Genomic DNA, 288,358 nt, shown 5'->3' on the forward strand with positions numbered 1-288,358 from the left:
CAAATCAACGCCAGCAAGATGAAGGAGATGGTCATAGACTTCAGGAGGAAGCCACCCCCTACAGCACCAGTGAACATCAAGGTAAAAGACATCGAGACAGTGGTCTCCTACAAGTACCTGGGTGTTCATCTCAATAACAAGCTGGACTGGAGTACAAACACAGATGTCCTGTATAAGAAGGGCCAGAGTCGACTACACCTGCTGAGGAGACTGAGGTCCTTTGGTGTCTGCAGGACTCTGTTAAAGACCTTTTATGACTCAGTGGTAGCATCTGCCCTTTTCTACGCAGTGGCCTGCTGGGGGGGTGGATGCACCCAAAGGGACAGGAGCAGGATCGACAAACTGGTGCGGAGGTCTAGCTCTGTGTTGGGATGTCCTCTAGAGTCTGTGATGGTGGTGGGTGAGAGGAGGATGTTAGCAAAGCTGACATCCATCATAGACAACCCCCATCACCCTCTTCATGAGAGCGTGGGTGAGCTGAGCAGCTCCTTCAGTCAGACTGAAACATCCTCGCTGCAGGAAGGAGCGCTTTCGCAGGTCATTCATCCCAACAGCAGTTAGACTGTATAACGCATCATAATGTCTTGAGTCACTTGGACACTTTACCTCCTCTGCCATCACTTTATCCATACAGTCAGATACATTTTATTTATTACACTCACCCATATAATGCATACCGTGTATGCTGTGTACCTTACACTGCACGAAAAGAGGCATATCCATCCCCGTATACTGACGCGGGCGCACCTAGTTATCGTCAGCTTTCGTCAGCATACGGGGCAGCGCATATTCGTTCGCCTAAGACGGATATGGTCGTTTACGTACCACCAGAAGCAGCGGGGGGTAAAGGTACGGGGGGAGCCGGCAGGCGGGAGGTGTTAACGACTCCACTTTACATATGAATAGCAGCGCCTCAAGCCGAAGCAGCGGCAACAGACCCACGTGACTTCTCAGTCATTGGATGATAAAAATGACATCACAATTCAGTATTCACATGTGATTGGTTGGTAGATCTGTCCCCCCATTGGCCTTTATAAAGACAGGCCTGGGTAAGCCCCTCCCTAATAAATAATAACCCAGTAATAAAAATTATTTTTAATTATTATTTCTGTGATATACCTTGTATGTTATGTTGTATTCATGCCATGCTAATAACCTCAACTAAAAGGAATTCAATTAAGAGAAACAAATTGTGAGGCACAAGTTTGAATATTTTTTTTGTTTTATTTATAAAGCAATATGCACACACACACACACACACACACACACACACACACACACACACACACACACACACACACACACACATCATATAATCTATATATATAAAGAAAACAAAAACATTATGACATATAATGCTTTGCTACTTCTGGGCCATGTGGTGGTGGCTTTCTCTCAGAGCATGGTCCAGCATACAAACACTTATGGTGCACAGTGTTGTATTTAGGGTGAGCTTCTAGTCTGTCTTGCAGTTTGGCTCAGAGGTCACTGAGCTCCTGGCTGGGGAAGCTTGGGGTCTTAATCCAGCCCGACACGCCCTCTGAGACGTCATCCTCCTCATCCAACATGAGGTCAGTGGTGACACCATCCCAGAAGGCAACCTCCTTCACTGCCAGGTCACTCGTCCTCGCCTCCAGCAGCTGTCAGGAAACTACACTGAAAGTTTGAGTCTCTTGACTTTGAATGTACACATAGCAGATAAGACCCTGAATGCAAAAAAAAAAAAAAATTAATCAGCCCAGCTTTGTCATCAGAAACAATGGTTATGTGACAAAGTACCAACTCCTGCATCCTGTGAATAAAAGACAAATGAACAAGTACTTTGAAAAAATTTAACACTGATAAAAGTACTTCAGTGATTTTGGTCATTAACCCTTGAGGCACCTTTAAACTGATTATACACTTTTTATCTTTTAGGTCCCAAAATGTTACAGCTGCTGAAACTAAACATTCAATGTTAATTATTTTCACCTGCACTGCATCACCTTTTTATTAAAAAGGTGATGCAGTGCAGTGGTGGGCCGTCAGGGCCTGCAAGGCCTTCTCTGCTGGCCTAAAAAATATCTGAATCACAGACTGATGTTAATTATATCCTGTCCATCAATACTTGTTAAATTATTCCAAATGGTTTGTACGGTTCCTTTCACAGCTTTTCCTGTGGTCGCGCTGTTTCCAGACGTGTATTTTCATATTAAGGCATTTAACCAATCACATTTCAGCCATCATTTGTTCCCAGGGTCAAAGAAATCTGCCTGGAGGCCTTCATAATCAGTTCTGCGGGCCCCGTAGCACAAAAATAAGTGTCGATCAAACCGTTTGATCAACCAATCAGAATATGAGTTGGCAACACCGAGGCCCTCTAGCAGGTGTACGGTAACGTCAGCATATTCATACACTTTGATTGGATAGTCAGTGTACTAGCCAGAGCTAGCAAACTGCATCTGTAGCCAGCTGCACAAGCAAAAATATGGTTGTGTTGATTTTATAGCTGTTTTGTCGACCCACAATGGCTGAAGGAGGAGAAGAAATGGATTTGGTTGCAGATTTATTGTCAAAGCCATTTTCAAGACGGACTTTTCAAGAAGAGCTGGACATCATTAAGAAAGGTCGGGCAACTCCGAAGCTAGCAAGCCTGTCACAACCGGGAAAAGGATGTGTCCACCACTTTCAGTCCACTAATTACGAGCGGTACCACTGGCTCACAGGCCAAGAGGAACACTGCAAATTGTATTGCTGGGAGTGCTTGTTGTTTGCCACTGATCGACATGGTGTTTGGAGCCACACTGGGTTTGTAAATTTGACTTGCCTAACCGAGGCAGCAACGAGACACCAAAGCACTGCCGGACACTTACAAGCAAAACATTCGGGGACACCAGAGCGGATCAGCTGAGCGAGCAAGTGCACAGGGAAGCGGAGCTCCACGACGTAAAGGTGAAGAATAATAGGGAAATCTTACAGAGACTGTTAGATTGGCTTTTTTTTTTTGGGGGGGGGGGGGGGGGGGGGCAAGCAGGAACTTTCATTTCGGGGTCACGATGACTAAAATGTTTCTCTCTTAATAATAATTTTAGGAGGTTGTTATCAATGCATTTTTATGTGTCGCAGCTGTAGTGGCAGTAAAAGCAGACTTGTGCACCTTGGGTTTGTTTCTTCGGTAAATGCTTTTATTCTGGCTACATGAGCTCTCAATCTGCGATGCAACAGCTCTTTCTACTGCATTTCTGCACAAAAAGATGTTTTTATTGCCATAAAATAGTTATTGAGGGTGGAGTGATTCAGGCGGATCACTACTGAAGGCCTAGGTGTGAAATGCACGGCCCGCCACTGCTTTTTATATACATTTTGGGTTGTTCAGAAGAAGCCAGATTTTATATAAAGTTAAAAAAAACAATAAGTAATATTTTCCAAAAATAAAACTGCATTTCCAAGCTAACTACACAAATACAGCAGACCAACAAAACAATCCAATACGTCTTACCGGCTTCCTTCTTACACGACACTGGGCAGAGTTTTTAATGGCTGCCGCCTTTTCCGGACCGTGAGGCTGACTGTAGCGGAAGCTGTGGCGAACCGTCTGTAGGTTTAACAAGAAGCTGGAAAACACTTTTGTACATTGTAAATAAACACAGTGTAAACACAGTGCATACACAAACAATATTGAGGCAAAAAAACACACACACAAACATACAACACCAATAGATACTTACACACAATTATATCACTGTCCACGCATTAGAAACCCACTTGCGTTGTGAGGCGAACAGTCTGTGGAAAAAAAACGTGAAAATAAATAAGCGTAAAAACATTTTAAGTTCTTCTCTCCTCCACACATTGAATACTGCTGCTTTGTTTCTGATTCTTACCTCTGCAGAGGATCATACCGGCTTTTATTGGATTCAGAGTTGTGCAGGCCGCGAACTGCTTCCTGTAAGATGAAACCAAATAAAAATAAGAAACCAAATAACAATACGTCTGTCAGCTTACTGTGACCATTCCTCCACTCTTAGTATTTATGTTTTAGAAACGACCAAGTCTTACCGCAGTTTTCGGATCGTGCTGCCGTCTTTTCCTCAAGTCCTTCTGTAGGTGAGGCTTTGTTAGAGCATCGAGTCTCTACACAATAGACGCCATGTTGTCTTTCAGTCATGCTCGTACAAACTTGAGTAACTGAGTCGATAACCCATCACTGCAGCCAGCAGCGTCTTCTCGTCTGCAGCGGGGCTGGTTGAGGCTGGCCGGTAGAGAGGCCCGCTTTCACCGGGAGCTTCTGGGGTGTTGAAATATAGACGACGTCCTCCATTGTCGTACCGGGAAAGCAGCGTAGACAAAAACCGCCATTCAGTTTGAACAGAAGAGAAGGAAGGCACTGATTGGTCCTACAGACCTTCAGCGTGATCCCGCACGTGATCTGTATTGTCCAATCACAGGCGAGGAAGCTGCCACACGGAAATTAAATTCATTTCATTTCAAGTGAATTCAATTTTATTTATATAGCAGCAAATCACAACAAACAGTCGCCTCAAGGCGCTTTGTATTGTGGGTAAAGACCCTACAATAATACAGAGAAAACCCAACAGTCAAAATGACCCCCTATGAGCTGGAAGATGTGTTGTTCACACATCCACTGTCTGTTTAAGCAGGACAACTGAGAAGGTGACTGTTGCATTAAAATTTTCCTTTTTTTTTTTTTATTTACCTTTTTACATTTACATTTTTCTCATAAAGGCTTTGCTGATATCTCTTATGTACATCCATGTATAGCAAAATAAAAGTTTATATGTTTATATGTTTTCTTATTCCATCTGCCTTGGTAGTCTTTAATGTCATTAATGCATGTGAACATTCACTGAACGTTTATAGCAGCGTTCATGGGATGTTGTCTGAATGTTCAATGCTAGCTGGGAAGCCACTGCACAGAAGAGGATGATGGTGTGACAGACTTTTTGTTACAGTGAATTAGACTGAAAACTGAGTTTGCTTTTCAATGAAAATAATGCTTGTAGTGTCACCAAAATCAAGATATAGCCTTTGTTTATCTCCCTCAGTCCACTAAAGTTCAGGGTTCACAAAAAACTCCATGACAAAGGCTCACAGACAGAAGCTCACAGAGAGAAGCTCACAGACAGAAGCTCACAGAGAGAAGCTCACAGCCTTATTGGAAAAAGGGACAAAAGCTGAAAACTTCCAAAAATATATTTCCAACTAGATAATTCAAATTTATAAATTAGAATGATTTCTTGTGAGTTTAGTCTTGTTTGAATGTTTCGCTGTAGAAATAAAAATATGTTGGTTACAACTTGGGAGGGGTAGACCACTTGTGAGTACTGGTGACCACTCGTGAGTACTTGATTTGCATTTGTATGACTCACAGAAACCTCCTTTACATATGAAAGTCTGCCCTAGACCTGAGGAGAGGGGGGAGCTGAGGGAGCACTGACACAGAGAGTCCACGGCAGTTTCCCTACAGTTTACTGTTCTGACCAAAGCCTCCTGCTGAGAGCCCTAAAGCTCAAGGCGCGCGGCAATATTACATACAAGAAACTGTCGAAAACCCCACTTTTCATGCAGTGTTACCGGCTACAAATGTATATAATGTTTTGATATCTGTATATAGTGTTTTGATGTGTGTGTATATGTGTGTATATGTAAATGTGTGTATTGACATTGATATATATATTTATGTATATAGTGCTTATGTATATGTGTATAGTTTTTTGCTATTTTATTTTATTCTATTCTATTCTATTTTAGTTTTAGTTTAGTTATTATTTATTATTAGTTGTTACTACAGGTCTTCTTAGATTCAAATGATATTGTTGAAAAATTTTAATCAGGTTTTAGATCTAGGCACAGTACTGAGACTGCCTTGTTGAAGATTCACAATGATATTGCTATGTCTGTTGATGATAGACACCCGGTTATTTTCGTTCTGCTGGATCTTACAGCAGCTTTTGATACAGTGGATCATGCCATTCTTCTGTCTCGACTGGAGCACTTCGTCGGTATTCGTGGTTCCGCCCTGAAGTGGTTCACTTCTTATTTGAAAGACAGAACATTTTCTGTTATGATTAATAATGTATCCTCTTCTTATGCACCTCTTTTATGTGGAGTTCCTCAGGGTTCTATCCTTGGTCCTCTTTTATTTTCCATATATATGCTGCCTTTGGGGGAAGTCATATCAGCGCATAATGTATCTTTTCACTGTTACGCGGATGATTTACAACTTTATATGGCTCTTAAACCACATATGGCTAATCCGATCTCATCTTTTATTGATTGTATAACTGCTGTTAAAAAATGGCTAAGTGATAACTTTTTGGTTTTAAATCATCAAAAAACTGAGTGTATTTTATTTGGTGATGCCGCTGCCATAGACACCAGAGTTCAGCTTAACTCTGTAGTCCAAACTAGTTTTTATTACTTGCGTCTACTGACTAAAGTCAAATCTTTTGTAGATCGCACTGATTTAGAGAGGGCAATTCACGCTCTTATTAGTTCCAGACTTGACTATTGCAACAGCCTTTATATTGGTGTTCGTCAGTCTTCCCTGAGACAACTTCAACTCGTCCAAAATGCTGCTGCTCGTCTCTTAACTAACACCCCCAGACGTGATCATATTACGCCTACTTTGTTCAATCTCCACTGGCTTCCTGTTCATTATACAATTCATTTTAAAATCTTATTGTTTGTTTTTAAAGTGTTGAATGGATTGGCCCCACCGTACTTATCAGATCTTTTAAGTTTTGCTGTATACGAGAGATCTCTGAGGTCTTCTAATCATCTTTTATTAGATGTCCCAAGAACCAGGTTAAAGTATTGGGGTGATCGGGCCTTTTCAGTGGCCACACCCCGACTGTGGAACAGCCTTCCTTTAGATTTCCGACTTATTTCGGATCTGAAAATTTTTAAATCTAAACTTAAGACTTATTTGTTTAAACAGGCTTTTAATACCATGTAATGGAACGATCTTATTTTTGTCTTCTGTGATGTAATATTATTCATATTTAATGTAATTGATTTATTTTATTGTATATTTGTAAAGTGCTTTGGTCACCTTGTCAGTTGTGTTAAGCGCTATATAAATGAATAAATGAATGAATTTGTTCTTACTCATCCTTTTAATTTTTTCTCTGTACTGAGCTGCTGTAATGTGCAAATTTCCCCATCGTGGGATCATTAAAGTTTTATCTTATCTTATCTTATAACCTAGCGACGTTCTCGGAGCTCACCTGTTTGGAGCCTGGGATAATACATTGAAGCGGTCTTGCAGAAAGGCGGGTTTCTGATCAGATGAAGGTGTGTAGTTTATGTGGTTTATTTTGCAATAATGTAGGGGAATCCCCCTGGACAGCCTCTTATTTTATTTTTATTTTTTCTCCTTCTGTCAAGTCTTTCGTATTGAGCAATTGCTTTTGAAAAACTTGCCGAAGTTTTTCTATTTACATTTGTCATGCCCAGGACACTCTTGAAAAAGAGATTTTAATCTCAATGTGTTTTTCCTGATTAAATAAAAGTTAAATAAAATAAAAAACAACTTAATGTCTCAAAAACACTGATTTAAGTCCTATATTTTACCAGCTTGCACTTCTTGTATGAACACATTTTTAAATGCGAAATATTGTTTATTACTGTTATCGAGAAAATTGCAGAAAATAGAGATATTTTTTGTCAATATCGCACACCCCTACTTGACAGTAAGCAAGTTTTGATGTTCACTGGAAAAATGTCATTTTATGATGAGCAAATTTAAAAAGTCCCCTGATATCTGACAGCATTAAGGAGCTGATGAAAGGTAATTTCTTCATGTACCAAGCTCAGGAGCTGAAAAAGAACAGGCACCAATAGGTGTGACTGTAATTCAAATGTGGCTTTTTATTTATTTATTACTGTCGAGAAGCATACATTACAGTGCAAACCATTCTTTGGCAAATGTACAATACAACTGTCATGATAGGCACTAGGTTATCCACAATGACCACTGCTTAGGGGACAGTGTAGGTAAAGCATGTTCAGTTTTGCAGAGCAGTGCATTCCATTGACACTTGGAATTTTATCCAGAGGAAATGAAAAGAGGGGGACCTACACATACAACACATATATCAAGAGACAGACAAGTAACACAAACAGCACACAGTGCTTTGGCAGCCAAACCTTGGCACGCTTGCCAAAATGCTATTTGTCTCTTTCTCTCAGTAACAGGCTAAGATTTGGAAAAGATATCAAGACACAGTAACACACACACACACACACACACACACACACACACACACACACACACACACACCAAGGAGTTGTAGGAGACAAATACACAACTGCAAACTCGCAGTTTGATGCACAAACCTGTCCAGTATGACATGATACTAGTTTACCAGTGTGACAGTGAGCGTCCAGGGTGTAATCGGCCTGTTTGTGTTTAGACAGATGCTTGCTCAGGATGTTACCATGTAAAGAAAACAACAACAAAGGAAAACTGCAGCTGCTCCAACACAATCAGGAGGAACTGCAGGAAGACAAGAACGTGACGTGTGTTACGCACAGCAAGTCAGTGCACGGAGTACGAGGAGTGGTCTCTGTATGTACAGTACGTATGAAAGACGGTAAACCTGTCTGACAGACAGAGTGACAGCGAAGACTAGTCTCAAATGACACAATACCCCAATCGTGAGCACCCCTCCCCCCCACCATTACCCACGCTTCCTCTCTCATATGGCTTCAATTATGAAGGAATGAGGGCTGCGCTCCACATATGCTCAGCTAAATGACGTCACTCCAGACTCAAAATCCTCAATATGTCAAAGAAACATGAGCAGGGTCAGCATTCCTAACCTATATAAACACTGAAGAATGTATGTCTCCCCCGTGAAGACTGAGGACATGAACAGAAACTGGAGGGGGGGCTGGTGGGCAAAGGAATGCATGCAAGCGTGTCCTTGGACCAGGAGAGCTGCAGAGAAGAACAGTTAGCAGTCCTTCAGCTGTGTGCCGTGTATGGCAGTGATTCCCAACCTTTTTCATCTGAGCCGCAGCCTTGTGAGACGGACTACATATACTCTTTCAGCACCTTTCATTTTCAAATTCACTTTAAATCACTTAAAACTGGATCTGGATAACTTTTAGCCAACCGTTAGTCAGCAAAGTCACGTGGATGACACATTTTTATAGGCCAATCTAGAAGTTAGCATTCCCTTAGTTGACAAAAATCAGGTGCAATATTTCCAAAAGATATTTGCACTGCAGCTCTAATGATTTTTTTGAAATTTAAATTCAGATCTGCAACATGGCTGAAGTACTTTCTTTTTTTCCATGACTGTTCTGCTTACTTATTGTGCAGGTAGCCATAATTCTGTTAATCTGCTGCTGCTGATAATCATTGTTATCCAGGTTGGCTGTGAACATTTCTGCTAAAACTTGTTCAGGTCCAGTCAAACATTTATTTAACTGCAATGAGCTAATCTGTCTACCTACACCCTGGCTACAGTCTAGACATGAATAAAAAACCACTGTGAGTTGGTCAAAGTGAGAATACTGCCACGGTATGTTAGCAGTACCAAAGGCTAAATCCTGACTAGTACAAAATTCATACATAGACGTGCTACACAATTTCAAAACTGACTAAAATCATACTTTTGGCTTTATAATACTGAGGAAAACACTGGAATAAAGTTCACAACATGTGAACACAGTGGTAAAAATAGTTTGTCTTTCACTGCAAAATAAAACTGGGAAAGGAGCACAGAGAGCAAGAGCCGGCCCGAGTGTTCGGCACAGGAAGTTATCAGTGGAGCAGAAATCAGTAGACATTTCTTTTGCATTAGAAACATTTTCGTAGGGCTTCACATTTTCTTCATACGTAAGCATTTTTTTACAATAAAGGGAAGAGAAGAACAGAATAACATGATATAAAGCACCGTGGGTTAAAAAAATGAAGTAACGCTAATCGTAAGAAGTCTTTTAGTTTGAATATAACCATCCTTTCAACTGTGATGTATCATTAAAAGACATACTGAGTGTATATAGATTGCTTGGCATATAAAAGACAATACTTTAAAGGTTTAGTGATTAAATTGTAATAAAAAAAAAAAAGGTGAAATAGCACCAATTTTTGGCATCTCTAACCTGAGAATCTTGTGAATATTTCCTGCTTGTCGAATGCAACTGGACCTGCGTCTTATCGTGTAAGACGCAGGACAGCAAACAGTGGCTGGTTGTGACACTTCAGAAGCCTCAGTGAGCGAGGAGGAAGGAGAGGTTTGTCCTTCTCATGCCCACTCATCCATCGGTTCAGACATAAATCCATTTAGTGAAAGTGACTTGTCGCCGGAGGATTTCAAACTGAGCCTCACACTGCTGGATGCAACAAGCAGGAAAAAAGTTCCTCCCCAAAGAAAACAAAAAAACTGAGGCAAGGCTGTTGGGTCCATCGAGGTTATCGGTGGCTGTTGAGCCACACACTTTCACGAGTCTTATGTCCTCTCGATACAACCGAGTGCGAGTGTACGACGTTCAGACACCAGAGTGTGTGCTTGTCGGGGGGTCCTGAGGGTTATTACGGGTGGTGGGTGTCTGCTCTTTGCTGCTCGAGGCACACCGGGCAGCAGCTGCCTTTTAGCTTGACGGGCCGCTTGCACTCGGCCGCTGTACAGGACTCCACAAAGCAGGTCAGCTGGGCGTTCTGTTGATGCAAAAAAAACAAAACAGGGGCAGAAAGTCACTTACATTATTATACACTCACTTGCCATTTTATTAAGTACACCTGTTCAACTGCTTGTTAAAGCAAATATCTAATCAGCCAATCACATGGCAGCAACTCAATATGGTTAGGCATGTAGAAGTGATCACGACGATCCGCTGAAGTTCAAACCAAGCACCAGAGTGGGCAGGAAAGAAGATTTAAGAATGTGGCATGGTTGTTGGTGGCAGACGGGCTGGTCTACAGGGATTTTCACACACAGCCGTCTCTAAGGTTTACAGGAAATGGTCAGAAAGGGAGAAAATATCCAGTGAGCAGCAGTTCTCTGGGAGAAAACGCCTTGTTGATATCAGAGGTCAGAGGAGACTAGCTAGACTGCTTAGAGCTGACAGGAAGGGAACAATAACTCATATAACCACTCGTTACAACCGAGGTACCTTGATGGCAGATGCATCAGATTGTAGATGGGCTACAGCAGCAGCAGAGCTCATCGGGTGCTACCCCTGTTAGCTGAGAACAGAAAACTGAGGCTACAATTTACATAGACTCACTAAAACTGCACAACAGAGAACTAGAAGAATATTTCCTGGTCTGAGTCTTGATTTCTGCTGCAGCATTCAGATGGTAGGGTCGGAATCTGGTGTTAACAACATGGAACAGCTCCATCCTGCCCTCTATCAGTGGTTCAGGCTGCTGCTGGTAAACTGAGTACTGTTTAAACACCACAGCCTACCTGAGTGTTGTTGCTGACCATGTCCATCCCTTTATGAGCACAATGTTATCAGCTTCTGATGGCTTCTTCCAGCAGGATAACGCACCATGTCACAAAGCTCAGATCATCTCAGACTGGTTCCTTGAACCTGACATAACAGTCAGCAGATCTCAGCCCAACAGAGCAGCTTTGGGATGTGGTGGAATGGTAACCAACCTTTTTACCTAGCTATTTATATTTCAACCATCTTGGTTGGTTTCATTGATATCTTTTAGAAAGAACTGCTTTGGTCAGTGTCTACAGCTGGCGTTACCTGTGGTGTACCACAAGGTTTGATTTTAGGTTCTGATTTATGTTCTGTTTATGAGGTTGTGGTAATTCGGTGTGACTCCAAGCTACGCAGCAGAAGCGCTGACACCTTCAGATCCTCAGCTGGGTTGCTTGGCCTTTTGCCATCAGGACTGCCCAACTTTGGAATGACCTGCCTGAGTGACAGCTCGCATCAGTAACCTCTTTGATTCACTTCTTAAAACACAATTTAAACACTTGCTTTTATCTGAGACCTCTGCATGTGATGTAGTTTATTGTCTGGTTATAATTATAATTATCCAGTTTATATTTTCTGGTGTGTGGGTGTGCGTGTGTGTGTGTGTGTGTGTGTGTGTGTGTGTGTGTGTGTGTGTGTGTGTGTGTGTGTGTCTATGTGTGTCTGTGTGTATGTCTGGTTTTCTGTTTACATCTACTCTGAGCGTTCGCCTTTCACCTGTCTATCAAAGCACTTTGTAAATAGTTTTTAACTGTGCTATATAAATACATTATTGATTAATAAATCTTTAAAAATGTTTATGAGCTTTTGGTCTGAAATGAACAGTTCTGTTCTTTCACAGACGGTCCTCCTTACTCTGCTCCTGCCTGCCACATTCAATTATTACAAAGATCCCTGTGAATACAGAGAGGAGAGAAACACAGCAGAGAAACTGACAGGTGTGATGCAGTGAGCAAAAGATGGTAACACACCGGAGAGTAGCAGGCAGGCCTGAATAAGATCAGAGGCGGGAAAGTTTGGTATCAGAGTGCCATCACCTCTGCCAGCAGCCGGCATCGACAAAGAGTCAGAGAGCAGGATTCAAAAGGCAGAGAAGTGGTGCCAGGAGGACGGTCCTGCCAAGAGCTGCTGAGAGATGAAATGCTTCCCAGAGTGCCAGACACAGGGAAACTGGGGCATTTAAACTGGGCAGACTCCCCAGCTGGGACTGGGTCTGATGGACAGCTGGTGCTCAGTGAGAAACATGGAGATACTGGAACGTGTGCACGGTTTCACTTCGACAAATAAAGGTTTAAATAATCTGTTTAGGTGTTAAGTTGGAGTGCAAACCCTCTGCACTGCCTGTTAAACTCACTCGGCATTCACACGTGGTGCACGAGTCCTTTTTCCAGCGTTCGCCGTCCGTTCGCTCACGGCCCTCGCTGTCAGTGCAGTCAGTGTTGCTCAAACGGGCTTCAAGTCTTTTAATCTGCAAAAACACAAGAATTTAAAACTCAGAGGATACACACTTCACTTCACATCAGTGTCAACATGCTTCACACTGGCAGCCTCTGAAAACACACTGCACACTGAGCTTTTTAATAACCATCGCTCTCTGTTTTTAAATTTGTGGCTGTCCAAAGGGAGAGTGAGACATAGAAACGTTATAAGTTATCATTTTCAGACAAAGAAACATCCATCCTCACAGCAGTTTGATCACACACACCCCCCCATTTTTGGGTATAGAATCAGCAGAACCAGTATCTGAAGGGAGGACTGCCACACTGACTGCAGTAAAAGTGAAACAGAGGCAAACATCTGTCTGTCAGTGAGGCTGCAGAAACACACCTGCTTTCGTAAGCTGGTGATCGTCTTCTGCATGTCTGAGACAAAATCCTGGAAGTCATTGATTGAGGGTTCAGTGCTCTTCCTGGAGGTCTGAACTGTGATATTTATAAGACTTCCCGGGGCTTCCTCCACTGAGCTGCAAACACACATACAAAAATACTGAAGATGCTATTTTTATGAGCTACATTAGAATCACTCTAGAATTATTGTTTAAAACATTCTAGACCTCAAATAGCTGAATTAAAGTTCAACCGAATATGGCTTAAGTTACTCTACAGTTTCAATTCAATTTCAATCTTATTGAAACTGGACCTCTCGCATATTTTTGTCCTGCTGGTGCCTTTTGGCACATTTTTAGTTTATAGTTGTTACCTGTTCTCCTGGGAGCTGCTGGCAGGTTTATCCTCTTTGTAGCTGTGCTCTGCTGACCGGCGCCCCCTGAAGTGGTACGACAGGGCATTGAACTGACCCTTGGTTCTGCAGTCTGGTGGTCAAACAACACACTGCAGGTCACTAGCAGAAGGAAACAGTCACTCTGGCTGACAGAAGGAGAGACTATTACTTAATATCTATTACTAATCTATTACTTATTGCCCTTATTTAATACCAGGGCTCATGGTACCCTCATCTCTTGGCTTGAGCACTACCCCTAAATGCTTTAAATCTTCTCTGATAAGCTCCCCTCGCATGTCGCACTGTATTTGCTGCCTTCAGATTCCATCTTTGAAAAACTTGGTTTTGTTGCTATGCAGACAACTCACCAATTTATCTGCCAGTGAGACATAAAACTATGACTTCTCTAAAGGTCTCATTGGATTACCTGGAGGATGAAAGAACCTGGATAGCACTAAAGTGTCTTTTCTCAAGCTGCTGACATCTAGATGGTTCTCAAAAGGCACCAGGACGATAGTGGTTAAACACCAGTACCAGCACTGTCATCATGGCACCCTTCAGTGTCTATGCAAAAACAGCAGGATATAGTCTTTCTTCCAGGTTGTTCAATCTTTTGTCTTTACACACACAGCAGTCGTGGATAAGAAATCATGAGCACTGATTCCACATCTGCCTCACAGTACTGCCCTGTGAATCAGAGGTTAACTGATCACTGTACCCAGCTCATAACAGACGGATGGGCTGAGGAATTAAGATCTGCACCTTTGATTTACAGGACTGTTTTCTGCAAAAGATGAAGACACTGCCTCCTTTTTAATGCTGATAGACAAAAATAAACACACATACCTCACTGCTCTGTTTGTGTGCACGCGAATGCATACATGCACACACAGAGCTATAAATCTGGCTGAGAGAATATTCTGTTTATTATCTCTGCTGTTTCCTTGTACAGCATATATTTTGTCAGAGCCTGCTGCAGTCACAGATAAGAGTCTCTGTATGTTTCCTTTTTACATGGTAAAAGAAGAAACTGTTGACTGAACTCTGACTACACCTGCACCTTTACATCAAAGAATGAATTCATTCCAAATGCAATAAAAGGGTCTTGTTCATAATGGAGGCTTATTTTCATGTATGAACACAGTGGGGTGGGGTGGCTGTAGCTCAGTAGGTAGAGCAGGTCACCTACTGATCGGAAGGTCAGCGGTTCGAATCCTGGCTACTCCGGGCTACATGCCAATGTATCCTTGGGCAAGATACTTAACCCCAAGTTGCTCTCCGACCGTTCTGTCGGAGTATGAATGTGTGTGAATGTTAGGTAATTAAAAGCACTTAGCTTCATAAAAATGGAAGTGCTTGTATGAATGGGAGTGCATGGGTGAATGCAAACAGGTTGTATAAGCGCTTTGAGTGCTCATACTGAGTAGAAAAGCGCTATATAAGAACTAGTCCATTTACCATTTACCAAATAATAAAACTGAGATCAGACTTGTGCAACAAATTTACAGTATGAAATATAAATAATCTGAAAATGGTTGAAGTAGAGTTTATAACCCCAGGCTTTCCAACCATACAGCCAACTTAATCCTAAATAAGCTCAGCCAAACAACCCAAACCAAACAAAGATCTAAAGATGACTCACTTATCTTCCTCTAACTTCTCTGATTCTCCTTTTTAATTTGTTACTCCATCCTTGCTAAGTGCTCATCACTGCAGCTGCTCAACAATTCTTAAACATACAAAACATGAACTTTTTCCTGTGTATTAAAAAAATTGCAGGACTGATAAGAAATATTTTAACCAGTACATGCTTGTATTTTGAAAAGAGGAAAATGCATAAACTTCTGCTAAGTATCCTTAGTTGTATGTTAATGATGTGTTGACCAATACTGTTTAGATATGTAGCCCCACCCCCCCACCCCGACCATCAGACTGGGCTCAGCTTCGAATGTTTTCTAGTCTTCTTTTAGTTTAGCTCTAATGTTGTGATCAGCCAGCAGGAACATCCCTAATAAATAAATAAAAACTTTAGCGGCTTCTTCCAGAGCAGACTGTACTTTTTTGCATGAACTCACTGGAGATGTTAAAAACAGAGTGTGCAGCATAAAAGTACACTTTGAGTATAAAAAAAAAAAACATTAATTGCAAATAATGGTTTTGTTTAAACTGCAGGAACATCCACAAACAATCATCAGCTTTGCAAGAAAAAGTCTATTTCACAGCTCATCACACATCCAAATAAGCAATCAGTGTACACCCTCAGGCTGGTTCATTAAAACAGCAGGGGTGCTTCCACCAGAGCTGCGCCCAGAGGTCTAACATTCAAACACTGACATGCTCTTTCCCAGACTGCTCACAATCCAGCAGAGCCGCAAAATATGACATTTCACAGCATTTTTCTTAAGTGAGGCTAAGTGCAGGCTCTTCTATCCTTCTGCTGTCTGAGTTTCACACAGTCAAGCAGGATTCACACAGTAATATCTGAGCCGCATCAATCCTGCCCAACAAACTGCAGCCAAAGGAAAACCTGAAAGATCTGTTCTGCAGCGTACAGCAGTGATTACTGAGGCAGAGCTGCCCTGGCAGGGTTTTATCCAAGGAAAACAAAAAATTTCAAAGGGATATTATTTAAATAATTTTTTTCAGATGCATCCAGAGAGCTTCCTGTTGTTCTCTCAACATTAAAATAAAGATCCATGAGAAACTGTTCTGTACAGTTTGTGGGTCATTCCATATTAAATCAAGAACTTTCCCCCTGAGGCCCTCACAATCAGCTGATTTATTAGTTATTATTATAAGTTCATTTTAATGAAGCCATGCAAACTTTACCTTCATGCTATGAATATTTTCAGAGTTTCAAGCTCTCCAAGTACACAGATCTGAGCTCTCATAACTTCATAACACATGCAGCAGTATTCATGTGAAATATTCAGGGTTGGAAAATACATTAAAGTTCTGTTAAAAACTGCAACCAAACCAATCTTACACCCACTCCAAGTATCACAATTTAAAGCTGAGCTGAGGTTTCACTTTGCGGTGCTTTATTTTGAAAGTGCTGGTGCCGGCTTTTTTTACCTTCGCAGCAGTCCTGCCACATGCGCAGGTCGATCTGAGGAATATCATCACAGCTGGCGTAGCCGTGAGGCAGCTCGGCCACCCTGAACACGTCCCGCTGGATGCGGGTGATGTTGTCGCCATTATCACACAGCACCCGGGTCAGGGAGGCCTGCTTCAACTGGGTCAGCTGGGCAGGAGTGAACACACCAGAGTTCTCATACCAGAACCTGAACAAGGGAGGAGCACACACACATCACAAAGAAACACTCAATAACAGCCTGTAGTTAGTGTGATAGTGTGTCAAACTCATTTCACATGACGGGCATGTACAGCCCACTTTGCTCTTAAGTTGGCCGGACCAGTGAAATTCGCCTCTATGACGATGTAAAGAAGTTTAACTACATATTTAATCCCTCAGATAGCAATTTAAACAGCACGTCTATATATGATATGATATGATCTATAAGAAATGCTGCTGTAGTAAATGAAAGAAATCTGTCAGCATGAACTAAACTGTAAGAAATGAATGTGTAAAATTACAAAGTCCCAGTAGCTCATTGTCCAGACTAGGGATGGCACCATACCACTTTTTTAGGTCCGATACCGATACAGATATTTTATCTGCCGATACCGATACAAATCCGATCTTTTTTAAAAAAAAAAAAACAATTGATTTCAAATGCCTGGATACATTTTACATACGTCAACAGTCTCACACACAACAAAATCAAAATCTTTTAGTTGTCCCACGTACAAGACTAAGAACCAGGGAGGGGCAGAGCTTTTCAGGCAGTGGCACCAAAGCTCTGGAACTGTTTACCACTCCAGCTCCATTTAGCTGACTCTGTGGAGTCTTAAAAAAAAAACAGCTGAAAACCTTTCTGTTTAACCAGGCTTTCTGTTCACTTTATTTTTATTCTTGTTCTTTTTATATGGTAATGTTTTTAACATGGTGTTTTATGTGGGGGTTTTTTGATACTGTTTTAATTATTGTACAGTGCTTTGTGACTTTTTGTCTGTGAAAAGCACAAAATAAATAAACTTTACTTACTTACAACAACTGCTCTATCACCTGAATCCTGTTGCTCCTATGTGAGAAGGTGATGCATTGGCTTATGGTATGTTTTCAAATTTCAGTAGGGCTGCAAATATCGCTTAATTTAGTAATCGAGTATTCAATCAATTATACCATCAATTACCCGAGTAACTGGATAAGAAATACTTTTTTCACATTAACAGTTCATCTGCTTATTTTAACTTCCGTACTACAGTTTTTCCCTGTGTGAAACAAACAGGGTGGATGAAGCAACTACAAAGTTCTCTTTTCTTCACTTACTGATAGACAGTGAATAAACAGAAACTTTTCTGTCATTTAATTGTTTATCTATTATTTAATTATTTTGGCGTAATATGAATGTGCCTGGGGAGGTAGCTATAAGCTGTTAAACTTATGAAAATACAGTTAGAAGTCCAGAATTTATGCCTTTCACATTTTCCAAAGCCGTCCAGTGGGCCGGATTAGAGTCTTTGCCAAGCCGATTCTGGCCCCCGGGCCTTATTTTTGACACCCCTGCTCTAGAGGTTTGCACTCAAAATCAATACAGCATCCAAAAAAGTCGTGACACTCTGTGAGATGTAAACAGAATGCAAAGATTTGTCAATCATTTGTGTTAAGCCCTTCTTTTAACAGCACTCTGCATCTTCGGGACTGTTTTCAATCAAATAAAACTTTGAAATGATTTGTAGATTGCCGCTTTCTGTTTGAATTCATATTTTTGAGTCCCTTTTTTTTTTAGAAACAGGTCTGTACTAACAGTATAAATCAGATTTCATACTCTTGAAACAGCTTCATGTGAAAATCTTGCTAAAAAGCCCTAGCTTCCAGGTCTGGAAAGTGATTCCAATGCAGACATGGGAAAACTTTATGTTACTTGCGTAACCCCGGTTCTCAGAGTAGCATGAGTGAGATGTCTCACTATGGTAAATGGACTAGTTCTTATATAGCGCTTTTCTACTCAGATATGAGCACTCAAAGCGCTTACACAACACGTTCACATTTACCCCATGCACACGCATTCATACAAGCACTTCCATGATTAATTAATTAAGCTAAGTGCTTTAATCGTCTAACATTCACTCACATTCATACTCCGACGGAACGGTCGGAGAGCAACTTGGGGTTAAGTATCTTGCCCAAGGATACATTGGCACGCAGCCTGCAGTAGCCAGGAATTGAACCACTGACCTTCCAATCAGTAGGTGACCTGCTCTACCTACTGAGCTACAGCCACCCCTCAAATGGGATGCGCCTCCCTGCATATTCCTCAGAAACATTTATCTCATTACGCCAATCCTGATTGGCTGGTGATCGCAATGACCATGTCAGGCGGAGCACCCACCTTTAAGTAGCTTGCACTACGACATAGTCATTATTCAAGATAAGCACCTCTTCTCGCTTTGCCCCAGGAAGAAGGGCTGTCTGGTGAGACATCTCACTCATGCTACTCTGAGAACCGGGGTTACGCAAGTAACCTAAAGTTCTCATTCCTAGCATTCATTTCGATGTCTCACTATGGGAAATGGAGACTCCCGTATTGCCAGACAAGCTTATCTCAAGCAACAGCCAGGGAAATAGCAAGTAGTCCACCTATCCAAGTGAGGAGCCAGAGCTCAGTACTGCTTGGGCTAGCTACACTTGGAGCAGAAACATCCAGTCTGTAGAACCGGACGAAAGTGAGAGGTGAAGACCAGCTACCGGCTGCACAGATGTCCTGGATTGACACCCCTTTAAACAGGGCCCAGGATGCTGCCAGACCACAAGTGGAGTGAGCCCGCAGGCCCTCTGGAGCCTGCAGCTCCTGACTCGAATACCCCAGCGCAATCGCCTCCACAATCCAGTGTGAGAGCCGTTGCTTAGTGATAGGTTTTTCCCTGTGAGGACCTGCCCATGAAATGAAAAGCTGGTCACTTCTTCGGAAACTCTTAGTCCTGTCCAAGTAAGCGTGCAGAACATGAACAGGACACAGCATGTGCAACCTTTGTTCTTCATCAGAAGAAAAAGGAGGCGGGGAGAATGCTGTCAAGGTAATTGGCACATATGACCCAACCACCTTAGGCACATATGCCGGGTTGGGCTTCAGCAGCACCCTAGCCTGCCCCTGGGCGAACTGAGTGCATGAAGGGTGTGCTGAAAGGGCATGAACGTCACTAACATGCTTAGCCGAGGCTAAAGCAAGCAGCAACACAGTCTTCAGGGACAGATGCTTTAAATCAGTCTCCTGTAGAGGCTCAAATGGAGGGCCACAGAGCCCATCCAAAACCACTGCTAAATCCCAAGGGGGTGCCAGTGGCCTGGAGACAGGGAGTAACCTGCTGGCCCCCTTCATAAAACAGCAAACCAAAGGGAGTTGGCTAACTGTTTTATCACCAAACCCCATGTGGAAGGCAGCAATGGCAGCCAAGTACACTTTAACTGTGGAAAAGGCTTTTTGCTTGTCAATCAAGTCTTGTAGGAATGACAGAATCAGGCCAACTGGACACTGAAAGAGAATGTGACCCTTATCGTGGCACAGTCCTCAAACACCCTCCACTTACTGTTGTACAGAGACCTGGTGGAGGATGCCCTAGCGTTCTGAATAGTGTTAATCACTCCCTGGGGAAGGTCCACCATGCTTAGATTAACCCACTCACGGGCTAGGCCCAAAGTGTCAGGCGCTCTGGATGTGGGTGGAAAATTGACCCCCGTGCCTGGGACAGCATATCCCTGCGCAGTGGGTGTTGCCACGGCTGCCCGCACAGAAGCTGATATATCTCCGCTAGCCAGTGCATTGCTGGCCAGAGCGGAGCTATCAGAATCAGTGTGTGGCGATGTTCCCTCACTCTTGACAGAGTGGGAGGTATTAACGCCAGAGGAGGAAAAGCATACAGGAGCATGGGTGGCCAAACGTGCGAGCGTGTTCACACCGAGAGGCGCGCTTTGATCGCGCAAGGAGAAGAAACGGGGACACTGCTCATTTTCTTCTGAAGCAAAAAGATCCACTGAAGCCTGGCCGTAGCGCAGCCACAGCTGTTCTACAATGGCCAGATGCAGGGCCCAGTCACCGTATAGCGGAGCACCTCTGGATAGCAGATCCGCTCCCAGATTTAGAGAGCCTGTGATGTGTGTCGCCCTCAGAGACAGGAAACGTTTGCTGCTCCACAGGATCAGTCTGCATGCCAGTATGTGCAACTGGCGTGAATACAGTCCCCCGTGACGGTTGATATAAGCCACCGTCGTTGTATTGTCGGTCCTTACAAAGATGTGATGTCCCTGTAGGAATGGGAGAAAGCGCCTGAGGGTGAGAAACACTGCCAGAAGCTCCAGATAATTTATGTGGGATCGTTGGAGAGTGCCGCTCCAGAGATCTCTCACAGATCGCCCTTCGTTCACAGGCTCGCATCCGTGGTGACCACCTTCTGACACTGAACAATGCCCATGGGTACCCCCTGAGTCAGAAAATCCGGATGTCACCAACGGCGTAAAACCATTGCGCATTCCACTGTTACTGTAACCCTCCGCGTGCCATGACGCACGGGGTTCAGTCTGAGTGAAGCTACCCAGCGCTGAAAATCTCTCATATGCAGCCAGCCGAGTCGCACTACAAGGATGGCTGAAGCCATCAGTCCCAGTAGGCGAAGGCACCGCGGTCAAGTGAGCCCTCATTTTCGAAGACGCAGTCAAGCTAGCCGCACGTAGAATTAAGTTGCCCATTTATACCGCATATTACGGTACGGCTGCCAGTCGCCCTAAATAACACATCGGAAGTCTTGTTATCCTTCAATGTACACCATTGCAATGCATTTTTCATTAAAAAAATACTGTCAAGCCTCTAAAAACTCAGCTTTGTAAAGGTGAAATTTATTTATCATCTCAATCTTTTAATATAAAAATGAATTCATGTATACTCCACTGTTTTACTCAAACTGACATTTTTGAGGTGTATTTATAGGACTGTTCAAGGTGACGCAGATCTTTCGCCTGATTCTTGCTCAGCTTGACCCCCACTGTATATGGACTGACTTTCATCTCAAATAACTGTACGGTTTTCGAGAAAATTGCATGCGTAATCCCAAGTACAGGAATGTATTATATTGTTAGAAGGAGCCAGTCGTCTAGATATGTAGCCAGACGAATGCCCTGCTGCCTCAGTGGCGCTATCGCTGCTTCGGTGCAGCGTACAAACACCTGGGAGCTCAGGGACAGGCCGAAGGGCAGCACTCTGTACTCGTAACAGATGCTCCGAAAAGCAAACCTCAGATACCTCCTGTGTGGAGGGTAAATGGGAATGTGAAAATATTAGGAATGGGACTCGATTAAAAAAAATTAATCGAATTAATTAGAAGCTTTGTAATTAATTAATCGAAATTAATCGCATTTTAATCACATTTTAATATTTAACATGAGAAATATTAATTTAAGTTTGGTTGATGAATAAATCAATATACATAAGCTTAAACTTCAAAATTTTATTTTCCCACCAGTCTACTACTACTACGACCAACGAAGGGCGGAAGTGCTCCTGTGATAAGCAAACTCCTGAAATTAAAGTTAGGCATCATAACTGGATAGTTATAGTCAACATTAATGTCTCACTTAATATAGTTGGAAATTAATAATTCGCTCAGCTGTATTCCTTAATGTTGTTATGCTTGTTTTAACAGCTTATTTTGAATAAAGACATAAAATGAAACCACAAAAAGGAGCAAAAGTTCGCTCTCCGTTTAACCAGCTGCTTTTACACAGCTGTGCTTCGCACTCACGGTTGGTAGGCGACATGAGCTAAGCAGAGGTGAAGGCAGGCGACGCTGATATGAAGGCTAGCCGCTCACTTCCAATCTTTGCGGTCTTCCTGGGCTGCGAGGTCTACGTGGGCCGGGTCCTTCGAAGGATGCGGCACCTGAATTTGGACATTGTGCGTCGATATAATCTGTATGCCGGGAACTCGTGCACTGAGAAACGTTCCACGGTGCAAAGTGCGATTAAAATGCATTAAAATTTTTAATTCGTTAATTTCCCCGTAATTAATTAATCGAAATTAAAGCGTTAAAGTCCCACCCCTACAAAATGTGCGTCCTTTAGGTCGACGGAAGTGAACCAGTCGCCTCGGCACACCAAACGTATCAGAGATGCATGAGTCAGCATCCTGAACTTGTATTTTCTGAGAAATTCGTTCAGAGCCCACAACACACTCTGGAACATAGCAGGTGGGGCTGGTGAATGGGGAACATCCAGCTTCTTCACCCATGGGAAGTGAGCAGCCTGTCAGGCTGCCTTCTTCTTCTTCCTGGCCTGCTGATTGAGGGGCTGTGCTGGTTGTCCAGGCGGAGCCGCTGTCTGAGTCGGGCCATTCCGTGGCCAGCCTGCCCCTGTCTGCTGCCTCGGTGGGGGCACGGAGGGTGGCTGGGGCTTCGTACGTTTTGGGATTCTGAACTGAGGGGGTGGCCGAGGGACAGCCTGTGCAAAGGTCTGTCGCGGGGCCGGAGGAGGCATCAGCTCGGTTTTCCGAGGGAGGCAAAGTTTAAGAGCTTCGTCCTCCCTCTTCTTCGCCTCACATCTCTGCTGCATGGAAGCCAGAGCAGTCCCGAAAATGCCGTCAGGAACGATCGGCATGTCAAGGATGTCCTCCTTTTCCCTCTCTGATAGGTCTCTGTCAGGTTGAGCCATCTGGTGCGTTCCTGCAACACCATCATTCCCATAGATTTCCCTGTGGCTTGGACTGCACATCGCTGCACGCAGAGGCAAATGTCCGTAATCACAGTGATCTCTTCCCACACACTTGGGTCGGGCCTAGTCGTCATATCCTCGCACAGCTCTGCTTGGTAAGCAGCGAGCATGGAGGAGACATTCAGTGCCCTAGCAGCCAAGGCCGCCGCTTTGTAGGCCCTTTCAGTCATGACAGACTGAAAACGGTCCACCTTTGACGGGAGTGTGGGGTTCCTGGAGGATGCCGCTGCTCGCTGCGGATGGAGGTGGGCTGCAACTAACGGCTCCATAGGGGGCATGCGGAGTAAGCCGTGCTTCTCCATGCCCTCAAAATCCAAGGAAGAAGCCCCTTGTATTGGGCTTCTGCTGCTGAACGGGCAGTCTTTCCACGAGACCGCTATCTCTTCCAACAGCTCCGGGAAGACTGAGAGTAACTGCTTCGCCGCCCTGATGGCCTGGGGCAATTTCTTCCCCTCGTAATGTGATCTGGTGGTCTCCATTACGACGTCGGGCCATGGAATATTCAGCCTAGATGCAGCACATTTGCACACATTCTGCAAATCCATGCTGGGAGCAGGGGATGCTGATGCGCTGTCCTCCTCGCCCCAGGAGGTGGCTGCAGTGTTAGGCTTGACAGCCTGAGGAGAGGGAACGAAAATTTCATCTTCGTCCGCCTCATCATCGGATACGAGGAGCTCTGAGGTGTCCTCATCATCATCCTCATAATCCAACTCTAGTATGTCTTCCAACGGCGGAGCCGTCGCGGCTAGGTCTAGCTGTGAGCCCCAGCTGGTGCCAGCGCGCGGTTCAGCTTCCGCAATTCCTTCCTTGTTGCCACACTCTGCCGCAGTCCCAGCTGTGGGCAAGTAAGAATCTGCTCCCGACAGGCTAGCTTGGCGCACTAGCCGTCGACGGAGACTCTTCATGGTGAACCGGGCACAGTGCACGCATGAACCGGGGGCTTCGAGCGCAAGCTGGGCATGTTCCAGCCCGAGGCAGCAAGAGCAAACCCGGTGTGTGTCTTTGCTCGAGATTTTGTTGCCGCAAACGCAGAGTCGAGCCCCGGAGTCTCCACTTCCTCTGGTGTGAGGGAATGGCGTGTTCATCTTCGTTAGATGGAATTCTAACTATGATGACAGCAAAAGAGAGAACTTGTTAGCTGGAGTGCCAAACCGTAATTAACCGTCTTACCGGAGGGTAGGTGGTAAAAAGCCCTGGTCTATGGTGAAGACTCACGGGGAGAGGTGAGCAAAAGAAGGCAGCTAGCGCCCGGCGACGGAGAAGTTAGCTGACACTCCTGTCTGTGGACAGTTCAACTAGCTAGCCTATTTGCTCCTGAGATACGCTCCGAAGTCAGAAGAGGTTTTTGAATAATGACTATGTCGTAGCGCAAGCTATTTAAAGGTGGGTGGCTCCGCCTGGCATGGTCATTGCGATCACCAGCCAATCAGGATTGGCGTAATGAGATAAATGCTTCTGAGGAATACGCAGGGAGGCGCATCCCATAGTGAGACATCGAAACGAATGCTAGGAATGAGAACAGCCCTTTACTTATCAGTCATAAGCTGTGTATGACTGAGTGTGTGCCACCCTTGGTTTCTCAGTCAGATCCACCCCCCACTCATCACATCCAAGACGGTGACGGCAAAAACGCTCACCTCCAGGCTTCATTGCAGCACCTCACTAACTGACGTTACAGTGGACACGCCCATCTTTTATATTTTCTGCGGTCTTGTTCTGATGTTACTCTACCTGTCACCATCACGCAGACGTCTGAACTGAGTTGTGAGGAGACACATGAGGGTGGGACCCAGTCTGCTGCCAGGGACAAGATCTTCAGCCATGAGGGCAGGAAACAGGTCAATGTTAAGAGGAGTGCCATACAGCCTGCAATACAGGTAAATATAAGTAGGTTGAGGTGAAAAAAATAACTCAAACTAAGCTTGTCTGGTTGGACACTCACCTCTGCAGTTTCTCTCTGACAGAAGGATTCTTAATCTCGTTCCTCAGGTCATCAAACGTCTGAGCTGAGGTCAGGTTACAAAAGGTCCTGTAGTCATTATACGGTGGGATGCCGTGATCCCTCCCTCTCTGTATATTCATAGCGGCCAGGTCCAGAGCCACAGCATGAGCCATGGAGAACAACCTCTCTGTCAACTCGGTGTTCAGAAGCTGCGTGGTTACACGCATTTTACCAGCGACGCCAAAGAGTCCGCGAAGCAGCGGGTCAATGCCACCCTCATTCACGATGCGGAACGGGGAGAAGAAGGCCCGGTGCAGAGAGATGTGGCCCTGTGGGATAGGCAGGAAATCCTCGTCTAACCTGTAGAGGATCGGGTTGATGAGGGTGTGGCCAAAGCGGAAAGCAGCAGTGGCAAACGCGTTGAAGATGCCGGCGTTAATGTTGGGGTTGTAGCTGGTGTATGACCCCATCATTTTCATGCCTACTTCGCCTAGGATCTGAGAGAAAAGCAGGATTAAGTCTTTCTACTTTCAGCTATGAAATCATCAGAGCAGCATGATAAAGTGCCAATGCCAGAATGGATTGCAACATAACATAAAAATCTGAGACATTTCCTGGCTCTAACTGCTTTCAACAGCTCGACTGTTTTCTGTGGGAAGACTTGCATCAAATTTTCCATGTAAATCCAAGTCCCTGGGGATTGCTCATCCCAGAGAGGCTTGAGAAACACCAGATAACATAAGTTTAGAAATCATCTAACATTTTGCTAGCTTTGCTGTCATCCTGCTGATGCTCAGGAATGCAGTAAAAGCTCAGCGCTTTTACCTTCGGCAGCCAGTGACTGTAGGTGATGTGCTGCATCTGGGCGCCAACGATCTTCCTGGCCTCGTGGTAGATGGTGTCCCCATCCCAGTGGGGGTTCAGCCTCAGCAGCTCTGTAGCTATGCGGTTGTGCTCCCTGAACCACACCGTGTGCATGGCGGTCAAACCGAGCTGCTCGTTGGCCCGGTGGTCTCCAGCTAAGAAACATGGAATTGGACTCTCATTCTCATCCCTCATGCACTCGGTAGGCGGCCCAGTGGCAAATGGCAGCAGTGGTTTTCCCGTCCGCTGTATGATCCCCTGGCGCAGGAGACCCCTCTGGCTGGCCAAGTCACGGACTTCCTCCGATTCGTGCCGTGAGCTGCCGTAGACGTTTGAGGCATCGATGTAGGAGGTTAGCTGGTTGATTTGCTCTCTCGGATAAACGCTGTTCATGAGCAGAGATGTCATCCCGCTGCCGCACACCGGGCTGGATCGGACGAAGAACATGCAGCGGGCGCCACTTCGCAGCTGCCGCTCATCATTGGGTGGGAATTGGATTGGGAAGCACGGCGGATCATTGGTGCACACCTGAGAGCACAGCTGGCCATCGGAAAACCGAGACTGGCTTAGAGCCGCCACTGTGGAGTCCAAGTCATGGTCCAGGAACTGACCCCACTGCATGAGCATGTGCGTGTAGTGGTCATCGGGGGTGATGCTCTCCGTTCCAATCATCGTGGTGGACACCAACCTTGGCAGTGGTAGCCTGTAACCATTATGGGTCTGGTCAGTGGCTCCTCGTGGTAGGTTAAAACCATTATCGTAGACAGACTTCAGGAGTCGCTCAAAGGCGGTGAGTGAGGCGCCCCACATAGGGTGCTGCAGGTTGTTGCAGGTGCCATCATGGCTGCGGTACTTCTGGTGGAAACAGATGTCAGAGCAGTTGTTGAAGCGGCGGTGAGCCGTGCAGCCGGATAGGTTGGCAATCATATCCAAGAAGCGGGGGGAAACCAGGTCATTGTAGCGAAATGCTGTGAAAAGTAAACAAAATCTTAAGACTGTGGATAAAAAAAAAATCTAAATAAATACATATTATGATGTAATTACAGCAGGCTAGCTGTTACACTCGACCCTCTCTTTGCCCTTACCCTCAATATATGAGCGTTCATGTGAACACCAAGCAACTCCTAAGCCAAAGACCAATATGGCCGCAGCTAAAACACTAATGGTAAAGCTTCAAAATGCAGCCCAGACACAGATGCAGCCACCATTATGTCATGGTAGCCACGGCCATGTTTATATACAGTCTATCACTTCTGTAACTCTTTCCACTCCTCCCTTCCTTAGCCACAGAGAACACAGGAGTGACTGTAGAGAGGGCAAAAATCACTCACACCCACCTTTAGTCTTACTAATCCACAGCACACCCAAACCTTCCCTCAAACCCTCTGGGACCCCCAGGTTAGAGATTAAGATTACACAGAGATCTATTCACACTGATTATGTGCAGCCGGTCCCTGCTGCTGGCTCTGACAGTGGAAAGAACCTCCCGTCCTGAGGCCACAGGTCGCACTTTGTCACAAACGAGTACCGACATGCTTTGAAATGTGAGAGCAGCAGTATGAAAGCACCACTGTGCAGCACATTAACATGTTGGGTGTGTGTGTGTTTAATGTTTTAGCGGTGCAGTGTTGCAGTTATGCATGAGAACAAGTGTTAAACGTGTGCGGCCAACCTCACCGAGGGTGAGGTGAGACTTCCTGTGTGAATGATCCTGCAACTATTCTCACTTCACACACATTACTGCTCTGTGTGTGTGTGTGTGTGTGTGTTTATGTGGGAGTTTAAAGGAGAATGTGAAACTGGTCTTTCTTTTCCAGATGAACTGAATATAAAAAAACAGAACATTTATTGTGCTGATGGGCAGAAATCTGCCAGCTTGGTCTGAAGCCAGTGAAACACGTGGTTGTAGCCATAAGTAACCAAAGCTCTGCTTCTGTCATTGTTTCACATCGATCACTCTGTTTCTTATTTAGACAAAATGAGGTGCCACACAAAACTTGGGCTGTTGTGACCACTTCCAGGGGACCATTTGCACCATCAAGCAGAAGCAGCACAGCACTCCAGAGACAGTCCTCAATGAAGAGGACAGCATATTACGTTCATTGAAAGGAGAACATTAAGGGGCTGGACGAAGGGTGTAAAATCCAGAGAAAAATCTCTTTTCAAGATGAAAAACTGTAAATTTGTGTGTGTGTGTGTGTGTGTGTGGGGGGGGGGGGGGGGGGGGTATATTTACAAGAGTAAAATGTCAAATTTATATTAAAAAAAAGACAAATTTACATGAAAAATGTCAGATTTATAAGAAAAAAATACTTTAAATTTATGATAAAAAAACTTGTAAAAGTACAAGAAAAAATGTGAACTTTTGGAGAAATAAATGGCAAATTTACAAGAAAAAATAGCAAACTTATGAGATCAAAAAGTAACCAGTTTAAGCAATGAAACTGAGAAAAATACACCTGTTTAATCACTGCATTGCAACACTTCACTTTGAAAGGGATGTGGTGGCCAAATCTGAACCAGGTGCGTCTTTTTAAGCACAGACCAGGAACATTTTGAATTGCATCCCATATTCATACTCCATAGATCCAAAAACTCTCCAAAGAGGAAATGTCATACTTGTCATACAGCTCTACTTCCTGGCTGTAGCTCAGGTGGTAGAGCAGGTCACCTACTGATCATAAGGTTAGCAGTTCGATTCCTGGCTGCTCCGGGGTGCATGCTACAGTATCCCTGGGCAAGATACTGAACCCCAAGTTGCTCTCCGACTCAAACGTTGAATATGAATGTGTGTGAATGTTAGACAATAAGCACTTAGCTTAGTTACTCGTGGAAGTGCTTGTATGAATGGGTAAATGTAAATGTGTTGTATAAGCGCTTTGAGTGCTCAGAGTAGAAAAGCACTATACAAGAACTAGTCCATTTACCAACAGTCTGTTTACACCCAGTTTTTTGACATCTGTGCTGTTAACCCCCCATACCGTGACTGCTTTCATGAATCATAAACTAAAAACATACAAGCCCCCCCCCCCCCCCCCCCCCCCCCCTGCAAATAAACATCCAAATCAGTGTGTGATCCTCCCACATGCATGCATAATTGAGACAATGTGCACACAAACCATGTTACAATTGTCCTGTAGGTGAAGTGTTGTGCGGTGTGACAGAAGACCAATAAAGTTGTTTATAGGCTCCTCGTCAACCGCTCCATCATTACGTCTCCGTCCCTCAGGCCACGCTTACGAGAAAATGGCACACAGATGGAGAGCTCATGCACAGCCAAGTGTTGCTCACAGGAACAAGGGATTCATAGAGAGAACTGAATTACTGGCAGCACAAGACTTCACTTTGGAAACTGGATGGAGCCTGTTTACTGAACAGCAGATTTTATTCTGCAACACTTCTCTCCAGAACTATGAAACTAAAAATCTGCACTATGTTAGGGTGAAAAATATCTACCTCCGTGGAAATGGTCACTACTTTATGAGCTCTCTGGGTCGTGTTTATTCAATTAATGAGGTTAAAGTCAACAGAAGTGAAAATGAATAAGAATGATAAAACACAGAGGGTGGTGCCACAGTGCAGTGGATAAATGATTTGTTCGTTCTGCAACATTTAATTTGGTTAATCTCCATATGAATGACAACACAAAATCATCTTTTCCACTCAGTGGTTGGGTGAAACCATTTATTGTCAAACGTGTGCGTTTTTCTCTTTTTAAATTATAATGACAACAGAAACTACTGAAATGACCCTGATCAAAAGTTTACATATCCCAGTTCTTAATACCATGCATTGCCCCCTCTAACATCAATGACAGCCTGAAGTCTTTTATGGTAGTTGTGGATGAGGGTCTTTATTTTCTCAGATGGTAAAGCTGTCCATTCTTCTTGGCAAAACGCCTCCAGTTCCGGTAAATTCCTGGGCTGTCTTGCATGAACTGCACGCTTGAGATCTCCCCAGAGTGGCTCAATGATATTGAGGTTAGGAGACTGAGATGGCCACTCCAGAACCTTCACTTTGTTCTGCTGTAGCCAATGACAGGTCGACTTGGCCTTCTGTTTTGGATCATTGTCATGTTGGAGTGTCCAAGTACGTCCCATGCACAACGTCCGGGCTGATAAGTGCAAATTTGCCTCCAGTATTTGCTGATAACGTGCTGCATTCCTCTTTCCTTACACTTTGACCAAGTTTCCTTGGTCTTTGTGCCTTTGTAGCTCATATATCCCCAAAACATCAGCGATCCACCTCCGTGCTTTACAGTAGGAATGGTGTTCCTTTCATCATAGGCCTTGTTGACACCTCTCCAAATGTAGCGTTTATGGTGTGACCAAAAAGTTCAATTTTGGTCTCATCATTCCAAATGACCTTGTTCCAGAAGTTTTGAGGCTTGTCTCTGTGGTGTTTGGCATATTGTAGGTGAGATACTTTGTGGCTTTCTTCTGGCGACTCGACCATGCAGCCCATTTTTCTTCAAGTGCCTCCTTATTGTGCATCTTGAAACAGCCACACCGCTAGTTTTCAGAGAGTCAGCTGATGTTATTTGTGGGTTTTTCTTTGCATCCCGAATTTTCCTGGCAGTTGTGGCTGAAATTTTTGTTGGTCTACCTGACTGTGGTTTGGTTTTAACAAAGCCCCTGATTTTCCATTTGTTAAATACAGTTTGAACACTGCTGACTGGCATTATCAATTCCTTGGATATCTTTTTGTATCCCTTTACTGTTTTATACAGTTCAACTACCTTTTCCCATATATCCGTTGACAATTCTTTTGCTTTCCCCATGACTCAGAATCCAGAAACATCAGTGGCTGGATGAAAGATGCAAGAGTCTGTCTGGATCCCAGAAACTCACTCAGCTTTTATGCACACACACACTGATTACATGCAAATAGATCACACATGAGGATGTTACCTTTAGGCCAAAATCACCAGGGTATGTGAACTTTTGATCAGGGTCATTTGAGTAGTTTCTGTTGTCATTATGATTTAAAAAGAGGAAACACAGTTGACAGACAATAAATGGTTTCACCCAACCACTAAGCATGAGTTGAAAAGATGTTTTTGTGTTATCATTCAAAAAAGATTCTGCCGGGTTATGTACACTTTTAAGCATAACTGTATGACTCTGATGGATAAGGCACATTCAATTAAAGTGAAAGTCCTCATGATTTCAGGTGTTTGCTTTATGTTAGACTGTTTTTGCATCCGTCCGTCTGAAAAATCTCTGTGGTACAGCCACAGACTGTTTCACACAGTTGTACAGTGACACATGAGGAGGCTCAAAGAAGCAAATGCTGACCTGGTTTTGCATTTTTGGCAGTGTATGTAAGTCTGGGCCTCACCGGTGCCGTTGGTGTCGACCATGAGACCCTGGTTGACATGGTTCTGGATGAGCAGCAGAGTCTGCTCAAAGATCTCTCCGGCACGCGCCTGCTCCACAGTGTAGGGGTCACGTGGATACCGGAAAAGTGCAAGCAATTCCCCTGGGGTGCGAGGCTGACTGGAGGGACGAGGGATGGGGGAGAAGGAAGGAGCATGGAAGGAGAGGGAATAATAAATATGATATTATGGAAAGAGAAAATGTGTGGGAGTAAAAGACAAAGACAAATTAAACAAAAGCAGGAGGAAAGATCAGTTTCATTCTTCTGGGTCTTGTTTTTTCTTTTGTGCTCAAGGGCTGGAAAACTCAAACAGAGCTTTCTCTGATGCTTTCCCGGGAATTTCTCCACTGCAGCGAGAGCAGGTCAGAGAGTTTAAACAAGGAGAAAGAGAAACATGCACAAACATCTGAGTCATTTCACTCACAAGCTGAGTCTCTGCCATTATCGGTGTCTCACGGGGTTGTGTGCAAAAGTCTTTGTCATTCCTGCTTCCTCTTACATGACTGCTTCCCTCTCACCTCTAAGGACTATATTAAACACACACTGAGCCTCAGGCTGTTAAAGCTCAGCTAGACTTGGACTCAACAGCGTGCCAACCATCAGGCCACGTACCGGAGCCAGAGGCACTGCAGCCGGCCCGGGATGAGAAAACACACGGCCTGGATGAGCAGCTGCGCTGCTGGCAAGTAGGACTTCCTGACGTGGGCATGTGACCCCGTGACCTTTCCAGCTTCACAGCAGTGACTCACTGGTTAGACATGGTTTCACACATAGCTTCTCACGACTTCAGGCAATGAAGTCATGGTTTCAGCATGTTCTCTGTATCTTGAAGCTCATCCTATGCTGTCTCTCCATTACACCCACGGTGTTTTTTCCATTGGTCCGTCGATGCAGCGACTGCAGCAAGAATGACCAAAGATAATGGTCCCTCAGGTTTAAGCAGCCTAATTTCAGCACATTTGTCCTCTTTCAGCAGCTGAATCCTGGAGACATGTTAAAGGTGCATTTACACCGAGGCAACATTCTGCCTTAATCACACTTACATCATAATTTGAAAAAGTTTCCTAAACAGATGCTTGTTGTTCAATAATAATAATTAAACACCAATCATGGTGTAACGGAGCAGCAACAGAGATGAGTCCCAAACAGCTCTTCTTCTGCTGCTTTAGTCTGATCAGAGACGCTGCTGCCATCATCTGTTATGGTCATCACAGAGAGCTGGAAAACCCCTGTGCTCAAACCGAGGGTCCCGCTGTGAGATTTTCTCTCCTTCATATGTCTCTAAGTAAGCGCCAAGAAAAGCACAACTGCTAACCACATCATTCAGCAGGCTGGAAACCTCTAAGAGCAGACACTCAAACCACTGACATTACACACAGCAATGAAAACCTGACTGTATAAATAACAGACATCATTACCTCTGCCATCACCTGTTGACAGGCACAGATAAAATGAACACATCCCCACTGTTAGGATGGGAATAAAGCATAAGAGCAGTAGAGTTTAAAAACCAAAGATGATAAGATATTAAAACTATCATGGTTTTTGCATTCTCTCTGCTTCGTGTTATTAGCCTTAGATTTTCTCTCTGTTTTTGAATCTTTAACTTTTCTGTGTTCCACATGTTAAAATGTCTAAAGAATAAAGCAGGTTGTTGACCTGCTGTACACCAACACATAAAGAGAATCAGAATCTCTTGAGGTAAATTGAGGCATGGCTGCAGCATATAGTATATGATGCTACCACTGTTACCTGTATGTATAGTGCTGTGGTGAAACCTCGTTGTGCCCAAGCTGTACTGGTCAGTGTCCTAGTTTACATTAAGACTGTATCTGTCTACATTGCTCTGCCATCACAAGCAAACTGAGCTGAATGTTGGATGTGGAGTTCATTACTCCCAAACAACAGGATGTTTACTAGACTTCACACATAGTTTCAAATCTAAGAAAACGAGAACAGCAGCATTTTATCTGCTGAGGTAGAATGACTGCTATTGCATTTAATTGACAGTTTAAAGAAGACTGAAGCAACCACCATGTCACCCACTGGTCTGTGCTCCAAAGCTGGGGCTCAGCCTTCTCAGATGGTCTGTTAGTCCAATGAAGCCGCAGAAGTCATATTATTGGTCAGATAACTGCATTAAAAATGCTCCAAAAGGCTCCAACAACACAAACACAGTCCAGAGGTCCAGTTCAGGGACTCCAGTTAGCTGAGGTGAAGCCTAGCACACAGCTTGCAGCTACAGCCGAATGTGTCACCATCCACCTGTTAGTCAAAGAGGCCACACCTCCAATAACGCAAGCTTTAAACAGATGAGTTATAGAAACATCCTCCCCCTGTACAGCTGTTATGAAGGGGGAAATTATCTACAGAGACCGAAGCAGTTTGTGTTTATTTCTGCTGGAAAGTTTTAACAGGTTTTGTCTTGATTTATACTTAATCCCAGAAAGTTGATTCTATTCACCTGGATGCAGAGTTTACTCGTCACTGATTAATTTGCGTAGTGAAACTGAGCTCATACCTCATTGTTAGGCAGTTTTAGTTATGGTGGCAGTTTTGATCATTATGCAGCTGAGACTGAAGAAGTCACATGGATGGGTGATGAAATGTTTCTCTCATTGAAAATGCTGCATCCAGATGAACAGAATCAACTTCCTTGGCAACTTTTTGCATTTCCTCATTTTCAGCCCTGGAGGCTGACGCTAACATAACGAAGATTACCCTCCTGTTTATCCAGCACACTCCTACCAAACAGACAAACATCACAGTGCCGCAGAGGTACACATCAGGGTACAGAAGTTTAAAACAGCACTACTTCACTAATTCAGTCACTGTGTGTGTGTTTCTCATATCCTACCCATCAAAGAGACGTCTCCTCGTCGACTCAATGGCGCTGTCCACATTACGGATGGCCTGCTCTATGGACGTGCTCACGAAGGTGTCACCCTCTCTGCTGACCGCAGGTACTGACAGAGACAAACAGATGAAACATCAGCAAGAACCAAACATCACAAGATTCTCATAACTGATGATCTCTTCATCAACCCTGAGAGCCAAGAGCTCAGGATGCAGACTGTTCTAAACACTCAGTTTATCACTGTTTTTTATACTCTTGGAACTGAATGTCATAGATTGGGATATCCTTATATGGTCATCCCTGGAAGAAATGCCCCACCCGCCTTTAGTTCTCAAAACACAGCCAAAGTTGGAAAGATGGCTTAAAGAATGAGGAACTAAAACAGCTTCTCAGAGAGAAGACGAACTGAGGGCTGCTTGTATAAAACAAAGGAGGACTATTGTGAACTATGAAGCATGCAAAGCTACACTAGTAAATGGACTAGTTCTTATATAGTGCTTTTCTACTCTAATTGAGCACTCAAAGCACTTTTACAACATGTTTACATTTACCCATTCACACCCATCCATAGAAGCACTTCCATATGTAACTAAGCTAAGTGCTTATTGTCTAACATTCACACTCCAACGCTTGCGTCGGAGAGCAACTTTTTTTTAACCTAACTACCCCATGATGTGTGTTTGGTTTCTTTTTCTGGGGATTGATTGTAGCGGCGGCGCCAGTGAAAAACGGCAGCAGCTGTGGACACCCATCTCCACTATGTTAGTCTTGTCTGTTCTTCTCTGGATGGTTATTCCGAATGTAATTTCATTATATTATGATGGAATGTCATTATATAATTTGTTGTATAATGATTTTTTCGTTGTATGTATAATGATAATAAAGTTCTATTCTTCTTTATTCTTCTTCTATTCTTCATGAACTCTGAATGTAGTCTCATGCAGCCCTGTCCTAAATCCTCCCGCTTTAGTTGTCCTTTGTGTCTCTAAAGCATAATTTCTAAAAATGAACATCATATTTTATCCATTGAGACTTGAAACCCACAACTGAGACCATAAACTTATCAGAAAAGTATTGCTGAGCTCAGATCAGCTGAGCAGGCAGCTCATTTTCTCATGCCACTCTGCAGGCCATGAGACAGACTGCAAACTCCACTTTGGCAGACGGGGAGGCTATTCCATCTTTTTTATATTGAAACTGCATTGAGTAATGGTTGTAAACAGCTCTGGTTAACTGGTGTTCTTTATTTCAGTTAAATCCTGTGAGTGAGCTCAGAGCACCTCCCTCCTGAAGCTGCTGTGATTTCTGGCGCTCTCTTCCGCCTTTGTGTGCCACTGAAAACAGCGAGACTGCAAGAGGCCAACAGCAGCCCATGGAGTTTATGGTCAGGGTGCAGGGCTCTGCGGTCTGACTTCAGAAATCTCAGCAGGAAACACCAACAGACAGAGACGAGCTGACAGGAATCAGAGCTTCTCAGCAGAGTGAGACTTGACTACTGAGCGGCTCAGCTGGAGAACATCAGCAGGAGGTTCTCACGCTGCAGTAACACACTCTGAGGTTTTTCACTATATTGAATCGACATATTGGATCAATTATACATCCAAGTAAGCTTTCGTATCACTGATACTCAGGCATGCAGTTCATACGCTGTTCTCTCTGCTGCTGGAAAACATGCATGACATACAGAATATACAGAGAAGCGGGACAGAGCAGGACAGCTTTTTTAGAGGCTAGCTCGCACAGAAAAGGTGAGCATCTGCAGTTTACCTTTCAGCCGCCAGAGTTATCAACAGTTTACTGAGGTCACGAGGTGCAGAATTTCAGCTTTAAATTGAGGGAATGAATAAAAATAGCTCATGGTCCTGGCTGTGTTTAACAGCCAAATCACCTGCTTCTTCTTACCTGTCACAGTGAGCACCATGCTAGCCACCTGGTAGCCGATGGGGTTGCGGGCGACACACTCGTAGCGTCCGGCATCAGCCGTGCCCACGTCCTTCACCTCCAGGTAACCCTCGGGGCTGATGTGGAACTTTCCACTTTCTGTCACCTGAACACCATCCTGAGAGACAGACAGGGGTCAGAAGTCACGGTGCTGAGAGGCAGCTGAACACAGGTACCAGCCCAGCTGCTTCTGTTTGTTTTGGAACTGTATTTATGATACAGGACATTTGGTTCAGTTTCCCTGATGCTGGCAGTAACTATGCTAGTTCTACAATCAATTAGAACTGTGCAACTGCTTTCTGAGATGTTCTGCTGTAAACACTGAGTGTAAGATATAAAAATCCCTCCAACATTTAAACCAGTTTACTGCACTCTGCAAGTCTGACTGAACCGAGAGCTTCAGACCAGTCATTTGATCTCTTCTCCATCAGTGTCTTCTAGCTTTATTAAACACATACATTTGAACAACGCCTTGCAGGTGACGGTCACCTCTTGTAGCCTCTCACCTTGTTCCAGGTGAGGACCGGCTGTGGCTGGCCCTGAGCACTGCAGGGAATCTGCACGTCCTGGCCAGACTCCACCGTCAGGTCCCTTGGAGCATTTGTGAAAACAGGCGTTACTGAATGAGTTAAAACATACACACACACGCGCACAAGTTAATGACTGAAGGACTCCACATGTAAAGTGCATTTTGTAATCAGTCACAGAAGAATTCAAACTCTGCTGAACACTTTGGTCTCACAGTGAGTGTCACACCAACGCTGCTTTTTTCATTCCTCCAACACAAAAACATCCATCAGCTTAATGTGAAGCTCAAAGGAGGCCAGAACACACACACACACACACACACACACACACACACACACACACACACACACACACACACACACGCGCACATGCACACATATGCTGTCATGTTGGATTTGATTAATAAAAACAGCACATTTCTGAGTAGATCCCACAGGTCAATCACTGATAGTCATGAACACTCCTCCCTCTGTGGTTCCCGTGTATGAGTGAGCAGCTGAAAGCAGGCGTTTTCATAACGTCTCTTAAATCAAAGCCAAATCTTTCCAAACACAAATCTAAGATCCATCAATATCTAAATACTTGAATTTCTTTGGAGAAACCTGTGTGTATTTGTCCATCTGTTCTTTGCCTGTCTCAATAAACATTTATGCAATCCAAACTTGGCCAGTGTGTTGCTTAAGGCTGAATCTGAGGGTGGTCAGACGAGTGGTCTGAGGAACATCTGCATTGGTGTTCCATCTTTTATCTACAGCAGTGATTCCCTCCAGTGAGCAGTGAAGGCACTGCGGGTCGACCACCAGAGGTCCTTTAAAATAAATAGATAAAAAATATTTTTCAGTTAATGGAAATTCTTAATTCTTATAAAATTAAACAGATAAACAGAATTTTAAAGTTTAAAACTGTATATGACTTCTAGGACAGGCTGAATCAAATGACTATCCCTTTTCAAACTTTTTTTATACATACCAAATATATTTATTATATATCATTGACTCAGGTTTGTAACCTCGTCAGTGTAAAAAAAAAGGAAAACACTGCTCACACTCCTGGTCACCCTCTTGATTTTAAGTGCCACATTCAGGCTGAAAAACTGCAGATTGTTCCATTAAAAACTCCGGTTTGGTCTCCAAGTTGCAGCCAGAAACACAGCTGTCTTTGCAAGTGATGACAAGTCATGAGTCTTTTTGACCAAGAAGTTCATGTTTGCTCTTTATGCATGTTTGAGGTTCATAAAGTGCAAACAGGTCAGGACTTCCAGCGAGCAACCTGAGAGCAGCAGTCACACAGAAATCCACCAAATTTATATCACGGTAATGTTTCAGATTTTTACAGGCTGATTCCTGCAACTCAACCCTGTCCTGTCAGTGCTTAAGTCACCTTCTCCTCACTGCGGGTTCCTCTCAGTATAAAACAGCCAGTCATCCACTGTGGGCTCACACAGTGCTTCGACAGTGTGCAGCCATTACGCAACATGTACTTTGCGCCATGTTAACAGCCATTACTACACGGAAAAACATGGAGTCATCTCAGGATTACAGACTGCAATGCTTTCCTGTGCCACCCCAAGCCTGTAATTTCAGCTGCACACACACCAAACATGCTGTGACAAACTTAACACACATTTGGCGTCTTTTAGATGAAGCACAGACCAGCACACTCACACGGATCTTTAATGCCAGTACGCCATAACGCTTTATGCAAACAGCCAAATAGCTGTGAATGAAACATTCTACATGACTCCCACCCTCCTGACCGGTACCACCTCTCCTCTCTCTCACCTCTCTCTGCCATGCCCGCCTTTCCTTTGCCACTCTCACTCTCCCAGACAGCCACGCTCACCTTTCTTTGCCACGCCCACCCCCCCAGTAGCCATGCCCACCTTCCCCTCACCACTCCCACTCCCCCCGGCAGCCACGCCCACCTCCACCTCCACCTCCACCTCTCCTCGCCACTCCCACCCTCACCAACACGCCCGTAGACCGGTGATTCTCAAATCCAGGTCTCGTGGCCCAGTGTCCTGCAGATTTTAGATGTGTCCCAACACACCTGAATCAAATGGCTGAATTACTTCCTCAATATGCAGTCAAGTTCTCCAGAGCCCTGCTAATGACTTCTATATTTGACTCAGGTGTGTTTGATCAGGGACACATCTAAAGCCTGCAGGACACTGGGCCACGAGGCCTAGATTGGAGAATCACCGTCCTACACAAACATATGGCCTGTGAATGGCAGCCACATTTCAGCTGTGCACAGCCTGCAGTGAAGTCAAACTGAAGATCCAGCCCCCCTCACCTCTCTGCTGGATGCTAAGTTGCACAGCGGTGCGCACAGTCCCCATGGGACTGACCGCCTGGCACTCGTACTGGCCCTCATCGTGGGCCGCCACCCGAGTGATGCGCAGTGTCCCGGAAGGCAGGATGACGTGACGGCGGTCCAAAGGTAATGGGCTGCCCCCTCGAGTCCAGGCGATCACCGGCTGTGGGTAACCCGTCGCCTCACAGGGGAAATCCACAGTGTGACCTTCCAGGCCTAACTGGTCCTGTGGTGTGACGGTGAACTGAGGGATCGCTGCAGGCAGAGCAGGAAATAAAAGCTTTTTATTTTGTGACTAAAAATTTTAATTTCACTTGCATCTCTTAAGGACACACTTTTTAAACTACCGCTTTCACAATCCGATTTTGAGCCTGGTTCTGCAGGAGGTTTCTTCTTTTCCCACTGTCGCCAAGTGCTTGCTCATAGGGGATGGAGTAATTGTTGGATTTCCTCTCAATATTGTAGGGTCTTTACCTTACAATTTGGCGCTATATAAATAAAATGAATTGAACTGAAAAGCTTGCCTAAAGCTAAAAGGAGCAGTTTTGGCTAGTCACTTATTTTCCAAAGGGATCACCACAGCGGTCACAACAAAATAGCCATTATTCCCTTAACTGAACTGAGAAGTTGCAAACGTTCAAAAAAAAAAGAGATTCGAGGTGGTGAATTCAGGGTCTGATAAGTTATGTCTGTTTGTCAGTTAATTATAGGCTTTAAATGATTGTACACAGCATCCCAGCCTTTTAGGAAACAGGGCTGTATTAAATTGGTCTTAATAAACCCAATGACTGAAGGAAACTGACCAAACTGACTGATTTACCTTGTACGATGATGTAAGCTGTAGCATGGATGGTATCAACATTATTGGAGGCAAAACACGTGTACTGTCCTCCATCAGCCTGGTCCACGTTCTGGATGTAAAGCCCTCCAGAGGGGGTGATGTTGATGCGGGCATCGTTGGGAAGGGGGGTCCGGTCGCCCTTCGTCCAGGACACCCGAGGCTGCGGCTGGCCTGTGGCGCTGCACTCCAGGGTCACACTCTCCCCCACCAGGACCTCTGTGTTCTGGGGCTGGATCACAAAGCTGGGCCTTGCTGGAGGAGCAGATGTGGGAACAGTGATGGGGTTTTTCTTCAGTCTTTCAGTAACTTTATTTTATCAGGAAACAAGCAACAACTTCACTTGGTGGCATTTCAGAAAGAAAACTCTTGAAGAAACACGGCTGGATCTGAAACAACAGCTCGTGCTGGTTTCAGTGATGCCACTTTGAAACCATTTCCCTCTGTCACGACACGCACCTGCCTCCTGTCCTTATTTGGCCGGTGATTACAGTGGAGTCAGAGGAATATGTATACAGCAGTGGACCTGAGGTTTACAGTTACACAGAGACAGGAAACGCAAAACATCTGCTCATAGAAACTGTCGGTGACCTTCGGGTCCACCCAGAGACAGCCAATCTAGCCTCTCAGTGTGACAGCTATTAGCACCATGATGTGGTTTCCAACCTTTTCCATCTGAAGTGGGCTATCCCCAAAGAACTGTGAGATGGACCAACTTTAATTATAAGTTTAGCTAGCTGCTTTAACTGTTATGTCACCATGACAACTGAAACTAGATATAATCCAGATAATGGTTGTTGTTGTTTGTTTCCAAACAACATTCACACTCTGATACACACATCGGCAGCAACTCGGGGTTCAGAGTCTTGCCCAGGGATACTTTGGCATGCAGACTGGAGCAGCCAGGGATTGAACCACCAACCTAGCAGATGACCAGTTCTACGTCCTGAGCCACAGCCACCCCAAAACAAAGTCTTATTCTTCTAACAAAGCTGACCAGCTATAAGAGGAATCATGACCATAAAAAGATTTTATGTGAATCAAGAAATAAACAAAAATGTACACACATGACTGTGTCCATAATTACTGTATACACAGCATATACAGTATATATGTATAATGGTGAAGAAACTACTCATCCCATAATGCATTGCAAATCCCAGATTCCACAGCAAACAACTTCCAACCTCGTCAAATTGGATCCTTTTCATTATTGTGGTGCTGAATGAGTGCATTGTGTGTTCAGTACAGCCTGCTCACTGATGTGGTCTGCTGACTGCAGTTTCTAAAGTTTCATACTCAGTAAGAGACCCAAATGTTTCCACGGCAACAGGGACCTCCTCCAATCTTTACGGTGACTGAAACATGTTTTTGTTAAACGAAGGTTGATACCACACAGGCGCACACACCATCGTTTCACAGAGTCGTAGCTCATAGTGAGTCTGGATGGTTACAACATTATGGCTCATAATCAGTCAGTACATTTTATTTATTACACTCACCCATATAATGCATACCGTGTATGCTGTGTACCTTACCGGCTACAAATGTATATGATATTTTGATATCTGTATATAGTGTTTTTGATGTGTGTGTATATGTGTGTATATGTAAATGTGTGTATTGACATTGATATATATATTTATGTATATAGTGCTTATGTATATGTGTATATTTTATTTTATTTTATTCTATTCTATTTTAGTTTTAGTTTAGTTATTTGTTCTTACTCATCCTTTTCATTTTTTCTCTGTACTGAGCTGCTGTAATGCGCAAATTTCCCCGTCGTGGGATCATTAAAGTTTTATCTTATCTTATCTTATCAAAAGTCTCTCCGGAGAACAAGAATGAGATGTTTTACTTCCAGAAGCTCACAGATGATCTGTGAATGTAGCTTTAAAAAAAAAAAAAAACTGCATTAGCAGTTTAATAACAGATTAGTTTTAATCTGTAGCAGTGACAGGAAGTATACACATTTTCACCCGTGTAGAGCAACTTCCACATGGATCAGGCATATAATCTGTCTATAATCTAGTTAGTTATCTGAACTATTAACTATTTCCTCCCACATTCCAAAGACATGCACTTACTGCAGTTAGGTTAATTGGCTAATCTAAATTGCCCATAGGTGTGACTGAGTGCGTGAATGTGAGTGTGAAAGGTTGTTTGTCTCTCTGTGTTGGCCCTGCAACAGGCTGGCGACATGTTCAGGGTGTACCCCGCCTCTCGCCCTATGACAGCTGGGATAGGCTCCAGCCCCCCCACGACCCTGAACAGGAGGAGCGGAAGCGAATGGATGGATGGATGGAAATTTTTTTTTTCTTTTGCATTTTTGGCCACAGCAGCTTTTGTTAGCAGTGGAGAGAGACAGGAAATGGGGGAAAGATACAGGGGAAGACACGCGGGCAAATTGGCGACAGGCCGGGACGCGAACCCGCGCCGCCCGCACCGCAACGCGGCATATGTATGTGGTCGCCGGCTTCACCGCTAAGCCACCCAGGCGCCCTATTAATGACACTTTTAGCCAGTTTGTCAGTTATTGTTGGCCAGTGCTTAGTAGTTCAAATCATTTATGCATTTTAGTAATAAATTAGTAATAAGTAATTCCTTTGTGTTTCTGCTCAGGTTAATTCTTGAATGAAACTGTATTGAAGTCGTATTCCTGGTTGAGATTTACGGTGTAAGCATGAGAGCGAGCAACCTTTGCTCACGTCTGGCCTGCTCAACTCTGAAATCTCATTAAAATATCTTAAAATACCACAATTTTAAATTAGGAGAACTCACAAAGCCTTCAAATCATTTTTCTGCTTAAATTTCTAATTGGAAATTGTATATTTGGTGGCTGTAACAGCTGGCAGGCTCCCTGTGATGAACAGTCACTGGGATTTAAAGCAGCCACTTACACGGTGCTCCAAAGTATCGCAGTGTGACCTGTGAAGTCTTCACCTCTCCCGCCACATTTTTGGCCATGCACTGGTAGACTCCCTGATCCGTCTCCCTGGTGTCCTGGATCATCAGCGTCCCGTCTTCCAGCAGGTTCAGACGGCTGTCGTCGCGCATGTTTAGCGCATTGCTGCAGGGAAGACACACCAACACAAACCAGAGCTCATGAAGCATAAACGTGTTTGGATCTGAACCTATCTATACATCCCTGTTCTTGGTATTTAGGGTCTTACTTGTTCCTGAGCCAGATAATCTGTGGTTTAGGGTTGCCTTCAGCTCTACAGGTGAAGTAGACGGTGTTTCCTGATGTAACATCCACATCCTGGGGCTCTGATGTGATCCTGGGAACCTCTGCAGGAGAATATTGGACAGGAAAAGGATGTAATGTATAAGCAAACATACAGGCATGCATGTCTATGATATGTATTTCCTGGACTACTGAATCTACCCTCTACTAAATCTGTGGAGTCTTTTCAGGCCAATCAGGATAAGCCAGTAATATCAATGCAAAAATCTAGACAGAGGCATTACAGGTGATCAGCCAAACCTTGATTTATATTTCACGAACCTTTGTGTTCAAAGATTCTGACCCTGAGAGTGGAAATTAAAGGTTTTGTTTGCATGTTGTAGACCCACAGAAGCAAAAGAGCCAGGGAGCAGTTCAGGAAAGAAGCCCCCACAGCTCAACATTAGCTCCACCTTTGGGTTCTATTTTTTGGTTGGTAGAAGAATTTGTGAGGTGAAGCTGATGGAGAAAGACAAACGTCCCACACTCACCTGACAAACAGAGGAGATCAAATATGGACACAACTTCCACATTTAAAAAAAATGAAGTACATTAGTTCCTTTACCTGCTTTCTATTTAAAGACCAGCAGGGCAGCAACCTTGATGCTTACAAAAAGAAGAACAGCAGTACAGAAGCTTATGAGTAAACAGTCCTCAGCTCCTCAGTAACCTCAGCAAACACTTTCCTGATAACTTTATGGGCTCAGTTTCTATTTTGGGGGTCTCACTGAATAAAAATTGAGTTTTTTTTTGTAAATTGTGGTCATTATTAAAGTCAGAATGGAGGATTATTTCGCCTCCAAACACGTCTCCCTGTTATTATAGAAAATAATCCATGTAATGGTGAGACATTTGTCACAGAAGCAGGAGACCTCCTGACTCTGAGCTCATCTCTGCTCTGTGACTGCGGTGAGCTGAATATCCTGTTTATCTCCAGGCGAGCGCGGCTCATCAGAAACCACCTGTGCAGGGAGACGACACTTCACCTCCAGCAGGGCGACTGTTTTGACAGCTGCTCAACCTGCTGTGCATTGTTTCGCTCCGCTAACGGGGGAGAGAGGTGTGGAAAGACTTCCACCACATTTTCAGGAAGACATTCCTTCTCTGGCTCTGCAGACAGACACAGCAGAGAGGGCCAGGCAGGTCTGGGCATGTTCGGGGCCATCGAATTAGTTACCGAGATCTAAATGTGGTGGAGTTACAAGCAGCTGCTGACTGGCCTGGCTCAGTCTACAGCGCGCGGTGGTAGCTGCACGACATGCAAAACCGAGACAGCAGGACTCGCAGCCTGTTCTAAAATCCGAGTGAAAATCAGGACCCAGATGTGCAGTGAAAGGTGGACTGTTCCTACTTGAAGTGATAAAAAAAAAAACATCAACACGGTTAAAACTGCTTCAGCAGCATGCCTCCCTTTGGCCTGCAAAGCAAAGGACAACATTTTCTCCAAGTGTTGGAAGCTAAATGTGTCAGGTTATCTCACAGATTTTTTTTTGTTTGTTTTTATGGTACTGAGCTGTGCATTCACTTAACTGATGACATCTTTAAATAAAACATTTTTATGTATCCATCTTTATAATAAAAGAAGAAAAACGTCCATCAAAGGTTCCCATAAACACTAATCCAAATGAAGTGTTTATTTAGCAATGACAAAGGCCTCCTGTACACCACAGGCACAATCATACACCCGTCAGTCAAATCGTCTCACAGGCTGCTGGTGGTCTGATGCAGAGAAACCACAAACCAAATTCAGCGACGCTGCACCCCCACATGGAGCCTATGGTGTCTGAGAAATGCAGGAGCCGGGGGGCCTGCAGACCTCAGACACAAAGAGAGGATGCACCTGTATGTGTATCGGCTTACCTACTGTATGCAGCAAAGACAGCTGGGGGTTTTGTCTTTGCTAATCTTTGCAGTTTGCTGTAAATAACTGGATGTGTGTAATGCATGACTTCACGACTACCCCGATGTGTTTCCTCTTAGTTTCTAAAGGCTTTTTTAAGGTTCCTTTTGATAACAAAGTCCGAGTGCTTCCTTGTAAAGGCCGAGATAAGAATCAGCATTAGGGTGATGAAACCTAAAAGGAAAAATGAAAACCGTTCCAGCCTGTGAGATACAACTGCTTTGGTCCCTAGAGCTAATCCCCTTCATAACAGCTGTGCAGCTGTAACTCACCTGTTTAAACTGGATTAAGGCCCAAAGTTTGCATTATTGGGGGCATGGCCTCTTTGACTGACAGGCAGATGGTGACACAGTTGGCAGTACCTGCTAGCTGTGTGCTAGGCCAAAGCCAACACGACAGCAGGCAGAACTCATGCTGAGATTTCAAAATGCAAGTTCATAAACCATCATGATGAAAAGGTTTGTTTTTGGTTTTTACTTTTTTTTTAACTTGTAAAACTGAACAATTTGCAAAAGCTGATACTCCATGGCCCCTACTCTAGAATGAATACATGACTGCCTCTTTCATGAATTCCAGAACAGCGACGCGCAGTCATTTTTCTCTCAGTACCACAGTTGAGCTCCTCGGCGGTGAGCGTCGCCACTGATCGGCCTTGCAGGCGGCTGGGGTAGTCGCAGGTGGCAGCAGCCTGAGCGTTGCCAGACTCAGCGTACTGCTTCAGCAGATCGGCTAGCCACAGTAGTTCACAGTCACAGTTTAATGCATTGGAATCCAGTCGCCTGCACACACAGAAAGGAAGAGAGAAATGGGAATACAGTGGATGGATGAAGCCGGCAGTATAACTGACATGCAGCAGTAAACCCTCTCTTGCACTTGATGAGCTGAAGTTCGGTCCAAACAACAGGACCACCTTGGAACGTGCTCCCTTCCTGCCGTGGGAAACTCTCTCTGCTTGGCCTCATCTTCCAGTAACTGGTCCAGATTTCAGTTCTGCCACAATGTGCCCATTATCCATGACAGGAGATTTAATTGGCATGTTTTACACTGTTGAGGCTCTCGAGGATTCCTCTGACCATTTGTTTTAGAACTAGTTTGGGCTTAGAATTTCACAAATAACTTTAGCTCAATATATCATTTATGTTGTATAAGCGCTTTGAGTGCTCAGACAGAGTAGAAAAGTGCTATATAAGAACTAGTCCATTTACCATTTATAACCAAAGGGATGAAGCCAAACTCGTTATAGTTCTAGACTGCTTGTTGGCTAGAAGAGGATGGGATTCAAACCTTTATTAAAGTGGTCCTTTTGCGCTCATATCTGCGCCTTAGTGCAGCTGCTCAGCTCATCATGTGTGAAACCCATTAAAAATTACAGAAGTCCTGAAAGCTGCAGTTCCTCTGCCATCCAGCAGAGGCACCAGCAATGAGTCAGTCCCCATCATTCAATTCAATCCAATTTTATTTATATAGTGCCAAATCACAACAAACAGTCACCTCAAGGCACTTTGTATTGTAAGGTAAAGACCCTACATTAATTACACAGAAAACCCAACAATCCAAAACGACCCCCTATGAGCAAGCAGTTGGCGACAGTAGGAAGGAAAAACTCCCTTTTAACAGGAAGAAACCTCCAGCAGAACCAGGCTCAGGCAGGGGCAGTCATCTGCCACGACTGGTTGGGGCTGAAGGGAGAGAGATAGAGATTAATAACAACAAATGACTAAATGCGGAGTGGAGTATAAACAGGGTGAAAAGAGGTGAATAAGAAGAAACACTCAGTGCATCAATTGAACCCCCCCCAGTAGCCAAGGCCTATTGCAGGGGATGGTTCAGGGTTACCTGATCCAGCCCTAACTATAAGCTTGATCATAAAGGAAAGTTTTAAGCCTAACCTTAAAAATAGAGAGGGTGTCTGTCTCCCAAGCTGCATTGAGCTGAAGGCTCTGCCTCCCATTCTACTCTTAAGTATCCTAGGAACCACAAGTAAGCCAGCAGTCTGAGAGAGAAGTGCTCTATTGGGGTGATATGGTACTATGAGGTCTTTAAGATAAGATGGGGCCTAATTATTCAAAACCTTGTATGTGAGGAGAAGAATTTTAAATTCTATTCTAGATTTAACAGGGAGCCAATGAAGAGAAGCCAATATGGGAGAAATCTGCTCTCTCTTTCTAGTCCCTGTCAGTACTCTAGCTGCAGCATTTTGGATCAGCTGAAGGCTTTTCAGGGAGCTTTTAGGACAGCCTGATAATAAGTTAAATAGTCTAGTATAGAAGTAATAAATGCATGAATTAGCTTTTCAGCATCACTCTGAGAAAGGATGCTTCTAATTTTAGAAATATTGTACAAATACAAAAAAGCAGTCCTACATATTTGTTTAATATGTACATTGAAGGACATATCCTGGTCAAAAATAACTCCAGAATTTCTCACAGCGTTACCTTGGCCTTCCTGCAGTTTAACTAATTGATGTGTGTCATCTGGCTTCATTGATAGATAAAGCTGAGTATCATCTGTATAACAATGAAAATGTATGCTATGCTTTCTAATAATATTGGTCCTAGCACAGGGTTCTGAGCTAGGACCAATTTTATTTACATTATACATGCGTCCCTTAAGCAATATTATTAGTATGCTATGCTTTCTAATAATATTGCTTAAGGGAAGCATGTATAATGTAAATAAAATTGGTCCTAGCACAGAACCCTGTGGAACCCCATAATTAACCTTAGTGTGTGAAGAAGACTCCACATTTACATGAACAAATTGGAGTCTATTAGATAAATATGATTCAAACCACTGCAGTGCAGTACCTGTAATACCTATAGCAAGCTCTAATCTCTGTAATAAAATGTTATGGTCAACAGTATCAAAAGCTGCACTGAGGTCCAACAGGACAAGAACAGAGATGAGTCCACTGTCAGAGGCTCTAAGAAGATCATTTGTAACCTTCACTAATGCTGTTTCTGTACTGTGATGAATTCTGAAACCTGACTGAAACTCTTCAAATAAACCGTTCCTCTGCAGATGATCAGTTAGCTGTTTTACAACTACTCTTTCAAGAATCTTTGAGAGAAAAGGAAGGTTGGAGATTGGCCTATAATTAGCTAAGACAGCTGGGTCAGTGATGGCTTTTTAAGCAGAGGTTTAATTACAGCCACCTTGAAGGCCTGTGGTACACAGTCATCTAATAAAGACAACTAATAAAGACAAAGATGCACTGGATACTGAGCACAGAGATTCAAATAAACATGCGGGTTCAGTATTTCTACAAAGTCTTTATGCAAACTGTTTCTTCCAAACATCTTCCCTTCTGTCTCCACAAAACCAACATGACAGCAGCTAAAAAGTGAGGTTTTAAAATGTGTCTTGATTGTGAATGGCAGCTTCTCACATTCATCAGCACATGTAGCCTGAATCTGACCTGGAATATAACATCTGCAGTCCTGTTTGGAAATCGGAGCCCTCTGTGAACACACACACTTGTCGTTGGCAGACAAATTTAATTTTTCTCCAAACCCAATGACGACTTCCTTATCACCCATTAAAATATGCAGAGCAGTAGGTGGGTCTGTTTCACCATATAAGGACGTCTCCTCTATATGACGTCATGTAGATCCAAGAGTAGAAGAAAAGCAGTGCTCAGAGGAGCCTGAGCTTCTGGCTCACGGTGATTCGTTATCCTCATCATTAGAAACTTGCTTATTATGAACAGTGATTATTGGAACAGGAGATACATGACAGGAAATAAGGAAAAGCAGAAATAGCCCACTTCCAAGATAGTTGCAAGAGCTCATATTTTATATAAAATGAAGCAAGTTTCATCCAAGACAGACATGAGAAATGTCTAAAAAAGACGCTTCCGATCTCAGCTGCAGCTGACTCAGGAGAAAAAGCTGTGGGAAGGACTGAGCTGTGCAGGCGAAGCGTGAGAACTGTATGGTGCGGTTTCATGGCATTTAACTGATAAACAGGCGCAGTTTGATAGTGAGCGGACAGACGCTCACACAGATGTTTCTGCGGTCGTCTTTTCCACTTACAGTCGCTTCATGGCCTGGAGATGAGAGAAGGTTCCTGGCACAAGCTGGGTGATCCTGTTATTGTGCAAGAACCTGAGAGAGAGACAGAAAAAAATCATCAGCAGTGAGCAAACAATCTTAGGGATAACATATTTTTTTAAAATGAATTTACTTAACTAATAATAGAGGACATATTTTCCCTTTTAACAACATCTTTTTCATTTCCAAATGGGAGAAAAAAAATATGATCATCTTCCCAGATGATGATTCGTGTTTGCTAAAAGCAGGCAGGAAAACATTTTCCTGTTTATACAAGTCTCCGGCCAAACACATTTCCCCTGAATTTTGCCTTTTTAATAATGCCAAATGACGTTAATATTCCATCCCACCCTCAGGAGAGCGATCCACAGATACGCCGTCTCTCACTCACTGCTTTGACCACAGACATAATTCCCAACAACAAGTGTGCACCTGGGAATTCCATCCCCTCCACTTTTCTCACCATATTTTTTTTTCCTGTGTAGCAGGTGCCCATCTGTCTCCTTAACTGCTCAAGAGACTGGAAAGTATGGAAATACTGGGCAACCACTGGCTTAAAAAGAGTAATACATGAATTTAACAAGATCTGGACTCTCAGACATTTGCTGGAGATCCATGAGGCTTAAACTGATCTGACTGCAGTTTTTAACTTCAGCTCTGAAAATGTCATTGTGGATATCTCCTGTTCTAATTGAGCTGCCCCAAAAATGATGAAAATATAATGAAAGGGCCAAAGTGGAGGGCCTGGAACTGTATGAGGACACACTTTTACGTGGCTACATTAAAAAAATACTAAAGTTACCCACACAACAACCTACAGTGTACATACAAGGAGTGGTGATGCTACCACTCGCCATTATTCATAAACTGTCCCGCAGTCTCACATCAGTTTGCTGAAATTTTTGACTGCTCTTCCGAGCCAAATTCCTTCAGCTGAAAGATGCTGGAGCAGTTTCTGGCGTGTACTGGCTGTTTCAAATTCAGATCTGGGCTGCTAGCCTCTCCATTCTTTCTTTCTGAGCCATTCCTTCCATTCCCCGCCAACTACATCATGCTAGTTATTGCTTTCTGGTTTCTATCAAGTGTCACGCTAAATCCAGTTGCACTGGTGGCTCTATTATTCCACTGATTTTAAAATTACTGTTTGGAAAAGCTTTTCATGAAAGCTCAGACAGGATGAACTTACAGTCGCTCCAGCTTCGGTAGATGAGTGAAGGATTCTGGTTCCAAAGACTCAATGTTGTTGAAGTGCAGGTACCTGGAGACAAGAACAATATGTAGACAAATCACAATAAAACTGGATAATGTAATCATATTGTCCTAACGAGCCCTCAGAGAGGACTGTTTCACTGAGCTCAAACCAGCTGACTGCAGGCTGCTATCAGGGCCAGATTTGCTTTACATCAGGCTGCATCTCAGAAAGGCTCCAAGGAAGAGCAAAGTTGATCTACTGATAACAACGGACAGATTTATGAACACAGATGCAGTGAGTTCATTTCTATATGACACAATCTACAAAGAGCAGCACAAACTAATGGGTTATAAACGAGCAGGCCTGATGAGCTAACCACAGTAACACTGTGTAAAAGCTGGGTTTTCTCTCTGGAAACTGCGTGTCTGTTAAAATCAGTGAGGCAGCTAAGAGAGAACCCATGTTTTTATAAATAGGAATCAGTGGAGACTGTTTGGGGTGTTTGAGGTTGTGGCAGCAGTGTGCTGGATAAATGTGACAGTTCAGGCAGAGCACCTGAAAGCTGAGTGCAGCAGCCGTCCTGTAGGATGTGCAGAGAACACTACAGTAAACATGATTTACCATCAGATCCTGATCCACAATGTTAATAACGTTCTTGTTACTGTGAGGAAATGCATGCAATGTTCACAGTATTTTCTGCATGCTGTGTGAGAGTGCAGTAATTTATTAAAGTCAAAGGAAGGAATGTGACTCAGAGCCACCTGTGAGCAACACACACAGTTTGAACATCCCAGAGGACAGTCAGCACACTGCAAGACTCAGGTGTGATTCAAACGTTTCAGCTTCTGCGGTGATAAAGCTCTGGGATTTATTTAAATACTCTTTTCTCCTAAATCTGCATTACATATGCAATAATAAAAATAACTAATAACATTAACAGAAATAAATGTATTCAGACCATAAATTCAGTTTTACACTATCATATACAAGATGAGGTAATGAAATCCCACAAGTGGCTGCATGGGTCACTGTGAGGGTCTCATTCAGAAAGCAAAGCAGCAAGAGAAGCAAACACAACACAACAACAAAAGGCTGTGACTATAGCATCATCCACACAACACATCTCATTTTAGTTTGTGAAGTCAGAACAGAAACATATTGAGACAGCAGTCAGCTGATTTTAGGCCCCATCATCACACAATCATTCCAGTATGACTGCCATAGGAACAAATAATGCTAACTTGCAAATATGAGCTGAAAATATTTAAACTTCAGTGAAATGTTTTCTGGAACGTGTTGGCTGTGATTCTCCAGACGCCTCCCACAATCAAAATGGAGGAGTTAAGGGTCTGAGGGGCAGAATCAGCTGATCGCTTTAATCCAAGGAAAAAAAAAACCCAAAGCAGAGCAAGAAAATCTAACTTGCACGACTTTGGTGAGATATGTTATTGTTGCTGATTCAGGCTTTCAGCTACACTTTGTGGCTGATTGCAGATGAATATTTGCGGTGTGCAAAGTGGTCCAAACACAGTCAACCGGCTGGATTTGCACGAGTAACATGGAGCGTGACCTGATCTGAGCACAGCTACAGCTCCTGACTGCAGTGAAATAAAATGAATTACGCTGATGACTGTGACATGCCCAGTGCTGAATCCACTCCACAGCCTAACCCTAACCTTACCCTTAAGTGGTCTATTACGAACCTGGAGGATGTTCTTGGTTATATTTGATTGTCACGAACAGGCAGATTTTCTATAAAACTGGCCTGATGTGAGTTCTGAGCTTATTCTTGCAGTCACAGTCAGACTTTTCCCTGCTTTTATAAACACTGAACTAAAACGATTGGATTGGTGGAGTTTTGGGCTTTATTTTTAATTCTGTTTCAGTTACTGGTATCACGTTCCACTGATACTTGTAAATCCTATTTTATTAGCCGATAGGCCGATGGCAGTCAACAAGATTGGTATCGATGATCAGTTGATATATCCATGCAGCAGCTGAGTTAACTCATCACAGAACAGGATTTTACTCCAACTGTAGTAAAATGACTCTTTGGAATCTGAAATAAACTTGATGCGTTTAACCCTCAAATGTCGTCACAGGTCTTATTTCCTGACAAACCACAGGCACGCTCGTAAATGGCGAACAGCCTGTGCTGTTGGGTCACTCTGATATGCGAGGGTATCTTTGGGCTTTGGCATCTGTTCCCCAATGATGTAGGGCTATTAAAGCGCATATAAAATGGGACTCAAAGCCCACATATACACTGCAGTGAAATTCAAAACAGATGTTGAAATTTACTTGGTGAATTGGCCATTTGTTCTCAGTTACAGGGGTTACAGTTAAGTGAAGTAAGTCACAGTCTTCTCAGAGATTACAGAGCCTCGTTTTCCCAGGAAACAAAGCAGAAAGTGCAGCAGAAAGCCTAACTGTTGCCATTACAACACATTTAAAACATCATTTAACAATCACAAATACATTTGGTGTGACAGGCATGCAGGTTTATGGAGATCCAGCAGAGAGAAGCTCAGAACCGACGTGTTTCTGAATGTCAGGACTTACAGGAAGCAAATGATTTTTATCACACAGATTAAAACACACATAATGCAGATTTCACACAAATAAACAGAAGATTTACACTGAATCAGAGCAGAAGACGTTTCTGCAGCAGAACAGATGCAAGTCAAGCTTTGTTCTACAGAAACTCTGATCCAGAAGAGCACTGCTGGAAGTCCCCGCAGCACAGAGTAAATTCATGCTTTAAGCATCGCCGTCATCTTGACCGCGTTTCATGAAGCCAGTGTTTCCCCGACTGCTTTTCATGGGTTTTATTCGATTTTGGTGCCAGTGCTCTGATCAGCTGTACAACGGAGCAGCTTCCACTTAATCAGGATCTATCTTCATGATCCAGCTTCAATAAGCGTAACAATGTTCAGACCAAACGTTCCTCAGAGTTATCTTAATCTAAGAACCTACCAAGATTTTGTATGATTTTGCCCCTCCAGCTGCCCACAAATGATAAGCCTGTCCTCCATTTAGGCATTAATGCCAAAATTTAAGCATTAACTGAATGCTTAGACACAGTGACACTGTTTCATATCAACCAAAAAACGACAAACAGAAAGGGGAAACAAAAAATAAAAGTCATTGTGCAGGCCGCAGAGCTTCAAGCATCCTCACCACCAAAACCAGATGTTTCAGACTGTCTGATTAACGGGTTTAAGACCAGTTAAATCTTTCTGGAATAAAAAATGAACAAACTGAATAGAGAGAGACCATAAATGGCAGCTAACATATGCAAATACACAAAGTGGTGTTACATAGAAAGTCTGTAGAATTTTGCAAACTCACGCCAGGTAAAGCAAACACAGGAAAATTTCAACTTGGATGAAAAATATCCTTCACGCTGTGTCCTGAAAACCCATCAGCTGGGATTCTCCTGGCACCACCGGCAATCCGAAATGGAGGAGGAGCTTACTGATGGTGTCTGAGGGCAGCTGGAGCTGACTGGTTCAACTTCACTTTCATATAAAGACAGGATCAAACACAGAGGGTTATCAGAAACTGTAGGACTTCAACATAAGTTCTAAAAATGTGCCTCTACAACTCGATTCCAGCTGTCAGTTGGACTCCTCATCTGATCAGCTGTTGGAGGCAAATATTTGTCAGAGTCCAAAGCAAGTAACACTCTAATTCCACTGAGCTAAAACATAACGTGAATCAGGTAAAGTCGATGTTTTGTTCCTTGTTTCTTTTAGCAGTGGGGGCCTGTAGGAGGCTGGGTGGGGGCAGCTGTAGGGGAAACACTGATGACTCATGCAAAGAGGATCAAAGGAGATGAATGCAGCATATGAGGTGCACTCATGGGATGCATGGTGGCAGATACCTGTGTAAAGCCTGCAGTCATGTCACGGGTACATGCTCAGCATTATTACATCACATGACTTGCAGACTTTGCCAGGCTTCATGAAGTGTTTGTCTTTCAGGAAGGGAAGGGGAGGGGTGAAGACATTTTACAGCTGGAGGAAAGTGTGATGCTGCGAGCAGAAGGAAAGGTGGATGAGGAAGTAGGTCACTTACAGTTGCTCAAGAGAGACAAGCCCCTTAAATGCCTGTCTGTCAATTGATTGGATTTCATTCTTGTACAAATAGCTGAAAGGAGAGATAATCAGTATCATTAGTAACACACACACACACACACACACACACACACACACACACACACAGGATAAATATGCTCAATGTGCTCGTGTTTACGGTCTGTAGAAATATTCAGACTTGTATCTGGTTCAGTACACAGCCTATCCTGCTGCCCGTGGACAGCACGGGTCAGAGGTGGAGGTTGTTTTGTAGAAGCAGGTGAGTATTTGGAACTGAAATCATCACAGTGAACAATTCAAATTTCATGTGAGATGATCGTGGAGCTGAGAAAGCACTTTTCCACAGGGTGTGTCTGCAGCCCCAAACCTCTACAGCAGGGATGCACCGCTGGGCCAGTAATGATGTTACTACAACATCAGATCAAGTAGTTTGGACCTATTTGATGCAGATGTTTATTTATTAGTTTTTATTGTTCTTCATTTCCTTTTTTTTTCTTTTGCAGAGAAACAGTGTAAAATAAAATACCTGAACTGTCTTAAATTCTCTGAGCTTTTAAAATGATGCTATTACACCAAACTGGATGTAACACAGCAGATGAATTTCAGCTACTAGCATCTGTAAGCACCTCCTTAGTTTTTGATATCTGTGCATCTCCACTAAACATTCACCTTCTGTTTAGTCTGTAGCTGCAGAGAGGAGGTAGACTGTGCTCCCACAGGCTTAAGTGGCCAGTGAAAGGAAAAAAATGAGAGATGATCGTATTTGGAGTGTTGATGGGAGTTTTTAATGAGGTAAATATGAAGGACTAAATTCAGTATGGGCAGCAAGGACACAGGAAAGCACCAAGACTTTTACCAGAAAACTAAAATACAGTACAACACTGCAGTTAAAGTGGACCTACTCTGGTCTTCACCATTTCCTGCCATATCTGCGGTTCCAGTGGACGTTCAGTGCAGTCTGCTCCAAACACTCAGTTTATTACAGTTTTTTCTACTCTATGATCTCTATGATGCCATAGAGAGTGGAAGCCCCACCCACCTGCTGTTCAAACTGTTTTTACAAGGGACAGCCAATCAATCAGAAGAAAGGAAGAGGAGCTAAAAGGGCTTCTTTCAGACAGAGGATGGACTGAGCAACTGCATTAAGGCCCAGAAAAGATAAAGGAGGATTATTTTGAACTTTGACTCACACAAAGCTGCTCTCTCTCAGGAGCTGGCAATGAGCAGAATAGGTCCACTTTAAAGAAGTCCTAGGATCATTTCACACGGGTTTATATTCAAATTATATGTTCCGATGATTGCACACCTCTCGAAAAGGGAAGGAAGCACAGCTGTTATGATCATGTGTTGCTTATATTCAAAAAAATTGTCAAATTCAATAGAAAAGAATCAGAAACACCATGTCAGTAATCTCCAGTGTGTCTGATCTTGTCTCTACACAAACTGAGGTGATGCGCAGCGTGTGGAGAGCATTTAACTCACTGAAAGATGACCTTTGACTTGTGCATGTGTTTCCTCCATCATACATATTTAAGAAACATGATACTAGAATTCTTATGACTTCCCTTTCATCTCCCATCTCTCCCGTCATTTCACTCTATGCCTGTTACAACGAACTGTGATGAGGGACTCTGATTGGCCCACCGAGGATGTGACAAAAAAAGTGCGTGGAAAAAGAAACCTCACAACTGCAGGTCCTTCTGTGTCTGTCTGTGCGTTCGGGCCTCATACCACAGACAACAGCAGGCGATAAAAATTTTTTTGTAAAAAACTCTGTGATATCGCAGGCTACAAAGAATACTAAAACTGAGACAGAGACAGAGAAACGATGCTGCTTCCATGCACGTTCCAAAATACTTTCTACTGGAAAACTCTTGTGAACCAACACCAGCAATCACAGGGACAGATGGTTGATATTTTACTGGCTAACAGGCTGCATAATTCACTGTACAGCTGCTAATGGAGTCTCAGTATTTGACGCCGCATAAATATTCAACTATTCTTTCTATTCTCACAGTACTGCTCATCACGCTTCATGTCACCGTAAAGGTGCTAAATCAGCAACAATACAAAACAATATTTTTTAATCCTTAAATCAAGTGGATGATTTAAGCATCTGTCTGTGGACATTACTGACTGCTTTGCAGTGACGTCCTGCTCTCCCAGAGGAGGAAGACATTTCCCTGTGCTGTGTTCATCGGGAAAGCGAAACCTTCTGTTGCTTTAACTTTCTCCCTGAGTGATCATTTTACATGGAAATGTACCAAAATCACAGCACACCCTTTAACTCAAGTGCATTGGCTGATTTTGTCAGTTACACAAAATCAGGAAGGCCTTGTTCTCCCCCAGGAAAACCTCCAGTCTGGAATGTGTAGGCGATAATCATGAGGACTGATGTTGTGCTTCCTGTAGCCTGAATATTACTCAGTTATAACTTAAGAGGATCTGCTTTCTGTTTCAATCACTGCTTCCACAATAAAGCTGTTCACACACACACACACACGCACTGAGTGGAGGACACAGAAAAAAGAATAAATGAGTTGAGAACAACAACAACAACCTATCAAAAACCTGCTGAACAGCTGTGACCTCCTCTCCTCCTGTCAGCCTGCTCTATCCTACAAACTTATTCCATGGTCCTCGTTATGCTAAAAGCCAATAACTATGGTCAAACTATAAACAAAAAGGAGGTGTTAAACCACTCTGCAACCACTACTGACTATGCAGTGGCAGTGTAAGAGTTTCTGGCTGCTGTGTGGGTTTAACTGCATCCCCACAATCACACTATGGTCTCCTCTCTTAAAGAACACGGCTGCACAGCTCAGGTTTGCAAAGCTGCATCTGAACAAACCACAGGACCTCTGAACAGACAAGACCAAAGTGCAGATGTTTGTCCATGATGCACAGCAGCACATTTGGAGGAAATCAAACTCAGCACATCAGCACAAACACCTCAGACCAACTGTCAGCACGGTGGAGGAGGGCTGAGGATTTGGGCTCCTTGCAGTCACTGAGTGGACCATGAACTCCTCTGTATACCAAAGTATTCAGAGTCACATGTGAGGCCGTCTGTCCCACAGCTGAAGCTTGGCCCGAACTGGGTCATCAACAGGACAATGATCCCAAGCACAGCAGCAAAAGAAAAGAATAAAGGTGCTGCAACGGCCCAGTCAGAGCCCAGACTGAATGCTGTGGTGGGACCTTCAGAGAGCTGTGCATGAATGAATGCTGCAAACCTCACTGAGCTGAAGCAACGCTGTGAAGGAGAGTGGACCAAAACTCCTCCACAGTGATGTGACAAACTGATAAAGTCACACAGGAAACCATCACTGGGAGTGGACTCAGTGTTTACTGCATCTACCAATTTTTGCCAAAGGTTCTATATTTACACATAATAAAGAGAGCAACTAATGCACTAAAGAAAACTTACATTTAGGTACTTTGCTGAGAGTCTGGTACTAAATACAGAATCTGGTCCTAAAGTAAACACAGTGAGTATTTGGGAAAGGACAAAACAAACAGTGAAGGGTTCCCATAAAGAGGAGGGCTGACCTCTGGCTTGTTTATGGAGGAGGTTGTGGAGGGTGGGATCTGTTGTCCTATATTGAGGTTGTGGGGAAGTAAAGAGGTGAGACGGAGGATAGGATCGTCTTCAAAGGGCTCAGTCAGTGGTACAGGCTTTAGCTTCACTGTGCTTTAAAGTGAGGGAGGCTCTGTAATCAGAGCAGCTAAGGATTTAATTAGAACATGAGGGGGGAGTGATAGTCAGGAATGTGCATGTTTGTGTTGTCCCTGCAGCCTCTCTCTGGCTGAGAGGAACCGATATACTGTGGTGTGCAAAGCTAACAACAATGACTGGAAATGGTTTACTGGGGGTCTGTGCAAGCCCGTGGGAAGCAGGGGTGCAAGGGAATATCAGGGATATTTGGATTTCTACAAGGTTCAATCATGTCCACGATTGCAGTGAAATCACCACAGGTATTTGAATCTTATTTAAGATTTAAAGCTTTTGTTACATTTTGTTCCAATATTTGATGCTGGACATTTAGATCACATCTCACTGAGTGCAGCTGAGGCTGGTGGGATGATCCTGTAAGTGACTAACAAAGTGAAGCCTGAGGCTTCACACGCCTTCTGTTCTCAGCTGTGCCTCCAGGTCACAACGTCCAGACACATAAGTACAGAGGATCAGACAAAAGGAGGCCTTTCATTCACACAATTTCCGTACCACAACCTCAGCCATCCTTTGCTTCTGAAGCACCAAGGCTTGTTTCAGCACGTGTGCCTCTTCTGCTGACTGAGCAGAAACGTTCTCAAACACAGGAATTGACATATAATCTCAAAATGCAGCTGCAACTTACAGATATTTAAGGTTTTCCAGGTCTTCGAATGCCCCCCTGGGGATCCTTCGTATATGATTGTTGTTGAGAAGACTGAGAAGAAAAGAAAACAGGGATTGTTTTGTGCTTGAGTGTCACTGCTTATACTGTGTTAGCTTAGCAAAGTGAGTTCAGCTGAGACATTAAATTCCTTGAAGCTGACCCAGGTGTGAAAGCACAGCAGAATCAGGCAGGAGTCGACCTCACTGCACAAATCTGCTTTGCTCAGTTTGAGAACACTTACAGGGTGTTGAGGTTCTTTAATCGTCTGAAGGAACCCGGCTGCAAGTCCTTGATTTTGTTGAACCTCAGGTCGCTGAAAACAGAAGGAAACATGTTCATATTCAAGAAGGCTGGTCATATATTTGAGAGAAAATCATGAACGATATTTATCCAATAAGACTGTGTTGGTTTTGGAGATTTCTGCCTTGTGTACAGAAAACCACAATCAACATTAAAAAAGAATAAATAATGAATGGCTCTGTTCATGGGTCTGCCCATTAAATGCCCCAAAACACAAATGATTAAAAAAAGCAAGCAAAACTATTACACACAAAAATATTTCTGTTTTTTCTTTGCTTCCATTATTTTATAAATTTACCATTTAATTTACAAAGCATTTGTAATCATTTGTTTTAATTGTCTATTTTATTTCATTTCCTCATTTATTTCGGCATTTTCCTTCAACAATATATTTTATTTTAAATAAAATAAAATGTGACCTTTACCTTTGTATTAATGAACTCCTTTTTAAATTATTTTTGTCCAAGAAAATGAAAGAAATTCAATAAATAAATTGATATGGTTTTGCATTAATGAAATATTTTCATATGTGGATTTAAATCATTCATAAAATATCATTTGATTTTGATCATATAAGCAAATGCATCAAGAAATATAATAGGAAAATCCCTAAATAAATCCAGTATCGATTCAATGTTATTTATATAGCGCCAATGCAGGCCCCGTTTACACGAGGACGTGGAAAACGGTAACGTTTTGATGCGTTTCGGCCTCCCGTTCACATGAGATGATGATACTTTATTGATCCCACAATGGGGAAATTACAGTTAACTGAACACCCATCCAAGAAGACAAACAGAACAAACATGGGGAGATAGGTGAACTGTGGCCATGCTGCCCCCCTTCTGGAGGCGCTGCCATTAAAAAGACAGAAACAATAGTGAAAACATATAGGGATGAGTGAGAAAATCATCTCATACTTTGTATACATATGCACATACACAGTATAAGGTTACAAAAACGCAAAAACAATGTTTTTTGAAAAAGGGCTCCAGAGTTCACACAGAGTTTCTGTCTCTGTGTGAACAGGTGAAAACGCTACCTTTTGAAAACGGGGGTGCTGGCACATGCACACTCGGGTTTTGATTCCTATATCCTGGCAATGTGAACGACAACGTTTTAAGTGAAATGCGTTTCTGTATAAACTGAGATTGTTTCTGAAACTTTATTTTTACATAAAAAGATTTTTTTTCAAAAACTGGGTAGAACTGAATGTAAAATCTTTAAAGTTTAGAAAGCCAAATATTAGCGTCCACAGCAGAGCCATCATGTTATAATCCTGAAAGATAATTGGACACATTACTCATCTGACAGGAATGCTTTTATCGAGCTTTAATCACGAGGGCTGATTTCAAGAACATTACCCCAAAGATAACAAGCAGGAGGCGGTGTAATGAGAACAGACACTAATCAGTCCTAATAAGACTGAGCATGCCATCAGTGTGACGAGCTAAAGACGCCTATTGACTGAAATCACTGTGAACCACAAGCTACATGAAACCTGAGCACTGATGTTATGTTTCTGGAACTTTGGCTCTGAGTCATCTGTGCTAAATGTATTTTTACAAGATAAATTCTGTAAGTAAAACCAGCCGCTCATATGTGAACTGTTTTTTTTTTAGAAAGAGCACCTCTCTACAGCCTGCTAAATTCATTCACAGAGACATGAGGGGTGGATCAGGATGGACCCATGAAGCAGATCATCACTGAGCTGAGAATCAACAACGCTTCTCCTCTTTGTCTCCTGTAGAAGAGCTCAAACCCCCCGAGTCAGAGCTCGGCTGCCTTCCAGCATTCTTGATCCGTTGACCTGCCAGGATAAATAATCCGGGTCATTCAGACTCAAACTGTCACGACATCCGGGTGACGAGAGCCCCAATATCAGCCGTCCTTAAACTTCAAATACTCTAAAATGATATGAAATCCATCCCCAGGCAAACATGTTTCACTGAAATGCTGTCTTCATCTTTCCTTTCATGAACAGGAAGTATCACAAGCAAATCTTTTTTTTTAAACCTACAGCCTGCTTTGTTGGGAATTAATTTTGAATCACAGGCAAGCCTTCGTATTACTCAACAGAACTTTCAGCGGGGTCTCTATCCATGATTCAGGGTCACTCAAGTGTTTAGCTAAGACAGTCGCCTGTTATAGTTTGAAGTGCAATACCACTTTGTGCTGTGTAGGATAGGTTACATACAATATATTGCCAAAAGTCTTCACTCAGCCATCCAAATCATTGAATTCAGGTATTCCAATCACTTCCATGGACACAGGTGAATAAACCAAGCACCTAGGCATGCAGACTGCTTCTATAAACATTAGTGAAAGAATGGGTCGCTCTCTGGAGATCAGTGAATTCCAGCGTGGTACTGTGATAGGATGATACCTGTGCAACAAGTGGTTAGTGGTTTTAAAACAAAGTGAAAGTAACTGGGAATGACAACAACTCAGCCATGAAGTGGTAGGCCACGTAAAATCACAGAGTGGGGTCAGTGGATGCTGCTCAGGAACTCAACAACAATTCAAGGCACACCTGTGTTCATGTCACCAGTTCTTCTTTTGATTGGACTGAGAGAAGGAAGCACTTTTAAACTCTGTTCACTGTTTCTGGACTTTGCATGTCTTGCCATCAGGTGAGGAGCTCAGTTTCAGCTGGCCTGGGCCTTGGTGTACTCCCAGGAGAGATGGAGGAGATGGAGGAGATGGGAGATGGCCGGGGATGTTCTTAATGCATACGTTCACACCAGGGTTATTATAGTTAACGAAAACGAACGAAATAACGAAAACTGAAATTGAAAAAACATTGTCGTTAACTGAAATAAATAAAAACTAAAATTAAAAGGAAGAAACGACAACTAACTAAAACTGAATTGTGAGTTTACAAAACTAACTAAAACTAACTGAAATTATAGATATTGTTATTTTTTCAAAAGTCTTGTGGATTGATATGAAATCATTTTTTTCCTCTCTCCGAGTTTAAGCTCGGAACGCCGTCGGGCAAATGGGTGCGCATGTGCGTGCGTGCGCACACCGCGCTGCTCCTCAGAGAGTCCCATGTGGTGTTTTTTTTTTTTTTTTTTAATGATAGCACAGATAGCAGCGAGTGTCTTGTTGTGGATGATGTTGTGGATGATGTACGGAACACTTCTTAGTCAGGAAAAAAAACACCAACATCAAAGTAGACCTGAGAAGCGCACACAAGGCAGCTACGGAAACCGCTCTCATCCTACAAGGCAACCCGGCCTGCACCTCCAGAGAAACGTGACTGCTCGTCGGGTCAACGCAGCCACAACGTTGTGTTTAGTCCTTGTGCGTTTCCGGCTACTTTATCAGTCAGATAATAACAATCAGGACTAATAATCAAAGCATCAATATAAGGACTCACAAATGTCAGCAAATTCCTGGAGGGAGCTGCTGAAACTATGGGAATGGACGTGAAGGAACGAAGAAAGTGAAAAAACAGGGACAAATATGTTTGCACCCTAAAAACTGAGCACAAAGAGCGAGGACCAAAAAACCCCCAGCACACAACCACAAGGTAATTAACACACGCAATCCAGCTATACATGCATAAATGCGGACATGAGGTCGGACACTTCCGGAGGCTACATAGGCCGCAAAGACCCTGCAAGTCTAATCAGCGAGCATCTAACCAAGCTAGCTCCAAAACAGAAGCAGCATCAGGTGGTGAGAACATCAGGATGCAGCTGGATTTGAGCTTTGACTCCTTCAAGGAGTTGGTTTTTGTCAAACACCACATGTAGCTGTTGTTAATCTGCTGCACTGAGGCTGAACTTTATTTATTGTAGAATTTATCGAGTTTTGGAGTTCATATTGTTCTTTGTTTCTCCCTGTTGATGTTCATGTGTGTCCTTAATATTACACACATTTAGCATGTAGTTCTGCTGTCTGTGAACAGCTGGTTGCTGAATATATTTCTTTAAAGGGTATCTTTAAAGCGTACCTGATTAAGTATGAAAATACTAAAACTAATACTGAAACTAACTAAATCTAAGCATACATCCATCCATCCATCCATTCGCTTCCGCTTATCCTGGTCAGGGTCGCGGGGGGGGCCGGAGCCTATCCCAGCTGTCATAGGGCGAGAGGCAGGGTACACCCTGAACAGGTCGCCAGCCTGTCACAGGGCCAACACAGAGAGACGAACAACCTTTCACACTCACATTCACACCTACGGGCAATTTAGATTAGCCAATTAACCTAACCCCAGTAAGTGCATGTCTTTGGAATGTGGGAGGAAACCGGAGTACCCGGAGGAAACCCACGCAAGCACAGGGAGAACATGCAAACTCCACACAGAGAGAGGGAGAGGCCTGGGCCAAGGTGGAATCGAACCCAGGCCTTCCAGATGGTATTCTATCTGTGAGGCAACAGCGCTAACCACTGCGCCACCGTGCTGCCTAAATCTAAGCATAAACCAAAAATAAAAACTAATAAAAACGAGCAAAACCACTCTGAAAACTAATTAAAACTAACTGAATTAGAGAAAAAAAAGTAAAAACTAACTAAAACTAAACTATAATGTAAAATCCAAAACTATTATAACCCTGGTTCACACCGACTGCGTCATTTCACAGGACAAATTTTCGGGATTTATTTTTTCGGAAAAAGTTTGATTTTTCCACTTTTTTGAAGCAAATAAACAGATCTGACCAATCAGAGCGCTGCATTTGGCAAAATGTGAACCCATAACTCAAAACACGTACAGATATATTGAATATACAGCAGTGTTGTAGTTAAGACCACCTAACCCGAGACAAGAGCTAGACTTTTAGTGTCCAAGACTGAGGCGAGACCAAGACCTGATGCTATATGACACAATAAAATGTGAAACATGATCAAAATCACTTCTCAAATTGATCTGAAAGAGCCACATTCCCATAAAATCACCCTGATATTAAACACTCAGAGCTGAAATAAATTTAACCATCTTTATTTAATACTCCAATTATTCATAGTTCATCACAATAGTCTTAACTGTTCTCTGCCTTTCATAAATAATACATAATGTTTTGTTGTTTTTAAAACCAACAACAATCTGAAACAATACATTAACAAAGCAATTTTCCCCATACATGTATATTGATGTCTGAATTTTTTTTTCGTAAATGAAGTGTACAAAATCATCACTCAAGAACAAATGTCAACTTTTTTCTTAAATAAACAAGCTGTACAAATTTAAATTTAAATTTGCTTTAAATGTTTTATAGCAAATTCCTTTTTTTCCTAAATAAAATATGTTATGTGTCATGTGACAGTATAACAAAACAAAGTGTGCTTGCTTAAACAGTCAGCGTGCATCTTTGATGAAACCGCAGCACTGCATACAGGAGAGAAACTGAATCTGAAGTATCGATCTCATTATACTGATATTGATCAATACCAATACCAAAGTTGGTATTGATATTATCAATATTAGGATCTATCTGCCCATCACTAGTACTAATGGCGGAGAAACAGCTTACTTATCTGCTGTCATTGGTAGCCATGGTAACTACAAGGTTCTAGCAAGAAATATTTTTCAGCCCAGTGCTAACGCTAATACTAATTAGTAAGCTAATGCTAACTGCTAAATGCCACTCCCGCTTGTTAACTGAGTGATGGAGCCTACGATGTTACTGGAAACCACCTCTGAAGCCTAGGCAGTGATCACACTCTTTGTGGACGTGTAGTTACATTTCTCGAGGTGCATGTCAGGTTAGGTTCAGGGAAGATTTTTAGTTATGTATGTAGGACCAATAAAGAACTCTAAATTAGGCCTTATTAGATCGATAGAATGATAATTTTTGCATATAATCCAGAAAAATTACATTTATATAGCATGCATTTAATGTGTCCCAGACTTCCATTTCCTTCCACTGTGTTTGCAGAAATCACATAAAAAGCATACACAACAAAAATATAATCCAGATTTTTTAACGATCAGCTGCTAAAAGCATTTCCTACATTTGAATATCAGCCACCATGTTGTGAGCAAAAACTATCACGTTTTTAATGCAACAACAGGAAGTGACATCTTGCTGAACTGTAGTTTTTATTCTTGAAGGCCTCTCATAGCTCCACTGGTGATGAAAACTAATGTTTGATTATGGCTTTCGAATACAAGTAGGGCTGCAACAATCGATTATTTTAGAAATAAAATATTCTATTATTACTCCACCAATTAATCAAGTAATTGGATAAGAAATAATTTTTCATTTTAACAATCCATCAGCATATTTTAACTTCCGTACTGCAGTTTTTCTCTGTGTGAAACAAACAGCGGTGGATGGAGCAGCTACAAAGTTCTCTTTTCCTCATGTCTGTGTAGATTCTCAGTTATCCAGGTCATAGTAGTCTCTGGAGCTTGAAAAAGGCGACTGGACTTCTTTTTGTTTCTTGAAGACGTTTCACCTCTCATCCGAAAGGCTTCTTCAGTTCTCAACCAAATGGTGGAGAGATCCAGGTATTTAAACCCCTGTGGGCGTAGTCCCCTGGAGGTGGTTATGACCCTCTATTGATCATGTGCGTGAACACATGTGCCCAGGTGTGAAGGGGGCGTGGGTCATATTTAATCAGTGGTTTCAGTTGAAACCAATTTAGGACTCCGCTCCATTGTTTCCTGTGGCCTATTGAGGTCACTGGAACAAAGGTGTGAATGGGGGTTGAGACGTCTGGGAAGGGAGCTCAGGACAGCACTGTAAGCGGGGGAAAGTTGGTGACGTAATCCACCTCCTCTTTCAAACCATCTGTTTTCCCTGTCCAAAATGTGAACATTGGCATCCTCAAAAGAGTGCCCTTTTTCCTTCAGATGCAGATGTACTGCTGAATCTTGTCCTGTCGAGGTGGCTCTTCTATGTTGTGCCATTCGTTTGTGAAGAGGCTGTTTGGTTTCACCAATGTAGAGGTCCGAGCACTCTTCACTGCACTGAACAGCATACACTACATCGCTGATCTTGTGTTTGGCGGGTTTGTCCTTGGGATGAACCAGTTTTTGTCTTAGGGTGTGACTTGGTTTGAAGTATACTGAGATGTCATGCTTGGAGAAAATTCTTCTGAGTTTCTCTGACAAGCCTGACACATATGGGATGACAATGTTGTTCCTCTTGTCCTTACTATTCTCTGTAGTTTGTGTTTGGCCTTCATTCCTGTGCATCTTAGCTGATTTGATGAAGGCCCAGTTGGGGTAACCGCATGTTTTGAGGGCTTTCTTAATGTGTGTGTGTTCCTTATGCTTCCCTTCTGCCTTAGAGGGAACACTTTCCGCATGGTGTTGTAGGGTCCTGATCACCCCAAGTTTGTGTTCCAGAGGGTGGTGGGAGTCAAAGAGGAGATACTGGTCTGTGTGTGTGGGCTTCCGGTAAACTTCAATGTTGAGGCTTCCATCTTCCTCGATAAGCACCGCCCAGTCCAGGAATGGTAACTTGTTATCTCTGGTGTCCTCCCTGGTAAAACGTATGTATTTATCCACTGAGTTAATGTGACGAGTGAAGGCTTCTACTTCTTGGGTTTTGATTTTGACCCAGGTGTCATCTACATACCTGTACCAGTGGCTAGGTGCCATCCCTTTGAAAGAACCAAGAGCTTTACTTTCCACTTCCTCCATGTAAAGGTTGGCTACAATGGGAGACACTGGGGAGCCCATGGCACATCCATGCTTCTGTCTGTAGAATCCATCATTGTATTTGAAACATGTTGTGGTAAGGCAGAGATCTAAAAGTGCACAAATCTGATCTGGGGTGAAGCTGGTTCTGTTCAGTAAGGAATCGTCTTCCTGTAGTCGTCTTCTGACGGTCTCCACTGCCTCAGTTGTGGGTATGCAAGTGAAAAGTGAAACCACATCAAAGGACACCATGGTTTCATCTGGATCCAGTACAAGATTCTGGACCTTGTTAGTAAAATCTGTAGAGTTTTCAATGTGGTGGGGTGTGATGCCAACAAGCGGTGATAAGATGGTGGCGAGGTGTTTGGAAATGTTGTAGGTGACCGAGTTTATACTGCTGATAATGGGTCGAAGTGGGACTCCTTCTTTGTGGATCTTTGGGAGTCCATAAATGCATGGAGTGGCTTCTCCAGGGTACAGGCGGTAGTAAGTGGGGCGGTCAATGGCTTTTTCCTTTTCAAGTTGTTGCAGGCAGCAAACAACTTTTTTCTTGTAGTTGCTTGTGGGATCACGTCTCAAGACCTCATAAGTATTGTTGTCACTGAGGAGTGTAGTAATTTTGTTGTGGTAATCCGATGAATTCAGCACAACCGTGCACCTCCCCTTGTCGGCTGGCAGTATGGTGATGTTTTGATCCTTGCTTAGGGCTGTGATGGCCTTCTTCTCCTGAATGGTGAGGTTGGATGGAGGAAGTCTTGCACTGGAGAGAGTGGCTGAAACTTTCATCCTGATCTGTTCTGCTTCAGGATGAGGTAGTCCCCACCTCCAGGGGACTACGCCCTGTGGGACTACGCCCACAGGGGTTTAAATACCTAGGTCTCTCCACCATTTGGTTGAGAACTGAAGAAGCCTTTCGGATGAGAGGTGAAACGTCTTCAAGAAACAAAAAGAAGTCCAGTCGCCTTTTTCAAGCTCCAGAGACCTCTTTTCCTCATGTTGCTGATCAGATGGTTGATGAAGGACCTCCAGCTGTTTCACAGTAAATGTTTTAAGGTGGTTACAGGAACAAGAGCTCCTTTCACTCCACCTGAGCTCACCGTTGCTACTTTTCCACCACCGAGGTGCCGTGCTCGTGCCAGTACTGGTGCTGGTTTCAATGAACCGGTGTTTGGCACAACATCAGCGAAACGCTTAAGAACGTGCTTTGTGAACTGCTCCTTTATGCGCGGGTCCTTGTCTGGACACTGATGCCGAAGAGCATAAAGGTGAGAGAACACGCTCCCCTTTCTTGTGCTGTGAACACACTTTAGGTGCAAACCAAACTACTGCAGCATCTGTGTGCAGCACAGAGGTAAACACAGACAGATTACGAGCGAGATGACAAGTACGCACCTTGCGTCAACAAAAGAATTGAATTACTCCAAAAATCGTTGCAGCCCCAAAACTTGCATTAAATTTTTAGTTTGTGTATCAAAATACATGAAGGTTGGTTATTTACCTTTCATGCTGGGATTTTTTTGTTGAAGAAGAAGCCTGAAATTTGCCTTTGATCTTCATTTTCCCTCTTACTTCTTGCGTTCATACCGTTTGTCATTTTAATTTCTGTAGCCCACAAAATCAGGCGCACACCTGACCATAGTGAGATCAAACGTGCACATTGTGAATGAAACTGTCCGTGCTCTGTGGTAGATTGCAAACTGCGGTGAAATACAGGCGCAAGCGGCGATAATAGCAGCGACCTAGCCGGGGCGGAGTCTACGAGGTGCGCTCCTTTGAGAGGCAGAGAAGCGCAAACTTTGTTGGATTTGAATCAGTACGTTTTGCATCCAATAAATGCAAAGATATTAACAAATAAATTGGACAATATTCTGGCAATTTAGCTCATCTGAATTGGTGGTTAGCTGTGTTTTCCTGAATGAATCAACAATCAGTTTTTGAGCTGTGATAAACTTTGCTGAAACAATAAAAACTGATTTTTAGAAAATGTTCAGCAAGCACGCTCTGCATCAGCGATGCTTTGAAGCTGAGAAAAGTTAGGAAAAGTGGTTCAAAAGCAGAGAGCAGTGAGGGTCCTTCGTGGAAAGAACAGCTAGGGTACCCAGAGAGTGCTGTGTCCAGACATGCCAAGACTGTCCTGCCTACACTGCCTCCAGCTCCTCCAGGATGAGGAGGAGGAGGCAACAAGGCTACGTGCTGGTTCAGGCAGCTCTCTTTATAATGAACTACTGTCAGGAGGTCTGAAAAGCTCATATCATACATATGAACCCCCGAGAGCTGCTGATGACTGTGTGACTGCGAGGTCATTAACTGGGCTGGACATAATGTGTCATGCTCAGTGGCCATGTTATTTTGGCTCAGTGTGAGTGTGTGTCGCTTTCATGGCCGGCATGACTGTGGTTCTTTGTGGAGAAGGCTAAATAAGGTCATCAGAGCTTTGTCTGTGGCAGCGGGGTGTGTTCAAAGCATCAGCTGTCGAGGCTCAGCTGACCAGAATGTCCTGGAAGAACAGGAGGGGATGAAATCAGGCCTGATGGGCCCAATAAGTGCTCCGAGGCAGCAGGGAGAGAGACTGAAAACTGGCTTTTCTACAGCTGGACTGAACTGTGTGTTTGAGTGCTTCTTATGTCCACAGATCTGTTAATAAAAACCTCGTGTGTGGGTTCAAAAGCTGAAGCTGCCCATCCATCATAACCACAAACACATCTAATCCCCTACTCAGAGAAAGAAGGCTGCTTTGTGACGCTACTGTCGATGCTGCTTCAGCAAGCATGAATGCAAAAATCCTCAATTGTCTCAACACAATCGAGCAGGATGTAATAAGTTGCCAGAGGAGCACAGCGGTCTCTGAAGCTGCTCAATAGTTTAGAAAGAAGAAAAACCAGAGAAAAGCAGGGGAGGAGAATGAGTCAGTCCACAAAGGGGAAAATTACAGGGAGAGGTTTGGAGGACATTCAGTAAACAGTGTTTGTAAACCAGAAGTGCACGTCCACGGAGCGCTGCAGAGCTGGCCCAAAAATCTTTAATGGAATTTGTTGCAGGGCTTATTAAATGAGTCTGTTAACGCCCATTACAGTGCTTGATGGCACTCTGCCTCAAGGAGCTGTCAAAAAGAACAGCTGACGACCCCGGGAGGGGCTGATGCATTCCAACAAAACAACACGCCTGAGAATGAACAGCTTCCAGGATCAGAAATGAAGGGAAGTGAACAACAATGGGCACAAAGACACGGCAGGAAAAAGATCAGCATCTCCGGAGACTTCACTTAGACAGGACGCTCAGGCACATTAACGGGCACACAAGTGCGTTTGGGTGGAGGAGAGGTGGACCCATGTGTGTTACTCTGGAAACTCCAATTGAAGAGCCCAGTGCAGCTCTCACACTGCAGCAGTACATTACACTGCTCTAACTGTGTGTGGCACCCAGGCCATATTTGATAGTTAGAAAGTACCCCCCCCCCCCCCCCCCCATAATTTTTTCATTTTATTGAGGCTGAAGTCCTGTTCACAGTTCTGTATAAATACTCATATGGGTTGTGAAACTTACCAAATATACTACTGACTAGCAGATGAATACTAAAAATAGTGCATCCCAGTTTAGCACACTTGCCACGCCACCAGATGGCAACTATGGTGCTGAGCGGTCAAGTAAGCTTAGTTGTGCAGTTAGTCTGCAGGTGAAGAGCGCTAACTCTGTACTGTGCTCTATTGTGTTAAACAGCATAGAGCAGCTTTGATCACACCACTCAGCGCCCCCTCCTGATGTATGTAACATATCTTTTTTAATTTCACCATCATCTGACACACACAATCTATACCTTTACATTACTTTGAAGAAATCTTTCACTCAAACACAACAAGGTGAGGAATCTAGACACGCAAGTTAAATTCTGCAGGAATCAGACAACTGAACGAGCAAAACAACACAAATCAGGCAGAAAAACCATCCACAGACTCGGCCAATCACAATAACCAATGTATTCATCCAGCCACCCATGATTGGATACACTTTCCTTTAAAAGCAACAGATCTAAAGAAAATGTCTGCATGCTGGCACTCACTAAACTCACGCCTCACACGTCTGAAGATAATTACTTTGACCCATTTAGACTGGACAGTGCTGACACACACGCACACACACAGGAGACCTCCAGTACCTATTAAAGTGTGAGTGTAAACATTCGACAGCAGCTCTGCCTCTTGGATTCACACTCAGGCCTGACTTAGACCCTACACTGCTGTAACCTACAACCTAACGTGATGTGCACCTCTCGAGAAATTCAACTACACGTCAGGTCGATGCAGCCTGCAAGGACTGTAATGACTGCGTAGGGTTCAGAGGGGATTTCCCACAAAGACCCGACACAGAAGTCCAAATCAGGCCTGAGTGTGAAAATGCTGAATAATCATTGGAGCTCAGAGCAGATTCTGAGGTGACATCCAGCAGATAGTTGGTGACCCTGGATGGCTGTTATGGAACTCAGACTGGTCAAAAACCAAACTGACTCACACTGAAGTGTTTTGTGGACCAGTCTGTTTGCTGTCAGGTGTTTGATTAAAATCTTTCTGCTCTGTTTATGTAAATGTGAAAAATCATTGAGCACTCTTTCACAGTGACGCTGAGCCGTTTCAAATGATGCAAACAAAGAAAGGGAAGGACGGTGTTCTTGTGAAGAAGGAAAATTAGTTCAAACTTTTTCACAAAGACAGGCAGCTGACGTTAGTCATCACAGGAATGTTTCCTCAGAAGTTGCACAATATCCACAAAATACAGCGAAGAGCTCTGAAGATCTGCTGCAAGCTGGAGGGTCACCGTAACCAGAACCTACAGCAGGTGGAGGTCAGGTTCATGCGTTGCTGCACCGAGCTCACCAACAACAAGGACTACCACTGCCAGGTGAGGCAGCTGACCCACACAGGTGCGTAATGTTGCTCACATCAAACCTGCTGTTCTTGTTCTCTAAAAGTATAGCAACAAAACAGCTGCGATACCACTGGTGGAAAGCCAGGAGAACCAGATACAGTAGCTCCGCTGTAGCTCTGTGAGCCAATGAAGTGGAAGAGCACAGCACTGTGAGTGAGACTAACGTGGCCAACATCGACATCAAAAACAGAAGGCAAAGCCAATTATCATGCAAGATTAGATGGGCGCACAAATAGAGACAAAACCAACATGTCCGTGTGAAAGTGCACTGTCTGCACTGCAGCTGCCAAATGTTGGTGTATCCACCTGCAATCTGGAGCCATCAGATCAGCACATTCACGTTTAAGGTTTCTACTGCCAAGAACTGAATGATGTGCAAGCTGCACTTGCAGCAAAGCCCGTCTGGCAGCGACTTAAAGACGTGAGCATTTCATTTACTGCACATCACGTTCAAACTGTACACGAATCTGAACCACTGACGAGCAGCTGGAAATTCTGGTCTGAGCCAGGACGCCGAGCAGGGCTGGCTGCCGCCCAGCATCTGAGTGCCATGTGTGCACCTCCGCTCCCCCCTCTCTCCTCAGCGGACTTGTTTAGCTCTGTGACGCACGCGGAGCTGCCAGAGACTCCCAGGCCTGCGTGAGTCACCGAGTTAAACAAGAACATCACTGGCTCCTCACAAAGAAGGATGTCCAAACATGGCTGTGACATTTCTCTGCACAACACATCCTGTGTAAAACGAAAGACATTTGTTTACCATCAGGAGAATGCCGAGCCACAGCAAGAGAAATATATCCAATATTTAAGGCCGGGTGGCGATATATGATTTATGTCTTTGTATTTTTATGGTTTTCTGACAGCTTTCTTTTTGCTGTTTAAAATAAAACTGTTTCACTGGGTAAATTGTTCTTAGGGGTTTGGTGCAGTTCCCTTCCATGTGTTACCTGTAGCAGGTGGCAAGAGGCCACGCCCCCAAGCTGACAGACAAGTGCTGTGTAGTGCTGTGGACACAGATTTTACACACTTGAAAGAATTACTGTGGGCGTCAGTAGACACGGCTTTTAGAACATTTTCACCTCTTTACCTGCCGTTAGATAGGAGGTGAAGGTGTTCGCTCCTCCAGTACTGAAGAGGAGCGAGCACAAAGGGAGTAACGTGTGGCAGGTAATTTTAAATGCAACGTTTCTAAATGCTCAACAAATATCACCAAACACACAAAAAGTGTGTGCAGTTTGTCACACAGTGTGTCTGCTAACTAAAAGAAGAGCTGCTGTATTTCCAGGGAGAGAAAAGAAAGAGAGACAAGTTCACTCAGAGGTGTAGGGGATGGAGATCAGCTCAGAGAGCTGTGAAATACTGGGTTACATCTTTGTGAATTCAGCTCATCCACACAGAGCAGTAAACCTCAGAGCAGCAACAGCAGGTCAGCTGATCACAGCCTGCACACCAACATCATTTACTGGAGCTCACAATAGAAAGTTATGATTCTTCTCCCCATGCAGAGCCTCCACCTTCTGAATCCCACTGTAACCCCTGAGTATCCTCATGTTTGTGTTTAGGTGGAGGCACAGTCACCCTCTACTATGGAGGACACAGAGAACAGAGCTGTGTTTAAATTCTCTTTCACAGTTTGTGTCCTACATAACAGATTCAAGCTGAGTGCATTCATTAGAATTAAAATTTAGATTGGAGAAATGTTTGTATTCTCATGTATTATTTTATATTATTACAATAATATATAATGAGGTTCGGTTAGCTTTACACAGAAATAACAGGAAAAACGTCGTCCAAGGAGCTGCTTTTACTTTCTTACTCTGAGTAGACTTCGGAGCCTGTACTTTTTACTTTAACTTAAGTAAAGAAGTTGAACCAGTACTTTGTAATATTTATTGAACCAGTATTTGTACTTCTACTTAAGTACAGAATGTCAGTACTTTTGCCACCTCTGACCTCAGGCTGCAGTCCCACCAGTGCAGTGCTCCTAATGAGGACACACTCGAGCTTCAGTCTAAAATCCACCTCAGACAGCAGTTCAGTGACTCTCCTGTAGAAACTGTAAAATGGAGGCTGCAGCGCTTCAAGCCTGACTGCTCCTCAGTGCTGGGGTCAGTACACACACTGCTTTGTGTTAGCATGCTGGGCTCAGTTTGCCATCACCTTCTTGTCCTTTTGGGCAAAAAAAATGAATGTTCACACCTCCGCTCCTCAAGCTGCAGACTTGCTAACTCTTCCTGCACACCAGCTGAAATCAGCTGATTTTAGCACAAGTGCAGGAAAAAAGCAACAAAGGAATTATTTGAGTAGTAACTGTTATGTGATTACTGTATGTAGTTACATTATTGCATTGCAGGAAAATGTAATCTGAGTACAGTTAAACCCGTCAATGGTTAGTCTGGTGGAGTGGCGTCCCCGACACCAACCCCTTCTGTGGGAACTGAAACTAAACTAAAAGCTGAAACTAGTAGTGAAAATATTAGAGTTCAATAAAAACACAGAACGTTCTTCAGTTTGAGCTCAGTTCAGTCAAAGTTATCAGCCTGACGAGGTGTTGGTGAACATGTTGGATTAATATTTTAAACAGCATCTGTGTTGAGTAAAAAGCATCCAAAAGAACCAACCACACACGCAGCACACAGATCCACAGAGGGCAGCCTGTGCTGTGTAAATTTAATAGTTTGTCTAAAATTAAAAGAAAATCCAATTCAAAAATAAAACCAAAACTCCACTAACTTCAACATGAGCCAACAGGAAGTACAAATGCTTTCTAAGTTTAAGGACTCGTTCCTGCAGCGCTGTGCAAAAGTCAAGGTTAAAATGAGCAATTCCAGCACCAACTTTATTTAGAAGGAATGTGAAGACATTTTTCCGCAACATGAGGGCACAGGAAGGGTCCCATGGAGTTCCTTTCCATCTTGGGCCGTCAGCATGTGTGAGTGAGCAAAGCTTTGGGGATTTCTGGCTTTGCATTCCAGCGTGCTGCAGACACCGAGAGCCTCACAAACCCTGACTGCAGCAAATTCCAGCAGGACTCCACCAACTGCACCGACTCACTGTCACACAGGCTGATACGGCCTCTGTTTGGGCGAGAACACAGATACACAGTGTCAAGTGTTCAGCCCTGTGACACAGTGACACCAATCCACACTGAAGTGATTCACCACTGAGGCCTTTCAGCGCAGACACTGAACCGAGCGTTTCCTAATGGCTGTTTACCGTTTCAGAACGTGCACATCACTTTCTGAGCCACTAATACCAAAAACAACCAGTTTCTATCCAACACTGCCAAAACAGGGCATTTCCAACTGCAGCAAATCCCTGAGAAGATGTGCAGAGCGAACATGACTCACTATCTGGCTTCAACCGGTCCACAGAGAACACAGCTGAAAAATAAATGCAGGCCAGAGGGAACCAACACCAAACCTCCATGTTTCTGAAACGCTCCGGGCACAGAGCCAGCTATGACTTTTTATTTTCTGACGTGACCCAGATGGAGCAGAAAGAGATGCACTCAGTTTCAGCACAAATTTTCCTAAAGATAGATGCTGTGGCTCTGTGGATTACAGGGCCATGAATTCCTGGCTGGAGTTTTAGGGGTTAGACAAAGATTATTTCCCCTTATTAATTAATAACATCATCATTTTAGAAAAAAACTGTATTATTCAGATTTTCTTTGTTTAATGTTAAAATGAATTTGATGATGTCAAACATGTAAGTGTGACAAATGAAAAAAACAAAAGGAAGAAATGAGGAAGGAGGTGAATACTTTCTCAGTGCTGTAACCTCTGATATTTTATGTCTGTGCAGCCAGAACAGAGCTGTGAAAATATACCCACAAATATGAAGATAATAAAAGCTGAGGAGGACAAACGCTGGTGTTAAACTGCTACCACTGCACAGACGGCTTACATGAAGGATCATTACCACTATGATGATATTATTATTTTAAATTCCTCCAGCGGCATGCAACCAGCCGCAAGGAGGCCACAGATCGAGGTCAGAAAGAACCTGCAGCAGCTGTGAGCTCATCTGGAAACAACCTGAGAGCTCAAACTAAAACCTTATCATGTGACAGGAGCAAAAAAGATGTGTTTGAAATGAACTGCTCTGAGGCTCAGTGCGACCCCAGCGCTCACACACAGCAATGAATCAAGCCGGAGTCCTCCTGGTGCAGATGACCAATCGTGTGCTGAACATTTTAAGCCTGGAGGGAAGTCTGGAGAGGAGCTGCATTCATGCTCCGACATGACAGCGGTGAGCGGCCGCAGCTTCAAAGCTCGGCAGCATGAAAGCTTTTAGGAAACCACAGTGTGCTCGCCTGCTCTGAGCAACACATTCAGACACAAAGTGCATAACGAACACCTGAACAGGCCTTTCATTGATGGGCAAAGGAGGCGACTTTCATCTTTCCTCTGGGAGTATCTGGGCAGCTCTGAAGCTGAGGACTGATGGGAGGGCAGGAGGCTAATTCTGGTACGCCTGGCTGAGTTGCCCCCTTTGTCCTGGATGAAACTATTTATAGGTCTGTGTATAGCGGGCCGATGATTTCAGTGGCCAATTAAAGACAAAGGGGGCCACATGTTTGGGAGGGATGGACAGATGTGGAGCTTTCTGTTCTCCCGCTGTGGCCAAGCAGCTACAACACGTTCACGGCGCTCGCTGGAGAATTTCCGTCCTTTCATCTCAGAGGGAAAGAAAAACACGAGCAACAAAAACCCTCCAAAGACAATCAGACTGCAGAGAAGGAAGCAGCTTAAAGGGACAGTTCACTGCAAGAGCACTGTTTCAGTGTAGAGCTGTTTATCTGACCCAGTTGCTGCTCCATCTGGGCCCAGTTTGGGTGTGAGGCGCTCAGTTTTGGAGGTATCAGCTACAGACGGGGTGGACTCAATAACCCAGACTGGGAATCTGACTCCATCCCAGGCTCCTCTGTTTGCACAAGACTGCCAGGTCTGTGCTGCAGGTCTGTGCTGATTAGGGCCACAACAAGGTCAGAATTCAAGAAATGACTAAAACGTGGGGAAAAGGAGCAACAGGGCCATCAGTCAAAGTTCTCTTCATCTTTCTCTGATTTCTCCTCCCTGCACTGGCAGATCACTGAAACTCCACATGTGAGAAAACCAGACCTGTCCCAAAGTGCCAACACAACAACTGCACAAATATTCATGATATATTTTGTGCTATAAAGAGGGCAGCAGTGGTTATCCTCAGAGAGGTTATTAGCGACACACACACACAGCAGAAACAGCATTAAAGACACCAATGATGCATCTATACGTGCTTTCACCTGAGCTGGAACTTATTTTTCACCAATCAGCTTTGGGTCTTTTTCTTCTCACTCCCTCCACCCTCCACAGTTTCTTCTGACAATGCGCTTCATCAGGCAGCGTATTGGAGAAGCGAGTGGATGCTGCACGCCTCGTGGAGACGGTGATGTGGAGTTTCTAAGAGGTCCATCAACTCCTTCCTGTTTGTTATATTGCTGCTCAGCTCAAGCTGACCGCTCTCAACAGGCCACAGTGACTGTGAGAGCGTGTGAAACCGCCTCCTGACCGGCAGTCTGCCTCTGGCTAAACACTTCCAACCCCGCTGCACTCAAAGCACCAAAAACTACAACTCAGCTCACTGTTCACATCAATAAAGCTGAGAAAATCTCTTTAACAGCTGCACCAACACATTTTGAAAGTTTTTAATTTTTACTTTTTCCATCTATTCAAAAGAATGTTGCCATCTTAGTTCCCAATCCTGCTGGGTAATCTCAATATCGTTCAGCAGCTGCTCACTGACCTGCTGGACCTTCACCTCCACGATGAGCGAGCTTTCTGTGCTGCTACACGGTCGAAGGAGCGAAACAAAATAAAGCAGCACTATGCAACAGGCAAGCTGTACTAATATCACTCTTTTATTATTTTGGAGCATTTGATGGTATATGAATCACTGAGCTATCACTTTATTATTTAGTCTGATCTGGGTGGACCAAAACTGGACCACACACACCAAAACTGTCCAGACCAGGAGCACTGACCTCAGCCACACAGCTACGAGCTGATTATGACAGAACTTCCTCTCACAATTATTTTACTTAACATGACTGCTCAGAGACTTTGGAATTAAACATTGTGTCATTTTAACCTGAACCCACCCAGCAGGGAGCAAGCCTGAGCTTTAAGGGGGCAAGAAAAGTGGAGGCCAGTTGAAGTACTCAACAAGAGCAGCACTCAGCTTCTTTTCATGTTTTGAAGGCCACAAATTTGGGCCTTGCTGGAAAGTTGGGACCACATCAGGGTCAGATATAAAGGTCAGGGGTCAGCAAGCACAGGGCTACTTCCATTACAGGGCGGTAACAAAATTCATCATCATGTAAAAGCAAAATAATCAAATCTATAATTCATATCTTTAATTTGATCTTTGATCTGCAGTTTTAAAGCTGAGTCTTTGCAGGTGAAAATGGGCGCACAGCAGCTAACAGGCCACACCCACCCGGACATCGCCTAATGAAAATAAAGCTCTATTCTATTCTGTGCTATTCCTAATAACCTGGATTCAAGCCTGCAAAGGGCAGATTTGTCTTCATCACAAACCGCCTGCCTCAGATATCAATCTTCCGTGGAGGTCGGTGACTGATGTCCCCCTGTCCCACATACTGACTGGCTCCGTTTCCAAATTGAAGCACACATGAAGCCGAAAGCCAGACTGATGTCCCTAAACTAACAGCTGTAACAGTCAGTGTGACACAGACAGGGAACAAATAACTCCAAATATCAAACAGTAGCTTCCACATTTGCTTATTGGATCTACTTTGAAAGATCTGGAAATCAAAAGCAGCACATCAGTCCTTCACAGGATCAATGGCAGATCTGTAACCTCCACAGTCTGTGATTTTAGCGTGGAGCAGTGGGAGCAGGTACCCACACTGAGCTCTCTGGGATCCATCTTTCCTCAGACCCGCAGTGCAGTAAGCAGGTCTGGACTGTCGCCTCTCATTCATCTGCAGGATGAAGCTCAGTCTCCTGAAAACTTCCTTCTTTCCTTATCTCTGCCTTCAGCAGCTGACTGACCCTAAGAAGCGCTTTTCCTGAATCCCTGCAGCCCTCCGCTCAGCCCAGTAACTCCCGCTGTGTTGCAGGACCACAGCACGGTTCCACGAGCCTCTGGTACCCTGCAAACTCCACTAAAACTATCCCAAACTATCCCAAAGTTTTCCTGGCGTGCAGAGACCCGCAGGCCTCCTCCTCTGCAGGCTTCCTGATCGAGCCGCTTCCCGTCAGGCTGCGGGTAGGAAAAGTACTCACAGAATGGTGGTCTGAGGAGAGACTGCCGGGACCGTCTCCAGGTTCAGATGCATACATCTCACGGTGGTTCGGAAACACAAGCAGCGGCTCGGACAGCAGAGCCCGAACCGCGGCCCGACGCAGAGCAGCAGCAGCGCGGAGAGGAGGGCAGCCCGCAGCGCCATTTCTAACCGAGCAGAGCCGAGCAGGAGCACCGAGCGACCAGCTGCCCCCTCACACACACACTGAGAGGAGGAGGCGAGGAAACACACACACACACACACACACACACACACACACACACACACACACACACAGTCAGACACACAGTCAGACACACACACACAGTCAGACACACACACACACACACACAAAGGGAGCGCAGCGTTACAGAATCTGGCTGCGCTGTGAAATCTGACAGGTCGGCTTCACAAAATCTGAGTTCCTGGAAAAAAAAAGAGGCAACTAAAAAGAGAGGAGTTACTCTGCAGCTGTAGTTCCTATGTCGGCCAGCAGAGGCGCCACAGTGAGTCAGTCCCCATAGACTCCCATGTTAAATCTTTCCAGCAGAAATAAACATGTTTACAGCCTGATACGGAAACTGCTTTTGTCTCTGGAGATAATTTCCCCCTCCATAACAGCTGTACGAGGACGATGTTTCTATAACTCACCTGTTTAAAGTGGATTAAACCTTAACCTTAGGCTTAAACCTTACAGTTTGTCCTCTCCATTCACACAGAGCCTTTCTTTTAAATGAAATAAACACTTTTAAGCACTGCATGTAAATTCTGTCTCATTGTTGCGTTCTGGACTCACAGCCCTCACCTCGCTGCCTCACAGTGTCCTCATTATAAACCTGCTTTCATTTTGTAGCAGTTTTTCAACCAAGACTGCAGAGATGCAGCGATGTTAGATATTCACTGTTGGAAAACTGCCAGTGGCATATGGAGAAACAGTAACTTTATTTGTATAGCATGCTTACAAAGTGCCATAGACACTATAAAACAACACAATAAAAGAGCACCATCAAAAAGAAAAACGGACACTGTTGAAAAAACAATAATTAAAAACATGATGTGAAACCATATGTAGCTGATTCATGTTCCAATCATCTGCATATTGTGTTGAAGAGACACCAACCGAACCAGGGCCGTATTGCATTTTTATGTAATACCACTTTGTACCACTAGAGGGAGGAGTGACTTAGTATTTATGGACAAATTCTTACATTTGCTTACCACAAGCATCTTGTGGTAATGGGGGTGGGGCTAAAAAGAAGAGAAGAGCAGCATGTGTGAAAACATTTCAACACACTGTTAATGAGATCAGCCGCACCCAAACTACAGGAACGTTCTGACAGATGACTTAAAAATGTGTGTAGTGTGTGAATCGTGTGTGTAGACGGCACTTCTCTAAGGGAGCTGGTGTGCATCATGGAAAAACTTCTCCACTTCAGTCTCGTTTGTTCCAGAAGTCCTGTAGTTTGTTCAGATGCAGCGTTGTAAACCTAAGCTCTGCTGCTATGTTCTTTTAGAGAGAAGAGGCTTTCTCTTGGAAACACTCCCAAACAGCCATACTGCTTCAGTCTGTTTCTATCTGTGCTTTCATGACCTTTAACCTTAACCATGCTAACTGAGGCCTGTAGAGTCTGAGATGGAGCTCTTGGGTTCTTTGCAGTTTCTCTGAGCGTTGCATGGTCTAAGCTTGGGTAATTCTGGTGCGTCCACTCCTGGGAAGAATGTGGCAGAATGCTCCAGACCTGCAAACTGCAGAAGCTTCTGTTTTTACAGAGCTTTTCTCGCTGCTGACAATCAGTTAATTGAAGTGGTTGAAAATAATGCTGCACTGTGATCTCAGTGTCTGCTGGAGGCTCTCACAGTGTTACTGCACGCAAACATTTCAGCTGCATCGTCTCACCTCTAAGGGCCGTTTCTTGCTTTGGTTTTACTGTTACTGTATTTGTGCCTAACTGGTGGCTGCTGCTAAATGAGGGAATCTTTGTTAGTGGACACATTTCCTGCTCATGTGTCCAGCTCATATAGATATTATGAGGTGTATCAGAGTTTCAGGTATTGGTGAGGTTAGGACAAAAACAGGACAGAAATCTCAGCCTCTCTCTCGTGTTTGCTGTGCAGGGGGATGTCATAGACATCTGCAAACTTGGCCTGAGACTCTGGTTTGGAGAAGGCCTCACCTGATATCAGGGCTGGCACCAACTGAGACAGAGGGAGAGAAGAAAGGGCAGAATGAATATCTAGAAGAGGGAGTGTGTGAGGTGTGGTCCTGCTCCTGAGCTTCAGGTAAATTATCTGCACTCACTCTGATCAGAAAACATCAAAGTCTAATTTTTATGATATGACCACCGTGCATCCGAGTTGTCCAGGCTCCATTTGGGACTTTTTGGATATAAAATGCTATCACTTCGTCATTTTATCCAGGAAAAATATGGGCGAAAATCAGTCATAAATCATTCTGAGAGGCTAATTAATGATCACAGGAAAGATTAAATGCAGCACCAATCATAGAGTAACATGGGAGTAAAGCTCACCTGCAGCATCATTAGTGACGCATCCACTTGAAATGTTTGGCTTTGTTGACATCTGCTGGAAAATGCACAGATTACACCTGAACACGCTAACCTCAGCAAGCTGATATTTAACATGCTGTTACAGGATGATGTCAGTATTTTCAATGCTGATCATTTATGGTTTTAAGGGTGTGTTTGCACATGCTTGTACTTTAAATAACTTTATACTGAGCTAATACAAGTGACACTACAGAGACCTACAGTGACTCTTCACATATCTCTGGTCCACTGCTGGATGTTCATGATAAACACTTGTTTTCATTGTTTCAGTTTGATTTCAGAACAGGAACTGTGATACAAACACACTCAAAGTCATGAAGACGTTCCAAATCTCGATGAACATCTGGACAAAAGCCTCATGGGGAAATCTGATCACACTGACAAAGACTAAAACTCAAGATATTCCCTTTTTTTTTTTTTTTTTTAAGCACATTAATGGGATGCTTCTCTTAGCATTATTTCAGCAGAGTGTCGCATTTGAGTGATTTAGTTTAAGCAGTCCTCACTCCCGTGGAAACACTTTGGAAAACTCTTCTGGCAACACCGTTATTCAGCTTTCTACGGTCAGACTTTCTCCTCATCCTTAAATGTGTTTCCTTATATAGAGAAATGGGGGCAGGGCATATGCAGATACTATGCAAATTATATGGAGACAGCACTTGGCTGTTAGTTCCCAATGACTCTGATTTACTGACATGCGCATGGTAGTGAGAACAAGAACAGAAGAATAGGCCCGTATGCACATTTATTTTAGCATGCAAGCTATTTTTTGTTTTGTTTTTTTCTGCAGGGTAAGAACATTTTCACGCAAATATTAGTAAATGAGGCCTAATATTTCCTCCAGCATGCCCACTCCAACCTGGCCAAGGAGCTGGAGAAGAACTCTGAGACCAGCTTTGATTATAGCCCCAAAGGACATGAAGGTATGACTTCACAGAAACAACAAATCTTTATTTCTAGAAGGTGCCACAGCTTGTTTGCTCATTTCTTTTACTTGTTTTTTTCAAGTCTACTTTTTCATTTAATTTCATGGAACTCAAACCGCTCAGCGTGGTTCTCAGTCTACCTCACTGCAGGGGTTTGGTTTCCTTGAGCTCCATGAAATTCCCGTGAAACATTAAAACAAACGTGTCCGTGTTAGTGGAGTCCAGAAACGTTGGTCTGGTTTCCACCTCAAAGATGATTGAACACACACACAGACTGATATATTTCAAATGTTTGTTTCTTTTAATTTTGATGATTATAACTGACAACTAATGAAAGCCCCTAATTCAGTATCTCAGAAAATTAGAATATTACTTAAGACGAATACAAAAAAATGATTTTTAGAAATGTTGGCCAACTGAAAAGTATGAGCATGAAAAGTATGAGCATGTACTGCACTCAGTACTTAGTTGGGGCTCCTTTAGCCTGGATTACTGCAGTAATGCAGCGTGGCATGGAGTCGATCAGTCTGTGGCACTGCTCAGGTGTTATGAGAGCCCAGGTTGCTCTGATAGTGGCCTTCAACTCTTCTGAATTGTTGGGTCTGGCGTATCCTTCCTCTTCACAATAGCCCATAGACTTTCTATGGGGTTAAAGGTCAGGCGAGTTTGCTGGCCAATTAAGAACAGGGATACCATGGTCCTTAAAGCAGGTACTGGTAGCTTTGGCACTGTGTGCAGGAGCCAAGTCCTGTTGGAAAATGAAATCTGCATCTCCATAAAGTTGGTCAGCAGCAGGAAGCATGAAGTGCTCTAAAACTTCCTGGTAGACGGCTGCGTTGACCTTGGACCTCAGAAAACACAGTGGACCAACACCAGCAGATGACACGGCACCCCAAACCATCAATGACTGTGGAAACTTTACACTGGACCTCAGCCAGCGTGGATTCTGTGCCTCTCCTCTCTTCCTCCAGACTCTGGGACCTTGATTTCCAAAGGAAATGCAAAATTGACTTTGATCAGAGAACATAACTTTGGAGCACTCAGCAGCAGTCCAGTCCTTTTTGTCTTCAGTCCAGGCGAGACGCTTCTGACGCCGTCTCTGTTCAAGAGTGGCTCGACACGAGGACTGCGACAGCTGAAACCCATGTCTGCATACGTCTGTGCGTGGTGGTTCTTGAAGCACTGACTCCAGCTGCAGTTCCACTCTTTGTGAATCTCCCCCACATTTTTGAATGGGTTTTGTTCCACAATCCTCTCCAGGGTGCAGTTATCCCTGTTGTTGGACACTTTTTTCTGCCACATCTTTTCCTTCCCTTCACCTCTCTATTAATGTGCTTGGACACAGAGCTCTGTGAACAGCAGCCTCTTTAGCAATGACCTTTTGTGTCTTGCCCTCCTTGTGCGAGGTGTCAAATGTCGTCTTTTGGACAACTGTCAAGTCAGCAGTCTTCCCCATGATTGTGTAGCCTACAGAATTAGACTGAGAGACCATTTAAAGGCCTTTGCAGGTGTTTTAAGTTAATTAGCTGATTAGAGTGTGGTACCAGGTGTCTTCAATATTGAACCTTTTCACAATATTCATTATTCTGAGATACTGAATTTGGTGTTTTCATTAGTTGTCAGTTAAAATAATCAAAATTAAAAGAAACAAAATTTGACTGAAAGGAGAAATAAACCTGCTGTAACTCCCACTGTCCTCCATGTGGAGCTCCTCTGTAAAACCAGTATCTCTGACCTGAGGGAGGCCCAGCAGCTGATTTTGGATGGATTTCCAGCAGCTCCCTGCACACACATGTTGATTAACCTGTTATATGGAACTGAAAATCTGCTTGGTGTCAGGCCATGATCCCCTCATAGAGCCTGTTCATGGTGGCTGTATTGTGCAGGTCAGAGTGTTTTGCTGCAGCTGGAACACTACACTGTGCCATTGTTTGCATTTCCACCTGTAACAATGCTGTCTCATTGCTATTGTGAGCATTTCCATAACCTGACAGCCTGGAGGCGCAGATAAACCATGGAGGCTTTGTTTCAGCACATTCTGGTTTCCACAATAAACCAACAGATTGAAATGGACTTCTATGGAGCTATAAGCCTGAATATTCAGCTCCATCGGGAAACACTGGTTCATTGTCTCCACACAGACTCCATCAGTCTTCTCAATTTAAACTACTGTAATTGCACTGAAGGCTCCCGGGTTGTTCTTCTATCACCTGACATCACCTTGTGACCTGTCACTGATGAAGAGTTTAAAGAACACACAAATTTGTAAAGTTTCTTGCTGTATGTTCCTATTTTCTGGTACTTAGACGAAGGTAGACTCACCTCATACATCCAGCCTCTTTTCAAGTTAATGATCAGCAGTTATGATGGAGTATAAATCATATCTTAAAAAAAAACTCAACTTGCCGTGTAAGTTCAAATCAGGCTTTTTTCTCATCTGTAGCCTGACAGAAGCACGGGACCCAGACTCCCAACCAGGGGTACATGTACCCCAGTGACATGCGATGAGGTTTGTGACGGGTGAGGCCCTGACTCGTCTGGAGTCGGATGGTCACATATATGAACTTAAAATAGAAGCTTAATTTTAATTATGCTAATGATTAATTATGCTTTAATCAACTCCATACTGTTCAAGAACAATGGCAAGTATTATCTAATTTTTTTAAGTGAAGTCCATGCGCCTATCCACACGGACAGCACTGCTGCAGCACTGCCCCCTATCGGTGCCTCACCCTGTTTATTTTCACCGTGCATTTATGACCGATTACAAAGAATAAACATGTCACACACATTCATTCAGTATATCAGACAGACTGTGGAACATCAGCATGTGTAGCACATGTGTAATCAAACATGTATATTGGGGATATAAAGAGAGACAACAATAGGCATGCACCAACTGCCGGCTTCATTTATTGTATGTGACACAGCGCCACCAGAGGTGTGCCACAGCACTGCACTGGCTCACCCCGCATTTCTTCCATGTCTTTGAACAGGCGATGCGAAATTCCGCGATTTTGACCATTAAAGTGTTGAAATAATTTGGGAAAAAGCTTCATTAAGCAGTTTTATTGAACAGTCCAGTGGTCAGATGTATTTTCTCTGTGGTCAGATGCATTTTCATTTGGTTGAGAACTGAAGAAGCCTTTCGGCAGGGGTGCAGCTATATAATTTCTGAGGTGTATGCGGACACATTTTTAGGCGCCCCCCCACCCCCCAACCCTAGCCAGAAATTTCATCTGCACATTTTAACTTCCATACTGCAGTTTTTCTCTATGTCACATGTGTCAGACTCAAGGCCTGCGGGCTACTTTCGGCCCACGATCTAATTTTATATGGCCAGCAAGATGATTTCATATAGCTATTATTAATAGCCAGTGGGTAAATGTGCTCCCACAACTTATACTACAAATCCCACTCATTGCAACAGCTGCCGGCAGGCCAAGAACTCTGCACCAGTTTTCCATATTGCCGATTGATCAGCGGATAAAACATCAGTCAGCACTTTTTACAGTGACACAGGTGCGATGAGTTGCCCCAGGAAATCTGTCACTTCATAGAAAGTGAAGGAAACGGCACCAAACAATCGCACAAACCAAACCAAACCACAATAGTGTGATTACCACCAGATTGTGGTTATAGTGATCGTTCTGGTGGCTACAGCTGAAGTAAGGAAAAAATAACAGCTGCCATTCTCTGCACAGTGAGTAAAACCACACAGACAATGGAGGCGTGGAAAAAACTTGTCAGCGATGATCCACTCGTGTTAAATCATGCCTGAAATTTTCATTTGATCTTCGTTTTTCTTCTTACTTCTCCTCATTCATGCTGGTTGTCATTTCCATTTCTGTAGCCGCGAAATAAAGTGTGCGCATGACTGTAGGGACATCAAACGTGCACATTGTGAACTTTCCCTGCTGTGGTAGATTGTAAATTGCAGTGAAAGAATAAAGGCGCAAGCAGCGATAAAAGCAGCGATCTAGCCGGTGCGGAGTCCGCGGGGCTCCTGTTTGCTAAATGCAGAGACAGCAGAGCTCCGAAAGTGAAGCGGTGAAATCCTCAGCCCGACTAAAGGGCGTCTCAGACCAGCGCTAGTTGAACACTGCGCGCGCGCGCGCGCGCACACACACACACACACACACACACACACACACACACACACACACACACACACACACACACACACACACACACACACACACACACATCATCCGCATCCTCTCATCATTTACTGTGTTCATGTGTGCAAATCACTTATTCATGGACTTATAAGACTTCTATGACATAACTTATGACTGTCTTGGGGACAGGAGGAGGGGAGGTGAAGGAGCGCAGGGCCGCCTAATCAGCGCCGGGCCTCTGTTATTGATCATGTCATATGCACAGCTGTTAAATACAGAAAATGCAACTACAGAAATATTTTCCCACATTGTTTTGGCGCCCCCCTCTTGTGCGGCGCCCCAATGCATTGCATATAGTGCATACCCCCTTTTTGTGCCTTTCGGATGAGAGGTAAAACGTCTTCAAGAAACAAAAGGAAGTCCAGTCGCCTTTTTTCAAGCTCCAGAGACTTCTCTTGTCATTGTTAGTATTTTTGTCGAGTCAAACCTGACTTTTTTAACTTTTGTTTCAGAGAAAAGGGTAATAGGTGACTAAAAGAAAAAATATATAATAAAGGAGAATAAAAATAAAAATAATAAGGTAAACTGTAAATAAATAATAGTGGGCAGGGAAAACTGAATCGATGTTACGTGACTCGCAGCTGAGCCGGGTGTTGCGTAATATTACAGCTGACTCTGTTTTTGTGCACAAGTCACATGACCCGCCCCACCCCGTTCAAACAAATTAACCGGGAAGTCAAAGCAGAATGAGAGTGGAGTACGTCGGAGGATTTGTGCAAAACAATACATCTAAACACCGGAGAGGCAGCCGGTAAGAGCGTACAAAGCTTCTGTTAGAAGTGGGCCTCATAGGTGCAGCGCTGTTGTGTGAATATGGCTTGACGTTGTTGTTGTTTACATGCGGCGATTAGCGGCTGAGATCGCGCTGTGTTTTTCACCTAACTCACTGCGCTACGAAGGTGACTGCATGTTACCCCTTGTAAATTCCAAATAAAAGAAAGGAAAACAAAAAGGAGGATGTTCAGTGTGAAGTAATTCCGAGTGAAACCCAGTTATCCTAAACTCCAGAAGATGTATTCCTTTTTTCAAGTTGGGGAAAGTTGCACAAAAATTTGAGACAACTTGACAATTTTACTTGTCATTATGACAGGGGAGGCACTGATTCACCTGCCTCCCCTGACTGCACGTCACTGATGTACCCCATGGTAGACACTTGAGTGGACCTGAAGAAGAATGTTCCTAAAAGCAGATACCAGTAGACAAAAAAGAAAAAAAATCAATGCTTGAATGATTCACGTGGATATGTGATGGTCAAAAGTTGAAACAGTTCTCTAAAAGTATGGCTAACAATTCTAATCAGGTGATTTTGCTACCAAAATTATCGATTAAAAGTCTGAAATCAACCAATGGTATGGCTTCCATCCACCTATCCATCTCTTCTTCTGGTCCAGTTCACGGTCATGGGGCCTATCCTGGCTGTCATAGGGTGAGAGGTGGGTACACTCTGGACGGATGGGTATGGTAAAAAGTTTTTATTATTATTATTTTAGCTAAATAAATACAATATTTAGCTAAACCGTTTTTTGGAGTTGAATAAGAAAGATAAACCAGAAAGATATTATTGTTTGCTTCCTGAACTGAAGGTGAGGCAGTGGGTGGAGAGAGAAACAGGTAGACTCAGTTCATGCTCCTTAAAGATAACCTGGCTTCATCAGCAGGTGCAGTAGGTATGAGGTATTGTTTGCTGACACCTGCTGGTTCATTTTAAAATCACACCGTAGTTAACAAGCTGGGGATGGTTAGACGCACACAGACCACATATGTAAGATATTACTAAAGGAACAAATGTTTGCCTTTCAAGGAAAACTGGCAATTGGAGATAAACATAATAATTACAGATAACAGCAAAAATTTATTTATTTTTTTAAAAAAAAGCACACTTGGAAAAGAAGGAATTTGAAAGGAAAGATCTTCTGTCACATCAACACAGGTAAGAGCTGGAGGGCTGCAGGGAAAACTGTGACAGAGTGCTGTGGGAAATGCACCTTTAGAGCCATATTTCATTAAGGAATGTTATTAGAAGAGTGTAACGTGAATGCAGCATTTAGAGTCAAATGCAGCATAAAGCAGGGGATGATTTGGGGTGGGCCCTCCTAGTGATTGACAAGTTGCTGCTGTGTGATGTCCCAGATGTTATCACATCTGGTTTTAAAACGGCAAAGGCCAAAATGTCAAAGGAGTGTCACAGAGTCAATGCTGAGGCTGAGTAAGGACTGAGTAATGCAGTCTGTGATAATCTCACAGCAGATCATTTTCTGTTGGTTCTCACAGTGTTAGAAGAGTGAGATGTTGAACCTTCACAGAAATAAAGACACAAGGAATTCCTTTCCAGGCCTCTGGCAACACATTTTTTCTTTATTCTGAGTTTAAGATGTGTCAACATCCAGCATGACAAAAATTGTACAAAGTTCACAATTTATAAATGAAATATCACAGCAACTTGTGATCTCACACATTTATAGCAAAATTAAAATGTCAACAAATCCATGCTGTGTAGTACAAAAATAAATCAAACTTCAGTTCCACAGAGAGCACAATAGTTTATACAAAATCCTGTCTTTGTTAATGGTCACTGAAATCAACCTCCAACCAAATCAGCTGGCTCCAACTAAATAATAAACTCTGATGAATTCACAATAATTTCTATGAAAAGTTCTAAATATGTGACGACCTCTTTGTGTTCCCTACAGATAGTCACAGATACTCTTTTTCAGGTTTGTTATTTATGTCCCAACATCAGATGAGCAGCCGGTTTGTGCTTTAAAATCCCTCCTCCGTGTTCACTGGTAATGAGAATTAATTCAAAAACTGGTACTAGCTATTACTCTACTGAAGCGTTACTATATTGGCAAAAAGCTGCAGACACGATGCTGTGGAAAAAGGCGTATGCAGTCATGGATGATGGGAAGCAGAGTCCTGACAGAGGACGGTAAAGTACAATAGATGAGATTCAGTCAGGTGAACGACGAGCACCTTTTGCATTCGCTCTCGAAAAGGCAAAATCTGAACATGATCGCTAACAACTAGGACAACAGAATGGAGGGGTGCGCACAGCGACTGCAGCATCACCCCGCGAAGGTCTTGCTCCTGCATGCCTCCGCTGCTTCGGCTTATTTTTTTCAAACCTTGAATTGATTGACTATTTAACCCTTTGTACAGTGATTAGATATAAAGTGCTGCTGGGGGATAACTTCATCTTCCTAAAACAGAGCAAAAATGACTGAATGTTTTTACACTTGATAAGTAGCCTACAGTATAACTGCTATGGTTCTAACCATCCTCTCATCTGATTCAAAGTCCCTGTTCTTCCTCTCTCAGTGGTACGAAATCCGATCGTGTGCCAAAGAGGTCACCTGGGAAATTGCACGCCGCCGTACGTAAGGATAATATCTTCAAGGACAAGTGCAAATAGTCTACTGGCACATAAGTGGGGACAGTGACCCTGTAAGTCCCGCTGTCATACTCTATAAATACTCTTTACAAAACCCTCGGAAACCCTCGCTTCAGGCTCTCGGGTACTGCTTTTAGCTTCTGTAAGAACATCAAAACATGGAAACGAAGGTGTCCCTGTGCAAAATCGTACAGAAAAAAAGTGGAACTCATATACTTCCGCTTCTAAAACTCAACGTCCAGGTTCCCTCCTCCTTTTTTAAAAAGACTTTTTGTATTAAAAGATTTGTATAAAAATCAATATTTTACATTACAGGCTATATTAAAAAGATTCCTGTTACCCCGCTATGCTTATAAACAAGAGATTGCATATACCCAACCGTTTTTCCTTTGCAGATTGCATCACGTTCCTGCTAGAAACAATAGTTCTGATATTGCAGAGACGTTTCCAACACGAGTCTCCAAATTGAGCAGATTTGATAGCAGAGAGGTCTCTATAGGTCTTTACACATCTTTTCTACTAATTAACGATGAGCATGTGAACATGACGTGTTCCTCTAGGATTCAATTGGCTCTCCTAGGTAATGGGATTTCCACCATCAGGTTTCCGTGTAATGATGTTTCCGATAGAACTGTTCATACATACATTCATACAAACATCAGGTCAGTTTCCTCTCCGGGTTCATTTACAGCACCGATTTAAAAATGCCCCCACCTGCAGCTGCACGTCTTTTCATTAAAACAAAGCACAAACTTTTCTCAAGCATTGCCAGAAAATAAAGCGATCTGCAAAACCAGTTCTTGCTCTGGAACAATCTACACGCAAGAAGAAGAAGAAGAAGAAGACAAAGAAAAAAAAACATCTAAAAGTCCAGAATCGTCCACTGCGTGAGGAGAAAAATCCGTAGCTTCCTCCTCCGTCGCTGCTTTTCTTGGTCAAAAAGAGCTCACGTTCCATTAGCATTAGCTTACTGTTCAGAAATATACACTAAAAATGTGCATACATGAGCAGCTAGAAACATTACATGACACTATGTCAGCTCATATGAAAACGTACAAAATGTGAATGTCCTCAAAAACTAATTCTGCGGTTTTGATGCTCTCCCTCACAGCGAAACCCAGAAAGAAAAGACAGAAAGAAAAGATCTCGAGGTCTTCCTACGCTTAGCGCCTCAGCATTTTTTCAAAGAACAGAATTTAGAATATATAACACTTTAGAAGTTACTGCACCGGACCGAGGAGATCAAACCATCACTGCTTGTTTGTACGTGGATTCTGATTCGCTGCCCACACCTGCGGTGGGAACAAAAAGTCTTCCTTTGCTGATTGGTTGGTTACACCTGGATCCCTTGGACAGCCTGCTTGATGTTTTCCAGCAGGGCTTTGTTCTCTGGGCTCTGGTACTGCTCTTGGTTTGTGTACATGTCCGTCAGAGTGGTGACGTAGGCATCAAAGTTCTGTTCACTAATTGGCTCCTGCAGAAAAACACAAACATCACATGTAGACTATCAGAAGCAAAAAAAAAAAATCATCATACATCTTCTAACTTTAATTGAAACTTCAAATCCATCACAAACTCCACCTCAGAGTAAAACACAGTAATGTTAGAACATCGTCTCATCCACCCATTACTGATTTTAGAACATGGACAGATGAAGTATGGAAGCAAAGAAAGGCCAAAATAAATTGGATTCTCCACTGTTTTTCACACGTTTGGAGACACTCACTGTTGGACATCTCTCCTTACCTCCTGCTGGTGATGATTTGAACCAGAAATGTCAAATGTGGATTCATCGCTTGGGTCGCAGGGGCAGCAGCCTAAGGAGAGAAGCCCAGGCCTATCTCTCCCCAGGCACTTCCACCAGCTCCTCCGGGGGGACCCCAAGGTGTTCCCAGGCCAGCCGAGAGATATAATCTCTCCAGCGTGTCCCAGGTCTGCCCCAGGGCCTCCTTCCGGTAGGACATGCTCGGAACACCTCACCCAAGAGGCGCCCAGGACGCATCCTAGTCAGATGCCCGAACCACCTCAACTTTTGATGTGGAGGAGCAGCAGCTCTACTTTGAGCCCATCCTGAATGGCTGCGCTCCTCACCCTATCTCTAACAGAGAGAGGCCAGTTACCCTTCGGAGGAAACTCATTTCTGCTGCTTGTATTTGTGATCTTATTCGTTTGGTCACTACCCAAAGTTCATGACCACAGGGGAGGGTAGGGACGTAGATCGACCGCTCAGCTCCCTCTTCACCATGACAGGCCAGTGCAGCATCTGCATCAGTGCAGATGCAGCCCCGATCCATCTGTTGATCACTAGTAAATAAGAGCCTTGAATAAGATACTTGAACTCCTCCACCTGGGGCAGGAACTCATCCCTGAGCCAGTGTGGGCACTCCACCCTTTTCTGGCTGAGAACCATGGCCTCAGACTTAGAGTTGCTTCACACTCGGCTGTGAACTATTCCACTGCGAGCTGGAGGCCACCACCTGATGAAGCCAACAGGACTGCATCATCTGCAAAGAGCAGAGCTGAGATTCTGAGGCCACCAAGCTGGAAGCTTTCTGCCACCTGGTCATGCCTAGAAATTATGTCCATAAAAATTATGAACAGAATTGGTGACAAAGGGCAGCCCTGGCGAAGGTTACTCAAGATCACTTTAATAAAAAAAAAAAAAAAAGCAACTGTCTGGATCTTTGGAAGCAAAACAGAAAGAAAGGAGGGGTGACTCAAGACTTTTGCACAGTACTGTCAGTGTAGCATCCTGTCTGGCCTGTCTAAAACATGACAGGATGAAGAAATCAAACTTTTTCTTATTATGTTGGAGGACAGAACAATGGTTGAAGCTGGTTGGCAGGTTTAGTCTAGACCAGTGGTTCCAAAAGTCAAGAATGCTGCAGCCCCCTTAAACCGGAAAATCCCAATTTTAATTCACTTTTTATATAAATTAAAACATTTGTATAAATATGTAACTGTGCATATTTGTGAGTAATTTCAAACTGAATTTATGTTATTACTGCAGGCCCACACTTTGAGAACCAGCAGGGGGTCATCAACTACACTTTCCTCTGCAGATGCTGTGAGGGCCAGATGCTCCTGCCTAATTTTGTTTAAATAATTATTGCACACTTTCTGTAAATCCTATAAACTTCATTTCATTTCTCAGACATCACTCTGTTTGTCTGCTATATGATATATTTAACTGAAATTGCTGATCCCAACAACCAATGATTTATAAAGGAAAATCATGAAAATTATCAGGGGTGCCCAAACGTTTTCATACCACTGAACATGTTCTTCTGTTATTTTGACAGTTGTTATGGAGACACCACAATTGTTCTCATTATAGATATGATGAGCACAGAAACAATAAAATGTTACATGAGCAACGAGTTTATCTACTTTTCAGAAAGCAGGGCTGAACTACTGAAAGAAGAACCGACTAGAAATTAATTAAAGATTAACTACATGCTCATTTTCCTAAGCTAAACCCCCAGATGAAGCGATGTTGTTGTTTTTTTTAATGAATATAGAAACATGAAGAGTTCAGATGCAAAACCATCTAAATCTGCCTGGACACTTTTCTGTTAAAAGAGATTTTTTTATTATCAGGATCTTAGGGTAAAGTTCAGTAATTTCATTTTACAGGCAATGGTGAGGTTCCTTTTTACAAAAATGTAAATATAGTAATTTACCTACTTTTTAAACATTTTTGTTTATTTATTTATTTTTCTGGCAAAACGTGAATGAAGGCAAAAGGCACAAATATCAGACTATGATAAAAAGATTTCTACGTAGATTCACTCAGTACAACTGCAATGGCACAAAATGGCAGAACATTTATTTTAACAATAATAGAATAGCAGATACTAGGCCGCAGGGTTCATGACAACCAAGGGACATATACGGACCTGCATGCGGGTACACACCCAGCTGGCGAGCTGCCTACCTGTCTGGTCCTCCCACGAGCAGACCGTATGAGACCCTCACATCAACGAAGACGGAGCCCCGTGCAGGCCGGGGAGTATGCTCGGGAGCCAGTAATGATCCTCCATAGGTTCACCGACAAAAATCTCATTAAGACTTTTACTTCCTTAAGTTAGACAAGTTTGACTGCAACATTTTTTTCAACATACAACAAGGTTAGACTCATCTTCAGCTGTGTTTACAATCTGATCACCACCAACAAAGTGTAGTGGTGAAAATATTTGAAGGCACGTGGTCCAATCTAGCATTCGGATTGGTTCTTGGGACACTGAGGCTTTTATGGGCAATGGGAAGTGGCGTTTTGCGACCTCTGATAATTCAGACTAGGCAGAGATGGGTGTTTAACGAGTTACGACGTGATTTAATTGATTTACGTATAGTACATGTAGAAAGGATTCCTTAAATATCATTATCTCATTTTTGACTGACCAGTTTTTGCATCTGAGTTCTTCATATTTTTTTCCTCCTCACTTGGATAGTCCTGATTTCAGTACTATTCGGAGGGCAGGATGGAAATCTCTGGTGGGCCGGAAATGGCCTGCGGGCCGCCAGTTGATGTTCACTGGGTCATTGTTGTAGCTCATATGGCACCTGAGATAGGCTGGCACCATTTCCAGCTCTCTTGTACTTCTTTTTTCCAGGTCTGCTTCAGTGGACTTTGGGAAGCGGTGAACATTTTAACAGGTTCAAGACATTGGGGTAAAATCTGTGCTAAAGAAAATCACAGCAAACACAATTGGTGAACTGCACCATCATTGATTTTCTCTCCTCCAACAGTTTGGTGGCACCAGCTCTCAATCAGGCCCTGGCCCTGCATGGGTGGAACATCTGAACTTCTAATGGTCTGATTGATTGGATTACACCTGATTAATAAACACCGAACCAGCAGGTCAAAGTTAGAATTCATATATCTTGAATTTTGGCGTCTGACACATCAACAGTCCAAACCAAATGTTTCCACCTGATTTCAGTTTCCCAAGACAACATTAAGGAATTAGTGCTGATTAAGAGTCACATCAAGGTGTTGAATTGTCTTTCTTTGCTTCCATAATTACAGAACCACCTTAGACAGGAACTAAAATCCAACATACTGCAGCAGAGTGCATAAACAGAACATTGTAAATGATGCAGGTTGTGACTTACTTGCTGGTGCATCTGTAAGCAGCTGTTAGTCCTCAGAGGAGGCTCTTTGTGTGTCAGTGGTTTCTGAGAAGGAAAGAAGTTACAATTCTCAATTAAATCTCTTTGAGAAAGTAGGGTGCATTCTCAAAATGAAACACTAGATGGCTGTATCTAACTGAGAAAAGCTGTGTATGTAGAGACAGTCTTTCTACTGCAGTGTCATAGACATTTTTGATCAGAAGAAATTTTCAAGTATAAACGTAGGATATGATTGTTTAAAGTGCCTTCAATTTACACCTTAATTGAGGTTTAATTCCTTTGTAAATTAAAGGATATGAGAGCAGTGTGGAGGATAAACAGCAAATTTCAGTGTAATTACTATAAAACTTTTTTAATCATTAAGAGCAAACATTCATGTGGACACATGAATGTATATATTTTCATTCCTCAAAAACAGTCAAAATTAAACTAAGAATAAAAGACAGAAACCTCAATACACACTCTACACACTCTGGGTTAATTTCAGTTCACGGAGATGCTATCGCTGTGAGAAACTACCACTCCCCCTCGCTGTTTGGAAAGACAAGCAACGTCTCACACTTCAGGATAAGCAGCATGCACATTGGGCTGAGCTTAAACACACAGATAATGCTACGGTCAGCTTTATTCTGCAACTTGCTGGCTTGCCGTTCCTGGTGGCCCTTACCATATGAGGGAGCTGGACATTAGCTAAACTGTTAATCAGTGACTGGCTGAGGTTGGCCAGCTCATGCAGGAGAGATTCATTTTGCTGTTCAATCACCTTGTTTTCCTCCTCTATGGACTTCAAGTTGGACTCCATTGTTGTGATCTGGGGAGAGGGACGGTGCAGGGTTAGTGCACAGCTTCACGGGCAGCTACACACCACTGCAGGATCAGCGCATACGAGGTGCAACCATAAAGTTCTGCAAATCCGCCTCAACAACCTCCAGGGCTGCAAAATGAAGCTGCAGTTCCTCTAACGTCCACTTGAGGCTTAAGACCATGTTACCAGGTGTGCACAGGTCTGATCAGCAGTGGTGAAAGTTGGGTCAGCTCCACAAAGAAACTGATGTTTGTTTTCTGCAAGTCTGAAGTCCACGGTCCAGGGAGGGATTTAAAAATAGAAGGCCCAGAGGCACACAAGAAGATGACCTTGAAGGGGAGACTGGCAAAATTTTAATCATGAAAAAAATTGGGGCCTTTTTGCTTCTGTTTAATGAGGTTTGTTTGGCTTACAGTGCAGTTCAACTGTTTGCTGACAGTCCATACTGGCATACTGTGTCTCTCTCTATGTGGAGATGTAGGAGGAAGTATGTGAGACTGTGTGAGACCAGAACTTCATGAATGACCATGTCTGCTTTCCCCTGTTCTCTCCTTCAGGTCAGGCTGATATTCCATGATAAACGGATTTACTTTTTCTACTAGTCATCTGTGTCTTCTGAAAGTTTATGAGGTGGGTCCATAAAAATGATAAAACACCTATGATACATGCCATCCTTTGACAGTATTTAGCCAACACAAGCTTCACTCACTTTGATTTCACCTGCTAAATGAAAATGAAGTTGAAAGAATCGCCATTTTGATGCACTGCAGCAGAAGCACAAGTTCAGAGGTAATAACAGGACTTCTGAAAGTGTCTCTGAAACGGTGCAAACATGCACAAAAAGATGATATTAAACTGGAGACCAGCCACACTGTGTCATGCACCCCAGAACTCCTCATATTTCTTTAAAAGGACAAACCTGACCCGATTTCTCCAACAAGGTTTAGGTTTCTGAGTTCTAAGAGGCGGAGTTGCAGAACTTTACGATCACACCTGGTACAGAAAAAGGTGTATGGATGCAGCTGACAGGAAGTGACTCACCTGTGTTCTAAGTTTGATCATGTCTGCTTCCACTTGTGAATTAGATTCACTTAAATCTTTGATTTCTTCATCCAGCTGTTTGATCTCCTCCTCGTGCTCCAGCCCTGCACAGAAGGAGGCACTCTGAATCACAGCAGCACCCTTTGTGTAGAAGTAATTAAAATCGAAGTCTGCTGGACACACTGTGTGCGACTGTCTGCACCTCCACAGCACAACCGGACCGGGCCATTAAGACTCAACAACCTCACAGACACATTACAGCAAACCCAGCCCTGTTCTTCGACTCCTCTCATTATTCACACCCAGCTCTCTCTCTCTCTCTCTCTCTCTCTCTCTCTCTCTCACACACACACACACAGTCCTGATTGGTCCATTATGTAAAATTGGAAGTGTCTTCAGTAAATCATTCCATGGCCACGTTCCTGATTGGCTGTATTGTGTGGGTGAGTGGTAGTTGCAGTTACCGTTGCTGGCACGCTGCTGCTTTATTGTTAGCATTTCCACTCCGGAGAGCCTGGCTTTCCTCATGGCGGAGGTGGCACGTGGACAACCTGACAGACTGGAAGCAGTGACAAGAAGAGGAAGCATTGTTTCAGTGTATGATGGGCTTCCACAGGCACACACAGCAAGCCAACATGGTTCACAGACAGCTTTGAAAATGAAAGAAAAATAGATCCCACTTAATGTGTTCTTCCTAAAGAAGATACAGGATGCTCATGTTAATGTGGCAACTTTCAACCGAGCAGCCAAAGTGCCAAACGCTGCAGTTCCTCTGACGTCCAGCAGAGGCACCAGCAGTGAGTCCATTCCCGTACACTCGCATGTTAAAACATATTTAACATGCTATGATTTTTTTAAGTTTATTTGGTTAACTTGCTAGCACACTAGCCTACACAATAACATTAGCATTCATGTAGCTTCATATTTTATTCACCCAATGAGCTGAAGTCCAGTATTCAGGTAAGCGTCCACGCACACAATACTGATAAAATAAGCAGCACCACATAAACTGACTGACAATTTAGAAAATCTACGTCTGGCTTCAGGAAACAGATCAGACTTTTAACAACAGTAAAATAAAAAGGTCTCGATGGCTGTGATGGAGCTCAGGGCTCCTGAACATGTTAGGAACCTCCTGCAGATGGGTCTGTGCACCTCCTGCAACGCCAACCAAAAGGTTGTTTCTCCAGACCATTTTCTCTGAGGCATCCCCTCATTCAGTGTGAGCTTTGTTTGGGCAGCATGGGAATGTAGAAAAACGAGAGCTGCCAACCCTGATAATTCATCTGCATTTTTGACTCATTCAGCAGTCAAAACACTCGTGGTGTTTTTTTATACGATGGAGATGAAACAGTGTTTGCTGGGCTGTCCCCCTTCTGTCCAGTTCATCCTGAATCAGCTCGATGGGGTTTTAGTCTGCAGACTGTGCAGCTCTTCCATCATCTGAAGCCTCCATCTGGTTTTTTTCTTCTAAAGTTTTGGCTGTAGGATGAAGCCCTGACTGACCTGTCTGTCTGCCTTTGTTACTGCGTTTTCCCCTCCATTCAGACAGGAATACTCAGTGCTGCTTCCTGCAGGAGCGCGCTGCCCTAATAACGCATCAGAGGCTGCAGAAAAGGTTTGTTCCATCACTGCCTCTGTGCAGGCTGATGTTTGAAAGTTGGGCACCTGTAGAAAGTTTGGATTGATTTCCACCACTACAGAAAAGCTGAGTTTGACATTTTGAAATCTGTAAAAAAAAAAAGTTTTTAAAGATTTTGATGACCATGTAAGGCCTTCTGAGCGATGGCAGATGTCATTCTCCTTAATCTCCATATTTAATACTGCGGCCACGTTCCCCTGACTCACCTCCGATGTGTCAGAAAGCTTCCGCTGACGTGACCCGAGCCGTCGCAGCCCGGCGTCGGGCAGGACATGCCCTCCGTCTTCCCAGACTTCCATGTGAACTGAATGCCGTTTAGGTAGCCGTCCTTTTGTCTCTTGGCTGCTATGGGGCATCCTGATGCACTTCTATGGGATGCGTACTTCCCTGTCACATGACCCTGACCATCACATCCTGGGACTGGACACCTAAGGGGGAATAAAACACCCTCCATCATCTTTTTATCATACAGGAGATAACTTGCTTATTTGTGACCTGAGAGTCTGAGCTTCTGCCTCCTCAGTGCTGAAACACTGTACAGGCTGATGTTATTTTTCAGTTTTCCTCCATCCCTTTCACTCTGATTTAAACAAAGATATGATCATCTTATTTTAAAGCTGTCCCAGTGGCAGCCTTATCGCAGTTTTGGAATGGTGACAGTGCATCAACACCAGTGCTAATCAGATGCATTGAGGCAGTAAATTATTCCAAATGTCACAGCGCGCAGAACGGATTATGGCTAAAGCCGTGGAAGTATCAGTTCTGTCTGCTTTTAGTTCAACCTCATGGCTTTTTGACTAGAAAACAGATGCGGGGGGTTCAGGTGCACCGACTCTCCTGCTGGCTTCAGTCAAAGGAATTTATTTAATTCCTCTTGTCTGTTCTTCCCAAAGCTTAACCCACAATTGGTCTAAAAAAGTATAAAACATTCCCCTCATACAACGCAGGACAGTCTGAACTTCTGTTCTGCACTTCCAGCACAAACTGTAATCCATTATTAGTTTCCTTCTGTGAGAAATACCCGATTATATCTCAAACAGCTTCAAGCCAGTTCCAGCCACTGGGAGACCCCCTCTTCCTTCTGGGGCAGATCTCATTTCCACGCCCCTTCGTTCAGTTGCAGAGGCAGTGCCCTCCTCACAAAAACGTCCTATCACACAGTCTCAGTGGGCCTCATTTTCTGATAAGTGTGTACAAAATGCGCACAAAAACGTGCACCAGCTGATTCTGTTCTTACTACCATGCCCATGTTAGCTCCCTGTGCTAACCACAGAGCAGCCTAACACGGTTAGCTGTGGCCGGCCATCCTCAGAATCAGGCACAATGAGGAGCTTTAGAGCAAGCAAAGAGAGTATTGTTTGTGCTCTGCACCACCAGAGAAATCAATGCAGCTGCAGAGTCGAGGCCAGAGAAGCACATTGCGCGATTCAGGTAAAGTCAGTCAATCTCTCTCTGCCTCTATCTCCCGCTCTCTTTCCCTACCTGTGTGTCTGCAGGAGTCTGCCAGAGACTGCAGAACCTCTCCCAGCCTCCTCTAAACTGATACAGCCCTGCATCCCTGAAGTTTCTCCTGCACCTCTACACTCCCGCAGAAACTTCACACTCCAAGGACATTTGTCTTGTCAGAGCTGATACTGAGTCCTACTTACAGGAGTCAAGCAGCAACACATCAGCACACGGTTTCTTTGCATCATTTTAAAGTCATGTATCATGTCCTGTGACACACGGGAAATATATAGTGAGCAGAGCTGGTCGCAGGAGGAGGAGGAGGAGTTATCATCAGGGTTTTAAAGGGAGACAGAAGACGGATGATGAGTATCTGTACTGTACCTGATAGGCTCCTGGTCCTCCTTGTTCTCTTTACTGTGGATGATCTTTATCCCACTTTTCCTGGCCCGCGGACACCCTGAAAGACTGCAGATAAATGACAGCATTACAAAGAGAGAGGAGAGAGACGCAGTGTGAGGTGAGCTCTGCACCAGGCAGAAATGAGAAGAAACACAGGAGCTGATTAATATGTGCATGGGGAGTCAGTGCTTTACCTTCTGTGTGAGGCGTAGTTGCCAGTGATATGTCCCGAACCATCGCACCCTGGTGTCGGGCACCTGGGGCAGAAAACACAAAAAGGGCTCAGGGCCTACAGCAGAAGTGCAGCATCTCAATTCGATGAAGCCAAAGGCCTTTAAAAGGGCAAAGGTCCGTTTCACATGAGAACTGCAGTTCCTCTAATGTCCACTGGAGGCTCCAGAAGTTAGTCAGTGCCATGTTACAAGAACACGACTATACTGTCCTATACTGGCATAAAATCTCTTTAGAAGACCAAAGTGACCAATGCGCTCATCCTGTTATGTCCTCTCAGAGTCTGTTGGTGGCCAACTGGTAACCATTGTCTTCCTTTCTTTGTTCATTACAGTTGTATTTAAATCATGTGCATTATTTGGCTGTCAGTTCCCACTCTTCTTCCATTTTAGTTAACTTTACTACTCAGACCTCTTCAGGTCCACTCAGCTCTTTAATTAAACTGTTTAAAAGTTCACCCCCTGCCTGTGGACGGCCCCCCTGAGGTCTTTGTACCCCTGATTGCAAATCTCTGCTTTACGTCATCAGTTTGTACATTCATGTAAGCTGACTGTAACACCGCTGATGAAGGCAGAGCGAGCTCGACATACAAATCAAACGTGTGAATGAATCATGTCACACTTACTTGAGCTCTTGTGCGTTGTTGGCCAGCATGCTTCGAATACTTTTGTCAGCTAAAGGACAACCTGAGAGACTGAAAAATACACCAGTGGAACATTAGTCACACAAAAATTAAGGAAAGAAAACACACTCCAACTACTGTGACGCAACACAATCAGCCTGCACTCACACTCCCGCTCCAAACACATGCAGAAATAAAAATATCAACCAGGAAATGTAATAAAGCCATGATGCACGTGCAGGGAAAGTTAACCCTCTGAGTATTTGCACCCGTGTAAAGAAAAGGATGTTTTCATGCAGCTACGCTGCTCAAACGGGACTTAAAAAAATGTTTTCAGAAACTTTGTTGGAATCGTGTGCTCGTTGAGGGGAAATCCAAAAGTCTGTGCAGCCACGTCTGACTTCACTCGGTCCATGCAGACCCATCTTATACTCAGCAATTCTGCTTCAACCTGCTGTCTCTGAATGCTAAATGCTTAGTCTGCATTGCACTGTGGGAAAGGCCTGGAGGACTGAATAACATCAGCTTAGACAGCTTTACACACGGCCCATTGAGGAATCGCTTCATCCGGGGGTTTAGCTTAGGAAAATGAGCATGTAGCCAATCTTTAATTAATTTCTAGTCGGTTCTTCTTTCAGTATTTCAGCCCTGCTTCGGCATGTCTGGTCAAATAGTCAAAGGGCTAACAGATAAGAGAGAGAGAGAGAGAGAGAGAGAGAGAGAGACATTCTGCCTACAGGTGTTTGACAGCATAGTCGAGGTAAGCTGAAAACAATAAAGAGAAATAGACTTAGAATCCACCAGGAGAAAAGGAAGTCACACCTTCGATGTGAGGCGAAATTGCTCGTCAAGTGACCACTTCCATCACACCCCGGTGTGGGACATCTGCCACCGGAAAAATAGACAGATTTATAAGCCCAAAGGGAAGGAGAAGGAAAAGTGAAAATTACAGAAAAAGGGGGGTTGTTTCTGGTTTGTTTGGTTTTCATTGTTTCCAGTTTAGCTTCACTGTCTCTGCTTCATCTTCCTGACATCACCATACTGACAGCTGCTGCTGCATCTCATAAACATAAAGCATCAAAACTACAGTGAGGGTATCAGTCAGATTTACCAGGTCTGGGATCAGTGTGGACATATGGATAAAGCTGGGAAATAAAATTCATATAGCAAAGCCACTGCCAGCAGCATGGGACGGGAGGGAGGAGGAAGGGGGGTGGGTCACTGAGGTGAAAAGGAGGATGAAGGAAGAAACAAAATGGAGGGGAAGCAGAGCATGAGTGGGGAGAGGCAGGTGGGGTCAGGTGGGAAGAGGAGGAAGAGGAGGGGGTGCTTACGTTATCAGGTCCTTCTTTGTCTCCTTGCATTGGAGGTATTTAGGCTTGGGGCTCGGCATGTTGACGTCTGTGGTATAGGAGCCGTCGTCCAAGAGGTCGTGGAAGGGGTCGAGATCGTCCGGCTGGGGTCAGGTGGGCACGGAGGAGGATGATGGGGAGGAAGACAGAGAGGGAAAGAGGAAGAGAGAAAAAAGGTGTGTTTTTTTTATGTTTTTGACTTCATTGCTTTATGTTTTCAAGAAGTCATGCTTTTACATGCCATTCCATTAAAGGTATAGTTCACCTAAAATCAATCCTATATATTTTCTTGTGTTCACCTGCATTGTTTCTGTGTGAACTGCCCAGTTTTCTTCTCCTAAGTATAGTGGAACTAAAGGGCACTTGGGTATGGAGGATCAAAGCTGTCAAAATCAAAATAAATATGGGAATAAATAAAAAAATGTATGTGGCATTAAATGCACCAAAAATCATAATAAAGGTATAATTATAAAGCTCCATAAAAATAAATAAATAAAAAACTGGTTAAAAAATTACAAAACAAATATCTTAAGACTGTAAAATAAAATAAATAAAGCAAAAACAAAATAAAAAAATGTAGTATTATGTAAAAAGATGAATCGATTTTCAAAGTATTTTTAAATACACATTTTACACCAATTTGTTTTGTTTCCATAAGTATCCATGCCCATATTTTTTACCTGTTTTATGTTGTCCTATTTAAAAAAAAAAATTGTCAATAAATCTATTTACAGATTTATTTCCCTAAAATATTTATTCTGTACTTATTTTCTTATTACATGTCTTTAAATAGGGAACATTAAAACAAAAGGAAATCAAATTAGAATAAAATGAATTTCACATTTTATAAATTAACTTTAAAAAAAAAATAGTTGTACTCACCCAGCATCATTAATATATTTATTGGATGTCTGTAATTTTGGCAGTTTCTGTCCCCCATAGCCTTGAGGCACAAACCCCCCAAATTCTTTGTACGTTCTTTCTTCATGTGCTCAGGAACTGATAGCACTGATGCGCTGCCTTTCAGTTTTTCAGACATGCTTCATTCAGAATGTCGTAAACTAGCTTGCGGACTTCCTGCTGACTTCTAACTGGCTAAATCCTCTATTTCATAGACACCTTTTTCAAATTCTTTGATTGTCTCTCAGTTATAATATGTCTGGTTATGACAAGTGTTGTGTGGGCTAGAAGATGATCCTGGTATCAAATGTATGTTGAACGAGACCTTTCATATGTTCTAACTTCTGAGCAGCCACGTGTCTCACGTGATGATACGAGTTTACCCAGAGGTTTCCCCAGCGAATGATCAGACATTAAACAGATATTAAACTGCTGCAATTTGTTCAAACTATGATAGATCCCATCACAGTGATGCTTACAGAGAAAAAAACTGTGCTGGACAAAGATCAGATTGAGTTTTTATTTTTTTATTTATTTTTTTTTTACTGTGGCTCCCTGAGTGGGTATAAAACAGATTCTTTAAAAAAAAATTTTTATGTGTTTCTCAGCCCAGATGATGTCAAATGGTTGTCTCCTGCATTTGTGAACTTATGAGGGCTCAAACATGCTGGGAAAAATAATTAAGCACCAAATGTGGACCCACCCCTATTTACTCAGAGTGCCAATAGCTCTGACAATAATCATAGTATGAAAGCAATATTTAGTTGTTTATTTATACAGCAACAAATCACCACAACAGTTACCTCAAGGCGGTTTACACTGGAAGGTAAAGACCCTACAGTATTTGGGAGAAACCCCAAAAAATTAAACAACCCAACACTTGGCGACAGTGGGAAGAAAAAACTCCCCTTTAACAGGAAGAAACCTCCGACTTAAACAGACTCAGGAAGGGACAGTCATCTGTTGCAACCAGCTGGGGGTGAGGAGAGGGAGACAGGACAAAAGAGAGCATAGCAAGACAGGGCAAAGCACTGATTAAAGGAAAGAATAAATTAAAGTGATTGCAGAAACAAGAATCAACTTCATGGAATGATTAAAATTGCAGATGTGGGCCGAACACTCAGTGGCATCTGAGTCAGTGTGAATTGTACAGGTTGAGCCATCCAGCCTGTCAGACTAACAGGAAATAAACCCTGAGAGAAAGGACTGCCTCACAGGTGCGTCTGCACACATTCATTGTGAGAACATTCAGGGAGTTGGCCTCTTGTGTAATGCAGCTTTCAGCCACTAGATGGCACTGTGGTGTAGTGTCAGCACGCTGCTGACTGTGTTCCATGGGCCTTTGTCTGCAGTGCTTGCAGCCAGGGCTCGACGGCTGTGGATGCAAATCCTCTTTTCCTTCCCTCAGTGCTTGCAGTGTATGTACAGTAATGCCCATAAAGAGACAGGTCCAGATACAGCCCAAATTATCCAGCACTCAAGCTGTCTCGGGGTGTGTGATGCTGGGTCAGGCCAGCCAGTTTCTCCAATTAAACTGAGCGCAGGCTGCGATGCAGGCAGTCAGGAGAACGACACAGGCATACACTCAAAGATGCAGAAAGTAGGCTAGCTTGCATCTACACACTCCCAAAGAGAGACACACACACTCACACACACACTTATGAATATTCACACACAGCAAAAGAGGCACATGTACTGTACATGCATGCGCTCGTCGCAGCAGTGGTGCATTGATTTCCTGCAGTTCTTTGATGAGATGAACTATTCCGATTCCCTCCCAAGGTGCTACTTTGCATAATTCATTTTTGGAGAGGAGTGAAATGTAAAAACCGAAAGCCAGCATGCAGCGAGCACGATGCAAACAGAGATGGCAACTCTGCACACAGCGGCACTGACATCAATTAACATGCAGATTCATTAGGTTTCCCTCAAAAATCCCCCTCATATGACTTACTAATGATTCCAAATATAACAGCGAGTCAGACGGCGAGGTAAGAAACCTCGAAGACAATCAGACGGCAGTGCAAATGTTTGACTTGGAGACAGAGTGTTGAATCAATGGCTTGGAGGGAGATAATTTGGGCTGAGATTCGCTGAGCAGACAGTGTAAGTGACGCATGCCAACTGTATGGTCTATCAGCTTCCAGAGCCACAACTACTGCTTTGTAATTATCACCAACATCACGACTGTCTGTCATCTGGAGCTCCTCTCTTTTATCCTCCTCTGCGTCACTCATCTGTCATGAACATTTAAAGATGGAGACAGAACTAATCTCAGTAAACTTTAGGCCGTGATCCCCCTTTACCTCTTTCTCGTCCTCGTCTATGTGTTTGATCTTGGTGTAGTCTACAGGGAGGTCCCAGCAGTCTGCAGCATCCCCCATGCCATAGCAGCGGGAGCCCAGCAGGGCGGCCTGCCTCTGGGGGGACATGGGCTCAAGAGGCGTTAGCACCGAGTCACCTGCACCGCCACCGCCGCCGCTGCAAAGACGCTTGCTCACGCTCAGGTCCAACGTACCGTTCTCATCAACATCTAGACCGGGACTCTGCAGGGTGCGTGTGGTTTTTGTGTGTGCGTGTTTTGTGTTGATGATTATGAGGGAGGATAAAGAGGCAGGGATGGAGAAAAAGGGATAAAAAAGAGAGAGAGAGAGCGTCTGATTAACAGCAGTCAAACATTTTCAGGCTCTATGATCAGAGCTGGGCAAAACAGTGGAAAAGAAGAAGAAGAAGGAGAAAACTTTGTGGATGGAGAACAGCTGCAGTTCAAATATCTGAAATAATAATCCAAATGATTTTTCTTTTTGATTTTGTTTTTGCCCAAGTCTGCGTAGGAAGAAACATTAGCAGAGTACAGTAACAGATTCAGAAGAGGGTCAAAAGAAGAAGAGGTCATCAGCGCTGAAGGACGAGTGCATCCCTCTGTGAAGTCCTCCTCTCCTCTTCCTTTCTGTCTCCATCTCTCTTTCCTTCCATCCCACCACACTGCAGTCAGGAGTGTGTGTTTGTGTGTATTTGTGTGAGTCTAATGTGAGTGGACATCATGGGGGGAGCAGAGGCTGAGGGTTAGGGAGCAGTGATGAGCAGCAGCAGCGGCTGGAAAGAGACCCAAAAATAGAGGCAGAACTGGACTGGAACAAAGTGGACCACATCCAAAATCCAGCACAACTAAGACAGAGCGTGTTTCTATCCATACATCAATCCATGCCTTCATATCAAAAATCCCTCATAAATATCATATCCCTACCCCGACTCCTCGGTCTCGTTGCTACCTTTTACAAGCAGGAAAGCCCGCTTTAATGCTGATTACGGCCGACAGTGTCCCTTAGGGGCGGATTCTCCTGGTGTCTGAAGCCAAAACCTCTGTGACGCACACTGACTCAAACACATGGGGTGATAGATTTGGAACTGGCCATGAATACTGCAACAACTGAGGCAAGGACTCAGGAATAGCAGGATAAAAATGAGCCAAAAACCCCTTACAGCTGCAGGGTCATTAATCCAAGAAGAAAAATATCACACTATAAATAATAAAAAGCAAATCCTACACGAATCCTGCTTCCTAAAATTCCCCATACAGCCAAACTACAAACGTGCTTTCTCCCCGAATGATATTTGTTTGTGATATTTTGCGAATATTTTTATAATCATCATATCTCTGCGGCTGATGATGCATGTACAGTGTCATGGAAAAGTATCTCTTCCCTTCCTAATTCCTTAGTTTTTTTGCATATTTTTCTCACTTATGTGTTTCAGATGATCAAACCAATTCTAATAATTAGTTCTAAAATTCTTCTTTGCAGAGTTTGAATTCAGCCACACTGGAAGGTTTTCCAGCCTGTTTAAGGTCTTGCAGAGGAATCTTAGTCTGATTTAAGTCCTGACTTTGACGATGGCGCTCCAGTACATTCATTTTGTTTTTTTGAGCCATTCAGAAGTGGACTTACTGGTGTGTTTGGGATCACTGTCCCACTGCATAACCTGAGTGCTCTTGAACTTCAGGGCACAAACTGATGGCCAGATGTTCTCCTTCAGGATTTTCTGGTAGAGAGCAGAGTTCATGGTTCCATCAATTTCAGCAGGTCGCCCTGAAGCAGCAAAGCTGCCCCAGACCATCACACTACCACCATGTTTGACTGTTGGTGTGATGTTCTCTTTATGAAATGCTGTGTTAGTTTATGCAGATATAACAGGACTCAAACCTTCCAGAAAGTTTGGTTTCTGTCTCTTTTCCCACTCTCTTTCTTATTGTTGAATCATGAACTCTGACCTTAACTGAGGCAAGTGAAGCCTGCAGTTCTTTAGAGGTTGTTCTAGGCTCTTCTGTGTCCTCCTGAATGGGTCGTCAATGATTTTTGGAGTAATTTTGGTAGGCTGGCCACTCCTGGGAAGGTTCAGTTTTCTCCATGTGTGGATAATGACTCTCACCATTGATCGCTGGAGTCTCAAAGCCTGAGAAATGTCTCTGTAACCCAGACTGATAGATGTCAGTGACTTTGTTTCTCAACTGGTTGTTTAGATCGTGACATGATGTGCTGCTCTTTGAGCTCTTTTAGCCTGCTTCACTTTGGCTACGTTCACACTGCAGCCTGAAGTGACCCAAATCCGATTTTCTTCGCCTTCATGCGACCTGTATCCGATCTTTTCATGCCAGTCTGAACAACACAGGTCCGATCTTTTCAAATGCGACCCAGGCCACTTGGATATGTGGTCCTAAATCCGATACGTATCCGATCTTTTCAAATGCGAGTGTGTACGGCCAGGTCGCATTTATCCGACCTGCACATCATTGATACTCGACAAACGTCACTATTCTTAATCCCGTTACGCAGACACGGGAAGGAAAACGTGTGACTTCCGCAAACATTGAGCGTGCTCGCTACATGTGACGTTATCATGTCCTCTACTGTGCATGCAGGACGCTTTCAGGTTCGTCTGCTGTTCACACACAGATCACATCCAAGTCGCATATATTTGGAAATGTGAACGACCACACAAAAAAAAAAATCGGATTTCACAAAAAATCGGAATTGGGTCACTTCAGGTTGCAGTGTGAACGTAGCCTTAGTCATACAGGTTCTGCTTAAGGGATTTCTTGATTCAGCAGGTCTGGCAGTACCCAGGCTTCCAAAATGTGGTTAATCACAGTTAATTCATGCTTTAACAGAGGAGCATCTACTTTCCCACACAGTGCAGATAGGTTTGGAGAGCTTTTTAACTTAATAAATTAAATCATCATTTAAAAAAAGTATTTTGTCTTTCCTCAGGTTATCTTTGTCTAATATTAAGATTAGTTTGATCTGAAACATGTGAGTTTGACAAATATGCAAAAAACAAAGAAATCAGAGCAGGGGCTTGAAAGAGAGCGAGGAGGACGAGTGGAAAGTGAGTAAATCTCTGAGATGGGAAAAGAAAGGGTCTGAGGACCAGATCCAGCAGCACGTGGCTCGCCATGTGTGGCACTGACTTGTCGCCCTTGTGAGTTTGCTCAGCAGATCGCCCTCTCCTTGTCAGCTATTGTATTGTGTGTCACTGCCCAATTAGCGTGACCCACCCCTTCATATCGAATTAACGAGGATGAGATGTAGAGAGGTTTGCCTTCCTGATCTGGCCTCCCACAATGACCCCTGACCTCTGTTGCCATGGCAATGTTGGGTGTGAAGGGGCCAGTGCACTCACTTGTTCAGGCCACATTATTTCTGCCCACTAATTCCAGTTCTTAAAATAAAATAAAATCAGCATCTTCCTTTTTCGCGTCTCTCTCTTTCCTCTGGTTTCTCTGACTCTTTGAGAACATTTAGATATTTCAGATTTCTGTTACTAAGGAAAAAATCATTCCCATCTTGGTTTCAGTCTTCTTTCTGTGAGTGCCAAAGAACTGTTATTAAATTCAATAATAATGTGAAATGATGAGATTACAGTATCCAAAGCTATTCTGCTCATTTCCCACTCCATATTTTCATTCTTGGACTCACAGTTCAAAATAATCCTTCTTTATCTCACGTTGAGCCTCAGTGCAGCCCCTCATCCTCTGTCAGAAACAAACTGTTTGAGCTCTGCCCTCATGAACAGGAGATTTAAACAGCAGGTGGGTGGGTCTTCCCCTCGCTATGACATCATACAGATCCAAGGGTAGAAAAAACTGTGTTTAGAGCAGTCTGCAGCCTGAGCTTTTGGCTCACAGGGATTCCTGCACGTACACTGAACTTTGGTCACGTTTAATATGAACATCCACCACAGGAACAGGAGATATGACATAATATAAGGAGAAGAAGAATAGGTCACCTTTAATATTATAAATTAGCATTCTATAGTCACATTTGTAAACAGAGATGTCCAGAAGGAGGTCTGGACATCTCTGTTTACACTGCTCCCCCTATGACCCAGACCCAGATAAACAGAATAAAATGGATGAATGGTTAGAAATGACCTTTTGTAAAACTTCTGCTTGTAACTCTGTGTAACAATCAACACTTAAATGGTTAAAATGAACTGGCCTTGCACCATGTTGGTGGAAGGGTGAACTCGCACAGTGTGCAGGCATCTTAAAGGTCACCAGCTACAAAGGATAGAGACTGGACTCACTGGACAGGCAGTGCCTGACACTTATAATAAACACTTAAAGTTCCCTCTTTCACTGCTGCAAGACCTCAAATACAGACCCTAAACCAATCCCTTCAACCAGCAGACTGAGGAGAAACAGGAGACTGAGGAGAAACAGGTGGATGGACCAACTGAGAAACAAGAAGGTGTGTTTGTGTGAACCTTCATGCAGACATAAAGAAACTGTGTGCCACAAGGTGAGGTGTTGAGATGAAAGTGGAAGAAGCAGAAAAACCCTCTGAAGTCTGAAGGCTTCCCATCCTGCCCTGAGAGCATCATGCTCACCACGACCAGAGGAAGCCCTGAGTTTGTCACCTCAAGTTTGTTCTGCTCCACTTTTATTTAGATTTAGGAGTAAAGCTCCTCTCCTCTCCGAGAAAAACCTGCCACCTTTCTTCTATCGACCCCGTTCTCCAGCGTGCGCTCTGCTGTCAACATTAGCATTAAGCCAGCATTAGCCCTCTGCTGTGCACTCTGTTTCTGGCCTCCATTTTCCAGCTCAGGATCCGGGTGCTGATAATACAGGAACACCATCACCTTATCTCCTCAGAAATGACACACTGGACTCACGCCGTGTCAAACGGGGCCTCGTCCTGCTCCTATCTGATCCCCAGATGGAAAATAAAAAACTGCCCTGCTGAGCTCTGAGTGTGAGACACAGACTGGGATCTTTAATGCAAAATGTGTGTGTGCCTGAAATCTCTCAGTCTTTGTCAGTTTCACTGCCAGCTGTTGTACAATGAAGTACAGAGATAATCTTCCAATGGATCAATGCTGCAGCTTTGTAATGCCACGAATGCATGTTGGATGTTGGTCTCCAACCTCTGCAGAGCTTCAAATCACCAGGAACATTTCAGAAGTAGAGTTTAGCCTGCATGGGGTTTTTTATTTTGAAAATTGACCTGATTCTCTGTGCTGTTCCTGTATCTGACCTCCTGCCGCCCTCATCTTCTCTGTATGATGTGATGCAGAATCTGTCAAAATCAGGTTGACAGCTTTGGGATGCTTCTAAAATGTGTTGCGGTGCATTTGGTGGTGCAATTAGTAGTTGGAACACATTGCAGCTGCATTCAGTGTGGTCCTGGGGTAAGACCTAACTTTATAATAGGTGCATTTAAATGACATCATTCCAGCATCCTACCTGTGAGCACAGGTCCTGCGGTTTCCCCCCCATGTCGTGGGGCATCTCCCGGCAGCGGGTGGACAGGTTGAGGATGGCCGTGGCCGCCATGTGGGCGGCTTCCATGTCATGACTGTAGTCAAAGCTGCTTTTACTGCAGGTGCTGCTGGCGCTGCTGCCCCCTCCACCACCTCCTGCGCCCCCTCCACCGCCACCTCCACCACAACTCAGGCTGCTGCCGCTACTGCTGGGGGCGTAGGTGCTGGTGGTGCTGCTGGCTGAGCTGGAGTTCTTGCAGTAACGTTTGGCTGCAGGATGCATACAAGAAATTAAAAACGAGAAGGGAGACTTCTCCAAAAATATGACCTAAAATATCAGATTCACACATTAGTCCTAAAACAGCATTCCCGTGAGACATAGAAATGCTTCTGGAAACTCGCCAATTTGAAGAAGAGGAGGAGTTCAACAGGAATTAAACTAGCTTTATCTTCTTTCAGGTGAAAATCTGATGATGTTTTAGATTTTTCTTATGCAGAAATCCCCAAAACTTTTTCCCTGCAAACGTACTTTATTTTGGTATTTATTCAGGACATCACTGACAAATACTGTTTTATGCATGCTTAAAGCTAGATACTGTAGATGTGTCACAAACCAACATTTCACAATTTCTGACTTTTCTTAATTTATCATAAAGCACAGAAGTTACTGAGAAGTTCAGTTAGATTCATTCATCCCCCCGATGTGACAGTCGCTCCAAATGTTTCACAAACACAAATTTCAGGTTCTGAAATGGCGAGGTGGGGCATGGGCAATCAGGAGAAGAAGCTGAATGTTTAAAATGACATTCAACTGGGCTTTTTTTTATTGTTAAAAATCACAAAAATTTTTCTAATGTGTTGCATGGGTCTGAAACATGAAGCAAATGCAGAAGTGCCTTAAACCTGCATTCTTCTAATGTTCAGCAGGGGGCGACTCCTCTGGCTGTAAAAAGAAGTCTATGAGAAAATGAGGCTCCTGCTAACCTGATCTCTGAGCTCAGTGAACACTTTCCTGATGAGTTTATGGTTTCAGTCGCAGGTTTCAGGTCTGACTGAATAAAACATGTCTGCCTCTGTCAGAGTCAGAAATGAGTGACTGAAGTACTTTAAGTACTGGATAAATAAGGGCATAGTTGTTATTAACGATCTCTATATTAGTAATCATTTGGCCTCCTTCATGCAGCTCCAATCAAAGTTCGATCTCCCTTCTAGCCACTTTTTCAGATATTTGCAAGTTCGTAACTTTGTCGGACAGCACTTCCCCCACTTTGAAACTCTACCTGAGCCGCATAGTTTCTATGAGCTTATGAAAAAGCCCCTTACCTCCAAACATTTAATTTCTCATTTTGTCAATCTTTTTAGCTCGACCCCATGCTCAAAACATATTAAAGTGGCTTGGACTTCTGATATACTAGGTGAAATTTCAGATGAGCTGTGGGATAAGAGTCTGTCGAGAATCAAAACCTGCTCCATCAATTCCAGACTGCAGCTTATTCAATTCAAAGTTGTCCATCGGCTGCACTTTTCTAAAACCAAACTTAATAAACTATTTCCCTCTGTTTCTCCTACTTGTGATAGATGTAAATCAGATGATGGGACTCTGGGTCATCTGTTCTGTTCCTGCCCTAGCCTTGTGGACTTCTGGTGCAAGATATTCCAATTTTATAGTAATGCTTATGGCAGACATCTGACCCCTGATAACCATCTGATAATTCTGGGTTGTTCTGAATTCTCTCTTACTCTTCCTATGTCTACCCAGCAGGCTCTCATGTTTGGTTTGGTGGTCGCAAAGCGGGTTATACTAAGGGGATGGAAATCTCCTACCCCTTCTTGCTTCAAAAAATGGCTTAATGAGATGGTCTCCTGTATTTATCTCGAAGAGATTCGATACTCTCTGTCAGACAGTCATCATAAATTTCTTGATGTCTGGGGTCCTTTCAATAGACATATACAAAGTAGTGTGCAAAATTGATTATCCTAATCATTTGTTTGTGATTTTTTTGTATTTTTTTTTGTTTGTTTCTTCTCATCTTTATCATTAGCTTGATTTCACCCTGTATTAACGCTGTGTTGTTTTATGGTGCACTGTTTGAATTACATTGGTTTCTGTGCTCCCTGTTGTCCCTTATGACTCTGTCCCATGCTTAATTACACACTGTGGTCCGACATGCATATTTTTATCCTCTGTAGTCAATACATTAGCTGGTTGACACTGTTTTCTTTTTCTTTTCTTTTTTTTTCTGAAATGTTTTTATTTTTTTTTTTATTTTATCTGTTTTTTTGTCTGCTTTAGTTGTTAAATTCTGAAATTATAAATAAAGTATTAAAAATGAAGAAAGAAAAAAAAAGAAATGAGTGATTGACATAGTTTCTACAATATGACAATGCAGTGTTTCTATTATTTAAATATCCATCCATCATCCATCCATCCATCCATCCATTCTCTTCTGCTTATTTTGTTGAGGGTCACGGTGTGGCTGGAGCCTAGGTGTCACAGGGCAAGAAGCAGGGCACACCCTGTACAGGTCACCAGCCTGTCGCAGTGCTATTATTTAAATATGTTCAGTTTTTATTGGTTTCAAAGTTTTTTTTATTGATTTATAGTTTAAGTGTGGATAAGTGTGTGTCAGGAAAAAAATATAACGAAACTAAAGAAAATTTGAGTCTATTTTAATCTTTCAAGTGCATAAATTATTTTCAGTTACTTTTAATGTATTTTTTATATAGTAATATTTAGATTTTTATCTTGTTAACTACACTTTTTATGACAGCTGGTTTTGACCTTTAGTTCAACTATCACACTGCAGCTTCTCCAGGTGCTTCTCTTCGAAAAGCATTTTGTTGGTCAGGTAATTCAGTTCAATTTTATTTATATAGCACCAAATCATAACATCAGTCACCTCAAGGCGCTTTATATGGTAAGGTAAAGACCCTACAATAATTACAGGGAAAACCCAACAGTCAGGCAGCTCACTATGAACAAGCACTTGGCGACAGTGGTAATGAAAAACTCCCTTTTAACAGTTCCTCCTAGGAACCACAAGTAAGCCAGCAGTCTGAGAACAAAGTGCTCTATTTGGGTGATACAGTACTATGAGGTCTTTAAGATAAGATGGAACCTGATTATTTAAGACTTTGTATGTGAGAAGAATTTTAAATTCTATTCTGGATTTAACAGGGAGCCAATGAAGAGAAGCCAATATGGGAGAAATATGCTCTCTCTTTCTAGTCCCTGTCAGTACTCTAGCTGCAGCATTTTGTAGAGAGGGACCTTTAGGAAGCTTTTAGGACAGCCTGATAATAAAGAATTACAACAGTCCAGTCTAGAAATAATAAATGCATGAATTAGCTTTTCAGCGTCACACTGAGACAGGATGTTCCCAATTTTAGAAATATTGCACAAATGCAAAAACTGCAGTCCTGCATATTTGTTTAATATGTGCATTGAAGGACATATCCTGGTCAAAAATGACTCCAAGATTCTCACAGTGTTACTGGAGGCCAAAGTAATGCCATCCAGAGTAAGTATCTGGTTTGACACCATGTTTCTAAGATTTGTAGGGCCGAGTACAAGAACTTCAGTTTCATCTGAATTTAGAAGCAGGAAATTAGAGGTCATCCAGGCCTTTATGTCTTTAAGACATTCCTGCAGTTTAACTCATTAATGTGTGTCATCCAGTGTTAATTTCTTTGACGAAATATTTTCGTCGTGGTTTTCGTCAATGACCTTTTTTTTCATGACGATAACAAGACGATAACTAAATAAAAACTACCTAAAAGGATAAAAACGATAACGAAATTAATTGACACTTTCGTCAATGAATGAAAACGAGACGAAAATGCTTGGCAGGGACAAAATCTAATTAGAACTTATTTAATTTTGTGAAAGGGCGGGAGAAGTTAGGAAAACATCCAATCAAATGCACAGTTGCGCAAATTTGCTCTAAACCCGGGAAGGCCAAACAAGCCTGTGATACTTCCGATAGAACTAAGTGATGTAAACAATGTCAGCAGAGAGAAAGAGAAGAGCCGATGTATGGACACATTTGTCCTTTGACGTGACAAACAAAACGATGTGTAAAACAAGTCGGGCGACTATCTTGGGTAAAAACACAGCAAACCTTAAACAACATCTGCAAACCAGTCACCCATGCAAAGGTGAGCATTTTGATGTCATGCAGGGTAAAGTGTTTTTCCCAGTTTAGCGTTTGTGTTTAGAGAAAATCTCCACACCGCGGTGGATTAGCCTTTCCTAATCTTAGTCCTGAACACTGCCCTGTAGCTTTCAGAGCGTCCTGCTGTAAAACGCTCCTATTATCTCAGTAAGGTGGTGGTAATGGTCAGGTGTGTGGGAAGCAGGTGAAACGCTATTGCTAATATTATTCATAATATTCCATAACTTTTAATAAATCTTTAATTTTGTGTAAGTGTGAATAATAACTAATTCAAGGGAACTGAAGAAAAAGCATTTACATTTTACACCCTTTATATTTTAGTCACTAAATCGACTGTAGATGTAGTCGACTATATTCTTAAGATAATTTCGTCGACTAAAACTAGACTAAAACTAAAACTATTCAGATGACTAAATTATGACTAAAACTAAATCAAAATTTGCTGTCAAAATTAACACTGGTGTCATCTGGCTTTATAGACAGATAAAGCTGAGTATCATTGGCATAAAAATGAAAATGTATGCTATGCTTTCTAATAATACTGCCTAAGGGAAGCATACTATAGCATACTGGTCCTAGCACAGAACCCTGTGGAACTCCATAATTAACCTTAGCGTGTGAAGAAAACTCCTCATTTACATGAACAAATTGGAGTCTATTAGATAAATATGATTCAAACCACTGCAGTGCAGTACCTTTAATACCTATAGCAAGCTCTAATCTCTGTAATAAAATGTTATGGTCAACAGTATCAAAAGCTGCACTGAGGTCCAACAGGACAAGAACAGAGATGAGTCCACTGTCAGAGGCTGTAAGAAGATCATTTGTAACCTTCACTAATGCTGTTTCTGTACTGTGATGAATTCTGAAACCTGACTGAAACTCTTCAAATAAACCGTTCCTCTGCAGATGATCAGTTAGCTGTTTTACAACTACTCTTTCAAGAATCTTTGAGAGAAAAGGAAGGTTGGAGATTGGCCTATAATTAGCTAAGACAGCTGGGTCAAGTGATGGCTTTTTAAGTAATGTTTAATTACTGCCACCTTAAAAGCCTGTGGTACATAACCCATTAATAAAGATAAATTGATCATATTTAAGATTGAAGCATTAATTAATGGTAGGACTTCTTTGAGCAGTCCTGTAGGAATCTAGCTGTAAGAATGGGATCTAAGACATGTTGATGGCTTGGAGGAAGTAACTATTGAAGTTAATTCAGAAAGATCATTTTACTAGCCAAAGATAATTACTAATTAAGGTTAAAGGAATACTCGGGTCAACAGAGCTCTGACTCTTTGTCAGCCTGGCTACAGTGTTGAAAAGAAACCTGGGGTTGTTCTTATTTTCTTCAATTAGTGATGAATAGTAAGATGTCAGCATTACAGAAAGCTTATTTTTTATAGAGCAACAAACTCTTTTTCCAGGCTAAATGAGCATCTTCTAAATTAGTGAGTTGCCATTTCCTCTCCAGCTAATGGATTATCTGCTTTAAGCTGCACATTTTTGAGTTATACCAAGGAATCAGGCACTTGTGATTTGAGGCTTTCTTCAGAGGAGCCACAGTATCAGTGTGAGTTAAGTGGTGGGTGGGCTCATTTACATCTTGAGAGAAGCCAGTTGAGTTTAATAGATTCAGATAGTTAGCTAGATTTGGTATAATAAATAAAGCTGTAATTCAAATTAAAAAAATGCTAGTCTAAATTTTTACATTCCTTGTTCATTTTATATTGCTTATGTTACTCTCTCTCTCTCTCATTATATATATATATTAGGGGTGGGACTTTAACGCGTTAATTTTGATTAATTAATTACGGGGAAAATAACGAATTAAAATTTTTTAACGCATTTTAATCGCACTTTGCACCGTGGAACGTTTCTCAGTGCACGAATTCCAGGCATACAGATAATATCGATACACAATGTCCAAATTCAGGGGCCTCATCATTCGAACTAGCAACGTGAGTGCGAAGCACAGCTGTGTAAAAGCAGCTAGTTAAACGGAGAATGAACTTTTTCTCCTTTTTGTGGTTTAATTTTAATTCTTTTATTCAAAATAAGCTGTTAAAACAATCATAACACATTCCAACATCAAGGAATACAGCTGAGAGAATGATTAATTTCCAACTATATTAGATAGTGGGGTCAAAAATGACCCCGGGGGTTGTTATTCTTCAAAATCTCTGAAATTAAAAGTTTTTAAACTTCAATATTCCAGGTATTCCTCGTAAAACATGTTTCTGACTTGAGGCCATTTGAATTTTTTTAAATGTTTTTATACATTTTAAGAAATTGCAGTTTTTGTGTCACTACCCCAGTTTTTTACAAGCGGGGTCAAAAATGACCCCAAGCATTTTCTACAGAATCTCAAAGGTTTGCTTTGGGAACCTTTGATTCTTACCAACTGTGACTGTCAGGATACATTTTCTGTACCACTTACACATTTGATGCCTGCAGTTTCACCACCAGGAGGTCAGTTTGACACAGCAGCATACAAGTATTATCTTCATTTACCAACTCCATGACTTTGACACAACCCAATGTACAAGGCCACAATGTCAGTTGGACGTTTCGAAGATGTTCACCGTTTGCTTTGATGACAAGAGGACCAGAGCCTCCCGACTGGAAACAGACCACATGACAGCCTTTCTGCTACATATGGGACCTGTTCCTGGTCAACTGCAGGCACAAATTCATGCCCAGTGATTGTATCACAGTGGACGAAGAACTTGTACCATTTTGAGGGAGGACCAAGTTTTTGCAGTAAATGCCAAGCAAGCCTGCCAAGCACAGCATAAAGATCTTCTGGGTTTGTGATGCACGCACCCCTTATGCAATTGATGGAATTGTGTACACAGGGAGACAACCAGGGGAAGAAGTCCAGAAGAATCTTGGGGAAAACACTGTCCGTCAGTTGTGCAGCGGAATCAGACACACAGGTCGCAACATCACCACAGACAACTTCTTCACCAGTGTGCCTCTTGCAGAGCATCTCCTGGAGAAGGATCTGACTATTGTGGGAACGTTGCGACAGAACAAGCCAGACGTCCCTCCAGTGATGAAGGCTTCCACGTTGAGGGAGGTTCACAGCACTGAATTTGGGTTCAGTGGCAGCATGACCATGATCAGCTATGTCAGAAAAAAGGGAAAGGCTGTTCTGCTTCTCAGCACAATGCACCACAGCAAGATGGTGGATGAAAACAGCCAAAAGAAAAAAACAGAAGTAATCCTCTTCTATCAGACCGAAGGGGGTGTAGATACCGTTGACAGATGGTTGGCAACTACACCTGCAAGCTCCAGACACAGAGGTGGCCCATGGTGCACCTGTACAACAAAATTGATATAGCCACTCTAAACGCCTACTCATTTTTCAGGGCTCAGCACCCTGAATTTTCCACAGGTATCACCAACACATGGCGACATTCCCTCACAGAGCTCTCAAAGGAGCTGTGACTCCTCACATGAAAGGTCAACTAGAAGGTACCTCGAACCTACCAACCTACATCACTGAAGCAATGGGAAGGTGTGGAGTGGCAAAAGCTGCAAACCGGCAACAGGAGAGAGGCACAAAGGGCCAAAAGAAGAGAAATACATGCCAGATGTGTCCAAGAAACAAAGATTGCAAAGCCACCAATTGGTGTTGGAAATGCATTGACCCACTTTGCAATGGTCACAGCCAAAAGCAAATAGTTTGTGACAACTGCACACAGTGAATAGAGAAAAGATGTTTGTGTGGGCACATGTGGGTGGACAGTGTTATGTATGTATGTATGTATGTATGTATGTATGTATGTATGTTATGTGGTCTTTTGTATGTTCATTCTCTTTTTTTTGTCCTCCAGACAGATAGATAACCAATAATTTTTGAAGATTTTCGATGTTATTTCTTGTGAAAAAATGTTATAAAAAGTTAAAAATAAGCATGTTAAACGTAAAACCAGTCTTTTCTTGACCCAGATATAATAAATATAATCACCTTTAACCAAAAATAAAGAATTTTTTTTTAATTCATTGCAAAAACACATTGATTCTAATTGGGGTCATTTTTGACCCCACTCATGGAAGAGTGAAGGTATTGGTCATCCATGCATCCAAGGGTTAAGTGAGACATTAATGTTGACTAAAACTATCCAGTTATGATGCTTAACTTTAATTTCAGGAGTTTGCTTATCACAGGAGCACTTCCACCCTTCATTGGTCTGTGTAGTAGACTGGGGGGAAAATAAAAAAAATTTTGAAGTTTAAGCTTATGTATATTGATTCATTCATCAACAAACTTAAATTAATATTTCTCATGTTAAATATTTAAATGTGATTAAAATGGATTAATTTCGATTAATTAATTACAAAGCTTCTAATTAATTCGATGAATCGAGTCCCACGCCTAATATATATATATATATATATATATATATATATATATATATATATATATATATATATATATATATATATATTATATATGAGATTTACGCCTACTCACTACAGAAGTTGACTTAACTCCATGAGTGCCTGGCAGCACAAATGAACCAGCTGCTAGAGGCTCATACACACCTGGAATGGCTGACTGAAAGTCAGACAGTCCTGATCCCCAAAGATCCCCAGAAGGAACCAGTCCCATCCAACTACCGGCCAATAACCTGCCTCAGCACAATATGGAAACTCCTGTCAGGCACCATAGTGGCTACGATGAGCAGGAACATGGCTCAATACATGAGCAGGGCCCGCAAAAGATTTAGCAGAGATACCAGAGCAGCAAAACACCAGCTACTGGTAGATAGAAGAGTCATTTAAGACTGTAAGACCAGAATGACCAACCTGTGCACCGCCTGGATTGACTACAAGAGAACCTAGGACTCGATGCCTCACACATGGATCCTGGAATACACAAGTCACCACCAAGTCTGGGATTTACCAAGGAGATTGTCAGGGTCCCTGGGTCATGGACCCGGGATGGTTGTGTTTTCAGGATATTTGGGGGGGTTCTCCCCTTTGTATGATATAAGTTATAATTTTCCTCCTTGTTTCCTCAGTTTTGTCAATGTTCACACATGTAGGTTTGTTAAGTTATTTCATGTTTTACTTTGGTTACCCTACATGGTGAACTTTGTATTCAGTTGTGTTTCCTCTTACCTCATTAGTGGATTCTGATCACCTGTCCTCCCCAGCTGGTTTCACCTTCCTCATCACTTCATGTGTATTTATTTCCTGCATTTTCTCCTGCTCTTTGTAGCGTCTTCCCTCTTGTTGTGTGGAGTTCTTGCAGAAGGCTTTATTATTTTTTTCTGTTGTCTGGCCAGTCCTTTTATGTTGTGTTTAATTTCTTATTATGGAATTCTCCAGCAATAAAGCTGTTTTTTGAGTTACCTTCAATTTAATGAGTCTTGCATCGGAGTCCAATCTTCTGCCTGCCACACAGCGGTGTCGTGACAGAGATACTCAGTCCCCACTGCTGTTCGGCATAGGCAGAACCCCCACAGCCAGATCATTAACAAGACTGGCTACAGATACCGACTACGGAATAGAGCAGGGCTCTTCAACTCCAGGCCTCGACATCAAGCTCTATGCCAGGAGTGAACAAGACTTCGATTCACTGATCCACACCACTAGGATCTCCAGCAATGACATCAGAATCTCATTTGTCATTAGTCGGATGGTGACAAAGAGAGGGACGGTGGTCAGAACTGAGGGGATAGCACTACCAAAAGTCAACATTGCAGACACTGAGGACAGCTACAAGTACCTTGGAATCCCACAGGCAAATGGGAACCATGAAGAAGCCGCTAGGAAAGCCGCAACAGCCAAGTACCTGCGTGAAGTAAGGCAAGTCCTGAGGAGAAGCTGAAAGGGAAGAACAAGATCCAATACCTACACTCTACCAGTTGTCAGATACCCTGCTTGGATAATAAGCTGGGTATCTCCTCTTTATTTAGATAATAAGGAGGAGATAGAAGCCACTGGCATCAAGACAAGAAAGCTCCTTACCATGCATGGAGGGTTTTACCCTAAATTCAGCACCCTGTGACTGTATGTTAAGCAGAAGGAGGCCAAGAACTAGTAAGTGTCAGAACCACTATCCAAGATGAAACAACAAAGATCCATCAGAAAGATGGCCACAAACAATCATGTACTTAGTGAATACCTCAGGCAGCATAGTATACAGGAACATCTGTGCTGAGTATGACCTGGAAGTCCCAAGGTCATAATGGGATTTGCTCCCATGGGTGGTTGAGAATGACTGAGCTAAGATCCTAGTGGACTTCCAGATACAGACAGACAAACTTGTGTTGCTAACTAACTGTAGTAGTGGTGGACAAGAAGAGGTAGAAGGTCATAGTGATAAACGTAGCAATACCAAGTGATGCAAACAAGAAGAAGGAACACGAGATGCTCGAGAAATACCAAGGGCTGAGGGAAGAGCTAGAGAGGATATGGAAGGTGAAGGTAACAGTGGTCCCCATGGTAACTGGAATCATCGGCAGGTAATTGGCAGTGACCCCCAAACTGTGAGAGTGGCTTCACCAGATCCCAGGAACAACTTCCAAGATTTTTCTGTCCAGAAGAGTCCAGTTCTAGGAACAGCCAAGACAGTATGCAGAACCCTCAAGCTCCTAGGCCTCTGGTAGAGGACCTGGACTTGGAGGACAAAGGATTTTATATATAAGAAGAATTCAATGCAAAAGCAGCTAAATGCCACCTCCCTCAAAAAGGAGATAACGATATTTCCAGAGTCCTTTTCAGTTGTACTATACACCAATCAAATCATTCCCCATCATAACCCACTAAATACCATCTCCACCTAGCCTGAATTATCCATCTGTTGTCCAAAGCCTCTAAACAGCACTTCCCATTGCCCAGAAAAGCCTCTACATCCCTAGAACCAAAGAGAATGCAAGATCAGATCATGTGACTTTAAGTATTTTGATCACTGCAGCGCAGCTGTAGGTGAATATAGCATTGTTTTGTGTGTAGAAAAAAATGTTCAGTGATCAAACTTGACTATTTCAACAACGTAAAAGTCGTAATGAGATTTCTGCTGTGAACCTGCAGAAGGATCGTTACTTGTTGCCAGGCGTACTTGCCAACCAGCGTGTTGCCAGTGGTGCTTCCATCTCCTTTGCTGCTGAGGGTCTCTCACTCGGTTCGAGGTCTACCAGGGCGGCAGACTAACCTAGGCGGGTAAGTGACTCAACCTGCACCTGCATGCAGGTGACGCCACTCACAGCCCCTAGTTCATGTCCCTCTGTCATCATGACCACTGCAGCAGAGTATCCACTGTTCTGTTATTGTTAAAACAAATGTGCTATGTACAAATCTATTTAATCATAGTCTAATATTATAAAACTGTGCAGAGGGCGAATCGAATGGAATGATCTCATATCTTATCTGAAAATGTATGGCACATAGTTATGGATATGGATGAACCCACCCACCTGTTATTCCCGAGAAATGGTGAATTTCTCATTTATTCTGTGTTCTTCCATCATTTTCAATGTTTCCAGTTCCATCTAAAGTGATTTTGCCAGTCTTAACTGTCTATTTCCAACTTGCCACGGTATTGTTTTGTTTCCATTACAATTGAGGACCACCTCAATGTGGGTGCAGCTGATATAGCAACGCGGGCAGAAGTCTCTTGATGTAATCTGTATGTGACTCAATCTTTTTAGCTTTTGTCTACCCTGCTGTGTTGTGCGATGGTACCTGTGAGCAACCATTAGCTCAGAGACCTCATGATAAACATTCACATTTCTCATCTCATCTGCCACCAAGCACAGAAATGTCAGTTTGTGTGCCTCCATTTTCTTGTTGTTGGGTTTTAAAAAGGCGCAACTGATTCTGGTTGCTCTCATGACTCGATTAGTGATGACACTCCTTGGCCAATCAGTGGCATGCTGTTCTTCTACATCACATTTTCAGAACGCCTTGGATCGCTTGGAACCCTGGCTGAGTGGGTACTAAAAAAGTGCCTGGTACCTGGTACCAGGACCTAACGGAAAAGCCTAAAAATCGTGCCGAGTCGAGTCGAGTTGAGCCATGGTGAGTAGGTACTAGTGGAAACGTGGCATATGTGGAAGAAGTGGATTTAGAAGTTTTTGCCACAAAACAAACCTCACCATTGCCTGCAAAATGAAATTACTGAACTTTAACATAGGAGTCAGATAAAAAAATATTCTCTTAAAAGAAAAGTGTCCAGGCAGATTTAGAGGGTTTTGTATCTGAACTCTTCGTATTTTTTCCTTTATTGACACTATTTTGTTACAAGTGTTTGGTTATGAGTTGTTACAAGTACACTTTTGGCTGCTGTAATAGAGGAATTTCCCAATTTTTGAGATGAATAATATATGTCTTAGCTTATTAAATTTCAGAGAGTCAGTTATGTTTGATGTCTCTTAATAAGGAAAAATTTCAAAGTTTTGTGTATGCAGTTAAAAATTGTGAGAAATTCAGAAACATCTCATAGAAGTGATTTTAAATAAAGATATGCTGTTGCTGTGAAGTCATACCATCATATCCTTTGGGGGACGTGTCTCTTTGCCCGTGAACTTTGGGAGCGATGGCTCGTTTCCCATACACTTGGTGGTTGTTGCTGCCATCGAAAGCGCTGTAGTCAAAGCTGGTCTTGGAGTACTTCTCCAGCTCCTTGGCCAGGTTGGAGCGGGGTGTGCTGGTGGAAACATTGTTCTTGTAACCATACTGTGGATAGTCCAGTTGTTTGACAAAGCACATTGGCCTGGAAAATAAATGACGAGGGGGTGGAAGTTGGACCGAGGCACTCAACATTGCCCAGGGGGGGAAGGAGAGGAAACTTGGGGTTTGATTAAAAAATGGGCATACTGAAGGAAAGATGGGAGTACCCAAGGGTTAGGGGTTGGAGGATGGTGCTGGAAAATGGAGAGGCATCCCCTTTATGTGCCACAGCATGGATGTTTTCTGCTCTTCCTTTAAAAAAATAATCCCGCTACAAGTATTTTCAAGCATAAACAATAAAAACAGCTAAATTAAATTTATGCTTTTATTATTACTCTTGCATACTTCTGATATGTTTTCATCATCTGATATGCATTTATAGCCTCAATTGGAGACCAAGATGAAATGAAATGCAAGATCTTAAACTACTGATGTTCAGTTAGATATAAATATAAAATGTACAATTACTTATGACTTTTTCATCACAGCATTTTCATCTATCACAGAAACTCTCATTCAAAAAGCTCTGCTTTTCGCTCTGATAAATGAGGCCAATTTTGTTAAATGTTGTAAAGCGTCCATGACGAGCAGAGAAATGAACATGCAGTCTCTTGGATGTGTTCTCAGGGGACGAGAGAACATGAGCATGAAACAAAAAGGGGAAGACGTCAAAATCTCAATTACAGGATGCATGTGAAGAAAGAACGAAATGTTCCAACATGACATGAGCATTTTATTATGTTTAAAACGGAACAAAGCCACATCTGATTGCCATTTCAGTGAATTTATAACACATGTATTGTTGACTGTGTGTTGGAAGTGTAGAGTGAATACTACCTTAAGACTCGGTCGGACGCCTGGTTGGACTTGGGGCCATCACAGCTCTGGTGCTTCTCCTTGGCTTTAGCCAGCTTCTCAGCTGCAGCGATGGGGCACCCTGACAGACTGCAATGAGAAAGCGACTTGTGGAGGACACATTTTGATAGGTGAAAATGTTACACTGAATGCACATGCCGCAAAGCGTTCGGCTTGTTAGAGCGCCTGTCAGAGAGTCTGCCAGGCTGAAAACAGCTCAAGCACAGCTGCCTGTCAGACAGCCAATTCCAGGCTCTATGATAGTTCACAAAGTGTTAAAAGTGAGGAAAATTAATGAATTTGCATTTTAAGTAACAACGCTATCAGTAACAGCTTGCATGTTTCTGGTTGAACAGCTTAAAATAATTCTCAGAATAGATATTCCCATATGGACAAATGTGCATTTCTAAGTGCTTGTTTCCTTCAAACACCTGCTGACAGGAAACACTCGGGAGCTAAAAGTGCGCTCCAACAGAATTTACTGCAACTTCCTCCTGACAAATAACTGACCAAATGTGACAAAAGTTCATGTTGTTATCCTTAACCCCGATTATTCTCCATCCAGGCTGTCAGCTGCAGCACTGAAAAAATTATCTCTGACAATGGCCTGGAGCCAGTGTGGAGCACCTGCCATCAGGGTGTATCAGATGGGGAAGTGTGAAGGAGCACATGATGGAGGTTTATATCAGCTCTTTCTAGTGAAAGTCTGCAGTGCGTGCCTGTTTTGCACCACCACCGTGTCACCGAGCGCAGTGGGGAGGCATTCTGGTCCTCCCAGGTCTGCACCTCTCCTGTCACCCCAGCTGAGTGGCAGAGAGGTGCTAATGGCTGCTGCTACGCCCGACTCCCTGAGCATCTGCTGTGGGTGACACTCCTCTTTCACTGTCACCTCACCTCGTCTGACAGGCAAGCGCGCCCTGCTATTTCCGTTTCTCCCTCCAAACCTGCACCTGATGGATGCCATTTTTTCGCCAAAAGCTGATAAATGATTTATGTTGCATTCAAAGCAGCCTCAGCTAAAATATGGCAGCTGAACTACTTTAATTATGTCCTGCAAGCCAGCGTTACAGGGAAGACTATCTGTGGAAGACCAAAACTGATATAATTAAAAATAAGTTAAAAAAACTTACAGAAATTGGTTGTTTTTTGAAAGGTTTTCTCTGTAACTTGCATATTTTTGAAATTTGAGGTTTTTAAGTCAACTATTGTTCTGTACTGTATGCCATCTATATTTTGTGGATACCTGACCCCTCAGAATCAGCTCATTTTTATACTGTACCATTAGTATAATCAGTGAAGGAATGTAAAATTTTACATACACGAAACAAAATCTGGTCATTGTTCAGCATGATATTTTTTCCTTGGAGCAGCTGTGAGCACCAGTGTGATGATCATCACAGTCTGAATGAACTGCAGCAGTTTGATGTCTGTGACGTAGAGGAGCAGGAACAATGGCTGTTTGATCTGTTTCTGATCATTCACTGGAGAAAACCTAACAAAGTGCATTCTAGGTAAACTTTGAAGGTTCTTATCAGCATGTGGGATAGGTGGCTGCTCAGAGCATGTTAGAGCAGATGAAACGTCTCTTTTAACCTATATTTGATACCAGGATCATCTTCTAGCTGTGACTCCTTCTGAGCAGGGTTGTAATAGTTTTGGGTTTTACATTATAGTTTAGTTTTATTTTGTTTTAACTTTGTTTTCTCCAATTCAGTTAGTTTTAATTAGTTTTTCCAGTTTTTACTTTTTGTTTAATGCTTAGTTTGAGTTTAGTTTTCGTTAGTTTTAGTTTTTTTATACTTTGTCAGGTGCAGGATTCAAGGTGCAAGAGTGACTATTGCATAATAAGAACTCAACAAAAGATAGCATTTAAAAATTTGTATTCAACAATCAACTGTTCACGAGACAGCAGCATTATGTGCTAAATGTGTGTAATATTAAAAACACACATGAACATCATGAGACATCAATGAGGAGAAACTCCCAATAAAGTTCAGCATCAGTGCAGCAGATTAAGAACACCTACATGAGGTGCTTTCTCAGCAGAGACTGCTGCCATTACTTTGCGGACCAGCGAGGTGAGTGAAATGCACACAAACACACACACACACACACACACACACACACACAGTGAGGTGCCAGCTCAAAGTGCTAGAGTGGAAAAAATTATTTCATATCAATCCACAAGGTGTTTAAATAAACTTACAAACAGGATAATGAAGTCATTTTATCTACAGTTTCAGTTTGTTTTAGTTAGTTTTGTAAACACACAATACAGTTTCAGTTAGTTATTGTTTTTTCCTCTTGATTATAGTTTTTATTTATTTCAGTTAACAATTTTTTTTTTTCAGTTTTCGTTATTTTGCTTGTTTTCGTTAACGATAACTTGCTTCTGGGTCAAAATTATTTTCTAAAATAGTCATGATTTTTTTTTGTGGAATGACCCATACGTTTACATCATGGTTTACTTTATTAGTAATTTGTTAAGCTAACCAACTAGCATTCCAACAGGAGGAGGTTTACTAGTAATACCTTTAAAAAGCATGAAAGCTAATGCTACAGTCCCACTGGGGGAAACAGTGAACTTGTGATCTCATTCTCCTCAAAGTGGTTGCTTTGACGATGTGGAGCAGGTCTGCAACCACTCTTAGTTAGCTGCCATCTTTGACGCAACTTTAGTGAATCATTACAGTAATCAGTCAGTCTGACATAAGTCTGTGATAGAATGGGGTCAAGTTGGCAGTTACATGCAATCTGTTAAAATGTGGCAATTAAGTGTGATAAATGGGTGAAAATAACTCCTTACATTCAGAGTCCAGCAGAACCTCATACATTTGAAACAGAAATTCCTCCACAAACAGCGATGTAGTTGCTGCAGGACAGCGAAGGAACTGCAAAATGGCACAGGCGATCAGCAACCTCGCTTTAATATAGGAATGAAACCAAAATGCAATCAGCTGAATCGAGTCCAAGAGACGCATCGTGCTCATTGATGCAGACCGACTCAGATTGATTGCAGCATGTTGGCAATATTTGGTTTTATAAATTAGACAGCAAGTATTTGGAAACCTTTGCTGATCTGTCTGAGAGAGATTGCAGTCTGAGTCGGACCACAGTGGTTTGGAGGCAGGTTGCCTCCCAGCAGGCAACCCGTGCAGTCGGTTTGTGATGGTAAATGGTTATCCAGAGATTTTGGCACTTAACCTTTGGGCAACTAGTTGATCACTGCAAGTACTTGCAATGGGTTGCCAAAAAAAATTCAATGCAAACAGCAGACAACCACCAAATTTTCTTAATTGCAAAGAGGTTGCCGTCCTATTTTTAATTTCGTATTACTGAACCATAAGCTAGCCAGCAAACTATTTTACCAGCCAGATTATCTTTTTGTTTATTTAAGGGCATGTTTTTTTCTTTTTTTATTGAGTTATTTATTTATGCCTTTATTTTTGATTATGGCAGTGTTGGTCCTCCACAGGTTATGCACATACAAATACTGTAAAAGAAAAGCAAAAATAATGGGTTTAACCATAATTAAATTAAACAAAACGGATGTAAACAGAATCCATCAAATACATACAAACTGAAATAAGTCCCACAGTAAAATAAATACGGAGGGGTAGAGATGTTTGATCCGTGCTGAGTCTTACCTTCGGTGGGAGTTTCTGTTGCTATTGACATGGCCGCGTCCCGTGCAGCCGGGCGTAGGACACTTAAGAACATTCTCATACATTGCCACAACTTTGCACAGACAGGAGATAGGAGTGAAAGACAGGGAAGGTTAGGAGCCCCTTACAATCAGCCATGAGCTCTATTAGAGTGTGAGGAGCTTGGCATTATAAACATCATTAAGAAATGAGCCTGAGTGAACCCAAATGACCTCTTCTTCATTTTAATGAACACTAGTTTGAAAGGGCAGGCAAGGTTTCCCACCATATTGCTTCCACTTACCCAGCTCTTTCAAATTAGTATTCATGGAATGGGGGCAGTCATGAATAAAAAGATGTCATTTAAGTTTAGCAGGACAAAGCCAGCAAGAATTGAAGGGAATTTTTGGACATGCAAAGAGCAGAGAGACCAACAGCCAGCAATCCAGCAATCATGCACAACAACACATGCCGCCTTAAAATCAATGGAAGAAGCAGACGGAAGGGATGCAGCGCCTTGATAGAGTGTGCTTTGTTATCATCTGCACGTTGTTAGGGTAGAGAGTGCAGTCTTCAATACCGTTTACCATTAAAACAGTCCATAACTGTCTCACATCCCCTCGGCAACCAGCCAATTAGATTAATGATCTATGGATGTCCGAGAGGAGCCGTCAGAGCACCGCGGGCGGGGGCGCAAGGAAGGGGTCGGCGCGACACCGCTGACGTGCAGGGCCAAACCCCATCGGCACCAGCTTCATCATTATCACCCCCTTAAACTTTAACCCCTCATCATCCTCCTTCCCCTACATACTAATTGGTGTTTGGTGCAGGTAATTGGACAAAGCCTGCCGCCTCAACTCACCACAAGCCAATACATTATGCATTTCCCGGGTTTTTCCCTGCCCTCTGTGAGGACGCGCGTGCAATGCCGAGAAATTAAAGCCAAAATCAGTGCGCGCACATATTAACAGCAGCAGGACGTGGCTGCAATAGCATCGTGTGCGCCAAAGGTAAATCACTTTAAAGACCAAAACAAGGACTCCCTGATGAAATATTTTAATATTCCGCAAGAACAGAGCTACAATGGGCAAGCAGGAACGGGAATTAATGAATTTGAGCTCTAATTTAATCGTCATTTTTCACAAGGAAAGGAAGAGTGTGGCTGCACTGTGTGATTTCCCAATTAAATGAAGCCACTGCATTAATAATACATTGTCCATTCAGTACAGCAAATGTGTTAACAGGGGGGAGAGGCTCACCAATAGCTGAGTCTGCCCTGCAGGCAGTCACATGTGTGGCATGTATTTATCTTTAAAGGAGTCTCTCTGCATGACTGCTTATACATTACCTATAACGTGGCTGATAACACCTTTCTACACAGCCCGCTCTCATAGCAGCTGCTGAAATACTGATGAAATGTGACCTATTTGTTCATGTGCATGGATGCACAGGTGGCACACCCTTAAAATTACTGTACATTAAAAGTTTATGTCTTGTTTATGTCTGTACCTTGTATAAAAATCAGGGTTTTTCCAACATTTTGGACAATAGGTACTTTACAGGTGAGAACATTTTCCAAGGATCCCTCAGAGAGTTAGGTTTGAGCTTGGCATCCATGGTGTAGTGGTTCACATATCTGCCTTACATGCGGAAGATCCCTGATTCAGGCCTGGAGAAGACCGAGCTTCAGAGAGTCACAGGCTAGAGTACTCCTCCTGCTGAAAGCACCTTCTTCAAGCTCAGCAGTCATCAGTGCAGTATTTGTCCATGCCCGGCAGCTGGATGAAGATACTGAGCTCAAAGCAGCTGAGTCTTGAAGAAATTTGTTGCAGTCAGAGAGGAATGTGTAATTTCATGATGGATGTGATTTGTCAAAGAGCTTGACACACAAAGAGCTTCTCTTTGCCAGAATATATTGTGGAGCAGTGTGCACAGTGTGCTTGTTTGTAGCCATAAATGCACTACAACATTTTAAAAGTTTGCTTTGCTTAAAAAAAAATAAGCCATTGCCTCAAAAATTAACTTCAGTTTAAAACATGTAAGTTAGAGCAACTTGTTTATTTTGAGTGTGCTGTACTTAAAGAGGATAGCTCATTTCAACTTAACATAGTTTACCGTGACCAGTCTGCTTAAAGCAAATTTATTTGATAGTAAATGCAAATAAATATTAAAATGAATGGCCTACAATTTACTTTTGTATTTAAAATAGGTGGAGATCTGAGTTTTTGTTGCGTCATCCACTAGAAATCAAGTACAAATTATTCAGTGAGACAAGAAAGTACTACCATACTCCTCAGGTTGGGGTAAACAGTACAGGTACGTTAACACGAGTGAGCGAACGTCAAAATGTCAGAAAAATAGAAATGTTTGTATTCACAGTGCTGCAGATATTTGATTTGTTCCTGTCTTTTTAACTTCGTGTGAACATGAACACTGAGTGGGAGTCATTATCACAGACCTCCATCATACAGACCTAGAGACTGGCCAGTGACCCCTGGTAACCACTGGTTGCTGGATGTTGCTGGCTGAAATTGCACCTTTTGAAACACGTGGACTGCAGCGCTGAGGTACAAATTTACCTTGAAGGCAAAAATTCTTCATTTCCAGTTTGCATTCTGCACCAGTGCTCGGTGGCTAGTTATTGAATGTTTGTAGACGTTTCTATACAAACTACGAGTGACTGTGGAAACCTGCTGACAACCGCCGTCACAAAGACGGTGTAACTGAATTCACCTGGCTACTGCCAGCAACCACGTTCCAACCAGTCCAGGGATAAAGCTACTGGTTGCCATCAGGTTTCTAACCAGGTCTGTGTAACTAAAGCCTAACTAAGAAGTGAAAAGATTATTACTGAAATAAGGATTTCAAAACTAAATTATTCATTTGCAGTTCTTGCCTTTGCAGAATTATTCCTTACTTAGAAAAATATAGTCACTTTTACACATTATACATACAGATGGCTCAATATAAGGAAGTAAACGTCAGAAAATGGTATCAATTAGGACAGAGGTGCTATTTAAAAGTAAGTAAGGATATTGTTTACTTTTTCAGCGTGGTCCCTTTTTTTAATAATACTGCACAAGTTGGATGCAGTAATTTAGCCTAAAGCATAAACTTTTTCCAAAGTTATCCAAAGAAGGGTAAAAATCTAAACATAACTGTAGAAATAAGATATTGTGCTGTCAACAGGAAGCAGCCAATAAACACAAAATCAATAAATTATATTTTCTTTCTTCTTTTTTTAGCCTGTCATGTCTGGCGGTTTTTGCAATCAGAATCATGATCCGAATGCTAAATTATTTTTTCTGAAAATTTTAGAAATGGACATCAGATTGTGTTGCAGCTGGGTTTTTTTTGTTTGTTTGTTTGTTTGTTTGTTTGTTTGTTTGTTTGTTTGTTTTTGTTTTGTGTTCATGTACATGAAACAAATGGAAAACCGGTGTCCAGGAATCAAATCAGCTCATTAAAATGTCATCACAACTTCACAGAATGATGATACACCGAGTGTTCTTTACAGTTGGGGAAAGAAGGACTGCAGCAAAGAAATACTCAAAGATACTCAAAAACTACGAGGGGGTGCCCTCGAGCTCTGCAGAACTGTGAGGAACTGAACTAAAGTTCATGGGGTAAACATTTTTCTTCTCTAAATGTTCTTTGTGTGTGACAGATGGGCTTGAGACAAATTTCTGACCCTAAATTTCTGATCTACACACGTGAAAGTTTCTGAGGCTTTGACTGCACTCCTAACATCTGCTGGTTGGAAACAGGCGTTATTCAGGGAGGACATCCTGTCCTCGATCCTTAACCAACGCCCAACATCAAAATCACTGCGAAAAACTGAAGGACAAAAGAATCCTTTCATTTCAGCTCGGACACAGTATCCATGCTGGATTTATGGAAACTAAAACAAAATGTGGGCTTTTTGTCTGGAAGCAAGTGACATTAATTATTTTGGCCCTCATGAGCGCCCCCTGTTGCGTTCCTGTCTGAACTGCAGCCAGTTTCTGGATAATGGCATTAACAGAAAGGGAATGGCTCCCTGATTGCAGCATTCATGGTATCATTTTCCCCAACAGTTAGACTGACACAGTGAGGAAGAAGGAACACAGATATCATTCTCAAAATCTCCAGTGACAATCAATTCAAGACCTTTCCGAATTCCATTTTGGGGCTCTTGATCCTGTTCAAGGTCAGCTGCCCCTAGTGACTTCACATTTCTGAGAGACGACTGCATCTCCGGTTGGAGACCTTGTGCAGGCAGCACTCTCCGGATCATCTGTGACACTGCTGGTCTTTACAAGCCTGCCTTTAATGGTAACTAATTTCTCCTCTTTTATTTTGATTGCCGTCCAGGTCACGGTGGATCATGACTTGATTTTCACGCTGCGTTTAATGAAACGTGTAAAGGGGGCTTTTATTGAGAAGTTTGCACAAGGTGAGTGAGGCTAAATAGCAGGGTGAGTTCTCTAAAGGGAAACATCACTATTCATTCAAGGCTAATGTTTATTGCCACTTCACTTGATCTGTGGCTTGGAGATATGACACTGCCTTTCTATTCAGCGGAACTTAATTGAGCAAGGAATACAAATAAATGAACAGGGTTTATGGTGTGGACGACTGCAGCATGCTCCAAGGTCTGTGTTACCAAGGTCTGTGAGCATTTCAGACTTTCAGGGAACTGAAGGACTCAATTAAGAATTAAAAAGGTACACAAATAAATCAAGGACCTTTTCTTTCAGTCACATATACACTGATGAACCATGCTGTGTAGAAACATGCAGCCCACATCCAGCAACAGAGGATGTTCTCGATCGCTGTCAGTCAGTGCAGCTGACTAGAACATCTCCAATCGCTGCATTGCAGCTATTAGCACATTATCAAAGCCTCATTTCCCACCTCATCACTACGGCACATTAGGCAGGCAATCAGCAAGCAAAACCACGGCCCCGTGCTAAAGAAGGTCACAAAAGAAGTGCAACTGCGACCCATGTGACCCCTGAGGTATCAGACACAGTCACACCACAACACACACGCAGCAGTGATCACGGGTAGCATGCTGACTCCTGAACTTCAAACACCATCACAGGCAGTGTGAACACACTGAACCGGTGTTTGGCTGGTGAGTGCTTACTTTCAGGTGGCACCCGGTCTTTGTGCGGGCAGCCCGACAGGCTCCGATGATGCGGGTACAGGCCCGTCACGTGACCCGTGCCGTCGCAGCCCGGCGTCGGACACCGGCTCTCCTTCTTGTCCACGCGTGAAGCATCTGTGAGGGGAAAGTATGGAGGTAATTAGCTCCCTGATGGCAAGTAACCTATTTTAACCTATACAACTCCTTTGTGGACATTAAAGCAGCTTTGCATGAGTCACAGTTCAGACAGTTCTCCCTCTGAAACAAGCTGTTTTAGGTCCTCCCCCTCTAATACATCTTTCTTCTGATTGGCTGTTCCTATAATCAGCAGCTGGGTGGGACTTCTATCCCATCTCTGTGACTTCATATAGATCCAGGAGTAGAAAAAAAAACCTGTTTGTTTAGAGCAGTCTGCAGCACAGGGTTTACTGTACAACCACTGAGCTCATTATTAGAAACTTTGGTCACGTATAATATGAACACCGGAGAGACTGGACACCACTTGTTTTAAGAAAAGCTACATTAATTATAATTCTTTGTTTAATGATCTGTATTTTCTCAAAAACTTGCAAGAATCGGAAGTCATAATAAATGTATGTTCAGGCAGTGCATTTTAGAAACAATAGTATTCATTCCATCCATGAAAATTGATGAAAATGTTTCATTGACGACAAAGAAAACAAAGCTGGCACTAATGAAAAAGTCCTTTAAGATAAGAACTGCATGTTTGCCCGTGAATAACAATCTTCAGTGAGCAGCGGTTTCCTCCTCGTGTTTAGTTTAGTAACGTTAACGGTACTTTGAGTCACAAAGAAGCGGTCAGATCCAGGATCAGTGACCGCACTTTGCCTGAATCGTCCTGTGGATGTTTGTTGAAGAAACACTGATTATTTTTTACTGAGCCTCATTTCATTAAGTGGTGTTTGAACTTGTGAACTTTCTGCTAAACGGTTTCTGCTTTCACGTCATGTATTCTTTACTAACTTTGGGATAAATGGTACCTTAACTATCACCTTTACCTGCCAGCCAGCTGACTGGGTTAAAGCTTAAACTTAAAATGCACACCTGAAGTAAACAGGACTGTTTCTATTCAGACCCACAACATCATGCTCATTGTTTTCCAGCCATGCTTTGTAAACCAACCACAGGTAGCTAAGGATTTTAGTGAACGAGTACCATTACTTGAATCATGACAGCTAGATGTTAGTTCATGAAAATTTTAACTTTCCAACTGACCATCTCAGATGTTCTTAATAGGAATTATATAAATTTTCAGGTCCTTTTAGCCATTTTTCTAGCATCATTTTTTTAGGGGCGTTTTAAAATTTCTTTTATATAGAAAAGTTGTCTTTCAAATGTTTCAGGGAAAATATGTGCTGCTATAGCTCTGTGAATATGGGCTATCTGGAGTGGAGCTCAGGGTCACACAGAATGATGGCTGCTCGAAGTCCCTAAAATATTTGGAAATATTTGCAGGTTGGTAATAGCAATATTGTTTGCAGCTCATAATATTTATAACAGTCCAAATCAGCTGAATGCTTTCAAATATATTAAAGTTTAATATGAAATAAAACCCACACACATATTCATCCCACTGAATAGATATGCAAATTTGAAGCTCCATTTCATATTTATTCATATTAATTTGTAAACTACGCTTCATAATAATGTTTCTTTTATTTTGAAAAGTAAATCTGGAACTGTGTATCTTCTGCTGACTTTTGCTTCATGATCTTCATGACTGTCGCACCTGCTTTTGTGGTTCAGACAATGACTTTCCATTTGTCATTTTCCCCTATAATGCCAGTTCCTAGTGGTATTCATTTAGGTTTTAACCTTTTTCAAGCTGTTTTCTCTTTAAAAATTGCTTATAAAAATTATAAAAATGTTCAATTAAAAGAAAAAATAGCAATAAACCCTAACCCTTCACACAAATCAAGAAAAACTTTTCATTTTTAATTTTAAGAAGTTCCAAAAATAAATCTTTCTGTCTCTCAAATTTATGTTTGCTTTTTTGTCTCCAAAAATAGTTAAAAATTTTAATTTTTTTTTTTTTTTGCTATTCTGGGGCAAAAAAATAATTTTAAAATCCACAAAAGCAAAGTTTGTTTTACAGTTAAACAAACGTTGTGTTACATTGTGTTATTGAAAGAATCCTTTTGAAGTGGACTGAGTTTTATTTATAGGCTTTTATTTATATGAAGAAACAACAACAATCTTGCCGGCAGATATTTTGATCAAGTTTGCTTACTGCTATAAAATCTGAAGTAATACTAAAACATTTGCATGTTTGACCTTCAACAAAAAGTATTTAGATTCTTTTAAAACTGTATCAAACTTTACTTCAATATAACCAACAGATAACTGCACACAACAGGGTACACACACACACACACACACACACACACACACACACACACACACACACACACACACACACACACACACACACACACACACACACCGGAGGAGATTGTTTTTCCCTTTCCAAAACCTGGATCTCCTATTTCTTCCAAACTCAGAGCAGATATGGTTACCACCAAAAAGGAGTGATGTCAAGTTGTGCCAACTGGCACTGTTTCTGGAAATGCAACCATCCAGCTTTAATATACTCTGACCCCCACATACAAAGTCAAGCTTTCTTACAGTAAATATGCGATATTTGAAAGTGAAAACAAATTCAAAACAAGTTTCAGAGCTGCATCAGATTGTAGGATGAATTTGGAGCCGTTGGATTGACAGAAACCTTTATCAGGAGCATGTTTTAGGCGAGTAGGCTGAGGAGGGGTAATTATCTCACAGCACAAAAAGACAGACCACTGATTAAAGTTTCAAAAGCCTGTGTAACTCAGAAGCTCCAACCAAAGCACAGTGATGAACCAGAATAAACCGCTAAGATGCAGAGTAAGAGAAGGTTGGGATGTTGTTTATGACCGGGGGAAGAGTAGACAGATTTCTACCTGTTTGTTGTGTTAAAGAGAGACCTGAGCATGAAGGTGAGCTTTCGATTTATTGGTCCAGCTACATTCATATCCTCACCTATAACTAGGAGATGCTGGTAATGCCTGGAAGAATAAAATTGAGGGCACGATTGAAATGAGCTTCCTCTGAAAGGTGTCTGAGCACAGCCTTAGAGATAGGGTTTAGGACTATAAGTTAGGGCTGTAAAAGAATATTTTAAACACAGTTATATAATTTTGGGGGCAGCTGTGGCACAAGAAGCAGAAAAGGTCTTCCAGTAATCAGAAGGTCGGCTGATTCATCTCAATCCTGACACCGAAGAGTCCAGATACAGAACCCCAAATTGCCTCCAATGCATCCATGCGGCTTGCTGTACAAAAGCACTTTGAGTGCTCAGTAAGAGCATAAAACCTCTACATGCATACCAGGCCATTTACATTCACCATAGAAAATAGAGGTTTGACTGTGAAAATTGTGGGGAAACAGCAGTACTACTAGCGGCTGTCTGTCTCCTGAGAGTCATCAAATGCATGTTGGGTTTACACCAGAAAAGTTGTTGGACCTAGAGCGAGTGGTGGGTTAACAGAACATTATCCACTTGGAACAGCGCAAACTGTATGGTAAAGTCAGAGCAACTGTCTGGTGTAGCTGCAGGATTCAGAAACAATGCTGCTGGTGCAGAGAGAGCGGTGAATGGGTTCCTACAAGTGAACATATATCAGCTGAACAACTGAAGATAAACGGTCCTAAGTCCGAACATTTAACTGGTTGTTTTTTTGCCTCTTTTTAAACTTCATCAGTTGGACTAAGTCTTTCAGGGCTGTAAGAGTTTTTTTTTCCAATTTATGCCTGGCGAGGGTTAATTTTAGACTTGTAATAATTATTATTATTAAAAGATTATTATATGTTTATTCTGTAGGTTTGTAGCTCACTGATGGCCAATCTACATTTAGGGTTACATGCAGAGTTTGAGCCCACTCCTTTTTGAAAACCTTTTACCAGTTTGGGGCACCCAAATGAAAAATCCTTCAAAAGATGAACTATAATGCCAACATGCAAGAGCCTTTGAGATTGAGATTGACTGATTGATTGAAACTGCGATTTTGTTAGAACTTCTGTTTTCAGAAAAAAATGCCAAAACTCAACCCAAACCCTGAGTTACTGGATATTCAGTTTAAAAAATATAACTACACCAAAACAAATGGACTTGCTTCACATCATCTGATATTTAGATGGTTTGAACCTATTTCGTTGTTTTTGCACAAAAATTTGAACAGGACCTTTGGCCAACTTTCCCTCCTGGAAGATGCCTCTCCAACCAGGAGGCTCCCCCAAGGGTCTCTAGGCTGGCTAAGGAATGTCCTGATATTCCACCTGGAAGAACTGGATTGCTACTGTGTCTAAAACAATTCCAAGCCCTCACCTAAACAAGTCACATATTCAGATATGGTAAATGGACTAGTTCTTATAGAGCGCTTTTCTACTCTATCTGAGCAGTCAAAGTGCTTATACAACATTTTTGCATTCATCCAAGCACTTCCCTGTGAAACTAAGCGAAGTGCATTCTGTCTAACATTCACACACTAATGCTTGTGTCAGAGAGCAAGTTGGGGTTCAGTATCTTGCCCAAGGATACTTTGGCATGCAGCCCGGTGCAGCCAGGAATTGAACCACCAACCTTCCAATTAGTAGGTGACCTGCTCTACCTCCTGAATCACAGCCACCCCTGGATGTTTATGTTTAAAAAAAAAGGACCTAAACAAGTAGTTACCTCTCTTGTATTGTTTTGATGCAATATTTTTTTTTAACAAAAAACAGCCAGTTTTGACTTGAGGACATCTCCTAGTTGAGGTGTTTTGGGCATTCCAACCAGTAGGAGATCTGGAGGCAGACCCAACACAGATTATGCAGAGATTTTGTCTCTAGGCTGGCTCAGGAATGTTTCAATACCTCCCCTGGAAGAAACTGAGCTCTGGCTAACTGGTAGAAAATGGATGGATGATGGAGCAAAGACAAAATGGAAAGGGGGTATAAAGGCACACCTACTCATTCATTTACTAATGAGTCACCAAACCAAATCTCATATCTCATTCATCAGAACAAAAACCCCTCGTTATCTTTTGGTGGCTGTCGTCCATCTATGTCAGATTAAAGGGGGCCTATGAATATGGCACATATTGCTCTGTCATGTCTGGCTCTTCTGTCTGGCACCAGGGAAATTTCATGTTGATAAGGAACAGGGCCTGCATGTACACCACGGCTTCTTTTTAATGGCTTTTTATTACATTGACTGTTAATGCTTGAACAGTATGTTGGAAATTATTCTCCATTTCCATACTCATGAATGCACGTGTACACAGACATGATCCCCGTGCCCACCACACTCCTCTTGCAGGGAGTGGAGGCAGCCAAGTGGAAGGCATATTAGAAAGCAGTGGATATTGATTGTGGCTGGGGACGGTCTGCGCTTTGCATAGCAAATGGCCCCCATTACCATACCATCTCTGGATAATTAATGTGCAGTCAGTAGGCCCGTCGTTCGTTATCGGTCATTCTGATACTGTTCAATTTTCATCTCAACCTCATGCTTCTCTCCTCTCCATCCCGCCCTCTTCCTCGCCATGCTCTGTTTTATAAATCACACACAAGAACCCTGGTCAACGAGTGTCTGCTACTATCTTGCCTGAGGAAAGATGCTATCATGATGCAGCCGTCTTGCGTCCTCTCATTATTCCAACATTAGCCAGATACAGAGGCCACAGAAGGCCCTTGAAATTAGCATTTGTGTGGCATTTAAGTCGCAATATAAACCTGCTGTGAGATGTGTGGCATTTAAGGTGTGATACCATCCTGCTGTGAATTAGCATGCTCTTATTTGTTGCTCTCATCTGATATCTTCCTTATGGGAGGGAGCAATTTAACCTTGTTAGGCCTGTATATTGTTGTTGTAAAGGATATGATAAGAAGAATAATTAAGAGTTAAACAAAGGAGTTTGCAATCAGACCGCTGTGTGAATGCCAATGCAATTTCTTATGTGACTTTACTTTGTGGGTAGTACACAGCATAACAATTACAACCAAGGGTGTTCTGCAATGCTTGTACTGTAGGATTAACTTGATCTTTGTCTTTCTGGGCTATCAGTATCAATCTGAACGGTAAGCTCATAGGTGTCCTCGACAAATTTAGAGTTCCCTACAGAATGAATCCTTTCGGCAGACAGAAGGCCTCTATTTTGTAGTTTCTCCTCCCAAGTGTTTGTGCAGGTTTAAAAATAGGCAGCTTTACCCCAAGCTGCATCACAGGGATGAGATTTTCAGTCCTAACAGGCCGTGCAGATTGCCATTACTTATGCCTGACAAGCCTACCCTCTGATGTTTCCATGCTGGCCTATTTTAACAACATAAGCTGCTGCTGCCGCTCCCGCTGCTACCAAGATGCGAATTTCCAAATTGGCTGAAAAAGCTTGTCCTGGGGTTACAGTGAGGTTCCCAGAATGCATGTGGGCTGCCTGGTCTCCAGCACAGGATAGATAAAATACAGAGTTGGCAAGCAAACATTTTACCTGAGCTTGTTAAACATTCACCAAGGACCAGTCCAGGGTTAGCGTTCAGGCTGGGTTTTGATTTAACAAAATGTTAAATTTCAAATAAAGTCTCAAGATTTTCCAGGTATAAAAAAAGGCAAAAAAACTGCATAAAACCAAACCATCCTGACCTTGATTAGGTTGCCAATGACCAAGCGGAACCTGCTGCAATCCACTCATTTCTATTACCTTTTTTTGTTTGTATGATAGACCCAAATGGATTAGTTGAAAACAGAAAAAATTGTAGGGCCAAAATACAAATATAATACTTCATCTGAAAGGTAATTTCTTCTAGTTTAAGTCTTTAGATTTAACTTAAATCGGCTCAAACTCAACTGAGCTAAGTCAGCTAAAATATCACTCAAAGAACACATTTTGGGCCTTTTCAATTATCAGTCACATCTGAATTACAATAATTAGAATGAGGTTTATTTCAGAAATCTGAAACCCTATATCATTTCTTCAGCCTGTCATCTTAAGTTAAGTGAAATTTCAGACCTGTACGGCAAAGCATGTATGAGGTAGCAACTTTGTCTTCATTGTGGAGAGTGTTATCTCCATCCCTGTTAGCCAAATTGTTGCTTTGACTCACTTTTGTGACCATAAAACCTTTTGTCATCATTCAGAACATTCATGCTGTGCTTCTGTTGCTGCTAAATAAACAAGGAAATTCTCCACAAAACTCAGCTGAAATCAACCAATCTACCCTTGCCCATGCCACTTTGAAATGAATGACTAAAACCACAACTGACCGGGAATGATAGAAAGCCAATAAGGACTTCATGAAGACAAAAGACACAACAAGCTAATTGTCCTTTCAAAAGCATTTGCTCTATATCATGAGCTGCCTTTGGCTGAAATTAAATGGAAAATGGTGGGAGCACAGAAAGGGGTTACTCAGCAAGCAATTCACAACTTAGAAATATATTTAATAATTTTATGTTATCATTTCAAGAAAACAAACCCCTCCTTTTTGTAATCTGTAGATCTTTATTAACTCCACAGATAAGTAGTCGCCACAGTAGTCTCTTGTTTTTGTGTACCAAGCTGGTAAATCTGAATTAACAATACTTTGTTCATAATTTTGGTAAAATGAACTGTTACATTGTGGAAAATCTTCCCAATGTGCAGCTCATACTGAGAAAAGTTTAAACACTCAAACCAGCTTAATTGCTGCTATTGGTGTGCATCCATGTTTGAAAGACAGACTCACCTTTATGGTAGAAAGGCTTCTTCAAACCATCAGGAAGCCGGGCTTTACGCTCAACACCGTAGCCATGCCGCGGGCCGTGATCTTCATGGGTATACCTCACCCCTTCTCTTCTAGCAGCCTCGGCAGCCATTTTATCCCTCATTGCCTTGGCACGTTCGGACTCTAGTGCAATAGCCTTCTCTAACAGGGACAGATGCCCCTTTGTCATGTCAAAAACTTCTTCTGATCGATCTGACGTCACAGAGGCTGTGTCCTCATCAAAGTCCCGGTGGTTAGTATGGTACCGGTCGTCATGTGCACAACTGGAGAAGGCCTTGGACCGTGGGCTCAGCTGCTCCTCGAGCTTCATGAGATTGTCCATGTCGGAATAGTTCCTATCGAGTGTTCGCCTGTCATCTTGGCTGTTGTGGAAGTCCCCGTAGCCATGATGCTGAGGCTGTTGATTGGGATCCTCGCATGAGAAATGATTTAGCTGGGATGGTCCGTTTCGGTCATTGGACTTTGTTTCACTGAGTTTCCGAGCGAGGTCGAAGCATTGGTTCCGTAGGCACTCCAGACTGCTCAAACACACCTCCTCATCACTGTTTTCTATTTGTCCATTACTGATGGTTTTAACTTGTCCATGACCACCGTTGTGTGTATTTCCCCCATTGTTCGTGCAGTCAGTCTCATCCCCGTTCTCGGCAGTGCTGTTCTCAAACTCCTGTCCGTCTAAGTTGTCAGACAGCACTGCACCGTGACCCTGTGCCAGCAGTTTGAGGGAGTCCACCGTTTCTCGAACTACGTCACTGTCAACGTCCAAACTCAGATCACCCCTCTGAGTTTCATTCCCTTCCCCCTCTTCTTCTTCCTCCTCTTCCTCCTCCTCTTCTTCTTCCTCCTCCTCTTCCTCTTCATCATCCTCCTCGTCTTCCTCCTCCTCTTCCTCTTCTTCCTCCTCATCTTCATCCTCAGCACTGTTAGAGGAGTTACTGTTCATCTCAGACTCTGTCATAGCACGGTTGGCAGCATCTTCTGCGATCTTGCCAAGGTTCAGGAGGGACTTGGCCACAAGTTCGTCGTAGTTTTCGTACTCATCATTGTTGTTGTCATCTTTTTCCACTGTTGAGCCAGGTTTGGAATTGCTGCTGCCGCCTCCACCGCCATCGCCTTCACCCTCACCCCCCTCACCGCTGCTCATCTGATCGTCCTCTGTTGGAAAGAAAGAACAAACGTCTTGTAATTTCATTTCCATCATTCTATTTTACTACTAAATCAGATTTCTGGGCTTGGTCCATCTAAATTGGATAAGGAACTCTTTGCTTCCCCTAATAATTTACTTTGAGAGTCTTAACAGTAGCTTGTGTTCTGAATTGTGAATCAGCACAGGAAGTTAAATGTAGTAGTTTGGGGAAATTCCAGAGAAAGATGCTCTGCTAAACGAGACTCAAACAGGTACTAAGTCTTTTTTACCCTATTTCCCTACATCTCTCTAGAAGAACCTAGTTAAAGGTCTTCTGATTACTTTTTAACATCCACCCGTAACCTGTTAAGGGTTAAGGTTAGGTTTTCATCTATGCCTTTATGTAGAATTTTTTTTTTTTACCTTTTAGGCATACCCAATTGGAAAACTTTTAAGAAGAACTGTGAGGATAAAGTGAATATAAAGCCACTTCATGTGAAAGGTGTCATTATCTAGTTTCCGAATCTATGCTTGTTTAGCATGAAGCTAAATGCAGTCTAACTCTACCCTGAATGGTGATGTGGTGAATGTTAACCCTCTAAGCCATCACAGGTGGTAAGTGTAGCTTAAATTTTAGAATAAGGTAAAACAGACTTTTTGTGGAGAAAAACTGAATACTTTTTAGATGTGTCAGTTACAATGATTATTTTCTTTATTCTTTGGTTGTCAAAACTTGGTAGAACAATATAATAAAAACAAAAATTACATATTCTGATTGCCATGGGTTAGATTAGAATGAAGGTTTGGCAGGTTGGGGTTGGGGCTTGCCACCAATGATGACTTAGACCTTGGAGGATTGAGGGTAATGATACCACTCAATAATTCTTTAGTCAGTTACTACTGTGAAAATCAAAACACTTTGGAAAATCATTGAATTATTTTGAACATTTATCATGGGAGAGCCTAAAATCTGAGAGATAAAACATTCCATGTGCACCACCGTGAACCCCAAACAGCAGCTATTCATCGTTCGCCTGTAAAGTTTCCTTTTTCATTCAATCAGCAGCATCTTTAGAATTCCTTTCAGTGCCTAATTGATTCTGACAGACTGTGAAAGGTTACTCAACCTCTTCTGTCAGTAATTTCAAGCACTCACTCCTGGAGCACTTCCAATCTCTCCTTTCACATTTCCGCCCCGAGCCGCCAAGAGCACATCGCTCACATTGGCGTCACATTTGCCACTTACATTCCTGCAGAGAAAATGAACCCATGGGCTCACATAGACAGATATCTAATGAGAGATTTCATCACTTTTGGTGCAAACGAGCAAGGCAAATAATAATAATAATAATAATAATACAAAACAATGGAGCATAATGGGAAAAACATGCAATTAGTGATGCAGACCATTTCAATTGTAATGAAATATTAATTACCACTAGGTTCAAAGATTTAATTGCAATCAAAACAATATATGATAAGAATTTGACTGTTTTTTATTTATAACAAAAAGAGATCTAACAGACAAAATACAAACAAACACAAACAGACAAACTTGATGAAGGCCTGGTACTGTGAAGCAGAGACTGAGCACCTGCTGGCTATCAGCAACAGGTCAGGCAGCTCCGCTTTTTCACGAGCATGTGGCCATTTCTGCTGAAAAATGAAAATAACCCTGCTCAATAAAGCTGCAGTTCCTCTAACGTACACCAGAGGCTTCAGCAGTGAGTCAGTTGCTAGAGACTCCCAGGTTAAAATGTCCAACTTTACAGCAGAAATAAATATGTTTAGAGTGAAATACTAGAGTTTTATTTGGATCTTAGTTGTGCTAAGTAGCAGCCATATAACCTATGAATGAATGCAATGTGCTCACCCAGATTGTAAGCTTTTAACTTAAGACTCCACCCTCTCATCCAATAAAGATCACTACTTTATCTAAAAGTATACTAAGATGACAACAACTGTAATGTTAAAATTGTGGCTGGATGAGGTCACTGGCTTCTTCCATCTTCTATATGAATTTTCATATGCTGAAGGGATAGAGAGGAAACCAACCACGCCACTGTTTCATGGTGCATGGAACATTCCCATGTTTAATCCTTTGTTAGCTAACACCTTATCTGATGTATTTTATCTTGGTGAGAAAAGAGGATGTGGTTATGCTGACCACAGAACTGGATGTGCAAAAATGATAACGAATTTCTGGATTTTAGAACTCATGTAAAACCCAGGTTAGTAACCCTCATGGCTTTCTACACAGAGTATACATACACTGACTTCCCCTGCACAAACATTTTTACAAGCTAATGAGAGCAGCACAGTATTGATGCTTTGTGGGTGAAGGCTTCAGAGCGAGAAGAGGGTGCAGTCACGAATGACCGGACACACACTTTGACAGTGCAAGGCTTCTTATTCTGCACCAGAGGTTTCATTTTTGATGGCATGGAGGAAACAGTTTGAAGGGAAATCATGGTACACAAAAGGGAAGTGAAAGGGATTAAGCAGGAAACAGGCACACTCCAGAACAGCACCTGTACAGTATTTGCCCACCGACCACTCAGTACTGCTGTACTGCTGATGTCTATGGAAAGATGTTTCCGCTCTTCTTCTGCAGATTTAAATTCAGGGAAGTCCTTCCACTCCAATAAACATCATGATGATTATAGAGAGGGGTTTGGCAACAACAGCACACGGCAGCATGCAAAGCACTTATCAAAAATACATGGTAATCAGGCAGTAGCCACAGAGAGACACTGCTGACAGGCTGACGAGGCGGTGGCAACAGTCCACGGTCTCATTGTTAAGGATAAGACCTCGGCTGTGGGCTCTAATGAACACCAGTCTGTAGAGATGTTTTCACATGGCTGCTGAGATGCCACATCAACACGTTGGGCGGGTAGAGCTGCACGCCAAGCAGGGTTAACACACTCCTCTCTCTGAGCTTCACTCTTAATTGGACTTGAAGGCACTGTCAGGTCCAATCGTGATGCGGGGGTGCAAAGCAGAATCTGCTGGAAAGAAACCTGCCAGATCTGGTGTTGGGCATGCCAGGCGGGGGGGGTAGCATATGGGGCAGGAGTTTCTGAAATCCCAGTCCCAAACCAGGGGTGGTGTTTTTATATTTTATCAGAATGAAAGGCAAAATTCAACTGAACCTGGAACTTAGAAGCTTTTGAAATGAGAAAATAATAGTTTTCCAAAATAATCCCGGCCACAGTTTGGGTAATTCAACATGATTTAGTTCCTTTTAGCTTCTGTCCTAATGGTGAAGGTTAAACCATTTCAATGGGGAATAACCAAAAAAGGCGACTCCATCAATTTAGATCATTTATCCGTAATTAGAAAAAGCAATTAATATTATTATTTTTTTTTTAAAAAAAGGAGCTCTCTGAAAAGAAAGAAAATCAATAAACCAACAGATAATTTGGTCTCATAGCAGCTGCAGTAAAATAATATCTGAAAATGATATGCAAGGAAAATGTGCAAATGAATGAATAACATTTACAAAACATATCAGATAAATAACTAATCACTGTAGGAATAATAGATTGTGCGGATTGGACTGCAGATGCAGATCTTTCATCTTATTCCAATGCACAGCTCAATCTGTGTTAGAGCTTCACGTATAACATTTGCCCTAAACGACTTCATTACATCCATCAAAACTGCAAACAGACCCCACAGATTTTTAAATGTTGCATGAAAAACAATAGAAACAGTAGATGGAACCATTTTTAAAGGTGGGAAATATATTCATTCATTTATGTGGCATAAAGTTTTGATTGATTTTTACTCATATCTACATATGGTAAATGGACTAGCTCTTATATAGTGCTTTTCTACTCAGTCTCAGCACTCATACAACACATTTGCATTTACCCATGCACACCCATTCATACAAGCACTTCCATGATTAATTAAGCTAAGTGCTTTTATTATCTAACATTCACATACTCTGACAGTTGCATCAGAGACCAAGTATCTTGCCCAAGGATACATTGGCATGTAGCCTGAAGTAGCCAAGAATTGAACCGCTGACCTTCCGATCAGTAGGTAACCTGCTCTACCTACTGAGCTACAGCCACCCCCCTACAAGCAGGTAAGTGCACATCCCAAAATGCTGACCATGATTCAACAACAATTTATCCTCTAAAATTCAATAAAGTTGTGCATTTCTGTTTTTGGAACTTTACATATCAAACTATTTAAATATTTCAGCTTGCTTGGTCAAGCTCATAGACTATGTAAAGACAGATGTAGATTCAGGTCTTAAACCTGCATTCTTTCTAATGTACAGTGTTGTCCTGAGTGAAACTGTAGCCTTTCCATTACTGCACAAACACAAAAATGTTGTCAAGTGTTATGTACCGTTAATAGCAGCATTTGGTGTAATTTCCATGGGATGAAAAGGGTGGTTATGGAAACTGTTTGTGGCACTCATTGGTGAAGTTGCTGCTCACTCCTTCCTTTGCCACTGATTTTAGGTCACTTGTGTAACCTTAGTTTCGGCTTTGAGCCCTGTACATTTGTGGCAGCTTTTGGCCCTGGCACCAGTCTTTTTTGGGGTGGAAATGCATGGAACCAGTTCAAGATTAGGCACCATGTTCATTGCACAGGGGAACTAGAGGACTTCTTTCCACTGTGACAAAGTTTATATAACCTGGTGCTGGCACTATTTCCAGTGTGCACCATGCTGATCAGAGATAATACTTTTCTTTCCCACAGAAAGTATGGCTGACTTGGTGCTCTTTGAGTTGAACCAGCTTACATTTTGACAGGCTTGACACAAGCATTTTCCATCCATCCTATCTTGAAAAGGCTGGGGTAATTTATATTGTAAGAAATACAATGACACCATATTCATGGAAAGTGGTGGTGGAGGATTCCACTTAAAGAACAATAATGAGAGTTGTTGTGCTGTGCTGTTGGCAGCTTTTCTGGCACCAGCATTTACAATGTAAATAGGTGGAATCAGTTCTGGATTGGCATCAGCATTGCTTCAAAGAAAAGTGGTATAAGACTTTGAAACCCTTTACTGATCATGTCGACACAATCTGAATTATTGCCCACATTGCCTAATGTATTATATCAATAATTAATAATCATAACAATAACACATCTATGTTATTTGGTAGATGGTGCTCTCACCTTGCCCTTGATTCTGCTCTCCTTCCTCCTCCTCTCCTTCTTCATAATCCACCTCTTCTACTGCTTCCTCCTCCTCTTCTGCCTCTTCCGCTTCCTCCACCCTCCCTTCATCGCCTTCTTCTTCTTCCTCCTGCTCTACCTCTACCTCCTCATCCTCTGCTTCTTCTTCCTCTTCCCCCTCTCCATCCCCTCTCTCCACTTCCCCATCCTCGTGCTCCATTTGCTCTACACCGTAGTCCATGTAAGCTTCTATCTCCTCCTCTTCTTCCTCCTCCACTTCCCCCTCTTCTTCCTCATCCTCTATGGCTCCTTCCTCCTCCTCTTCCTCCCGGTCATCCATCTCCTCTGTTCCATCCGTCTCATAGCACTCCTCCATTGTGGAGTTGTCCATGTCATCAAGGTAGGTGCTCCTCTTGGGGGATGTTTCCAGGGTTTGTCTGTCTATACTCTTCCTCTTCTTGGCCAGGGGGCAACCGTACACACTGCAGAGACGAGATAAGAGAGCAGCCATTAGCCGTTAGCATCACCTGCCCATAAATGCTAATTCTCATTTGTGCCCGGGCCTGTGTTTAGAAAGTATATCATACAGGAGCAAAAAAAAGTCAAAAAAATATCAAACTTTCCCCAAACAGCCTTAATTAGACATGCACTCATTAACTGATATACAATAAAACACTCAGTTTCTTCTACTAAACAAAGAGATTGACTCTCTATCTTTGCACGGAAGCAAAAGGCAGAAGATTCAGTTTATTTTCCACATTCATTGATATTCAGGTACCATCCGTTTGTTCTTCCGGCAGAAGAAAATCACTGTGCATACCCTGCGAGCACTTTGTTCCAAACTGATATGTCCTTGTTCCGAAGTGAAGCAAAACACATCTGCTTGTCTGGAATTGACTGTAAGGGGGAAAAAAGACAACCTGTAGCCTGATTAATTGAATCTTGCCGAGGCACCTCAGGTTTTAATGTATTCTCCGGCTCCCCCCCCGGCAGCAGGGGGACAGATCCTAATCTGATAATCTGATAATCTGTGTATTTGCTCCGGCTATTGATCACAGGGGCTTAATCCATTTGATTCATCAAACCTCAGAGAGCCCCGAACTCCTACCTGGCCCCCTGAGCTGCCTGTGTGTGTGACTGTTTGTGTATATTGTGGCTGAGCGCACACATTTGGCACATTGGAACAAAAGCACCCACACAGTCAGAATTATGATGAGTTCTGCTGAGTGTTTTGGCCATCAAATAAACCCCCTGTCCAGGCTGGAGTGCGAGAGAGCTAAACACGCTTTGGGCATGTTCACTCGGCTGTGAAATATCCCTGGCTCCCACTTTTACAACCTCTGGATGTTTCCCCGGGTTCTGCACTAGTTAGAGTGAGACCTGATGTGAATGAATGGCATGGGGCGGCATGTGAGGGGGAGAAAATGGCAGCTGTTAGTCACTGTGAGCTACTTTTGTGGTGGGAAAAACTCAGTGCAGTGGTTAGATGGTTTCAGGTACCCACTTTTGTTTCCTCTTTTCCTCTGCTTTTCTGTCCAATATCCTCTCCCTCGCTCTCTTTCTTTTTTCGTCCATCAGTCAGTCAGCTGGCAGGCTCAATCTTGCCCAGCCCTGAGATTCCTTAATGGTCTGACCCCCTGCACCCCCCGCAACCAGGGGGCTCATTTCATTAATCTAAACCCACATGGAAACTCATTCCCTGCCTGACAACCTCTCCCCCAGGGCAGCAAGAAGGTCTGCGGGACAGTGAGGGAGGGGGTGGTGGCGTGCTGCAGCACAGTGATCAATAGTGCTTGTGACCAAACATCTCAAAAGCACATTAAAATGCCACTCATCCCAGCCCCGCTGTTCCAGCGCCCTCTCCAAATAAATCAAGGGCCAGTCCCAGCAGGTTAGAGGCTGCCAAGGCAGGCGGGCTGGCAGGAGAGGGGGATAGGTGAGTGGGAAGAGTGGGGGGAGGGGGTGGGGATGGAAAGAGAAGCGGTGTGAAAGGCAGATAAACACCTCACCCCTCCTCTATCTCTCTGTCTTCTGGTCCTGCTGTTCCACCTTTATTTGACCAATGAGGCAGTCCTGCAGGCGATAGGTACGATGCGATCTGCAGGACACCATCACTTTATTCTGTGTGTCACGTATGCTGTCCAATAGCTGAGAGAGCACCATATAAACCAGTGTTTTTCAACCTTTTTTGAGCCGAGGTACATTTTTTTCATTGAAAAAATCACGAGGCACACCACCAGCCAAAAATGTTAAAAAATGATACTCTGTAGCTTATATTAACAATATAGTCATTCTTATCAAAGTGTCTTGAATAGGAATCAAATAAACACAAAAAATATAATATATATCTTCTTTCAAATAAAAAGTGCACTTAACATGTCCACTTCAAAAACACAGCTTGAACATAACAAATGCCACAACAATGTGGTCTTAAAGTAGAAAACTTCAGTGTTTTGCAAACTCTAATTCTGTCCAAAAGCATTCTATTACCAGGAATAACACAACACAACAATACATGAGAAAGAGGCAAACTCACAGCTAATGTCAGTTTAATATAATCATCATCCATAAGTCCCCGTACAATGTTTTAATGGATGAAGGTTATTGTTAACTATAATCCTATACCACAGATCATGGCATAATCGGCTCAGTGTACTTCAAAAGTGCCGCCGTTCGCGGAGTTACGGCAACAATTTGCGTAATAACACCACAGTAATACCCTATATTGGTTGTGAAGTGCAGTTTCTCAGCTTTCAGAAACTGTTTGAATTTTTCCAATAGGTCGTGATATTACGGTAATTCAAAGTTCCTTTGATCAGCCGCCTCAGGCTCTGTGCTAACCAGCTGTTCGGCTAGCAGCAGCGATCGCCCGGCAGTATAGAGTTATAATATGTATGCTGTGTGAGCGTTTCAGATGGCTCTCATGTTGCAAAACTACCGCTGCAAACTGTCGGTCTGGGCATTCAACTGGTGCTTTTCGTGCCTCCAGTTTCTTGCTGTCGGGTTTTAAAATGATTGTGTTGAAGGAGTCGCTCTCATGCCTCCGCTAGTGACGACACTCCCTGGCCAATCAGTGGCATGCTGTACTCCACGTCACATTGTATCGCCTCGGATTGCTTAGAACCCCGGGTGAGTAGGTACGGAAAAAGGACCGGCAGAGTGTACCTGATTCTAATGGAGATGCCGTCAAATCGCGGCGAATCGAGTCAACCCGCGGAGAGTCGTTCCGTATGGAAACGCAGCTCAATTCTCTTGTCTCTATGCACAATGTAATTCGCTACCTGCTGCTATCTAGTCTAGTGATATGGAAGAGTAATACACGATTATGTTCCCAGTCACTACTACAGCACAGACACTCGTGGCATATTACGTGCCGCGGCACACTGGTTGAAAAACACTGATATAAACTGTATACCTGAGTATCAGTATAATGACAACAAAGCTGACTTAGACGTGATGAAACCACCAGTGCCAACCTTATCCATTCACAACAGGATTCTGCTACATGAGATAGCTGTCATTGTTAGAATTGAAAGCTGATACACTAGTGCTAGCTACCATTATCCCAAAGAGAAGGGCCCAGGGTCAGATTTGATCCCAAAAAACAGACAAACCCTCCATGAATTGAACCAACTGATGTTGACCATCATTTTCCCCTGTCAGCCAAATTCCCACTAACCTAACAACAAGCTGGCTACCTTAGGCCTCAGTCACACAGGCCTAGAGACCAGTCAGCAACCCTCAGCATCCTCTGGTTGCTAGGGAAAAATGTACAGTACCAGTCAAAAGTTTGGACACACTCACGTGAGTGTATCCAAACGTTTGACTGGCAGTGCACATTCTCTGACTGGCTGGCGAATGACTGTTGGGGGTTGCTAGCTGTTGCTAGATGAAATGGGTTGCAAGGATGGTGCTGCACCAAAAATCTCCGGTGATTGCACTGGTTGCTAGCAGACTGCTGCAGGCTCCCACATTTTGCATGGAAGATGCTGACTTGTCTGCAAACACTCAACATTTGCTGTCTGAGCTGCATTGAAACTTGGAAAAAAATGTGACACAAACCAGAAATGGAGACAGCTCTCTTTCAAAGTAAAAACTGTGCCTCACTGCTGAAACCAATGTGTTTCAAAGGTGAACGGTCTCCATTTCTGGTTTGCATCATACTTTTCACAGTTTCAGAACCACTTATCGAGACAGTGAGTGTTTACAGGCAAACTACAGGCGACCACACCAATCTGCTAGCAACCACACAAGGAGGTTTCTGGTACAGCACCCTCTTTGCAACCCATTTCACCTGGTGACAGCAAGCACCTTCCCACAACCACTAGCCAGCCAGTCAGGAAATAATCATTTTTTCTTAGTAACTGGTGGTTACCATGGGGTCACTTTCTAGGGCTGTGTTATTGGGGTTTAACAATAAGTTTCACCGTGACCACCCCTAGCGAGCGGTGGTTGCCAGGCAGTTGTCAGCCAGTGTCTGGGCCTGTGTGGCTGGGGCCTTAGCTTGCTCTCTCTATTTATCTAAATCCCCTGTGAAGTGACATAAGAGTTAGTTTGTATCCTTATGTGGACTCTGTGTTGGAGTCTGCTGCGGTCGTTTGGTGACGTTACTGATTAGTGGATTCCATTTCAAAGCTAACGTTAGCCAATGTTGCTCAGCACGGGAAGGCACTGAAGCGAGGCACTCCGAAATGAGCATAAGCCTTTTATCTTCTGGATTTTCAAACTGTCAGAGGCAACCAAGAGTTGGGGAAGGTTTCGTATTTTAGACTATATTATACTGTGTTCACAAATTAGCAATAAAGAAGCATTTAATACCTGAAAAATGCTGCACGGAGCATGTTTAACTTGGTGTTTGCTGTCAAGCATTCTGCTCCGGCTCACTGGCTGACAGGTATTAATGTGACTACACCTCAATCAAAACAATGCTGTTGAATTGCTATAATTGCTCTGCAACATCAGCTATTGGATAGCAAATAATAACTGCTAGCTTGTGTATTTTTCATTGTAGTTTTAAAAGCAGTCGAGTACACTTCATTATTTCAGGTCAGGCTTGTACAAACAGGAATGCCTTTTAGCAGAGAGTGAACATGCTTTAAAACCTGACTCTGTTGAAAATTCCACCTACAGTCCAACAGACATTTGGATCCCATTAAAGAGTTCCTGCTCGCTGAAAGCAGCCACAGAGATTCTTATGTAAATGACTTTTAATCACGCTGCCATTGAGGAGTGTTGCATACAGAACAACCTGGCTCTCAGGTGTCCTCTCATCCCTGAGCTGTCAGCTTGTTGTGACACGGTGAAAGGTGTGTTTGATCCACGATGACTAAGCCACAGGAAGCCTCCACAGCTCGCCCATCCCACGTTCCCTGGCTCTGTCGCTCTGTGACCTTGGCTGCAACATTCGTCATCACAGGCACTGCATCCCACTCACTGCACTTGGCAATTAAAATTCCTGAAATAATTAAAAAGAAATACTGCAGGCACTGTGCAGAGAAAGGAAGGCGATGAGAAAATACTGCACTATCCTGACTTTAGGTTTGGCCCCGGCAGAATCACAAAGTCCTCCAAGAAGAGTGAGCCATACGAGAGGTAGCAATCAAAAAAGAAAAGAGCCTCAGATCGCAAAAAGACCACTTCATATTTTATGGAGTGGGCATCCTTGGCATTATAAGATGGAACAAATTCTATTACTGTATGAACAAGTGGCCTTTTAATGCAGAAAAGAAACCTTTTGGATACGGAGAGGGCCCCATTCCCCGAGATTTAATGTGAAGCAGGAGAGGGGGGCAGCCGGAGAGGGAGAGCTCCTGTTTGGCTAATTTTGGGCGACAGTTGAGCGACTGCTGGAATGCGACAGCGTTCCACGGTGCCTTTATTAGCAGTCATATTAGCGGCTGTTCGCAGCAGGGGCAAAAGCTTTAGCCAGTCATTAGCATCACACACTATTTGTCTCCGTGACGCACGGATGAGGCGGCTGCTGCTGCCTCCTCTCACTGCTGCTTTTTTTCCTCTCTCCCTCGTCATCTCCTCCTGTCACTAAACATTCCCACCTCAAATTTCTCTGTCTGTTTTCACCTGCTCCTTTTTCCTACAATACGTCGTCTTTCTCAACCCATTTTTTTAGAATAACATTACAGGGTGGTATCCTTTACACAATTCTCAGAACACATGATTTAAAATCACTACAGGTTCTACAAATGTTATGGAAATTTAATGTAGTGACATAGGCGGCTGTTGCTGTAATATCTTTAATGTCTGTCAAATAACAACCCTCTGTTTTTAAAGATGCCATAACTTAGAGGTAACTTAGAGGGAACTTCATATATTACTGGTTCTCTGAAAATTCTGACAATGTCTTGAATGTCCCCTCATTACCAATGACTTAGACCCCATCAGGTTCTCATATGGCCAGTAGGGCACCATATAGGAATGTTTTCTAAATATTCCAAATGTCTACTATATAATACTGCTGTTGAATAAAACACTAAATAGATCATCTTAAATTCATATTGGGAACTTTTTTCTTTTAGCTCCATACGTGGTCTTTAACAAAATGTTCTCAGGAGACTGATTGGGAACATTCATTAAACATCCCAAACTTTAAAATGTTGCATTGTGACCAATAAAAAACTAAATGGAAAGTCAAATGGGGAGTGTTACTGTAAGATCAACTTGCACTGAATTTTCTTATTTAGTTCTCAAAGAAGTGTTCTCATGTTACCAACAGGCATCATTTTGTGAATGTTCACTAAACATCCCAAATGTTGCGTGTCATGCTGCAATGTGATCAATGAAAAAACAGAACTGAACATCTTCAGATTAAAAACCAGTTTTAACCCATGTGCGAATGTTCTTGTTAAGTCCTCGGTGAGATTTGACCAATAAGGAAACCTCAGTCATGTAGAGAACAATTTCATAAAACCAACTCAGACTCATATGTGAATGTTCCTATTGAATCCCCAATGAATGTTCTCATGTGCAATAGGGGAACCATATGGTGATGTTTTCTAAAGCTCTCCGATGTTCTCTGTGTAATGTTGCAGTATCACCAATAAGGAAACCTAAAGTGGAACATATAGGGAATGCTTTTATAAGACCATATTTGACACACATAGGAGTCTTCAAAAAAAGGTTCTCTTGGGAACCATGTGGGAACAATATCTAAACATGCTGTATGTACCCTGTATTATACTGCAGTGTGACTAATAAACAAGACAAATGCAAAGTTTTTATAGGAACAATTTAGCCCCATATGTCTTTTATGAAATGTTCTCATAAGACCAGCGGGGAACCACTTGGAACACTTTCTAAACTTCTGAAATGTTGTTTATGTAGTTTAAAGCTAGAAAAATGGGACAGCTTTTTAAATTCATTCAAGGAACATTTACATGGGATGAAGCTAGACCCATATACAAACATTCTTAAGTCCTCAATACAATGTCCTCAGAAAACCAATACAGAATCATGTGGGAACGTTCTCTGTACATTCCAAATGTCTTCCGTGTTTTGCTGCAATGTTACTACTAAGTAACCAGCAAATGGAACATTCTATTAAAGTTATATAGGGAATGTTGAGCATTTCAGATTCATATATGAATGTTCTTATTAAGTCCCCAGTGAAATATTCTCAAAATATCAATAGGGAACCATGTGGGAACGTTCTTGAAACATCACAAATGAATTGTAAAGAAACCAAAATGTAAATGTTCTCCTAAAGTCATATAAAGCAACATTTCCATAACCAACATATGAGCTTTTGAAACATTCCTAATGTTCTGTGAGGTTTTTGACATTCAGCACCCTCAGAGAACCATTAGAGAAACAACCAGCATGCAACATCATCGGCCCATGAATTTCCTCCTATATTTCCACCTTCTTTTCCCATTTTTCGCAACCTCTCTTTCTGCCTCCACAGAGCACAGCAGAGATGGAGGGAATGCACCACCTCTAACTGTGCTCCCTATCCAGCAGGAGGATCTATAGACATGTGTGGCAGAGCCCTGTCTCCATGGTGATACCCTCCAGAAATCCATGAGGGATTCACCATCCTCACCGCCAGCCAGCAAGGAGAAAGGAAAAATGAGAGAGGGAGGCAGGCGGGGAGGAAAATGGGAGGCTATAGAAGGGAGGCAGATGAGCGAATGTATGTTTCTGTGCATGTTTGCATGCATGTCCTCAAGTCTTTTCTATGTGTGTGTGTGTGTGTGTGTGTATGTGTAGAAATATGGGGAATATGTGGCAGCAGAGTTGAAAAGAAAAGAAGAGTTTTGTGTGTGTATATGTGTGTGTGTGTGTGTGTGTGTGTGTGTGTGTGTGTGTGTGTGTGTGTGTGTGTGAAAGAGAAGAGAGGATCATTTCAGAGCTGTCAGGCTTCTCCCGCGAGCAGGGGAGAACAAAAGGCAGCGTCTTGGTGCAGGAAGCTCAGCGCATGGCAGACGCTGCAATTTGGGGCGTTTTCTGGCGGCTCAGGCTCCAGCTTGGATATCAGCTGCTATCACCCATTCACACCCTAACACACACACACACACACACACACACACACACACACACACACACACACACACACACACACACACACACACTTATACTGCAGAATAACTGTCAGACTGTCCTAAAGCTCATAAAATATTACTTCATAGTAGCAGTATTGGAATAATCCTCACTGTCAGGGAAACTTACATGATGTTTGGAGGTGTTGCAGTTACAAGTCCACTTGGATTTACACAGAATTCTTAATAATAAAAACATAATTTAAGCATAATCTTTTCATGTTTAGTTTCTGAAGAAAGCATTAACATGCCACAGTCACCATTCCTTCAGCCGTTTATTTAAATGGTTTTAGACAGTGAGTGCAGTGGTGAAGTAGCTGAAAGGCAGCAGGCCCCCAAAGACACGCTGTTCATCTCTGTTCACTGCTGCAGCTCTAACGTGCAGCCTGCAGCTACTAAACCCAACTTTTAGTCAAATACTCCACTTGCTCTGCCTCAACTCTTGCCGTTAACTCTTGCTCTTGTTTTTATCCAACCCTCTGCTGGTGTCCTTACTCCCCACTGCTTGTTGAGTCTCCTCCTTTATCCTGAGCCCAGCGAGAGCCTTGGAGCTCAACATGGCTGAGATACAGAACAGTGCAGAAAAAACAGTCTCACATGTGCTGAGCAACATCTCCCTACAGTCATTTTCACTCCTTGAATGCTGAGTCTCATTCCAGAGGTCTCATATCCTAACATCGTGTTCACTGGAGCACTCAGCACTTGATGGATGAGCCACTAGCATAGCCACTATCAAGTGCCTCCACGCTGCATTGTGTCTGTCTAGGCTCTCAGTCATCCAGGTCATGGTGGTCTTGAAAAGAAGGCAACTGGAAGTCAGCTGGACTTCTTTTTGGGTCATTTGATGAAACAAAAAGAAGCCCAGTTTATTTTCAGGCATTCAAGAGTCTTTTTAATGGCCACCAGGGGGCGATACCTGTTGTTTCAAAACAGATTCCCAGTTGTATTGATGTCAATGTGAAAACAGACTTCAGGCTTGACCTCAGTAAACAGTCTCCTGATGAATTTATGGCTCAGTCATGCGATTGGCCAGTTTTTAGCCAATGACCTTGTGGTTTGACCATAAGCTCCACCCCTTACTCGTCACATCAGGTTTCAAAAAAATAAGATGGCGACAGCAAAAACACTCATCACAAGGGATCAAAACCGGGCTTCACTAACCAGTGGGTGACATCATGGTAGTTACATCCATCTTTTACATCCACAGGTGTCCACATGGCAGTATCCACCACAGGAAGTCAGTTCATACCAGAGCACCAATTTTTCACCAGAATGAAAACACTTATACATATTTTTTTTTCTGGATGGAACCAATATGGTGTGGTTTGGGGATGGAAGACATGAGATGCGATAGCTAGCTATCCAACAATGAAAAGACTGTCATCAGTTTCAGAGTCACTGTAGTCAGTGTTTTAGGGCAGAAATACTTTGGTTAGGTTAACGCATATGGATGGAGCTTAAATGATCCACCACTGATAACCTGAGTTGCTATGGAGAAGAGGATTGGTGCAATCTGATGTGAAAGATGAAGGATCCAAGCAACCATATGTAATGAGTTGGGAGTGAGATCCAGCAACAGCAGTATGTGACACGCTGGGAATGAGCTTGTCCATCCAAGACCAGAGCTTCTAACTTATACCTCCTTTTGTGTTATCTGCCAACTACCAAAACCCACACTTGAGGCAAAAGCACCTCCTCACAGGTTATTGTGTGACTTACTGATAGTATCCCTATTAAGTAGCAGGAGTGCAGCTGGTGTATGGATGTGATGGGACAAGATGAGCCAGAGCTGCTCACACAGTTTTTGTTGTTGTACCAGATGAGGTGCTGAAAGAGCCAAAGGAGGAAATTTTGAGCTTCATAGTAAGAGCAGAGCTGAAATGATTATTCTTTGTCCTTGCTGGGTTATGTTAAACTAACGCTTGCCATACACTGGAAGACATCTAAAGACAGTCGGAAGTCAGTTTTTAATCAGAGACAAGAAGATTTTTGCAAAAAAAAAAAAAAAAATTTTACAGGGTCTCTTTTTTGCAAGATTGCAGCTAGATTCCCTTTGAGATGATTTCCCTTCATGCTTCTGGTAGAAATTCACTATGAGAAACAGAAGCAGCTTTTGGCCTCAGCTGCCTTTATGTCTACTGTGGTTTGTTCTGGGAAAACAGGCCAAAAGAAAAAGAGGAGATGCTGCAGAATGTGAAACGACACTCTCTGGGGAAACAGAGAAAGAGCTCTTGTTGGTTGTTGACAGTGTTCATATGACTGAACTTCACTACTTGCATGACCCAGAACCAATAAAAATTAATATTAAATATGTCAAGATGAGAAAAATGCAGCTCTCTCTGAGCTTTCTGACCACTCTACACCAGACTGAGGTAACTGCATGTGTCATGACTTTAGCAAAACTGTCAGGATCTTCTTGCTGTACTGGACATTTAAATAGCTTAAAAAGTCTTTTGGAGAGAAGCTGAAATGACTACAATAAAATGTGATTTTCACATACTGTGCACCTCATTATGAGTAAATAACTAAATATTTGGAACACACATGCAGTAGTTTAATGCTAGATCATGAAGCATGTGTGTTTTGAGGCTCCCTGAATTAACTCTGAGGTTGGGGATTTAGTCGGTTATTGATCTGTGTTTATCGTACAAGCTACTTTGCATAATTTTCCAGCGGAGGTTCTGGGCAGAGAGCTCATCGGGCAGCAGATTCAGGGGGTGTAATGCGGCTATCTGTCATGCTGCAGCTAAAATCACTCCTGGATTAGCCAGGTAAGGAGTCTCTCCACCAGCGTAATGACTTCAATCAATCACCCACAACTCAGAGGAACATACACAGAAGCCAGTGAGTTAGCTGCTGCCCCATCAGCCATTTTGGAAAAGGAGCTCCTTCTGTGGTTTGCCTATTTGTCAGTGAAGGCCACAGTGGAAGCTGTTTATTTGGATGAGCAGATTTGTTCCCTGTACTGGATGTCGAACTTTGTTGTGCAACACTGCTAAAACCTGCAGTGCGAAGCTGTCTTTTTAAATCAAAGTACATATCTTCATGTCCCATTTCTCCAGATTTCCATCTCCAGCAGGAACCAGCAGGCTTTCTGCTGAGAGCCACAGAGCAGCTGGGGAACAGCGAACGTATGGATGCACCAACGCACGGCTGCTTCCGCTCTTTTCATGGGATTTGTTGACAATAACAAGAAGCACCAGCCTCATCCTTTACTGAATTCTGGCTTTCAGAATAAAGTGTCTGCCCTTTGTGTGTTTCATTGTGATTCCCACTCTGTGTCATGTTTACTAAGCCCTGTCTCTTCAGCAGTGGAGGAGGAGGAGGAGGGCTTTTTGACATTGATGTAATTTAGTTGGCAGCTGCTCTAAGCGGAGGGCTGGCCAGAGGAGGGAGGCAGGGGGAAGGGAGGGCTTGTGTGGGGTTCAGGGGTTAGAGGTCAGGATGTGCCTGGGCCTGAAGCTGGCCCTGAGCAGCCGCCTGCCCCCCGCTTCCCCTCTTCATACCCATCATGTCCCCCTGGCACACTCCGTGCTCACCGCACATGATCTGTTATTCCCTTTGATGTCTTTCCTTAGGGATGCAGTTATTAAAAAAAGAAGAAAAAAGAGGATGAAAAAAGCATAAACACCACCTGTTTATCTGACGCTGGATGATGTCAGAAAGGTAGTTTGCAGGCTTGTCATAAAATGCACAGGAGGCAAACAAGGGGGAATAAACAAATGTCATCAAAAAGGAAGTCGCATGTGTGTGCCACTGTACATTTAGCACCCCTGGCTTTGAAATGCTTTCAAAGGCTTTTTTAACAAATGCATTAAAGGTTCATATGAGGAAAAACTAGACAGTAGAATAAATTTAATGCAGTGATTCTCAATCAGGGGTACAAATACCCCAGGAGGTTCTTCTGCAGTATCCTATATTATACTATATCACAAAACTAGAAGTTACAAGAGCAGAAAAGCAAAAAGCTACCTAAAAGTAATAGATAAACAGCAGAAACAGCAAGCCAAAATAAATTCCTAAATCATTAAAAAGGTTAGTGTTGGTGTAAAAAGTGAGAGAAATGTGTGGACCACAGCTGTTGATATATAAAAGGATATTAAAATAAAGTATATTTAAATATACTGATAACAAATCACAGCAGAATTAAAAGGCTTTGAATCTGTGTGACATGGTTAACTGTCAGTATCTATAGTGGGATTAAAACAGTAATAGAAAATGAAGGTGTGCATTAGCAAAACAGCTGGTTAAACTCTGTGGTGGGAAGTAGCAAAGTACAAATACTTCATTACTGTACTTCAGGTACTTTACTTGAGTAGTTATTTTTCTGACTACTTTTTACTTTTACTCCTGACATTTTCCAAACAGACTCGCTACTTTAGATTTAACACATCTGAGGGAAGTTTTTATTTCCCATCACTGCCTTCAAACATCAAACTGATCTCAGCCTAAATGGTGAAAACATTAACATATAAAAGACAATTTTATTAGCACTGTACTCAGGGGGGGCCGAAATGAGTGCAGATATCCACAAGTTGTGGTTGCGGTACTTCAGCATCTAGTTAGCACTACAAAAGAGGAGCAAGCATAAAGGGAGTAACATGTTGTTGCAGGTAATATCAAATGCAACATTTCCATAAGCCCAACAAATATCAGCAAACACACAAACTGTACACAAAAAATCTGCTGGAGCTTACAATAGAAATGATGAGTTAGAATTTAGATTGGAATAATGTTTATATTTTTAATATATTTTTAATATTTTTTGGGTGGCGCTGTCACTTGGTGTTGGCTCTCACTGCGGTATTGTATCACTTCCTGTTCCTGTTTCGGAGCACAGTGTTTTGCTGTCTGTTAGCTGTTATATCTGTATAACTCGATTTATCTGGATAATAACATATTTTAGTGTAATCTTCACCTACATTAAATAGCATACTCTTTGCTGAATCACCTGTATTCACATTACTCACTTTATTTGTTTTTAGAAATTCGCTAGCTTAGCTCAGCTAGTAGCTTAGCCCTTAGCCGACTCACTAGCAGCATGGCTTCTTCTCCTGTCTCTCCTGCACTTTCCTGCTCTGGGTGTCACATGTTTAGTTACTCCTCGGCCTCCTTTAGCAGTAACGGTACTTGTAATAAATGTAGTCTGTTTGTAGCTCTGGAGGCCAGGCTTTTTGATCTGGAGACTCGGCTCCGCACCCTGGAAAATCCTACATCTAGCCAGGCCCCTGTAGCGGGTGCGGACCATGGTAGCTTAGCCGCCGTTAGCTCCCCCCCAGCAGATCCCGAGCAGCAGGGAAAACAGGCCGGCTGGGTGATGGTGAGGAGGAAGCGTAGTCCTAAGCAGAAGCCCCGGGTACACCACCAACCTGTTCACGTCTCTAACCGTTTTTCTCCACTCGGCGACACACCCGCCGAGGAACAAACTCTGGTTATTGGTGACTCTGTTTTGAGAAACGTGAAGCTAGAGACACCGGCGACCATAGTCAAATGTCTTCCAGGGGCCAGAGCAGGCGACATTCATGGAAATTTGAAACTGCTGGCTAAGGCTAATCGTAGATTTGGTAAGATCGTTATTCACGTCGGCAGTAATGACACCCGGTTACGCCAATCGGAGGTCACTAAAATTAATATTGACTCGGTGTGTAACTTTGCAAAAACGATGTCGGACTCTGTAGTTTTCTCTGGGCCCCTCCCCAATCAGACCAGGAGCGACATGTTTAGCCGCATGTTCTCCTTGAATCGCTGGCTGTCTGAGTGGTGTCCAAAAAACGACGTGGGCTTCATAGATAATTGGCAAAGTTTCTGGGGAAAACCTGGTCTTGTTAGGAGAGACGGCATCCATCCCACTTTGGATGGAGCAGCTCTCATTTCTAGAAATCTGGCCAAATTTATTAACCCTCCTAAAAACTGACTACCCAGGGTTGAGACCAGGAAGCAGAGTTGCAGTCTTACACGCCTCTCTGCAGCTTCTCTCCTCCTGCCATCCCCCCAAAACCCCATCCCCATAGAGTCGGTGCCTGCTCCCAGACCACCAAAAACCAAAGCTAAAATCAGCAAAAAGCTATTTAAGCATAAAAATTCAAAAACAATAAATAATACAGCTTCATCAACTGCACCAAAAAATAAAACAATTAAATGTGGATTGTTAAACATTAGGTCTCTCTCTTCCAAGTCCCTATTAGTAAATGATTTAATAATTGATCAACGTATTGATTTATTCTGCCTTACAGAAACCTGGTTACAGCAGGATGAATATGTTAGTTTAAATGAATCAACACCCCCGAGTCACAGTAACTGTCAGAATGCTCGAAGCACAGGTCGAGGAGGAGGAGTAGCAGCAATCTTCAATTCCAGCTTATTAATTAATCAAAGACCCAGACAAAGTTTTCATTCTTTTGAAAGCCTGACTCTTAGTCTTGTCCATCCTAATTGGGAAAATCAAAAACCTGTTTTATTTGTTATTATCTATCGTCCACCTGGTCCTTACTCAGAGTTTCTGTCTGATTTCTCAGACTTTTTATCTGATTTAGTGCTCAGTTCAGATAAAATAATTATAGTGGGTGATTTTAACATCCATGTAGATGCTGAGAATGACAGCCTCAACACTGCATTTAATCTATTGTTAGATTCAATTGGCTTCTCTCAAAATGTAAAGGAGCCCACCCACCACTTTAATCATACTCTGGATCTTGTCCTAACAAATGGCATAGAAACTGAAGACTTAACAGTATTCCCTGAAAGCCCCCTCCTGTCTGATCATTTCTTAGTAACATTTACATTTACTTTAATGGATTACACAGCAGTGGGGAATAAGTTTTATTACAGTAGAAGTCTTTCTGAAAGTGCTGTAACTAAGTTTAAGGATCTAATTCCTTCATTGTTATGCTCTTCAGTGCCATGTGCCAACACAGTGCAGAGCAGCTACCTAAACTCTGCTCCCAGTGAGGTCGATTATCTCCTCAATAGTTTTACATCCTCACTGCGTATAACTTTGGATACTGTGGCTCCTCTGAAAAGGAAAGCTTCAAATCAGAAGTACCTGACTCCGTGGTATAATTCACAAACGCACAGCTTAAAGCAGATAACCCGAAAGCTGGAGAGGGAATGGCGTCTCACTAAATTAGAAGATGCTCATTTAGCCTGGAAAAAGAGTTTGTTGCTCTATAAAAAAGCCCTCCGTAAAGCTAGGACATCTTACTACTCATCATTAATTGAAGAAAATAAGAACAACCCCAGGTTTCTTTTCAGCACTGTAGCCAGGCTGACAAAGAGTCAGAGCTCTGTAGAGCCGAGTATTCCTTTCACTTTAACTAGCAGTGACTTCATGGATTTCTTTACAAATAAAAATTTAGACATTAGAGAAAAAATTATTCATAACCATCTCAAAGATTATTCTTCATGTTCGGCTGCTTTCAGCACTGCTGGTATTTGTTTAGACTCTTTTGCTCCAGTTGATCTTTCAGAGTTAACTTCAATAGTTACTTCCTCCAAACCAGCAACATGTTTGTTAGATCCCATTCCTACTAGACTGTTCAAAGAAGTCTTTCCAATTATTGATGCTTCAATCTTAAAAATGATCAATCAGTCTTTATTAGTTGGCTATGTACCACAGACCTTCAAGGTGGCTGTAATTAAACCTCTGCTTAAAAAGCCATCACTGACCCAGCTGTCTTAGCTAATTATAGGCCAATCTCCAACCTTCCTTTTCTCTCAAAGATTCTTGAAAGAGTAGTTGTAAAACAGCTAACTGATCATCTGCAGAGGAACGGTTTATTTGAAGAGTTTCAGTCAGGTTTCAGAATTCATCACAGTACAGAAACAGCATTAGTGAAGGTTACAAATGATCTTCTTACAGCCTCTGACAGTGGACTCATCTCTGTTCTTGTCCTGTTTGACCTCAGTGCAGCTTTGATACTGTTAACCATAACATTTTATTACAGAGATTAGAGCTTGCTATAGGTATTAAAGGTACTGCACTGCAGTGGTTTGAATCATATTTATCTCATAGACTCCAATTTGTTCATGTAAATGGGGAGTCTTCTTCACACACTAAGGTTAATTATGGAGTTCCACAGGGTTCTGTGCTAGGACCAATTTTATTTACATTATACATGCTTCCCTTAGGCAGTATTATTAGAAAGCACTGCATCAATTTTCATTGTTATGCAGATGATACTCAGCTTTACCTATCAATGAAGCCAGATGACACACATCAATTAGTTAAACTGCAGGAATGTCTTAAAGATATTAAGGCCTGGATGACCTCTAATTTCCTGCTTCTAAATTCAGATAAAACTGAAATTCTTGTTCTCGGCCCCACAAATCTTAGAAACATGATGTCTAACCAGATACTTACTCTGGATGGCATTACTTTGGCCTCCAGTAACACTGTGAGAAATCTTGGAGTCATTTTTGACCAGGATATGTCCTTCAATGCACATATTAAACAAATATGTAGGACCGCTTTTTTGCATTTGCGCAATATTTCTAAAATTAGAAACATCCTTTCTCAGAGTGATGCTGAAAAGCTCATTCATGCATTTATTACTTCTATTATCAGGCTGTCCTAAAAGCTTCCTGAAAAGCCTTCAGCTGATCCAAAATGCTGCAGCTAGAGTACTGACAGGGACTAGAAAGAGAGAGCAGATTTCTCCCATATTGGCTTCTCTTCATTGGCTCCCTGTTAAATCTAGAATAGAATTTAAAATTCTTCTCCTCACCTACAAGGTCTTGAATAATCAGGCACCATCTTATCTCAAAGACCTCATAGTACCATATCACCCCAACAGAGGACTTCGCTCTCAGACTGCTGGCTTACTTGTGGTTCCTAGGATACTTAAGAGTAGAATGGGAGGCAGAGCCTTCAGCTTTCAGGCGCCTCTTCTGTGGAACCAGCTTCCAGCTTGGATTCGGGAGACAGACACCCTCTCTATTTTTAAGATTAGGCTTAAAACTTTCCTTTATGATAAAGCTTATAGTTAGCGCTGGATCAGGTGACCCTGAACCATCCCTTAGTTATGCTGCTATAGGCCTAGTCTGCTGGGGGGTTCACATAATGCACTGTTTCTCATTCACCTTATTTACTTTGTTTATATTCCACTCTGCATTTAATCATTAATTGATATTAATCTCTGGCTCTCTTCCACAGCATGTCTTTCTCTCTCCTCAGCCCAACCGGTCACGGCAGATGACTGCCCCTCCCTGAGCCTGGTTCTGCTGGAGGTTTCTTCCTGTTAAAAGGGAGTTTTTCCTTTCCACTGTCGCCAAGTGCTGCTCATAGGGGGTCGTTTTGACTGTTGGGTTTTCTCTGTATTATTGTAGGGTCTTTACCCACAATACAAAGCGCCTTGAGGCGACAGTTTGTTGTGATTTGGCGCTATATAAATAAAATTGAATTGAATTGAATATTATTATTTTTTTATTACAACACAAGGTTCAGTTTGCTTTGCACAAAAATAGAAAAAAATGTTCTCCAAAGAGTTACTTTTACTTTCTTACTCTGAGTACATTTCAGAGCCTGGACTTGTTCACTTTTACTTGAGTAAAGAAGTTGAATCAATACTTCAACTTGTACCAGAGTATTTTTAAACACAAGTATCTACACTTCTACTTAAGAAAAGAATGTCTGTAGTTTTAGTTTTTAGTTTAGTTATTTGTTCTTACTCATCCTTTTCATTTTTTTTCTCTGTATTGAGCTGCTGTAATGCACAAATTTCCCCGTCGTGGGATCATTAAAGTTTTATCTTATCTTATCTTATCTTATCTTATCTTATCTTTTGCAACTTCTGGTTTAACTTGCTAAAACATGGCAGGTGCTCACATCTCATCTCCATCACCAAGGTTTTCATTGGTAATGTGCTAAAGGAGTTATTAAAAACTTATGCTCAAGACACATGTATAAACAACCAAAAAGCTGCTGCCTTCTCAGCTTGACAAGCTCAAGTCATTGTTAATGGGACACGCCCATAAAAACTCTGGCCCCATACAGATTTCAGTGGCTTATAATCAAGCAGAGTTAACCCTGGTTTAAGTGTCAGTCACCACCTGCAGCCATGAGATGGCAGTAATTTAAGACATGGACAGAAGGAAGTAGATCCAAGGAGAGAGATCGCTTTCACTTTGGTAGATTTTGTTTGGTATGTTTTCTATTTTTAGATTTTACTGGGCAAGCACTACCTTCCTTGCTTCCCCAGATGGAACACTACTGGCTAAAAGTATGGCTAACAAATGAAATTGTTATCTAAAGGTCTAGAAACTGATAAATGTTTTTAAAAAACAAGTGGAATTGCTACAGCTAAACATAGTAGAATAGTTAGCTTAATATTGATTGAACTTTTGAAAGTGGTCATTAAATGGTGTGGTAATGGGTAGTGGATGTATGGTTAATAAATAAATAAAGGGTTGTGAATGTTCATTAACCATATATTAAAGTAAATATATACTAAATGGTGAAGTAAATGTAAAACTGAATCAAGTCCAATTTGAAATGAATTCAAAAGTGCACATTTTAACATGAACTGGGGGTCCATGTTAAAATGTGGAGGTTCTTCATGTGAAAAAGGACAGAACACTAGTTTAATGTGCTAAGAAAGGGCCACATTAATGTAGGACAGGCAATAGTAGCCTAATATCGCGCTGTTTATACAATAGTGACTCCAGTTGTACGTGACAGGGACCGATGTCTGACCGGCTCCATCATACTGCGGGAATGATAACAATTGTGTTGGAGCCAAACTGAAATGAACCCTGAGGCTCCACATGAAGTCTAAAGTGTAGAAGCTAATGACAGAGCTGACAGATCCAGCCGACTCTGTTCTTTCACCCTCAGCCCACACTGTCTTTTTGGTGATATAAAGCTTTCCCATTAAATATGGAAATTTCTGTTTCGGTGACAGATACTTCACAGAGGGGGGCTGATGGCAGAGACGGTGTTTTTTTGGAAGGGGAAGTGGCAGATTTTGATTAATGCGACCTTATCTGGTTCTGCACATGGAGGCAGAGGGGTTCCTGAGCTTGGCGGGGGTGGATGGCTGCCTCTTTCTCTCCTCATCGTCGCTCTGCTACTGTCTTCTCTCCATTTTGCGGTGAGCTCACTCGTCCTCTATCTTTGCTTTAATGTCTTGTAGTTGCACTGTCCTTTAGCTTCACGCGGCCTTAAGATAATTCTGTCTGATTCCTTTCTCCCCTCTTCACCTCTTCACTCTCTTCATCTCTGTACCGATCCCACTTAGCATTTCCCTGTTTCTGTTAAAGCTGCTCATCTCTCTCCTGCTCCATTGTATCTTCAATTTCCATATCTGTTTCTCTTCCTGCCAGGCAGAGAGCGAGGTGCAGTTTTGCTGCTTCCCCTGTCGCTCCATCACCACCTGGCCCACTTCCAATGCTTTTAGTGAGAGCTATCTGTCAAGCTATGAATAATACAGGCCCAAGGCTGGCGTTAGCTTGCTAGCTAGCTATGTGGAATCCAAATGAGGTCTACAGCAGGAAGAGAGCACTTGACTTTTAGCTCGCTACCACGCTCCCCCTACCAAGACAGGCAATTACTCAGCCCACAGCCCCAGCTGCAGTCGTGGCAATCATAAACGCAACCCCTCACATCCCCCGTCTGCACGCACACACTTTGCATGTATAAGTAGGCGCGCGCACTCCATCTCCATCCTGCATTGGCATTGTCTATGCAGAGACAGAAAGTCCATACATGACAGGAAATCCATAGCTTTTCAGGCTGAGAAAAGAAAAACTGAAATTGTGAAAAGCTCAAAATATATTTTGGCAGTGTTTTCATGGAGGATGATGACATGAGTATTCCACTGGTTTTAAGTGGAATACTCATGTCCGCCTACAAACTGTAACACCGCAGGAGCAGATGTTTGATGAGGCAAATTTAAAGCCAAATGACACCAAAAGAACTAATTTATGAGCCACAGAGATCTATTAATCAGCCACGGCATTACTTCATCATGTCTTATCTGCAGATTAACAGCAGACACATCGTCCACCTTTATCGCACCTGTTCCACAGTTATGGCAGAAGGCTGAGAGGGCTATCAGGTATGTGACACATGTACACTCATATAATTAGCTCAGCACTGCGGCATCCTAAGGTGACAGCGTTAACCCATCCATCATTGCTTCTAATCACTCATTGGTGGAGTGTGGGATGTAATTACAGAGTGCTAGGCAACGGCAGGCTTCACAGGTAAAAATAGTCATGCAGGTTGAGAGACTTCTGCATGTGTTTGGCATGTGGTGTGTGGGAAAATGTGTGTGTGCGTGCCTGTGACTACTGAGGTAATGAGATCTAGTTAGTGATGCTCCAGAGTGTCTTATTAACAAATAATAACAGCACTCCTTTGTTTTTTACCTCTCCTCCCATCTATTATTCACACCTCACAGATTCACTCATGATTCATTTATACGAGCATCTTGTGCAACCTAGAAACTAAATGTCACCCAAAAAACATCCCCGTCAGACATTGCTGTGGATATGAGCATGCTCTCAGTGTTTCCGCGTGCTCATCGCTTGCTTGTGGCGTGCAGGTTTGACCAACTGCAATTTGTCCTGCGTCAGATATAAACAGCATTTACAGCAAAAAAATGGTGCAATCTGCCTCCACTTGTGCATGCACACACAAGTGCAAATGATAGAGTGCTATTGAAACAGATGAGTCGGATCTTGCTGGATCGGTAACGAGGGCTGTAGTGAGGCCATTCTGCCATTCAACCCCCCTGTTGTGAAATCAGCATGACGCCCTGTGTACTTTAGCTGGATTCTCTTTCCGCTCAAATTGCCAGGTTGGAGAGCAGCACTCAGCTGGGAATGCTGCTCTACATGTGAAGTAGGTTGTGTGTGTGTGTGAGATCGCATTAAGAGTGCCCATGTAGATGTGAATGTGTGTCAGTGAGCTGCCCCTCGCCTCTGTCCCCGCTCTTTCTTCAGGTGAAGAGCCTGTTCTGAAGACTCTGCTCCAGTTGAGGGCCCTTAAAGCTGGGCTGGAAGCACTTTACCCAGATAGAGGTAAACCTACAGTACACCATATGACTCCTAGTGGACCATCAGACAGGAGGAATAAGTGGTTTGGCACAAAGGCAACCTCTGGGGGTGAAAACTGAAGCTGCAGTTCCTCTCATGGCCACTTGAAGCTGTCTTTCAAAGATAATCAGTCCCCATAGACTCCCATGTTAAAATGTCCAACTTTACAGCAGAAATAAACATGTTTACAGCCTGATACAAAAATCACTTTGGTCTCTATAAGTAAATGCATTTTGGAGCATTTTTAATGCAATTATTTGACCAATAATATGGCTGTGTACAGTTAATGGGACTAACACACCATCCAAGAAGTTCCAGTTTTGCAGAGTGAAATTCAAGGATTTCATTTGGATGCCACTGAGCACTGATTAGCAGGTATCTGTGTCTGTGTGATGCTCCCATACAGTCTGTGCATGCAGCTTCATCACTGAAAGTATAGGACTCCACCCTCTGATCCAAATATGGTCACTTCTGGCTCCAAAAACCAAGATGGTATTGGTCAAACACCTGCCTGGCTTTAGTGGGCTTCAGCTCACGAAATTCAAACTGTACCTGACTACAGGCACATCACTGTTAACCATGTGAGATTAACTTGTCCACCATTTTAGACAATCACTGTAGGGTCAAGTGAATAAGGCCTACAGACCGGTCTGCAACTATCTAGCAAACAGTGGTTGTGAAGGAAAAATGTGTATTCCCCTCCCAGTTGGCAACAACCTCCTTGCGATTGCTTTGGTTGTTTACCAAGTTGCTGTGGTCACCCATAATTTACATGGAACATGGAAGTAACCTGGCAAACCAGCCAACTGGCCTGTCACTATGGTTACTTTGATGATGATATTCATAACAAAATAATCAGAACAGCCATGGGAGTTTGAATGAATTACCAACAGGACTTTCCTTTTTTTGCCTGCAAATGGGGCCTGAATTAATGCAGCTCATGGAGAGTTTTGAGCCTCGAAAAGCAAACAAAGTTCCCCCCACATGAATCCAATGTCCTGCTGACACTGACTGTAGTTTTCACCTGGAAATCCAAATCCTGTGTGGTCCTACAGGCTTCATTAGTTAACAGTGGGAGCAGAACAGAGGCATTGAGGCACTCAGATTGTAAACATCGTGTCTTTTGGATTTTAGTGGAAAATTCATCCTCCACAGGCTGTTAGACGCAAACACGGAAGATCCCACTTTCAATGTGTTCATGATAGCTGTTGTGTTTTTAATCAGAAAGGAAGAGGATATTAGTGAAACCAGATCATTCTTCAGGTCTTTTCTCTATGTTAGGAGTAAACGAGGTTCTTTAGAGGGACACAGCAGATTTATTCTCTGCTTTCCAGTGATCTATCACTCTTTCTATGCACTCCCTGCTGTTGTTGAGCTCCTCCACTGTAGATACCCAAAGACTCATTGTGCCACTCTGCCGGCCGCTCGCTGCTCTCATATCAGTCTGAGTGCTTTGAGAGCATGACATAGTGGAGAGAGCAGAGATGACTGTGTGTGAGGGAGAGGGAGTAAATAGCATCCCAACTGCAGAGATGGCATTTAAGTGTCTCTCCCTTTGCACTCCAATAGTACTGCAGACCCATTACCTCAGCGCGAGCCTTTGTGTGTCTACCAGCGTCCATGTGTGTGCGCTCGTGTGTGTGCCACAAATGTATTTCCGAGCCATTCCTCCAATCATCTCCGTGCTCCCACGCGACTCACCCGCTACCTTTCTGTTCTGATCTTTTTCTCATTCATCATGCTTCCCCTCCTGTCCTCCTGCCAGAGGTCTCTGCTAAGGTGTAATTTAGCTCCTGCTGCTCTCTAATTTCTACCTTAGTCAGGATGGGCGTGGCTGGCCCCCCTGACACATGGATACAATCTGTCAATCATTCCCCACAGTCAGGAAATTGCGTTCAAAGCGAGAGTAATTATTAAGTCTGCCCTGTGTGGGTTGAATTGAACACCCTCTCCGTTTGGCACACAGAGAAATATGTCCTCAGAGGCAAGGCCAGGTGGATTAGTGAGGCTTTTATTGCTGCTTAGAACAAGGTGAGCGCTCTCTCATCTCACCTTTTGTCTTGTCTAATCTCTTTGCCTTTTCTTTCCTTCTGTCCTCATTCTTCATTCATCAATATCAAATCCGCCCATTAAACCACCTGCTCTCTGAAAACATTTAAAAGAGTGAGAGCTGGAAAACAACAGTTCTCGATGTTTATACCCAATCTACTGCAGGTATCGCTGTGAAAACAACAAGCCAGAGGTGAAACCATGAATGAAAGCTTCCCTAACATGAGCATGTTCAGCAGATCCTGTTTTTTAAAGTCCTTGAAAAGCTGAAATCAAACCTGGTAAGCAGGATGTTGTAACAGTCGGTCTCCTGGCTGAGTTACTGCTGCTGCTTACCTTTCTGTTTCCACACAAAAATGTTGATTTATTTCCAAGCCTCCCATTCAGGAACCACATGCGTCTGTTTGCCAGCATACCGCTGAATAAACGCTAGGATTATGTGGATTCTCGTGCTCAAACCGCAAAGTTTAAATAGCATCAAGGACAGCAATTCCCAAGATGCCATGCACCAACATTTGCTGATACCTTCTCCCTGTCATTTTTAATTACTGCCAGCATCTTCTTCAGTCATCTGTATCAGTGTTGACTAACCATAGAAGCCCTGTTAGAACAGACCTGTTAATGTCTGCTCGTGAGCAGATAAGTCTGAGTTAACAAGATGTCCTCCTGCTGCTTAGTGTGACAACTTCTGACCTGTAACCTTTACGTACAGGACACTTTCTTCATTAACAGCATCCTGCTGAAGGCCAGGGCTGGACTCAGGATTGCAGGTTTCTAGATTTGTGGAAACCTTTACATGCTCTGCAGCATCAGAGGTGGGTTACAGTTACAACCTACTTCTGTCACATGTGTAAAAAAAAGCTTCAGGGTCTAAAAAGTGAAGCCAGTGTCCAGCAGGGGGCGACTGGCCTTCTAAGAGGAAGTGTGATTATATAGATAGAGAAAATGAGCTTGCTGCTCACTGTATCTCAGTAAACACTTTCCAGATGTGTTTATGGTCTCAGTCACTAATTCCTAGTCTTATTGAATATGACATAAAGTTCATTTTGTAAATTATGTTCCCATTACAGTTAAAAAGCCTTCAAAAATCAATTATGCAACAGCCAAAATGTTCAGCTCGAAGTTTCAAAAACAGAACTTCACTAACCAATGAATGACATCATGGTAGCTTTGTCTGTCTTTTAATTCCAGATTATGATTGCTATACCTGTCAAGGAGAACTCCCACTCTCTGGACTTTTGAGCTCATCCAGAATAAATGGAGCTTTATGGAGCTATTAAAAGTTTTAAATTATTGAAAGTCCTGTAGGTTTGGTGCCATGACCCCACCTGCATCCTAACATGAACTTAAAACTGATAATACTTATGTATGTCTTTACAAATGAGCAACAACAAGAGACCAGAATGATCAAAGTCTGTAGTTCTATAAAAACACGTGACATATACAGAACAGGCTAACAGATGTGCTGATGATATTTTCTTTTAAGTTTAAATATGACAAAATATTTTGTCATCAAAGGAAACCATTTTGGATTCCTTCTCTCCTTCACCATGTTGGATGATTCCTGCTGCTAGAAAAGAACCGTTGTTTGTTTGAAATCTCTTTAACTCCCTGATGAAGGCTTGCATGCCGAAACAAGTTTTTCTGATTAAACCTGACAATACCATGAGAATAAAAGTATTAATCTCTTGAAAAATAGAGCACTTTGGAGTTCTCAGATTTTTGCATCCAAGAATTTACTTAAGACGCTTTTTGATATTATCATTTGAGAAAACACTCAAGGGTGGATTAAGGTGTTTGAAAGATTGGAAGACTGAAAGACACCATTGTCTCTGTCAGCTGGTATTACTGGGAGAGTAAACTTCCACAAATACAATGACGACCAGAACAGGTTTGCTTATACTAGTCTAAAACCAATAAGAAACTAGGGCCAACATTAACACAGTGGGGAAATACTACCAAGTGGGAGTTATGAACAATGTAACCTGTAAACCCACAAACTTGTCTTAACCAAAGTTTTTGGACCTTGATTCCATGAGAACAAAAAGGTAACCCAGGGAAATGCTTCCAAAACAATCTTCACACATGTTCTTGAACATGCCAAAATAAAAATACTGAATCTAATTCACACAAAGGAGATCCTAAAATTTCAGACAGCAGCTCAAACTAAATGGTAACCTCTACTCCATTCAGTCAACATCTATCAAAACTTGAATAGTTACAGCAACAAGTCCAAACGAGTCGAAACCTACAAGATGCTCCAAACAATATTAGCCACAAAGCTAAAAACTAAAGCTGCTTCAAGTCTGTACTCAAAAAAAGCACTTCAAGTCAATTTCGGCAAACCAACAGAGTTCAAACATCCTGGACAAGCCCCCAATCGTCACAACTTTGGAGGCCTCAGAAAATATTCATAGTATGAAGATAAATTTTTTTCATGAATTTTATTAAATTGTTATGTAATTTTAAGAATTACTTGATACGAATGAAAAGAAAAAAAAAAAAAACACCCTCCACCCTTTAAAATTCAGACCATCACTGTGACTGTGGTGGATAGGCTTCTCATGAAGGCAAAGATTGGTAATATTTGCTCAATTGTGCAACCAGATCACAAAATTTCCTATGAGCAAAACACTAATGCTGCTAATCCAACAGTGCAGATGTGTATTTGTCTGTAGCTCATGAAGCACACACACATGCAAACACATTTGCTATATATTGCCATGAACCTAAGCCCCATGTGTGCATGTCTGCAGAGTCTTATGGTATTTGCAGGGCCTCTGAGGGTATTCAAACATTGAAAGGCTGAGAGAGGTGGAGGATACGGATGGTGCGCCGGCGTCTAAAAGGCAGGGGAGAAAAAGGATGGAGTGGGGGGAGGGGGGCTAATTAACATATTAATGACCCCACCTTCCGTCAGCTTCTGTCGGATAGTCCAAACACTTTGATAAGTATGCAAATGAGAGCCGCACCATCTGAAGAGGGAATTAGCTCTGCCAGAGAGAAAAGGGAGGGAGGAAGGAAGGAAAGAAAGCAGGAAAGGAGGCAGGAAAGGACAGAGTGTTAGGAAGAGGAAGGAGAGGAAGGCATGCTGATGAACTCATATCTCCATGTTTATTTTAGCTGTCTTTAATTATCTTCTCTGCACAGTGGGCCTTGGTGTGTTATAAAAACCACAAGTGGTGAAAGAAAAGACTTCCATTCTTGCCTTTCTTGGATCAATGCAGCGGTGCCCGTCAGCCCCGCAGCGATGTGCAGAATCGCTGCAGGGGCTCGAGCCGGTGGGCGGCTCGGAGCGGTGACCCCAAGCAGAAGGGGTAGGTCATTATAATGCAGCCTATTGGGGAGGACTGTGAGTTATAAGGACGAAGGAGGGCAAGCACCTGTTCACATGTGGGTGAGACAAAGAGAGGGAGAATACATGTGGATCTGTGCCATGCTTATCACTTCCTGTTTGGCCTTGTTTCAGCCCTAACGCTGAAGATTTAAAGCCCTCTTCCTCGGCCAGGGGGTGACCACCTCATCTGTTTTGTAAGGGAGCAGGAGTCTGACAGGGGAAAAATGAGGAGCTTTAGGCATTATCCACCTTACTTAACTGTTCTCAACACTTCAGAGATAAAGCACAGTAAGACTGACAGCAAAAATCTCTGTGTTCAAAGTGAAATCGAGCAAATCGGGATTTGATTTCCTTGATGTATTTATATTTTCTGCACTCATTTTTTCAGGATTTTTCACAATGCATCCTTGCATTGTGAAAGCTTCAGTTCCATTTTTGGATGTAAGAACTGCACACAACATAAAAATATCTGCACGAATCTTGGCCTTTGTTTGAAATCAGGGGAATTCTTAACACCATAATTAGCAGAAGCCTGTGCTGTCCTAGTTATGTAAGATGGCTCTTTTTGTCTTTTTGAAATTGGATTACCGCAGGAGGAACCATTTATTTCCAGAAATGGGGGGGTTGGGGGTAATTTTTATCCCGGTGGTTCTATCATACAGTCTCCAGCACAAAGCTGTCCTTCCCCATCGAGTCCATGCGCAGTTCTTATACACCCCAATAAACATGATTAGCATGGCAGACTGTAAATATGCAAATGACAGAGGAGATGTGGAGCGAATGTTTATGCTGTGAGCTTTCCTGTCTGCACAAACTTGCCTCCCCGCCTATCTTATGGTGAGGTTTATTGAGACGGGGTCCTCTCTTAAAGCCACCTTTGCTTTTTTCTTTCATAAAAGAAATTCATCCATGTAATTGGAGCTTTAAAAGTGAAAGGATGCCTTTTCCTTCAGTGTCTCTGCCGCTTTCACTGCACACAGATGAAGGCAGCTGCAATGGCCACATGCTGAAAGTACCTTCTCTAAACGGCTTCTTCCCACATGAATCTGAATTATGCTCTATATGCATGCCTTTCTGCTGCACTCTGACTTCAATTAGCCATCCTGCACATCTATGATTACTGTGCCAGTTGATGGTGACTGAAAAGCCAGACGTGATGTCTGAAGCCAAGAGAGGCAGAGACCTCGCTGGTGTATTACAGCTGAGACCTGAGATCCCACTGCCTCAAATGATTTACATTCTGTATAATCTATGAAAGTGACTTAAATAAAGTTAATCTGAGTGGATGAAATGTGTACTTACAGCCCAGCTGCTACTGTATTTTTGAGGCCAGTCATTCACTGAAGTGACCTATTCTTCTCTTTTAGTCTTAATATTTTTATTCTCACGCCATCAAAGCAGCTTTGCATGAGTCACAGTCCAAAATAATCCTTTTATATCCTCTGTCTGACACAAGACGTTTTAACTCCTCCCACCTCTAAGCTTTAACTTTCTTCTGATTGGCTGCCCCTCTGAAACAAAGGTGGGTGGAGCTTCTATGCCTGAAATTACCATATTAAGGATATCCCTTCTCTATGATGTATTAATCCAAGAGTAGGAAAAAACTGATAACTGATAGAGCAGTCTGCATCCCGAGCCCTTGGCTCACAGGGATTACTGCATGCTTACTATTATATTCACTCCTGGAGAATCAGAACAGGTCCACTTAGAATATACACCATATACAACAATACCAATACTTTTGATAAGATGATACTGATTAATATACCAGCCAGGACATTTTACTAATCTGAGGTAATGTATGATGCGAGCATTTTAATGTTCTTGGTATTGGTTCAATAAACGTGTCCAGCCAAATACATTTATTTGGCTGGACATTTATTTCTTAAACTACATTGCATTAATATATTCTTAACATGTTATCAAATCAAAGTAAATCAAGTTTGTTTATGCTTTTATTACAATTTTCCTAGAATAAATATGATAGATAGGAATATAGGAAGGCAACTCAGGATAGATTCATATGTAACAAAGGTATTTTCAAAAAAGACAAAAAGATTAAAAAAAGAAAACAACTTTAAGATATTAGCAAAATCAACTCAAAAAAGACAACTTCTGTGTTGCTGTTTGTGCTGATGTTGCTGATTAGTGGAATTCATTTCTATGCTAGTGCTTAATGTTACCATTAGCTACCATTAGCCAGAAAGAGCTCAGGCTGAGCAAAGCCCTCAGAAACTCCAACACAGTTTACTCACAAAATGACCACTTTAATCCCACAGAATATTTTAGATGTTTTCACATAAATCAACAATTTTAATCTTAGAAATTGTTCTTTTTTTAATATTAATGTCTTTATCCTGGTATTGTATTTTTTTCCATCTCTATTTGATCTAATTCAGTGCAGCTGTACACATATAACTCTAATGCTGTGCATGTACTGTACATGCTAAATAGGATTTTAAACACATATGCGGCACCAAACGGTCCATGTGACCCAGCTCGGCCCGCTTTATGCAAAGTCAAGCGTGTTTGCCCTGAAGACTATCAGCTCTCCGGGGAGAGAGGCCATCGAGCAGCATTATCGACATTATAGACGCCTCAGCCTGGAGATAGGCTTCCCATCGATCCCCTGATTAATTACTATCTGTAGGCAGCAGCACAGTGAGGGATGAAGAGAGGAGGAGGAGGTGAGAATGATAGAAAAGGGGGAAAAAGAGTGAAAAAGAAGGGGAGAGAGGGCAGGGAGAGTACACCTTGGACTATCTATGAATATCAGCTAAAGGCTACACAGTAATCTTCCAGGTGGAATATTATTTATTGATATATAGGTAGGCAGGGACCCTTATCTTAGCTGCAACCACCCCCCGAACACACAGCCAAGGACAAAGTGAAACTCACACATTACTGGGGTGGAAACAACTTGCAAAGACGAGCAGAGGACACTGAAGCATCCACCCATTCCCAAACAGGTTATACACCATCACTAATAGAGAAAAACAAGAACTTATCATTATGCATGCCATATGTTTATTCTAGCCTCTGTGTGCATGGCTAAACTAACCGTCAGCACCACAGACCTTATTTTTAGCCTCCACCATCTTAGTGTCACAGAGCCAGAAGTGTCCATATTTGGTAAAGAGCAAGTTCCATCCATAGACTGTGTAAATAGCTGTGGTATGAGCATTCAGATATTCCACAGAGTGACATGGCCTGAATGGAGGTGTATAAGCTTATTGACTGAGGGTCTGACAGTCTCTCAGGGGGGATGAGGAGTGCAGCCGCAGGCTTTAACTGGAGTTCATCAATGTTAACCGTCAGCCTGTTTGTCCTAACAAATCATCATCCTCAGATGAAAAATAAAGTACCAAAAACTGCGATTCCTCTAATGTCACCTTGAGGCTCCAAAAGTGAATCTGTGGGCGTGGCCTCTTTGACAGGTGGATGATGACACAGGCGGCTGTAGCTGCTAGCTGTCTGCTAGGTTTCACCTCAGCTAACTGGAGTCCCTGAACTGGAAATTTTTTAATGCAATTATCTGGCCAATAATATGGCTGGTGTGCAATTCACTGGACTAACAGACCATCCAAGAAGGCAGAGCTAAAGTTTGCTGAGTGAAATTCTATGATTTGATTTGGAAGTTATTGAGCACTGATTAGCAGGTATCTGTGTCTGTGTGACACGCTTATAGAGTGTATAAAAGATGGACGCAGCTTTCAGGTCTAAAGGTGCCTTAAACCTACATTGTTTTTAATGATCACAAGGGAACAATATGTGTTGTTACCTACTTGAATGACCTGTAAAACAGTTAATGCTAGTTACTACTTTATAAAAGCCAAATAATGTGCTGCAGCACTAATTCATTAGCAATTAGTATACATAATTTATTATCTTTAAGAGTAAAAATTATTAGGTAAAATTTAATATATCCATGTTGGTTATTATGTTTTAGCTAATTATTTATTGAACCTTATTTGGTAGTCCCTTGAGATTAAAATGTCTTTTTCAAGTGAGATCTGCCCAAGAAGTCACACCATTACAAAATTACTAATTACACAATCAAATATAGCATAACAAAATTAATTAAGCAAAGTCAACAAGTAACATAATACAAAATACAAAGTCCAGCTTATGAATAGTGATTGCACTCTGAAGACTACAGAAGACTTTATAAAAGCACTGATCTCTCCCAGGTAGACAAAAGCTTACAGTTTGAGTGTTTTCTGGATGTACATAACAATATACCAGTGCTGTTGCCTCCTTAGGCTTAATGAAGGCCAGGAAACCAGATTATAAAGTACACAGCAATGTGTACTGGACAATGAATTTAATATGAAATGTACAGGACTGTGATGCAAAGAGTCTAGAGAACAAAATAGAGAGGAGGCAGCATGCATGTAAATAATCATTTAGGAATGTAGCATGTATACTTGTACAGGCTACATATAAAGGCATGCCCAATATCTATAATAAAAACGTAATCTATCCTTCACCTTTTTACTAAGTGCTCATTATGCATAATAAAGGAAAGTCTGTCATTCAACCAGGCACCCAAACATTTGTAGAATGATACTCTTCAACAAAGTCTCTTCCGAGGATATGGATACTAACATTATCTGAAATCTGGGAGTAATTTCTGGAAAACAACATAAATGTGGTTTTGTTAGCATTAAGAACCCATTTTAAATCATACAATGATACCTGCAGCTACTGGAAGGCAGTTTGAAGTTCCTGAGCAACTTGACTGAATAGAGCCGAGTAAAGTATGGTATCATCTGCATAAAGCTCCACTTTAGTTGTAGACGTATTCTTCCCAATGTTATGAATAAAAATGGAAAATAAAACCTAAACCTAAACCTAAACTCTTAAAATCTTCAGGAAACTTGACTTGCAGCTCCTGAGACACCCTGTATCCCCATCCGTCACACCAACATCATTGAGTCTGCCTAACAGCAGCTCATGGTCAACACAATCAAATGGCTTGGCTAGATACAAAAATTTGCTTCATATCCAGAGCATTAATGTCATTTGTTACCAACACAGCTGCTCTCTGGTACTATGACCCAATCTGAAGTCAGATTGAATTTTACCTAAGATACTATTAGTCTGCTTCTGTAGACTCAGATTAAAAATATGAGTAATAGGATCAGCAATAAATGAGTTGTAAGCTTTAGAAGGTAGGGATTCAGATTGTCAGATCCAGATTACCTTTTTTTAAATAAATAAATAAATAAAGTACATACATAGTGTAAAATTAAATTGTAAAAATTCTATGTACAAACAAAATATTTTACAGTGCTATACAATAAAACTTTATTTACATTGTACCATTTTACAGCAAGGCATTTAAAAATGCCTCCAGACACGTTGTCTTATTTGAAACATGTAAATTAGGCTAACTAGTATCTTGTAGTAGTTTCTGACACATCTGAATCATTTTAAAAATGACAGCAGTTCCCAACAACTGTTCTGGGAGGAAACTTTTCCAGTCACAAAGAGAATAAAGTTCTACCTTCCACCCACTCCAGTCACCCAGCAAGAACTTTTAGGGCTGTAGGCGTAGAAAGAGAGAAGGAGCTGTGCTGAATACTTAATAAATTGATAATCGACTATCATTTAAATAACATTGTGAATATGAGACAAAAACAGACAAGAAATCCTCTTATTTAATATTTCACATCGAGGGGATTAGAGAGGAAAAAACTGGTGCCTGCTATTTTTATTCTGCTGTTATCAGAGGATGTCCAAAGGGAGGGACACCAAGTGAGAAATTCATACCAAGAGGCAGGAATAAAGAAATAATGCCAAGTATCTCCTCGTTGTAAAGAGGCAAGTTGTTGATGTGAAAGCAGCTTTCAAAAAAGTAAAGGAAAGATGAAGGGTCTCAGGTTTTATGAGGATGGGTTTGTCTTTGTGTGTGTGTGTGTGTGTGTGTGTGTGTGTGTGTGTGTGTGTGTGTGTGTGTGTGTGTGTGTGTGTGTGTGTGTGTGTGTTTGTACATTTTCATTCCCACTGACCTGAAAAGCTCTGTTAATGCTGGATCCACAGGCACTGAGAGAGACAGAGATAGAGAGAGATTATGAAACATCTGAAATCCACACAAGAAAGTGGCTCATCATTGTGACTTATGATCTGCATTAGTTTACCATGAAATAAATCATCAGGGAAAGACTTTGAGTTTGGGAAAGCAGGGAACTTAATTGAATGCAAAAGTATATTCATGGTGTATATTCCTATTGGAAAACATATTCATACATTTATTTTTTCATTTATTGGCAGTTTATTACCATCATCAGGATTAGTTGTTTGGATAAACAATATGTAATACATGCAAATGCATGACACTGCCAATATCAAAGTGATCATATAGATAACTAAAACTAAAAGTGATATAATTAATTAGGCAGAAAAAAATAGAATCAATACTGGAAAATTACACAACTAGAAGTAAATAAAAAATATAAAGGAAATGTTTTCAGTTTTCATCATTTTGGTAAAAAAAATCAACACAGCCGGTCTGAGTACGTTTTGGTATCTGAATTTATTCAGACTACGGTGTCTTCATGATTGTGAATCAATAGACTTCACGCCATATTTATACTGTAATACCTGTACTGAACTTCCTAAATCTGACAAATACTGCCTCATATCACAATTAACAAACTAAACCTAACACTGAAAATAATAATAGCATAATAATTTCTACCCATTAAAAACTCATTTCAAACAAGCAAACTTACTCTGGAAGCTAAATTAAAAATAAACATTTAAAATTAAATTAAAACTTTAAAAATTGTGGCATGGGGTGTCCAGAGCTTGATAACTGATCTGAAACTTTTATATTAATGACATTTTTCATGTACAAAAACCATTAAAAGTCGTCATGTTTGCAGATGATACGCAATTATTTTGCTCTGTAAAAAATTTAAAGGAACTTTTGTATGCCATTTAAAGGGAGGTGGAAATCTTTGCTTTAATGTTCATAAACTGTCTCTAAATATTTAAATAAATACATTTATTCAATTAAATAATTAATTTTTTTATTTTTTTATGAAGAACCGTTATATAGCTCCAAATCACAACAAACAGTTGCCTCAAGGCACTCTAATTAGAATTGTGATTTTTGGAAACTGAAAAGAAATTGAAGGGGGGTTACCAAATTAAAAATCTGTGATGTTAAAATTGAAAGAATTATTGCAGGAAAAATATGGAGACTACTATACATAAGCTTAGATAACAGACTATAAATACTTTTTAAATTACTATGAATTCCATACTTTTAATACAAGAATGAGTTGTAATATTATAAAGCTGCTTATGATGACATTAATCCACAGTTTTTTAAGCAAAATAAAATTCATTTATTTTTAATATCTGTGCAAGGTTACATTTTATCTTTTTCTGGAATACTTGGTGTTTATGTTATTAATTTGTTAAAAGTCGCCATCTTGCAAACATGGCAACTTTGATGATATTTTTATTTTACTTGGAGATATTTTAAAGTAACTTCTATATACCACTGAAAGACAGGTGGAAATCCTTAAAAAATTTTGGTCTGAAGTTACTAAATTATCTCTAAAATTAAATATATATATATATATATATATATATATATATATATATATATATAAACAAACTTGGAATATTGGATTAAAAATCTGTGATGTTAAAAAATTGAAAACATATTTTGAAGCAAAATGTTTGATTGTTGTGGTGGATCATAAATTATGTTTAAAGGGGAAAAAAATAACTACCTGAGATATAAGTCATCATTAACAATGAGAAAAATAAAAATATGTATTTTGGTTAGAATCTAAGCTGACATAAGTTGAGAGGTGGGGTACAGCTGGACAGGTCATATTTCTGGCTGAAATTCATACAGCAAAAAAACTTTTTAAATTAGGAATTTAGATTGAACTTTATGGGAAAAATCAAAGTAAAGTGGTTCTAAAATGATATAATTGATGTGAGCTGTGAAAAAACAAGAAGTTTAATTTTAAGGACAAAATGACATCCTGTTGATATCCCTGAACAGGCAGGTCTGCAGCCATAAAACATGGGTTAGACGTCAGAAGCAGTGTGGCACGTGAGAAAATGATTACCAGATTCATGATTGTGTGTGATACCTGAAATAATCCCTGCAAATACTGAAACATACAACATGTGCTTAAATCAACAATAACAAGATGATATAATGGTGTTACACGTGTGCTTCTTGCCAGGTTTGTCATATATTTGTGTCTAAATGACAAGTTTGTGAAAGTGTTCATTCATCAGTATACATAGTACTGAAAGTAAATTTTATAATATTTTATGTTACCTGACTTATGACAACTGTAAATCTCACTGGGATTAACGAACGAAGTTCAAAATGCAGTGCAGGCTGTCCCATGTCCTACTGTAGATGTTCTTTGTTTAAATAATTCTGACTTTGCAGTTGGTCTAATACAGGGGTCGGCAACCCACGGCTCTTTCAGGCTTAAGCTCTGTGCAGCTTACGGAAGTAATTATAAGTATCCAGTTGAAGTACATTTTATTTTGTCAGTTCGGTTTTTGTTGTAGTTCTAAATTGGAACATTATTGTGATCTTGAAATATTAAAATAAAATCATTTTATTTATTTATTTTCGTTTCTCAATATATGCGTCACTCGCGGTAGCGGCTACCGGCTTCCGCTAGTATTTGTGGCTCTCTGTGTTTTCTTTTCTGTGGAAACTGGGTTCAAATGGCTCTTTCCATATTAAAGGTTGCCGGTCTAATATAAAGGGGAACATGCAATAACGATGACCTCAGCGACACATCTTTGGTTTCACATGAACTTCTGATCCACATGATGTAGGAGCGCTGTCACCACTTTTATCCTCATTTGGTCAAAGATGTTGGACAGTCAAAGTTAGAGGGGATAAAATATGCATTGAGTGTAGCTCGTCTTAGATGTTTCAGACTTGTGAGAGTGGACAGACATTTTCTGAGGCCATTTCAGTTTTATGTGACTGAGATGCTCCAAAGGGGTGTCACTGAGACCCGCCTTTTCCTTGGTTTAAATAGAGTTAAATAATATGTTTTCACTTTGCAGTGTTTTGTAGGAGTGGATATCACTGTGGTAGATATTTCATTTTGAACAAAGCTCCTAAAATGTGGATTTCTGTTTCTGTCAGATATAAAACGAGCGATAGAGGAGCAGAGAGCAGAGAGAAAAGCCAACTCAAGTGTGACAGTCTGGGATTTGTGCAGTGGTGTGTGTACACTGTGTGTGTTTGTGTTGGGGGAGTGAAGGTCACCCTGAATCGCGTGTGTGTGTGTGTGTGTGTGTGTGTGTGTGTGTGTGTGTGTGTGTGTGTGTGTGTGTGTGTGTGTGTGTGTGTGTGTGTGTGTGTGTGTGTGTGCAAATACCTTTGGAGCGTGTGCGATGGCGCTTATCGTCTGCATCCACCTCCATCTGCAGAAAGGCACAAACAAGCTGTTAAACACTCAACAGACACGCAGCAAAATTAGCTTTAATTTGGATTCATGTTCTTTCAGGTGCTCGGGACTTTCTCTGAAGCTTGTCAAACATGTCAATTCACACCTGACATTCAAAGGAATATTTCACAGAAATGACTGATGGCAGCATTTGTGTAAATGACTAAAATCCTTCAAAAACTAAAAAGAACCTGTAAGATTCTTGTTATCTTAAATCCCTGTACTGGGTAAAAAAGACCAAAAAACCTGTGAAAGCATGTAGACAAAAAGGCAAATTCATGGTTATAATGCCAATGGTGTGCTCAGTTTTTTCTTGGAAAGTCCTCAGAAGCCATATAAATATCCAGAGTCATATCTGACCAAAACAGATGAATGGATGAATAAGTTTGTTGAGTGACTCCAAAGAAGCTTCATGAAATGTTTTATGAATAATAATAATACGGTCACCATTTATTCATCCTCCATCTGTCCAGAAACTCTAGCTTTCCTTCATAAACATGGGACCCATTCAATCAGTGATCTTACAGATTTACTGATGGAATAACCTCACCAAACAGCAGCTTTATGGATTTTTCTCAAGTATTCAGACTGGCTCTTTGTATACTGGAATAAACACTATCCTGCCTTCCACCTCACTTTCATATGGAGCCCTACTGGTGGCATGGGCTGAAAAATATTGTTTTCTGGCCACCAAGCAGCAGCCTCAGGAACTTTAAATTGAAGCACCAAATCCTGCATTTCCTCTAATGTCTATTGAGGCGCCAGCAGTGAGTCAGTCCCCATAGACTCCCACGATTCAACTTCACAGCAGAAATAAAAAAAATGTTCGCAGCCTGATAAAAAAATTATTCAGGTCTCTATAGCTAATTTCCCATTCATAACAACTGTACCATTTTTTTATTCTTACTTGCCAGATAATTGCATTCAAAATGTTCCAAAAGGCTTCTAATAATGACCAATTGAATATTTTACTTGGCAACATTCGACCAGAAAAACAAATGGACTTGCATCCATAACATCACCGCAACCAATGACAGAAAACTGAGCATGAGCTTCAAAATAAAAGTACTTCCTGCTGACACTAAATTTAGTAGCTGATGCTGCTGATATTAAGTGATTCCTGTGAATTCTCTAATTCCTAACATAAGCTATTTTTCATGTGAGCAGCCAGCCACCACATGAAGGAACATAGACTTTTATGTCTAAATAAAAGGGTGCAGATATTGTAGTATCCCGCCCTGAGAGAGTTGACATGAAGTATAAAAACCTGCAAGGTGACTTTTCATCCAGTCTGAGGTGGATTACACATGTTGAAGAGATACGATCGCTCCTGCTAGTTGTTCCAGAGAAGCTCTGATAAAACAGGAGAGTGCTGGGCATTTTAGTCTTATTTTAATCTTCCACTCCCATACACACCAACAAAACGCCCTCGCCAAAACACTCAGCAGTCCCTCCTTACTACACTAATAAGATTTACGAGGTATCCTCACTTTTCATCATTTTATTTTTCTCCCGTCGAAACATTTATGGGCGTTCGTAAAGAAACACACCATTAGAGCTGAGGGACTCTACAGTAAAGCAAGTGCGGCGTTAATAAATCATGTTTAATAAAAAGAGACATCCAAACAGGGCCTCCGTCACAGCCCAAACCTGGCAGGCAGGCATGAATATTTAGGGACATCTGGAAATAAAGCAGTGATGTTCAGTGGTGTTCAGATTTATGATGAGTTGCTGAGAGGATAAACCTGTCTCAAAGATGGCTATGTAGGTCTGACATACATGAAGGTGTGGAGCCCTAATGGTGTCGTGGGTGGGACAAATATTGCTGCATGGCCACAAGAATCTGATTTTATTTGATTTAATTTCAAATTTTAGACAGATTATTCATCATGGTTTTCACTTCGCTTTATCACCTGATACAGCAGTCTCCATGAGGGGGACTGTGCTTGACACACATCAACATATGCAGTTAAGACAGAAGGTCCTATAAGATAAAGTAACTTAAAAAATGACACCTTTCCCAACTCACTGAATTGCTTCTAACATCCTGTGAACTGATTTCTAAGTGAAGGTGAAAGGACTGGATTTTCCATACACGCAGAGGAAATATAAGCTGTGGACTAAAGTGTGAGTCTGGTTTGTTTAAATGCACACACATGCACACTAACAGAGCCTATCTGAAGCTGTCAGACTCTCTCTGAGGGTTTGAAGCGAGGCCTGCATCACTGCTGAGCACAGCGTCAACAACAAGTGAATCCAGGAAGCCGCGTCATTTTCTTCCCTCAAGCTTCCTCTGGAGAATTGGACCTGGGAAGTGTACACGCCTCTGCAGCTCACCATATGTTGGCGAGCCATGCATATTCTGTTTGGTTTTTTCTCTCCCTTTGCACCCCATGGGAAAATGTCACGGCTGTAATGAAGGTTAGCCTGCTTATTGAGGATTATTGAGGACTCCCACTCTTTTACTGTCGTTGTCTCAATTAGAGCCTGGATCAATGGCATTAAAGGCCCAGATAAATGACCACAGAGTGACGCTGATCCCTGCTCCAAAAGTTCAGGCTGATTAGTTAAGAAAAGCCCTAAAATAATGAGACAATTCTGCACATTTTATTATTTTTGCACAATAAGCAGCTCTAACTTACCAAAGCTAACTGACTGTGTGTCAAAATTAAGTGTCCAATAAAATCTGGTACATTTTCAAGTTTAAGTGAATGATTAATTTTTACCCTTTTTCAAACGTTTGTAAGGAAAATGCATTTGTGGGCTGAGCAGCAGAGTTGAGTTTGTGGGTTGCGCCCATGAAAAAATTGCCAAATCTTCTCTACTAGTGCCAAACAGCTCATTCTGCTATTGAATCTTGTTTGGAGCTTCTGGTACCCCAGGTGCTGACAATCAGGCATGTCATCATTGGAGGCAATCGCAATGCAGAGAGATCGAGATGTGATTCTGTAACCTGTGTCAATCCCATATCTCCACAATCTAGGACTGAACTCTATCCTCCAAGATGACAAAGCTCACCCTCGCAGAGTCGGATTTATCAGAGACTACCTCCAGAATTTTCGAATGGAGAGGATGGAATGGCCTGAGTGCAATCCTGACTTCAGTTCCTTCGAACACTTGTGGGATCCACTTGGGCGTGCTCTTCATTCCAGATTAACCAACATAACCACATTCGCTGACTTGTAACAAATGCTGGTTGAAGAATGGAATGCCATCCCACAGCAGTGTGTGACCAAGTTGGTGACCAGCATGAGGAGGAGGTGCCAGGATGTTGTGGCTGTGTATGGTTCTTCCACATGCTGCTGAGGCCCCTGTTTGAATAAACTGTTAAATTGCCAGTATGCCTGTTTCTTCAGTCATCCAGTCCAATAAATGACACCAACCAAGAGTCAAAGCAGAATGAGCTGTTTGGCAGAGCAGATTTGGCAAGTTTTTCATGAGCGCAACCCACATACTCAACTCTGCTGCTTGACCCACAAATGCATTTTCCTTACAAATGTGGCTCCATTTAAGTGGAAATAAACTGGCTTTCCAGTGGTATAAGATTTATTGTTAAGAAGCATTGTTACAACAAAGAATTAATCCACCAAACACAAATTTCCTTACTTTTTGTGCTAAATTTGTGTTTCTGGCCTGCCGTGTAAGAGAGAAGTAGCAAGGTATAGTCCATTATAGGTTGCTCAGCAACCTTGCTTTTATAAAGGAATATAACCAGAATACAAGCAGCTGGCAAACAGGTGAGTCCAGTATCTTATTGCAAAAGCATGTTGCAGGGAATTTGTTTTCATCAGAGCAGACTTCCTGGGAATCTGCAATAGTAAATTAGATGCAATGACTTGCAAACCTTTGCCAATCTTTCTGAGAGTGGTTGCAGGCAGTCGAAGTTGGACTGTGACTGTTCAGAGACAGGTTGCCTCCCACCAGGTGACCTGTGTAAATTATTGAGGAGTTCTGGCAGCTTGAATGTATTTGACCACTCCCACACATGTTTGATAGCTAGTTGAAGACAAAATAAAGCATGATATCCCAAATCAGAAATATGAGTAATGTTCAGAGTTATCCAGTCATGGTATATGTATGCTATGCTTGGTGACATTTCCATCAAAAATATAGAACCTGGAGCTAAAAGTATATTTTTGCAAAATGTCAAAATGACGGGGAAATTTTTAATGGCAAAAATAAGCATCACCCAAATCAGAGTTTTCTACTTAGTAAAAAGGTTTGATTTTTAAAATTGTTCTACATTTAGAACAATGAATGGCCTTATCAAGCTTGCCATTTAAAAGATGAACCATATTTCTGGCTTTTTCATGTATGAAAAATATTCTCTTTGTCGTGGTTTCAGTCTGCAGATTTCAACCAAATTTGCTCTAGCAGTTAAAAATTACTGGATGACAAAGACAAACGTGAAAAACTAAACATGATGACTCAACTTGAACCTTTTTCTGACAAAAATGGATGTGGCCTAATAGAATCTTTGATTTTCTTGTAAATTTCTAACTTGTTTCTTGTAAACTTCTAAAATTTGAACCAATAGCTGAAAGCCCTGATAAAGCATTTACACAGTTTTCAAAAAACATTTGCTGAAGTGAAACGATTCTGCTTCTCTTTATGTTCATGACCAACGTTTCTAATAATGAGCTCAGTGTATGTGCAGTAATCCCTGTGCGCTAAAAGCATAGACTGCACCCAGCCTATCACAGTTTTTCTACTGTGGGATCGCTATGATATCGTAGAGACAGAATAGCCCTTATATTGTTATCTCAGACACAGAAGCCCAACCCACCTTCTGTTTGGGAGAGAATGCATTTCAGAATAAAGTTATCTTAAAGGGGGACAAGCTAAATCAGTTTCAGACAGAGAATGAACCAACCAGGAATAAAACCAAAGAGTTGGAAACAGCAAAATAAGTCCACTTCAATGATGAGGCTGAGAGTGTTGAAGCACAAACGTAATGTTAATGAAGCTAGGTGGAGTAATTCAATCTTTCATTTCACACATGACGTCCTCTTGGGTTTATTTGGTTTATTCAAACCTGAGCACAGTCCGATAAGTAATTACATACACATATACATCGTTTTCATACATCATATTCAGAAGTTCTTTATGTGTTTTCTAATTTGCAGCCATGAATTTTATTGTGCAGTATACAGCCTATATTGCAGAAATATAAGAACTCAGGTTGAAGGCTGAAAATCCAGGCATATGAGATGTGAGACTCTTAATTCAGCTCGCATGCAGGAAACAGCAGCAGTATTGATCAGAGTCGAGTTCGATAGAAAAATACAATGTAGATAAAGGTTTGAATGAAAGACGGTAAGAAATGCAGTGATTACTGTTATATGCACAGAGACAGAACAAGCATTTTCCATGTGTGTGTTTATGATTTAGGTGGCGATGGGGGGAGGATGGGGGGAGGATGGGGGGGGGGGGGGGGGGGGGGGGGGGGGAGCTGCTCAGACATCTGTCACAACAATTCACATCGTTATTGCTTCCCTTTGTTTTACCCTTGAAGTTTTGGGAGAATGCGTTTCAGGCATATGGCGCCCAACCCCACCCTCACACACACACACACACACACACACACACACACACACACACACACACACACACACACACACACATACACACACACTTTCAAATTGATATTCTGTGCAGCGTAGCAGCAGAGGGGAGCCACCAAAACTGCGCTGGCATTATCGAATTTCACTGCAAATAGGTATTTACGCCGTGCATCATCCAGTGACAGTAAACACGTGTGCCAAACCGATGCTAAGTGCATCTGAATTAGTGTGAAGGGCTGCGGAGATAGCATCTGAGTGGGCGCTCAGTGTGTGTTTGTGTGTGAGAGAGAGAGAAGCTGAAATCTGGGGAGTGATTCCTAACTAGGATGGAAAATGGTTTTGGTGGGTGACAGCAGCTGTGCGGGGCTCTGAAATGCTGTGATCGGAATATAATAAAACTATTTATCAGCTGGTCCGCTGATGACAGAGAGCTGTAACCGTATGGATGTGAAACTAATGCGATTTCTTTAAAGCCTAAACAGATCTCATGTTTTATCTGTCATAAAACCTCAATTTTATTCTGCTTTGCTGTCCAGGATGCATCTAAAACATTTCATCTTTGAAAGCAGCGATCACTGAGGAGAACACAGAAGAAATGAACTTCTTACTGTAAATAACTTGGATTTGTACTCGCTCATATTTGGTTTTCCAAAACTGAAAGTCCGTAAAACAGGCTAACAAAAGATAAGCCTCCTGCTCACCTGATCTCTGAGCTCAGCAAACACTTTCCTGATCAGTTTATGGGCTCAGTGTCCTGGTTCAAGTTGCTAAAGTAAAAATCTGGTTTGAAAACACTTTAAAAACAGGATTTCACTAACCAGTAAGTGACATGGTAGCTCCATCCACTTTTTATATGCAGTCAGTTGTTGAAGCTAACAGTGAAGCTCCAAAAGCTGCAGTTCCTCTGCTGTCCAGCAGAGGCACCACAGTGAGTCAGTTCCCACAGACTCCCATGTTAAAACTTTCCAGCAGAAATAAACATGTTTACAACCTGATACAGAAACTGCTTTGGTCTCTGGAGATAATTTCCCCCTTCATAACAGCTATACGGGAGGAGGATGCTTCTATAACTCACCTGTTTAAACTGGATTAAGGCTTAAAGTCTGCATTATCAGGGGTGTGACCTCTTTGACTGACAGGTGGATGGGACACAGGCGGCGGTAGCTGCTAGCTGTCTGCTAGGCTTCACCTCAGCAAACTGGAGTCCCTGAACTGGACCTCTGGATTGTGTTTGTGCTGTTGGAGCCTTTTGGATAATTTTTAATGCAATTATCTGACCAATAATATGGCTGCTTTGGCTTCACTGGACAAACAGACCATCCAGAAAGGCTGAGCTCCAGTTTGGGTGAAATTCTGGGATTTTATTTGAACGTTCCTGAGCACTGATTAGCAGATATTTATTTGAGTGTGACGCTCCCATACAGCTAGCTAGCATTAGCTGCTAACTTAACTCTCCAAATATGGTCACTTCTGGCTTCAAAAAACCCACATGCCTACATGCCTGTGGCCAAAATGCTAACATTTGACAGTCTGTGATCTGTGCACCAATTTCCATTATTTGAAGCAGCATTTAAAATTCTTGTTTCATTTTGCTAGCAATTTTTTTTTTGCGATTTTGTATTTGAAATCATTTAATAAATCAGAAAATAAGATAAAGAGTATTGAAAGCTCATTTTGCCATGTTTTCAAGAGGAAAATGTTCTTATTTAGTCTTCTCTTGGTCCAAAACACCATCATGGTGACAGCTAAAATGCTGAAATCAAGGCTTCAAAACAGGACCTCAGGTTGCATCTCAGAGGCCACTTACATTTTTTTAAATACAGTTTGTGGTGGCTTGAATGTAGCTGCACTCCAGCTGCAACAAAATTATAAACGATCCTGCACATCAGCATCAGAAGCAGAGAAATGTGAACATGGCTGAACTGGATGAAGACAGGATGTACCTGAAACGTTGTGGGCGTGACACAGCTCTTTGGTCCCGACCTCTGCTTCCAGCGTGACCTTCTGACGTTCAGCTAGAGTGGCTCACCACGTCTCCTCCAAACTCATTTTCTGCACAGAGGGAGGAAGGAGAACATGCATCATTAAAATCATTCCCAGAACAATTATATTCACACACAGAGCCGTGACAGGATCTGAAATTTCCTCTCCTCTTTTGACTCCAGGCTCATGAATAGTCATATAGCATCAGCTATGCAGCGCACACCAAAGCCAACGCTGATTTCCGCCATAACGACGGCCGCTTGTCGTGTGCGATAGGCTTGGCAACATGGGGTAATTAGCTAGATCTATCATCTGCTGCAGGAAGTGGAGACAAATATAGCTAATGATCCGTGCCTGCCTCCATGATTTCTCTCCTCAGCTCTCCATCCTCTGCTGAGCTGGAGGAGCACAGGAAAGAGGAGGGAGGAAGAGGAGGCAGAGAGGGGGTCCCTGCTCTGTCAAAAAAATGACCTGAGTTAGAGAAAGAGAAGAAGACAGAGGAGATGGAGGCGTGAGAGAACATGTCAAACCCTCCGCCTGTCATTGCTCCCTCCATCCGCTGCAGCTAATTGAGAAAACGTATGGAGGGTGAACAGATGAGGTGTCAATGGTGTATAGAGTGAAGGCCCCCATAGGAACACACCAGACGGTCATATCACATACACACACCCACACCTATTTGAAAGCAGAGTAAATCCAAACAATAGCTGCTCCCTGAGGACTGTGTCTGCGTTATGTAAAAGGAGTGGTGGTGCTTAAGCGGACTTTACTTTCAACCACCAGGAGGTCTACCCCGCTCTTCCATCCAAACACACACACCTCTACTTTCCACTTTCTTTGTAGACTTCCTTTGTAGTTTGAATGGTACGCGTGGAAGCAGCGTGAGTGGGCTGTAAGGGGATCGCACAAACAACTTTGAAAAGTGGCTATTAACAGGAAACCCTAATGTGAAACAATGGGACACTCAAACTATATTTTTGTTTTACGACCGTGGCCCCGCTGCCTTTTGCTTTATGAAAAACAGCCTCCGGGGCATATTCATTCAGAAAACATGGGAATAAAACAAAGGCGGAGGGAATTCAGATGTGGGTAGCTGCAAGAAATGTTAAAGCTTCAGATAAAGCAGCAGCTCGAGAGGTAAAAGAAACAATCCTGCTGTTTGTTTCCTGTTTCCATGATGAACATGTTTAGGTGTTAGCTCTTCTTCATCTGTTGAATATTTGTGCAAAACCTTGTAACACAAAAAGTATTTTTTTTAATATAAGAACTCAGCTGATTAAATTCTAATTTTAACTTTAAATGACTTTCCTCCCAATCTGACCCAGAAATCTCTACTTTAGCAGCACTTTCATGCACCTCCTGTTTTATTCCTGTCTATATATATGTGGGTTTTACTTGGGAATGTGCAACTAGACAACTACTTAACTTAACTGGCACACAGACACTCGACTGAAATGTGCATGTGAACCTGCTGCCAGTGCTGCTAGCCACACACTGCTAACCAAAGAGACAGCTGTTTTTATGAGCCGCAGTTTTCAGACATTTCAAATGTTATGTCATTATTGAAAGAACTGATGAATGGTTTTAAATACTGTAGCTCATAAAGACACATTAGCTGCTGAATATATCAGACTAGGCTAAAAGTATAATCGATGGGTTAATTATACCTCAGCATCATCCAGCTTATAGAGCATTTTCATTTTTCTCCAGTGTTCTCTTAGATATCCAAAATCTCCTTTGCAAAAACCTTTTTGTCTTGAATCCATGTGTTCAGTCTGATGTCATTAAACCATTCTGGGTCCAAATCTTCCTTTAGTTCAAATCAAACAAACTCTGGTTTCAGTTCTTTCAGCTCTGAAACAATCTCTCACATTACACTAAAGTTCATCATCTAGGTACTCATGAGCATTCACGAGGTTTACATAGAAGTTAGCAGGAAATTACATAAGTATTTCAGCTTGAAACAAAGACAAGAAACAAAGTGGCAGTGATGTTTGGAGGGTCACAAAGTTGCATAACAAGCAGGTAAAATACTGTTTGTGAACCTGGTTTCACCAAATGTTCCAATTTCTGTTCTGGAGAAATATAATTAAATGTTCAAATGGGGAAGTTTAGTTTGGTTAATTCTATTTGACCTGTTTGAGTTTGTTCAGTTTGTCTCTTGGTTAGTAAGATTAGCTCCAGGAGTATTTGGAAGGCTTCTTTATTTATATGTATTTATATGTATTTGTGGCATATCTCCACAAATACATATAAAATATAAATACGGCATATTGGAAAAGATTCTCTCAGAGTCCTCAAGAAAAAATGGCAAACTAATCCAGATCCACATATCCTGCTGGATCCACAGCTTCAGTTCACGGGTGGAGCCTCATCCACAGACTGTACGGGAGCATCACCGACTCAGACACCTGCTGCTCAGTAACACCCAAATAAAATCGTAGAATTTCACTCAGCAAAACTGGAGCTCAGCTCAGTTTGAGGAGTTGTCTGCAGTGGTCCAGCTGCTGAGCTGAGGTTGTTGGTCTTCCTGTGAAATTTTGCATCTTGCTTGGAAAGGACCTGTATGAAGCCTTGATGTAGTATTTGGATAGTGTTTGATGTAGTGTGCAACTCAGTGTACCCTGACACTGAGATGCACAGGGGCAGTTCTGCCATTGCTGCCTGAAAAAGAGGTTCTGGGTTTGCTGAAGACCTGGAGATGAGTTTCATTGCTACTGGACTATGAGATCATTGTGACTTTTTGGCTAACAGGATTAAGAACTACGTGGACATGGTTGTTCATGATAATCAGACGTGTTACTGAACAGACTATCATGTTTAATATGTTTTTAATCCAGGACGTTTCCGACTTGTCCAAACTCCAAGACAAGGTTATTATCGTTAACGAAAACGAACAAAATAATGAAAACTGAAATTGAAAAAACATTTTTAACTGAAATAAATAAAAACTATAATTAAAAGGAAAAAACGATAACTAACTGAAACTGTATTGTGTGTTTACAAAACTAACTAAAACTAACTGAAATTGTAGATAAAATGACTTTGCTTTCATGTTTGTAAGTTTATTTAAATGCCTTGTGGATTGATATGAAATCTCTTTTTCCCCTCTATCACCTCACTGTGCGCGCGCGTGTGTGTGTGTGTGTGTCCCATATGGGATTTATTTGAGTACGATAGCCACCTGAGCAGCTCCAGAAACCGCTCTGAACCTACGCAGTAACCTACGACCTGACGCACCTCTCGAGAAATGTAACTAAATGTCGGGTCCATGCAGCCCACAACGATTGCGCAGCTCTGCCAAGTCCTCTTTTGCATTTCCAGTTACTTTTTGCCGCAGTTTTTGAATTTATTAGTGAGAGAATAACAATCAGGAATAATAATCAAAGCATCAACATAAGGACTCACAAATGTCAGCAAATTCCTGGAGGGAGAAAGCTGAAACTGAGGGACATTTATGTTTGCAGCCAAAAAACTGAGCACAAAGAGCGAGGACCAAGGAAAAAGTCCCAGCCGGCACCGCATATAAAACACCAGCATGCAACCACGAGGTAATTTACACACATAATCCAGCTACACAAGCATAAATGTGGCAATGATGTCAGTCACTAGCGTTAGGTTGTGGAAAGAGGCTCCGCAACAACCCTGCAAGTCTAATAGTGAGCATCTAACCAAGCTAACTCTCTGAGCAGAGACAGAGAACCAGCATCAGGTGGTGAGAACATCAGGATGCAGCTGGATTTGAGCTTTGACTCCTTCAAAGAGTTCAGTTTGTTTTTGTCAAACATTCACTGTTCTGATGTTACACACCACATGTAGGTGTTGTTGATCTGCTGCACTGATGCTGAACTTTATTGGGAGTTTCTCCCTGTTGATCGCTCATGATGTTCATGTGTATCCTTAATATTGCGCACATTTAGCACATAATGCTGCTGTCTTGTGAACAGTTGGTTGTTGAATACATTCAGGTGCCACTGTTTAACTAAAAGTGGGGGGAGGACTGTCCCTGTGAACAGAGGTATTAGGCAGGGATGTCCCCTTTAGCTAGCTGGCAGCTACAGCCACCTGTGGTGACATCCACCTGTCAGTCACAGAGGCCACGCCCCAAATAGTGCAAACTTTATACGAGTTATAGAAACATCCTCCTCCCATACAGCTGTTATGAAGGGGGAAATTATCTCCTGAGACCAAATCAGTTTCTGTATCAGGTTGTAAATATGTTTATTTCTGCTGGAACATTTTAACATGGGAGTCTATGGGGACTGACTCACTGTGGCGCCCCTGCTGGATGGCAGAGGAACTGCAGATAAAGTTTCAGAATCAGAATCAGAAGGTTTTTATTGCCATATGGGTGAACAGGTTCACAGCATTAGGAAATTGCTGCGGTACTTCGTGCTTACAGAAAGAAACAAATAAGTATAAAAACTATAAGACAATATACAAGTATACAAATTGCAAATATACAGAGATATTAGAGCTATAACTATAGCACAATATTACAAAATTACAAAATATACAGTGCAGAGACTAATTAAAAGATAGAAGAATGTAGACTATATTCCACTAATATGTACATCAGTGCAGTCAGACAGGTGCATAGACATAGGGTCATCCGCGTTTGTGGAGGGTGGTAGTAACAGTCTTAGGGTAATTGTTCATGAGTCCAACAGCAGAGGGGAAGAAACTGTTCTTATGGCGGGAGGTTCTGGTCCGTATGGACCGTAGCCTCCTGCCTGAGGGGAGAGGGTCAAAAAGTCTGTGCCCAGGGTGAGAGTGGTCGGCTGTGATCCGACCTGCACGCCCCAGTGTCCTGGAGGTGTACAGGTCCTGGAGAGATGGGAGGTTACAGCCAATCACCTTCTCAGCAGAGTGCACAACGCGCTGTAGTCTCTGTTTGTCCCTAGTGGTGGCTCCAGCGTACCACACAGTGATGGAGGAGGTGAGGATGGACTCAATGATGGCAGTATAGAACTGCACCATGGTCCTTGCTGGCAAGTTGAATTTCTTCAACTGCCGCAGGAAGTACATCCTCTGCTGGGCCTTTTTGATGACAGAGGTGATGGTGGGCTCCCACTTGAGGTCCTGGGTGATGGTAGTTCCCAGGAAGCGAGAAGAGTCCACTGTGGTGATGGGGGTGTCAGTCAGGATGATGGAGGGTAGAGGGGCTGTGTGCTTCCTAAAGTCCACTATAATCTCCACTGTCTTCTGGGCGTTCAGTACCAGGTTATTGTGGCTGCACCAGGACGCCAGACGTTTGACCTCCATCCTGTAGGCCGACTCGTCCCCGTCTGAGATGAGTCCGATGAGAGTCATGTCGTCTGCAAACTTAATAAGCTTGACAGACTGGTGGTCAGAGGTGCAGCAGTTGGTATACAGGGAGAAGAGCAGAGGAGAGAGGACACAGCCCTGAGGAGTGCCAGTGCTGATGGTCCGGGAGTCCGAGACATTCTTCCCCAGCCTCACGTGCTGCTTCCTGTTCGTCAGGAAGTCAGTGATCCACCTGCAGATGGGATCAGGCACGTTCATCTGGGACAGCTTTTCTTGGAGGAGATCAGGGATGATGGTGTTGAAGGCAGAGCTGAAGTCCACAAACAGGATCCTGGCGTAGGTTCCCTGGGAGTCCAGATGCTGTAGGATGAAGTGCAGAGTCAGGTTGATGGCGTCGTCCACAGACCTGTTGGCTCTGTAGGCAAACTGCCGGGGGTCCAGAAGGGGGGCTGTGAGGGACTTGAGGTGGGACAGCACCAGACGCTCAAATGACTTCATGACCACAGAAGTCAGTGCCACAGGTCTGTAGTCATTTAGTCCAGTGATCCTTGGCTTCTTGGGGACAGGAACAATGGTAGCGGTTTTAAAGCAGACAGGCACGTGGCAAGCCTCCAGTGAGGAGTTGAAGATGTTCGTGAACAATGGGGCAAGCTCGTTAGCACAGTGTCTCAGTGTGGCAGGTGAGACACCATCTGGACCTGGAGCTTTGCGAGCTTTGACACTCCTGAACTGCTTTAGCACCTGGTCCTCCTGAATACAAAAGACTGTGGGGGTGGGGGAGGAGGGGGACTCTGGGGTGGGAGTCCTTGATGATGTGGGCTTCTCTGAGGTGTGGGGAGTGGGGGAGGTATAAACATTAGTATAAACATCATTAGTATAAACACAAAACATCTAAAACGAGAATGGCACTCAGTAGAGCGCATACCTCACCTGGTAAAGAATCCTTTTACAAAATCCTGGAGCCAGCTCGTGAGCCGGATCGCCACCAAAATTTAATCAACTGTTCTTTGTACCACCCCAAAAACTCCAGAAATTTTAATCAAAATCTGTTCATAATTTTTTAAGTTATCCTGTTAACAGACAGTCTAACATAACCTATTGGCAGGTAAGGTAAAAATCTAATTTTAATGTGAGTAATCATCCCAAGTTTCATGTTGCATCTCTCTCTTAAGCAAATTCATTGCTTAAGTTTCGGGTGAATTTCTCCTCCATCTACCCCACAAAATACCCCCAACCCCCTCTACCCACACCCACACACACACACACACACACACACGCTGGTCCTCAGCTCCTGGGTCTTTATAATCAGAGTGTAAGTGATGGGTCTGTCCTCTGATGAAGGTCTTCATGTGGAGGCTGATGACAAATCACAGCTCAGTGACTCTTCATCAGGACAAAATGTGTGTTTGTGTGTGTGTGTCAGAAAAGAAAGAAGACAGACAAAGGAGTGTATTTAAGACAGAAAGTGATGCAGCACGGCGTGGCTGTTGGCGGTGTCGATGGTGTTCCAGTCATGCAGTCGGTTTGCTAATCTGCACGTTTCAGCACAAGGACAGCGACAGGCGGCAAAGCGAAGGAGGAATCGGCCTTCAGCTGAAATGGGAACACACACACACTTACACAATCACACAGTCACACACAGGGATGTGCACACAGCTATTCTTGTTCCCCTCCTTTGTTACAAAGGAAGAATATATGACCAAGGACTGTTAGACTTCTTCTCAACCCAGAATCCTTCAAGTGTGTGTGTGTGTGGTTTTCCTACAGTGTGTGTATTCCTCGGAGAAAAAGAAGGGACCATGCCTGCCCTTTTCTGGGCTTCTATATCTATCAAAGCCACAGTACACACTGTAAATAGGCTGGAAGACTGGCTTCGCACACACGCGCACACACTCACTCACTGTAATGATACGCTATTGTATGGTGATGTACACTGCAGTATGGGAAATGGGCTGTGACACAAACTACACACATCACACCCAAAGAAATCACACCAGTCACACAGAAACGCACACACATATAAGCACATATTACAACAGAGACACATGCTTTATTCATGTGATGTGTATGCATACACACACACACACACACACACACACACACACACACACACACACACACACACACACACACACACACACACACACACACACACACACACACACACACACAGCCTCTGAGAGTGACTGGGGCTGCCTGACCTACATTCTCGCTATGTATACAGGCAGAGGAGATGAAATCTCTCTCTGTTTCTTCCTCTATGTTCCATATCCTCTATTCTTCTCACTGCCTTGGACGTGTGCGCACACACACACTCACACACACACACACACACACACAGACACACACACACACACACACACACACACACACACACACACACACACACACACACACACACACACACACACACAGAGGAGATGAAGAAGGACTCACTCTGACTGTCCTCATGCTGCAAATGCGTTAGCCACATGTGTTTGATGGATTCCAGCCTGAATCTTCATCCCTCATGTTCATCTTTGGCCCTGTCTGCATGTAGATAACAGACTGATCCGTTTCTTGAAGTCAAATTTACGATTTAAGACTGTAACAGGTCACCTGTTGGCCAGAGAAATCCTGTTGTGGGCTGAAGGTGGATCTGACCCTACTTTGTTCCACTAGTTTATGAAGAAATATTCCAACTACCAGTCCAGAACCATTCCAGGTACTTTAGATTCAAAAAGAATGATGAGCTTCATTACTTATTTATTCATATGCTTCCATTTCAATGTGTTTTATGCCTTCAAGGACAAGGACAGTTACAGACACCACAATACCTGCATTCATTTTAGATTTAAGCTCCCCACTGCGTCATATTTAGCTCATCTAGCTCCTTCTTTAGTGTAATATTTTACCTTTATGAGTGATTTTGTTTTGTCACAGCATTTATTTTTTAATTAGCTGAGTTGCTTTTCATGTTTTAGCTACTGTACTACATACGGCTGCAGATCTGATAATATGATTGCAAAATCAACCTGCAACTATAGGGTGTTCTGGTGTTTGTTATGGACAAACTGTGATTTTCACAGAAGTCCAACAACAAAACACCACTCAGGTTTGGATTAGGCAGGCCATTCCTCCCAATCATGCCCCTCCAGGACTCCCATGTGAGCATTGATGTCTCCCAGTCGAACAATGGAGGCTGTGGGTTGAGATTAGCCTGACTATATGGACTATATGTAGCCGGTATCGCTCAGACTCGTGCACTAGTTCAGGCTTCCCCTAGAGAGGTAATGTTCCATGTTTCAATAGCAAGCCTTGATATTTGGGGATCGGTCCACCAGGGCCTCCCAACACATATTGCACATAATCCCTATGATGCCCCTCTGCGGGTGGTGGGCCTACAGGAGGATGCGCGCATGTCTCTTCTTTGGGCTATGTCCGGACAGGCCCCATGAGCTAAGACACGGCCACCAGGCGTCTCCCTCGAGGCCTGGCCCCAGGGCTGCCCCCAGGTTGGGGCCTTGGTAACCCTATCTCGGGGAAGGTAAACTGTTCCCTTGATCTTGCTGTCCAAAGGTCTTTGGAACCACTAGTTCCAATGACTAGTACAGAGGTTCAAATACCAGTGTCCCATCTCCACTACTTTCATTCCTGTTGTCAAAAATTAAAATTTTCCAGCTCAGTTTGACAACAAAATGCATAACAGTGACAGAAAGGCAGTCTATTTCTCTGTTTTAATGGACATCAATTGTCACATTTTTTGTTATAATCAACATGATTTTAGGTGATGTATAGTATAGATGTATAGGTTCTAATAATGAGCACAGTAATGCCTGTGAGCCAAATGCAGACTCCAGATTTTTTTCTAGTCTTGGATCTGTATGATGTCATGGACACATAGAAACCACACCCACTTGCTGTTCAGAGAGACTGTTGGGCAGCCAATCCGAAGGAGGTTTGCTTAAAGAGAGAGGAGCTGAAATGGCTTATTTCAGACAGAGGATGAACTGACGCACTGCACTGAGGCCCAGTACGAGATAAAGAAGGATTATCATTATGAACTGTGAATCATGCAAAGCTGCTCTAGGAATGTCCAAGATTAAAAATGTGGAGCTAGAAAATAGATTACTCTTTACTCGCTACTCATGAAGGCAAACCATTCACAGTACCTTCAATCTCCAGAATACTATTCTGCTGTTCTCTTCTATTTGTGATTGCTGACAACATTAACATGCAGTTTAAAGACAACTGAAAAAAAATGTATAATTGTATTTTATAAAGTGGTAGGACATAGATGTCCCTGAGCCTGGTTCTGCTGGAGGTTCCTTCCTATTAAAAGGGAGTTTTTCCTTCCCACTGTCATCAAGTTCTTGCTCATAGGGGGTCGTTGTGACTGTTTGGTTTTCTCTGTAATCATTGTAGGGTCTTTATCACAAGTGCCTTGTGGTGACTATTCTGATTTGGGAATATCTAAATAAAACTGAATTTTAAAAGATTTAAGATGTCTGACAAGGGAAAATAAGACCCATTGAGACATTTTATGGCCTTACTTTTTAAAAATCAAATACTTTATGAGGATCCACAGGAACTCTGAATAAAATATTTTCATCCCTCCAAAAACCAGCTTTTTTAGAGAAACAAATGTAAAGTGTGAGAGAGGGGAGTGATGGTATACAAGCAGAGAACGAGATAACTTGGTGATGAGAAGTGGAATTAATGTATGCCTGCGTGCAAATATGTGTTTATTGGAGATAGGATCGGTCTGATAATGAAGCCAGCTGGCGCCTTTTCTCTTCTTCCTCTTCACACCGCTCAGTGGCAATCAATGGACTGCAAACACACAAAGACAAAACCAACAGCACACATCTCATCTCTAACTTAAAGGGACCCAAACACTGTGTCAGTGCTGTTTATTCGTCTGGTTGTGCAGAGTGCAGATCCACTTTTGGAGTGCTTTTAGGAGGCAGTCAGTTCAGAGTGTCTTTGCAGGAGCACCCCCCCACCCTCATGCCCCGACAGCACAGAGGTTAGTAATTCAAAAGGTTCTCTGTGTAAAAAAGACTGATCCACTATATCCCTAAACTAAACCACCCAAACCCTCTAAATCCCAGCGAGGCATTACACTGACCACACTGTCAAAACATTGATACAGCACAAACCAACAAATCCCATGACCCTGCATCCAGTCTACTTTAATAAATACAGGATTTTACCCCCAACAAATCCTCCCACAGCTAGTGTACTGACAGGGACTAGAGAGAGCATATTTCTCCCATATTGTCTCTTCATTGGCTCCCTGTTAAATCCACAACTGAATTTATAATCCTTCTCCTCACATACAAGGTCTTGAATAATCAGGCTCCATATTATCTCAAAGACCTCATAGTACCATGTCACTCCAATAGAGCACTTCACTCTCAGACTGCTGGCTTACTTGTGGTTCCTAGGATACTTAAGAGTAGAATGGGAGGCAGAGCCCCTCTTCTGTGGAACCAGCTCCCACTTTGGATTCAGGAGACAGAAAATGCACTATTTGCCCCAAATCCTCATCCAGCAAACCTCTTAACTACAAGGGAAACCCCCATTCTCACCAGGAAGTATGACGTGGTAAGACAGCCAGTCAACTCTGCTGATGACTTTTATGTCTTTGACCTGTGGAAATTATGTTGTGTGGATTATGATCGATAGACCATTTCTTGTAAGGCCAGGGACAGCCAAGTGTTATCAGAATTTTAATCATTTATGAATGTGCTACAAGTGAGTATTTAGCTTTTTGCATTGTTACTAAACCACAAAAATTCAGAACAGGTGCAGTTTAAATTCTTCAAATAAAAACAAAAATCATAGAAAATAGATAGATAAATAAAATGTTTTTATGTTAATCTAGAAGTTTTGAAATTTTATAAAACAAATATCCTAAAAAATGAAAATTTTGGCCAGTAATCGCATTTTCATATGCTATGTCACATTTTCTTCAGCATTTTTGAGCCCTTCAGAGTTTCAGAAGTCCATGAGATATTCGTGTTAAATTTTCAGGCCTGAAAACACGTTTAAGCTCCATTAAAAACTGCAACCAAATCAATTTTACACCCAATCCAAGAGTCACAATCTAAAGCCAAAATCACATTTTTTCTGTAATCCTGCACAATTGATCTGGTTTCTGATAATTCACTGAAAACTTCAAAAAGTGCATTCTGGGTCAACTTTCAGGGCTCGTATCAGCATGTGGGACAGGTGGCTGCTCAGGACAAGTTAGAGCAGATGAAAGTCCTCCTTTTTACCTACATTTGATCATCTTCTACCCGTGACTCCTTCTGGGCTTAAGAACATCCAGATTGCAACCCTTGGAGTAAGTTCATTTGGCTGCAGTTTTTTCAAGGAGCTTAAATATGTTTTTCAGCCCTGAAAGTTTCATGTGGTTATCCCCTGGACTTATGGTGTTATGAAGGCTCAAAAATGCTGGAAAACTCATTTTAAAAAGCATCAAATCTGCGTACTTGGAGTGTCTGTATAGGTCCATAGTATGAAGGTAAAATTTTGCATGGCTTCATTGGACACACTAATTGTACAGAAAAAAAATCAGCTGATACTGAGGGGGTTCAGGTGCTTGTGTAAATACATGTGATTCCAGTCTAGGTTTAATGCAGTTTTAAAGCAAAATAGTAAAAATAGTGATTCTTGCAATAGTGATTCATATTTACAGGAAGCACACACCTCCGTGATGCTATCAGTGGTTGTTAGACAGCAACCGGCTGGAATATTACAGAAATGTCCTTGTTAAGCTACAGTGTGCAGAAAATGCAGCCAATAGACTGAGCTTGCCTCCTTCCACTGTGGCCCCCTGCCTCCTGCCATCCCTCCATCCCTCTGCTTTCTAATCTTATTGAGGCTGTGAGGCTGCAGCCCTCTCACACTGGGCACACAGGCAGAGAAACACAGACTCACCTGCATCAAATCACCACATATCTGATTGGAACTGTTGGCTGATCTCCTGCTACAACAGCTAAAAAATGAATCTGCCTGTCGGTCTGAATCTCTCCCAGAAAATATCTTTGGACACAGCATTGCCGTCAGAGACACTGAGGTTCAAGGGTGAGAGAAGCTGTCAGGCAGTGAAGTGGACTGGTTCTTTATGACTTTCCTGGACCTATCAAAGAGGAAGAGTGCACCAAGGTAAAAGCAGTTTTCTGACCCACTTTTCTCTTCAAGGACGCCAGAGATGGAACTGACCGCGTGCATGACCTACCGGGCTTCACAAACACACACACCGAGCTGCACAGCATCTATGCTAGCAGTCTGGGCAAAAATAAAGCAGCACATAACACATGCAGCGTGCTCATTATTAGCTGCACCCCTCCTAAAAAGACACAAATGCACACACGCAGCTAAAAGTGCACTCCTCCATCCTCTTTCTCTGGGGAGGCGCCTCCTCTGTAAGGGTGCAGAGTGGGGGAAATAACATCGGGCGAACAGCCGCCGCAATTACCCACAGTGGGGTAATCATCAGCACAATGCAATATGGGTTGGCTGCCTGGGAGAGAGAGTGAAATACTCAGGTGAGGAAAGAAGCCAGACAGCAATCAGCCCAGCAGGAAGAGGAAGAGAGGGAGAGAGCTGCAGAGAAAGAGAGAGAGAGGAGAGCAAAGGGCCATTCCTTTAATTTCCAAGGGAGAGCCAGGGCCTTAATTACTTGATGAGTCTCCTCTCTCTTCTTCTCTGTGGTTGTTAAAAAAAAAAAAAAAAAAAGGAGAGGGAGTGTGTATAGGTGGCCTATTATCAGACTGGGAAGACTCCAATCACCTCTCAGCACAGATAGCAAGTGTAGAGAACAACATAGCAGTGATGGAGGGAGAGAGGGAGAGAGAGGAAGAGGTGATTTACGCCTTTAGAAGTGTTAACACCATCTCTCATCCCCAGCAGCTATAGAACACCAAGGTCGAGGAGCGAGACTTGAAATAGCCACAGGAAAACAGGAGGCTGTGCGGCGCCTCTGCCTATAGAAAACAACACGATTTGCACTCACAGTGCCACAAAGGAGTGGTGGAGATTCTCCACACATATCCGGGGGATGTGCAGTATGTTCAGGGTGAAAGACAATTAGAGGGAAAATAATCACAAACCATTAAAAACCATGTGAAACTGTTTGCAGGGGTGATGTTTCCCATTAAAGACACACCCATTCATTGTCACTTCACTGGTTAGAATAACAAGAATTCTCAAGACACACAAGCCCGTAGACCCTTCAGCCACCCTTTGATTCAAACCACAGATTGCAGGGTAAAAACTGCTATTTGTCAACTGTTTGGGGAGCATTTGTTGGAGGTTCTATCCATCCATTCTCTTCTGCTTATCCTGTTCAGGGTTGCTAGAGCCTATCCCAGCTGACATCGAGCGAGAGGCTGAGTACACACCTGTACAGGTCGCCAGCCTGTCGCAGGGTCAACACAGAGAGACAGACAACCATTCACATTCACACTCATATTCATACCTATGGACAGTTTAGAGTGACCAATTAACCTAACCACAGTAACTGCATGTCTTTGGACTGTGGTAGGAAACCCACGCAGACACAGGGAGAACATGCAAACTCCACACAGCGAGAGGTGGAATCGAACCCACCTCAAACTTCAGGAAAGTCTGCTTGTGATCGATTTGCTGACTAGCAGGTTGCTGCAATCATGCGTAGATTGCAAGGAAAGCACCAATGCATCTACAAACACTTGCAAGCTAATGGCTGATAGATTGGGGACTGTGATTAGTTGATACTTACTGGATGGCAAACATGCGTTTCAAGGGTAACCTGCCTTAAAGGGAAAAGAAAATCAGCCATGCATCATCCAAAAGGAAACAGGGAAGCACGATGAAAGAGGCACAGAAATGTGAGCTCTTCAGCAAGATGAGGAACGCTGGAGAGGCTTTCAGCATCCTGTTGCATATACCTCAGTTGACGAGTGGTATGTGATAGGTCTGCAAGTGGTGCATGATTGGCAACCAGTCAGTAACTGCTTAGTAGCTGTCACCTTTCAATCTCTGCTCAGCTGCTGACCTATCACAGACCGCTCATTTATTGCCAGGTTGCCGATTCTTCACCCACCATTTGGCGAATAGTTGCACAACCACACAATAAATTAAAAATGTAATTTCATTTAATTAGTGTCTGCAGAGCTTTTGGGTTGTTTTGGGGGAATGTTGACTGGCCCCAGGTCTGTGTGATTGGAGCTTAATCAGCCAATTGGCTGCAGCCAATTTAGAGTTTTGATTGACAAAAAGCCCAAGCTGTTGTCTCATCAAGCCAGAAATCAAACATATTTCCCCCAAAAAACCCTTAATGATAAGTTGCCAGATCCAGACATCCATCGATAAACACAAACATTTTATAATAAGGGTCCATTACATCTGGCTAGTCTTGCTAAGTGACACATTTTATAGTTGTAAACAAACTTGGTCAGACATGATTGTGACTTCCTTCAACATTTCTTTGGCATTTCTCTGCTGCCTTCTTTCTTTTTAATCAGCCAACGTGCATGCTGTTATTGGGCTCCATATCAAATTGGATGAAATGAAATCAAACCCCACACCCACTTAAAAAGAAGGAACAGGCTCTGGCTTTCTGTGGGCTCCCATCTGATGTGTTCACTGTTAGGTCCCATGTACATCTTATGTTTACAATTTCTCAGTCTTTATAAGCAGTTTGCAGTCATCGGCCCAGGGAGACTGGTAGGTACAAACATCCACTGGTGAAGCATGTGATATTGCATTCTTTAAACCTTTTTAAGGATCAGGTTGGCCTCAGTGACACATTCCTAAAGTGGTTTGCTTCAGACTTAAGAAATAAGATTTGGAGCAAACTGGTCACACAGGAGGTGTCTTTTAGTGGTGGTACATGAGATGGGGCTGTCACTCCAAATCTTCATTTATTTATTTATTTCATTTCCCCTGCCACTTGTACCCTGATGACATACACATATACCTGCTTTTCAGGCTGATTACCACAAAAGTATTAATGTTTAGCCTCATGACCCTGAAAAGGAAAAGCGGAAGAGGATGGATGGATGGATGGATGGATGGATGGATGGATGGATGGATGGATGGTATTAGTGTTTTGTATTAATTAGCTAAATGAGAATGAGACAGAAGAGCTTCTTTTTTGTTCCCTGCACCACCACAGTGAGCTATCCACTTAGGACCACCGACATTCAGAGAAGAGCTTTCAGGGCTTACAGGTCAAAACTACCTTCATACAGTGTAATGAAGACCACAAGCTGAAGTACTTCAGTCAGTCAATAAAGTTTTTCTATACCTTCCGGTGTGGTGGATAATCCTCCAACCGTACTCACCAAATGTAAGATCTGTCCACATTTGGAGCATGGAAGGTTTTAGTTTTAAGCCTGTTTCTCGTGTCTTCTGCACACTTTAAGTTGAAGATTATAACATTAAATTGTCATGCAATTCTTCAAAAAACAAAAATAGTTTGGACTGATCAATAAGAATATCTCCCCAGTCATACCTTGTGCTCAGAAATTTCAATATAAGCAGATCTGAATGATATTCAATCCCGGGCCTTCGGTGAGCGAGCTGATACCCCTGCATGTGTCCATCTGTCAGTGGAGGCTGAACGATTATTTACAGAGAAAGTATATATAATCTTTCCTCACTAAACAGCCACAAAGATCAATGTTAAGAGTCCGTTTGCAGGATCCGTGCACTGAAATGGGTTCTTTGAAGGTTGGTGTTCTTTTATCACATCAGAGGAGAGTTTAACCCTAAGCTATGCTAAACTGATGCTGTGCTGCAGAGCTTTGCCCCGGCTAATGAAACAGCTCCTTTGTGTGGCATTTTCTAACATTCAGTGCTCCTCCTTATTTGTATCAGATCTCCGGTACTGATTGATAAGGACACAGTGTGATTGCAGATGAGCGTGCACGCCTCAGTGTTGCAGGTATACAAACATGTGGATTAATTTAATGTGTGTGTGTGTTTGATTGCACCCTGGTCTCAATGCACTGATGAGCTCTATTGTTCGCTTCTATTTTTTCTCTTTTTTCCCATCTTCTACCCTCTCTCCATCCTTCCTCTGCCCTCCCACCCCCTGCCTGACTGCCAGCGTCTACCCAGAATACCAATGATGCAGTCTGCAGATAGATAGGGCTGTCTGTCACATGACCCTATATGTCCTGAGGCTTTACCCCAGGATGACAGCAGGCGTAGCGCGTGCGTGCACACACTCTCACACAAAGGTACTCCCAGTAAGGCGTGCTGTATCTCAGCACAGGCACCGAAGCATGGCAGCACACAGAAAATATTCAGAGCTATACACACACTCGGGCGAGCTAATGGGCATGCACACACTGAATCACCGCAGGGGAGAGAGCCAGAGAGAGAGCGAGCGGACACCCCGTCACTGTTCACACATGCCGTCTCTCTATCTGCCTCTCTCGCCATCACACACACAGCGCTGCAGGCAAGATAGAAAAACACTGAATATCCCCCCAATTCCATCCATCTCAAACACACACACACATACATATCCTCCTGTGGGAAGGCACCCCACCCCTGTTTCTCACACAAACACATTCGTCACTGACAAGGCTCTACACAGTCACCGGGTATCCTGTGGCACCAAAAATAGCAGCCCCTAATAGGACGGGATAGAAATGGTCCCCTCACTCTCTGCTCAAATCAGCTCTGCATTTACAGTGTGGGAGTCGAAGGCGTCGGGCAGCACAAGACAGAATTTGTTTCGATTTGAATGAATCACACAGTAATTCAAAAACAGCTTCCCCAAAGCCAGAGAGCATCCTCTGAGGAGCACGCCGGCAGGCTGTGCCCTCTGCCCTGGTTCAGCCCATCACTGCACATATTCTACAAAGACAGACAGTTTCCCGGTTTAATCATTTTTATTAGTCACTATCATTTGTGAGTTACTCCTGTTAAGGAATTTGTGTTTTCCTGTTTTTATTTACTTGAGTTGGATGCACTCTTTATTAGCTGAACCTCAGCATCCAAGTTATGTCAAATGTCACTGTCATTACAGTAAAGCACTGACAGCTCGTCTCTTTATACTGTTTCTACTGTGATCTACAACTGTAACATAAATGCTGTAATACTGTTAAATTACAGTAAAGTCCTACCAGCATTTTTTTAAACTGTGAATACTGCAACATACAATAAGAGTAAAAACTAATGCAGCGTAGTACTATATTAAACGGCTAACTATTTTTACAATAGTTAGCCGTTACCTGAAGTTACCTGAATAATCTCACTCCTGTAACCTGGAGAAAAGTTGCTCTAAAGAGAGGTTTTGAACAGTGAAGCAGTGTTCTGACTATTTAAATGCTTTAAACTACACGATCTATTCACAGCAAGCTACTGTCGATTTTTAAAGTAAGACAGTGTTTCACAGATGAGTGAAAAAGCTCATAGGAATGTAAATAATTCACCTGAAATCATTAATTTAGAAGTGCTGTGATGGTTAGTGACCCTGCATGTGTGAGGTGTTTAAAATGTTTGTGTGACTGTGGAAAATTTGTAGGTTTAACATCCATGACCAAGAATTCTGCAGTGATTAATCATGTTCTGCAAGTATTTGATTTAACATAAAGATTTTACAAAAAGAACATGCATCAAATACATGTTTGAAAGAGCAGCAATCTTGCAACAGCTAAATGTATTAAGCAGATGGACTGCACAAAGATGATATCTTGCCATAATTCAAGAAAGTCAAGAAAATTAATGGAATGTACGGCTGATTAATAAACAGCATATAACTGCCAGCTGTTTGCATTTTACTATAATGGATTTTGCTATAAAGATTATATTCAGTATAACTCTGTAACTGATTTTGTAGATTACAGTTAAATAACAGTTTTATGCAAATGTAGCTGCCAGAACTTCACAGTAGAAAATCTTGCAGTGTGCTTCAGTCCGGTCACTTTATACTTTTACGCTTTTTACAGAAGTAAAATAAAAATGCATCAACACAACAGCTGTCTCTACAAACCAATGCTGGCAATACATTTGGTATGCACTGTGCATATATTCTTAAAAATACAGTAACTGCAGTCAGTGTTCATTATACAGCAAAATAAATGTTTCATTAAGATGTTATGATGTGTCATAGTACAAAAACACAGCTGACAATAATTCAAACCAAATAACAGCTGGGAAAAGTGTAACAATGAAAACATTACAAAATATAAATTAAAACTGAACAAACAAATGAATGAATAGTAAATAAAGTACAAACAGACACAACTACACCAGAAATATGGCTTTAAGTCAGTGTTTACATTAATTCATGCCTATTTAAAATATCTGTTTTGCATTTAATGGAATAAAATTTCTTTTATTCTTTCTTTATCTTCATTTTGATAAATCTGATCCTCCATATTAATTGGGGTTTTATTTATTCAGGTATAATAGATATTTTTGTTCATGAAAAAGGTCAGAAATAAAAAAATGATTTTTTTATTTTTTTTTAATTGAAGATGAAGAAACACAGACTCATTGCTGGTTATGTTCTTGGTCACTCCCCAAAGAGTGAGGAGGAACCCCGGAGCATGCTGGCTCACTCCCACTATAATCTCTCACCATACTGGGACGCCTGAATAGAACATTGTCATCATTAATATGTTTTCAACACCTGTGATTGTTCTAAAAGCCAGTGGAGAAACTCTGCACGCTGAGAACATCTAAACAACTCACTTTAAACAAAGAACAAAACAGTTAACAACTTGTTTGATTAAAGTTCGCGTCAGCAATCAGAGAAAGTCTTCAAATCAAGAGGAACTCTAAAGCTCTGCACATTCTCCGACCTATAAATCCTCAGCTGTGTGGCACCTGTTTGGCCACCGAGGAGCTGATGTTGGCAGGCTCAGTCTGAACACAGCAGCCGTAAAGCAGCGTTTATTTGGACTCAAGAATCTTGCGACTGATCCCCAACGAGTGTCACTGAAAAACATATACCAACTCTCAGAAAAGAAACAGGTGAGTAATGTGCCACTTGTAAATGAATCTGATTCGAGATCTTGCCAGACTTGTACCAGCGACATCGAGCTCGTTTCAGTAATTATCAGCTTGGCACTCGGTGTGCCAGGCACACATGCCCACACTGAAATACAATCTGAAACAACAATGAGCTGCAAGCATGAACTGTGTGTGTGTGTGTGTGTGTGTGTGTGCAAACGCAGAGAAGACAGCGTATGAATGGCTGTGTGTATACGTTGGTCTGTTTGGGCTCCTCTTTTCTTTCCCTCGTATGCCTCCTAACACCTGTTGTGAAATATGTATATGTGCATTTCTGGATCCTTGTCAGAAAACTTGTTATGTTGATATCACACTGCGTACTGCAGCGACATCAAGGTGACAGCTTGAGAAAAGGTGGGATGTTTTTATGCAAATGGCAGTAAGAACGAAGACACGTCTGAACGGAGCTGCAATGAGAAAAACACTCAGCGGGCTGTGCAGGTATGCAGCGAGCGTTTGAGGTTCTGGGGTGGAATTCTGTGTGTGTGTGTGTGTGTGTGTGTGTGTGTGTGTGTGTGTGTGTGTGTGTGTGTGTGTGTGTGTGTGTGTGTGTGAATGTGGAGTGGGGGTGGGGGGGCTGCACATGTGTGAGTGGGCTCAGGTGGATTGTGAACTCGGCAGATGGACAGTTGGAGCAGCTTTGCGCCCTGCAGCAAAACACACACACATTCACACTCCCACGCACGGCTGTAACATTAACCTCGTGTAACTGTAGCCGAGAGAAAGCCATAAAAAAAAAAAAAAAAAAAAAAAAACTCCTCAGCACCTCGAATCACGTATCGACACACTGATCCAATAATTCAGCTGTCCAAACACGAGGAAAGTCGAAACGGCCTCAAGATTCTAACGTTTCGTCTGTGTCCTGAAGATCCCTCCACAGAGAGGTTTCCTTCAGCATTTTTAACTCTGGAAATGTGATGATGGGGAAATATTATACAGTCTAAATTCAACCTGTGCTACTGCCGTCCTCCCACAAATAGAAATGTTTACTTCACTTGACTCTGACGCTGTATTCTATTGGTTAAGGTCTACTTGTTTATTGTTGCTAATCATGAACACCCAGACTGTGAGTTCAATGCTTAAACTATAAAGAAGGATATTATATATAAACATAAATATGACAGACTGAGGGAGCTAAGTTTAGATGGGTATTTCTGTTACTTTAATTATACTATTATAGTTATTTCTTCTGCAGCCATTTCTCTACTCTGAGATCTCTGATGTAGGGAGAGCAGCCCCACAGAGTGCAGGAGGCAGACATGATAAAAGATATGGCACTAGTTAGATCACAAACAGAACAAAGAGCATGAAAAGGAGCAGTGGGACTGCAGGTGGGTTGCAAAGCAGCTTACAAGGCAGCAGCATTCTGGACATGACAGTGGCACCACCACCACTTCAAATATCAGCTTATCTTTTAAAATAATCCAAAGTTCATGTGGCAGGTCATGGTTGGTGATGAGAGCTGGGCCTGAGCAGGTTTCCAAAGTTTCCAAACCTGTAGGCCGTGCATCACATGATTGAGACCAGGAGGATGCTTGTTGTTCTTCCCACATTCACAGACTTCAACACTGTGAATTCCTCTTCCAGAGCAAGACCATCTCAGATAGCTGTACTACAGCATCCTGAGGCTTCTCAGGGAGAACATATAACTATGGTTCATGCCATCGTGTAGGCTCAGAGTTCACTGGAAATGCAGTTTGAGTTTTTTGGCCACACCTACTCAGTCTTTGCTCACTGCCTGCTTCACTTGCCAGATTTACCTCTCTGCAACTCCATCCACTCCACCAAAAATGAAAATCAGATTGAACAATCATAATTTTGACACACTGTAGGAGAGCCAGCACACTTTGCAGAGGCACAAGAAGATGATCTTGAAGTGTAGATGGGACAAATTTAAATCAGGCAGGTTTCTTTTCTTTTTTTCTTTTTTTTAACTTTTTTATCATCCCTGAATGACCTCCACATCTGCTGATGTGGAGGTCATTCATTTTCTGAACCTTTTTTGAACTCAGAGTCACTGGGGGTCCCTCAGTGAATTTAGAATCACTAGTTAACCCGATATGTGTGTCTTTGGACTGTGGAAGGCGCCCACACAGCCACGGACAAAAGATGCAAAATTCAACAAAAAAGACCTCATGTGACGGGCAGGTGTGAACCAGGAACACCAAAACTATGGGAGCACCAGAGTACTTGCTATCTTCATGTCTTCTGCAGTGTGCTTAGCTTTTATACTTTGCACATGAGGGTGTTTATGTTTGTGCTTCAACAATTAGAGAAGTGGCGATAATTTGTGGAGATTGTCTGCAAAAATCCAAATCCTGGAAAACTCCGTCTATATTTTTATCGGGGGAAGCCAGTGTGATTCTAACTTCTGGGTTGGCACAGCAAAAAAAATAAAAATAAAAAATCCTCCTTGCATTATTGTGTCACCTTCTGATCTGGGGGTGAATCTGCATCCAGAAATAGCATGTCCTTAACAGTGCAGTCAGATGGCGTGATATAAATGTGTCAGGGGGGTGAAAATAGCAGCATCGTGTGTCATGACTAAAACATTTAAGACCCAACCAAAGGACAGGCTGTGTTCCTGTATCCCTGCATTCCTGTTTTTCAACCTTTACACGGTGGCATTTGTCACGCTGACTCCTTATTTTGTGCCTTCTTTCACCTCTTTGTGCCGCTATTTGCTAAAAGTCTCTCCCCTCACAGGCTTGTCTTTCCATCCCGGCTGGAGGTTGAAGGGACGATGGGCTCGAGGAGGAGGGGGTTGGTGTAGACGGAGGCTGTGTGGAGCTGCTCTCTCCCTGAGGAGCCTCTTCTGCCAGCCCAGTGCCACAGATCAACAGTCAGCCAGCCAGCCGTGCACTGACCTCATCCCTCTCCCTCTCTCTCCTCTATTTCTGTCTCCTTCTATCTCGCTCTGCCTCTCTGCCAGAGGCACTTGCTGTCCCCGTGTCTCCTTCCTACGCCAACTGCCTGTCCTGCTACCAACGGTGCATGTCTGTCTGGCAACCTCTCCGCCCGCCTTTCTGTCTGTCTCTCTTCCAGCCAGTCTTTCTATTATTCCTCCAGTCCTCCTGTCTGCCTGCCTGTCCATCTGCCTGTCTGCCTGCCAGCCTGTCTCTCCAGCCAATACCTCCACAGCGGAAAGCGGCCAGGCTGCCAGCCGCTCTGCCAATCTGCCCGACTATCTGCCCGTCTATTCGTCATCTGTTTGTGTCTCTGTTTGTTTGCCTGCTTGTCTATCTGCCTGTTTACCTGTCTGCCTCTCCATCTGTCTGCCGTCTATCTCACTGTACGGCTGTCTGCGTTGAGGTAAAAAGGCAAACATGAACCTTGACACCGCTCTATAGCAGCAAAAATATGATCTCAAACATCAAAAGCAGAAAAGAGATCCTAAACGACTGGCAGTCAATCTGAAGGTGAGTCAAAGTATCTGTTGGGTTGCAGATCATCCTCAAGCACTCCACCGAGCCCAGAAACCCTCCACCCACCTGGGAGGCTCCCACCACCAGGTGGCACTACTTTAATCAGAGAGATCACTTTTAGAGTCTGAGCCACTAGTTTTTGTTTTTTTGTTGAATATTGTGATTTGTGTTTATTGCTGGTTAAAGCGTGAACACATTAAATATTCCTCCAACCCAAAATGTTTTCATCTATAAAGGCTGCTGTTACTTTAGCTGGGCTCCACAGCTGTATCTCATTATCATCAGCTTACAAAGTATTTATAAAATGTCGCGCTGAGCTGCTTCTGGCTGTGATTTCCAGAGGAAATGAAACACAGGAAGTGACATCACACAAGAGAAGGAAGGAGGGAAAATACTGGTGGACGACTTCCAGAACTGTCGTAGCACTTTCCTCTCAATGCATTTATTCACAAAGAGCTGCAAATGCTGCCGAGTACAAGCGATGACTAAAACCAAACTTTCCTCACAAGGAGTTTAATCATCCTCGGTGAGAGAGTGATAGAAACATGAAATATCAGACACTATCCTGCTCACTGGCCAACCATCAGCCATGAAAGCAAAGCAGAGGTCACGACCCTGATCACAGAGGATCGTGTTTACCTGGATAAAGAAGTCAAGGACGACGGTGGATGCTACACAGAAAGGCCCCGGCCAAGGTGGGTTCAAACTTCAAACCCAGGCCTTCCAGCTGTGAGGCCACAGTGCTAACCACCACGTCTCCTCTTTAAACATACACACTGATAAAAATATGTTTAGCAGGACTTTTACAGCACCACAAAAATAATAATAAAGATTGTATTTTTTGACAGTTTAATCAGCTTCATAGACATTCTTCACCAAAGCCTTTCTATACAATTAATTAATGAGTGCCACATAATTAGATGTCCTTAAACAAAGCATGAAACTTTTTTCATATTGAGGAAAAAAAAATTCAGTTTCGTAACAGGTAAAATCAAAGATTAAATTGCCTGATTTTTTTAATCATAGAAATGGTTTGATACATTTTTGTGTGTGATTTTATGTGCAGCGGTCACACAGTGTATATGACGTAGACCTTTATTGTGAAAGGAAGGTAGAGGAAAAAGCTTGTTTCACACACGACCCAATCAAGCTCCAGATACACATCGATGAGGACCACTACCTTCAAACAATTCAATAATTATACACATTTGTAGACAGGATGAACTCACACTGGGTTGCAAAGTGGCTTGCAAACTATTGTTATCCATCATTAGTCTTGTTTTAATTCAGTTCAGACATATAGATTAGGTTATAGTTTGCAAAAAACTCAAAAGGGGTGTCTTTATTTAGAAGCAGGTGCAAGCAATAGTTTTAGCTGTTTAGCTGCTTTCAGAGCACCCCCTAGATGAACTGCACCGTGTGGGATTAAATATTAAAAGAGCAGGCTCTTTGTGCACGGCTCAGTCTTTTCCTTTCTTAATCTCATATTCAGAGAACGGCAGGCACCTTCCTGCTCCTGTTTTCAACTGTAAATCTCAGTGAATGATGCACTACAATTTGTGAGGGTTTCTTTCTTGGCAGACGACGACTTTTCATTCACCGTCTTTCCAAACAAGACGCCCGGAGCGCTCCTCTGTCTTCAGACGCTTACTCATCAGGCCAACTTCCTGCTAATAGTCCTCCACGCTCTCATTCACAGCTCTGAATTAAAAAAAAAAAACAAAAAAAAAAAACAGAAAAGGCTGTCCTGTCTTTTCTTGCTATCCTTTCTGTGTCTCGCTCCCCCATGTCCTCTCCTATTCTCGTCTCAACAGGAGAGCGAGAGAGTGTTTGACTGGCTCCTCTCAACCAAAGGCTGCACCGCGCTCACTCGGCAGTCAAGGACGACTCTAATAGAGGTAGAACAAAAGAAGAGGGGAGAGGGAGGCGAGGACAGAAACAAGCATGCTGTGGTGCAGGGGTCTTTGAAATCACTGTAAAAATAATAATCGTGTGTAATTCTCCTTTCTGTGGTGCTGACTTTTGCCCCACACCTCTGTCCACAGGTGGGGAGAACAGGCAAGGGAAATTCAAATGTAGCTCTGTTTTACATCTCAGCCTGCTCCGCGGGCAGCTTCCAATGAGCTCTGCAGCTCCTCCTGCACAGTCACAGCCACATACATTTATTCACTGCAGGGTCAGCAAGACGCTTCGTACAGCTCATTCATTTAGAATTTTTCCGGCATTTAATCTCTGTTTTCCGTGTTGCTCCATGAGAGCATTTCACTGCATTGAATCTGAAATATTTCTAATGCAATTCTACCATACTGCATTCTCTTTGTCTCCTCCTGGGTGTTATACATAAAGTAAAAACAAGAGAGTAAAAGCATCCACTTCCTTTCTTCCTGCTCCCTCTCCTCTCTGACACCTCGCTGTTTGTGTTTACAGTCACTCCCACATGAAGCACATTTAAATGCCTCTGCAGCCAGATAGCTAATCCCTGTTGTGGATTGGCCCAGTTAGTGGTTCCTAGATTTTGGAGGGGAAAGTGGGGATGAGGCGGGAGGGAGCTGTGGGTAAACCCGGCCCATGTTTCTGCAGCACTGATAGATGTTATCTGTGTCAGCCTTTGTTTCTTCCTCTCTCTCCTCCTTCTGTTTCTCCCTCCACAGCCTGTCTCCTGCTCTCACTCCTCTTCTTATTTTTGCCTCGCTCCTCTCCTCCCTCCTCCTTCGATCCGGTGCCCAGATGCAGAGACGGCAGCTGTGTTGTGTTTTAAAGTGTGCCCGGTTGAAACCGCTGCGCCTGGCATCTGCTGTTGGCAGAAAATAATAATAACCAACCCCCACTATAGGCATCCATCTCTCTCTCTCTGCCTTTTAATCCTCTGAAATGAGATGAAAGACAACGGCTGTCCTTTTGGGGATGAAAGGGTTAACCTGCTGCAGTGCTCCTCTTCCAGCAAGCTCACTAATAACCACCAATTACTGAGCTGTACATGAGAAAAGAAAAATAAAAACGGCCCTCTCTATGTTAGTCAAGGCTTGTTAGCCTCCAGGCATGTTGCTAGCTAGCTAGCTAACTAGTCTCTGTATGGAGGAGCCTAAATGAGCTCCCTGCAGATTTCTAATTCCAGTGTTTGTTAGACATGATGTATAGGAGCCTCCTGATCAAGCTAACAAGCTAAAGATGCCGGGTGGCAGTCTGGCAGCGCCTCTCATAGCTGTCAACAAAGAGACTGACAGCGTCGTCAGCTAGCTAGGGATCTCATTTAAGTCGGCTAATCAGACCCAGCCGCGCTGTGTGCTGAGGTGGAGTTCTCCTGAGAGCAAAGCTTCGGAGACGAGGAGCGCGCATCATGCGGCTCTGCCACCCAAACATGGGGGCTGAGGGAGAAGCAGGCGGGCGGGCAGGCTGCGTTAGCCGGCCGGGGCTGTAATTAGGTGCCCTGAGCTCAACGCCCACACGCCTCGGATGAGACGCCATCTCTCCATCCCCTCCCTCAGCCTCTGCAAACAGGCTTCCGGGCGCCTGGGAGCTGCTGCACAGCCACACAGGTACACACACACACACACACACACACACACCTATATATATTTTACATGTACAATATATACATGTATCAAAAAGCTACCAAAAGAAGATGAGCTCGCCCACGCAGCTTTATGCAAAAACACATAAAGACATTAAATCAAACAGAAAGAGGATTCTATGTACAAATATTCGTTTGTATGCAGGCTAACACTTTTTATGGAGATCATGAAGAGTTAGAGGACAACAAGCCTCCCAAAATTATATCCTCATACACCTAAGCCAGCCTGTCCTCATCCCCGGGGCATCAATTAGTGGCAAAACCACTGACGTGGTTCATTTACGCACAAGGAGTCCTTTGGCTCCTGACGCACCGGGTCAGGACATCGGAGAGAAAACTCAGCAAGTGTCACGGATTACTGTCGTGAAGACGTAACCGAGCGCTTTACGGTACCTACACCTAACCAATAAGTTTCCGGTCCCTAAACCTGACTCACTTTTGCAGCTCTAGTGGACATTAGAGGAACTGCAACTTTCAGTCCTCCGCGTCCTCTTTAATTTCTCAGCTCTGGAGGTTGTTGTTTGGTTTGTGCATCACTTCTGTTTTCACTGGTGTCTTTGTGTCTAATGAGTGTTAACACAATGCTAGTTTTAGCAGTGAGATCTAACTATTGCCAGAGTTCCTACATATTCTGCAAACTGAAGACTAATTTTATGTCATTTATGTGATTCTGTCTGACGGTATAACCGTTTTGAGACTGACAGATTTGAAAGTCAATAGCAGTAAAATGTATTACAGTGATATATTGATTACAGCCATCGCAAACAAATGTAATCTATAAGAAAGCATGTTCCCTGAGAACACAGTTTAGCTGTATAGGAATGTGATTTTCAGTAGAAAAGGAGGAGACAGGCGGTAAATGATTGACCATGCTTTGTTACCTTTCTAGTATTATTAGTAATCAGGCTCAGGTGAACCTCTAAATGTGTGTTGCTGTTGTATCTTTAAGAATTGCACCAAATATATTCCAATTCACTTTCGGCTGTGGACAAAAATAGAACCCAAAATCAGTCCGAGGCACAGTATAGGAGAAAAAGAGAGCTAGCAATCTCAACTGCAGAGCCTGTCTCCTCATCTCCCCTGGTCCGTGAGAGCAGAACACACTGGTGCACTGGCTTTTGACCACGGCAATTTTAATCAGTCTTTTTCACACTTCATTGGGAATTCATCGCCGCCTTCCCCCTTCAAACATTGTTTGGGAGAGTTATCAGCGGCAGGCAGCATATCCGGTAATTATACATGCAAGGTAATGCTGGGAGCTGGGCTGAATATTTCAGCCAAATGCATGTGCTGCTGAGAGGCACTGGAGGGTACAGCTGCTTCATAATGCTGGGTCTGTAGCGAGCAGCCATGATTGAAGAATGGTGTCTGAGAGTCGCATCCAGAAAGCGGTCCTCAGCTGGGTGTGAGGGGAAGTGGGCTGAAAGTTTAAAGCAACACAGTTTGCATCACAATGAGGCACTGCATCATACGTGTTGTTCTTTAATGTAAATCATGAATTAAAGCAGATTGCCTGGTACAGAGTCGAGCATGCAGCAGATGGAGAGTGTGCGAGTTTCAGCACGTTGCAGATTCGAGGCACTACTAGAGACTAGATCGCGAAAAAAATTTTGATGGTGATTGTTTACTGTGTGAGTAAGAGGCCAGCTGTTAATAAGCTCTAAACACACAGCCAGAGAAAAACCACACACACACACTGAAACCACCAGTCAGACACTAGAGGGTCCTCTGGGGAACGTAGCAGCAGAGGCACAACAGTGACTCATCCAAATGGTCACGGCACACACAAAAACACACACACCCTCATGGCGGCCGAGCTGTCAGATAGCATCAGCAGCCAGCCTATAGAGCGCTGCTGACAGGTGTGGCCCGCCAGTCACACACACACACACACACACACACACACACACACCAGCCAGCCTCGTCCTCCAACCCCTCGCCTGACAGGAAACCTCATGCTATAATGTACCCCATTCTGTGACAGAGTCTGCGCGCTCTGTCGTGTGTGTGTTTATGGGTTTATCTGCGTGCATACAGTAGGCTGGAGCACACCAAGGCCAATCTGTGCAGTGCTAACATGCAGCCATGCTACTGCAGCTGAATTGAGAGCAGCGAGGCACAGAGACGGCTCAAGCATTGCAGTGAGATCAATAGAACAACACACAGCCTCACTAATTCTCTCTGTATTGTGTGTGGGATGCACAGCGCGTATAAAGCCGCGCGGCTTCTTGTGTTTTTCACAGTAGGGATGGTTTTTCTGACAATGGTCTCTCCACATGCATGAACCTACAGTGTGACACATGTCCGTGCTGCATGGAAGCAGATGAGACCTGAGTGTGTATGCATGAATTCAGCCCAGTCTCACTGCTAAATGTGTCACAGCTACATAGAAATGCGGCATTATTACAATAAAGTCTGTAAAATGGGAGATGTCTCCCTTTTTGGAGCAAAATGTAAAACTGAGCTTTGTCTACTTTAACCGGAACCAACATGTTTTTGTAAGTCAAGTAGTTTGATTCCTAAAACAAGTCAAACAACAAGAAACTAAACAGTGACTGAAAATAGAATGCAAAAATGATAATAATAATGATCCCACAGGTGACACATACCCCAGTCTCCAAGATGCATTTGACTCATGCTATCACCTCCACCTCCTTAAACAGACTGTTCTGATAGGCTGTACGTTAAAGATGGACATAATTTTGGCCTTACTGCTGTTGCTGTCTTCAGTTTATGCAGCAAGAGGTGACCATGCATGGACCAAGCTCCACAGACTGTATGGGAGCATCACACAGATACCTGTGGTCAGTAAAACCAAAGCAAACCCTCAAATTTCACTCAGCAAACTGGAGCGCAGTCTTCTTAGAAGGTCTGTTAGTCCAGTGAAGCACAGCAGCCATATTATTGGTCAGATAATTGCATTAATAATGCTCCAAAAGGCTCCAACAGCACAAACACAGTCCAGAGGTTGAGCTCAGGGACTCCAGTTAGCTGAGGTGAAGCCTAGCAGACAGTTAGCAGCTACAGCCGCCTGTGTCGCCATCAAGGTGAGTTATAGGCTGTAAACATGTATATTTCTGCTGGAAAGCTTTATGGGAACTGACTCACTGCGGCTCCTCTGCTGGACAGCAGAGGAACTGCAGCTTTATTTTGATTGCTGTTCTTTTTTTTTTTTTTTCCAATTTACAAAGAGAAAAAAATGTTGAGTGGCTCAGCAGATACACTTCTTCAGGTAACAAAACTATTTAATATCTGGATGTGAGGTGGCGCATTCTGCAGATAATCTGCCGTGTTTCTGCCCACGGGTACAAAGCAGATTCACACAGCCTTCGGCACACAACCGAGACACCTGCCTGAAAATGAACGATCTTCCTACCTGTATCACTGCTCATTGCTCACTCCTAATTAGAGGCCATATGTTTGGAGCGTGAAACAATCTTATTCTTACTCGAGGAGTACGCAAACGCACACCAGAAGCACACACAATGCATTCAAAAACACGCCAACAGATGGACCAAAAAACACGCAAACAATAGCCACCCACACTCGGGCGCATTAACACACGTCACTCACTACACACACACTCACAACACACATACACACACACGTATACAACCCACTCTGTTGCCTCTGAGCAGTCTAGGCAGATCAAATAATCATGCTTTCCATCTGTTTCCATTTCTCTACATTAGCTTTGTGAAGGCGCCCTACAGACCCTGTTAAGAAGCGCCGCAGCCATGGGTAAAATAATGATTCCTCTCTCAACCCCCCCACTCCTCATTATCTCCATCCAAAGCCAATTCAGTGACAGCGAGGAGATACGGCCCAATTGCATGTTATACTGTTCTGTAATGCCACCGTGCTGTGATATTATGCCGGGTTTGCAATGTAGAGGGCTTTTAATAGCATCAGAATGGTTATTTTGATGGGCTATAGCGTGGGTCACAGGATCGGCTGTGCCTCAAAAATCAAATATGATGCCTTTAGGAAGGTATTTCATATCCTGGACTAAACCTGCACCGTATATCTTAATAATTTGATCAACTGAATCAGGCTTACACTCAGAAATCGACATAAAGCACAAACAGTGGGATGAAATGAATAAGTGAAAATGATAATATCACCATCTTCCTCATGCACTGAGGTGGGAAGCTGAGATTCAGCCTGTGAGAGTGTGTGCCATCTTGCCATTGAGCCCAGGAAGGAGGTGGGGAGGGGAGGGGGGGCATGTTTGGTCTCTGTTATGCAAGATGGAAATGAGTTTGCCACGCTTTGCTGTAGCCAAGCTATTTTGGAACGGCTCACATCGGAAAACGCTGGGCCGAGCAGGAAAATTAGGTCACTTACACGAGCAGGGCAGCGGCTTCTTGCACGACAGTGGCGAGGGGTTAAGACTAAAGGAGTGAAACGTGTAGCGGTATTTATTCGGGGCAGGGGATGCACAGATTTGAGGGAAATGAACACGATGCGGGAGCTTAACAGAGGCAAAGCAAAAGGAGCGTTTTAGTGGAGACCCAGAGACGACCTGAATACATCGCAGCAATAGAGGGGAAGCGAGAAGCCGGCTTCACATTCCTCCTGCATTTTGTAGCAGATCACACTACACACTGTGACTTCCTTGTCTGTATGCAGAGGCCGGCGCTGACACACAGGGTCTGATTTATTATGCATGGGACTGTGGGGCACACTTGGTGAGGGAAAATGAGAAACGATGGCATCCCCCTTGTTAACAGTAAATATGTGATCCATCCCCCTCGTTAACCACTGAACTGAGATGAAGAAATGAAGGCAAAACTTGCACCCCCTTCCCCACCCCCACCCCTTCACAGTTATATTTGAACTAATCATCTGGTAGGATGGAGAAAATCCTGTTACAGAGACCGATAACAATGAGCAGAGATGCAGTGCAGCCAGAGGAAGAGGATAGACAGGGAGAGAGAGGAAGAGATAAAGGAAATGACGGAAGGAGCAGAGGAAGGACATGAGGAGAAACTCTGTGTGTATGTGTGTGTGTGTGTGTGTGTGTGTGTGTGTGTGTGTGTGTGTGTGTGTGTGTGTGTGTGTGTGTGTGTGTGTGTGTGTGTGTGTTAGGAGGAAGGCCCAGTGGTGCCTCGTCAGCGGTTTCAGGGGTCTGTGTCTGGGGAGGCCTGCAGGTGGCAGGTGGATATGCCCTAGTTTAGTTTAAGGAGTGGCACCACTGTCTGCTAACACACGTATACACACCTACAGACACTCACTCTCTCTCGCTCACACACTCACACACACATGCACTCACAGCCTGTATGTAAAAGAGGGCAGCCACTACTAGAAACACTTGGCACTGTGGCCGTCACCGTGATGTTTTGGAGGGTCAGAAGTGACTGTATTTGGATGAGTGGGTGGAGTGCAAAATTATCACCTGGGTTATCAAGCTGCACCCATAGACACACACAGATACTAAATAGCTCATTAGTGGTAATTAGACATGAATCAGGAAATGAAATTTGGAGTTTTTCTAACCCTAACCCTAACCCTCAATAACTTAAACTCTAACTAAAGACATTTTTTTTAAGCATCACCACTAAAAACATTACTTCTTAAACATCATGAAGACCAACGCTCTCTGGTACGGCCTCGTCTGTCACTGAGGCTTCATTTTATGGTGCAAGATATTCCGAGTTTGATCCCCAGCTTGTATGACTGTGAAGTTTGGAAGATTGTGGGATAGCTGCTAATCAGTGCTCAGTAACATCAAAATAAAATCCCAGAATCTCACTCAGCAAACCTGAGCTCTGCCTTCTTGGACAGTCTGTTAGTCCAATGAAGGGCACATTAGCCATATTATTGGTCAGATAATTCTGTAGAGTTGAAATCATCGCACTTCTGAGGTGGAGGAAACGTTTCATACCTGAGTTCATAGATTCTGCTGTGAAGAATAAACCTTCCTGTTGTGAAGCTCAATGTGTGTGCCTTTTTCTATTCTTTACCACAGCACCACACGTTGGCACAGAAAGCCTGTTGCCTCTCTGACGACAAACTTAGGGAGGCAACAAAGCATTTCGGAGCATTAAAAATGTTCCGAAAGGCTCCAACAGCGCAAACATGGTGCAGAGGTTAATGCTAGCAGACAGCTAGCAGCTACATCCGCCTGTGTCACCATCCACCTGTCAGTCAGACACACCACGCCCCTAATGGTAAATGCACTTGTTCTTATACAGCGCTTTTCTACTCCAGCTGAGCACTCAGTGCTTTATACAAAGCATATACTGCAAACTTTAAACAGGTGAATTATACAAACATCCCCCCCCCCCCGTACAGCTGTTATGAAGGGGGAAATCATCTCCAGAGAGGAAGCAGTTTCTGTATCAGGCTGTGAACATGTTTGTTTCTGCTGGAAAGTTTTAACATTGAAGTTTATGGGGACTGACTCACTATGGCGCCCCTGCTGGACAGCAGAGGAACTGCTTAAACTCAGATGTGCAGAAGTGCGCATGAAGTGTGTGAACAAGCACTTCACGTCCTTGCTGACCATTTCTCTTTGTCAAGGCACATTTTTTATTAGTCCCCATAAAAACATTGTGATTAAATGTAAATACATATGAGTGTAGTAACAGCTGCTGTTATAGCTGAAAGCAGAAGCAGACTAACTGCCCTTATCCCTGATGACTCACTGAGATTGCACTGTCTCTGTATGTGATGGATTTATTGATAACTGAGCCTCTGTGACAAAATGTCACAAAAACAGTAACAAAAGCACAGATCCTGGACTCCAAACAAAGCGACTGATTCAGCCGGAACGCACACGACAGAAACCCAGATTATCCAAACTAAAACGGCCTTTTACAATTCCAGCGATGGCCCCAAAAAAGGAACCAAATCAAAAAGTGTTCTCTGTGTTTGCTTCTGTTTGTTTGACACAATCCTGTCTGCGTCTGAGTTTGATTTTCGGAGCGAGACGTAAGCACCGAGTGGTCAAAATTGAAGCCAAATCATTGTTTCTCCAAACAAAGGCTGTATGTTGACGAAACAGAGCTATTGATCTGCGCCGTGCTTCCTGTGGCAGCGTCAATATTTATGCATCCGTGTCTGTTTATGTTCCAACTGTTGCATATTTGCATGCATGTGTGCACATATGCCTCCCCCCGTCTGCACAGTCGGTCCTGCGTGTGTGCGTTCGTGTGTGTCAGTCCTAAAGAGGGGCCGCGCCGCTGTCACGCCATGACACCTCTCATTTGCTGCTGTCCTGTGAAGCGAAGCTGAAGGCAGAGGTCAGGCCACCCTCACAGAGACGCTGCGGCTCAGAGCGCATCATGTCCGCCCGCCTGCCGCGCCGCCACACGGGCATCAGCACACACGCCACCACCATGCACGAATCAATCAAAACTACATTTGCACACACACACACACACACACTTTCTGAAGCTCCACAAAACACTTGCGTGAGCAACAAGCTTCAAATAGACATTTTCCTTCATGCTTCCTTCTCTCTTTCCTTTTTCTTACATCTTTCATTTCCTTCCTTCCTTAACTTATACTCCTTTCCTTGCTTGCTGTATACATCCAGCTTTCTTCCCTCCTTTCCTGCATATGTCCTCATTCCTTGCTTTGTCTATATCGCCATCTTTTTCTTCCTTTCTTCTTTTCTGTATATCTCACGTCTGTATCCTTAGTTCCTTTCTTCCATTTTCTTCCAGTGTACATCGCTCCTTCCTTAGCTTACTGTGTACACCGCTCTTCCTATCTGTGTACTTCCTTCCTGTAGACCTTTTTCTCTTGTATGCCTCCTTCCTTTGTTGCCCTCTTACCTTTTTCCTTATGTTTAGTACCTTCATTTATTCCTTACTTCCTTCACTGCATACTTCTGTTCTTCCTACCTGATTGTTTCCTTCCTTCTTTGATTTTCTTTTCTGTGTACCTCCTTCCTGTATACTTAGCTCCTTTTTTCCATTTTATTCCCATATGTTCTTTACTTCCTTCTATATTTACTTCCTTTCCTCCTTCCTGTGTACTTATTTCCTTTCTGTATACCTCCTTGCTGCCTTTATTCCTGTATACCTCCTGCCTTGCTTCCCTCCTATTTTTGCATACTTATGTTATGCCTACCTGACTGCTTCCTTCCTTTTTTCTAAATACTTGCATCTTTCTTCCTTCTTTTCTGTATCCTTCCCTTCCTTCCTTAATCAGTCACACAAAAATGTACAAATCAGTTATTCATATTTTCAATTAAGTGAACAACGTGCCTCAAATGTACAAAATAATATGAGGATCATGAAAACAGGCTTTTCCACCGCCTATAGCCAAACCTGCTCTGGATCCTGATTGGTCAATACAATGCCCTCCGTATAGGTGGTTGCCGCACTTCCTGATTTATATTTATTTCTGTGAAACAGAGGAACTGGGAGGACGCCTGCGTGTGAACCTGAATTATTCCTGCACAGCTACGCTCAGTAATCAGCTCCTCTCCAACACCACCTCCTCCTCGCTCCTCACTCCTGCAGGCCGTCCATTCGTCTCGACCAGTGTCACATGCCATCATCAATTACCCATTAGACAGTGTAATATTCACCCAATATTGCCCGCGTGTGACGGGGAGATTTTAGAGTGATCAAAACCGACAAATCTGATTTACAGAGCTCGCATAAATAAGGAGACGGTGCCCTCCCTGATTGCCCTGCTGAATAATGGATGCCTGTTTGGTAATCATTTTCCAATATCTCGCCACTTTCCCATGGACTGCCCTAACACTTCCTTTTTTATCTTCTCCTCCTTCCTTTGCTTCCTTCTCTCATTTTTTTTCCCTATTTGAAAATGTGCCTCCTCTTTTCCTTCCTTTTCCTGCATACATGCTTCCTTTCTTCCCACCTTTACATATACTTTCTTCCTACCTTTTTTCATATATATAGTACCTTGAGTGCTCAGCGAGAGTAGAAAACTAGTAGAACTAGTCCATACATATATACATAAGTATATATATATATATATATATATATATATATATATATATATATATATATATATATATATATATATATATATATATATATATATATATATATATACTTTCTTTATTTCCTTTCAATACCCATACTTTCTTTTTACCTTCTGATATTCTTACTTCTTCAGGTACACATCCTTTCTTCTTTTCGTCCTTCTGATTATTTTCTATATTTTGCTCTATAAATCCTTACTTTCTTTGTTACTTTCTTCTTGTATACTTCTTTCCTTCCTTGATATGCCACCTCCCTCCCAGTGATGTAACCAAACTCTTTGCCTCTTTGACCCAAAGACTCTGCACGCTTGCTTGACTTTTCAGTAGTGACGCAATCACTGTAGCGTCATTACGGAGGAGGCGGGTGTTGTTGTGATTGAAACATTTCCTTTAATGACTCATCATTTCATTGTTTGGAGAGAAGCTAAATGTCAACAGGTGCCAGTGTCGCTGCTGATTCAATTGTAATAGATCTGCAAACTAAGCAGGCTGAGGTTGAAGATAAATTCGACTTCACAGAGAAATTCATTTTCACAGTAAAGCGGGTAAAATGAGGTGAAGGTGGGCTGATAAATGCCCAGACTGACTCCTATCAACTTAGAACTGCAGCTGAGGACACAAAGATTCAATTAGTTCCCCCTGCACCGTCCCATTCTATCATTTATACTAAATGTAGTGCTAAAACTAATTGTAATTGCATGACAAAGACTCCAGCAGTCTGGAGGTCAGCGCTTTGATGATATCATAGCAGCGTTCCAAACAGCTGCTCCTAACCTCTTTGTAATATTCTTCAAGGCACCGTTGTGGCTCTAATGGGAAAAGGCCAAAGCAGGTTATGAAAATCCTTATTTACAGCTCGCTGCCAGGCTGTGTGAAGTAGGTCACAGCAGTTCCTGAAATGGAACGAACTCAGCTCACACCGTTTAATACTTTTCTTTGAATGCTTGCTGCCTTACAATGGCACTGGAGGGAGAGACACAGACACGGTGTTTCTGCTCGGTGAGAGCGTCCTGACTCTGCCGTTAATGCGTCTGCAGCCTGTGGGAAAGTCCACTTCTGACCTGACAGAGCAACCAAAACACACCAGCATCAAATCTGAAGTTTGGAAATATTTTGATTTACAGGGCTGAGCGTAAAATAATAATTAAAAAAATGTCAATAATGCTTGCATCCAGCACTGGAAGGGCTCATTTTCAAGCCTTGAGAAATGCTGCAGCGTGCATGTTTATCAGTCTTAGGAGGATTTCCGGCAGCACGTCCACTCTGTGGAACGTCCTCTAATGCCTGACCATGAAAAACAGCAGCTTTAGTCACGACGCCGCAGTACCCTGCAGATCGGCCGGGTTAATATGGAGCTACATCATCAGTTTCATCAGGCACTTTATGCCCATCATCATACACTCACACATCTGCATCTTATACCATGTCAGACAATTGTGGATAGGTGTGGGGCCAGCGTTGTCCCCCGAGGTGATGGATGCCTGTGGCAGGCTGTTATGCCACAAGGTGAAAATGTCCATTAATCAGCCGCACTTCCTCCACTGCCTCGGCTTTCCCATTACCAGCACATTCCAAGCAGCCTGATTGGTTTTTAATTGGCCTGCCCGCCAGGAGATAGATCGCGTTTTCCCCCGAGGAAAGGCACGAGTGTGTGTGTGTGTGTGTGTGTGTGTGCGTGTGTCTCTGGAGGAATACCCACACTGAAACGCTCCGTACACTGTTTTCCGCGGGCTTCTTTTTCACACGGGGGGGACAGACGACCACATCGAGGTGGTAACCTGTCACATGTACTGTAATACGATTTTTTTTAATCCACTAACAAGCAGTATAACCTTTCCCTATTGGATTTCAGTCCTGACACGACAGCCCACAACTACACAAGTGGCTCTACATGATATCCTAATTAACATAGCCAAAAACTACACTTGAACCCCATTCCTCAGACATTTCCATGAATCCTCCTTTAACCAAGCATACCTCGCTTCTTCCTTCCTTTCTCTATACCTCCTTACATCCCTTCTTCCTTCCTTCATGTACACTTGTGTCCTTCGTCCCAGTTTTTCTGTATGTCTCCTTTCTTCCTAATTTCCTGTATTCTTTCTTCCTTACCTTCTTGTATACTTTCCTCCTTTCTACATACCTTCTTCCTTGCTTCCCCTTTCCTTTCTTTTCCTGTAAGCTTCATGTGTACTTCCCTCCCATTTTCTTTCTGTATACTTCCTTCCTTTCTACCTACCTACCTTCCTTTCTTTTCCTTTCCTTCTTTCTGTATAATTGCTTCCTTCCTCCAGTGTCCTTCCTGTGTACTTTCTTGCTGTACGTGATTCCTCTTTTCTTCCCATATATTTGTCCTCCTTGTCTTCCTTCTTTCCTGTATACTTCCTTCCTGTATTCCTCATTCTTTCCTCCTGTGTTCTTCCTGTTTATTTTTCTGTAGCGTCTTTCTTTCATTCATGTTTCCTTTAAGCAGTATTTGTTTTTGATTTCCGTTTAAATGATCAGGTAGGAGACAGAAAGGATCAGAGGTTTTGGAGGTCAGAGCATTTTTCCATAGTAGTGACTTTGTGATCCTTTGAAATGAATTGTTTTTGACTCGTGTCACAATCACAGCATTTCAGTCACTGAATACAGCAGCCTGAAAATCTAGCGTGCTGCTGGGTAAAGTTTTACAGTATCTGCTGCAAATCATGACTCCGGCTCTGACTGATGAGCAGCATAATTAATCAGCTGCTGCGGGAGCACATGTGTGAAGGACGCGGGAGCAGCCACATCTTACACTGAGTAGATGTCAGCATTGACAATGTGTCGGCTCGAATAGATCAATCTGCCCGAGCCTGACCGCGTCACCGAGACTGATTGGAAGACCACATTGATTCCCACAAAGACGCACGCTTTCAGTGTGACCACAGGATGATCCCTCTGGCCTCTGAACGAGTCCAGAAAAAGACAAAAAATCCACATCAGGATGAAATGTTTCAGCTAAGACTGCTGCTGCCTAATCAGTGATTCATTCTCAGGAAAGAGAGCCTCGATGGTGCACACCAGGGTCATCTGATTTGTAGTCTGTAGGCAGAAAAGTGCACACACATTCTTTTCATCAGACTTATACATCCATGCATATGTGTGGTCTTCATTTATGAATTTCAATCATCATTTCCACTCCCAGCTTTAGCCGTAAATGGATGTAGACGCTCCCTTATTTCATCATTTGCATATAGAAATCTCAGTTAAGAAAAAGCAAATATATAATAAAAAAAAAAAAAAAGAAGAAGCAAATACACTGAATTTGGAGCTTAGACAGTCAGCGGGGAAATCTGAGACAAAGAAGAGAAGAAGAAGCAGCAAAGGGGGAAAAGTAACAAAGGAGAGCAGCTGTGGAAGTTCAGAGCAAACTGAGGTCAGCTCACAGAAGCAATGCAGACCAATATGCAGCTATTTATAGCACCTCAAATACCACTAACTATAATAACAGTAATAACAATAGTAATAACACGCTTGATCACTTTCGGACTACACTAAATTATCAGTAATTAACAATGATACATTCTACATATTAATAGATGTACTCTGAATAAATCAGCTGCTTTGTTTAATGTGTTAAATTCCATCCATCCATTCTTTTATCCTGTTCAGAGTCGTGGGGGGGCTGGAGCCTATCCCAGCTGTCACAGGGTGAGAGGCGGGGTACACCCTGTACAGGTCACCAGCCTGTGTTAAATTTACTTTAAAATAAAAACGTGCATATCTTTTTACTGCACGAGCTTCCTTTAGAAATACCAGTTTATGTGCAGGGAAAAGTGCATGCATGCTTTTTGTGCCAGAGCATCTCTTCTATCCATGCAGTGCTGCAGAGACCATCATCAAATCATCCTCCTTTCCTCACAGGTATAATACTATCAAGCAGTATTAACTGCATGAGCTGCCTTTCCCTCTTTTTGTCTCCTCATATAGAAATCATTGTGTAATCTTCACCATGTGTTGCATAATCAAGTTTTGCACAGCCTATGTTACAGGAACAGGTGTGCTGCAGAGATGCTGCACGGATGCTCAAAGACAAATGGAGAAAATAAACTTAAATCTACTGAAATGTGTTCATATCACACAGAAGAGAATACCAGAAAATAGTTTTTACTTTTGAAAGCTGCTCTCCAACAAAAAAAAAAACATCCAGAAAAATCATTTTGTTTTTCCAAACTTCAGCTTCAGGAACTCCTCATTGGTGCGCTGCATTCAATTTGTTTAAATGTTTAACTGTCGACGGCATTCATCTGCTCCGCTCTCGCTCAGCATCAGCAGCTGCTTCTGTTTCATACGGAGCGTTTGACATTCACGCTGTCATCAGCTGATCCCATCCTAAACCAGAGAGCCTAGAACACGGACCTGATCCCTCTCTGGCTAGAAATACCCATCTGTAATGCTTTAGTCTAAAAAATAAGCATCACTCACACAGCACAAATACACACACACATTACATTGAGATTTTCACTATAATAATTTCACTTGAATTTTATTTATTCTGAGATTCATTTCAAGTGTAGGAAAAAGAACAAAAAGATTATTAAGATATTATCTGGCTACGAGCAGTATTATAATAATGTAACGTACGTGTAATACACAGCACATAAATGTTATGGATATTCCTGACGACTCGTTCACTCAAGAATTCAAATTAATTGACAAGTTGAAAAGTCTCCATTCTGAGAGATGATGCTGAACTTTACGTTTACAAGTCATCTATGTCAAGTCGACTGCGACGCCACGACACACATCGAAGTCCTGCAGAACCGCTACAGTTCAACAGGGGGCGCTCTGAGATCATCCTCAGTGAACAGCAGCGAGTGGATAAAATAATTACTTTCTGCTTCCAGCAGCACGCCGTGCTGCAACGTCCCCGATACTCACTGAAACGATTTTTTCAGCAACTTGTGAAACATCTACATAGAACCATGTCTATTTTCTCGAGCTCCTCCCGAAACATATGCGCCTCATTCATTTAGGACGTGCCTGAGAGCGCCACCTATGGGACAGGAAGTCAGCAGAGTGGAAGTTCGGATTACATTAGAAGTTTTCTGGAATTGCTTCCTACCTCGCCCCGCTCGAGAGAGATGCTGCCTTCTAGTGGTGGGTGGCGGTGTAGCATCTTTGACCCAACAGTTAATAAAATATGAATAATAATTTTTTTCTGATTATTATTCTGACACCCATTAATGAAACGGCCGTGTTCGATCGTCGGGTCGGCTAGTCGTGCAAGTGTTTAAATGCACTTAGCTGCTGTGAGTGAGGCAGCAGAGCCGGTGAGTCCAGCCTGAGTGCACAGTCATGCTCTATGTTACCGCATGGCTCAGTCCTGCTAAGCGTTGCATGTTCATGTGGGATCCAGCCATTCAACATGGAAGCTAATATTAGCACGCAGCTGCCCCCCCCACCCCCCACCCCTGTCGGCTGCATGAAGGGGATCCCCAGGAGGCTTTTTCCTGCTCATTCATTAGGCTGCTGAGCAGTAAGAGACACAGTAAAGACCCCCACCCGTTCGTAGCTGCAAATTTCCTCCTCGCGTCGAAGCTGTCGCGCGTTACAGTGACCGAGTGCATCTCATGACCTTCCATATTCAGCAATCCCATCAACACCCAATTTCCTCTCTGACGAGCCTCCCGTGATTACGAGGGGCTGGGTTCGTTCACTTTCATGCCACAGAGGAGGGGATGGGAGGGAGGAAGGCGAGGAGGAGTGGGGGGTTCCCGTAGTGTTGGTCTCAGTCAGACCCAGGTAGCGTGCTTTCCCTCTATAATTTAATCACATTCAGCGGTCTCGCTGTCCTCGGCTCGCTCAGCAAAGCCCATCAGCCCCACGCTCTCTCTCTAACAAGCAAGACGTCTCCTTCCTGCCGCGGTTTAAGGAACATCCCGGAGAACACGGCTTCACCCCCCCTCACCGAGCGGCACAGAGCTGCACTTCTTACTGTAACTGTAACAGCAGTTTCACAGGTTTAAGATGACTTCAGACTGAATTCAGGATTGTTAAACTTTGCACCGGGCTTTTTAGGGTTTTATTAAATTATTCTTTCATTTTGTGCAAGGAAAAAAGAACTTCGAAGTTCGTTAAACTTATTTAGAGTTTGAGCTTTTCATCACTCTACCTTTGAATCCGATTTACAGATTTATTCGACCAAAGGAATGAAAAAGGGAGGGGGGGGGGGGGGACTGATGGCACACAAAGGACAGACTTTCTAAACTGCTGATACTGGCAGACAGTTTATCCCGACCTGCAGATACTTTTACTTTGCAAAGACTCAACAAATGATGCAGCTCAGTGAGGATTTCTCTCCAGATGTGTTCGAATGCTCAGTCACTGTGAAAGCAGCAGATCACATTGTAGCAGAGCTTTGTTTGTCATGACAGAATGAAGCATGTTGTAGACATCTGTGTGTGTGTGTGTGTGTGTGTGTGTGTGTGTGTGTGTGTGTGTGTGTGTGTGTGTGTGTGTGTGTGTGTGTGTGTGTGTGTGTGTGTGTGTGTGTGCTACCCCCAGCAGCACACGCACACACACAACATCTGCATCGGCAAAACCGCCGTTTGTAGGAGGAAGCGCAGACCGAAGGGACTGTGTGTGACTGAGAGCTGACTGTGTTTGAAGTTTGAGCTCAACTTCAAATTGGCTCCCTCAGCCTCTATTTCCACAACTTCCATGAAGACATCAGAGTGACAGCACATTTGTGCACAAATAAAAGCGCTTCAGGAACAGAAAATTGGAAAAAAAAAATCTTGTAATAATCCAGTATTTAGGAGCATAATGAGGAGAGATGTTTCCAGAAAACAGTGTGAGTTTGCAGAGCAGCATCAACACCAAACTTCCACAACAAACTTCCAAAGAATTCAAGTTTCTACATGATATTTCTCACTCAGCTGCAACAGCAACGCAACAACCCGCCGGATTGCAGCAACATCACAGAAATAAACCTGAACAATGAGACACCAGTGCAACTACAAGACTCGGATTGAACCCTGAAGTGTTCTCCCACTCGGGCATCATCTGTGCAGGGCTGCAGATAAACATCACATCATCACATCTACGGGAAAGCGAACACACAAGAAGCCATAAATGAGCAGAAGTTACCTTCCAGCTGCAGTCTTCTCTGTAAACTTTTCCTCCTGCTCTCCTATTTTCAGCCTCTCCTTTATTTTTCTCACTGCAAAGTTGTGCTCTCCTCCTGCATGCAAATCATTTTTACGACTTGAGAGATGTGACTGGGAACGAGGGAAGGAGGTGGAGAGAGAGCAGAGAGGGAGAAAGGATGACAGAGGGGTGGAGGAGTGGAGATAATGGTTAGAAGGCGGACGACCAATGGGGCCCAGAGCCTAATGGAAAAAAAGGGAATCAGGACACACCAATGAGGAGAGAGAAAGAGAGAGAGAGAGAGAGAAGCAGGTATGGCGAGAGCGCAGTCGGGAGGAGACGGCGTAACGCAGACCGAGAGAGCCACTGAAGGAGAGAGAGAGCGTGCAGAGGAATAAGAGAGAGGGGGAGAGGAGGTGGAGAGAGGCGAGGATCCCAGGCGAGATAGAAATGCTCAAAAAAAGGGGATGGAAGGAAGAGGCTGACTTACCCGGGTGCTGCTAGTGGTATCCTTCACACGCTGCCTCGCAGACTCCACACACACGTACATACACACACACACACACACACACACACACACACACACACACACACACACACACACACACACACAGAGGCGGTGATGGAGGCGCACGCTGCTCTGCCGCTGCTGAGACCAACCAATAGCAAAAACAACAAAGGAGAGAGAGGACTGCCAAAGCCGGCTAGTATACCCTAAAGCAGTGTGCGTGCGTGCGTGTGTGTGTGTGCGGCTGGGAGTGTGTCTGAGCTTGTGTTTGTGCTGGGAGGAGATGGAGGGACCACTGAAGGAAGCTGAAAGCGCTCCTCTCTCTGCATGTATGTCCTCCAACACTCAGTATGTTGTTCTCCTCCCTTTGCTGCCTGCTAATGTGCCCTCCCTTCCCCTTCTCCCCCCTCTTATACATTTATTCAGGGCTGCAGACTGTCTGCTCCCAGAGTCAGTGCTTCCCACGGGCCCTGCATGGGCACACATGAAGGGAGGGAGCAAAGGGAGCAGAGGGAGAGCATGTACGGCGTGTTTCCTTCAAACGACAGAGATACAAATTTGTGCCCTAAAAAAGGCGAAATGAGCTCCAGTCGTGGTTCAGTGCACATCTTTCTGGAGACAGAAACAGGAAGCAAACTTAAAGGAAGTCTCTGCCTCATCGCTGGTTTGCTGTTAATTAATGCCCCCCCCCCATCCTCCTCTTCTTCCTCCCGCTCCTCCTCCACCCATCGCAGGCTTCGAGGCTGGCTGAGCACCAGAATTAAGAGTGGAGAAGAAGATGAATGAGTGTTGAAGCAGGGTAGCTGCAGCCATGTGGAGTGCACAATAAACAGGGTGACATTCATGTGTGGGAATAACAACACCGTGATTTCCATATTTACACAGATATGCAAACACACACAATGTTAATTTGATCCCTGAGACATCATCATAATTAGATTATAAATTAGCTTCATTTCTTACCGGACAAGAGGTGCTAATTCATTCATTCATTTCCGCCCCAGTGGGGCAGCTGGAAACGGGGCCGCTCATATGATGCAGACAAGCAATAACATTTTCAAATAAATTCATGTTTGCACATAAATATTCAGAGCAGACGCAGGCCTGAAATCAGAAATGAACGTATATGAAGCTCCAACAGTAAACAAATCAAATGCATCCAGCAGCATTTTACACAACCAACAAAGCTGCCAGCAGCAGCAACGCATGATAAGTACTCTGGGGGGTTGGGACTGCCGCTGCCCTCTGGGTGTTCAATATTACCAAATTCAAATTCTTATTTGCCTATGTTAATGCCAATCAAGCACAATTAATTTAGCCCACACACTTTAACAGGCAAACAAAGCAAAGATGCAGGAACGCGGCAGCAAAGTGAGGAATCACTGCAGGCTGGAGATCATCTGCAGGACCCACCTCCCAGAGAAGAACATTTACCATTCAAGTCACCAAGCAGCCGTTTATTGCTGTGTGTTGTTCGTAATCATGAAAATGTTCCCTAGCATGAATTTGTCAGTCTGATGGTGTGTTACAGCCACAGCCAGAAAAAAACAAAGGCTCAGGTTGTCTCTGTGGCTGCAGCATGCAGGGAGGATGATACGCTTGCCACTGAGACTACTTTTCATTCACACAAGAAACAAACTAAAGGTCTGCAGGCCAAAAGAAACAAAAAGACGGAGAGGTCTCCACCCAGAACGTCCCTCCATAAACTAATGAGTCTCTAAGAAAACCAACCAACACATGAAGCTGCCAGAGCCTCCATCCCGAGAGAAAAGCAAAAAAACCCCAACAAAGAAGTGGGGATCGGAGGATGCTCCAAAGCTTCTTCATCACAGACAAAGTGAAACCTTTTCCCACCTTCCTGTAAAAAGGAGCAGAAGAATTCACCAACTTCTCCACTCGGGGTGGCTATGGCTCAGGAGGTATAGCAGGTCACTTACTAATTGGAAGGTTGGCGGTTTGATTCCCGGCTGCTCTGGGCTGCTTGCCAAAGGATCCTTGGGCAAGATACTGAACCCCAAGTTGCTCTGTGACACAAGCGTTGGAGTGTGAATGTGTGTGAATGTTAGACAGTAAAAGTGCTTAGCTTCATATGGAGGTGAATGTAAACGTGTTGTATAAGCACTTTGAGTACTCAGTCAGAGTAGAAAAGCGCTATATAAGAACCAGTCCATTTACCATTCCACCCAGCACACCTGAGGAAGAGGGCGGAGCTTAGCAAAAGGCAAGAAAGAAATGAGAAGAAAGCAGGAAGCAATGACAAGGGGAGGGCATGAAGCTGAGTGGAGATGAAGTGGAAAGCTGTGTGAAATATATGGTCCTTTTAGGCTTCCGTAGGCTTTGATTTTATTGTAATTTGTTGGTAATTATTCTATAATGAGGCATCTCATTTTGAGATAATTCAGTAATTGGGTCAGTGAAATATTTTCTTCACAGCATCTTTGAAATCTTCCACATCTGCAAAGCAGACATTTCTTCAGATTTAGTTTAAGGTGAAAATCAGCCTGATTGTGATGACTTCATGATGATTAGCTGTTGATCAAAGAGTTACAACATCACAAGTTCGTCTGCATGTTAGAGTTAAAATGATGCTGAAATATGTAATTCACTAAAACATTTGGGTTGGAGCGTTATCGAAACAAGGAAAATCTGTTTTCAAGAAGCCGTTTAGAATTTCTGGTATAATTTCAGTTTTTTTGTTTTGTTTTGTTTTTAATCCTTTTTGCATGAAAATTGTTTAAAAATCATAATTAATGATGTGAAAACACCTGAGAACATGTGACAGATGAAAGGAACAATAAAGTTATCAGATACACAAACAGAGCCACTGAAAACAGCATTTTAAAAGAGGTTAAATGTCTCTGAATACACCTGAGCGCTGAGACAGGACCACAGTTCATTTGGTCTCTTCGCCTGTGTTTAACCTGATCTGGCTGTTAGATGACTGCACAGCTCTCTTCAAATCTGCATCAGTTTTCCAATTACCCGACATCTAGCACTGATGACATACACTTCATGATGTCATAAACATGGACTGAAGGCAGACTGGTTTACAGCCATCAGTGTGTAATATTTAACCACAGACTGCATAAAAGATGGATATAGCTTCCAGGTATGAGAAGATGCTTAATCCTGCCTTCTTTCTAAAGAACACCAGGGGGCGATGGCTGTGGCACTACAAGGGCTTCCGGTTCTGAGGAAGTGTGGAGGAAACCTCAGCGTCCTGATGAGTCTGTGAGCTCACTCACTCATTTCAGCTCTTATTCAATAACACTTTAAGTCCATTCTGTAAATTTTGGTCCTTCTAAGATTCACAAAGGACAATTATTCAGGATGTACTCATCGGTTAAGGATTTGTGATTGACAAGTCATTAGCCAGTGAGTGTGCAGTTTCACAGTCAGATCCACCCCTCCCTCATCACCTTCAGTTTCAAAACACCAAAAATGGTGACAGCAAAAACGTCAGCTACATCCATCTTTTGCTCCGCAGACTACAACCAACCAAGTGCTTTGAATTGAATATGTGTTCATATTTCTGAAAATGAATTGAATTTCCTTGTGTAATTGCACAGAGGTGCATCGTCCTAGCCCGAGCACAGGCACACTCATGACAGTCCTTGATGCTGAAATCTAACACACAAAGGACAGATGTGTATCCGTCAGCTGGGATCTGTAGGTGTAGTTTGGATAGGACATACTTGGTGGGAATGCCCACAGTCCAATGCTCACATTTGCTCATGCACTTCAGGTACAACAAACTGTAAAATCCGCCAAATCAGAGGGCGTGTTTGTTTGCACCTGTTTAATGAGCTGCTGTCAAACATTCAAAAAGCTAATCTTAGAGCAAAGGTTTATGGGGAAAATGTGCACCCTGAGTAATATGTTTGCATCTTTATTTTCATGAATGTCTTTGTCACTGGACATCAGCATAACTGATGTACAGTGAGTGCCACTGTAATGAGCTCTTATGGGAATGCTCTCACTCTCAGGTTTGACTTTTCCACACCGCTCTGATCTCAGATGTTGTACCTCATCACATTTAATATTGTCAGAATTGGAAGTTATGACAAGGCTGTGTTTAAAGACGTGTGACAACAGTGGAAACTGCAGCCGACAGCTGAGGTTGCAGATCAGTTTCTCACCCCCAGCTCATGACACGTGGGTGCTAGAATTTACAGCCGTCACATTCAGACACACAAGGCAAGCATCGTTTTTCAGCATGCAGGATTGTTCTTGTGAAGCAGGGATTTCACCCCGAACCGCAATCCTTTCCAAAACTTCACCAAGTTGTCTTTTAGAGCTTTAAAAGTGTTTCTGTGTGAAACTAGCCAGGTGCTGTTACATACCTGAGACAAAGAGCCTACACCTGACTGTCTTTTAGTGTCTAAAGCTAACCAAGTAGTTTTTAATTGCCTAAATCTAAGAACCTCAACCTAATCAAGTTCCTTTAATAGCCTTAGCAACACTTACTAAGTGGTCTTAAATCCCAAAACCTAACCATGTAGTCTTCATCCATGGACTGTATGGGAGCGTCACACAAACTCAGATACCTGCTAACCAGTGCTCAGTAACAGCCAAACATAATCCTCCAGATTCACTCAGCACACTGGAGCTCCGCCTTCTTGGACGGTCTGTTAGTCCAGTGAAGCACAGCAGTCATATTATTGGTCAGATAACTGCATTAAAAAGGCTCCAAAAGGCTCCAACAGCACAAACACGGTCCAGAGGTCCAGTTTAGGGACTCCAGTTAGCTGTGGTGAAGGCTAGCAGACAGCTAGCAGCTACAGCCGCCTGTGTCACCATCCGCCTATTAGTCAGAGGCCACGCCCCTAATTATGCAAACTTTAAACAGGTGAGTTATAAAAACATCCTCCCCCATACAGAGACCAAAGCAGTTTCTGTATCAGGCTGTAAACATGTTCATTTCTGCTGGAAAGCTTTAAAATGGGAGTCTATAGGGGCTGACTCACTATGGTGCCTCTGCTGGACTGCAGAGGAACTGCAGCTATGCAACAGCCTTGGTTTTTTTTTGCTACAGAGTCTACTGATTTATTTTAGTCATAAACTTCAAGAAGAGGCAAATAAGTGAAGTTTGAATTTTTTTTTAATCAGAAGATGAATTGAATACTAAGTCCCAAGAAATGCTGTGAAAAGCAGGTATGAATTAAAGGTTAATAATCATACTTGTCAAGTTGCAAATAATTTTTCAAGTTCAAGGTTTTCTTCTGAGATGTGGATGTCACTAAAGAAGAGTCTACTTAACATAAATAATGTCTTGAATTAATCTCTTCACCTAAAATGAAAAGTGTTTGAACTATTTAGAGGCCATTTTTTAAATCACTTATTCACCAACACAGCTCACACTGCACCGCGTATACGTTTGTGAATTTAAAAGAAAAAACTCCCTGACTGAATAAAGAGAGAGAAATGAAGGGAAACCCAGCGCTGCAGCAGGGATGGAAGGAACCGAGGAGGAGAGGGAGGTTGCTGAGGTTAGAGGTGTTGATGCTGCAGAGTGGAAGCAGCCAAAGGAGGGGGAGGAAGACAGTCTGTGTGTTTGGGGACTTGAGATGATAGCGTGGGAGAAGGTGAAGGCTTGTTGTTTGCTGGGACTGAGGGAGAGGAGCGGATGGGGTGAAGAGGGGAGAAAGAAGACGAAGGGGAGAAGGAAGAAGAAAAGAATGAGCTGAGAGAGAGAAATGTATAAGGGAGGAGAGGTTGTACTGGTGCTGTATTGGGACTAAGAAAGAGGAGGAATAACAAGCTTCAGCCTACTTATGTACAGTACAGCGTGTGTGTGTGTGTGTGTGTGTGTGTGTGTGTGTGTGTGTGTGTGTGTGTGTGTGTGTGTGTGTGTGTGTGTGAGAGATACTTGGGTCTTTGGAATAGGATGACAAATGTGCCAGACATGAAAGACCAGAGCACACACAAACCCACAGGGAGTCGCTTTACCTGCACACACACATACATACAGCAGTGGCTTCAGGGGATAAACACACACACACACACACACACACACACACACACACACACACACACACACCACACACACACACACACACACACAGAGTTGTGTTACTATGTTTGTAAGGACTAGATTTGGCTCCTCACTGTCAAACCAACAGAACAGTTTAGAATCATGCTTCCCTTCATTAATATCCAGCAATCACAACTATAAATCTGTCTAGTATTAGTATAAGGAGATAAATCAATATCTCCTTATACTCAAAACAGATTAATCATTACCTGTAATGTGAGATGTGTTGCTCAGAGAGACAAACCCGCAGAGATGTGTCACCTGATTCTTCTGTTAGTCCCCTCAGCTTAGAGGGGATTTATTTTATTCAGAGTTTATTCTTTAGGATAAAATCCATAATTTCTGAACTCAACACTCCACGTTGTACAAATAAATATAAAACTATGATATCTTGTAAAACCTTTCTTTTATATTAGAGCTCAGTATTGACATGGTAAGAGTGGGGTAATACTGTGGAAATATGAATAGGTAGGAGATGCTATTCATGTATGGTGTGTGATACCATGTAATTACCAAGGTAATAACAGCCTGATGATTAAAGCACCTTGAGGTGACAGTTGTAGTGATTTGGTGCTATGAAAATAAGATTGATTTGAACCAAACTGATTTATTTTTTATCAGTTATGAATTTTGGGGTAATAACTCGAGGTAATAATGTGGAAACAAATCTAAAGAAGTCTATGAGTTAAAAACCATTTTGTAGTCCTGATTTATGGTTATTAAACAGAAATTAGCTCAAGTGTTTCCAGGTAAGAAACCATAGCATCAGACTGATAATATTCAGCTTTCTGTCTTCAAACAAAGGAGGGATTTTTTTCAAGGTAGATTCAATCTCACTTAATAAACACTATTATAATGTGGTAACAGTATCCTAATGAGGGAAAACATCAACTTTTACTCACTTATTATCATGAAGCTACAGCAACATTTCAAATGCAGGTTTTAAGGTGGAATGACCCTTTTTCAGGATGATGTCTGTAAAGTTTGAGGTGCATGGAAATGAAATAAAGTAGAGGTGCAGTCGAGACTGAAGACAGCCAAAGAAATGACTCTGAAGCACCTTCACTAAAACCATGGCTGTAGCCTCCCCAGTTATTTACAATATATTTGCAAACTGTATCAAAATGTGCTAATATTATGCTACAGAAGAAACATCCAAAAAAAAAAACTACAATAAGAATCACATGATAATTTCTCTGATCATGGTTTCCATGTTACAACAGAGCTGTGATATAAAGTGATGCCCATATTGTATATTTTAATTTAAAAAAGAAAGAAAGAAGCGCATCATTACTAGATGATGATGTTCATTTTAGCATATCTCAGTTTTGTTTTATGTATCCATGAGAACACAGCTGTCCTTAATCAGTGTACTACAGGACCGTCCTCTGGCTCTTATTGTGTCCTCCCATTGTGCTTCCATACAGGCAGGTGGAGCTGAGGCCTACACTACGAGGCAGGTTTTTTGGCTTATGTGGGTAAGTTCAGGGTTAACCCTTTTCAGTATCTAAAAATTTTTATTCCTTTTTTTTTTTTTTTCCTGTTGGCAGAAAACAGTTTTACAGTTTAATTGTTCTTTAAGCATTAATATTTGATCCTAAAGCAGGACACCTAAACTGTACTTGCTGACCTCAGATCAGATGATCACAGATCACAGACTGAGCCTATGTTTTTTTTTGTTTTTTGAACCTATGTTTGAACTGTGTTTTTGTATTTAATCTTTACCCTTAAACCCTCAAACAGCAGCGAGTCTACAGCTGAGAGGATAAAAACTAAAGCTGTCAGCAGCAGCTGATGCTCAGAGTTTAAGATCAGCTGGAAGTGCCACAGTTTCACCGAATCTTTGATTTCCAGCATGTTTTCAGCATGATTCAGACTCTCTGCTGAGGGAATGCTTTTCATATGTGCAGCTTGTTAAGCCGTCCATAAAACCACTGAACGAAGCGTAAACTTTGCATCTTATTGTCACTGAATGTGTGTGGATTCATGTGGTGATGCAGAACATGTATAAATGTTGTTCTACTTGATTCTAGCCTGCTGCTGAGCCTTTCCGACTCTGCTGGAAACACAGAACAGACCAAAAACACCTGTTCATACCTGTTCAGTCACATTCATTCTGAGCTGTGATTTCCACGTCTCCATCATCAGGCTGTGGGACTCGAATGTTTCAGAGCTCTGATGTGCAGCCGTCACCTTAGAAGCAGCACTGAGAGCAACTCGGCCGTTCAGTTCAGATCTTTATTTTCCCGCTCTGTGCCAGAAATTAGCAGATTAACCCCTTTGTGCAGCGTTCATCTCATGTCTCAGTGTTGTGTTTTACTGGTATATTTTTAGGTCCTTTCAGCTAGGCGGCAGTCATAGGGAGCATTTTCTGTAGAAGAAAACTCAGCATGAAAATCTAGGGTAAACTAGGGTAGGAGTCTAGATAATGAAAGATACCCTGGGTTTGCTGAACTCACTTCATAGTGCAGGGCCCAGGTCACTGGTGTGGTAGCTCTTAATATAATTTAGCTGCCTCTCCAGAGTGTTTGTCATCAAGTGGTTGGCAGGACTCTAACTCCACCATCTTGGACTGCAGCTGGTAACAGTGATCCTGGTTCTAACCTGGAGGTCCTCTGTGAGCTGGAGGGTGACTCTAACCAGAACCTGCAGCTGCCAAGCAGAACCAGGACCGCCAGCTGCAGTTGAAGAAGGAAATGGAGTTTATCCCCAGGATAAGAAAACCTGGACGCCCTGAAGAGACAGCACAGCTGTCTGGGCAAAAAGCTCCTGACTGTCCCTAGACTGAGAGCAACTTAACCCAGATGAATTGGACAAGTCAGAGCTGGCAAATGTCACCAAAAAGATGGAAGCTTCAACCTTCTCTTTATAGAGTTGGGCGTGGATCTCACCAGTGAAATTGGAGGGAGCAGAGCCTGGGATAGAGCCAGAACTCGCTGGAGAGAACACATGTAATCTGGTCTGGGAATGCCTCAGGATCCCCCTGGAAGAGCTGGTGGAGGTTTCCTGGGAGAAGGAAGTCTAGAATACCTGCCGAGCATACTGTCACTGGAGCCGGATGGATGGATGGATGGATGGATGGATGGATGGATGGATGGATGGATGAATGGATGTTTCATCAGGACACCTTCATGCTGAACAGACCTGGCATGTTAGAATGGCAGCGAGAGTCAGAAACAGGCCTTTACTCTGAGATCTGAAACCCAAAATACCAACAGATCCCCCAAATGCACACCCACACCTACCAGAACACACATACATACACACACACACTTCATAAACAAAGTGACTGCATGATCGCGTGTATGTACATAAACACACTCACAGGCACGTGCTGATGGAAATTCAGAAGCATCGGTGTCAGAACAAAAGCATGGCAAGAGGGCATGCATAAACATTACATGTCCATGCATTATGCAGACACACGCACATATCCGAGCTCAAACACACAACCCATTTACCTCATTCACAGAGGTAAGAGCACGCATCATTTCACCCCCTCACTCCCTCTTTCTAGTCCCCAAATCCGTGGCATATGACCTTCTGTGGGACAGATAAAGAATGTGCTTATCAGTCATGCAAATGAGGCTGAATTCATTTTCCACAACAGATGGCCCCATAGATAATGATGATGGAGGAGAGAAAATTAAATGTCTCTCGCTCGGTGACCATGGCAACCGTGCCTCTGCGGCGTAATATCAATAATAAGTGTGCCGCATAATAAGGTTGTCAGTCCTGTGAATCAAAACCTCCCATGATGGGATAGGCTACAGGGGGTACGGTGGGGCGGGTGAAGTGTCTTGGAAAGTTTGGCTGACTCTGTAGGGCACAGCCGGGGGTCTGAAGCTGAACCGCTGTTGTGCTCACTTTAAAAGGAACCCCGACTATTTCAACTCATTGGCTTTTGCTCTAAACGTCCTCTCCATATGTTAAAGATAGAGGACACATTTTCACTGTTTTAAAATCCTAGATGTTTAACACTGATTTTGCCCTCCAAAGGTTGCCATCATTTGGTGTGTGCAAAGCTCTTTGGATAGATGATGTAAACTGGTTGCACTCCAGAGCTGTTATTTCTGACTATACAATAGAGTGTGGCGTGTTTCCCATGGATAAGAAGAGCAGAAAGGAAGGAAAACTCTGGCTGCTTTCCCCAAGTTTCTGTCAGAGCTGGGGATCTTTTCTCAGCCTTTCCCCTGATGAATCTGAGATGGAGCGGTTTTATAATGCACTATTCTGGCCTCGCTGACATTCATACTTTATTACATACACTTTAAGCACTTCACATCCACGGCCAGGTCAGAATCACCAGCTAACCTAACACACACACAGCTAACCTAACACGCACACACTTTGAATGTTTTGGTGGGTACCAGGAGATGATGATGGTTGGACTGTCGTACAGCCCTGAGTCACTGCACTCCTCCCCTGAGGAGTTTAACTCTTTACTTTGCTGATGAGTTGTAATGGTTTTATTTTGTTGGACCCAGGTAGCAGACTCAGATAACTGACAGCCAAGTAAAGTGGCTGGTTAATTATCAAGGAGTCTAACTTAGCCATGGCATGCTGAGAGGGCCTGCAAAAGAGAGAGACGGGCAATTAAAAGAAGTGAGCACGATTTCAGTGAGTGTAGAGATTTACTGAAATCAGAATTGGGGTCCTTACTTCGAAGTGGTGTGTGCGTTACCAGGGTAGGGATAGTTTAAGGGCAGGCTGGTAGCTGGCAGCAGAGGAGACTGCTCAGTGGAGAGTGGGCAGGCAGGTGAGTTTCAGGTGAGTCCTTAAATCCACACAGAGTTTCCAGAGTTGTGTTAAAGGGATTTAGCGGAAAATCAAACATCAACCCAGGAAACTGTAACCCCGCCCCTGGGCAGCGACAGCAGAAAACAGCCCACTCCTCCACCTGAGATCACAAAAGTTAAAAAACAAACAAGCACAGAAAGCCCCCCCAGCTCGTCCCAGTCCTAACAGTAGCGTGTGCAGGTCACGGCCCCTCAGTAGTGCAATGAAACGCCAAACCCTGCAGTTCCTCTAATGTCCACCAGTGAGTCAGTTAGAAAGCAAACCCTCTAAGCAGTTCAGATGCTGCAGAGAGCATGCAAACGTTTGTGCTGCTGACGTTTGAAACATATCTAAAAAAAGATTAGGTCCTGCTGGTGCCACTGCCTGAATGCAAATATCCTCTGTCTTTCCCTTTGTTGATGATGTAATTTTGGATCATTTACCTTACAGACAGGATTTTTCCTGCCTGTATCGCACAGCTGCTTCATGCTACAGTCACACTAAGGAAAACAGCAGGTATGACCAAAATGATTGTAGCTGTGTGCACTGAACTTGCACTCAGATGCCATCTTCAAAGCAACTTTGGTGCTTCAAGATGGTCATAAATCAGGAATAAGACGGACCAAGTCTGCTATCAGTCTGTGAGTGGACTGGGTCAAGTTGGCAGTTACATAAATCTGTGACATTAACAGAACCTCAGAGATTTGAAACAAAATAGTGATGCAATTGCTGCATTGATTTAACTTCAGATTGACACAGGTGCTTTATCTAGGAATATAACCAGAAAACAGCCAGTTGGCAACCGGATGAGTTAAGCCCCTTTGCAGACACACATCACAGAGAATTTGTGCATGCTGGTGCTCACTGACTCAGATTGATTGCAACATGTTGTCTGCTTTTATAAACCTTGCAAACCTTTGCCAATCTGTCTGAGAGTGATTGCACTCTGCGACCGTGATTGTTTGGAGACAGGTTGCCTCTCACCAGGCAAACTGTGCAGTGGTTAAATGTGGTCCCCCAAAGGCTGAGGATGTTGCATGCTCAGCACCTGGGCAATCAGTTGGTTGCTGCAACTACTTACAATTAGTCACTGAATGTGAAAAAAATCAGTTCAGTCACTTGGCAACCACCCATTTTTTTCTAGTTTTTGCTCTGGTGTGATGGAGGATTAGCATTTAGCTGTAAGTTTGTATGGGTCAGTGTACATCTGCAGAATCTGTCTGATTGGAAAGTTGTAATGAGCCTGTATGAGCCTTGGTTATGCACATTTTTGGTGGTAATGTGGCTCTTGATTTCTTGCTGAAAGCTTCCCTCTAGTTACCTTTTATGACCATAAATATTTCACATTAAACATTTTTAGGGCTCATTGGGCATTATTACTTTTATATATACTTTAGCCTTACTGCAAACACAGTCTGTGTTCAGCTGAGGGGGTTGTCAGTGTTGCTGTCTGTTGGGATTTTAGGATAAAAGAGCAGCTTGTGACACAGTGTATCAGCTGAAATCAGAAAGATCGAGTTTTTACTTTTACGGTAAATGTCTGAAATATGAATTGATCCCAACTCTCATTATTAAACTTAATAGCTACACACTTGTGGGAAAATTGAAAAATCTGAGCGATAAGGTTCCCAGATCAGCATTTATCCTTGAAAGCAGATCAGATCCTCTTCTAGTATTCTGCATTTCTGTGCTCCGCTCTTCACTTTGGAGCTTTGTGCTCCACTTTTTAATCGAGGAGCAGGTTTGACAGAGCAGTGCAGCTCTTATTTAACTTTAAACTTATAGAGTTTGGTTTATAGGTTCAGACGAATGTGCTGCTGCTGTTTCTCTGTGTGCCATCGAGCAGCAGCAAAGATCTCCTTTAAGAATGACTTTAATCTGTGAAATGTGTCTCATTTTGGGGCACAGACATTTGCAGAGAGAAGAGGTGCTCGAGTCTCTTTTGCATCACAGCTTGCCTAATTACAGATCTCATTTATTTGCTCCATTATCAAATCTCGAGCCCGAGCATCACCATTCCTGATGAAAACAGAGATTACTGCTCGGGTGTGGGCCGGGATGGGGAGTTAAAATTTCATTTCTGAGAAGTGGGAAAGAAAGAAATTTTTAAAAACAAAAGTGCAGCGATCTCTAGAAACAAGGCGATTCTGATTTTCCATGAGCTGACCTTGGGGGCCATTTCCAACATCATCTTTCTTTATTGACCAGTTGCTCGATCACATATGCCTGAGTACTCATGCTTCCCCCTCGCTTCAGCAAACACCTGTTCAAAGCAGAAATACCATACGCTCGCTCTACTGCCTCGACTGCACACGAGTCACGAGTGTGTCTCAGACACACACACACACACACACACACACACACACACACACACACACACACACACACACACACACACACACACACACACCAATGACCAATTGCTGCAGGACTGCAGCAACTGGATGTCTCCAAGCCTTTAAATATCAACGCCTAACAGCTAAAATGGTTGTGCCGGGGTCAATGAAGGTTAAAAAAACAAAAAGGTTACAGGGCTGCACCGGGGGGGGGGGGGGGGGGGGGGGGGGGGGGGGGGGGCAGAACTGCCCCAAACCCACAAATGTAACTATAAATTCACAAGAAAAAACAGCAAATTTAAGAGAAATACACTTCATATTTATGAACAGGAAATGAGCTTGTAGTTTGTCGTCTACTTTCACGAATTTCCTCCCGCTTAATTTTGAGATAGTTCCTGTGAGCTTTCTTTCATATAAATTCGACACTTTTCTCTCATAAATGTGCTTTTGTTTTTTTGCCTGTTTTACCTAATAAATTTTCCTATTTTTTTCCCATGATTTCTCAGTTTTGTTCTGATAAATGCACCTGTGTTTTTTCATGTAAAGATGCAGTTTTTTTCTCAGAAATTTAACAGTTTTATTTTCTTCTGAAATCACAACTTTAATCTTGGAAATGTGGATTTATTTCCCAGACTCTTGCCCCCACCCTCGTTGTTTATCTCCTTTTCACCCTCAGCCTCTGCAGCGCTGATGGTGAACAGCACATCAGGTGTCAGGTCAGTTTTTTCTGAGCTGTTGTCACTCTGCAGTCTGAACTCTATGTGATGTATTTTCAGTCAAAGAAAAAAAAAGCCTGCAGCTCTTTGATGGATGAAGGAAGTGGAAATCTGATTCCTGTGAAGACTAAAAGATGTTTATGTCTGCTGACCATTCTGGAGTGGTTACACCCTTCTCATCATGAGGCCAAGCATACGAGAGCTTCATCCTATCTCATCCGGTCAGAGATTAAATCCTGCATCCTGCAAATATCATGTATATATCACATACAGTGCATGCACTCAGGAGCTCCACAGTAAGCCAGCTCAGTATTTTTCCTCACCACCTCCAACAGCACCAACACATCTGACTCCTCTTTCTCACTGAGCAACTCAAAATAATATCACCAAACAACAAGACTAATCCAGGCCGGCATCATCAGTCTGATTTATCTGAATGAGCCACTCAGGGTGCTTCTGCAGTGGTGCCTGAGAAATGATTATTTAACCTTTATTTAACAAGGAAAATGACTCCTGAGATTAAAAATCTCATTTACAAGATTGTCCTGGCCGAGATAGGCAGCAGTTCAATCAGCACTGGTCACACAGGCATGAATACACACAGCAAAACGCGTTAAATAAGTCTGCACATACAATACTGAGTGAGAAAACATTTAGATTATAAACTCCGAAGCTCAGGAAACTTAAAGTATGTGAGGTCCAGGTGGAACATTTGCAGCCTCCAGGTCACTTAAAATAACCCTGAATTTGTTCAGTGACAGATTTGAGTGTTTTTCAGCAGTTCCCCGAGCAGGAAGCTGCACATCTGAGCAACTTTCTTTCCAAATTCATTAGATCCAAGAACGGATAGAAGGAGTACGTTTTCTGAAGGGAAGCAGGAGTGAGACAGACCAAGAACACAGCAGTAGGTGTCTCTACAGAAGGACCAAGCAGACCAAAGCGTTCGACATGCAATGGCGGGTCAGGGCTTTAAGATTTGTGATGAATGTCAGTGCTCCATCGCAGGATGGGATCCCACTTCTGTAAGCATGCAAACATCAAAATAATCCCGCACAGATACCAAAGTGGACACAAGATGCCTCTTTGTTGCCTCAAAAGAAAAGCAGGACTGTTCTGCAATAAAAACACAGCTTTGAAATGTTAACACCTGGTGAAGAATATGAGGGTCATCAGAGTCCTTTGTAGTGATGCCTCAGTCTTTTGAACATCATCAGTTTAGTTTAGTCAGCATTTACATGAAGTCTGAAATCCAAAAAGTTACACTGCGCTGTATTTAAAATGATTGTAAGTGACAGAGAGCCTGGACAGGAGGAGGTCCAGAGCTGTGTGCACACCTTGCATCAGGCTCAGGCTCTGCTGCAGCATCACACCGCGTCCTGTAACATCATTTGAGCGGCGCTGCAACGTGCCTTTCCCCTTTTTTGGTTACACCACGAACACTGTTTCTGCGTTGACTCCCAGTTTCTGTACGCTGGTCGGGAAAACTCAGAACGCTTCCAAAAATCTTCCCTGCAGATTCTTCATATTCATATACAGATTTGCGTTCACACAGCTGTGAAGCCTGTTTTTCTGCTAGAAGCCTTCAAACAAATGCATATTCCAGTATTTAGTGGTCTCAACGGGACCTTAAACTACACACCGTGTGATCTAAAGCTTAAAGCCATGCGCCTCGTGCTTAGACCCAGTTGTGTTTTAGACTTTATGAGCTTATAAAGGCGACATTATAGAGTTTTAGAAATGTCTTCTAAACAAAATTTCTGCTCATCTGACTTCACTGCACTATGATTACAGAGGGAGAAGCAAATTACTGCATACCTGCATTTTTTTTTAATGATTTTACATAAGCAGCATTCACAGCTGATGTCACTCTGTCCTGTTTTTTGTGGCAGTTCCAGAGTTTTACATTCTCTGACTATACCACAAGTTTAGTTGAAGAATTCAAATATTTAGTTTTAGAATTTAAAAGTTTTGTTGGTGAAATAAAAATTTTGCAACCAAATCCATAAATCTGATTAGCAAAAAGAATTTTTGGTGAACATTTTGTTGGTGAATCTGAGCGTCCGGCTGGTGATTCTTAAACTTCTGCTTGAAAGTGTCAAAGTTTTGCTGGCAGATCCACAGCAGACACTCAGGACATCGTGAGCCGTGGCTGTCATATTAGACCATGAACATTCAGATTCATGCTTCTGCTCTTTGTCTGAACTTTGGTCTCCTCTGCCTTTGGGGGATGTTCAGAAGAACTCACCAAGAAGTATCAAAAGAGAGCTGGATTTGCTGCAACAGGATGAAGCTGGTTTTGTAATATGGCCTCAGTTGTATTCTGCCTGTGGCAAGGAGTGGTTGCAGTAATCAAACACAAACTTTGCAGCTAATGATTCACTGAAGCTGCTGCCATTACACACCCACCTCCATCTTTAATAGATACTAAGAGCTGGAGGCTTCTTTTTGTCTTCCTCCAAATATAAACCCAAGGATGGAGGAAAAAGACTGGATGACTCATCAGATGATTTTCTTTGCTCAGGGCTGCAGGTCTTCAGCTGGTTACACATCTCAGTGTTAAGACTTCAGATACAAGCAGGAGTCAGAAAGCTAAGACAGGAAACTGAAAGTGATACAAACACATCTGCAAGGATCCTGAATTTTAGGCTTATGGAAGGTTTGCAAACTGTGCTGGAGTCTGAATCAAGATTAACCTTCTTCACCTTAGCACAAACTACGGTTTCTCCCCCTTCAGCCAAGCAAATCAATTATTGACATAAAACATTATAGTGTGCTAGCATGGGAACATCACCACAGCCAAATAACTAAAACTCCTGGACTGTGAAATGCAGAGAGATTCACCTGCTACTGACTGGCTTCATTTATGAATATTTATTCATATGTAATAGAATCTCACTACAGCTTTATCTATCTATCCATCTGTCCATCTGTCCATCCATCCATCCATCTTTTTCTGCTTATCTGGGTCCGGGTCATGGGGGCAGAGACATTTAGACCTCCCTCTCCCAGCCACTTCCTCCACCTCTTTCATGAGGACACAGAGGCATCCCAAAGCCAGCAGAGAGACATGATCTCTGCAGTGTGTCCTGGGTCTGCCCCAGGGTCTCCTCCCAGTTGACCCTGGAGGCTCCTATCTCCTGGGTGCCTCGTGTGCTGACACAGATACCTCAACTGGCTCTTTTCAAAGTGGATAAGTGCCTACCCACCTTAAAACTCTGAGACAGATACCCTTCAGATGAAGCTCATTTCTGCTGTTTGATCTCATTCTTTCAGTCTCTTCACATAATTTGTGGCCATAGATGAAGGTAGGAACGCAGACTGAGCAGTAAATCTCCAGCCACAGGTGATTTACTCATAACTGTGATTGGTTGAAACACTGTCACTGGCTTCAGCAGGCCAGCGGCTAAGCTTATCCCTGTAATTATTTTTTCAGGAACAGGTCAGAGTCCAAGATGGCAGCGGCAAAGGTGCATCTCACAAATCTGGAGGCAGCATCCACGTGTATACATCTGAAGTCTGCTCAGTGAAAAGAGCTGCCTCTCTGGCAGTTCAGAGGACCTTTTTGGACCACTGAAATAAAACAAGTTACAAGATGATGAAATGTTCCTCTGAGGTGATCAGAACTGCAGAGTCAGGTCCCTGATTCAGGTTAAATGTAGTCATATTGAATCAATATCTGCACTGCTGATATGCAGATATTGAGTCAAGCCACTTTGAGCAACCATTGATCCCCTGAGTATTTAATTTCTTTTCTGTGATGGCATTTGGGCACATTTAGATTATTTCTCCTCTATTCATTGTCTCAGATTGATTAGAAAACTTTTTATTGCTTCATGTGGAGTGCATCGATTGGTTGCATGTATGTATGTTGTTGCTTCATGTATTTTACTCCATTATCTAACTCGCTTTCTATCTTTGTCTTGCCCACCCGCCATCCTCTCTCCTCTGGCTTCATCGTGCACTCTCGCCCCCTCTTTTCCTCTGTGTCTCCCAGCCAGACGCTCTCAATATAGCTCTGCTCATAAACACAGAGACAAAGAGAGAGAAAGGCTCCTGTGACAGTCATAAAAATGAGTGAGGGGCAGGGGAGAGATGGAGATTGGGGTGAATGAGTGGGAGGAGAGAAGGAGGGAGGAGAGGACATACTCATGTAGAGCAGCATGAAGAGAGTGTGTGTGATGGAGAGAGTGAGGGGGGAGAGGGAGATGAATCAAGCAAAGCAGAAAGATAAGTCAATGAGCAAGACAGTGGGGGTGAGGAGAGAAGGATGAGCGAGGGAGGGAGGGAGGCAAGAAATGACGCAAGACATCAGCAGAGCGAAAGCTGAGAAAAGGCGAGAGGAAGAGGCTGGCATGAAGAGGTAAAAACAGGAAGGAGGACAGAGACAGAGCGAGAGGAAAGACCAGAGCTGTTCAGTCAGTTTAACCACTCATGTAAATAATCACTCCCATGCCTGCAGAGGCCACACAAACACACGCACATGAGCACACATATTTTTTAACTCTCTAACATCACCTGACAGCACAATTACAAACACAGAATGCACTCTGATGCAGTGGACAGGTCATAATCCAAGATTTATGCACCATAAAACTCCCTTCATCAATATTTTCGACATCAACAGTGGATCAACTAAAACAAGACAGCGCGGCTGCTTACAATAATGACACTGAGGAGATTATTTTAGGTGTTGAGCTGAAGATTTCATTAAATAAAAAATCTCAAAAGAACTGAAAGCATTTTTTTCATAAAGACCAAAACAGAGCTAAAATGTTTCCTGCAAGTGGCTGAAAGTACTAAAAGCTGCAGTTCCTCTAATGCCCAATTTACGCTCCAGCAGTGAGTCAGCCCCCACAGACTTTACAGCAGAAACATCTTCACATCAACCACCTTTCACAAAGCTCCGTTTTTTGTGTTCAGCAGCACACCAGAGAAACACACAATTGTTTTTTTAAGTGAAGACACACTGTAAACCCAGATTTTGATTCCACTTAAAAATACTGAGTTCATATTACTTAAAATTACCTAGAATGTGGACATTAATTGTTAATGCTGAGTAGACTGTACTTTTTGATGGTCTATCTTATTGTAATCACGTGTTTGAGTTCAAACAACTTAATATCATGAAGTTTTGCGCCTGCTAAAAATCTAGTTTATACCAGTTTAAACAGACTGAACTAATGAGCAGCAGCATGGTGGCATGATGGTTAGCACTGCTGCCTCACAGGTAGAATGCCATCTAGAAGGTCTGGGTTCAAGTCCGCCTTGGCCCAGGCCTCTTGCTGTGTGGAGTTTGAAATAGCAGATATTTGGTCCTTTTGTTTGGTTTTTGTTCACAACTCTCTCTTGTACAGTTTTTTATTGTTCCATGGACAAATGTTATTTGTAAATGTTAATGGACCAGTGTTCAGCAGGGCTGAGTTTTATCATGTTTGTTTACCAAATTTAAACAGACACAGTTCAACACTGTAAAAAATATTTTGTTACTGGGCAGCATGGTGGCGTGGTGGTTAGCACTGCTGCCTCACAGCTAGAATAGCTCTCTAATAGTCTGGGTTTGATTCCACCTTGGCCTGGGCCTCTTGCTGTGTGGAGTTTGTATGTTCTCCCTGTGTCTGTGCGGGTTTCCTCCCACAATCCAAAGATGTGCAGTTACTGGGGTTAGGTTAATTGATCACTGTAAATTGCCCATGGGTGTGAATGGTTGTCTGTGTCAGCCCTACAACAGGCTGGTGACCTGTATGGGGTGTATCCTGCATCTTACTGCCTTGTCAGCTGGGATGGGCTCCAGCCCCCACCCTGCCATGACCATGAAAAGGACAGGAGGATTGATTGATCAAAAGACATTTTATTTTTTCATGAACTATAAAAGATTAGTTTGGTCAGTTAGAATACAATTTAGTTCAATTGGAAATGGAGTAGAGCTTACTTAAGCTGAGTTAAATAAATGGGTGGTGATTGCTTCAACTAAGTATCTTCAGTTACTGAAACTCTGTTATTAGTACATTCAACTTAGATCTTTCATTCCACTCCAAAACGTCTCGAGTACACTGAACATAGTCCACTGCACTTATTCAACTGTTTCATTACTTTAAAAATTTAGGGCAACGAGTTACCTTGGTTTTTCTAAGTAGATTCAACTTATCCGGGTTTACAGTGCAGCCTCTAGAATTACATTTTCCAACAATCCTGTTCAAGAAAGCCTGTGTGCACCAAAAGTGTGTTTTATAAAGTTTAAACCAGATCATGGGTACTGGATAAATAAACATTTGAAGTAACTGGACTAACAGATGGTCCGAGAAGGCTGAGCTCCAGTTTTGCTGAGTGAAATTCTGGGATTTGATTTGGATATTACTGAGCACTGATGCTCCCGTACAGTCTGTGGATGCAGCTTGATAACCAAGCTAGCTAGCATTAGCTGATCCCTTAGCACTCTGCTAAGCTCCAAATACGGTCACTTTAGGAAACAACACAGTGGCAGCCAAAATGCTAAAGCTGAGGATTCAAAATTGAACTTCAGAAATAGCTCCTTCCATCTTTTGCATACAGTCTGTGTTTCCTCTGCCCAATTAACTCACTTAATTATCTCATTATTACTAATATAACTCTTGGTAACGACTTATCGCTCCTGTGCAACAAGATTACTAACTTGTAACCAGGCCATAACATTTTCTCACCCACATCACCAGGCAGGCTCCAGTGAACTGGTCCCTGACAAACACCGGATGAAATATTTGCTCCTTCAGCTGGAAAAGGGAGCTGCAACATTTTGGTACAAGGCCTACAGCAAGCCATAAAAGAAATGTTACAGCCAATCACATTCCCCAGTACATCTTCTGCATGTAGCTGAAGAATCCTGATCTTTGTCTGCAGCTCTCCAAGAGAGAGAAACTTTTTACTTAAACCAACTCCATTCTCATGTTTAGTTGTGGGTCTGCTTCTGATGTCATTCTTCATTATTAATCCAGGTCCAATCAAACTCTGAGAGTTCAAAACAGTCCAGATTCTTACGTCTTCAATAAAACGATCACTATGGCTGTTCTCCAGGTGTAACATCCAGGTGTTGGTGAAAAATATGGATTTATGAGGTTTAGCTGAGTCAAGTTAGCAAGATGTTAGTAGTTTCTGACTGAAGAATTTCTAAAAATGACCAAGAAGGATGACTGAATAATTTCACTGAAAATTGCATCAGGTTAAAAAAAAATGAGCACCTCAGGTTAGAAACATGCTGGAAATACAATAACTAACTGACTGCACAGAAAGTGCTTGTGTGACTGTACTGACCCAGTCAGACTGTTGGATTTCAGATGTCCACAAAGTCTGGCTTCATGTTCTGTGCATATGTGTCTTTATTTATCCTTTCCTTGCATTAACCTTGAACACACAGGCATGTAAAGCAGGAAGGTGTGAATGGCTGCAAGACTGAGAGCGAGAGAGGGAACACAACATTGTAATTACCAGCTACATGCTGGCTGGCAATCATAGCCTCTCTCTTCCACGTTTGTGCTTCTTCCCTCCATCCTCCTCTTCTGCAGACCTCCGACATCGCTTCCTGTCTCTCTCTCTTACTGTCGTGCTCGCAGGAGGGGTCTGAGCGGGCCAGTGCAGGTGGGGTGCAGCTCTTGGCATGGCGGCCTGCTGCGCAGCTTTCAAGGTAGATATTCACTTCAGCCATCAGACATCCACTTACTACTTTCTACAAAAAATTGCCGAGATTGAGGGTGGCAGAGGCTGGAATAATTACAGCTGTCACTATCTGCATTTCAATTCAATTCAATTTTATTTATATAGCATCAAATCACAACAAACAGTCGCCTCAAGGCTCTTTATATTCTAAGGTAAAGACCCTACAATAATTACAGAGAAAACCCATCACCCAAAACGACCCCCTATGAGCAGCACTTGGTGACAGTGGGAAGGAAAAACTCCCTTTTAACAGGAAGAAACCTCCGGCAGAACCAGACTCAGGGAGGGGCAGTCATCTGTTGCAACTGGCTGAGTCTGAGGGGAGAGACACAGGACAAAAGACATGCTGTGGAAGAGAGACAGAGATCAACTAATGATGAAATGCAGAGTTGTGTATAAGAAGAGTAAAAAGATGTGAATGAAAAGAAACACTTTGTCCCCCAGCAGCCTAGCCCTATTGCAGCATAACTAAGGGACGATTCAGGGTCACCTGATCCAGCCCTAACTATAAGTTTTATTATAAAGGAAAGTTTAAAGCCTAATCTTAAAAATAGAGAGGGTGTCTGTCTCCCGAATCCAAATTGGGAGCTGGTTCCACAGAAGAGGGGCTGTCAGTACTCTAGTTGCAGCATTTTGGATCAACTGAAGGCTTTTCAGGGAGCTTTTAGGACAGCCTGATAATAATGAATTACAATAGTCCAGCCTAGAAATAATAAATACATGAATTAGCTTTTCAGCATCACTCTGAGAAAGGATGTTTCTAATTTTAGAAATATTGCGCAAATGCAAAAAAGTGGTCCTACATATTTGTTTAATATGTGCATTGAAGGACATATCCTGGTCAAAAATGACTCCAAGATTTCTCACAGTGTTACTGGAGGCCAAAGTAATGCCATCCAGAGTAAGTATCTGGTTTGACACCATGTTTCTAAGATTTGTGGGGCCGAGTACAATAACTTCATTTTTATCTGAATTTAGATGCAGGAAATTAGAGGTCATCAAGGCCTTAATATTTTTAAAACATTCCTGCAGTTTAACTAATTGATGTGTGTCATCTGGCTTCATTGATAGGTAAAGCTGAGTATCATCTGCATAACAATGAAAATTGATGCAATGCTTTCTAATAATACTGCCTAAGGGAAGCATGTATAATGTAAATAGAATTGGTCCTAGCACAGAACCCTGTGGAACTCCATAATTAACCTTAGTGTGTGAAGAAGACTCCCCATTTACATGAACAAATTGGAGTCTATTAGATAAATATGATTCAAACCACTGCAGTGCAGTACCTTTAATACCTATAGCAAGCTCTAATCTCTGTAATAAAATGTTATGGTCAACAGTATCAAAAGCTGCACTGAGGTCCAACAGGACAAGAACAGAGATGAGTCCACTGTCAGAGGCTGTAAGAAGATCATTTGTAACCTTCACTAATGCTGTTTCTGTACTGTGATGAATTCTGAAACCTGACTGAAACTCTTCAAATAAACCGTTCCTCTGCAGATGATCAGTTAGCTGTTTTACAACTACTCTTTCAAGGATCTTTGAGAGAAAAGGAAGGTTGGAGATTGGCCTATAATTAGCTAAGACAGCTGGGTCAGTGATGGCTTTTTAAGTAGAGGTTTAATTACAGCCACCTTGAAGGTCTGTGGTACATAGCCAACTAATAAAGACTGATTGATCATTTTTAAGATTGAAGCATCAATAATTGGAAGGACTTCTTTGAACAGTCTAGTAGGAATGGGATCTAATAAACATGTTGCTGGTTTGGAGGAAGTAACTATTGAAGTTAACTCTGAAAGATCAACTGGAGCTAAACAAATACCAGCAGTGCTGAAAGCAGCCGAACATGAAGATAAATCTTTGAGATGGTTATGAATAATTTTTCTCTAATGGCTAAAATTTTATTTGTAAAGGAATCCATGAAGTCACTACTAGTTAAAGTGGAAGGAATACTCGGCTCTACAGAGCTCTGACTCTTTGTCAGCCTGAAAAGAAACCTGGGGTTGTTCTTATTTTCTTCAATTAATGATGAGTAGTAAGATGTCCTAGCTTTACGGAGGGCTTCTTTTTTTTTTTTTTATAGAGCAACAAACTCTTTTTCCAGGCTAAATGTCTTCTAAGTTAGTGAGAGGCCATTCCCTCTCCAGCTTACCGGCTATCTGCTTTAAGCTGCACATTTGTGAATTATACCATGGAGTCAGGAACTTCTGATTTGAGGCTTTTCCTTTTCAGAGGAGCCACAGTATCCAAAGTTGTATGCAGTGAATGGTAAATGGACTAGCTCTTATATAGCGCTTTTCTACTCAGTATGAGCACTCAAAGCGCTTATACAACCTGTTTGCATTTACCCATGCACTCCCATTCATACAAGCACTTCCATTTTTATGAAGCTAAGTGCTTTTAATTAACTAACATTCACTCACATTCATACTCCGACAGAACGGTCGGAGAGCAACTTGGGGTTAAGTATCTTGCCCAAGGATACATTGGCATGTAGGCCGGAGTAGCCAGGATTCGAAACCGCTGACCTTCCGATCAGTAGGTGACCTGCTCTACCTACTGAGCTACAGCCACCCCAAGTGAAGATGTAAAACTATTGACAAGATAATCTACCTCATTGGGAGCAGAGTTTAGGTAGCTGCTCTGCACTGTGTTGGCGCTGAAGAGCATAATAATGAAGGAATTACAGACGCTGGTCATAAAATTTGAATTTCATGAAAAAGTAGATTTATTTCAGTAATTCCATTCAAAAAGTGAAACCTGTATATTATATTCATTCATTACATACAGACTGATATACACTGCTCAAAAAAATAAAGGTAACACTCAAATAACACATCCTAGATCTGAATGAATTAAATATTCTCATTGAATACTTTGTTCTGTACAAAGTTGAATGTGCTGACAACAAAATCACACAAAAATCATCAATGGAAATCAAATTTATTAACCAATGGAGGCCTGGATTTGGAGTCACACACAAAATTAAAGTGGAAAAACACACTACAGGCTGATCCAATTTTGATGTAATGTCCTTAAAACAAGTCAAAATGAGGCTCAGTATTGTGTGTGGCCTCCACGTGCCTGTATGACCTCCCTACAACGCCTGGGCATGCTCCTGATGAGGTGGCAGATGATCTCTTGAGGGATCTCCTCCCAGACCTGGACTAAAGCATCCGCCAACTCCTGGACAGTCTGTAGTGCAACGTGACGTTGGTGGATGGAGCGAGACATGATGTCCCAGATGTGCTCAATCGGATTCAGGTCTGGGGAACGTCAGTGTGAACTTGCTTTCATCTGTGAAGAGCACAGGGCGCCAGTGGCGAATTTGCCAATCCTGGTCTTCTCTGGCAAATGCCAAGCGTCCTGCACGATGCTGGGCTGTGAGCACAACCCCCATCTGTGGACCTCATACCATCCTCATGGAGTCAGTTTCTAACCATCTGTGCAGACACGTGCACATTTGTGGCCTGCTGGAGGTCATTTTGCAGGGCTCTGGCAGTGCTCCTCCTGTTCCTCCTTGCACAAAGGCAGAGGTAGCGGTCCTGCTGCTGGGTTGTTGCCCTCCTACGGCCTCCTCCACGTCTCCTGGTGTACTGGCCTGTCTCCTGGTAGCGCCTCCAGCCTCTGGACACTACGCTGACAGACACAGCAAACCTTCTTGCCACAGCTCGCATTGATGTGACATCCTGGATGAGCTGCACTACCTTGTAGAGTCCGTCTCATGCTACCACGAGTGTGAAAGCACCACCAACATTCAAAAGTGACCAAAACATCAGCCAGAAAGCATAGGTACTGAGAAGTGGTCTGTGGTCCCCACCTGCAGAACCACTCCTTTAGTGAGTGTGTCTTGCTAATTGCCAATAATTTTCACTTGTTTTCTATTCCATTTGCACAACAGCATGTGAAACTGATTGTCAGTGTTGCTTCCTAAGTGGACAGTTTGATTTCACAGAAGTTTGATTGTGTTTGATTGAGTTTTATTGTGTTGTTTAAGTGTCCCCTTTATTTTTTTGAGCAGTGTATTTCAAATGTTTATTTCTTTAAATTTTGATTATTATAACTCACAATTAATGTAAACCCCAAATTCATTAACTCAGAAAATTAGAATATTGTGAAAAGGTTCAATATTGAAGACACCTGGTACCACACTCTAATCAGCTAATTAACTTAAAACACCTGCAAAGGCCTTTAAATGGTCTCTCAGTCTAGTTCTGTAGGCTTACACAATGATGGGGAAGACTGCTGACTTTGACAGTTATCCAAAAGACGACCTTTGACACCTTGCACAAGGAGGGCAAGACACAAAGGTCATTGCTAAAGAGGCTGGCTGTTCACAGAGCTCTGTGTCCAAGCACATTAACAGAGAGGCGAAGGGAAGGAAAAGATGTGGTACAAGCAAGAAAGTGTCCAAGCAACAGGGATAACCACACCCTGCAGAGGACTGTGAAACAAAACCCATTCAAAAATGTGGGGGAGATTCACAAAGAGTGGAACTGCAGCTGGAGTCAGTGCTTCAAGAACCACCACACACAGATGTATGCAGACGTGGGTTTCAGCTGTCGCAGTCCTCGTGTCAAGCCACTCTTGAACCAGAGACGGCGTCAGAAGCGTCTCGCCTGGACTAAAGACAGAAAGGACTGGACTGCTGCTGAGTGCTCCAAAGTTATGTTCTCTGATCAAAGTCAATTTTGCATTTCCTTTGGAAATCAAGGTCCCAGAGTCTGGAGGAAGAGAGGAGAGGCACCGAATCCATAATTGCTTGAGGTCCAGTGTAAAGTTTCCACAGTCAGTGATGGTTTGGGGTGCCATGTCATCTGCTGGTGTTGGTCCACTGTATTTTCTGAGGTCCAAGGTCAACACAGCCGTCTACCAGGAAGTTATAGAGCACTTCATGCTTCCTGCTGCTGACCAACTTTATGGAGATGCAGATTTCATTTTCCAACAGGACTTGGCACCTGCACACAGTGCCAAAGCTACCAGTACCTGCTTTAAGGACCATGTTATCCCCAGCAAACTCACCTGACCTTAACCTCATTGAAAATCTATGGGCTATTGTGAAGAGGAAGATGCGATACACCAGACCCAACAATTCAGAAGAGCTGAAGGCCACTATCAGAGCAACCTGGGCTCTCATAACACCTGAGCAGTGCCACAGACTGATCGACTCCATGCCACGCCGCATTACTGCAGTAATCCAGGCAGAAGGAGCCCAAACTAAGTACTGAGTGCAGTACATGCTCATACTTTTCATGTTCATACTTTTCAGTTGGCCAACATTTCTAAAAATCCTTTTTTGTATTTGTCTTAAGTAAAGGGTTTTCATTAGCTGTCAGTTATAATCATCAAAATTAAAAGAAAGAAACAGTTCAAATATATCAGTCTGTGTGTAATGAATGAATATAATATACAAGGTCACCTTTTTGAATGGAATTACTGAAATAAATCACCTTTTTCATGATATTCTAATTTTATGGTAAATGGACTAGTTCTTATATAGCACTTTTCTACTCTGTCTGAGCACTCAAAGTGCTTATATAACACATTTACATTTACCCATTCATACAAGCACTTCCATGAGTAACTAAGCTAAGTGCTTACTGTCTAACATTGACACACATTTATACTGTACTTTGCTCTGGAGAGCAACTTGGGGTTCAGTATCTTGCCCAAGGATACTTTGGCATGCGGCCCGGAGCAGAATTAAACCACCGACCTTCTGATCAGTAGGTGACCTGTTCTACTTCCTGAGCTACAGCCACCCCGATTTTATGATAGCACCTGTATATCCTTAAACTTAGTTACAGCATTTTCAGAAAAACTTCTACTGTAATAAAACTTATTCCTCACTGCTGTGTAATCCATTAAAGTAAATGTAAATGTTACTAAGAAATGATCAGATAGGAGGGGTTTTCAGGAAAGATTGCTAAGTCTTCAGTTTCTATGCCATATGTCAGGACAAGATCCAGAGTATGATTAAAGTGGTGGGTTGGACTCCTTTACATTTTGAGAGAAGACAATTGAATCTAATAATAGAATAGAATGCCTTTATTGTAATTATACAGGATATACAATGAGATTGCATTTAATAATAGATTAAATGCAGTGTTGAGGCTGTCCTTTTTAGCATCAACATGGACGTTAAAATCACCCACTACAACTATTTTATCTGATCTGAGCACTAAATCAGATAAAAAGTGAGAAATCAGACAGAAACTCTGAGTAAGGACCAGGTGGACAATAGATAATAACAAATAAAACAGGGTTTTGAATTTTCCAATTAGGATGGACAAGACTAAGAATCAGGCTTTCAAATGAATTAAAACTTTGTCTGGGTCTTTGATTAATTAATAAGTTAGAATGGAAGATTGCTTGTCGTGTAACCACACACCGGACGTGTTGTGTTTTTGCGAATAAATCGTCCTCATAAAATGCACTGTGAAAAAAATGAAGGTGACATTAAGCGATGATGTAATGAGGTCCTGATGTTTCTAAACAAGAGAAGGAAGAAACAGATTCTGGGTTCATCCAATTCATAAGAAAGCAACAGCTGGGAGAGTTTCATGGTTTGATCCTGGAGTTGAAGCTGCATCACAGCCGCTTTCACACATATTTCAGGATATCAGTGGGACAGTCTAAGCTCTCGTTGGCAGAGTTGGGATCACTTCTGAGGAGGCAGAGAATAATTTCAGAGAGCCGACTGACCTGGAGCAGCGTCTAGTTGTGTGTGAGGTAAAATAGTATTATTTTACTGTTCCCACATCACTGTATATTCAGTACATCAATGCACATTTTGCACTATAAGCTCATGTTGCTAAATGCAACATTTATTTCCTTGCAAAAGTCAGAAAAATCGAACTTTGTCCTAACAAATAAATGACACGGTGAGATGGCGCGGTCGGTGTGAATGGCTGCATTAAGAACAGGCGAGTCCAAAACATATTTTTAACGCGTGAAACATTTGCACGAAATTTACACGTTCGTGTGTAAAGGCCTTAAGACTGCAACTCTGCTTCCTGGTCTCAAGCCTGGGAAGTCACATTTTAGGGGGGTTAATAAATTTGGCCAGATTTCTAGAAATGAGAGCTGCCCCATCCAAAGTGGGATGGATGCCTTCCCTCCTAACATGGCCAGGTTTTCCCCTGAAACTTTCCGAATTATCTATAAAGCCCACATTTGGACACCACTCAGACAGACAGCAATTCAAGGAGAACATGCGGCTAAACATGTCGCTCCTGGTCCGATTGGGGAGGGGCCCAGAGAAAACTACAGAGTCCGACATTGTTTTTGCAAAGTTACACACCGATTCAATATTAATTTTAGTGACCTCCAATTGGCGTAACTGGGTATCACTACTGCTGACGTGAATTATGATCTTACTAAATCTACGTTTAGCCTTAGCCAGCAGTTTCAAATTTCCTTGAATGGCATCTGCTCTGGCCCCTAGAAGACATTTGACTATGGTCGCTGGTGTCGCTAGTTTCATGTTTCTCAAAACAGAGTTTGTTCCTTGGCGGGTGTGTCGCCAAGTGGGGAAAAATGGTTAGAGATGTCAACGGGTTGGTGGTGTACCGGGGGCTTCTGTTTAGGACTACGCTTCCTCCTCACAGTCACCCAGCCGGCCTGCTTTACCTGCTGAGGGGGAGCTAATGCCACCTAAACTACCTGGATAAGCACCAACTACAGGGACCTGGCTAGCTACTGGATTTTCCAGCATGTGGAGCCAATTCTCCAATTCACTGAGCCTGGCTTCCAAAGCTACAAACAGGCTACATTTATTACAAGTACCATTGCTGGTAAAGCTGAGGAGTAGTTGACACACCGAGCAGGAAAGTGCAGGAGGGACAGGAGAAGAAGCCATGCATCTAGTGAGTTGGCTAAGAGCTAATCTAATACCTGTGCTAAGCTGGTGAAGTCCTAAAAACAGACTAAGTGAATAATGTGAATACCTAATAATGTGAAACTGATGGGTTACTGCAGCAGGTTGTTGGAACGTTGGACATTTTAACATGGGAGTGTATGGGGAGTGACTCATTGCTGGCACCTCTGCTGGACATTAGAGGAAGTTCAGGTTTTGGCGCTTTGCTGTTGGCTTCATTTTTTTACGCTACGAATTTGCTGGTTGACGTAATATCTCCCATGGGGGTTCACCTCTCCTGAGAAAACATGAATTGTTCAATAATACTGAAAACCACAAGCTCATTTTAACTGCTAAAACAGCAGGTTAATTAACTGAGTCTGGTTATTGCCACCCGAAAGGTCACAGAGGAAGTTTTACACACCCTCCAGAAGGCTTTTCTTTGCAGTTTGTGAAATGAAGCTTTAATGAAATCAAACCTCAGGTTTGTGACTCCTTCAGACAAACTTTTTACAAAATCTGGATGATCTTTGCTTGACTGGTGCGCTCTAAATCTGTCATAGTGTTTATCATATTACTACATCCTGTACCAGATGCCTCCTGTCATGTAGCTCCTACAGAAGGTGTATGAAATAGTTCACTGATTCTGGAGGTTATATAGAACAGAGAACTAAATGCAGGTGTACAGTGACAGGCAGGTAGCTGCTCTGTACTGTGAGGCTTCATTGCAGACAATAGAAAGCCTGCAGGAACCGAGGAAGTCTTTTTATCGGAGTGTCGTTAAGTACATGCTAATGGAAGCAAGGCAGAGAAATGGAGTGTTAGCATGAATTAGTGCAATCATAATCTTAATGTAATGTTGAGTACAACAGTTCAGATCATACATTCAGTTGGAGCTAGTGGTAACTATGATGAGAAATGAATACTCCAACTTCAGAACGCTCTGTGAGGTCTAAGCACCAGATCTGGGTCTCAAATCAGAGTGTATGAGACTGAACAGATAAAAATGTAAATGCAGAAACACAATCAAGTAAATGAGAAGTTGGAACTATTTTGTCTGTGTTGTAATGTAGGATGCAGTGAGGGGTGAAGATAGATCACGTGTATCCTGTGGAGCAGCTCAAGCTCTGCCCGTGCAGCGTGGAGGGAGCAGGGACCTGTGGCTCTTCAGTTCAGGGTGACAGCTTTCACATATGCATTTCACAGACAGCCATGCCGTACAGGAGCTCGGGCTCTGACTCAGCAGAATCGTGAGCAGAACACTTCCAAATTTTCATGAACCTCTGCACTGAAGCCTTGAGTCTGCTGAGGTGCAAAGCGGAGACTGAGGCACACTGTGAGGCAGGCTGTACTGCAGCAGTGAGCAGCAAAGTTAGACCCAGAGCTTGGCCTTATACTGGAGCTACTCAGCTATTCATTAGCAGAGGAGCCTCCTGTTCCCCCTCACTGAGAGTGTGAGCTGAGACAGAAGGCTGGCAGGAGGAGGGTTGGACGCTGCTGTGCTTTCTACTGCAGAGTTTGGAGGAAACGAAGGGCAAGTTTCCTCTCTGCAGCTGCGGTGGAGGTTAGAAACGTCAGGTCTCTGTGTGGTGTTGGACAGAAACAGCAGCAGGGATTTCTCTGAGGACAGATCAGGGGATCTACAGCCCAGCGTGGGCCCTCACAGCAAACTGAGACTGCTAATGAGTTTATTGAACATAGCCATGTGTGTCAGCTCGTATTGCTGGAGAGCTCTGTGGAAAGTTGGGGATTAAACTGTATTTTTGATGGAGCTGGGGGTCAGTGTAACCTGTGAGGGATGAAAAGTGGCTCTAGCCAGGTGAAACTCCTGGGGCCTCTTAATCCATTTATCGATTAAGGTTTTAATCCATCGAGTTATTGGATCGGTTGTCACAGCATAACTGCAAGGTGAAAACTACTCAGGAGCAGGTTTGTGGAACGTGAGCAAGATTAGATATCAAACTTAAAGCCGTGCTGATGCATCTCTGCTTTGTCTGGACCAAATCCGTGCTGCAGACAGGAAATGTACTTCCTCTTCAAACACAGTACTAACAAATTTGTGCTATCATGAAAAAACTGAATAATTGCACAGAGACAAACAGACTGCACCATTTACTGGGCTGAAAGTCAAACTGCGGGACACACACTTTCATCCAGAGGCTGCAAAGAAAGCAAGGAAGGCTGCCATTACGGGTTAATTGCAGGTTAACATGATTTTTGTCTTTGTTTGTTTGTGCGTTTGCAGACTCTTTGTCTCACATTCAGTTTAATGGGATCCAGTCACCCTATATCCATCTGTACATGCTGTACAGCTGTGAAGTCCTTATGTGCTGTGTTTCATCTTTAATGTGTGGGTTTTGTCTTTGTGTGTGTGTGTGTGTGTGTGTGTGTGTGTGTGTGTGTGTGTGTGTGTGTGTGTGTGTGTGTGTGTGTGTGAGAGGGCCACAGACATGAGAGCTGATTGGCCAACTGTCCCCAGACATCTGACGAGGCATTCTGTCTGAGCGCGCTCACACACAGCAGGTCACCTCATTTCCACTGGCACGCACAAACAGAAATGAGAACACGCTAACACATGTGGTCAAACACACACACACACACAAACACACACACACACACGGTAGGACATACATCAGTGTCAGAGTTGCAGTTTTGCTGCTCTGTAAATGGAAGCTTGTTGTTATTTACATCTCTCGGGTTGTTTACCTTTGGTATCGATTTCCATGCCGGCGCTGCTGACTCGCAGCACATTTTAACACTTCAGTTGGGTCCCACGTCCTCCAGCCGGCTGAGGTACGAGTAAATCTGTTTTTCCAAGGCCACAAATTTTTCAGGAAATGGAGAAAAACTGAGAATCCGTCTCTCAGCTTTACAGCCACAAAAATCTCCACAGAATCTCATTAGGATGATTTCATCCTCCATACCTCTGCTTCAGCTAAACGAAGAATAAATCTCATACTGAAGCCCCACAAACACATTTTAAAGGGCTGTTCCACTTTGCTGCAGGTTATTCTTTCATGGTTTTGCGTGGTAGGCGAAGGAGAAGATTTGGAAGTGTTTTTGTCTTTGTGTTATCTTCCACTGAAGGTGGGGCACATGTTAAATTCACAAATATATAGTCAAACATGTTGTGAATGCTGTGTCTACCATCCAAATTTCAAACAGCATCCAACAAAACATTTTTTTTTCCAGTGGGCCCCCACACCAGTAGGTCAGACTGCTACTGGCCTCTTGTAGAGTTTTAATCACTAATAATATTTCAACCAAACATCAGTTCGTGGTCTCAGGATCTCGGCTATGCTTGTTGCAGAGGACGTTATTCTGCTAACTTCATCAAATGCTGACCTCCAGCTTTTGCTGAAGTGGGTGACAGCCGAGTGTGAAGTGGCTGGGATGAGGATTAGCACTTCTAAGTCTGAGGCCAGGGTTCTCAGTTGGAAAAGGGGGGAGTGCTCACTCTGGGTCAGGGAAGAGTTCCAAGCTGAGGAGTTCAAATATCTCAAGGTCTGGTTCACTAGAACGGGGAGATCGATGGCTGGACTGGGGCAGCATCTGCAGTGATGTGGACTATACTGCTCTGTTGTGATGAAGAGAGAGAAGCTGTCCTCTTACCAGTCCATCTACGCTGTAGTGTGTAGTAACCAAACGATAAGACGTAGATAGCAGCAGCAGAAATGAAGGTGTTTGGGCTCAGCTTTAGAGCCAGGGTGAGGAGCTCCATCATTTAGGAGGAGCACTGAGTGGAGCTCCTCACCCTGGCTCTAAAGCCAGGGTGAGGAGCTCCATCATTTAGGAGGAGCACTGAGTGGAGCTGCTACTCCTAAACAATGAAAGGAGCCAGTTGAGGAAAAGCATCTTGGACCCTGCGTCATTAAGCTCCTCCTCCATTTCTGATTGTTGGTAGCACGAGGAAAATCAGGGATTCAGGACACAGGAGCTGTGTCCAAATTCAGGGGCCACATCCTTCGAAGGCCGCATTTGTAGGCTGATTACGTCACAACGAGGCGACGAAGGCTGTCCAAATTCAGGGGCCGCACCCGGTCTATGGAGGACGGGTCCTTCGAAGGATGCGGCCCCTGAATTTGGACACAGCCAGGGAACCTGTGTGTTGTGTTCATTTTTACTTCCCTTTGTCTAATTAGTGTCATTCTGTGCCCCAGCTGTCTCCACTTCCCTAATCACCCTCCTGTGGATTTAATCGTCTCTGTCTTCCCCTTGTCTCCTTGCTGTCTTCGTGGCAGTGTTTTTGTTCCTGTGTTCTCCGTGTTCTTCGTGTTCCCTAGTTTCCTCTTAGTTTAGGTTTTCTTTAGTTTTATCTTCTTTTGGTTCATGTATTTGTTTGTGTTTAGCCACAATAAAGGCTCATTTTTGTTAAACACCTCTGCCTACTCCTGCGTCCTGCATTTGGGTCCTCACCTCCTTCACATGCCACATGGCCTGCTTCCACGCACTGTGACAGTAGGCTCTGATCAGCATGGACCCAGTGGATGCAGCTTTTCTGAGCTTTGAGGAGTTTCAGATTTAGCTCCACAATTCCCGGGGACAGTGGATTTTGGCATCCCCCGCGGGAAAAAAGGAGGCGTACTTGGCAGAAGATCTATACCTTGACTCACTCCTGGCCTCAGTATACTAATGCTTTGCTTAAATGGATTAAGGACTTTGTTGCATCTCTCAAGCCTCCTTCACCTCCAGCCCCATCCCCAGCAGTGTACACCCCCATTTGCTCACCCGTGTATGCTGGCTCACAGCCAATAGTGAGTAAAAGGAACTGTGTGTAGACACTGAGACTGTGAGCTATGCTCCTGTGAGGCACCTAGCACCCACACCAATTCTGTTTCCATAGGTAGAAGAGGCAGAGGACAGGCTCACTCCGGTACCCGTACCTGTTCGTTGGACTGGTGTGGCCAAGGACAGGCTAGCTCCTGCACCCGTTCAGCTTGCACAGGTGGGGGTGGCCGTGGACCAGCCCGTCCCTGCACCCATTCCTGTTCCCCGGGTGGGGGCAGCCAGGTCCCACCTTCCTCTTCAGTCAGAGTCATCGGAGTCTACAGCTCCTTGTCAGTCCTCCATGTCAGAGTTTTCAGGTACAGCATCAGCTCCTCCTCCTCACTCATCAGTGCTTGTAGCTCCTCCTTGTCAGTCATCAGTCTTCAGAGCCTCTTCCGCAGCCACTTCCGTCCTCCACACCTGCAGCTCCTCTTCAGTTCTCAGCGTCAGAGCCGGCAGCACCTCTTCAGCAGCCACTTCAGTCTGCAGAGTTCTGGCCTGGGCAAGTGAAATGGCTCGAGCAGCTATGTCTCAGCCAATAACTGTTTTGCTCGCATCTGCTGACACTAGGCCTCTGCAACCTGTTCACAGCTTGGTCAGACCAAAGAAAAATGAGGTCTGAGCAACCAGAGTAGTGTTGTAGTACTCGAAATCGGTCTTGGTCTCGAGATCGGTCTCGAGACCACTTTTTGATGGTCTCGGTCTTGTCATGGACTCGACCGCATTTGGTCTCGGTCTTGTCATGGACTCGGACATTGCGGCCTGAGGATTTTATGTCAAGACCAGTCAAGACCACAGCTGTGGAAATATCACTAAACTACCAGAATATTGTCCAATTTATTTGTTAATATCTTTGCATTTATTGGATGCAAAACGTACTGATTCAAATCCAACAAAGTTTGCGTTCCTCTGCCTCTCAAAGGAGCGCACCTCGTAGACTCCGCCCCGGCTAGGTCGCTGCTATTATCGCCGCTTACGCCTGTATCATTTCACTGCAGTTTGCAATCTACCACAAAGCACGGACAGTTTCATTCACAATGTCCATGTTTGATCTCACTATGGTCATGTGTGCGCCTGATTTTGTGGGCTACAGAAATTAAAATGACAACCGGTATGAATGCAAGAAGTAAGAGGGAAAATAAAGATCAAAGGAAAATTTCAGGCTTTCTAGTCAGCAAAAAGTCCCATCATGAAAGGTAAATACCAATCTTCATGTATTTTGATACACAAACTGAAAATTTAATGCAAATTTTAGGGCTGCAACAATTCTTGGAGTAACTCAATTCGATTATTAAAATTCCTCGACACAAATTTGTTGACGCAAGGTGCGTACTTGTCGTCTCGCTCGTAATCTGTCTGTGTTTACCTCTGTGCTGCACACAGATGCTGCAGTAGTTTGGTTTGCACCGTAAAGTGTGTTCACAGCACAAGAAAGGGGAACGTGTTCTCTCACCTTTATGCTCTTCAGCATCGGTGTCCAGACAAGGACCCGCGCACACTCATCTATAAAGGAGCAGTTCACAAAGCACGTTCTTAAGCGTTTCGCCAGTTCATTGAAACCAGCACCAGTACTGGCACGAGCACCGGCACCTCGGTGGTGGAAAAGTAGCAACGGTGAGCTCAGGTGGAGTGAAAGGAGCTCTTGTTCCTGTAACCACCTTAAAACATTTACTGTGAAACAGCTGGAGGTCCTTCATCAACCATCGGATCAGCAACATGAGGAAAAGAGAACTTTGTAGCTGCTCCATCCACCGCTGTTTGTTTCACACAGAGAAAAACTGCAGTACGGAAGTTAAAATATGCTGATGGATTGTTAAAATGAAAAATTATTTCTTATCCAATTACTTGATTAATTGGCAGAGTAATAAATAAAATATTTGATTACTAAAATAATCGATAGTTGCAGCCCTACTTTTATTCAGAAAGCCATAATCAAACATTAGTTTTCATCACCAGTGGAGCTATGAGAGGCCTTTAAGAATAAAAACTACAGTTCAGCAAGATGTCACTACAGTTCAGCAAGATGTCACTTCCTGTCCAAGGGTCCAACATCATCAGTGTCTGGGGTGTTCCATCGTGCCATTGTCGGACAATGTCAGACTACCAAGGGTGACCTGTTGGCTGCCTGCTGAGGCTCAGGAGAACCTCTGCTGCTGGTTCTGGGGCGCCCTCCTGAGTTCCCTTGCACCCATCTTTGGACCCTCTCCACATGTCTCACCCAGTGGCTTGGATGGGCCCCTGAATGGGGTAACCTGTGGCTTCCCTGGCAGACCCCTGAACATTTTGGTCTCTTTTCTGCCTTATCCCTACCATCCTGTTTTTGGACTGTTTTTCCCAACCCTGTGATGCCACTTTTTGTTTTCGCCCCCTTTGGTTTTTTTTTTCTCTGGTGCCTTGACCTGGGTAGCCCCTGATCTGCTGGCCTTTTTGGACTGTTACTCTTTTGTTTTGTTTAATCTCGAGCCCTCCATCTTGGCCCGTCCGCCCACTCAGTTTCAGACACTTTTTGTGGTTGGGCTGTTTGGAGCCAGCACTTTTTTCTTTTTTTTTTTTTTTTTTTGGGGGGGGGGGGGGTGTTCTGTCATGGTCCTGGGTCTGTGACCCCTTGTTTCTTAGTTTCTAGTCTTTTGTAGTTATTTTGCCTTCATTGTTACTGTTTGTTTTGTTATAGTGTTTCATGTGTCCCCCTTATCTATTCTTAGTTAGTTCACAGTTGCTTTAGACCTTAGTTCTCCCTGTGTTTCATCCTGTAGTGTTTCCCCTCTGTAGCCTCTTTGCCACCAACAGGGTTCCCGAGCCGGTGCCATTATTTGAACCACTAGATGGGTTTTCCACCGCGGAAGCACTCGGTGCTCGACCGAAAAACGGGTTCAACTCCGGCCCTGCAAACTAGCTGATCTTGAACCAAGAACACGTGACGAAAGCGGCAGAAGGGTGTGACTCTGCCATCTCGACATCAAGTTTTATACCAGGGTAAAAAAAAACCACCTTAGCAAAGCATATTTGCACATTTAAAGCCAGGATAGCAATATGGTGGTGGTGGTGGTGGTGGTGTGAGGGGGGGGGGAGGACAGACAGAGACGAGAGGGTGGGGGCATTGTGGAGCCAGATGCCAGCTCCTAGCCAAAACAGTTCGCTGATAGTGATGGAAGTTCATCAGCGGCCGTGGTTACCAGCCCAAGGCTGGCTAGGGAGCCGAATTCCTGATAATGCAGATGTTGTTTTGGAACAGGCTGCTTGTTTTTTTCCAAAAGCCTTCAGTTTCACTGGGGAACCCATTCAGTAAATCCAATATTCCAAATTCATTAGTTACCATCTTCACCGTGCAGGAACCGAACCTTATCTCCAGATCTAATCCCTCTCGCCTGCGAGCACGTTCTCACCTGGACTACCCGTCCGCTTCCGGCTCAGGTCCAACAGGCTTTGAGTCTGAGTCTGTACGGCTCTGCACAGCCCATCTACCTGTGTCTGCAGCCTCGGCAGATGTTGAACTGCTGCCCAGGTTTTCTTACTTTCCCGGTAAATCAGGTGTCCTCCAAGCCCAAACAGAAGAGATATCGCTACCAAATAGCCAAATATGTAAACGTCTTCCACGTCCTCAAACAGGTCTCCACGAGCTCCAAGAATCGATGACGTATCCAACGGGGTCTGGGCATAGAATGCGACCGTCCCCGTCAGAGATATGTAAGAGGGAGACTATGCTGTAGTCACGCGAGACTTTGTGAATCTCGGCAGTATCGTTAATGGCGGCGTGACTCTATCAGCAAACATTTGCGTGATTAGCCTTTTTTTTTTTTTCACCAATTTATAACTAGACAGGCTTAAAACTAAAAAATATAGGTAGTTTCTTAGCCTAACTTAAATTATTTTCAACAATCTGGAGGACGGTGAAGAGGACCTGGATAGTTTGCTGCGGTACATCGACGGGTGTTTTGAGCGAGTCGTCATGGGGAAAACAGACAAGACGCCGACTCCCTCCACCAGCAAAGCAACGCCGTCCACAAAAAGAAGCCGCCCAGAAGATTCCCCAGAGGCAACTTCGCCACCCACCACCAATATTGTGGACTTTCTGGAGTCCATTAATAACAAATTGTCCAGCTTTGACGCCCGCTTGGCCCTGGTTGAAATCCTCCACAAGGAGTTTCAGGCCCTGCGGGAGTCAGTCGAGTTCAGCCAGCATCAGGTGGAAACACTGGCTGCTGAAAACGCTGTCCTCAGAGAGTCGGTGAATTCCCTCACCGAGGAAACGACCCGGCTCTCAGAAGAAAATAAGAAAATTAAAGAATCTATTATCGAGCTTCAGGCCCGCAGCATGAGAGAAAATCTTGTGTTTTCAGGTATCGCGGAGAAGGCAGAGGAGGACCCGGAGGCTACAGTGAAGGAATTTATCCAAACTCACCTGAAGCTCCCGGAGGACGCCGTGAAGACCATCGCCTTCCATAGAGTCCACCGCCTGGGAGGGAAGCGACCCGGAGCACGCAGACCCAGACCGATCGTGGCCAAATTCGAACACTTCAAAGAAAAAGAGCTGGTGAAGAGCCGCGGCCGGGAGCTGAGAGGGACGGACTTCAGCGTCAACGACCAGTTTCCAAAGGAGATTCTGGAGCGACGCAAGGCCCTATTCCCCATCCGGAAGAAGTTCATGCAGGGAGGCTCCCGGGCTGTCATCGCCGTGGACAAACTGTATGTGAACGGACAGCTTTACCGAGACAAAAACACCACGCCATGGCTCTGCTGATCGATCAGGTGATCTGTGTCCATATTAACGTTCTTTTCTGAGTTTTTTTTTTCAACCATCTAAACAGTACCATTAAATAGTCTAAATCTGTCTAAGTAGTACCATTAACGCCGACGAGTCAGCATAGTACCGTGATCGTTTGTTTGTTTGTTTGTTCTGTTTTGTTTTCCCCTCATCTAATTTCATTCTTATGTCACTTAGGTCACTTTTTACACGTCTTTTTTCTTTCTGCACTCAGCAATATGTTTACGTCACTTACAATGCTACAGTTTACTACACTAACATACAGCGCAGATGCACACACACCAACATACAGCGCACATACACACGCACACATCAATATAAAGGGCACACGCCAACATACAGAACATATGTACACACACACACACATCTTTAGTGAGCACACAACAGTCCATCAGTTAGTTTAAACATGAGCACACTCAGATTTGTCTCATGGAATGTGCACGGGGCTGGTTCGAGGGAAAAGAGACTAAAAATTTTTAATCGGTTAAAAGACTTAAAAGCAGATGTTGTTTTTCTACAGGAGACACATGTGTCCAAAACATCTGTGCTCACTCTTTCCTCTCCACAGTTCCCTCACCCGTACTCAGCCTGCTATAACTCCAAACAGAGGTGTAGCTATATTGATTAACAAGAAGATAAACTTTAACATTAGCAACAGTACAATAGACCCTGAAGGTAGATTTATAATACTTAATTTATCTATACAGAATACAGATTTATGTATTGCTAGTATATATGGACCAAATGTTGATGACCCCTCCTTCTTTCATGCTTTGTTCACTTCACTCTCAGATCACTCTGACAACACACTTGTAATAGGAGGAGACTTCAACCTGGTACTTAATGCAGATATTGACAGGCTCAGTACAGCAGTGAGTCAGAGGAACTGGCAGTCTGCAGACATTCTTAAACAGTACATGAAGGATTTTGGTCTTTGCGATGCTTGGCGTTCACATCACCCTACTTTGAGAGATTATAGTTTTTTCTCACCAGTACACAAATCTCATTCCCGCTTAGTGTCTGTGTAGATTCTCAGTTATCCAGGTCATAGTAGTCTCTGGAGCTTGAAAAAGGCGACTGGACTTCTTTTTGTTTCTTGAAGACGTTTCACCTCTCATCCGAAAGGCTTCTTCAGTTCTCAACCAAATGGTGGAGAGACCCAGGTATTTAAACCCCTGTGGGCGTAGTCCCCTGGAGGTGGTTATGACCCTCTATTGATCATGTGCTTGAACACATGTGCCCAGGTGTGAAGGGGGCGTGGGCCTTCACTCGTCACATTAACTCAGTGGATAAATACATACGTTTTACCAGGGAGGACACCAGAGATAACAAGTTACCATTCCTGGACTGTGCGGTGCTTATCGAGGAAGATGGAAGCCTCAACATTGAAGTTTACCGGAAGCCCACACACACAGACCAGTATCTCCTCTTTGACTCCCACCACCCTCTGGAACACAAACTTGGGGTGATCAGGACCCTACAACACCGTGCGGAAAGTGTTCCCTCTAAGGCAGAAGGGAAGCATAAGGAACACACACACATTAAGAAAGCCCTCAAAACATGCGGTTACCCCAACTGGGCCTTCATCAAATCAGCTAAGATGCACAGGAATGAAGGCCAAACACAAACTACAGAGAATGGGAAGGACAAGAGGAACAACATTGTCATCCCATATGTGTCAGGCTTGTCAGAGAAACTCAGAAGAATTTTCTCCAAGCATGACATCTCAGTATACTTCAAACCAAGTCACACCCTAAGACAAAAACTGGTTCATCCCAAGGACAAACCCGCCAAACACAAGATCAGCGATGTAGTGTATGCTGTTCAGTGCAGTGAAGAGTGCTCGGACCTCTACATTGGTGAAACCAAACAGCCTCTTCACAAACGAATGGCACAACATAGAAGAGCCACTTCGACAGGACAAGATTCAGCAGTACATCTGCATCTGAAGGAAAAAGGGCACTCTTTTGAGGATGCCAATGTCCACATTTTGGACAGGGAAAACAGATGGTTTGAAAGAGGAGTGAAAGAAGCCATCTATGTCCACTGTGAACAACCATCATTGAACAGAGGATGTGGATTACGTCACCAACTTTCCCCCGCTTACAGTGCTGTCCTGAGCACCCTTCCCAGACGTCTCAACCCCCATTCACACCTTTGTTCCAGTGACCTCAATAGGCCACAGGAAACAATGGAGCGGAGTCCTAAGTTGGTTTCAACTGAAACCACTGATTAAATATGACCCACGCCCCCTTCACACCTGGGCACATGTGTTCAAGCACATGATCAATAGAGGGTCATAACCACCTCCCGGGGACTACGCCCACAGGGGTTTAAATACCTGGGTCTCTCCACCATTTGGTTGAGAACTGAAGAAGCCTTTCGGATGAGAGGTGAAACGTCTTCAAGAAACAAAAAGAAGTCCAGTCGCCTTTTTCAAGCTCCAGAGATTCCCGCTTAGATTACTTTTTAGTTAGCAGCTCCATAATGATGGATATCACAGACACTCAGATTCACCCAATCACTATTAGCGATCATGCACCGGTGTCTATGTCTCTGACACAGAAAAGAGTCACACCACCAATCAGGAACTGGAGATTTAATACATCATTACTTAAAGAAGAAGATTTTATTAATTATTTCAAAAAGGAATGGTCAGCATACTTAGAATATAATGATATTCCAGGAATATCACCATGTGTTCTTTGGGAAGCAGGAAAGGCAGTAATGCGGGGCAAAATAATATCTTACTGCTCGCATAGGAAAAATAAAGAAAAAGCACTTGTGTTAGAATTAGAACAAAAAATTAAATCTTTAGAAACTGCCTATGCCGCTTCACCACAAGAACATACAATTATCAGCCTGAGGAAACTGAAACTGGAGCTAAATGAAATAATTGATAAAAGGACACAATTTATGTTGCAGAGGCTGCGTTTGGAAAACTTTGAGCATGGAAATAAATCTGGAAAATTCCTGGCCAAGCAATTAAAACTGAATAAAGAAAAAACAGCTATTTTTTCTATTAAAGACTCGACTGGTATTATTACTCATGACCCACAACAAATAAATAACTCTTTCAAAGACTTCTATGAAGCCTTATATTCACCACAGATTAACCCATCTGATACTGAAATTGAAGAATTTCTTAATAATATAAATCTACCAAAACTAAATGACAGCCAGGCTGCAGCTCTGGATTTACCTCTTTCATTGTCTGAACTTAGTGAAGCCCTACAGCATCTCCCAAATAATAAAGCCCCAGGCCCAGATGGTTTTCCAGCCGAGTTTTATAAAGAATTTTGGTCTGAGCTAGCTCCCATTTTTTTCAGAATGGTAACTCAGATTCAGAATGACCACATCTTATCTCCAACCTTAAACTCTGCTAACATTAGCCTGCTTCTTAAACCAGGCAAAGACCCCACACTCCCATCCAGCTACAGGCCAATCTCTCTCATTAATGTAGATCTTAAAATAATTTGCAAAGCCCTTGCCAAAAGATTAGAAAGTATTACTCCATTTATTGTACATCCAGATCAAACAGGCTTTATCAAGGGTCGGCACTCAGCCAATAATACACGTCGACTGATAAATATAATAGACTATTGTTCTATTAACAAATTAGAGACGACAATCGTGTCTTTAGATGCAGAGAAGGCATTTGATCGGGTAAATTGGAAATTCTTACTAGCAGTTCTGCAAAAATTTGGATTCGGTTCATCCTTTATAAACTGGATCAGAACACTACACAGCTCTCCGAATGCACGTGTTAGGACAAATGATCTCATTTCACAAAGTTTCAGTCTGCAGAGGGGCACCAGGCAGGGCTGCCCACTCTCTCCCTCTCTTTTTGTGATTTTCATTGAGCTGCTAGCAGCAGCAATCCGTCAAAATGTAAATATTAAAGGGATTCAAACTGAAAATATGGACCATAAACTTAACCTTTATGCTGATGATGTATTACTTTTCCTTGGGAATTCACAAGGCTCTCTTTTGAAGACTATCACACTGATAGATAAGTTCTCATCTATATCTGATTACTCTATCAATTGGAGTAAATCAACAGTTTTGCCTCTGAATTGTAATTTCCAGAGAACCTCTAGGACCCCACTAAAGTCAGGAAATATTAGATATTTAGGCATAAATTTTTCCGCCAGGCTCTCAGACTTGGTACGATTAAATCATATCCCCTTATTAAAAACAATAGAGGATGATCTCACACGTTGGAACAGTTTACCTATATCACTCATGGGGAGAGTTGCTGCCATTAAAATGATGGTTTTACCAAAAATTAATTATCTATTTTCATTGATCCCTAATAAACCTACTCTTCCTTGGTTTAAGTCACTAGATTCAAACATCTCAAAATTTTTATGGAAAAACAAACCGTCAAGAATAAGCTTAAAAACTTTACAAAAGCCAAAACACAGTGGAGGTCTAGAATTACCAAACTTTTATTACTATTTCTTAAGCAGTAGATTGCAGTATATTTCAAAGTGGATCAAATCCAATTCATTAGACAACCCATGGCTGGATCTAGAACAGGCGTTTTGTGGAAAAATAAAAATCTCAGATTTACCTTTCATTAGTTCCAGTACTAAACATCATAACTGCTATAAAGTCCTTAGTATAAATACCTCTCTGACAGCCTGGTGGGAATTTTTAAAAATAACTAAGTCTTCACTCATCCCCTGTAAACTAACACCCATTTGGAACAATCCAGATATTTGTCAGAAAAAGAAAATGCTGAATTTTCCGTTATGGCGTGATAAGGGTATAAATAACTTAGAACATATTATCCAAGATGGAAATTTTATCACGTTCCAAGAACTTATATCAAAATATAGAATTGGCAACGGTAGATTTCTGGAATATCAACAAGTTAAGTCCGTCCTACAGGGAAGATTTAACCTTAATCAATTGAATCTAGAAATGCCTACTTGGGTAACAGAATTTCTTAACCTCTGTACCCCAAAATTGTTATCAAAATTATATAAATTATTAATAAAAACTGATGATTCAGTTTCCCTCCCAATTACAAAATGGGAGCGTGATCTTTCTGTCAACCTGGATCAAAATTTATGGACAGAAATATGTTTAAATATCTTCAAAATGACTAAAAGACCCCAAATACAACTTGTACAATATAAGATTCTCCATAGAACATACTACACTGGACAAAGGAGGTTCCAAATGGGCCTTACACACTCAAACATATGCACCCACTGTACAAGCAATTCAGAGGATAATCATCTACACGCTCTGTGGTCTTGTGTACCAGTTCAGAGATTTTGGCAGAGGATTTGTGAAGATCTATCCACATGGTTTAGCTGTCGTATCCCAACTTCCCCCAGACTATGCATCTTAGGTGATGTCAGTGAATTAATTATGGAGTTAAATATATCACACATAGTTCTTACTGCCTTGTGCATCGCTAAGAAGATGATCCTCATGAACTGGAAGACAAAAAATAAACTATGTATTACTCAGTACAGAAATTTATTAGTAGATCATGTTAGTTTAGAGAGAATGTCTGCTTCTTCTAAAAACAAATTGGAGGAATTTGACTCTCTTTGGTTCCCACTGCTCAGCTCCATTACTTAGTGGGGGTGGTGGGCTGCGGGCTCTGCTCCTGATGTGCTTTGTGGGGGGGTGGGGGGGGACTCCGGGGGCCTGGGTAGCTGGTGGCCTCCTGAGGCTGGGGTCCTGGGGCGACCTTCTGGTGATGTCTGTGTGCCTGTCCTGGTTGATGGTGGTGGGGGCTTGGATGGTGCTGCCTTCGGTCCTGGGGTGTGGGCGGGGTGCTTGGGGGGGTGGTGCCGGCCCTCGGTCGGTTGGCTGGTCTTCCCTGTATGGCTTGGGGGCTGGGGTCTGGGGCCCCGGCACTGGGGCCGCGCCGGCTCCCGGTGGGCCCCCCCTGGCGCGGGGGGGCCTCTGCTGTCCCGGCCGCGCCGCCGGGTGGGGTGGGTTGGCCTGACGTCGGGATGTCCGGTCTACGCTTTTGGGGCCCTGGGGTGCCTGCATTGCAGGGGGGTGGGGTGGGGGATGGGGCCGCGGTGGGGTGGTTGGGGGGGACTGGGCACTGCATTTCCATGCCCAGGCCAGTATGTCCTGTCGCCTGTTTGTGTCTATTGTTGAGTGAATGGGCATCTAGGGGGAGCGGGCCGCCCTCTGCAGTGGGGGCGAGGGCGCCAACCTCGGGTGCTGCAGTGCTCCGGGATGCTGTCACCGCGGCCCCGGGCTCACCTCCCCCTGCCCTGTGCTGGGGTGTGGGAGGTCGGGGTGCCTATTCTTCCAGGATTCTTCCTGGTCATATGCCCCCCCCCCCCCCTCCCCCTCCCCATACACAAACACACACACACACACACACAGAATACACATCACTCACAGATGTAGGATGGAGAGGCCACGTGGAGAGCTGCACCACCACTTGCCTCTCTGTTTTAATTGCACTTTAGTCATTATAACTCACAACACATACACACTTACAACCTGATACACATAGGACCTTTGGGGCAGGCATGCTACTCAGAGATTGATGAGATGGGCCGCTGAGGTGGCCCCACTCGGATCCTCGTCACTGTCTGTCCCCAAATTTTATTTGCACTTTAGACATGGAGGGTTTTGGGGGGGCAGTGTGGGCAAGCACTGACGACCAACAGTTGGCGCTTGTGGCATAACTGTCCCCTCAATTTTAACTGCACCCTATACACCTCATTCACTCACAAACATTAACACATAGACCTACAAGTTGGGGAGGAGGAGGGGTGGATGGGTCATCTTACACCCCGATTTCTTGCGTCTCGCCCGGGGTAGGGGTCGGGTGGTTCCTTGGGGACCGGGCTGGTGGCGTCCTGGGGTCGCTGTTGGCCCTGGGGTGGTTTCCGCTTGCCCCGCCTTCAGAGGGTGGGTAGCTATGGATGAATGTGTGTCTTTGTGTATTTGTCACCGTCTCCGTGAGTATGGGTGGGTGAGTGAATGTGTATGTATGGCATATCTGTGTGTGGGTAAGTATGTATGGGCATGTATGAGTATCTGTGTATAAATGTGTACACGGGTGTCTGGGTGTGTTTGTATGTATGGCTGGACCTGGGTCTGGGCCTTGTGCCTTGCCTCCTGGCCGCTCCTTGCTGGTTGCCTCCTCCCCCCTACCCCCCTGGGATGGGGGTGCCTCGGGGTTCCTGGGTGGGGCTGGGTGTTCTGGCGTGGGTGCTGGCCTGCCCCCCTGGGGGGTGCGGTGCGGGGCTGCGTTGGCTTCTTCGGCGTGGGGGGGGCTCTGTGGAGGGTCGGGCAGTCCTTGGGTGCCGTGGGCCCGGGGGCCCTGCCGCCGGCCAGTGCAGGGGGCTGGCCGCTGGGGGGGGGCTGGCTTCTCATCGCCTTGGGTTCCCTGGAGCCCTCGCTCCTCGACTGGGGGGGCTCCGTCTGAGGCCACCCTCTCCCGTCTGCTGGGGTAGGTGTGCGGGTGTCTTTGGACTGAGTGGCCGGGGGTCTTCCTGGCTCTTGGTGGGCTGCTGGTGGCCTGGGTTTCCGGGGGCTTTCCGTACCTGCCTCTGGCTTCTGATGGGTGGAGCTGCAGCGTTTTGCCCTCATTGGTAAGTACGTTCCATGACACAGACACAAACATGACACAGACACAAACGCCCACTCAATCACAACTCAACAAAATTGTTGGTGTGCGTAACATGCTTTGTTAGTTTTGTTTTTCACACACAAATTTATTTTTGCAAGTATTGATAGTATTTTTTTATGTTAAAGTGATGAACTATCTGATTAATAGACTTGTGCTCTTTCCCCTTTTTTTTTGCTCCCTTTCTCTCTCCCTTCTGCTTCTCTTTATTTTCCTCTTCTTCAGCCTGTCAGCTCTGGCTGTTACATAGTATGTGGAAAAATAACTCAGATAAATAAAATAAAGGGTTAAAACATCAACAAGAAGAGCCTATTGAGAACCTATAGAGCTCATCTTGAAATAGCAAATATGTTTGGCACAACAACGCATTCAGATCACAGTTCTGCTTGCAAGATCTACCAGACATGACAGCCTTTAAAAAAAAAAAAAAAAAGAGATATGTATCAGATATGTATCAGCTATATGTGATATGTATCAGTTCATATCAAACATGCACAGATGCTGCAGTAGTTTGGTTTGGTCCGTAAAACGTGTTTGCAGCACAAGAAAGGGGAGCGTATACTCCCATGTTTGTGCGCTTCGGCTTGCGTGGCCAGACGAGGACCCGCCCACACTCATATGTAAAGGAGCAGTTCACAGAAACGGGGCTCGTTCTTAAGAGTTTCGCCGGTTCATTGGGAACAGCATGAACACTGGCACGCGAACCAGCTCCTCGGCGGTGGGAAAGTAGCATGCGTGGAGTTTCCTGTGTCTGTTTTTCTCAGTGTCTGTCTCCCTGTGTTGTGTAGTCTGTGTTCTCTGTATGTGGTGTCAAGTCTATGATTGTGTCATGTTTGGCTTCTTCCTGTTTTATTTTGACAGTGTGGGTTTTTTTGTGTGTGTATTTTCCCTGTGTATTGTGTTGTGTGCCCCAGCTGTCTCCACTTCCCTAATCACCCTCCTGTGGATGTTTTTATCCTTGTCTCTTGTCAGATGCTTGTTGTCTTTGTGGCAGTGTTTTTGTTCCCGTGTTCTCCGTGCTTCTCGTGTTCCCTAGTTTCCCCCTAGTTTAGGTTTTCTTTAGTTTTATCTTCTTTTGGTTCATGTATTTGTTTGTGTTTAGCCATAATAAAGACTCGTTTTTGTTAAACACCTCTGCCTGCTCTTCCGTCCTACATTTGGGTCCTCACCTCCGCATGCCACGCGGCCTGCTTCCACACACTGACAAAGTCAGCATCAGGTACGCTGCAGTTTTTGCCAGCACGCTGCAAACATCTGTGTTTCAGCTGTGCTGGTCATTTATTCTGTGCAGCACTTTGAATTATGGCCCTCCTCCCCCTTCATAAAGGATGCTCTCCTCTGCTCAAGGAGGCAACAAGGGACACTGAAGCAAATTTCTGTAGTATTTAGAGAATCCAACCAGCTCTCATTATTGCTGCAGAGACTTCAGGATGTTAGAAACTTTCATAAAACCCGACTATTCGACTGCAGCCCCAAATTTAAAATTCAGCTAACCAAAAGAAGTGTTTTTGTAGGCTCACAAAAACCTGTAAAAATCCATTACAGCCGTCGATGCTTCGGTTTGAACTGATGCAGATGCTGGGAGATTTTTTTTCTTGTTTCTTTTCTGTTTATTGTGTATCCGAAACAACAGGAGGGTTTTATTGAATTTTCTCCTTTAAGGACGGAGTTTGCAGCTCAGTATAAAGCAGAATAAATGCACTCAAAGTTCTCTTCAGAAATAATATTCTCCTGTCTGTAGGTTTGGGGTGGGGCTGCAAATTGCAATATATGCATGGTGGGAGATGTGGTGGGTTTATATTAAACAGCACAGTGCACTTGTGTGGGATGGCACCTCCGGCACTACAGTTTGGTTTTTATTTTGGGGGAAACTTTAGTTTTTTAGTTACTGACTTGTGTATGTGTGTATTGGTGTGGGTGGTGGATTTATTCTCTACTTTTCAGCTTTTGTTTAAGTTCATTTTATGACTTTCAGGTTTGAGGACTGAAACTCAAGACTCTGTCCGTGAGTAGGCAGTCTGAGCAAAAGTTAAGTTAAAGAAGGTTACTCGTCTTCATGTTGATTTTTATTCATGCATACATTCATACACAGTGTATCTCACACTGCCGGCTCTGTCAGCTGTCTCCTGGTGTTCCTCAGTTTGATCTTTTCAGCCCAATCAGGTCACAGCAAGTGTTCTGTCAGCCAATTGTCATCATGCTACTGTCATAGATCCACAGTTCCCTCTCTCAGCTGTCAGTTTTGTGCTGCAGATTTGGCCCCATTTCACCTCTCCTGAGAGCATGATACAGCTGCAGGACCTGCTCCGTGAACTCTTCAGGAAGTCCTGCTCTGGGTCAAATCCATCTCAGTCCACAGATGGAGATCAATTCCAGGGAGAAATCTCTTTTCTGCACAGTGTGACTGCAGGGGCATATGAGGTTACCACCAAATAAAGATAAATGTTCAGTATGGAAACGATAACCTCAACCATTCAGTAAGTTAACAGTATAATAATTATCTCATTGTTCATCTTACTTACAGCATCTTCACATTGAAATGGGCTGAAAATTGACCCTTCATAGTAAAATGTCGACTTTCATAGTTTCACATTTGTAATCTAAAGCAGACCAAGTGCACACACGCACGCACAAAAAACAAAAAAACATAACAAACATAACAGAAGATGCTACACCATGTGGCAGGAAAATCCAATTCACCTACAATATCCAAACACAACAAGGACTACTGGAAAAAAGACGACAACCGTATATATGCACATGCACACCAGAGAAAGGGATAATAATGCACAGGTGAACTCAGTGCAATCACAATAGTGGGGAAAAGGAATAAAACAGAGATGCTGGTGGAAAAAAAATGAAAGCATGAGGAAATAAAGGCTTAATAAGTCACAAGTTAATGCAATCAACACAGACGCTAAAAGAATGAGTGAATATAGGGATATTAGGGTATGGGTAAATTAATGAATGAAATTAATAACAACATGGGGAAAAGGAAAAAAGGTGGCAAATGAAAACAGACACATGGTGATAAAATGGGGTAACAAAGCACAGGTAAAGTCAATCAAGACAATAATAAGATGGGAAAAGAAAAAAGATGGGAAAAGGAAAAAAGGAGGGAAATAAAGAAAAAAATGATTAAAACACACATGAGGAAATTATTTGTTACTTAAATACAGGTGAACACAATCAACACAATAACAGGGACGGGAAGAAGAAAAGATGAGACCAAGATAATGAGTTAGAAATAAGCTACTTCCAGCTGCCACAGTGAGGAGCTGCGCATGTTTGAATTGGCTAAGTTTGATACCAGATGGCCTTCCTGACACAACCCTAAAGAAAGAGTTGTATCTCTAACTGGAATCAAACCAGCAGCCTTTTGATTTCCAAGCAAATGTGTTAATCATTACACCACTCAGGGTCAACCAAGAGAAAGGAAAAAAGAAAGAGGGGAGTAAGAAAAACTGTCACAATGCACGTGGACACAAGGTCCCCTTTTTTTTCTTCATGGAAATGCTTTAAGTTCATGACTTTGAACTTCAAGCACCTTCTCAACACTCTGATGGCCTTTGGCATGGTGATACACCAGGTTATGGCAACAGTGAGACAGGTCTGCCACTCCCAGCTCTTCACATTTGGAAATTAAACACTTTGACATGGCATTTAAATCTACTGGGTAAGCATCATTGTTCCAGGTCCAAGGCTGTAAAGGGACGTGACCACAAAGTAAACAGTAAGTCAAAGTGAAAAACATGGACAAACTAAATGAAAATAGAAGCAGCTTCTAAATGTGAACTTTATTACTCTTTAAAAGCGTTTACAATTTTTTAAAAATCCCTCACAATCAAACACTGCTGCAGACAAGCACAATCATAGATTGTATATGAAAGATGGTTATAGCTTTAAGGTCTAAGTGCCTTAAACCTACATTCTTTCCGATGTCCAGGAGGGGGCGACTCCTGTGGTTACAAAAAGCAGTCTGATTGTACAGAAGTCTATGAGAAAATGAGCCTCCTGCTCACCTGATTGCTGAGCTCAGTAAACTGTTTAGTTTATGGACTCAGTTACCGCTTTCAGGTCTGATCGACCTGTTTATTTTGGAGACGATGATCAAGCTGCTTTTTCCCTTTTTCCCTGACAGGTTGCTACCATCTGAGTGTACAACATCACCTGTTCCTGAGTCGCCCATCGTTCATCATTTCAAACTCAAAGCTTCACAAACAGGACTTTGCTGTGACATCACAGAGGCTGCAGCCATCAGCTTAGAAACCTCAAAACTGGAGCACACAAACAAATATTTAACACAAACAACAATCTTTAGGTTTTTGTACCTGAACCTAAGCTCCATCATAGAATAGAATAGAATAGAATGCCTTTATTGTCATTATACAGGATGTACAATGAGATTGGAGGGCCACTCCTGTTCAGTGCTATGTAACAGAAAATCAAACTCTCTAAAATGAAAATAAAAATATTATAAAAATATTATAATCTAGTATAATCAATATGATCAAGAGATATACAGAAAATAAACAATGTGTAAAATATACAAAAAATAGAATGTATAAAAATATATACATACATACCTGCATTGGTGCATCTGTACATTGTAAGAAAGTAAATGCGTGTATACATATAATAATGAAGATGATGAATATTGCACTAGTGAATGAATACTGGATATTACACAATATAGGAATGTTGGATATTGTTCAGTATGAATAATCTAATATTGCACAGAGATGTGTGTGTTGCACAGTTACAGTGGGTGAGTGTGAGAGTTCAGGGTGGTGATTGCTCTGGCGAAGAAACTGTTCTTGAGTCTGTTTGTTCTGGCTTTGATGCACCTGTAGCGCCTGCCAGAGGGCAGCAGGTCAAACAGGTCAAAGCCAGGGTGTGAGCTGTCCTTGATGATGTTCCTGGCTCTGCTGATGCAGCGGGAGGTGTAGATGTCCATCAGGGAGGGGAGAGGGCAGCCAACGATTCTTTGTGCTGTCTTGACTACCCTCTGAAGCCTGACCCTGTCTGCCTCAGTGCAGCTGCCGTACCATACTGTGATACAGTACGTCAGCAGGCTCTCAATGGATGAGCGGTAGAAGGTCAGCAGCAGGTTTGAGTCCAAGTTGTTCTTCCTGAGGACCCTCAGGAAGTGAAGTCGCTGCTGAGCCTTCTTGATAACAGCTGTGATGTTATCTGACCAAGAGAGATCAGCAGAGATGAGGACACCGAGAAACCTGAAGGTGTGGACCCTCTCCACACACTCACCGTTGATGTAGAGGGGAGCTGGGTCAGTCCTGTGCTTCCTGAAGTCGATGATGATCTCTTTGGTTTTCATGGTGTTCAGTACCAGGTTGTTCTCTGAACACCAGGCTGTCAACTTCAGGACCTCCTCTCTGTAAGCTGCCTCATCTCCCTTCGAGATGAGTCCGACCACTGTGGTGTCGTCAGCAAATTTGACGATGAGGTTGTTATTGTGGACCGGACTGCAGTCATGGGTGTAGAGGCAGTACAGGAGGGGGCTCAGCACACAGCCCTGTGGGGAGCCAGTGCTCAGTGTGTGGGTGGAGGAGAGATGGGGGCCAAGTCTCACAGTCTGGGGCCGGTTGGTTAAGAAGTCCTTGATCCAGGAACATGTGAGAGGGGGGAGGCCCAGGGTGTGCAGTTTGGTGGTGAGAATGTCCGGGATGATTGTGTTGAACGCTGAGCTGTAATCCACAAAGAGCATGCGAGCGTAGCTCTGCTGCTGCTCCAAGTGGCTCAACACAGAGTGGAGAGCTACAGCGATGGCGTCCTCTGTGGATCTGTTTGCACGATATGCAAACTGATGGGTGTCGAAAGTGGGGGGCAGGTGGTCTTTGATGTGCTGGAGAACCAGCCTCTCAAAGCACTTCATGATTACCGGTGTGAGGGCCACAGGGCGGTAATCATTTAGGCTGGTGACAGATGACCTTTTGGGCACGGGGATGATTGTGGCTGTTTTTAGGCAGGGGGGGATGACTGCTTGGGCCAGGGAGAGGTTGAAAATCCTGGTGAGAATCAGGGTGAGCTGGTGGGCACACGCTCTGATCACCTTGCCAGGTACTCCGTCTGGTCCGGCAGCCTTCCTGGGGTTCACTGCCAGGAGCATGCGCCGTACCTCATGCTCCTGGACGGTGAGTGGGGTGCAGCCTGGTGGGGGGGGGCAGGACTGGAGCAGATGGGTGGTCCTGAGGCATCTCAAAGCGAGCAAAGAAACAGTTAAGTTCCTCTGCTAGTGACACACTCAGGTCTCCTGCAGTCACATCACAGCCTCTGAAGTTTGTGATGTTCTGAATGCCCTGCCACACCTCCCGTGTGTTATTGCTGGACAGATGGGAATCTATTTTCCTCCTGTAGTCCGTCTTGGCTTTTTTTTTATTTAATCAGATAAAATATTTAATCAGATATTTAATTTAGATAAAAAAAAATACAGAAAATTTGTGTTGAATAGTAAATAATTTCATAAGTGTCCCGCTGCATCTGCTTCATTAGAAGCAGTGAAATAAAACAAAATGAGTAAAAAATTACCTGCAGCTGATAAAGTTCAGACATTTCTCAACTACATTTAGTCTGGATGTATATTTATATATATTGTATATAAATACAATATATATAAATATACAGCACATGTATAAACATAAAACCCATTAGAGGAGTGATTAACCCTCTGAATGACATCTTTTAATTAAAAGATACCATACTGCTGCATGATTCTTGTGTAATTGAATGCATTTGCAGCAGTGCCATCCTGAGACCTCGTCTGATCAGGGCTTTGAAAAGAGTTCTGATTGAAATGTGCAAACATGCAGAGCAGAACTTCAATCAAGCATCAGTGTGGGTTTCACTGCTCTGTGCAAATA

The 288,358-nt window shown here is 42.9% G+C and overlaps 2 protein-coding genes across 3 annotated transcripts; both read right to left on the minus strand.

The window, feature by feature from the left end:
• Window positions 1-7,863: 7,863 nt before the first annotated feature.
• On the minus strand, window positions 7,864-79,329 carry pxdn (peroxidasin). 2 transcript variants are annotated; one of them, XM_030718804.1, is made up of 23 exons: window positions 79,121-79,329; window positions 59,250-59,321; window positions 58,988-59,059; window positions 54,607-54,678; window positions 50,521-50,592; window positions 49,317-49,388; window positions 45,892-46,061; window positions 43,330-43,447; window positions 43,057-43,226; window positions 40,136-40,408; window positions 39,295-39,570; window positions 36,978-37,090; window positions 36,433-36,589; window positions 34,531-34,639; window positions 31,635-31,792; window positions 26,256-27,262; window positions 25,431-25,927; window positions 25,220-25,354; window positions 16,744-16,952; window positions 13,648-13,759; window positions 13,276-13,411; window positions 12,803-12,916; window positions 7,864-10,672 (listed from the first exon to the last, which is right to left on the minus strand). In XM_030718804.1, the coding sequence occupies exons 1-23, from the start codon at window positions 79,282-79,284 to the stop codon at window positions 10,547-10,549; spliced, it is 4,404 nt and encodes a 1,467-aa protein (XP_030574664.1). In that variant the 5' UTR covers window positions 79,285-79,329; the 3' UTR covers window positions 7,864-10,546. The 2 variants fall into 2 exon arrangements, with proteins under 2 accessions (XP_030574664.1, XP_030574665.1); XM_030718805.1 differs by lacking the exon at window positions 54,607-54,678.
• Window positions 79,330-89,168: 9,839 nt separating this feature from the next.
• myt1lb (myelin transcription factor 1-like, b) lies at window positions 89,169-235,000 on the minus strand. Its single transcript, XM_030718267.1, has 22 exons — window positions 234,898-235,000; window positions 192,016-192,124; window positions 184,440-184,485; window positions 181,065-181,098; window positions 148,078-148,559; window positions 141,768-142,958; window positions 134,010-134,144; window positions 128,882-128,972; window positions 125,217-125,324; window positions 124,196-124,422; window positions 111,506-111,792; window positions 106,068-106,307; window positions 102,844-102,965; window positions 101,513-101,581; window positions 100,851-100,913; window positions 100,639-100,722; window positions 99,015-99,236; window positions 97,631-97,725; window positions 97,167-97,270; window positions 95,988-96,131; window positions 95,303-95,365; window positions 89,169-91,658 (listed from the first exon to the last, which is right to left on the minus strand). The coding sequence occupies exons 3-22, from the start codon at window positions 184,483-184,485 to the stop codon at window positions 91,518-91,520; spliced, it is 3,948 nt and encodes a 1,315-aa protein (XP_030574127.1). The 5' UTR covers window positions 192,016-192,124; window positions 234,898-235,000; the 3' UTR covers window positions 89,169-91,517.
• Window positions 235,001-288,358: the final 53,358 nt, after the last annotated feature.

The sequence above is a fragment of the Archocentrus centrarchus genome, chromosome 22 (genome assembly GCF_007364275.1).
Source record: "Archocentrus centrarchus isolate MPI-CPG fArcCen1 chromosome 22, fArcCen1, whole genome shotgun sequence".
NCBI lineage: Eukaryota > Metazoa > Chordata > Actinopteri > Cichliformes > Cichlidae > Archocentrus > Archocentrus centrarchus.

Coding starts and splice junctions, on each gene's coding strand:
- pxdn (XM_030718804.1), bottom strand. CDS start 79,284: ATGGCGCTGCGGGCTGCCCTCCTCTCCGCGCTGCTGCTGCTCTGCGTC. Junction 13,760..16,743: donor GTGGCAGGACTGCTGCGAAG/GTAAAAAAAGCC, acceptor TTTGACCACCAG/ACTGCAGAACCAAGGGTCAG. Junction 13,412..13,647: donor AGCAGCTCCCAGGAGAACAG/GTAACAACTATA, acceptor GTGTGTTTGCAG/CTCAGTGGAGGAAGCCCCGG.
- myt1lb (XM_030718267.1), bottom strand. CDS start 184,485: ATGGAGGTGGATGCAGACGATAAGCGCCATCGCACACGCTCCAAAG. Junction 125,325..128,881: donor AACAGAAACTCCCACCGAAG/GTAAGACTCAGC, acceptor TTCTCATTGCAG/TCTGTCAGGGTGCCCCATCG. Junction 101,582..102,843: donor ACAAAGAAGGACCTGATAAC/GTAAGCACCCCC, acceptor TGTATTTTTCAG/TCTCTCAGGTTGTCCTTTAG.